This window comes from Tenrec ecaudatus, chromosome 4 (assembly GCF_050624435.1).
Source record: "Tenrec ecaudatus isolate mTenEca1 chromosome 4, mTenEca1.hap1, whole genome shotgun sequence".
NCBI lineage: Eukaryota > Metazoa > Chordata > Mammalia > Afrosoricida > Tenrecidae > Tenrec > Tenrec ecaudatus.
Window position 1 is genome coordinate 107407586 of NC_134533.1, and position 288358 is coordinate 107695943.

The 288358-nt window shown below is 44.4% G+C and overlaps 1 protein-coding gene and 1 long non-coding RNA gene across 10 annotated transcripts; one reads left to right on the forward strand and one right to left on the reverse strand.

Annotated features, from left to right (window-relative positions):
- Positions 1-69312: 69312 nt before the first annotated feature.
- ARHGAP20 (Rho GTPase activating protein 20) lies at positions 69313-200053 on the reverse strand. 5 transcript variants are annotated; one of them, XM_075546569.1, is made up of 15 exons: positions 199722-200053; positions 165066-165148; positions 126508-126672; positions 115941-116090; positions 107215-107256; positions 106301-106385; positions 103881-103958; positions 101395-101461; positions 98333-98521; positions 89836-90014; positions 88154-88315; positions 82740-82849; positions 77567-77756; positions 75458-75572; positions 69313-73414 (listed from the first exon to the last, which is right to left on the reverse strand). In XM_075546569.1, exons 2-15 carry the CDS (start codon positions 165143-165145, stop codon positions 71556-71558), a joined length of 3471 nt encoding a protein of 1156 aa, XP_075402684.1. In that variant the 5' UTR covers positions 165146-165148; positions 199722-200053; the 3' UTR covers positions 69313-71555. The 5 variants fall into 5 exon arrangements, with proteins under 5 accessions (XP_075402684.1, XP_075402685.1, XP_075402682.1 ...); XM_075546570.1 differs by lacking the exon at positions 199722-200053 and adding an exon at positions 199353-199388; XM_075546567.1 differs by lacking the exon at positions 199722-200053 and adding an exon at positions 198871-199140.
- On the forward strand, positions 199292-210623 carry LOC142445067 (uncharacterized). 5 transcript variants are annotated; one of them, XR_012783976.1, is made up of 5 exons: positions 199292-200121; positions 200792-202036; positions 202723-202833; positions 202930-203554; positions 205396-210623. It is a non-coding gene; the product is annotated as an uncharacterized LOC142445067 (long non-coding RNA). The 5 variants fall into 5 exon arrangements; XR_012783977.1 differs by having other exon boundaries at positions 199303-200121; positions 200792-201108; positions 205396-210622; XR_012783978.1 differs by having other exon boundaries at positions 199304-200121; positions 200792-201081; positions 205396-210622.
- The last annotated feature ends 77735 nt before the right edge of the window (positions 210624-288358 follow it).

Here is a 288358-nt window from a genome sequence, read left to right on the forward strand (position 1 = left end):
TGTAGATGGAAGTACTGGGAGTAATCAGGCATGGTGTGTGTGTGTGTGTGTGTGTGTGTGTGTACTGGGGGCAGATTACAAGTCAATGTGTCCCTCTAGGATGAATTATTTCCAAGCTGCTAAATGAAGTATGAAGCTAGGAAACGGCCCCTCTGAGACCCAGCTAAAGAGACTTGCTTACTTGGTGTGGAAAGAGCAGACGTCACAGGGGCCAAGGCTGCTCTCAGTACGTGAAGAGGCAGATTCTGGGTGATGGATGTAAATCATGTTCTCTTTTCCTGCTGACAAGAAGGGATCGGTGCACTTGAAATACAATGGTTGGGACCAAATGTTCTGGCAAACATACGGATTGTCCAAAGGAATTCCTGAGGTCCTCTTAAGGGCCTCCAGAAGGAAAGTGACAGCGTGGAGAGAGTGGCTTGTGTGCACAAACCTCCTGCACTGACTGGGAAGGGACCTGGTAGGAAGTAGTGACCACAAAGGGCCTGCTCACAATTGCTAGAATGAGCCAGGGCCACCCTGAAAAATATGCCCCGCCAGCAGCCTCACCAGGCAGAGATGGGGGACACGGGTGGGGGTTGGGGGAAGGCATCACTGACCAAACCAGTCCTCGGTGCTACTAGTAACAAAAACCACTGGTGTGGAGTTGATCCCTACTTCTTGTGATCTGTAACTGCTCCATGGAGTTTTTGAAGTTGTAGATCTCCACAGGAGCATATAGCCTCATCTGTCTCTCACACAGAGGCTGATGGAGTTGAACCAGTCATCTGGCGATTAGTAACCCAACACGTAACCTACTTCCTTGCCGGGATTCTTAACAACAGCAGCCAGCATGCACTGAAGAGTCCTGGTGAGGGCGTAAGTGCAGCGTGGGGCTGTGATTGCAAGGTCGGTGGTGCCAACCCCCGAGCTGCTCCACACGAGCGTGAGGAGGCTGCCTGCTCCTATACGGACGGACAGTTCCAGAGACCCCAGGGAGCCGTTCGACTCTGTGTCATAACGTCATTATGAACAGGGATCCACTTGATCATAGTGGGGTTGGGTTTAATATGGACTGAACATTATATTCCAAGCACGTTCCTAAAGGTGATTTGATAGTGTTCTGACAAGAGCTGTCAGTGGGCCTCCAGTGCTCCTTCAGAGTCCCTTGACCCCACACCGAGGGCTCCATAGCAACTCTGAGGCCGCACTGTCACCTGGTGGGAAGCATTTGAGAGGGCGCTCTCTGGAGTCCGCTGTCCGTCGTACATTCAAATACGTCAGCTGCTGTTGCGTTGATTCTGACCCTGAAAAGCCCATGCCTGGCAGAGTCGAACAGGGCTTCACGGGGTTTTCAATCATTGGTTTTCCAGATGTGTATCATCAGGCTCTCTTCCAAGGCACCTCTGGGGATGCAGATGCAGAGCACCCTTGACTGTTACTGACCAAAAGGTTGGCCGGTCAAGTCTATTCAGAAGAACCTTTAAAAAAACAGTCTGGCGATCTACTTCGAAAAATCAGCCATTGAAAACTCGACAGCGTAGTTCGACTGTGATACACAGGGGTAGGTCTGAAGAAACGGAGACTTAAACTTCGGAGCTTGCTTGAAGTCATTAAAGTAAAACGTTATTTTGGGATTCATGAAGCCCTCGGCCTCAATCCCTCCTTCACCCAAACCCACAGCCGTCAAGTCAATTCTCCCTCCCCGTGACTGCGTGTGGGGTGTCTGAGGCCGCAAATCTGATAGTGAGCAGAGAGAGAGCCTCATCTTTCTCTCCTGGAGCAGGGTGGAGTTGAAACACCAACCTTGAGGTTAACACTCATGCCCAAGCCACAATGACAATGTGCCTCCAAGCACATGCACTTGTTATTGTCCTTTTTACAGGGACATTACCTCTCCCCTACTGTGGATAGCTTGGTGGGACTGTTAGTCACAGTGCTTGCCTTCTCTGAGCCTCATGACCAGCAAGTGGTCCCTCCCATGGAGTTTCTGTTGGATGGACGTCCGGTGCCATCTTGACTCCTGTTGTGGCTCACCGGATCCAATCCAGTGCCCATTCGGTAAAGTGGTCTGAAGTCCGTCAGAACTGTTTCTGTTAACTATCAATCCATGACTGACATCAGCACTGGAGAGCAGAAACAGCGAGATTTGGATTCAGACAGCCCAGTTCCAGAGAGTGCTCTCAAATACTTCACACCAGGCGACAGGCCGCCACTGGGACCCCCTGGAGCCTTCTGCGTGGGACATAGGAACCCTGAACGAGCCAAAGAGGCCCACTGCAAGCTGACTGACAGGAGCCACCACGTCTGTGCCCACCAACGTGGGTTAAGAACTAAGTTTTCCAATTAACCGCAGTCCAGCTATGGTCTTGCCTTCTAACGAAAGCACCCAGATGGGGACCTTGGTCAGATCTCCTACTGTCTGCAGGTCTACTCAGGCCAAGAAGTCGGCTCCAGCCACCGCCACAGCCCACTCCCTCCCCGCCTTCCCAGGCCTCTGCTCTGATTTGCCCTCCCCCCAGGCTCCGTCCCCATCTTTCTCTCATCCTCCTGCTCCTAGAAAGGCCCAACCCAGCTAGGGCAGCTGTGGTACCCTGCACAGTCAGCAACTTCCTCTGTGCCATCGGCCCAGAGCAGCAAAGGCTTAATGCCACGAGCAAGAAACTGCTGTGGTTGGTGGCAGAACTCACGTCTATCTGTCCGAGAGGGGCTGGCCTCACCCCCGCTCACAGTGGTTGCTGTCCAGTTCCATGGGCTTATTGAGCTCTCTTAACGATTGTTCTGCCCGGTGGGCAGATCAACTGCACAGGCAAGGGAACCTGATCAGAAACTGCCGTTTTCCGGAATGATGTGTTTCTCTGTCCAACTTGTGTTCTTCCATTGGAATCAATTTCCCATTCTCCCTTCATTCCCTTTCTGCTACACAGCTCTCTGGGCCATCTCTCAAGCACCAGGCTGCCTACACCATACATCCTGGGTAGCCAGTGAGAAGGCCCAGGTTGGAGGTTGGGCTTTAAAAAAACCTTGCTCACTTAGAAAAAAGGCAGAGAACTTGTGATTGGGCAAACACATCCAGCAATATGGAAGATATTAGTTCTCGATTATGTGCAACTGAAAAGGCAAAACACATGTTAATGGACTGAAACAATCAATTCATTAATCTTATGATTCCATTTCTGCTCATTTGATACAGATTAGAGTTGATTGCTGTGACGACGCTCGAATAAAATAGGTGCATGGCATTCGGAGAGACTGGCCAAAGACGCAGGCCAGCCTCCAGATTTCCCCTGCTCCCATTGACTGCTTATTCTGAGCAGACTTGCAAACTTCAGTGAGCCTGCAGGCATCCACTGCTGCCTTCCTCTTCCTCCCTCTCCCAGTGGGCTCCCAGGAAGAACACGGACAAGAAGAGCGGTCACTCAGGCTGGCCTTCAAAATCTGCACACACTAAGATGTCCAATGACTCAGACTGTTAAAGATCAGCAAGGTCAGGTTTGAGGGGTCTTACCATTATGTGTGTCTGGTAAATCACTCGTTTGTAGATGTCAACCAGTGGGTTGGGGAGAGGCTTCTTTTAAGTGGAAAAATTCCTTTTGCTGTCGTACTTTGGTAAATCCTCTGAGGGCTGTCTGATTCTGGACCGTTCTGTTCCTTCAACAAACTTGTTTCACTTTATCAAAAGCTCTAGCTTGCTCTTTGACATTCTGTTCCATTCTTTAAAAAATATTTTATTTGATTTTTTAAAATATGCGAGTTGAGGCAGTTAGTTAAGTTCCCACTTAAAATTTTTATTCCAGTTGCTCAGTGACATTGGCGACAATTTTTGCATTGTGACAACATTCTCATGGTTTCCCTTCTGGTTGCTCTGCTTTCATTGGTCTGGCGTCTCTTCCTCTCCTGGCATTGTCATCTCTGCTTCGGGGCAAATGTTGGCTATTTGGTCTCAGAGTTCATTGCTTGAGGGGCATATGAGAGGGTACCCAAAGAAAACCAGAATTACACTGGGCAGAGCAGAGCTTTGATTGTACACATTTTTACTGCTAGGCGAGTATCCAGAGACTCATTCTGAGTTACTGCACTCAGTGGTGTTACCTGGGAAGTTCTCTCTGGTCACAGTGACTTTTTTTGTAAAAGCAGTTTTGCTCAAACCTTGTTTTCTTTGTGATGGCCGGTTTAAGAGAACAGTGTGCGGCTGTAAAATTTTGTTTCCTGCTTGGGAAAGATCCCACAGAGACTGTTGTGATGTTGAACACAGCTCACAAAGACAGCGCTATGGGAAAAACTCAAGTGTACCAGTGGTTTTCTCATTTCCAAAAAGGTGAAATGTCAATTGATGACAAATCTCATTCTGAAGATCTGTCAACTTATTGAATGGCAAAAATATCCACTTGTAGTGCATTTGGAGTTCATTCCATCAGGTCGGACTGTTAATCAAGCTTTCTATTTAGAGGTTCTGAAAAGATTGCTAACAGTGTGTGACAAAAAGGCCTGATTTGTGGCAGATGGGGACTGGTTTTGCCACAACAATATACCTGCCCTCAAAGCCATCTAAGTGCACCAGTTTTTGGCAAAACCCAGCATGCCACTCTAATTCCATGCACCTTACTCACCTGACCTCACTCTGTGTGGCTTCTTTTTGTTTCCATGAATGCAGAAGGATATGAAAGAACAATGATTTGATGACATAGAAGAGGTGAAACACATTACAAAAGAAGAGAGACTCGTGATGATACGCTGGCACAAAACTTACACCAATTAGAGCAGAGTCAACAGAACAACCCTACTAATAGCAAGAGGATAGATATAATAAAAATCAGAGCTGAGATACAGGAGAGGGAAAACAAGAAAACTATGGAAAAAACAATGCCACTAAAAGTTGGTTATTTGAAAGAATTAACAGAATTGATAGACCTCTGGCAAACCTAACCAAAGGAAGGAAGGAACAAATGATATTTGCAAGGATGAGGGATGAAACAGGGGACATTACAACAGACCCTAATGAAATCAAAAGGATAATTACACAGTACTATGAAGGTCTATACTCTAACAAATTTAACAATTTGGAAGACATGGACAAATATTTGGAAACACAATCCCTCCCTAGTCTATCCCAGATGTATGTCAAGAACCTCAACAGACCCATAGCAATGGAAGAAACAGACAAGGTAATCAAGGGATTACCAACAAAAAAATCCCCATGGCCAGATGGCATCACAGGAGAATTCTACCAAACATTCAGGGAAGAACTGACACCAATCCTACACAAAGTCTTCCAGAACATAGAAAAAGACGGAAAACTCCCAAACTCGTTCTATGAAGTAGTATAACTCTGATACCTAAAGTGGGCAAAGATGCCACAAGAATCGAGAACTACAGACCAATATCCCTAGTGAACATTGATGCACAAAGCCTTAACAAAATACTGCTCAATAGAATACAAAAGCATATTAAAAAATAATTCACTGTGACAAAGTGGGATTCATACCAGGGATGCAGGGATGGTTTAACATACGAAAGACCATCAGCATTACTCACCACATTGGCAGGACAAAATGATGAGAACCACAAGACAATATCTATAGATGCGGAAAAAGCATTCGACAACATCCAACACACATTCCTGTTTAAGACACTCTCTGGGAGATGGGTGATGGGAAGGTGGGTGAGGGGAGATGCCGGGCAGTGTAAGATAAGATAAAATAATTATTTATAAACTATTAAGGGACCAGGGGGAAGGGGTGAATGGGGAGGGAGGGGGAGGGGAAAAAAAAAGAAACCGAGCTGATTCCAGGAACCCAAGTGGAAGGCGAATTTTGAGAATGACAAGTGCAACAAATGTATAAGGATGCTTTGCTCAATTGATGTATGTATGGATTGTGATAAGAGTTGTATGAGCCCCAATTAAAAGATTTATTAATAAAAAAAGACACTCAAGAAGATAGGAATGGAAGGGAAATTCCTCAATATAATACAAGCCATATATGAAAAACCAATGGCCAACATGGTAGTTAATGGAGAAAAGATGAAAACAATTCCACTTTTACACATACAACTTGAGATTCCTTTTCCCATTCAAGAAAGAATGTTGTTAGAATTTGGACCGGGATTGCCTTACATCTACTATAGATCACTAGGGTAGTATCGACAGTTTTACAATGCAAAGCCGTTCAGTCCTCGAGAATGAAATGTTTCCATTTCCTCATTCTTTTGTTTTCTAGCAGCAGCACTGTATTGGTTTCCTCACATACGTGGTGGTTCTGTTTGTTTGTCTGTTTGTTTTGTCCCTTCTTAAATTTTCTGCCAGGTCTTTTATCTCTTTGAGGCTATGGTAAGTGATCTGAGACCCTGATTTCTTTTCAAATCCTCTTGGTGTAGAGAAACCAGGCAACTGCTTTGTGTGTGTTGGTACTATGCCCTTTCACTGTGTGCATCCCTCTGTTAGCTGTAGTAAAGTCTTTGGTGAAGTCTCTGGAATTTTCTTTATCTTTTAAATTAAAAGATCATTTTATTGGGGTCTCATAACAAGCATATTTTTACATAGGTTGCTATGTAATGCTATGTAATGATAGGTTGCTACCATTATTTTCTAAACATTTACTTTCTTTTGAGCCCTTGGTCTCAGCTCCTCTTCCCCCTCCCCCCATGACCCCTTGATAAAATTCTAAATTATTATTATTTTCATCTCTTACACAGACCGCTGTCTCCCTTCCCCCATGATTTCTGTTGTTTGTCCCCCTGGAGGGGTGTGTGTGTGGTTATGTGTTGATCATTGCGATCGGGTTCCCCCTTCCTGTTTTTCTCTCCATCCCCCAACCCCTTTCCCCGGCTTTCTTCCCTCCTGGTATTATTACTTCCATTCTCTGGAATTTTCTTTGTATATGATCATATCATCTATGAAAAAGAATGCTTCTGATCTGATGTCCTTTCTTTATTTTCCTTCTTGCCTCATGACTCCAGCAGAACTTCCAGGACAAATGGGAAGGAATGGGCACTGACATCCTTGTTCAGTGCCCATCCTTAAGAGGGATACGTTCAATCTTTCTCCGTTGAGAATAATCTCCACTGGCCATTGGTTTTGCACATATGCTGTTGATTATGTTGAGGAACTTTCTTTCTGTTTCCATTTTGCTGAGAGTTTTTACCCCAAAAAGATGCTGTATTTTATCAAATACCTTTACACATCAATTGAGATGATCTTGTGATTTCCCACCCTTAGTTATGTAGTGAATTATATTGCTTTCCTAATGCTGAGCCACCCTACATCCCTGATATGAATCCCATTTGATCATGGTGTATTAGTAGTAGTAGTATTTTATATCCAGTTGAATGCTGCTGGTGAGAATTTTACTGAGAATATTTGAGTTTCTCTTTGTCAGGAGTCATACATTTCTCTTGGTGATGTCTTTGGCTGGCTTTGGTATCATGCTTATGTTGGCCTCATAGGAAGAATTAGGGGGCATTCTTTACTCTCCATGCTTTTGAGTCGTCTGAGGAGACATGGTGGCATAGGGCCTATAGGTTGGACTACAGTCTGAAAGGTCAGCAACTCGAAACTTCCCGTGGCTTCTCAGAGAAAGACAGAGCATTCTGCTCCCGTAGAGAGAGACAGTCTCTGAAACCCACAGGGCAGCTCCCCCTTCTCTGGCCCAGACGGCCCCTAGACATTGGCATCTCTGCATCACTCGATGGCAGTCAGCTGCGTTTTCAGTCGTCTGAGTAACAGGAGTGCCAACTCCTCTCGTCAGAGGGTTTGGGAGAATTCTCAGTGAAATTATCTGGGCTGGGGTGGACTTTCTTTGGTTGAGAGTTTAAAAAAATTTTTTTATTATGATGTCTTCAGTTTCCTCTTTTATTATAGGTCTGTTTAAGTTTTCCGTATCTTCTGTTTTAGTCTAGGTAGGTCCTGTGTTTCTAGAAATGTATCCATTTTTCTAGGTTTTCAATTGTTTGGAGTCATTTCTTAATTTCATTTTTGAAAGGATGATATACGGACATGGATCCCAAGCCAATAAGCAAACACACTTATACAGAAGTAAGCTCCTCTCCCCACCTTGACCCTCATCTGCTTTGCCCTTTAAATACCCACAAATATGAATGTGTTTAAATGATTGAAATATATTTTTTACCACGATTTTTCCTCCGCTAGGCTTAGTTTTCACTTAGTTTTATTTCTCAAATTGAAAACTAGAAACTATTTCTAGACATGGTCCTTTGTGGTGATCATTGCTTTAAAATAATTTGTAAAAAGAACATGTTACATAAATAAGGTGGTTCTGCTAACTCTGAAACCCTTGTCCCTGGTGTTTTACAAGCCAGAGTCTCGATTCATTTAGGATGGCTTGGTCAACAATATTTGGAGATCATTTTATTGGGGGTTCTTCCAGCTCGTATAACATTCCATACATCAATTGTATTAAGCATCTTTTCACATATGTTGCCATCATCCTTTTCTAAACATTTACTTTCTTTTGGGGCCCTTGACATCAGTTCCTCTTTTTTCTCCTCCCTGCCCCCACTTCCACCCTCATAATTCCTTGATAAATTCTAAATTATTTTTATTTTCATATCTTACACCAACCGCTGTCTCCCTTCACCCATGTTTCTGTTGTTAGTCCCTCTGGTGTGTGTGTGGTGGTGGTGGGGTGCAGGGGCAGGTTATGTGTTCATCATTGCAATCACTTCCCCCTTCCTTCCCTCCTCCTACCTTCCTCCTACCCTCCTGGTATCACTACTCCTATTTCTGTTCCTGAGGGGTTTATCTGATCCGGAGTCCATGTATTGTGAGCTCTTATCTGTACCTGTGTACATTGTCCGCTCCAGCCGGATCTCTAAGGCAGGACTGGATCATGATGGTGGGGAGTGAGGAAGCCTCAAGGAATCAGAGGAATATTGTGTGTTTCATAGGTGCTATACTGCACCCTGATTGACTCCTCCTTTTCTTAAGACCCTTCTGTGAGGGGATGTCCTATTGTCTACAGGTGGGTTTGAGGTCTCTGCTCTGACCCCGCTCATTCTCAACAATATATTTTTTGCTTGTTTGTTTTGGCTATTTTGGTGCCTGTTACCTGATTCCTTTGATATACCTCATGATCACACAAGCAGGTGTGCTTCTTCCATGTGGGCTTGTTGCTTCTCTGCTAGATGGCCACTTGTTTAACTTCAAGCCTTTAAGACCCCCATGCTGTATTTTTTTTTATAGCTGGGCACCATCAGCTTTCTTCACCACATTTGCTTATGCACCCATTTTGTCTTCAGTGATCATGTCAGGAGGGTGAGCATCACAGAGTGCCAGGTTGTTAGAACAAAGTGTTCTTGCATTGAGGGAGGGCTTGAGCAGAGGCTCAAAGTCAATCCAATTCCTAAATGTATTGTCATATAAATATATGTACATAGGTCAATACCTCTATTTTTATGAATTAATATATTTACATGTGCACATATATGTTTATACCTTTATCCACAGCTTTGCTTCCTAGATCTTTCCTCTGTTTCCTTTTACTTTCCTCTTTTCCCACCATCACACTTGCTCTTCTTCTGCATCTTAGTAATTCCTCTCAGCTAGACTGCTGTTGCACCAACACCACCAGGATCTCTACATCCTCCCCACTGTTGCTTTTAATTCCCTAGTTGTTCCCCTGTCTATGGTGTTGCTTGCTCACCCGTCATTTCCTTGCCACCTCCTTCTCCCAAGACCCTCCAGAACCTTTGGCTCTGTTGCTGTCTTCTAGGGATTGCTTCCCATGCCTATGTATAGGTAGGCAAACCAACGATAATGGAGACAAAGCAAGAGATTAAATAAAAAAGTGAGAAACACAAAAAACATACATAATTCCAGGTCTGTCCACTTGGTCAACAGTTTTTGTGTCTCAAAAAACTCTAGGAAATTTTGTTGAGCATCAATTTGAACGTTAAAATGAAGGTTGCTAATTGATATCTAGTTGATTCCAACTCATGGTGACCCTTTGTGTGTCAGAGTAGACTCGTGCTCCGTCAAGTTTTCCATAGCCGATCTTTTAGATTGCCAAATCTTTCTTCTGAGATGCCTCTGGGTAACCTCAAACCTCCAATCTTTTACGTAGTCAGTGATAGATAGCACATAAAAACGCATTCATAATGACAATCAGTTGTTAAAATGTTCTCTTAGACCACAGCAGAGAGATGTCAGGGGACAATGATGCTACTTGGGAAATACCTTCAACTCAGAGCAACAGATGTGGCCTGAGTCCCAGAGGTGGCACCGTGCCGGGTCCTGTGAAAAGTACAAGTGAGAAAGAATGGTTTTAAGGCAGTTCTAAAGTTGGATGTTTTGGTTAGGGACTTAGATAGATGGATAAAACAGAAGCAAGAGAAAAGACAGCCTCCAATCCTGGCCACACATTAGAATCACCTAGAGCACTTTAAAAAACGGCTAGTCCCATTGCTCACCTCTTCGAGATTCTGATTTAGTTCTTCTGGAGGGGAGCCCAGGACTGGTATATTCTTAATGTTTCTCTAGGTGATTCTCATGCATAGTCAGGGTGAGGAACTCTAAGGTCACGAGAGTTCAAAACATTTACCTCGAATTGCAAGTGCAGGTTTCACATTACAGCCATCCATTTACTTTGCTGTTGGGCAGAAAGTGAACAAAGAAAGGCTTTCCCCCTGATATGTCTGCATGAAAACATTGAGGGAATTGCCTACATGCACGAGAGCCAAGTGAAAAAGTGAAACGCGCAGCATGGCCCGCACGACTCGGGTAGTCTTGATCTTTATGGCTGAGTGCTTGTCATGGTCTGTTCTGCAGTGAGGAGACGATCACCTTCTTCTCCTGCCTCGGAATAAATCTCCGCTTCAGAGATCTTGATCGTACAGGGAACTCCATTCCTTCCCCAATTGCTCCTAAGGCCTCCTCAATCTATTCTCGGAGAAACCACAGTGCATGGTTCTGAGAAATAAACTTTGTTAAATCCAGTGTTTCCCTTGATTACAGAACACTCCCTCTAAGAAGCAGAGGCATTTCATACACCGAGCACCTTGAACAAACCATTCGCTCAGTGGGTTTGGCAGCCAGTCCACGAGATGGAACCCTGAGATTCTCATCTCATGCTATTTAGACCTTGCATGGTCTCCTTCCATGTTGAGTCACAGCTGACTTATGTGACCAGTGTAATACTGCATGTGTCAACATGTGTGACTGTAAGGCTAGGTACTATAGAAAGTTGTAGCTTCTGTTTTGTTTTCTTGGCTTGCTCAGTCTGGGTGAAGGCAGTCACCAAGATGCCTTGGTGACTCAAGAAGCCTTGTGAATGGATCCACGTGGGAATCAAGTCTCCAGATTCCTTTAGCCCAGCTCACACCTTGACACAAAGCAAGTACAAATGAACACCAGAGGTCAAGACGCTGAGTCAGACGCACTCAGTTAGGCTGCTCTTCCATTGTTAACTTGTCAACAAGTCCAGTGACCCATGTGTGTGGAGTAGAATTGTCCCGTGGGGTTTTCAAGGCTGTGATCTTTTGGAAGCAGGTTGTCAGGACTGTCCTCAAGTTGACTCTGAATGGGTCTAGAACCGACAACTTTTAGGCTCCTACTTAAACACTTCACCATTTGCAACCCACCACCAAGACTATGGAATTTACTGACTCACAAAAATTGTGGGAGAGAATGAATGTTTGTTGTTTTTAAGTGAGAAAATTTTGAGGTAATTCGCTATTTAGCAATCGCTATATTGAGAGATTTTACCTTCTGCCCATCAGCCAGCTACTTTATTGGAGAGAGATGAGGTTTTTGCTGTGAAGGTTTGCAGCCGTAGGAACCCGCAGGGGCACTTCTACTCTTTCCTATAGGGCAGGGGTTTGGAATGCCCCGGACACCAGCTAGCATCACATGCTTCATCCAAGAGAGGCAGCTCCAGCTATCACATCAGGGTGAGTTAATTAAAAGTCTGCCCAAACATAGCAGGCGAATTTTAAGTGGATGGTTTTATGTGGTCTGTGCATGATGGTGTAAATGTCCAGATGCCCTTGGCAGAAAAAGGTTCCCCGCCCCTGCTAGCGTGTCACTCACCATGAGTCAAAAATGGCTCAATGGTGATGTTGTTGTTGTTGTCATTTGTGTGTGAGTGTACCACTACTGTTATGGTTTGCATTGCCCTCAAATAAATGTTGGAATCATAACTCCTAATTTGGGGATATAAACCTATTTGGAAATAGGGTTTTCATTGGTATGTTAAGGAGGTCCTATCAGGGTAGGCTTCCTCCTAAACCTAATCACTTGTAGGTGATGAACAGAGGAGAGTAGACGCAGAGGTGAACGCCAGCGAGGGAGGGTAGGTGCTCCATGGAGATGGCCAAAGAGCTGGGGACATCAGGGATAAAGCAGCGGAAAGAGAAAGGGTCTTCCCCTGAAATGACACACTGAGCCTTCTCCGGCAGCTGGTGCCCTGAATTCAGACTACATGACTCCTCAACTGGGAGAACATAGATTTCTGTTCTTCAAAACCACCTGTTTGGGGTATTTGCATTACAGTAGCATTAGGAAACTAACTCAACTCACCCATCACTGTTTGTGATAAAGCACAAGCATCTATTTGTATCAGCTCCTCCTCCAGATCCTGTATTTGCTGTTCCAAAGAGATGAAAAGATGTCTTTTATTTCTGTTGTTTCTGCTGATAATACTTAGAACTTGGCCTTCAAGATTCACAGTATGAGCCATAAGAAGGGTACTCTTTAAAGGCTTGTTTTGCTGTGTTCTGCAAGTGTCTTGCTAATAGACTACTCCACGCCAGCTATCCTACAGCCAGACATGTTGACTGGTAACCTGTATATGAGCTTGCTTCAGAGCTGAGGGCAATCTAGGTCTTGTCACCACCTTTGGTGATCCCCATCTTGCCAGTTGTTCTCTAGAGAAACTCAACCAGTGATGCTTGTATGTGTATAAACATAGAAAGGGATTTGTATCAAGAAATGGCTCATACCACTATGGAAGTGGGTCAGTTCAGTCCAGTTCAAGTTGGTGGGTCAGATGTCAGCTGAAGGCTTCCCCTGCCTCCTGTGGCAGCAGGGACAGGCGAACAGGAAGCAGGAAGACCATAGGCTGTTGGGTGCTGAGCTGAATGAATCTGAGATGGACCGAATAAATCCAAGATCAGCCATCTACTGATGGCTCCTGGGATTGGCAGGTGATATAACAGGAGGTCGATGAACCAGATGTGGGATCCAAATCGAGCAGTGAAATCCCATAGGTTCCGCACGCTGTCAGTTTATGCAAAGAGTAGGTGACATCTTGCATGGAACCTCCATCAAGCATCTCAAGGCTGTCACCAGATTCCGAAGTCTATTCTCCCCATCATGGCGTTGACCGCTCAGTGGTAGATCATATCATGGGAGAAGCCTGGTTTTATGTTAGGTGACATATAACCTCCCTGTCATCCCAGGTAAACATGGGTGGGAAACACAGGTGACACTGATGCCTAGACACTTTAGGAGCCTTACGACTCAGATAAGGAGTCCTAGTGATGCAGAGAGTGAAGTGCTCAGCTACTACCAGAAAGATGAGTGACTCCAGACGCAGCCATTCGCCGTGTGTGTGAAAGGCCTGGCACCCTGCTCCTTGCTCCCGTGGAGATTCCAAAACAAGACAAAGCAAAGCAAAAACCCAAATTTCCTCTAGTTCCTAAATACTTCCTCCCCCCCAACTATCATGATCCGAATTCTACCTTGCAAGACTGGATAGAGCAGAGGATGTACACTGGTGCAGATAGGAGCTAGAGGCACAGGGAATCCAGGGTGGATGATACCTTCAGGACCAGGGGTGTGAGGGGCGATATTGGGAGGGTAGAGGGTGAGTGGGTTGGAAAGGGGGAACCCATTACAAGGATCTACATGTGACCTCCTCCCTGGGGTACGGACAACAGAAAAGGGGGTGAAGGGAGACGTCAGACAGAGCAAGATATAACAAAATAATAATTTATAAATTATCAAGGGCTCATGGGGGAGGGGGGAACGGGGATGGAGGGAGGGGAAAAAGAGGACCTGATGCAAAGGGCTTAAGTGGAGAGCAAATGCTTTGAAAATGATGGGGGCAAAGAATGTACAGATGTGCTCTACACAATTGATGTATGTACGCATTGTGATAAGAGTGTATGAGTCCCTAATAAAATTAAAAAAACAAACAAACCCAAACTCACTGCCCTCCAGGCCATACCGACTCACAGTGGCCCCACAGGACAGGTAAAACTCCCTCCATGGGTTTCTGAGACTGTACCTCTTTATGGGAGTAGAAAGCCCATCCTTTCTACTGGTAGTTTCGAACTGCCCATGTTAGTGACCCAGTGCATTACCACTATACCACCAGTATAGTGGTATAGTGCTCCTTGCTGTGGCATAGTAGGAACGACAACCAAGAAAACCCCTTGGTTCTTCTCCACCACATGGTATCACTATGAATTAAAATGGAATCAATAACAACTACTACTGTTCCAATATTACACCCGTCTCCTGCTCTTCCCCATCACCACAGCCAGCTCTCCAGTGCAGGCCCTTGTCACCTTTCACCTAAGCTATTGGAGTGCCTTGTAGAATTGCCTCACTCCCCCAATCCCACCTTACTATCACAGCGAGAATAAGCTTTCCAATGTTTAAATGTGACTGTGGAACATTGCTGCTCCAAACTCTACCAGGATTCACAAAACCCTGTACAATCTGATCCTCGTCCGTTCCCCACACAGCTCTATTTGCAATTCCCTAATGTGCTAACCGCCTTCTAGTCTCTGGAGCTTTGTTTCAGGCCTTATAAGATGTTCCAGAGGGCTCCCCTGCCCCCACCGCCACCCCAAATCCCACCACCATACAAAGTCAAAACAAAGCATGGCACACTCATGCCCAGACATGCGGCGGCCTCATAAAATCCCACCACTCCCTGGAGGAGGCACGGAAGACCTGAAGAGGCATTTTATCCTCTGAGATTACATGGAGCTGGTATGGAGTGAGTATGAGGGTTTGGACAGGTAATCAATCACAAGGTGGGTTCTAGACATTAAAGACTACATTGTCCATGTGGGTCTCCAAGCCACTCAAACTGGCTAGAATCTAGGGCAGACTAGAGTCGGCTGATGAAAGCAGTGAAGAGTGGAAGGACAGAGGGCCAGGTTAGTTTTGAGGTCTTGGCAGTTACATAATTGACAAAAGTCAACTTGAGAAATAGAGTGAAGGGGTGAAGTCTAGTCTGTCAATCAGGTCACACAACCTGGTGATGCCTCCTTGTGGGTCTGGCCTTCTCATGAGGATTCTAGGACTTCCTCTCCTCCTCCCGGGAGGCTGGACACTCTCTCTGGTAGACTTTCCAGTGGACAAACCACATGAGGCCAAACTGATGACAGCCAGAGCCCAGGAGATGGATCCAGTGCCATTGGACCCAGAAGACTTTCCACCCACCAGCCTGCGATCTTCCTGCATTTGGCATCATTGCATGTGCTTCGTGAGTCTGAAGAGGAATCCATAGGCTAATATTGGACTTATGGGTTAATATCAAACTTATGGACTTGATCTGGACTGGGTGGGAAGTTTTACTGATGCATAATGACTTCTTGATATAAAGTTCTCTCATACATATATATGAATGTCTCTGGATTTGTTTCCTTAGTCAACCTGGACTAACACAGAGTTTAAAGGCCAATAGATGAAGGGTCACTCAGCCCAGACCCTTCTTCTGAACTCCAGACCTGAAAAGCCAATGCCAACTGGACATTTCCACTTGTATGTGCTGCAGAGACCTCCAACTCCACTTGACAATGGTTGGACCTGGTATGGCGTTTCCCAAGCCTTCTCCTCCTCTGAATTACCTATTGCAGCGAATTTATGGAGCCATTAACCACCTGCTGCCCAAGACTGAAAACTGGGCATTACCCTGTGCACACCTGTAAACTCAGACAGCCTTTCACCATCTCATCCATTCTGCAAGTAAACTGTTTCTTCCAGGTCATTTTTTTTCTTTCTATCATCACAGATCCTCAGGTGAGTCTAGGATCAGCCTCTTTCCTGAGCTATTATTACACATTTCCCAAGAACTTCTCTGCACCCAATTGGCATCTTTCTCCATCAGCTCTATCGTCATCAGTTGCCATAAGGTTAAGAGGAACTCCTGACAACTCTATGTGTGTCCTATGAGAACTGTCTTCCATAGGGTTTTAAATGGCTGGTTTGGGGGCGGGGGATGTAGATCACCAGGACTCTTCTGAGGACCCTCTTCGTAGGCTCGAACCTACAACCTTTCAATGAGCAGCCCGTATCAACTGTTCACCCCACCTAGGGACTCCAATGATCATGGGAAATCACAAAATGTTTCATCTTACAATTCCTTAATGACTCCTGTGGTAATTATATAATCTGTTGTCAATTTGAGAGGAATAAGAGCGAAGGGATAGAGTTTAGCCTGTCAATCAGGTGACAGCTTAATGACCTCATTTGGAGGCGAGACACACGCTTACTCCCTGGGAGACAATCCAGCTGACAAGACACAAGGAACAACTATGCTAATGCCCTGAGCTGGAGGAGCCATGTGCAGACCCCTCCTGTGCTGAGATGCTTACAATGCCACTAGATCCACAAGACTTCCCATCCACTGGCCTGTGATCTTCCTGCATTCAGTGTCATTGCATGTGCTCTGTGAGTCTGAAGAGGAATTTATAGATTGGTCTCAGGCATATGGGCTAGTATCAGACTTCGGGCCTTGATCTGGACTGGGCTGGGATGTTTTCTCAACATTCTATTGCTCTTGTATATAAATGTCTTTCTTACACACACATGAGTGTCCAGGATTTGTTTCTCTAGTCTACCTGGACGAACACAACTCTGTCCGTCTGTAAGATAGATCCCACATCCTCCTAATGCACATAGGCATTTGGACAGCGGGCATCTATCCCCCCCTGTAGCCTCACCTTTGTCCTGAATCCCACATCCTACAATCTGGCATGATAAACCCCAGACTACTTCGTTGTTCTTGAATCAGGCCATGAGGTTTCACCTTTCTCACACTACCCCCTCTGCCTGGAGAGCCTTTTCTTCTCAGTGTTCCACCCCACCCTACTTATATATCCTCAACAGCATTTTCAAGTCTTAAAAGAAAGTCTTAAAAGATTGTTTACGACTCAGCTCAAGCACCAGAGGCTTGCTGAAGCCTCTCGACACCACCACACCTCCCTTCAGATGATGTGCAAAGGAGTTGCTGTTTGGATCTGCTGGCCAGCCCCACCATGAGACATGATGTCTCTCACTGAATCATAGCGCTATGGGGGACAACACTGGAGACACAGTGCAGGAATTGTGCACAATCGGACCCCATCACTCTGAGGGGAAACACCAAGGGCATGCAACAGAGCAACAAAGGGAGCAAAGCAATGAAATCCCCCGGGGAATTCCAAAAATAAACTTTGGGGACAGTGTGGCACCCCATCAGACGTGACTGGAAAACATTCCTAAAGATCAAAAAACAGACCTGGAACTATTTATAGGCTTTTCCTTTTTTGTGATTGGCTTTCTTTTTGTTGTTATTTTGTTTTGGGTTTTTTGTTGTTTTTATTGTTTTGTTGGTTTTGTCTTCCTTTGTTGTTTTGTTTGGCTTTGCCTGGTTTCTATGCTCATTAATGTCTCTGTATGTCTATCTAGATAAGATGGGCGGGGAAAAACAATACGGAGACAAAAACAATGGAACCGAGGGTTGCGGGGGTGGACACTGGAGAAGGGGAGGTGGGAGAAAGGAAGGGGGATGGGCAGCCAACCCAGGGAAAGGGGAACAACAAGTGAATTAAAATCAACGGAGAAAAGGGCATAGGATACCTAGTGGGGTTTAATCAAGGCCAATGTAACAGCAAGGAATCACTGAACCTGAATGAAGGCTAAACATGATGGTAGGACAAGAGGAAAGTAAAAGGAAGTAGAGGAAAGAACCAAGAGGGAAAGGACATTTATAGAAGTCTAAATACAGATGTGTATATGTAAATATATTTATTTATAACAAGAGGGAAATAGATCTATGAACTTATATCTATATGTTAAGAATTAAGGTAGCCGATGGACATTGGGCCTCAACTCAAGTACTCCCTCAACACAAGAACACTTTGTTCTAATAATCCGACATTCTGTGATGCTCACCTTCCTGACATGATCGCTAAAGACAAAATGGGTGCATAGAAAATGTGATGAAGAAAGCTGATGGTGCCCGACTATCAAAAGATATAGCATCTGGGGTCTTAAAGGCTTGAAGATAAAGAAACGGCCATCTAGCTGAGAAGCAACCAAGCCCACATGGAAGAAGCACACCAGTTTGTATGATCATGAGGTGTCAATTGGATAAGGTATCAGGCATCTAAGACCCAGAACAAAATCATAGCAATGTAAATGAGGGGGGAGGGGGATGAGGAGTGGAGATCCAAAGCCCATCTGTAGATGTGGTAGGAAGATTTGTAGTGCCATCATAGCCAATGAACACACGTGATATTAGTTGAAAGGCAGAGAGCTAAAAGGCTTGGCGAGCCTTGTCCCGCCGACCCCCGCCTTTCTCTCTCACTCCCTTTGATAATCCAACCTGTGTGCGGCTGCCTTGCTTGTTCTGTGCCTCCATTTGCAAGCTACACTACCTGTGGGATACCTAACCCATGGACTGTGTCACTGTAACTTGAGTTTCCTTTAATACCTGCTTCATCACACTACTGGAAGGTACATCTCTTGAGTTGGGGACTATCGGACCCTGTCACCTGACTGACTGTTGGTGACCTGCTTGCTGTTTGCTGCCTGTGGCTGGATAACCTGAACTGCTCCATGGAGGACTACCCGGCAGCCCTCAAGACTTGAAGGACTGCCAGTGTACTAGCTATCTCATGGAAGTGAGTTGCACTGAGCCAGTTGTACTGCTTTATAGATTAACAATTTCTTATGTTATCTATCTATATAAATATATATAAAATTTTTAGTGTCCTGGTTTTGTTTCTCTAGAGAACCCTGTCTAACACATTTGGTACCAGCAGTGCTTCTAGAGAAATAAAATAATAAACATGGGCTTCTTAAATTGGCTCTCCAGCCTGATTAGTCTTAACAGCACTAATAATGCTATTTCTATACCTAAAGGCATGGGTAAATCTGCCACTCTTAAGTAATCCATGGTGTGAAATAGCAAAACTAATATCTACAGTAGCTCCACCAATAGATGAGATGCTGGTTAAAGGAGAGGATATGGGTGATCATATGCTTGATATTTTCCAGGAGTTTTATCAGGATGGCAAATATAGAGAAGCTGGATGACTGGTCCTCCTTACAACGGAAAGTGTGATTAAGGAGAGGGATGGTCTCAGGGCTTCAGAAGCACACCTTAGGCACCAATTTACAGACTTAAAAGCTTCTGTCTGTGCTACAAAGGAGAGCCTTCTCTCCTCTAGTAATAGAGTTGGCATTGCTGAGAACCAGGTCCAGAATTTCATTATGTGAGTGGCTGGATTACAATGTCAGCTGAATTGCAGATCTAGAGCAGTGTCTGATACCAAAGTGAGGGCATTGATAAGAAAAGTTGGGACCCTGAAACATGGGATGGGGACATATGGGCTGATGATCCAGAAGAGGAGGATATTGAGCCCCTAGAAACAATTGAGCCACCCCAGTCAATAGATCCACCCCTCCCAGAACAACCCACACCTGAGCAGATTAACTAAAATTCTCAAACTGAAATGCCAGGTGGGGCTGCATCAGTAGCATTGCCTGAGGGAGATGCCTTACAAGATATTGCTGAGAGCATCCGGGAAACACCCTTACACCCATTATTTCCTCTAGAGTCTAGACCTGTAACTAAAATTAAGTCTCAGAAAGCCACTAAAGGTGAGGTTGAGATGATTATCCAAGAAGAAGCATGCTATACTCACAAAGATCTGCTCGAGTTTTCAAATAGGTACAAGCAGAAGGCTGGGGAATATCCCTGGGAATGGTTACTAAGGGTGTGGGATACTGGTGCACAAAATGTAATATTACACTAGTCTGAATTCCTGGATATGGGACCCCTAAGCACAGATTCTTCTTTCAATGTCTCAGCGAGAGAGGCTAAGAGAGGATCTAATTCCTTATTTGGTTGGTTCAATGAAGCATGGACTGCCAGATGGCCTAGATTAGACCAACTTGAGGTGCCTGACCTACCTTGGTGCACTGTAGAAGAAGGCATCCAAAAGTTCAGGGAAATTGGTGTGTTGGAGTGGATCTATCAGCATATTCCCATAGACTCAAAAAGGGGGTGTCCTGAGGACATACCCTTCACCACAACCATAAGGATCAAGTTTGTGAAGTGGGCCCCAACATCCCTGAAGACTCCTGTAACTGCTATTTTATGTGCACCAGGATTAACAGCGGGCACTGCACTAAGCGAACTCCGACATTTGCCCACAATGGGGCTGATTGGTCCCCGTGATAGCAGAGGGCAGGTGTCAGCACTGAATCAACAGAGACAGGGTGGGTGTGGTTATTGTAATGGACAGCAAAGTTCCCATAGTAATCAAAGCAACCTGTCTCATGTGGAATTATGGCATTGGCTACTTAGCCATTTTGTCCCTAGGAGTGAAATACATGGGAAATCTAAATATTTACATGATCTATACAGGCAAAAGAATGCTAGAGCAGGTGAACAGCAGAATAGACAGTCACGATTGCTCAATCAATTCCCAGACCTGAGCCAGTTTACAGACCCACAACCCCTTGAATGAAGGGGAGGCCGGTCCCTTGTAAGGAGGACCCTGCTACATCACTGAAGGTTTATACTGTTAGTCTTTCTTCTAGCCTTCCCCAAAGGGACCTGCGGCCTTTCACAAGAGTGACTGTTTACTGGGGGAAAGGAAATAATCAAACTTTTCAGGGATTACTAGACACCGGCTCAGAACTGACACTAATTCCAGGAGACCCAAAATGTTTCGAAGGCCCACCAATCAGAGTGGGGGCTTATGGAGGTCAAGCTATCAGTGGAGTTTTAGCTTATGTACGCCTCACTGTGGGTCCAGTGGGCCCCCGGACCCATCCTGTGGTTATTTCCCCAGTTCCAGAATGCATCATTGGAATAGACATACTTAGTAACTGGCAGAACCCCCATATCGGATCCCTAAAATGTGGAATAAGGGCTATCATGGTAGGAAAGGCCAAGTGGACACCATTAGAACTGCCATTGCCTAGGAAAATAGTAAACCAAAAGCAGTACCGCATTCCTGGAGGGATTGCAGAGATCAGTGCCACCAACAAAGACTTGAAAGATGCAGGTGGTGTCTCCTACCACATCCCCGTTTAACTCACCTATTTGGTCTGTAAAGAAGACAGATGGATCCTGGAGAATGACAGTAGATTATCGTAACTTAACCAGGTGGTGACTCCAATTGCAGCTGCCATTCCAGATGTGATTACATTGCTTGAGCAAATTAATACTTCCCCTGGTACTTGGTATGCAGCTATTGATCTGGCCAATGCCTTCTCCTCCATACCAGTCTTGAAGGACCACAAGAAGCAGTTTGCCTTCAGCTGGCAGGGGCAACAATAAGAGGTTTGTGGATGGACCTCTCTGAATGGGCCAAGAAAGTAAAGGTAATCATGTCTCATGTGAACGTTCACCAAAGGGCTAGCTCTGAAGAGGAGGACTTTAACAATCAAGTGGATACGATGACACGCGCTGTGGAGACTATTCTCTTTCCTCTGCCACTCCCGTTATCGCCCAATGGGCACATGAACAAAGTGGACATGCTGGCGTGGATGGAGGTTATGCATGGGTGCAGCAACATGGACTTCCACTCACCAAGGCTGACTTGGACACTGCCACTGCTGAGTGCCAGCAGCAGAAACCAACATTAAGTCCAAGATAAGGGACCATTCCTAGGGGAGATCAACTGGCAACTTGGTGGCAGGTTGATTACATAGGACCTCTTCCATCATGGAGGGGTCAGCGTTTTGTTCTTACTGGAATAGACACCTACTCTGGATATGGATTTGCCTTCCCGGCACACAATGCTTCTGCCAAAAGTACCATTCGTGGACTTACAGAATGCCTCATCCACCGGCATGGCATCCCACATAGCATTGCTTCAGATCAAGGAACCCACTTCACAGCAAATACAGTGTGGCAATGAGCCCATGACCATGGAATCCACTGGTCGTATCATGTTCCTCATCATCCTGAAGCAGCTGGCTCGATAGAACAATGGAATGGGCTCCTAAAGACACAATTACAGCGCCAACTAGGTGGCAACAACTTGATGGGCTAGGGCAATGTTCTCCAGGAAGCTGTATACGCTCTAAACCAGCGGGCATTATATGGTGCTGTGTCTCCAATAGCCAGAATTCATGGGTCCAGGAACCAAGAGGTGGAAGCTGGAGTGGCACCACTCACTATTACTCCTAGTGATCCACTTGCAGCATTTTTGCTCCCTGTCCCAGTAACCCTATGCGCTTCAGGCCTGAAGGTCCTGGTCCCAAAGGAAGGAACTCTCCTACCCAGAAACACAGCACGAATTCCACTGCCCTGGCAGTTGAGAATGCCCCCTGGCCACTTTAGGCTTCTCATGCCTTTGGATCAACAGGTCAGGAAGGGTGTCACTGTACTGAGTGGCGTGATTGACCCTGATTACTAAAGAGAAATTGGACTGGTGCTGCATGATGGAGGTTAAAAAGAATATGCCTAGAATCCAAGAGATCCCACAGGCCATCTCTTAGTACTACCATCCCCTGTGATTAAATAAATGGTAAAATACAGCAACGCAATCCTGACAAGACATCTAATGACCCAGACCCCTCAGGAATGAAGGTCTGGGTTACCCCACCAGGCAAAGAACCATGGCCAGCTGAGGTGCTGGCCAAGGGCAAAGGTAACACAGAAAGGTTAGTAGAAGAAGGTAGTTCTACCTATCAGTTACAACCACGTGATCAATTGAAAAAGCGAGGTTTGTGATTGTGTATTTTCTTTATATGTGCCTATTGACTATCTCTTCTTTGTTCATGTATGGTATATCAGATACAATTGGACTCAGTGTGTTTTTCAGTTATATGTATGATAGATGTTTGCTGTTAGGTATAAGTGTGATTTCATTAATGTCTGGAAATTATATATGTTTAAAAAAACAGGTCCCAAGTTGGCAAGGGGTGGATTGTGATAGGTTTGTTGTGCCAAGACGGCCAATGAACACTTGTGAGATTAGTTGAAGGACTCAGAGATAAATAGCTTGGTGAGCCTTGCTTCTCTCTCTCGCGCTTTGATCATCGGACCAGTGTGTGACTGCCTAGCGTGTTCTGTGCCTCCCATTTGCAAGCTACACTACCTGTGGGACACCTAACCCATGAACTGTGTCATTGTAACCTGAGGCTCCTACAAGACTTGTTTGGCCACACTACTGGAAGGTACATCTCTTGAGCTGGGGACCCTGTCGGACCCTGTCACCTGGCTGACTGTTGGTGACCCGCTTACTGTTTGCTGCCAGTGGCCAGATAGCCTGAATTGCTCCACGGAGGACTGCCCCGCGGTCCTCAAGACTTGAAGGCCTGCCGGTGTACTAGCTGTCTCACAGGAGTGAGTTGCACTGAGCCAGTTGTACTGCTCTATAGATTAGTTAACTATTTATTTCTTATCCTATCTATCTATATAAATAAATACAAAACTATTAGTGTCCTGGTTTTGTTTCTCTAGAGAACTCTGTCTAACACAGTAGATAATTGGACATTCCTCACAGAATGGTCACGAGAAAGAGATGAGCCAGTCAGGGTGCAGTATAGCACTAGGTCTTTAATGCTTCCTCGCCCCCCACTATCATGTCCTCAGTTCTACCTTACAAACCAGATTAGACCAGAACAGGCACACTGCTACAGAAACCAGCCCACAACACAGGGAATCCAGGATAGATAAACCCCTCAGGGCCACCAAGGAGAATAGAGATACCAGGAGGATAAGGGGAAGGTGTGGGGAGCAAGGGGGAATCAATCACAAGGATCAACTTATAACCCCTTCCCAGGATGATGAACAACACAAAAGTGGGTGAAGGGTGACAGAGGATGATGTGTAAGATATGAAAATAATAACCTATGACTTATCAAGGATTCATGAGGGAGGGAGAGTTGGGGAGGGAGGGGAAAAATGTGGAGCTGATACCAAGGGCTCAAGTAGAAAGAAAATGCTTTGAACATGATGATGGCAACATAGGTACAAATGTCCTTGACACAATGGATGAATGTATAGATTGTGATAAGAGATGTAAGAGTCCCCCAAAAAGTAGTTCATAATTATAAAAAAGAAATCATCGGTGGGAGGGAGAGTGATCCAGGATGAACTTGAGTTTAGTTTCAGCACCAACACTGTGACCTTCATGAACCTGGAATGGGCTGGAAGGGGAAGAGGCAGCTGGCTGTAAGAAGTCAGTTTGCAAGGTGGCAAAGGACGACGGACATCTGCTCCGAGCCCCAAACCTTTTCCTTGTCCTATGTTTGTGGAAATGTCAATGTGTACACTTGAGGGGGCTTCAAAGGTTTTGTGAGAAAATTCCACGACCTTTCATTCCATTTTTCCATGAACTTTTTGAAGTGCCCTCAAAAAGCCCAGGGGCCTCTGGGCTCATTCTGACTCTTGGTGAGGCCAGATCTGTCAGTGTGGATCTCTCTTCCATGCAGTTTCTAGTGGGTGATGTTTTTGAGAAGTAGGTCACCAGGCATTTCTTCCGAGGCACTCTAAACCGAACATTTCTGTAAGCAGCCAAGCATCAAGCATGCTAACTGGTTACTGTAGAGACAGAGCAGGCAGAGATTTTTGGAGGCAGTGGCCCTGCTGGAGGAGGGAAGGAGCGGGTGTGGGGAGGTGTCACTCTATTTTCAAATGTGCTAAGCAGGCTCCTCGGCACGACCCTTGCACCTCCTTGCATGTCCAGTCAAGAATCCTATTTCTGGATTGTCTTGGAAAAGCAAAGGTGTGTTTGTTGGGGGAGGGGTACATTCACCTTTCTTGCCTAGAGTTACATATCTAAAATATACACCCTTATCTTGCTTGCAAATGGGAGACAATGGAGCATAAAACCCCCTAACTTGAAGTAAGTGATCCTGCTGTGGATTTGGAGGGGCTCCAGCTGGTCCTGGGGCCTGGCTGCTCCTCCCTTCATTCCTCAGGGCGGGTTGCCCCTCCCCCACATGGGGGGTGCTTCTCCAAACCTACATTGTTATTTCACCAATTCAAAAAGCGTTAACTTCTCTTGAAGAGTTTCACGTAATTGGAAACATGCATTCCGGCAAGCCTGGACGGGGAAATTCTTGATACATCTCCAGCTCAAAGGCCAATCTATCAAGCGCTCTGGGATACCAGGGGATAACCACTGGACCCTGGTGAACTGAGACCCAGATGAAGCACACAGGCCGGGCCCGCCCACAGGCAGGTTCTGGTGTGGTTAGTACCTGGGTCCGAAGAGAAGGCTGAGAGAGACAGTTTTCAAAACATAAAACAAATGTATAAGTAAGGACGATGTGTTTCTATCTGCAGTATCTAGATAGATTTGTCTACAGGAGCCCCTGGGTGTCTCACATCAGGAAAGGTGTGCACCAGGGCTTCATTCTTTCCCAAGAGTTAGTCCATCTGTGGAGCAAATAATCCCCAATCCTGCATGATCTGACGAAGAGCGTGGGCTCAGGGTTGGAGGAGGGCTTACTAACGAACATGTGCGCTCGGCAGATGACACAGCCGTGCTTGCTCCAGGTGGAGAAGAGTTGAACATCTTTAAAAGAACCATTTTATTGGGGGTGCTTACGGCTCTCATCAGAATCCAGTCATCCATCCAAACACTGTGCCAAGCACCTTTGTATATACGCCGTTACCATCATTTTCAAAACACTTTCTTTCCACGTGAGCCCTTGGTATCAGCTTCTCATTGTTTCCCATCCCCCATGAACCCTTGATAATTTATGCATTACTGTTTTTTTCATGTCTTACACCGACCCCTATCTCCCTTCACCCACTTCTCTGTTGGTCGTCCCCCTGAGGGTGGTGGTGGTTATATGTCGATCGGTTTCCCCTTTCTCCCCCCTCCTCCTCCTCCCCTACCCTCATGGTATCACTACTCTCATTATTGGTCGTGAGGGGTTCGCCTGTCCTGGGGTCCATGTGTGGGAGCTCTTATCTGCACCCAGGTACATGCTCTGGCCTAGCCAGATTTGTAAGGTAGAGTGGGGGTCATGATAGTGGGGGGAGGAAGCATTAAAGAGCTAGAAGACAGTTGTATGTTCGCACCCTGACTTGAAGATCGGAGACTCCAGCCACCTTTAGGATAGACCACACTTTAACACAAGGGAGACAAAAATTCTCACAGCGGGACCAATAAGCCACATCATGGCAAATGGAGAAAAGTTGGAGGTTGTCAGGGAATGTATTTTACTTGGATCCATAATCAACACCATGGAGCAACCAGTCAAAAAAGTCAAACAACATCTTACTTTGGGCACATGTGCTGCCAAAGACCTCTTGAAAGTGTTAAAGAGTGAGCTTGGCACGGTGAGGCCTAGTGTGTGCCTGCCTCAGCGTGGTCTTTTCAATGGTCTCAGAGACATGTGAAAGCTACACCATGACGAAGGAAGACTGCAGGAGAATGGATGCACTTGAACTGCAGTGCTGAGGAATAATACTGAACACTCTGTAGATTGTCAGAAAAATGAACAAATCGCCTTGAAAGACAGCCAGAATGCTCCTTAGAAGCGAGGCGAGTGAGACCTGTCTCAGTATTTGGACCTGTGCTCACTAGGGTCCAGTCCTTGGAGAAGAACATCATATCTGGTAAAGTCGATACAATGTTTCCATGAACACAGTGGATGACACTGCTCTCCCAGGGGGCCGTGGGTGACCCGGGCAGGAGGGGTGCTGTAAAAAGCAGACCTAGACACTTTATCCTGCATTACAGGTTATAGAGCAATGATTTTGATTGCCGGTGGTGGTGGTGTGGGGGGAAAGCTAAGGTTTTTTTTGTTAGTTTTTTCTGAAAAGGTGGAAGTAGGCCAAATAAGTTTGGGAATGTATAAAGTAGGGATCAACAAACAAGAGATGGATTGACAGAAACGAGTGCAGGCGGTGGCTACCACAATTGGCACAAACAGTGGACCAGTTGTGAGGACAATGAAGCATAAGGCAGTGTTTTTTCTGTTTTATTCAGAGTCACTATGCTTTGGAACGGACTCAGTGCCACCTCCACACAACAACGTGTAGCTACGGTAAGCTAAAAGCCATGTACTTATTGACAATGGACCAGTGGAATGGAATTGAGGATCCAGAAACAAGCCCAGGCATCAATAGTCAACTGATTTTGGCAAGAGTACAAACAGCCCATCTAACGGGAAGAAGAATCTCTTCGACAACGGGCACTGGGAAAATTAAATTTCCACATGCAGCAAAAGAAGAGGATCCATGCCTTACCCCATGCCTCGAAACAAATGAAAGATGTATTAAATGTATAGCATTCTTAAAAAGAAAACCAGGGGCAATGTTATCAGGCCTAGCCTTTGATATTGAATGATCTAATTTAAGAACAGAAGCATACACAGCAAGGATAAAATACATAGCAGGACAAATAAAAAAAGTATATTTTGTTCTTCGAGTGACTTTGCCAAACAAGTGAAACGATGTGACGACAACTGGGAAAACCTCTTCAGAAATCACATGCCTGACAGGAAACAAATACCCAAGTCAAGACTGCTTGGTACAATCCCAAATCTTGTGGAATTTAGTTTCTTGGTGTGGAGGTGTAGCGTCATGGTTTCAGAAATATCCTAGTTTCCAGGCCTCGTAGCATGTCTAGTACTTCCGTCTTCCCTCCTCATTTGCTGTCCAGTCCCTGGGGTCTTCAAAGCTTGCAGCTAGTCATTCAAGGCACGACAACTGGTCTCTGTCTTTCTGCAACTGCAAACCCTGCGTGCCTAAGGACCGTCTATGAATTCCTGCGGCCATCGCACCAAAGGACCGGACCCAGCAAAAATCAAGGGTGCGGTGAGGGAGACAGCAGGTGTCAGAATTGGTGTGAGGAATGGAGAGTGGAGGCACGCTTGACTTCTGCCTCATCGGAAGTGGCCTTGGGCTGATGCTGATGGTGATTTTCTCCCCTGCGCAGTTAGAAGAGATCAGACACCATCCCACATCATTGTTGTTACAGTTCCTGACCAACAGGGGGACATGTAGAGCAGATTCTTGGATTTTCATAGACTATAGACTTCTCGGTGCCATGAAAGTTAGATGAAGCCCTGAAAGTACCACCCTGAGATAATCTTTAATCTTTTTTTAAAACATTTTATTAGGGGCTCATACAACTCTTATCACAATCCATACATATACATACATCAATTGTATAAAGCACATCTGTACATTCTTTGCCCTAATCATTTTCTTTTTTTTTCTCCTCTTTTCTTTTTTTACACTTTATTAGGGGCTCATACGACTCTTATCACAATCCATACATATATCAATTGTATAAAGCACATCTGCACATTCTCTGCCCCAATCATTCTCAAAGCATTTGCTCTCCACTTAAGCCCTTTGCATCAGGTCCTCTTTTTTCCCCCTCCCTCCCCAATCTTTAATCTTTTAATAAAAAATTATCCCCTAAAAACTTCTTACAAGCCAAAATAGTTTAGTTTAAGTAGTAAACAATGCTCTTTTTAAATAATTTATTTGACTAGAAATTGACTAGAAAGACTCAAAAGATGAGGTGGCAATGTTCAGGGGCAGGCAGTCTCTGTTGCTAGGGGAGGGACAACTCAGAAGAGAGAGATTAGTTACACATGTGAAAAATGTCATCAATGTCTTGTCTCTAAATCAATATGGTTTGTTTGTTGTTTTTAAACCAGAAATGTCACTTAGACACGTCAACAATCAACTGGCTGCTAAATATCTGCCTCATGTTTGTAAAGACAATTACTTGGTCAAACTTTGTAGCACGAGGGAAAGAAGGTAGTTCTCTCTGCCACTTAATAACAGTGATGCCTATCCACAGCACAGCCAGTGAAAGGGGGAAAAAGACTAATAAAATATGCTTAATGCAATCACCAGCACTGCATACTAATAACCTTGGAAGCAACTTTGATGACTTGAATTCCTCTTTGGTGGCTAGCTAATGAAGAGAGAGGAGGCAGCATTCAAGATCCCAGGTCATTGTGTACAGGTGTGTACAGGTGCCTATGTGGCTTCAGCTAGTGATGTTGCTTCCTCAGCTTCTGCTTCTGGCACCATCCTTCTGGGGACACCCTTGTGCCCCTGCTTGGCTTTTGCTCTTTCCTCTTCTCACCCTCCATTCTCACGACAGTGAGATGATGACCCTCTCATCACCTGGGTCTTCTGTGTTTATCACTGGATACCAAAGTGATCATTCTTTGCTCCTAAGGCCTGGCTTTCTGCATTCATCCACTTCTCCAACGGTGCCAACTACACTGCTAACTGCAAGGTTACCAGTTCAAACCCATTAGCTGCTCCAAGGACGAAAGTTGAGGTTACCAGCTCTCCTAGATATTTAAAGTCTCAGAAACCCTACCTGGGGAGTTACTGTGAGTCAGAATAGACTTGAAGGTAGTGGGGTTTGTTGTGGTTGCTGTACTGGGGAACAGGGACTGGGGGGTGAGAACAAGGGACTCTCATAGAATGTCACACCAATCAAGAATGAGCTGTGGAAATGAGTGAAGAGGGATGCCTTGCCCTCTCTGACCCTGGGTCTCTTTCTTCGGGCTCTGCCCTAGACATAGTGCTGGCCACAGTAACCTCAGGACTGCAGGAAGCAGGCCCCACAAGGCTGCCACAACCCTTTCCCTCTTTGAGCCCTGGGGCTGCTGCCAAGTAGAAGCCAACCATCTCTCTGAGACCCTGCCCACTTGGCAGCGACCTCTCAGTGAAGCGCAGGGTTCTGCTCACTCTGGGAGCCCCCCATGTGCTATGAAGGGACTTGACTCAGACCAGACCTTGTGGCTACAGTAGAAAATCTAGGTTCTAGAAGACCAAGAATAAAAATGGAGATGCAGGGACACTGGCACCCAGAGAAACATGCACTAAAGTTGGGGGGGGGGTAGTGATAGGGGATATTCTCACAAACAGTTGCCTTGGACTCTGACGCATGATGATCCCACGTGTGTCTGAGTTGGCATGCGTTCCATAGGGTCTTCACGGGATGTTTTTTGTTGTTGTTTGTTTGTTTTTTAGAAACAGATGACCAGGCTTTTCTCACAAGTACCTCTGGGTGGATTCGAACCTCTAACCCTTCTCTTAACAGCTGAGAATATGAACCATTTGCCCTATTCAAGGATTCCAGAAGAAAGGGAACCAAACTACTGCCATCGCATTGCCTCTGACTCAGGACTACACATCTTTCCAAGAGCAGTCAGCTCCCCGTCTTTCTCCCATGGAACAGCTGGTAGGTTTCACCTGCTGATCTGGGGGCTTGCAGCCCAGTGCCTCACCTCCAGCTCCACTAGCACTCCTTGGAGAAAGGGAGAGGAACTGGTTTTTTATGTGTTTCTACAACCCTAGGAAGTAAGCAGTCCCGTTTTGGAGGTGAAGAAAGTAAGACAGAGGTTAAAGCCTTGCTCAAAGCCACCCACCTCATAAATCCTGATATCAAGATTTGCATCCAGGTTTTTCAGACTGCCCAGCAAAGGCGTGAACTCTCAGATCCCATTTTACTTCCACGAGACATCCAATTTCTCAACAGTCCTGTAAGGTGAAGGGATCAGTAGTCTCATTTTACTATTGTGATAACTACGAACCTAGATTTTCAGAGAGTCTCAAGAGAACTTTGAACCCAGTTCCAGCTAATATCAAGGAGCCTTGGTGGTACAATAGGTTAAGCCTTGGGCTCCTGATAGCAAGGTTGGCAGTTTAAGCCCACCAGCTGCTCTCTGGGAGAAAGATGAGGCTGTCTGCTCCTATAACTATTTACAGCCTCTCAAATCCTGTGGAGCAGTTCTATTCTGTCCTACAGAGTCTCTGTGAGTCAGAGTCGGCTCTAGAGCAGGGGTGGTGGTGGTGGGCGGGGGGGGGGGGCTGTCTATCTCCTCACAGTATCTGTGCAGCAGCAGGACCCTTCTCTCCAACGGACAGACGGGATAGCGTTTTGTGACTTCTGCATTACTGAGGAATTTTAATCATTTTCAGTAACGTGGCCCACTTCTGCCCATTTAGTAAAAGATATTTTAACAACAAGAGGAAGCATAAAACTTAGAAGGGATTTGTTCAACTCCCTGAAAGTATGCAAAGCATCTTGCATATAAGCAAATAAAAAGTCTTATGAGTCCACTGATAATTACTCAGCCCGCATAGAAGCAGGCTTCCTCGGTCTCACTGGATGCAATGTGAAATATAACAGCGCACTTGTTAGAATCTGACACGCTCGAAGAGGAATGCGGACTATTTATTGAAGCAACAGGTGATGAAGAAATAGCTTGGCACCCAGTGCTGGAGGATGAGAAGAAAAACTCTGAGCAAACACCGGTTTTACTTTCTGCTCTTTTGCAATATTCATTAATATTCATTCTGCCATGAAAAGATCTAGGGACCCAGAATTTTGCATAATATATTATCACTAACCAGGGGCAGTGAGTGGGGAACCAAGGCGAGGAGAGAGGTGGAACACCTTTAGGATATCAGGGAGTCTTCCTTCGCAGTAGGTAGAGGTCAGGAGCTCAGCATCTACGTGGGGCTCTTCCCAGATACACCTCCCAGTGTCCCACTATATAGACCCTGAAAAGATGCATTTTGAGGGTGGTGGTGAATAAAAATATTTTTCAAGGCTCTGTGGTTGCTACAATTGTGCACCCTTACCATTTCAGAAGTGTAATTTTGGATCTTTTCTTAAAATAAACAGCCACCATCTGGTTTAACCATTCACATATAAAAAATTATTAGTAACCTGGGCTCATCTAGATTAATCCTGGGGATGTAAGTGGTGGGATTACTCCAGGAAATGCCCCAAGCTCTTCATGTCATCCTGCCATTTCAGTCCTGTTGGCTTAGTGGTTATGGGTTGGGCTACCAAACCCAAGATGGGCAGTTCAAAACCACCAGCATCTTTTTGGGAGAAAGATGAAGCTTTTCACTCTCATGACAGTCTCTGAAACCTTCAGTCCTCTATAGGACTTCTCTGAGTCAGAAGTGACTCAATGACAGTGAGTTTGGGTTGGATTTTAGACTGCGGCCCCAGATGTCAGGGAGCAGAGATGACCTACTGAAGCGGTTCCAAATTGTTGACTCGTTCAAGTGTAACAAAGCGGCCCCTATGTTTAATGTCACGGGGTTGGATAGTTGGCTATATAGCATCAGGTAACCAGAACATTATGGCATCCCCTGGTTTTAAAATATAACAAGACTGGTCATAAATATATAACTGGTTTTAATATATAACAAGACTTAAAAGCTATGTTGGCCAATACTGTGCACGCTAAACAAAATTGGCCAAATCTGCTCATAGGACATTAGTGTGAGACTTCAGCTCAAACCAATTCTATATGGTAGGTGGTGATGACAAGTAGGACCAAGAGAACCAGCAGGGAAGGCAGACCTGGACCTACAGCAGGTTTTCAAAACTGAAGATGAAAAGGTTGAGGGCTCTCACCGAGAGCCCAGAGAACACTGATCACTCTGAAGTACATTGATGTCTCATCCATCAATTATTTAGGCCTTTCAGAATCACCCACACAAACCCCCAATATTGACAGGTACCATCCGGCCTATTCTGACTCAGAGTGACCCCACCCCCCAGAGACTTTCCTTGACTGTCATCTTCTCGGAAGCAGTTCACCAGCTTGTCCTCCCAGGGAATTCATAGTGCATTCAGCTGCCAAGCTTTCAGTTCACAGCGAAACTCTTTTAAATGTAAAAGTTCCAAACATTTGCTCTCTACAGGAGCGCTGGTGATGTAGTGAGTTAGTTACACTTTGGGCTCTCCACTGGAACATCAGTAGTTCGTAACCTCAAGCTGCTCCGAGGGAGAAAGATGAGGCTTACTGCTCTTGTGAAGATTGGCAGGCTCAAAACCCCCAAGGGAGGGTTCTACCCTTCACTTTTCTCTGGAAGGGCTGCTGGTGGGTTGAAGTCATTGCGGTGGTTCAGAATCAACTCACTGGCAGTGAGGAAGTGAGCAACAGGAAGCCTCAGGCTAATGCGTTTCCTTTGTTTCATCCTTGCCTGGAAGCCACCACACACTGAGTTTCCCCAAACCCGACTGCCATTGCTAACCCAGGAGGGCTCATGTGGTCACTTATTCCACAAGCACCTGTTTCATACTACACTTCCAAGCTCACAACTTGTTTCTCCCAGGGGAGTCCCTCTATCGGCTGGGCAGCAGCCAAATAGCATGTCTTTCCAAAATTGGCCCTGGGAGACTCAGAACCCATGGCGAAAGGCTAACGCGAACGTGAATGAAGAGATTACGTTGAGCATTCTTTTTATTTATTTATTTATCTATCTATTTATTTATTTTTACCGCTGTGTGCAAACTGAAGGATAATCAGGTAGGTTAGAGAAGTCCATCATGAAAAGCAAGGGTCAGGAGGGCAGCGCAGAAAGAAGCAGAGGCAGAGGCCATGGAGCCCAGAGTGAGTGGTAAGCACAGCTCTCTGGAGCCTTGGCCTTCCCAGTGCCAATTCTGTGCCCAAGAGACCGGTCTGATCTCCTCTCTGAACCAATGTGATGGGCTTATGTTCCTTACAACCAACCGACCTGTGTGACATAGCATCTTCTCTCCAAAGATATGAATTTGGTAGCTCCAGAAAGGGTGGTGTATTTTTAAAGTCATAAACTAGATAGGGGTTTACATTTCAAATAATCAGTTTTGTATTCAAGTTTAAACCACTTATCAAATCCCTAAAATAGGTTACTCCTCATCCACTCCCTAATTTCTCTTCTTCCTTGTAGACTGCTGTCTTCCCTTTCACCCAAGTTAGCTCCCATCAACAGCCAAGCCCATTGGATGGTGTATTTTTTTTTAAAGGAGCTCACTGAAGAAATCTGAAGATCAACAAATATTTAAAAAATTCGAGAAACTAGGTCTTAATCCCTTCTGGTTACAGATGGCTTGCTACGCTTTAATTCTTGCCTGGCTCTTGACCCTCAAGGAGCCCCTGGTGGTGGTGTGGTTTCCAGTTGGGCTGCGATCTGCATGGTTGACAGTTTGAAACCACCGGCAGCTCCACAGGAGAAAGATTGGGCTCTCCATGCCTGTCAACAGTTACCCTCTTGGAAACCCACAGGGGGCGCTATGAATCAGCATTGACTCCATGAACATGAGTTTGGTTTTGGGTTTAAAAAATATTTTTAGTTCTTTCCTCTAGCCTCTCGAGTTCTGCCTCGATAATGTTTACACTCTTGAAACCCACATATTGCTGCCACCCCACCCCCCACCCCTTTTCAGAGGAGTCTTTTACCCACATACAGCTATAAGCAGGATGGTGTGTTGTTTCTTGTGTCAGTCTGGGTGGACTAGAGAAACAAATTCATAGATACTCATTTGTGTATAAGAAAGAGCTTTATATCAAAGAGTAATTGTATATTATATTAAGAAAGCAGCCCAGCCCAGTCCAGATCAAGTCCATACATTCAATATTAGTCCATATGTCTGATATCAGTTTATAGATTCCTTTTCAGACTCATGCGTCACATGCAATGACGCTGGATGCAAGAAGATCACAGGCCAGTGGGTGGAAAGTCTTGTGGATCCAGTGGCATTGGAGGCCTCTCAGTGCTGGCAGGGGTCTCCACGTGGCTCCTTCAACTCCAGTACTTTAGTGTAGCTCCTTGTGCCTTGTCCGCAAGCATGTCTTGCAGGGAGTGCGCGTGTGTCCCACCTCCAGCGAGCTATTTATCTCCTTAGCGCCTCCAAATGAGGTCATTCAACAGAGACCTGATTGACAGGCTAAATTCCACCCCTTCACTCTTAAAGTCTCAACTTGTCAGCAGATTATCTACTTTACCACATTTCTTTTCCAGTTTTTTATTTTGAAAAAGTTAAACCCATAGGAAAATCACCAAATTAAAAAAAGTGAAACTCACTACCATCGAGTCAATGGCTTGCTCCTATCTGACAAGAAAAATGAGCATCCATATCCCTTTCAACCAGGTTTATCGCATGCAGGCAAGCTCTCTCTACGTGGGTGCGTCCATGAATGAGTGGATGGTGATGTATATGGATGTGAGGACAAATGAAGAGAGTGTTGCTAGCAGGGCTCCACTTCATACTGGCGCCAATTCATTCCAAACAAAATGTATCTGAACTCATCTCTGCTACCAGTGGAAGCTGCGGACAAGTTCCCTGACTAACACACTTATCTTAGCCTTCGTGTGCGTCCCTTCAGAAAACACCCAATCAAAGCATTCACTTCTGAGGGGACTTTATGGGGCTAGTTAAATTTAAGGCACGGAGGCCAGCGCAGCAAGTTATGGTAACTGTTTTTTTTGGGGGGGGCTCAAAAGGAGTACTCTTGATAGATTATATAAAGGACATAGGATGATAATAGAAGAAGAATGTAGGATGATCACAGGGACCCTTTGTAAAGAAATACTAAGAAAATTAAAGCTGCACTGTGAGAAAACATCTAGACACATTGGTCTGACACAGGGATTTTTCCCCATCAGGATAATGAAACTGCTCATTCTCTGAGAGCAGCAAGCAAGGGCTACTCTGGCAGAACTTTGTTGGGAAGCCTCACCCCAGCCATCCTACAGCCCAGATCTTGGCCCTTCAGACTTCCTTTTGTTCCCCAAACGGAGTCTCTTAAGGATACAAAAGCTGCCATGCTGGTATGATAGAAATCAAGGAGCACAGAATTCTTGGCAAAGAGTTAGAAAGATGCAAATCTCACTTTTAGAAGTACATGGCCCTAGATGGAAGATTTGTTGGGAAACAAGAAATTGACATTTTCCTATTTTGTTTAGTAAAGGTTTCTAGGATTTTGCGGCCATCCTTTTTTGACTTCTCCTGGTATAATCTATCTGAAGCCTTGGGCTTGAGGTTAGAACATTCTGCAGGCATAGGAAATTGTTTTCGATAGCAACAAAAGGACGAATAGCTAACGCCTGACATAGTGCTCTCCTTTGCCAGGGCCACTAGATGATTTAATATTTAATATGATTGTGGTCAAACCAAGTCTGAACGGAGCAAGCCTGAAGCACTTTCAGCGCCAAAGCCAAGTGGCCAGGAGCCCAAAGTGATATAACTTCGGCTGATTCACCAGTCCAGAGAGTTAGCTTTAGGGTAGATTGACCGTTCAAACAACATTTGGCATTTCCTAGCAATGATCAGTAAGTAGTGTGCTTGGGAAGCCCATTTAAGTCACAGTTGATCCTGCTTCCTTAGGGGCCTTAATGTAGACATGGCTTTAGCAGAGCCAAGTTGTGTCTTTTTCACATTGTAAGGTGCCCTGCTGTGTAAGTCTGGGTACATTAGAGAAACAAATCCACAGAAAACCATATGTATAAGAGAGAGTTTTATATAAAGGGGAAGTGCACATCAAGAAAACATCCCAACCCAGTGCTGCCCAAGCCCACAAGTCCAACATTAGCCCATATGTCCAACACCAATCTACAAAGTCCTCCTCCATCTCACAAAACACACACTATGATGCCAACTGCAGGAGGAAAGCTGAATCAGTGAGCGTGTAAGCATCTCAGCGCTGGCAGGGGTCTCCACATGGTTGCTCCAACATCCAGGGCTGCATCGGGGTAGGTCCATATGGCTTTTCCTCAGGGATGTCTTGAGGAGCCTTGCCAGGTGAAGCAGGGAACTGGCTAAGGCAGCTGCACCCTGGTCCGACCATCAGAAAGCAAGAGATCTGAGAACTAGAAAGGCGAGGCTCACTAAGCCTTTTATCCCTCTGCCCTTCAATGAACCCCACATATGTTTATCGGCCAGGTTGGCACAATGAACCTTAACTATCTCACCTACACTCCCAGTCTCTTATTCTGTTCTTACAACCACCCTGTGAGGTAGATGCAACTAGTACCAATTACAGTCCAGTTGAAGGCATGCCTTGTGGCCAACCATGTGTGTCTGAGTAGAACACTGCTCCAGAGGGGTCTCCTCTATTCCAGAAGCAGATTGTGAGGGGTCAAAGCAGTTGAATGGACTCCCTGATTTTCTAATCAGTGCTCTTCTTTCCCTGGTTTGGGAGTTGAGCGGAACCTGTCAGGTTTTCATTGGATGGGAAATACCGCTGAACGATTGCTGGTGGTATCGTGGTTATGAACGGGGCTTTGGTCTACAGGGTTGGCACTTCGAAACCACCAGCCACTCCTTGGGAGAACGACGGGGCTTTCTAGGCCCATAAAGAGTTCATCTTGAAAACTCACAGGGACATATCTATTTTGTGCCACAGGTTGCTATAGGCCAGTGTGTAGCTGAGAATTAGGAGCCCTGGGTGGTCTCAGGAGCCCTGGTGGAGCAGTGCATAGTGGGTTGCATGTTATGCTGCTAATCTTGGCAAGGTCAGCACTTTGAGCCCACTAATCACTGAAAGGGAGAAAGATGAGATTGTCTGCTCCCATCAAGAGTTACAGCCTCAGAAACTCACAGGCACGGTCCACTGTGTCCTCTAAGGTCGCTATGAGCCGGAATGGCAGTGTGTTTAGCCCCGTGGGCTGAGAACTGAACAGATTGTGCCTTGAGGAGGCTAAAATAACTTCTACACATCTAGAGGCTCATAATTCATTTTTACTTATGCGCTTTCCCCAGAAGACCCTTTCTCATCATGCTATCAGTATGAAAACAATGCTGGGACAACAGAGACATTGAAGTATGCTTCTAGCGGGGCTCTCTGGTTGAGGCAGGGGCAAACATTGTAGGCATAAAGTATAAAAACCAGGGAAGGTAACATCAGCCACACGGAGAGGTTTGGGCCCCTCTGAAGCCCAGAGAATGGGGAGGGAGGGACAAGAACGAGGGCAGTTGAGCAAATGCTGACAGTGCCCGGGAAGTAGGCTTGAGCCATGGTGCTCGGTTTGCATCAAGCTATTTCTGCCCCACCCTGGGCTGACCAGGTATGTGAGGGCCAGATTGATAGGACTTTATAGGCCTATCTACCATCAAAGGGACCTATAACCTTGGGATCAGTTTTCCTTCTCTCACTGTACATGACATTGGCTATTGTTATGCTACACATGATTCAGAGAGCAAATCTATCTGTCTGTTCATCATTCAACACCCCATTTGTTTCTCCATCTGCCTATCTCTACATGTACCAGTTGATTTCTTCATCTACCTGTCCGTTCATCTGTTCTCCATCTGTCCATCCATAACACCAGTCATCCAACTCTCTCCCAATGACGTGGGGGGCTTCAAAAAGTGTGTGGAGAAGTGGCCGTGAGACAAAATGAATTCCTTTTCACGAACTTTTTGAGCCTGTGTCTATCTTTCCATGTTACTATTTCCTGTCTCATTCCCCAGAAGATTTTCAGTGGATTACAGGAGAGATATCAGATCCAAACAAAACAAACAAAGCACGCCTGGATCAGGAAGGTGTCAGAAAGCGTAACTCGAGTGTGGTTAAGGGGACAAGACCATTCAGAAGATGGGAGGCAGTCCGAATGGTCTGCTTCTATCAGTGAGCTGTCTCTAGTTATTTTTACAGTTATCCACATGGGTGAACGGGCCATCTCTCAGTTGCTACAGGAGTGAAAAGTGTTCTTGTTCTTACGCATGAGGGAAGTGTCTTTCAGTTCTTGGGGAGAGTGGCAGAGCCTGCAGTTGTCTCGACACCAGATAGCCCTGAGTTCAGATCTGGAGTCCGTGTCCAGCCGCTGCTGTTTAGTGGGAATCCTCAAGCTTTCCAGACCGGGTTGCCTTCAAGTAGACCTGTAACCTTGGCCAACTGACGGAGTGTCTCTGAGCCTCGTCTTCCTATCTGTGAAAACGGGACCAGCATGGCACACGGCCTCCAAAAGAATTAAACAAGATTGTGTATGTACCATGTGGCGCACTTAGCTGGCTCTCAATACTGGACTCACTTTTCTGTGTTGTATAAAAGTTTAACACTTCGATTGGCAAATCATTCACAAATCGATTTCATTGCTCATTCATCTGTGGACGAAGCATTGTGCAGTCATTACGTGACTCATTTTGGACAAGTCATTAAGAAAGTCGTCACTAGCCAAGGGAATCGCGTTTAGTAAAGTGATGGTCATCGACCAGGAAGGACAGCCACAGTGAGACGGGTTGATGCCGTAGCTGCCAAGGATGGACGGAGGCACACCAAGGTGTTACAGGATTGGGTAACGTTCTGTTCTGTTGTACGTGAAGCCTCCCTGAGTCAGCATCAACACAAAGGTAGCTAACAACATCACCCAATTATAGCAATCCTTATGACTGAACTTAACAAGGTTTTGCAAGTCGTCTATTGACTATGGCTGGGTCTTTAAATACCCCCAGCTTTTGCATTTAGAAACCCTGGGGGAGTCAGGGCCAGAGTAGTTTACACGCCCAGGGAAGTTGGCTAGCCCTGGGTGAGCAAGGAGAACCGATCATTCCCCACAGTCCCTCCTGGAGATTTAATAGTTTTTCTTCTTCCCCAAGGTGCAGTCAGGGGACAGATTTGGTGAAACCAGACTGGTCTTCTGGCTCCTGCCAGAAAGAGAAACCAAGCAAGCTGCGGAGACTCACGGAACTTTCTCGAAAGCCATCCCTTTGGACTTAACGATGATTCATTGCACAGGAGAACAAATATATATTGCTCTCCTTGGCTGGGATTCCCTCTATCCCTTAAGCCCCTTGAAGCCGACTGTATTTCACTCTTAACCCTGCAACCTGCCTGGGTCTGCTTTGCATTCACAAAGGCTGTATGCCCCCAATGTAAGTTGAACCAGCTTGTCTTAGGGATCCAGGGGTGGGGGAGACAGGGCAGCCGGGAGTGGAGGTGTGCATCATCCCATCCAGCCCCAGATCCCATGGCTTGATTGTGAGTTTGCATATTTGGTGTGTGAGGGAGGGTGAGATGAATACCAACCCGTTCCATTTCATTTTCACTTTCAAGTCTCATACAAATGAAACGGCTTTGCAATGCCCTGGCAGCCGGCGGACTTTTGATTCGGCATGCAATGAGTTAGATCCTCCAGTTGCAAGTACAATTACAAATATCTTCAAGATGTTCAGAGGGCTGGGGAAGGGCAGCCAACTCATGCTGCCTCCGCAGGCTGCCTCCTGTTGGGGGCAGGGCCCCCCCACCTCTCTCTCCAGGGGGTCCTGGGGAAAGGGGGAGACATAGGACGCACCCACAACAGAGGGCCAAGGGTGGGGCATGATTTAGGGACCCAGTGTAAACCACCCAGGGCAAGGATGGGAAAGCAGAATGAAGCCACAGAGGCTCCCCTTCAGGCTCTGCTGGTGAATTGGTGTCTGGGGAGCAACTATGTGGTCAGGAGCTCTTGGTAGAATGAATGCTGCCTAACAAAGTCTCCTTCATCTCAAAAACAAATAGTCACCCCAAATCCCCAGGGAACAGAGAGCCAAGCACGAGGGTACGACCAAACCACATAGAAGTTCTCAAAAGAGCCGAGGATTTTTTTTTAATGCATCCATCCCTTCAAACATTCAAGAAAAATGTACTAAAAATAAGATGCTGAAAGATATGCTAACATCTGAGGGAGGGGGGAGCGGGGAGGGAGGGGAAAAGAAAGAGGACCTGATGCAAAGGGCTTAAGTGGAGAGCAAATGCTTTGAAAATGATTAGGGCAAAGAATGTACGGATGTGCTTTACACAATTGATGTATGTATATGTATGGATTGTGATAAGAGTTGTATGAGCCCCTAATAAAACATTAATAAAAAAGAAAAGAATGATGGCAACATATGTACAAATATGCCTGATACATTATAATAAGACTTGTAAGAGCCCCCATAAAATAATTTTTTAAATGTCAAAAAAGGATAAAAATGCTTCCAATTTCTATTATTCGAATACTAGCAACGTTGAGGAAAATGAAGGGCCTTCAAAAAACCCGTGGAAATAAATCTATTATCTTTCAATCCATTTTTCCTACTGACTTTTAGCAATGTTTGTCGAGTGCGTGAGATGAGATTGACTTTTCCTGGTCTCGGTTGTTGGCATCAAGCCATTTTTTTTGATCTCTACTCTTAAAGACACATATTTTAAAAGCAGTTTAAATTTACAGAAAAATCTAGCAGTTTTAGAGAGTTTCCCTCTTTCCCCCTCCACCCTCCAGTTTTCTGATTATTAACTTGTTGCATTAGCACGATCCACTTGTTATGACTGATGAACTGATGCGGTGAGTTGCCATTCCAACTCATATTGACTCAGCGCGTGTTGACTAGAACTGTCTGAGGCACCTCTGCATGCGTTTGAATCATCACCAACTTGTTGGTCAGTGGTTGAGTGCTTAACTATTTGAGCCATCCAGCTACTTCATAGCACATTGTCAGCTAATGCCCACTGTGTGCGTGCATTCAGGCTCACTCTGTGTTGTACAGTTTTGTTTTTAATTTTGACAAATTTTTGGACTCCTCCATCATAGCACCCTACAGAGCAGGTTCGCTGCCTCAGACATCCCCTGGGCTCCACCTATACAGCCCTCCCCTCCCCTCCCTCCCCCAAGTCGCTGGCAACCGCTGACCTCCTCGCTGTCTCTATAGTTTTGTCTTTTCAGGAACGTCATATAGCTGAAATGTAAAATATACGGCCTTCCCAGAGTATTGAAAGTTCTTTGCCTTTTTGTGGCTCCATAGATCATGCTTTTTGTCAGGATTAATCCATTGCATAGAAGTACAATAGATTTTGTATTTTGTTTATTCACTTAGCTGATTAAAGATCATTTGGGTTGTTTTTAATGCTCAGTATTTATGAATAAACTGCTGTAAACATTCATAGGTCAGTCTTTGTGTGGACATTTTCAGCCCGTTTGGGTGGATTGCTTTGGAGCAGACTACCAGACGGTCCTCCAGATGGCGGTACCCTTTTCTATCCCCACCAGCAATGCAGGAGAGCTGCCATCGCTCCACATCCTGGCCAACATGTGGTGGTCTCAGTGTTTGGGGTTTGAGTCAGGCTTTTTACTCCCATAAAGAGTTATAGTCTCAACTCATGGTACAGCTCTTTTTAGAGGCAATTTAGCTATGAAAGTATATGATATGTGAATATTATATCAAGAAAACTACTGGAAAAGGACAGAGAAACCAAGCTTGGTGGGGGAACATTTGGAAAAGGCTGTACAACTTGAAGAGTATAATCAATGGCACTGAATGATACATGCAGAAATTGTGGCATTGGAGAATATTCTGCTAGGCATATATTTTGCCACAATTAAAAATAATTACATGAATAACAATGAGTATAAGGAAGAAGAACATGTTCTAAAGTGTGATAATGATTATAAAACTCTTCTTGATATGATTGAATTAGTGAATTGTATGACATGTGGATGAAATGCCAATAAAACTGTTAAAAAAAAAAAAGAGTTACAGTCTCAGAAACCCACAGGGACAGTTCAACCTGGCCTATAGGGTCACCCTGAGTTAGATTCAACTCAGTAGCAGTGACTTTTATATTAAGGATGCTACCTTAATATCAGGTATTGTCTCCAGGCTACAGCAGTGTGTCTTCAACAGGGGGCTATACTATCAACAATAATGTTGATAATGAATAAACAGATTGGAATGCACGTTCTACCTCTTTAACTGTCAGATGATTATAATTCAGAGGCCTTAGCCATACGATTCCCCAGTGACTCTTCCTGAGTGCCAGGAGCCCCGGTGGTGAAGTGGTTACGCACTGGGCTGCAGTCCAGAAGTCAGTAATTCAAACCCAGCAGCCGCTCCTCTGGAGAAAGACTTGGCTTCCATAAGGAGTCAACGTTTCGGAACCCCACAGGGGCAGTTCTACCCTCTCCTCTAGAGGTCGCTATGAGTTGGCAGTGACTTGATGGCAGTGACTTTCTTACTGAGGGCAGCGTTGACTTCCCTCGCTGTAGATGCTGAGCTAGGCCACTTGACTGGGCACAGAAAAGGCTTGAAAAACGCTTATGTGCACTTATGTACGTCTACTTGGCCTTATTTCTCTTACTTGTGAATTAACTTCTCGTTTCGTCCCAAAGACTAACTAAAGACGTCAGTGTTACCCAAAAGGAAACATCACATGTAGGAAGCCTTGAAGAACGTGGACTCTCTCTCAGTTCTTGATGTTCAAAGTCTAAGCCAGGGCTGTCCTGTGTCAGCCCCTTCAGTGCGCCGCTCTTCAGCTTCGGGGAACTTCGGCCGAGCCTCCCTGTTCCCTGGTGTGTGGCTGCACCTCCTCTGCTGCCTGTCTGTGCACCGTGTGTGCCTTTGGGTCTGTTCTGCCCTTTTTATAACCGGGACTTGCTGTGCGCTGACATGATCTCATTAGCATAACAAAGAGACCCCTCCTTCCAAGGAGGATCACATCCAGAGATACAGGAAGCCTGGATTGCCATCCAGAGCAGCAGTCAGAAATTTACCCGTGCCACACGTGTTTTGGTAGCAATTGTACAATACTGTTTAATCTGACTACACTGTGGAACGATAAGATAACTTTATTCGCTCCCAATAAGGTATTTTTTGGGGGAGGGGGGAGGACAATTCAAGCCATAGAAAGATGATGTTTACAAAGCGCCCAACACAGTCCCTACCACATAATAGACTCTCAGGGGGAAACCAGTGCCGATTTTAAGTCCAGATTAATTCAGAGAGCAGCCGTGGGCACGGCTCTTTGCCACCGTCTCTCGGGAATACTCACCTTTAGTGACCTTCGCCCGGTGTTCTGTGAAGGCCAGGTTTCCGGTTTGAAATGTATGTATTTTAAAATGCGAGGTGGGAATTGAGAACTCCAGCTCAGGTCTGGCTTGCACAGCTCAGAACACAATTGGGATCCGTGTCTCGTGCATGGCCCATAGCCTTTTCTTTACACCGGGAGGTGGAGAGCCAGGCTCAGCCCTCTGGCTCCTGCTTCCAGGGTGCTGAGTGCGGTTGAATCCATACTTTCCACAGTGGCCACATGTGACCTAGTAGAATTGCCCACCAGGCTTTCTTTGCTATAATCGTCAAAGAAGCAAATTGCCGGCCCCGCCCCCCTTCCCTATAGAACCGCAAGGTGGGGTTGAACCAGCAAACTTTCAGTTTGTAGCCCAACGCTTAACTGTTGAGACACCACAGATAGATCATACATCCATACTCTCTTCTTTGAAACTAATATTTTAACTAGAGCATTCCAGTTCATCAATGTACTTACTCAGTGCTGCAAATGACCTTTGGGTTCATACTGACCTTGGGGAAACATTGGCTTCAAGCTCTACACGTCACTAAATTCCCTGAGGACCCTCCGTTTCCTCATCTGCCAAATGGGAGCAACGCTATTTTGCAGGGTTGCTTTGGGGATCAAATTATAGTCGGCCTGTACATTGTTTGCACAGTGGCTGACCTATGCTAATGGTTGAATAAGCCCCAAATGTTCATTTTTTTTCTTGCTCAGGCTAATGCGGGAGAACTGGGGTGGGGTGGGCAGGATTGGGCAATGGTCTGGCGAGGAGCTAAATTAAGGAAGGCTGCATTTACAAGTGGGGGTGGGAAGGCCCCAGTCGGCAGAAAGGCACTACAGGGAGAAGGTGTGCGGGCACCAGGTGGAGCGAGGCAGCTGGAAGTGTTCCGGGAAAACCCGCTCAGCTGGCAACTCACTCCAGTAGAGTTAGCTGGGAACCGTGGCAGCGCAGTGCCCACGAGATGAAAACACTTTTACACCATTGGAAGGAAATCGAAATGGAAAACCAAATCCCCAGACTCGCACTAAGCAGGCTGGTCAGCCCCTCGGAGCTTCCCAGCCCCAGGGGGCTGCTTTTCCTAACTTCCTCCAGCTCTATTGCCTTCTATCTAAGCCCAGTGGTGGGATGGGCTTCAGACAGATACACACATCCACACACGCAATCCCAGCAAATTCACTACCACCCACTCATGTGACCCTAGAACGGTGGTTCTAAACCTTCCTAACCCTTTCATACAGTTCCTCATATTGTGGTGACCCCCCAACCATAAAATTATTTTCATTGCTACTTCATAAGTGTAATTTTGCTACTGCTATGAATCGGGTGACCCCTGTGAAAGGGCTCACGACCCACAGGTTGAGAACCCCTGCCCCAGGCGACAGACAAGAGCTGCCCCTGTGGATTTCAGAAGCTGCAAATCTTTAGGGGAGCAGAAAGCCTCGTCTTTTTCCTTCCGAGCTGCTGGTGGTTTCAAACCGCTGACCTTGTAGTTAGTAGCCCAGCGTATAACCCACAATGCTGCCCATACACCTTGTGACATCACACACTCCTTCGTGCTTTCAGAAACAATGCATGCACTGTAACAACCCCATGCAATCTTGTACCTCTACAGACCTCAGAGGATGATGGGCGACTTCCAGCTGCATCTCAGGTAGAGATGTTGATAGCCGAGTTTGCATCCTATCAATATCACACCTCAACCCATCTCTCTTATCAAGCCAACAGGGTGTGGGAAGGGGATGTTCCTTTTCAGCAAAGCAATTCTGCCCCCAAAGAATTCCAAACAGGTGCTCAAACAAAAACGTTGACAGTGAGCATAGCAGCACTAGTCACGGTAGGCAAAGGGTAGAAGCTACCGTATGCCCATCAGCTGATGAAGGGAAGCACAGCATGTTATCCATACAATGGAATACCATTCAGCCAACACAAAGGAAGGAAGTGCTTGCGGAACACAGACGAACTGGGAAAATTATGCTAAGTGACAGAAGCAGGCACAAAAAGCTACATGTTGCAGGATTCCACTCACATGGAATGTCCAGAATGGGCAAATCCACCGAGACAGGAAGCAGATTAGTGGTTGTTAGGGGCTGGGGGAAGGGGAGGGCAAGGAATGATGTTTGCACAGCAGTTGAGGGGCTAAATACCATTGATGTGTTCGTTTTAAATGGTTGAACTAGTGGTTATGAGTTGGGCTGCTAACTGCAAGGTCATCAGATCAAAACCACCCTCCTCTGCAGAAAGACGAGGCTTTCTCTTCTCATAAGGAGTTATTGTCTCCGAAATGCACAGGGGCAGTTCTACCCTGTCCTCTGTGCCTACTTATCTTTATGATGCTCCCTCTGTGACCCAGCAGTGTAGAATTTCCCTCTTAGTGACTCTCCTGGGCTGATTTCCTGGGAGTCCCTCTGGTCTGTGTTACTCAGTGGCCATCTTGCCGGAAGCCATTCGGGTTTCTCCTTAAGATGTCCCACCATTTTCTTCCTTTATCTAGGATGCGCTACATGGCTCTTTCTGGTTCTAAGATATTAGTTTAAATATCTACTACTTGGTGCAAACGTTCCTGACCCACTTAACCCATATCAGCTATCCAACCACCAGGGTAGCTACCTTTGGCATTTTTGGATTCTTGTTGTTTCTCAACTGCCGTGTCTCCATCCAGAGGTCCTGTCATGTTCTTCACAGCGCAGCTCCAAGGCCCGGCTTGGTGCTCAGTAAATGTGGGCTGAATGGGACGACTTCATAGACCAGTCGACAGTAGAAATTCATAGGCAGGGAAGGGTATTTTGAGTAAAGGGAAGAGCACACGTGAAAGCGTGATGAGTAATCGATTAGATCATTTTCAGCATTTCCCAGTCATAGTTCTTGATTCACTTCATGTGAATGGTTTGTCTCACTGCTTTTCCTATTGTCTGTGAGTTTACAACTACAGAGATCTTCTCTATCTTGTTCTTCGCTGTGTTTTTAGTGGCCCAGCTCATTGTACAACCAAAAATGCCTAACTCACTGCCATCAAGTTGATGCCGACTCATAGCGACCCTATAGGGCAAGGTAGAACTGCCCTGGGAGTTTCTGAGATGGAAACTTTTCCTGAGAGTAGAAAGGCCCGTCTTGCTTCAAAGGAAAAACTGGAGTTTTTGAACTGCTGACCTTTCATTATCAGCTCAACTCATAGCCAGTGTACCACCAGACAGACCCCCTCATCCATTGTTCAGTAGCTATTAAATAAATAAATGGAAGATCTAAAAACAGGAGCTATGTTGTAAAAGGCTAAAAGACAGCACCAACCTGTTTGTTACAAGCCTTGAAAAATGAGCAAAGGATTTTATATTTTGTCCTGTAAACAATGACAAGTCATTGAAGGTTTCTCTTTCTTCTTTTTATTTTTCTTTCAAATTATATATATATATATTTAATCTTAAGTTTAAATTTTCAAACAGTTACAGATTTCCAGGAGCTTGCAAAGAAAAACAAAGGGAAGTCACATATGAGTATGGTCTGTCTGTCTGTCCCCAACTTCTCCCAGGGTGATGATATCTCACACAACCAGAGCACAATAGCCAGCCCAAGAGACTGACATGGCTTCAGTTGATAGAGCTTGTGCAGATTTCAAGGAGCCCTGATGGCACTTTGGGATACGCCTTGGGGAACTCATCATAAAGCAGGTGATTCAAACTCACCATTGACTTCAGCGGAGAAAGCTCAGGCTGTCTGCTCCCATAAAGATCGAGAGTATTTGAAATCCTGCGTAGGGACAGAGTTGATCCCATGGCAGTGGTTTGGCTTCTTGGTTATTCAGATTTCACCAGTTGTACTCGCACGGATTTGTGTGTAACTCTATGAGTGAATAGGCTTGCACCAGCACCAGCAAATCACCTCCAACCGCACTTTGATGAAGGTGCTCAAGTGTGCCTTCACAAGATTACCCCTTACAGTCACACGCACTCCCTCCCCCATCTCTAGCCCTTGGCGACCATGAATTTATTCTCCATCTCTTTATTTATTTATTTATTTTCCCCATACCAAGACACTTCATTGTAAGTATAAAATGGTACAATTTGTATGTCAATGAGACCAACCTACATCATAAGTAAAAATATTTTTAAATGATCAAAGACACTTTTTTAAAATCTGCTTTTGTGGGCTTTTTTTTCTTGCCAAAATGCTCTGGCACCTGCTACCGATTGATCCAAATTAGTCTTCAACTGATACCTACTTGACATCTTGGAGTGAGCCAAAAAAAACCCCAAATGTGTTGCTGTTGTTGTTGGCTGTGGTCAACTAGATCCCGATTCAAGGCGATCCTATGGATGCAGAGTAGCATTGCTCCAGAGAGTGTTCAAGGCCGTTTGGAAGTAGATCACCTGCTCTGTCTTCTGAGGTGTATCTAGGTTTGAACTCCCAGTCTTTCTGCTTGAGCTTAACCTTCTGTTCCACCTACCCAGTAAGAAAAGTGAAGAAGTCTGTGACTGAAGAGAAGCTGCTGAAGACGGTGGGAGGTAGAAGACACAAGTAGAGAGGCTAGTTTATGAAGAAGACTCTCTCTTCCCTCTGAATTAGACACTCACTGGTCAAAGGTGCTGGTGGTTGGGATGAGCACAGGTGCAGGCTGAGGTCTCAGTATTCTCAGTGAACTAGGAGGTCATTGCTATTAAACAGAGGGTAGTGCAGGTTTGATTGCGTGAAGTGAGTGATCCGCACTCTGAGCAACCATGTGTTACTGTCATGCTGTTTTAGGGTACCAAAGAGACCCCAAATCTCAAATACAATCTATAAAGAACATTGAGTAGGTTTTTTTTTAAGAAATCATTTTATTGGGGGCTCATACAGCTCTTATCTCAAGCCATACATCAATCCATTGTGTCAAGCACATTTGTACATATGTTGCCATTATCGTTTTCAAAGCATTTTCTTTCTACTTGAGCCCTTGGTATCAGCTTCTCATTTCCCCTTCTCCTCCTCCCTCCCTTATGAACACTTGATAATTTATAAATTATTATAATTGTTCCTGTTTTGCACTATCTGAGATTCGGGTTTTTTTTCCTTTAAATCATTTTATTGGGGGCTCAGACAACTCTTATCAAAATCCATACATCCACCCATTTTCTCAGTTCAAGGAGAGGGACATGTCTGATCAGAGCACACAGGATCAAAAGAGGGGGGAGGATAAAAGAGTGAAGCACATCCTGGCCCACCAAGCCCCGAGGACAATATTTCTGCTCAGAGCAGCCAATGCACAGAGAGGACCATAGGCTGAGATTAGGTTTTAAACAGAATGAAGACAAGACAAAGACTTGACATCAGAATAAGGGTGATCATTAGCAAAAGTTCATAATGGAGTGCAAGGGTTTGCTGATATATGGACTTTTGCTGAAATATAGACCTTTAAGAAGAACATGGGAGGGCAAAGGAAATCATCACAGAAGTCTGATTGGCAGCAAATCAACACAGCATAGCTGCAGGTGGGAGACCTGTGCATCATGCAAAACAGAAGACTTTCCAAGATTGGTCCAGGGTCTTCTGACCAAGGCTGTCAGGGCATGAGTGATAGGGCATGACTCATGACCATATGACCCCCGAGCAAGGTGATTTCCACCAAGGGCAGGCTCTGGCAAGGGCCCAAGGGAGACTGCCCCTCCCTGGACAGACTGGGGAAGGAGTGGAAGTAATCAACTTTCTACTGCACTCTACCCGAGGGCAAGATTATTCACATTCCTGGTTAATTGTCAGAAGGAATTCACTGGATGCTTACTTCCAAAAGGGACTCTGCAATGGGGTTTGGGCTTTCCCTGCCACCCACAGCCTTCCCTAAAGTGGGTGCTCAGAACTGAAACTCCTGCCCAGTGGCCATCACTCCCAGACACAACTGCCTCTGGGCTCATAGGATATAAGGCTCTAAGCTGTGTGCAGGCCACGGTTTGTCTGTCTGATCCAGTACTGTGTCCTCCGCATGCAGAAGAGTACCTGAGACTTGGGACCTGACCCTTGATCCTCTCTGTACATCTATCTAAGTTACTTACAGTCATTCAGTACTTCAGGGCAATGTCTGAACCGGATCCATCTTCTGGTGCACCAGAGAGGTGCTTGGAAATTATTGGCCAAATGAATGGATTGCAAAGAAGCTGCAGTTGTTTAGCATTTTTTATGTTGCACCAAACTCCAGCTTCTTGTGATGCCCATATATTGGTTGACTTTTTTTCCAGTTTGTTTTCTCTTCCCTTATAGCCCACTGAGTATGTAAAGGGTGTGGTGTCTCCCAGCAACTGCCCCTCCCCCTCGATTCCAGTGACTGTCTCATAGGAATGGTTTCTGAGCACCCAGAGGTCCTAGTCTCTCTGGGAAGAAAGCTTTGTGGCCCTCAGAGACTTTTTGAATAGCATCTCATTGTACGTCATGAGGAACCAGATGTCTCTAGTCTAGAAACTTATGGGTACGGCTTGAGGCCCTGTTTAGATAATTTATTTCCCAAGTTTTAAAGTAAACCTTTGTGTGAGGTCCAAGGAATCCTAAAACCAGGAGCAATTCTGTCAGGGGAGCTGACTTCTATGCCACCAGTGAGGTACATTCTGTCCACGGTGCCTGGGCACCATGGGCCCGTTAAACAAGCTGCACCCAGCAGAGAGTCTGCTTTGTTCCTTTTCAGGCAACTGTGAGAGGCGACTGGCAAGCACCTCTGGCATTCCCCTCAGACTATGAACAGATGAAGACAATAATGCTCCTTGGTTCGGGGACAGAGGGAAGCAGCCTTTTTAGCTCCGTTCTGTCACCCTTTGTTCGTTTGTCATCCTGTGGTGGTTTGTGTTGCTGTGATGTTGAAGGCGACGTCACCGGTATTACAGATAGTAGCAGGTCTCCCAAAGCGAACAATTTCAGCAGTGCTTCTAGATTAAGAACAGACTACAACGAAAAAAGAATTTTGGCTGCCCACTTCAGTGGCATTCGCCACTGTGCACCCACCCTATCGACAGCATTGAAACCTTGTCAGTTACTGACCATCTAGGGAACAGACACAGAACATTGTCAGAGCGTGGCAGATGAGCTCCTCAGATGGAAGACCCGCAAATGAAGACTGAAGAAGAGCTGTTTTCTGAAAGTCGAGTGGACCGACCATCATGCTGCGGACGGTGTCAACCCTTCCAGAGTGAAGCTGTCGGGTCCTTCATTTGCTGATGGGCCCAACTCAAAGTGAGATGCAACAGCTGCAAACACCCCTTAAGAGTTGGAACGTAGAATGTATGGATTATGAATCTGTGAAAATTGGAAGTTGCTAAAAATGATGTGGAATCCCGTCTCTCTCCCTTTGGAGAGACTGGTGGTTTTGAACTGCTGACCCTGTGGTTAGCAGCCCAATGTGGAACCACTACACCAACAGGGCTCTTCTGTTAGCCCTTTAGTGAGCTGACATGGACTGGTTTGGGCTGTTTTGAATCAGAAACTCATATGCTGGGAATGAAACAATCGAAAGGACTGTCCTTGCGTTCATCATCAAAAAGGACATGTCAAGATCCATCTTGAGGTTCAGTGCTGTCAGTGATAGGATAATGTCTGTCCACATACAAGGACATTCAAGCAATAGATTCAAGTTTATGCACCAACCACTAGAACGAACGAGTGATGCAGAAACTGAAGAATTCTGCTGATATTTTCAGTCTGAGATGCGGTCAAATGCATCGAAAATTATTGGCAATTTTCATGTGAAAGTTGGAAACAAATAGTAAGGAACCGGTTTTGGAAAATGAGGATTTGGTGATAGAAACGAAGCTGGAGATAGCATGATAGAAATTTGCAGGATCAATGATTTGTTCATAGAAAATACATACCTTGTTTCTATAACATGTGAGCTTCTCCAGACAGAATACACGGAATCCCACTGACTACTTTTGTGGGAAGACTATGGAGAACCCCACTCTCATCAGCTAACACCAGGCCAGGGGTTGACTGTGAAACAGACCATCAGTTGTTCATATGTAAGTTCAGGATGAAGTTGAAGAAAATGAATACAAACCCATGAAAGCCAAAATATGACCTTAAGTCTATCCCACTTGAATTTGGAGAACATCTCAAGAACATATTTGATACATTAAATACCCGTGTGAACTGGGGGATGACATCCAGAACTCATACATGAAGAAAGCAAATGGTCATTAAAAGGACAGGAAAGCAAAGATCATAATAGATGTCAGAAGAGACTCTGAAACTTGCTCTTAATCAGAGAGTAGCTAAGGCAAGTGGAAGAAATGAAGTCAAAGAGCTGAACAGAAGATTTCAATGGGCAGCTTGAGAAGACAAAGTCAAATATGAGAATGAAATGTGCAGAGAACCAGAGTTAGGCCACCAAGAAGGAAGAACACACTCAGCATAGATTTTTAAAATCATTTTATTAGTGGCTCTTATGGTTCTTATCACAATCCATCCATCCATCCATCCATCCATCATGTCAAGCACATTTGTACATTGGTTGCCATCAAAACATTTTCTTTCGACTTGAGCCCTTGGTATCAGCTCATTTTCCCCACTCCCCCTCTCCCTCCCTCATGAATCCTTAATAATATATAAATTATTTTTTTCATGTCTTACACCACCTACTGTCTCCCTTCACCCACTTTTCTGTTGTTCATCTCCCAGGGAGGGGGCTATATGTAAATCATTGTGATCGGTTCCACTTTTCTCCCCCCACTTTCTCCTTACCTTCCTGGTATTGCTACTCTCATTATTGGTTCTGAGGTGTTTTTCTGTCCCTGTGTCGTGAGCTCCTATCTATACCAGGGTACATGTTCTGGTCCAGCTGGATTTGTAAGGTTGAATTGGGGTCATGATAGTGGTGGGGAGAAAGCATTAAAGAACCAGAGGAAAGTTGTATGTTTCATCAGTGCTATACTGAACCTTGACTGGCTCATCTCTTCTTTGTGACCCTTCTGTGAGGGGATGTCCAATTGTCTACAGATGGGCTTTGGGTCTCCACTCTGTCCTCCCCTTCATTTGCATCGATATGATTTTTTGTTCTGAGTCTTTAATGCCTGACACCTGATCCCATCGACACCTCATGATCAGCACACTCAGCATATTTAAAAAAATATTTTCATTTTAATACATCCAGACATACATAAAAAATACAGAAATCTTTAAAAACTGGATAGTCATAAGGGAGGTTTGTTATAACTTAAATGCATCGTAAGTCAAGGACCAGCAAGGTTTTTTGCCTAGTTTGTTGTCATCTGGGAATTTTTTTTTCACTCTTTGAAGGGTTGCTCATATTTCTTTTTTTTCCTCTTTTCTTTTTTTACATTTTATTAGGGACTCATACAACTCTTATCACAATCCATACATATACATACATCAATTGTATAAAGCACATCCACACATTCCCTGCCCCAATCATTCTCAAAGCATTTGCTCTCCACTTAAGCCCCTTGCATCAGGTCCTCTTTTTTTCCCCCCTCCCTCCCCTTTCCCCCCTCCCTCATGTGCTTTTGGTAATTTATACATTGTTATTTTGTCATATCTTTCCCTATCCAGAGTCTCCCTTCCCCCCCTTCTCTGCCGTCCCTCTCCCAGGGAGGAGGTCACATGTGGATCCTTGTAATCAGTTCCCCCTTTCCAACCCACTCACCCTCCACTCTCCCAGCATCGCTCCTCACACCCTTGGCCCTGAAGGTATCATCCACCCTGGATTCCCTGTGCCTCCAGCCCTCATATGTACCAGTTCAGCATACCTTAAATGGAAAGAATTCAAGAAACTATTCAAGCTTTGAGTTGCACTATTAAAAAATTCTATGGGCAAAATATGGAATGATGCCAGAATCAAAACAAGATGGGAAGAGTATCCACAGTCACTGTACCAAAAAGAACTAGTCAGCATTCAACCATTTCAAGAAATAGCATAAGAGCAAGAACCAGTGGTACTGAAAACATTAATCATAAACAAGGCTTGAGAAATTGATGGTATACTAATCAAAATGTTTCAACAAGTTTATAAAGAACTGGAAGCACTCTCTTGTCTATGCCAGGAAATTTGGAAGACAGCTACTTAGCTAACTGGAAGAGACCCATATTTGTACCCATTACAAAGAAAAAATGATTTGATAGAATGCTCAAGTGACAGAAAGTGATTGATACCCCTCCCCCCAGAAGAATTTATTTCAAAGGACAGCATTGAATTTGCAGCTCCCGGAGAAGGGCATGTCTGATCGGAGCACACGGGAGCAGATGAAGTGGGAGGAGGAGAGAGTGGAGCACAGCCTGGCCCACCAGGCCGTGAGAATGATGTTCCCACTCAGAGCAGCCAGTCCACAGAGAGGACCACATGGCCAGCCCCACTATGAGACATGACGCCCCTCACTGACCCACATCCCTATAGGGGACAACACCAGAGACACAGTGTGGGAATTGCACCCAATCTAATCCCGCCACACCGAGGCAAAACACTAACGGGGTGCAACAGAACAGTAAGGGAATGGAGCAGCAACGTCCCCAGTGAATGCTGAAGGTGTACTTTGGGGCCAGGGCGTGGTGCCCCAACATACTGGACTGGAAAACACTTCTAAAAGCCAACAAACAATCCTTGAACTAATTACAAGCTTTTCTTCCTTGTTGTGTTTTGTTTTTTTTGTCATTGGTTTGTAGTTGTTGCTGTTTTGTTGTATATTTTTGCTTGGGTTTTCCCTGTCTTGTTTTTGTGCATGTTATTATCTCCGCAGGTCTGTCTAAATAAGATAGGCTGGATGAACAATCTGGAGGAGAAAACAACGGGACCGACAGTTCCGGCGGGACATGGGAGAGGGGGAGGTGAGAGGAAAGGTAGTGGTGTTAGCAAACCCAGAGACAAGGGAACAACAAGTGATCCAAATTGGTGGCGAGGAGGATGTGGGAGGCCTGGTAGGGCATGATAAAGGGTAATGTAACCAAGAGGAATTGCTGAAACCCTGGTTGGGACAGAGCATGGTAGTGGGACAGGAGGAAAGTCAAAGGAAATAGAGGAAAGAGCTGGAAGGCAAAGGGCTTTTATAGAGGTCTAGAAAAAGGCATGTACAAATGTAAATATATTTATATATGAGGATGGGGAAATAGATTTATGTGCCTATATTTATAGGTTTAGTATTAAGGTAGCAGAAGGACATTGGGCCTCCACTCAAGTATTCCCTCAATGCATGATACTTTCTTCTATTAAATTGGCATTCTATGATGCTCACCTTCCTGACACAACCACTGAAGGCGAAGCGGGTAAATAAGCAAATGTGATGAAGAAAGCTGACGGTGTCTGGCTAACAAAAGATGTAGCATCTGGCTTAAAGGCTTGAAGGTAAACAAGTGGCCATCTAACTCAGAAGCAACAAAGCTCACATGGAAGAAGTACACCAGCCTGTGTGATTACAAGGTATTGAAGGAATCAGATACCAGGCATCATCAGAACAAAATATCATATCATTGTGAATGAGGGGAGGTGTGTGGAGTGGAGCCCCAAAGCCAATTTGTAGGCCACTGGACACTCCCTTACAGAAGGGTCTTGGGGAGGAGATGAGCCAGTCAGGGTGTGATGTAGCAATGATGAAAAATACAACTTTCCTCTAGTTCCTAAATGCTTCCTTCCCTCCCCTCCCCCCATCATGATCCCAATGTACACTGGTACAGATAGGAACTGGAAACACAGGGACTCCAGGGCAGATGATCCCTTCAGGACCAGTGATGAAAGTGGTGATACTGAGAGGGTAGAGGGAGGGTGGGTTGGAAAGGGGGAACCGATTACAAGGATCTACATGTGACCTCCTCCCTGGGGGATGGACAACAGAAAAGCGGGTGAAGGGAGATGTTGGACAGGGCAAGATATGACAAAATAATAATTTATAAATTATCAAAGCTTCATGGGGGATGGGGGAGTGGGAAGGGAAGGGACAAAATGAGGACCTGATGCCAGGGGCTTAAGCAGAGAGCAAATGTTTTGAGAATGATGAGGGCAATGAATGTACAAATATGCTTTACACAATTGATGTATGTATGGATTGTGATAAGAGTTGCATGAGCCCCTAATAAAATGATTTTTTTAAAGGGCAAAAAAAGAGAAAATGATTGATACCACATGCAAGGAAAGTTCTTCTGAAGAGCATCCAGGACTGGTTATTCAGTACATTGACAGGGTGCTGCCAGAGGGGAAGACCAGATTCAAAGAGAATGTGGAACAAGAGATATCGTTGCTGATGTCAAAATGGACCTTGGCTGAAAGCAAATAATACTAGAAAAAGGTTTGCTTGTATTTCATTGGCTATGCAAAAGCAGTTGACTGTGTGGATCATAGCAAACCATGGCTAACCTTGAGAAGAGCGGTAATTCCCGAACATTGTGCTCATGTGGAACCAGTACATGGATGAAGAGGCAGTTGCGTGAAGCGAACAAGGGGCTACTGCATGGTTTAAAGTCAGGAAAGGTGTGGGTTGGTCCTGTTGCCGCCATATTTATTCAGTGTGGATGTTGAGCAGGTAATCGGAGCCTCTAGAGTACATGAAGAACACTGTGGCATCAGGATTGGAGGCAGGCTTGTCAACAGCCTGAGATATGCAGATGCCACAACCTTGCTCTCTGACAATGAGGAGGACTTGAAGTACTTGCTGATGAAGATCAAGGATGGCGGCCTTCAGTTTGAAGTGCAACTCAAAGTACAGAAAACCGCGCCAATGGGACATATAATGATAAAACAGAAAAGACTTGAGTTTTAACTGATTTTGTGAAATACTCAACCACGATATTTTCAATGGCCTCATATGCCTGTGAATGTTGGACATTGAATAAGGAAGAACGAAGAAAAATGGAAACATTTGATCTGTAGTGCCGAGGAAGAATATTGACAGCATCATGGACTGCATAAAACAAAATCTGTTTTGGAAGCAGTATCGCCAGAATGCACCTTAGAGGCAAGAATGGTGAGGCTTTGTCTCACATCCTTTGAAGTAAGATACTAGTCCTTGGAGAAGGGCATCATGCTTGGTAAAGTGGAGAGGCAGTGAAAACGAGAAAGGCCCTCAGAACAATTGTGAGGATGGAGCAGGTCCAGGTGGTAATTTGTTCTATTGTACACAGAGTTGCTCTGAATTGGAGCTCACTCCATAGTGCCCAACAACAACAACAACAACAGCAGCAACAAGTGTGGAAAGATCTTTTGGCTGAAGTTGCTTTGCTGAAACTTTTCATTGCCTTCAGCCTTTGGGCCCAACAATTTGGGGAGTCCATTAGCTCAAATATCCTTTTTAGTCAGAGGGATCAGGACTGACCTTCAAGGGGTAAGCCCTTATAACTATCAGGAGCCATTATTTTTTGGATGAGTTATAATTGACAAACAATGAAGTACATTGATCTTAAGTGTTCAGTTCAAAGAGTGTTAACAATTGCTGATGGCTGTTAGCCAGACAGAACTGGGCAAATGGGGAAAAGAGGGTGATCATGGAACACAAAAGGGAGGTGAGGTACATTTCCCCCATGCCTCCCAGTACAAAGAAGGGGAAGGGCAGGTAAGACACCTTTCTCTATAAGCCGAAGACACAGAGACAGTAAAAGGGCGTGAGTGGATAAAGACAGGATGCACACATTATCCCCACAAGGACTGATCTGACCCTTGGTTTCGGAGGTCTGGTAACAGGGACACAGCATGAGCTCTGCGGTGCAGGGGTGCACATACTGGAAAAGGGAGGGATCCTTTTGAAAGCAAGTCAAAAGCAGAAGACCCACCAGAAAAGCCAGCCAACAGAGGAAGAGCCTCCATTTGCAAGATTAAACCCCCACCTCTTCATTTTATGTGGACCTCAGATTAGCTAGGGGTCCTTTGGTGTCTTACACCAAAGTTCCTCCTCAACAATCTCACTCCTCACTGTCAAACTTTTTCTCTGCTCCTGGTCTGAATGGTGTCCTTTATCTGCATTGTTATTTGTGTGTGTGTGTGTGTGTGTGTGTGTGTGTGTTAGTCAGACAAGAACAAAGAGAGGAGCGTCAGCTTCCTGTAACACTGCCCATGTAACAAGTACCCTAAAGATGATATGCCAAGAACATTCTCATCATCCCGAAAAAGTTTCTTTTAATCCTTTTCTAATAAATTCCATGCCCTAACCACTTTCTGAGTTCCATTGCGGTTGTCTTTTTCGGTTCTTGGACCCCGAATAAATTGCATCGCACAGTATGTGCTCGTCTATGTCTCTCTTTGTTCATTTGACATAACACGTTTGAAATGACCACGTTGTTGCATCTCTCAGTAGTTTTATTCATTTTTACTGTTGAGTGTTCTATTTCCTGATAATACCATCATGTGTTTATCCATTCTCTTATTGGTTAGCATCTGGGATGTTTACAGGTTTTGCTAACTGTGGTAGTTACATAATCTCATGTCAACTTCAAGGTATAGGGGTGGGCTATGCTAGGTTTTTTGTGCCAACATGGCTCCTGTAGGAACATGTGGGTGGAGTTTAGCCTGTCAAACAGGCAGCAGCTTGATTGGAGGGTGAATGAGATACCTGGTCCTTTGAGGGCTGCCTCTCTCTGTTTTTCCCTGGAGGCAGACCACAGGCTCTCTCTGCCGTCACCTCCCAGTTGTTGCGCCACTCAGAGAGCTCCCAAAGCCACTTTGAGCCACGGAGACGGCAGCCAGAGCCCTGGAGATGCGTCCACCACCATTAGATCTACAAGACATTGTATCGACTGGCCTGTGACCTTCCTGCATTCTGCATCGCTGTGTGTAGCTGCATGGGTCTGAAGAGGGATTTATGGCCTGGTATCAGACTATGGAGTAGTGTCAGGCTTATAAATGCGATCTGGACTGGGCTGGGATGTTTGCTTGATATATAATTACTTCTTGCTATAAAACTCCGTTTTACACATATATGAGTGTCCCTGGATTTGTTTCTCTAGTCAAGCCAGTCTAACACACCTACTACGAATAAATGGCTATGAATATTTGTGTACAAGTCTTTGTATGGACGTGTATTTTTCACATGTTTGTACCTAGGGTGAATATAAAGGTGACTTCAGAAAGTTTGTGGAAAAATGAGATGAAACGATAATAGAATCTCTTTTTCTCCACAAACTTTCTGCAGGTCCTTCATATATTTTACCTGTCCTGGTGGTATAGTTCTGAGTTGGCGTTGACTTGATGGCAGTGGGTTTGGTTTGGTGATATAGTGGGTTATGAATTGGGTTACTTACCGCAAGGTCAGCTTTTCAAACCCACTAACCACTCTGAAGGAGAAAGATGTAGCTTTTGGCTCCAGTAAAGGTATGGCGTCAGAAACCCCAAAGCAGCAGTTTTGCCCTCTTGGTTTGGGCAGTGAGTGTGAAAACACACACAATTTAATTTAAATCAAGAAGATTTACTCAAAGTCCAGAGAAAAGTATGGATTGAGAAACATCCAAGGTCACAAAGTAAGTATGGAAGTTTCCAGAAACAACAAAGAGACAGCCATTCTTATAGAGTTCAAGCAGAAGTGAAAGGTACACTACTACGATCGGGAAATCGGCAGAGCTAAAGGTGGGCTATTTGGAAGTGAGAAATTCGTGGGGATTTGTGGATAATATGGATATATATGGGACTTCACAATTGGTGAAGGATACAGAATGGCTTGCGTATTACCATTTTCATATGTCTACAGGATGGCCCGAAGACAATTGTAGAACATACTTTTCTGGGAGCAAGCTATTAAAACTGCTTTCTCAAACATGTCTGTTCCTAGTGGTGCGGTGTAAAAAGATTTGTCAATAGTGTTCTGTCCAGATCCCCAAGACCCAAATGGACATAGGCTATCTACATCCTGCATCTGCAAGACCACAGAGGAAACACCCGTGGGAACAGGCTGTCACATCCTGCATCAGCCTGACCACAGAGAAAAATTATATTTCCTTTGGTGTACTTGGTTGTCATACTAAGGTTAACATCTGCAGGGGTTAAAATAGCAAAGAAAATTAATTCAGTCTTTAGCATTAGCTCAGAATTTTCTTTAGGTCCAAAGCCTCAGATATTTAGAACGCCAACCCAAACCTTATAAGAAATTACTAAAAAAAGTTCCCCAAATGTTTATACCCACCAATATTAGAGGAGCCTTCCAGTTGCCACACATGCTTTGTGATATCAACCTTTTTAATACCACCTGGTCTTGTATGCATGTAGGTGTCATGGTTACACTTTGGGCTGAGATCTGCATGGTCGGCAGTTCAAAGCCACCAGCAGCTCCATGGGAAAACCCACAGTGGTTTGCTCTAAGTCAGCATTGACTTATTGTAGTGAGCTCGTTTGTTTGCTATATATATAGTTTTGGCTAAAGACGTTGAGAGCTTTCTTATGTCCCTGTTGGCCATTTGTACATCTTTGATAAAGTACCTTTTCAAATCTTTTACCTATTTAAAAAATTATATAGTCTTTTTTTCTTAATCTGGAACATGTCTTTATATATTATGGATGGGTCATAGTTGTGTTGTGAGTATTTTCCCCAGTTTGTGACTTAGCTGTTCACTTTCTTAATGCAAACTGTGAGGAAGCATGTTGGATTTCTATAATATCCAATTTATCAACTGTTTTTTTCTTTTTTGATTAGTACTGAGGGCCTATTTTCCATATGGGAGATGATTTTTAGCGGTGAGAGAGTAAGCCAGAGACCCCAGTGAGCACCTGGGCTGTGCAGGAGGCAGGAAAGTTATAGAGCCTTCCCTAGTTCCGTGTTTAACAAGACACAGGTTAGTGAGCAGTCAGGAGATCTGATTCAAGACTCAGCTCAGTTCTTTACCAGCTGAATCACGAGTTGACTTGTATGGAAAATGGAGATCCTTGTGCTGGCTCAGCCCACACATGGGGAGCGAGGGGTCTGAGAAACTCTGAAAGCGCCGTATGGTGCTCAGAGATTGCTGGCGGAATGAATGGATAGGAACATTAAGTAGTTCCAGTTGTTAAACAAACAATGTGTGTGTCATCTGGAGGCCTGGTAGCATAGGGGGTTACAAACTGGGTTGCTGACCCCAAGGTCATTCATGGGAATCTACCAGCAGCGCTGCACAAGAAAGATGGGGTTGTCTACACTTGCGAAGATTTACAGCCTCAGAAATGCCAGGGAGCAGTTCTGCTCTGTGGTAGACGGCTGCTGTGAGTTGGAATTAATTCGATGGCAGCGGGTGTGGTTTGGTTTGATTTTACTGCCATTCCCCTGACAGCTGCCAGTGATCCTACTTAAACGATCGAAGCCCTTCTCCCCCACCAATCCTCCCTCTTGAGAACCTGACTATTTACACCCTTGCTGAGCTGGTGAGGCATCAAGCTGGGCCATCGATGCCACGGCCCATCGTGCAATTATCCACTGATTAAAACTGGGCAACTCCTACACTGAGATCACTCCAGAAGTTTCCCCAGAGACAGAAGCTTCTGTCTTCTGGGCTCGGTCTGATAGTACAAGGTTCTTCCTTCTCGGCCTTCTAAAGAAGCTTACTAACTACAAAAGCCATCCATGTGGTCTTGAAACTCTTGAGTTTATGAAGAAACTAAAAATCTTCTGACTATTCAATCTAGACCCTGTGCCCATCCCAGAGGAAGCCTCCGAGTCTAGAAGGGCATGAGGTCACCATATGATGGGGTAAGGGAGGAAACTGGGTTGGATAAAGGATGGTGTGGTTTCTACCTGGGTATCCCTCTACACTCTACCCACCCCTTCCCTTGTCCACTGCTACTGAGTTGACTGTGACCCACAGGGACCCTTTATGACAGGGTAGCACTGCTCCCTAGGGTTTCTGAAGCTGGGAAACTTTGGGGTTGCAGGCAGCCTCACCTTTGTCCCTCGAAATGTCTAGAGCAGTGGTTCTCAACGTTCCTAATGCCGCAACCCTGCAATACAGTGCCTTGTGACTCTTGTTGCTACTTCATAACTGTAATGTTGTTCAACCCCCTCACAGGTTGAGAACCGCTGGCCTAGCGGGTAAAATTGCTGACCTTGTGGTTACTAGTCCAACGGGTAAGTCCCTTTGCCACCAGGGTGACACAGCATTCCCGAACAATGAGTCCAGCAAACAAAGGGTGTTAAGAGAAAGGACTGGATCCTTTTGTCTTCCAAGCACGACCAGTCTACCCTCTGTGTGTATCTGAGGCCAGTTGGGTGGGGTCACAGGGTGGTAGGTGGTGGACAGAGGCAGCAAAGATAAGAAGGCAGTGGCTGGGTGTTAGATTACAGAGCTGAAAGGAAGAAGTGGAGAAATGCAGAAGCTACTAAAGAAAGATCAGAGAGAATTATTATTATGTAATATGCCTATTGCAGACAGACAGGCGGCTCTAGCCCTTCATCTTTCTTAACCTCAGATTCAGGGAAAGCTTTTGTGTCGCCAGGACAGTCAAAGGCAGACATGCATGAACACCAGGGCCCCCAGCACAGCACATCCTGGATAACAGGATGAACTCAGGAACGTCTGAGACGTCCCGAGGTTAGGGAACTGATAGCCCCCAGCCTTGTCAGAATTACTAGATTCCAAAGCTTAAACTTTTCCGTTGCTCCCATCCCTCAAACCTCAGACCACTAAAGAAGAGTGGGAGTGTTGGGCCGGTGCCAGAACTGCAAACAGCCAGTCACATGTGCAGGGCCCTGACCAGCCCACAAGGTTGGTGATCAACATTGCAGATTGATGCCAACTTGAGTTGGGTAGGGAGTGAAAGTCCCAATCCCTCACACCGTTGTTTTGTCTGCAGGACACAGAACCAACCCGTGTTTACACTGAGGCCACAGGCACTGACAATGGTCCTGCCTGAAACCAGCTCCCCTGGCCTTGCACATTGTATGGGAGAGGGGGAACCCAGAGGTCAGAATTCCTCAGACCCAGACCGAGACAGACACAAACGCCTGAGACCTGGGCATCCTTTCCGGGTGCCCCAGTCATAAAAGGACCAGGTGTTTTTGCCCACTGCCACAGCTCTGAGGGTACGGACGACACCTGTCAATGTTTCTGAGTTGCAGAGAGCAGGAAATGGCAGGACCGAACAGAAGAAAGTAGAGTTGAGCAGAAGCAACTTCTTGGCTAAGAAACTGGGCTTTTGAGACATGTCCTTGGGAAGTCCGTCTCTGGTCACTGCCTGTCTGTATTCTCGGAAAAGCCAGTGGTGGACACTAAGAAAGCCTTTAGGCAGGCAAGTGGCCCAGGGAAGGATGTGGTCATGGAAAGACCACCAGGAGCTGTGCTGCCTCATCCTACCTATGGGGTTTTTAGCCAGGTGTGGCCTCTCCGGGGGTCATTTGAAGGTTTTCTCTGGGGGTGGGGGGAGAGGGTGATTTCTAAGGTAACATCAACTGTCTTTGATTCTGCATAGTACATTTTTGACAAGCACTGAAGGCAACAAAAGAAAAATTATGCATCAAGATACCTAAAATATTAAATGAATTCTCACCCGCCCCCCAACATACACACAGTGCTTTGAAGTTGTTGACAGTTTTCACATTCATCAAATTGCCAGGAATGTTCTCGCCCGTGTTGGCCAGCGTCCCCCGCACTTTGCTCAACTCTTTGCTCAGCCATCCCTTCTCTGGACCACCGGTCAACGCTGGGGAGTGCAGCCCACGGCAAGCCCACCTGTGCCAGGGTGCACCGCTCCAGAATTTCCAATGACTGAGTGTTTGGAAGTAGATCTCCAAGCCTTTCTTCCGAGTGGGTTCAATCCTCCATTTTTAAAGTTAATTCCACCCATACGAGATTTTAAAAAAAATACTTAAAAATATACCCGCAACAGGTAGTATTTTGAAAGGGTTTTTTTTGAAGAGTGTAGAATTCTGGATGGGATAGTATTTTCTTTCCGAACATTGAAGTTACTTTCCACTGTCTTCTGGATTCAATTTGATGTAGCAAGGTCAGTTGTCTTTCCACCTCTCCTTTCTCAAAAAGAAATGTCATCTTCAAATTAAAAAAAACAAAATCTAGCTCGTTTAAAAATTATTTTCGCTTTGTCTTCCTGTTCTGCATAGTCAGTATTATGTCCATACATTATGAATTTTTATCTAACTTATTTGAGAATTGTTGTTAGTTGGCGTCTTTTATTAATACTGAAAAATTCTCAACCATTAATTTCTCAATAACTGCTTCTTCTTCCTTTTTGTGATTGAACAGAAGCTGTGCTAGATGTTTTCATTCTCTTATATGTCTCTTAACTTCTTTTTTTAAAAAGTAAAATGTCTTTTATAAAATATTTACCATAAAATTGTACTGAATCAAGTGCATGTGAAATTGCCAATTGACCTACAAAAGGCAACTTTACAGAGGAACACTAAATTCCACATAAAAATATTAAACTAAAGATAACAATGTGTCGTGTAAATTGGAGCCCTGGTGGCATAGGAGGTTATGTGTTGGGCTGCTACCCACAAGGTTGGCAGTTCAAAATGATCACCCACCAGAGCAAGACGAGGCTTCCTATTCCCGTGAAGATTTATCATCTTGGAAGCCCTCAGGGATAGTGCTGCTCTGCCCTATCGGGTCACTAGGAGACAGCATGGACTCGAGGGCAGTGAGTTTAGATGTTTTATAATGGAGGCAGTGGCTAGGTATGACACGGACATTGCTAAATTGAAGCGCTTCTAAAGGATTTGGGGAAGACGCTGGAATCCCTGTCACGCAAAGTGTGTCTCACAAGGAGCTAAAGAAACACGGTATAAAGATCAGCCAGCTAAACAGGCACGCACCCTCCATCGTTTGAAGGGCCGCCATCTGAAAGAAATGATGTATTAAGTGGCTCCTGAGGGAAGCATCAGGATTAAGGAATAGAAAGAAAAGGCAGGTTTTAGTTTGTCAGAAGGTAACTTTTATCGGACTCCAAGGCGATGAGCAAATTGTCACTTAGTATTTAGTGCGGAAGGTAAGAAATGCTCATGAGAGACAACAAGGGCGCTTGCTTGCCTCTCAATGGGGTGCGGATCTGTGGGTCAGGTAGGGCTGTAGTCCATTTTTTTCTCCCCAATGTCCTGTCAGTTTGCTGAAACTTTCTATTGATGTTCCGTCCATTCCGGGAGCCTTGCTAGTGCTTTCAGTGCAGCTTGGATTTCATCCTTCAGCGCTTGAATGCCAACTGGTTTTATTTGATTTTTGTGTATTCCTTCCATCTTATTCTGATGCTTCCTGCATCATTTAATATTTACTTATAGACTCTTTCGATATTGCAACACGAGGCTTTAATTTTGTTCTTCAGTTCTTTCAATTTGGAATATGTTGAGTGTGTTCTTCCTTTTTGGTTTTCTAAGTCCATGTCTTTTTTATTAGAACTTTATAATAATAAAATTTTATTGAAATACTTTGTCTTCTTGTACAGGCCTTTGAGATTTTGGTTAGCTATGTGGCTTCGGCATCTTTTTTGCTTTCGCTGCTCTAGAAGCAAGGTTTAGGTTTTGACGTCCACTTTTATCTTTTCTTCCTTCCCTGCATTCTCAACGACCTATTGCTTTCTCTGTGCATGGTGTGTTGATGCCATCAGGTCTTCGGCCATTACCGTCCAATGTGTCAAATCTGTTCTTGAGATGTTTTTAAAATCCGGGCTGTATTTTGGCTCTCTTGGACTTTTTTTCATTGTATTTGACTTCCACTTGTACATGAGCAATTGGCGGTCAGTTTCACAGTCAGCCACTGGAGTGGACACAATAATCGAGTAGAGTTTGGATTTGCTACACGTAGATGATTCGTGTCTGCTTTATTATGGCAGAGTCATCGTTAGCATCCATATTTTATTAAAGGTAAAAGAACAGAGAAGAGGCTGGAGCTGAATGAGGTTCTAGTGTAGCTTAAGCTGAATTTTGTAGAAACAAAGCTTACACATATATCTGATGCAGACCACACCTGAGGAAACGCCCTTCCAACTGATTGGCTGCTCATAGGTGATGTCATTATGGAAGTGATTACATTACATTAGATCTCATTGTGGAGGATAGCGCTATCAAAACTGCCAAGCCAGAGAACCGTGGCCGTCCAGTTGACATGCCTTATTCATCGCAGAGACATGGGGAGCATTAAATGACACAAGTGAATGCTTTTATTAGCAGTGCGTACAGACACAGAGCTAACCTTCTTCTTCTTGCATTGGCTCCTAGTTATTCCCTCAGTTGTTTAAAGTTCCTAAGGACAAAAAAATCCTTCCCAATTTGTTACTAGGCTCCAGAACTGTACCTGGGAATAACAATTAACTGCCTGAGTAGCATATATACAGGGGCTGTCTTTAAAAAGTTCATGGAAAATTTATATTCTGAAAAGATTCATAGAATTCATAAAATAATACAAATTTAAAAATTGGCACCAAAATGAACTCATACGGATTTGTTACAATATGTATATGAAGAAGACCTGGTTTCAGGTACTAAGGAAAAAATGCCCCATCAATATTTTTTTAAATGTCCCAGTCAGAGAACCACGAATTCCACTTAGATTGAAGGAAATATAAAATTTGGTGAACTCATGGATACTGTAAAAGTCTATGAAGGGAAATGCCCCAAGGAAATCATCAGTTTCCAAATGGGTAACCCAATTTAAGAAAGCACGAGCTGACGTTGAGGAGAAGTCCACAGCAGTAGGCATTACTTCATGATGAGCCAAGTTTGTTCAGGCTCCAGTTGAAGAGGAGCACTGTTCAGCAGCAGAAGCAACAGCCACTCCGCCAGATCTTTGTTCAGATTACGCAATTCCAGCCAAAACATGAAAGGTAAGCAAACTTTCCACTTGACGGTGGGTACCAATGTTGTTGCATCCAGGTCAGCTGCAGACAATAGAATTTTGCATGAAAGATAAGATCCTGAAGCATTTCTTGGAAGAATGGTTAACGGGAGATGAAACATGTCTTTACCAGTTTAATCCCGAAGACAAGAACCATCAAAACAATGGCTGCCAAGAGATGGAAGTGAAGTCGTTAAAGAAAAAGTGGCTGGTCAAGAAGAAAGGTCATGGTGATACCTTTTGAATGCTGAAGGCATGTTGCTTGTTGACTTTCTGGTGGGCAAAGAACATTAACATCTACTTCGTATGAGTGTTCTGAGTGTTTTAGCGTGTAAGAGAGACCCCGAATCTCGAATATAACTTAAGGAGAATATTTATTCAGTCCCAAACAGGACAAGACAAAACAAAGACACATCATCGAGGTGCGGGAGGCTGTTTAGCATGAGGTCATGATGGCATCCAAGGTCTGCAGAGATGTGGATGGTTAAAAAGGACATGAGAGGGCAAAGCAAAGATCAGTTACAGGTGTGATCAGTTTTAAGTCGGAATGGGAACATGTTTGGGGCACATATATTAGACAGAAGAGCTTTCAAGACTTGTTCTGGGCCTTTCAACCAAGGCAGTCAGGGCAGAAACCAAGCATTCCAATTTCCATTGAGGTTACACCCAGACAAACCCCCAAAGACTTTGCTGCTCCTGCCAAGCCTGGCTAGGAAAGTGACAGTGACCTACCTCTCAAGTACTCTGCCCGAGAGCAAAGGTACTCACCATGCTCATTAGTGATCAGAATTCAATGAAGGGCTGAATTTATGTGGAGACTCATACATGGATTTTTGGCTTTCCCTGTAAACTGTAGCCTTTCGTAAACCTAGTGCCCAGAAATTTAAGCTTTAGTCCATGAGACCCAAAAGGCCAAATTTAAAACAAAATCACTACTATTGAATCAGTGCCGAGTCACAGAGACCCTACAGGACAGGGGAGAACTGCCTCCAGTGGGTTTCTGAGACTGTAACTGTTTACAGGAGTAGAAAGCTTCATTTTTCTCCCAAAGAGCAGCTGGAGGTTTTGAACCGCTGATCTTTGGCGGTAGCAGCCTAATGCATAACCACTGGGATACCAGGGTTCCTAAACAGCCAGAAGTGTAGCAGAAAAGCCCCTGAGAAACTTTCAACTGAGTTCTTTTCCACTACTCCTGCATTTTGTCTTCGAATTTGGGATGGTTTCTTGCTTGAGCTAGCTCCTCTTTAAGCCTTCCTCCTCCTTTACCCATGCATCGGCAAACCATGGATTGTGTTCCTGCTTTCGGACAGTTCTCTGCTCTCGGTCATTTCGTCCTTGGGCCAAGATACTTAAGACAATTCATTTCCTCTTGAAAAGCTGAGGAGCAACAACCTGACGCGTTTTGCCTCGGCAGAGGGATTTTATAGCACTTGTAAAATGACTTGCTCAGAGTGATGGGCCTACCTCACAAGCACAGGTGTTTAGCAAATGGATCCACTCCTCATAGATTAAGAAGTTGCAAGGAGTTCTACACTCAACTCCAATGTCCTGGATGAAATGAGCATTTCAGGGTTAGTGTCCCCAAACTTCGGAAACCGTGTGGACCTGGGCACTAAGCAGCTTAGGAAGATGCTTGGAGCTATTTGAAAATGTGTGTGGGTTACTGCTTGATAAAAAAAAATCATAGACGTCCAAATGTAGGTACATGATACACTGAATACCATCCTGTGTGTCTATTTCTTTGGGACTTCAAAACAAGTCTCCAAATTATACTCCCAAACCTTTGTAAACTTCGACGAGGCACGGCCGTCATGCAGAGCGGAAGTTGTCATAGTCCAAGGCATTACCAAGAGCACCCTTATGTCACGGATCTAGACTCACAGAGGCTCGTCAACAGTGTAAGACTCCCAGTTGGGGAAGGCTGCATCAAAACCAAGTACTTTTTCTTTCAGAAGGAAGCGTATTTTATGCTGAATAAAGTTAATTAACATGTTGCCCAAATTTAATATTCAGGAAAGAAAACTACCAATATCCTAGTGATAACGTTTTCTTTGTACTGAAATGAGTTGTGGGCAAAGACTTCCTAACTCAAGTCATTAAAATACCACCAGGTAGGAAAAGATGGGTTAACAACTGCCCACCTGTGGGCCAACATGTCTAATAGTCTTCCTTTTCAGCAGACAAGCCGAGCCATCGGTTCAAGAGCGCATTACCTCCTTTCAATTCAATGTGACACACAAAGGACAAGAAACACACGCAGAAGTGGTATGATTTCTTAAATCTAATGCTTTGGGGAAAATACCTTTTAAAAGCAAAATTATCTCTGGACTACCATATATTTTTGGGAGACGTGAGTATCAGTGTGTGTACACTACTCACATTTCCTGATCAATGACATTTCTGACAGTGTGGTTGTAGTCTTTGCTTTCCACATGAATGGACTAAAGTAGTGTTATGTTTCTGAACCTCTTTGAAATGGTGAACTTTGAGAAGGTACAGATGTAGGCAGTCATGAGAAACTATTTTTATTTAATACATTTATACCACCTTAAAAGTCCTGATGTCTTGGCTTGTCTGAGTTCAGCATGTCAGAATATTCCAAAAATCCATTGGAAAGCCTCATGCAGTCAATTGATCTGAGCTGATGGGTCTTTTTTGACATGAGAATTGTTTGATTTTATAACTGTAATTAAAAAGAATGCCAAAGAAAATGATTTTTTGTGTCTAAAACGAGGTTTGATAAATAGGGTGAAAGTATAAAAAGGAAAGAAGTTTTCAGGAGAGGATGAACATGGCTTATGCCTAAAGACTCAAAAATTCCAATTCTGTGCTAATGGCCCCAGGTGCAATGTCCCAACAGGAAGCAGAAATGGGGTTCAACAACCACTAACACAACTCTACAAAGGGCAGTCTTGCTCTGGTGGGCTCCACTCTGCAGAATGATGTTTTATTTAATAGACAGCGTGGACATCATACATATCCATCATCAGTGCCTTGGAAACAAAACAAAACCAACAAAACAAAAACTTTTAAAAGTTAGCAGCAGTTTCTGCAAGTACAAAAATACACATTTATTACATAACATATGGTAGTAAAATTTGTCAAGATATATTATACAAACTCAAAGCATTTTAGATAAAGCATCAGTCTAATATATTATAGGTTGACAGAGTATAATAAAATGACAAGTAGTTTGTCTTCAAATTATACAATATAATACTTTACAGCAATATTAACAAACTATTCACATTTAAGTAATACAGGGGCATCTAAAGGGACCCAGGGAGGAAGAATGGTTATTGAAGAACCTCAGCATGTATTTCGTTCTATGCTTCAAGTTGGGTGGCTGGTTTTCTACCCACTAATATGAAAATAAAAAGACTTGAACTATTATTTTGATAAGTAGAAAAGTCATTTCTTCCACAAAGACACTCCAAAGCCTTGAGAGCTTCATTCACATCTTGCAGTTTTGACAGTAGTGTGCCCTAAGGGGAGGGGAGCGGTGCCTGTGGACTCTCTACATTGTACCACCCAAAATGCACACGGACACCTGCGGGTCTTTCTATGGGAGAGTCTCCTTACTGGGTGAAAGCAACCTCACATCTGCGACGGAGATGGCCAGTGTCATGAAGGTGCTCTTTGGACAGAGTTCTAAAAGCTCATTCTAGCGCTTAGGGCAAAGAGGGTCATGTCCCCGCGAGGTAGGTAGCACCTATAGCTAATACTGAAAAAACTTCTTCATCTTAGAGGAAACATTATTATTAGTTCTGTAAAGAAAAACCCAAACCCAAACCCTCCACCTTCAGGGGAAGAGGGAATGAACACTTGAATGACAGATCCGAGGGAGTGATAAGGAAAGTTAGTTTGGAATAAACTGCGTCGTGGGTAAAACATTCATGTGATGCTGAGTCTGGTGGTAGACCACAGACCAAGAACATGGGCTCTCAGCCACTTTGTGTGGGCAAATCATTAGAAAGAAGATGCAAACCCAGTCCTGGTGCAATCCCTTTATCATGCTCTGATCCCGAGTAAGGAGATGTCCCAGGGGAGGCTTACAGGGAGAGGGCATGTCCATGGTTCTGAAATCACACAAGGGGCCCCAAACCATCCATAAACCATGAATTATTTGCAGCAAAACATGGACACCCTTTTGTGAGTGAAAAAGCCCCTCAAAGCCAATGCCTGTCTGTGGCCTGGCAGCCACTTTCGTGTGTATTCTGTTGTTTTGTGTGTATCACCTGCCGATCTCTACATGGTGGGCTTTCTCTGCGGCCCAACGCCAGCAACGAGGAATGGGTGATCACATTTTCCCTGGAGTTGCCTGTCATCTAAGAGGCAGAGCGGGAGGGAAACAGTTCAGCCGGAAGGCGGATCAAATGTTGGTACTGGGCAGGTCTCCTTATAGATAGAAAGAGGTGTCCTTCTGGATGTTCCCAGCAAAAGGGCATCTTTGGAATGGACCAGTTCCTGGAGCCTTTGCAGAGCAATACAACACGCCAGTGGAAAAGCAAATCAGCAACAATGGTCCTTGAGTCATTCTACTGCTTTCTAGCTTAACTGCATCAAGTGACAGGCTCCCGAAAGGGTGCTATGAGGACATGCTGTTGAGCTGCCCCGGAACTATGCTCTCTGGATCTAGATCTAGAGAGAGAGACGCTTCCCACGATTTCCTTCATCACCGGACAAAAGCTTCTCATGGCTTTGATTTGTGGTAGTTTTCTAGGCTATTTCTTAAAAATACTTCGTGAATTGTGGATGATTTTTTTTCACCCTTTCCCTCTTTACCCTGTCCCTCATCTTTAATTCCATGATCTCTCAGTCTTCTCAGGTAACTTAATTTCACAGAAGTGTTCACGTGAGACCCAGTTCGACCGAAAGATTGGTTTCTCTAGCCCTCCTCCGTGAAATCTCTAGAATTAGACCACAGGACTAAGCCCAGGCTCGAAGGAAGAGAAGCTTCCCTAACACTAGGCTGACCAAATCATGGAGAACAAGCTTTCTGCCAAATAATCGCACGTCAGAAGCATCTTCCTGTTCTAAATATTAGCCACGGTGGTCCTCGTGCTAGCTCTCCCAGGTGTCTTATACAGAGGGGTCCAAAGAACTATTGTCTCTGTGTTATAAGGAAGCCCAGCTCCTGTTCCCGAAGAGATAGGATTCTCCCCACGGCTAAATGTCTTTGGTGAAATGCTGGTCCTCATCATCGCTTGCTACTGCAGGCCCAGGGGCCGGCCTGGACCCATCGTCCACAGGCAGAGAGCGGGGCGAGGAGGGGCTTTCACAGGGCAGAGCACCGGGGGAGCACTGACCACCGTCCTCAGCGTCCTTGTGAGACTTCTTACAGAACGGGAGCCTGTCTTCTGTGGGGCTGAAGGGAGCGCTACAGTGTCTGTCTGACTCCTGGCAGGGGTACGGACTAAACCACGGGGCGGTTTGCCCAGCCCCAAGTCCTCCCGCAGCCCTCAGGGGCATGTCAGTCTGTCTGTCTGGCAACTCAGAAGCATATGGGGAGATGGGCTCCGCAGGCCCTTTCCGACAGCTGGCCTTCTTTTCCTCTGGCTGAGATGCCTTGGCCTTCTTCCTGAGGGTCCAGTTCTTCAGACTGGCCACGCCGTTCCTCAGCCACGCGCTGGGGTGCAGAGTGACCGAATGCATTTGCGAATGCCACTCGGGAGTGCCCTTCTTTGGGAAAGCCAGGCGGCCGCTGGCCTGGGCCCCGGAGGAGCAGCTGGGCGTGCTCATGGAGACTAGGCTGGCGCTGCTGCAGTCGGAGGCGAGCTCTCCCTGCTGCGTCTGCGCCTGGAAAGTGCAATCTACAGGAGAGGAGGTGTCAGTGGGGGAAAACACGGAGTGCTCAGAAATCTGAGAGAAAGCACTGTCCTGTGAGCTCACCGAGGAGCCCGACGGCGACGTGCCTGGGGACGACAGGCTGGAGTAACTAGTCCTGGGGCACAGGGTCAGTCGCGGGGGCAAGACCTTCTCAGTGCTCGGGTGGCAGGCGCTACTCTTGCCCACCTCGATGCCCATGACCAAACTCTGGTTAATGAGTTTTTGTCCCTCCATTTGCAAAGACTTGTGCCGCTGCAGATAATCCTCCTCCCCCGGCAAGGGGCCTGCGGCGTCTCGCTGTTTCTTCGTGTGTCCCAGCCTGAGATAGGTCAGCGCGCACTGCTGGTCCTCGATGTTGGGCTCCGAGCAGCGCCGGGGCATCCCGGAGCCCGGGAGGGCCGCTGCCACGTGTGGTGGGGAGCACCCCGGGGGGGCAGCTGCGTTCCCGGGGGGCGGCGGGTGTCTGCGGGGACCCTGCACCGCGGCGCCGCTGTGCGAGGCCACCGAGATGGCCACTGGCTTGGATTTAGGGAACAACGGTCTCCCCAGGTGTCCTTCATGCCCGGACGGGCCTTTCTTCTTGACGTTTGCGTGAGTTGCGTTTTTCTTGCTGCCCTCGGTGCCTGCGGCCACACTCGGTTTGAGACCTGTCACCTTGCCCTCTCCCTGGAGGGGCTGGCTCGGCTTCAGGTCCTCCTCGTCCTTTTGGGAGAGAATGGCGTCACAGCTGGACTTGCGCAGCTTTTTCTGATAAAACTCCCTGAGATAGGAAAGCTTGGAGTCCAGATAGTCGATGCTGGGCTCCGAGCAGCGCCGATGTCGCCGCAAGCTCTTGGGTGCACCCGCTGCAGCCGGGGGCAGGTAGGCGGGCGAGCACCCACCGGAGGGGGCCCTGGCATGGGACCGCAGAGGGACGTTGGGGTACACCACAGAGAAGCTCGCTGGCTTGACCTCAAGCGGCCGCTTCATCTGAGCGCATTCATCTTTAGAAGGGTCTAAGTCCACGTCGCTCAGGGTTAAAAGGCCTTCCACCTCTGGCTGCTCGAGGTCATAGTCGCTGAGGGTAAGGACGGAGTCCATGCTTCGGCTGCCCTGGCCCAGTTTCTTTACCAAGTCACTGCATGGAGCACCCACGTCCTCGTTGAGTTCGTTTTCCAGGCTGTCATAGGAGGAGTCATTTAGCTGGAAGCAGGAAATGTCTGGCAAAAAAAAAAAAAAAGTTAAACCACGGTTCATATTTTCTTGTTACTACATATAATAGCTGGGCTGTCTGAACATGATTACTTATTCAAAAGAAAACCAACACCCACATCCACGATGCGCTAATTGAATTCTCCTTTGTGTAGATCGCTGCTTGAATTCTTACTCTCGAGAAAGAAAACAGCTTTCACAATCTTCCCAAACGTTAGCGCAGAGTTAAACAAACTAACAAACAAAGTTGGGAGTTTAATAGATGTATTTCAGTAACTGATAAAATAGCTTTTTCTTTAATAAGATTTCTTCAGAGCAACGAGGACGTGTCACAATACCCAGAGATGGTAAAAATATGAAGGTACTAACATCAGGTATGAACATTAGTTTTATGGATTGAATTGTGTCTCCCACCCCCATCCCAAAGATGGATGGCAAACCCTTGTCTCTATGCCGATATTCATAGAATCGGAGCTGGGAAAGGAATGTCTTTGCTACAGTAAATGAGACGGGACTGGTGAAGGGAGTCAATCTCTTTTCAGATGTATGGATGTGCTTTATACAATTGATGTATGTATATGTATGGATTGTGGTAAGAGTTGTTTGAGTCCCTGATAAAATGTAAAAGAAGAGAAAAAAATGATTAGGGCAAAGACTGTACAGATGTGCTTTATATAATTGATGTATGTATATGTATGAACTGTGAAAAGAATTGTATCAGCCCCAATAAATTGTTAAAATAAAATAAAAAAAAGAAATCAAACAAGCAAGGGGAAGTAGCGAGACCTTGCTCAAGATCAGATGCTCAGCAGAGACAAGCTCATCCTGCAGAGTCAACAGGGACGACGGGCTACCCCTAGGGATGGTGCCTTGACTCTGGACTTCCAGCCTCCTATGAGTTGGCACTGACTCGACGGCAGGCAGGGTTTTCTTAAGAGGTTTAAGAGTTACAGCCTAAATTGCCTTGCAAGAGACCGTTGGTCGAGCAGCCCCTGAGCCTCCCCAGAAATGCTACTGACATCCATCCACACGTGGAAGCGAGGAGAAGAATGCAGAAAGTCGCTATCGTCTTATCAGAGAATAAGGGGTGCGTCAACAAAGGTCATGGGGAAACGCGATGATCTTTCAATCCCAGTTTTTCTTCACGACCTTTTGGAAGCCTGCCATGCAGACAGCACCAGCCAGAGGAAGCTGCGAGAACCGAGGGCATGCGTGTGCTTTCGGCGAGACTTTACAAGAAACGTGGAAGAAGGGCGGCTCATTTCCTCCAAATGCAAAGCACTTGGTCTGAGTCATGCTCAAATATGACGTGGAAGGGAGACGGGTCTGGATACAGAGCACTCGAAATAAGATCTTCAAGTGGCCAAATGGTCTCCCTAGCTGTTTGGAATAAGAGGAGCGGGGTAAGGGACGGACTCAACAATGAACTATGCAAAATGGAAACAACATGTGAAAGATTTGGAGAACTGTTGTTTGGCAGAAACTAATCACACAGGCCCCACACTTTTCACCAGGAACGCGAGAGCGCAAAAGCTCATTAAAGAAACGAAGCCTGCATCGGAGGGATCGACTTAACCACCAACGTGGAAAACCTGTCATCTTAGGGTGAAGCGGACAGAGAAAGAACGAAAACAGAGAGTGCTATGGCCTTTTGAAATTCTACAGTCAGGCGGGGGTGGGGGTGGGGTGTCGTGCTCCTAGAGGAGAAAAGCACCCCCCCCCAGCCCCCCCCCCCCCCCCCCCCCCCCCCGGGGAAGCAGAACTGCAGGAAGAGGCGTGGGATGTGCAAGGGCTCTCTGCTCCCAAGGCTGGGGCCCCTTCTCCCAGGATTCAAAGAGTTGGAGCTTTCCAAACTTGGTCTGAAGTGTGGCGCAGCCACTCAGGTGTATCAGAGAGATGGGGCTGCCGGCCCAGGTCAGGGGCTCCCTTCCCTTCCGCTGCTGTGGACTAGTCCAGGGGAGCCCCAGCCTCAGCATCTGCCGATACCCCCACTCCACCCGCAGGGACACATGACTGGCTTCCCCCAGGAACCCGTGATATGATTCGCATACCTGAGGCGCTCTCTCTGTTATCACATCGCACTGCAATCTCTCCCAAGAGGGACACAATGTCTTCTCCGAATATCCTACAGCAGTTCTCAATCAGAAACTGTATGAGCAGGGAAACCTACGCCACACACACAAAGAGGACAACAATCACATGCTGCTTCCTCATATCACGTGCGTGAACGTCCTATTTCACAGACGAATCCTGAGTCTAATAAAAATATTTCCGAGAATTCGGGAAGGGCAGTTTCCTCTTAAAAAAAAAAAAAAGAATGATGCTCTCACCGAGTGCAGGTTGGGTACAAAAATCACACCAATACAGTGAATTCAAGTTATTATTTGTTTAATGCCAGCATTTTTATTCTAATGGCTATCTTTTAAAATTAGGGCAATTTCAAACACTCTTCCTCGGGTATGTGGGGGGTAGAAGACACTATTTACTACAAGACCTCAATTAGATCAAAGCAGACCATTTATGATGTAAAGGTGATGGTCATAAAGTTGGGAAGCCCGCTTTCTCTGTGGACTTGCTGGGAAGGAACGGGGCAGCTGGGGAGCAGACTTGCCTTTTGCAAGGTATCAATTCAAGGACTGCCTTCCCCCAGGCTCTGAACTGGAAATGGTTTGGGAAGAGGTTAAGACTTTACTGGGCTGCCACATGCCTCCACCGAGATGTCCTAGTTTCTTTGTCCCAGTGGCCGAAGCTCATAGGTAGCAGAACAATTCTCCGACAGTCTCATTACCGGCAGGGGTGAGTAGAATGCTGGAAGCAAAGGGAATTCCCTTATCTTCACACTTCTCAAATGCCAGGTACTACAGGGCTGTGATTTCAATGAATAACTCTGTGAAGCAGGTATTAACACTCTGCGGACAGATCCCGAGTTTACTCGTGTTCCGCACGCCATCTATTACGGACGGGTCACAAGATAACTCGAGAAGCAGCATGAACCTGTGTTCATTTCAAGCAATGGAAAAAAGGAATTTCCTACCAGAGCCTGTAGAGTTTGCGCTGCCCATGGAAAAAGAAGTGAAACCAGGTATATTTGCAAATTTTGCAAGGTACCGCTTCACAGAGAAGAATGTGATACAAAGTACCATATATTAAAAAAGTACTAGGAACTTTTGTTTATATGTAGGCCCTATGCTAACTACAATATATGAAATAATTGTACCTGTGTAGGATAAGGTCTCCACAACTAATCAAACCAAGGGCCAGGAGATGATTTTTGCACAGTGTTTCTGGGATAATATTTGCACACTGTCTTTGTTTCCCAATGTCATTGTATAGTTGTACAGTAACAATAGTACATTGTACCACAAAGGAACATATCAACACATGAACACTGAGGAGCAAATAATGTATTTTGTTTGATATACTGTATTTATTTGTACTGTTTTTCAAAGTAATATGGATTATGTTGGTTATTTTTACCAGAAGTTTATAATTTCATGAAGATTATAGTTCATAAAAGTAATAATGTTCTATATATCAAGCAAAATATTGTTTCATAATGTGAGACATTTTATATTCAAAAACTGAAAGTTATAAATAAATATGATAAAAAGTTGATGAGATATAAAGTCATTTATGGTTTAATGAAAAAAAAATCTAACAGCCGAAAAAATACACGGCCACTTGGGTAAGCTGGTCAAAAATATCCGGTCTTTAATGTGTTGACTAACATCACTTCTTAGTTTTCAGATGACGAGACTGTACCTGTCAGTGCCAATAACTTTATTCCCAATTGTACACCAGGCAAGTGACATGGTTGAGAGTTGAAAATTGTCTTATTCCAAAAGATTTTTGCCTTCAAAGAAAAATCTAAATCTTAAACATTGCAACTGCGTTCCTATCGTTCCATGACTTTAAGAGTGTTTGTAATGTTCAAGGGGAATAGGGAAGTACCCGGCTGTTCTAACAGTTCTCCTTAGCCATTTTCCCACGGCCCTACAGGATAGGTCCCACACACTCCAGAGTCAACGGACTCACATATATATAGAGGCGTCCTTCAGGCATTGAAAAAAAACATCTTTTAGAATTAACACCCTGGCTTCCAACTTCCAAATGGAGGCGTTCAGTTGCCCAGGGGCACAGAAGTGGAAAAACTCCATTACCTTTTTTGTAAATTCATTTTCTAGTTCTGGGCTGGAGGAAGCAGGAGGCCAAAGAATGCTGGGAGCGATACACACGGCTAAATTAAACGCAGTCATCTGATTGGACGAAGAATGTTGCTCAATGTTGTGCAATACTCCAAACAGATACCTTAGAAGAACAACATTGGCTCTTGGAAGCTGATCTAATAGCCTAAAGACAAAGGGGGATAAAAAGGGCACCACTTAAATACGACATTTCACTTACAAACTGGTAAATACAAGCAACCTTGACTGCATGGAAAGCTGGGCTGAGCAAGAATATTGTTCAGGTATTAAAGCAAAAAGATGCTGCCTGGAATTTTTCACTGAACCTAATGTGTTTTAACTTAAGCAAATCCTATCACATACGTTTCAGAATGTACTCAACTGAAATCCCCCAAAACTTAATGATGACATTAAGCAGCAATTACATTTAAAGGGCTCCCTTATTTCCCAGTTGCACACGGGAATGGCATCTCCTGACGAGAAGTCAAACCTTAGGTCCTCTGCCTCCAGGTCGCACTGGAGAGCTTGCTCTCTGCTTCCTCGGCGGCCCACGTCAATTCTGTCTCACGCGTCTTTAGGTCACTGGCACCACTTTTGCACGAGCCTGCGCTGCAATCGTATAATTTCTACGATTCTCATATTGTAACAAATATGGGATTTTCCCATTGCAGTTCAAGGACGTGAATTTTTCTACCATCCAGAAAACATATGTAAGTAAAAAATGTATGTTAAAAACCATCGCTTTATTAAAGAATACCAAAATGTGAAGCAACTGTTACTTAGTATATCCTCCAGCTAGAGCTCCAGATGGGTGAAGGCAGTATTTCCATCTTTCTCACCCTTTGTCAAAGAATTCTGCTCCCATCGATTTGCCCCAGATGGAAACAGCAGTTCGGTATGCTGGAGTTCAAACTCTGCTTCCTTTAAATGTTCTTTTGAGTATTGGGGAATAAAAAGAAGTCAGAAGGTGTGTAGGGTAGATGGGGTGAAGTTTCCCACAAAATTCTTCCAGGTCAGGTCATCCTACCTTCAATATAGTTTCCTTAAAATGAGTCCTTGTGCCTTTCAATACAATCAAACAAGATTCGGGCTTGGGCACCCCCACACCAGTTGCCATAACTTTCTGAGCTTATCTCTGCCTTGAATTTAACTGGCCCAACAGACGCCCGCAGAAGCCACTGTTTTGATTAGACATGCTCCCTGGATTGAGTTGCGAAATCCAAGACTTGTCTCTGGTTATGACTCATTCCATCATATCATGTTCATTAGCTTTGTTCTACCTTAAAAGACTGATGGAATGATCGATAAACTGATCTAGCTTACCTTAAAGCAATGTGCGCACTCAGAAGTCTCTAAGTTTGCTTAAAATACAAAGTGCTAAGTCAGAAGAGAACTCAACTTTAGGAGTTGTCACATCAGTGGTACTTCGGCATTCTTCCTTCATTGGCTTCTGGAATTCAGGGACCGTTTCCTCATTCCTCAAGGTAGACAGGCTTCCTTGACTATGCTCACCTGGAGTCTTCCCAACCGTTCATAAAGCCCCGCTGCATGTAAAAACTCGCTTTCTTTGGGCAGCCCTCCTCTTCAGACAGATTTGCTCCTTCTTTTGAGTCCAGGATGCTTTCAATCTTCTTCCCCAGCATCAAAATTCAAATGGCCCGGTTCCTCTTCACTCTTATTTATTGAGTGCCTAATTTCCAGGTGCATATGAAGCGACTGAAAATACCAAAGCTTGGGTCAGGCACACCTGAGTTCTCTTAAGTAGCTTCCTTGCTTTTCAACACTTTAAGGAGGTCTTGTGCAGATTTACCCAATGCCATGCATTATTTGATTTCTTGACTGCTGCTTCCAAGGGGACTGATAGTGGCGACAAGCAAGACAAAATCCCTGATAACTCCAATCTTTTCTCCATTTATCACCATGTTGCCATGATGATACCAATCATGGTAACTGTCCAGTTACCATGATCCAGTTGTGAGGAGTTTGGCTTTCTTCCCAGTGAGTTGTGATCCATATTGATGGCTGCAATCCCAGCAAGTGCTTCAAGTGGACTCACTTTCAGCAAGCATAGTTGTATGACCTGTATATCACCTTCCTCCAACCAGGATGCCACATTCTTTTTCCTATTGTCCAGCTGCTCTAGTGTTTGCTCAGCACTCAGACGGAATAGTGAGAAGGACTCGACCCTGACACACACCTTCCTTGATTTTAAGCACACAGTACTCCCTTGTTCTGTTTGCACAACAGCCTCTGGATCCATGTACAATGAAGTGTTCTTGGCTTCTCATTCTTCTCCAAGTTTATTACGGTCCATAAACATCAATCAGGTATTCTTTGCTTTTGTCCAAGATCCAGCTGAGGTTCTGATTATTAATGCATGGCTGAAGTGATTTCTTCTTGTTTTCAGGTGTGCTCCAACAGTCCGAGAAGGCCCTGAGATGGTTCAACCCACGTCGTTAAGGTCGATTTTACCTTGAGGAAGCAGCGCTTCCACCAGGCCTGTTTTGAGAGCCTCCAAATTTGCGGGGAGATGTTCCACTATTATTCTTATGGCCCTCTGGGCTGGTCTTTCAGAAGGGGAGCACTCCCTACTCTGTCTTAGCCTGGAAGCTCCACTGAAACAGGTTTCCATAAGTGACACTGTTGGTATCTGAAATACTGGCGGCCCCGCTTCCAGTATCACAGCAACATGTGAAGCTCCACAGTGCGACACATTGACAGATCAGTGGGGGAATACTTGTCTATGGACTTGAAAAATGCCTTCTAATGGAGGAACTATCAATTGATCTACTCCCTCTGTAGAAAAAAAAGGAGCCCTGGTGGTGTAGTGGTTATGAGTTGGGCGGCCATCTCCAAGCTCGGCAGTTCAAAACCACCAGCCACTCCCTGGGAGAAAGATGGGATTTGCTACTCTCATAAACAATTACAGTCTGGAACCCGATAGGGGCAGTTCCACCCATGTTATGAGTTAGTCCTGAGAGCGATGAGTCAGTACGGACTTGACGGCAGTGAGTTTTGTTTTTTTCTTCTGTAGAAAAGTCAGGTCCATATATATTTAAATTCATTTAACCCTTCCTTATCGGATTACATAAGGCGTGGTACTTTAAAATCTCCTTTGAACTAGCTGTAGCGTTTTATGGGTCCCAACGTTGACTTAATTAAAATTTTTGACATGTTCATTTTTCATTTGGCTGGAAGTGATCATTTTACTGTCAAAGTATCGTCTCCTTTAATAGTTTGTAGGGTGTAATGTTTTGCACTTTGGGTTATAGACTGTGATGCTCACTAACGGATTGGTTCCTGGCAAACTATGGAAGAGGAGGCAATACTGGGCTACATGGTCTTGCTTTCTGGTGTCTTTCAAAAGTTCACTGTATTCTTCTGCTGTGAGCAAATGTATCAGTTGCCGTGTCTAGGCGATAGTTCCTATTTGAAAGTTGATGAGAAAAACCTTCTCAGCAAGCCCATACAAATAAACGCTATTGCGACGATGCTATTCTTCAGTTTTCACTGACCTAGAAGCAGTGCTTGGGGGTCTGTGTGAAAATGTTCTTCTTTTCTGTTCTCTTATAATATTTGGGGGTGTTCGGGAAAGGAGGGCCAGCAATTAGTGCTTGCATCCCTTTCAATGAGATTGGGTTTAGTAGCTGTGGTAGTTACATAATCACCTGTCAACTTGAAGGTAAAAGAGTGAAGTGGTAGAGTTTAGCCTGTTCATCAGGCTACAGCCTGATGATACCTCCGGGTGGGCATGACCTTCTCAAAAGGAGAATCCTGGGAACCTTCCTCTCTCTCTGCCTTCACTTTCCTGCTGACAAGCCATGTGGAGACTTATGGAGACGTGCTGAGACCCCCAAGAGATCCTCTCTCTCTGCTTCACCTTCCTGTTGGCGAGCCATGCGGGTGAGATCTTCCAGCACCCTGGACATGCATCCACGGCCACTGGATCCACAAGACTTTGAACCCACCGGCCTGTAACCTTCCTACATTTTTCATCATTGCATGTGGCTGTATGAGTCTGAAGAGGGCCTTATGGACCAGTATCAGATTTGTGGACTTGATATGACTGGGCTAGGATGTTTGCTTAATTGTAGGAGGCCTCACTGGTCCAGGTGTTTCTTGGTGGGTGACCAATTAGTCCCCTGTGCCTCTGGGTCTTTGCAGACAAAAGCATTGCAAACCGGCTCAGTTATTTATGATCTTGCAGCTAAAAACATTGAGAGATAACTCAGTTGTTTACGACCTCTTTAAGATTCTTTTGAATCTTGCAAACCTGTGTGATTGTCTTAGAACACAGTGCTTTTATTATTCAAATGTTAAGAAAGTGTGACTAGTTAAGTAATATTTGCATAGATAAGAGTTTAAGAATGTTTTTTTAAGTTCTTTGATGTTTGTTTTGTAACCATTCCCTTGTTAGAAGAGTATAAAAGCCAAGCTTTGAATATACTGGGTACTTCAGTCCATCAGACTGCTGTCCTCCCAATCCATGCTTTGTACACGTCTCTTTCTTTTCCTTTCATCCGCACGCCTCATCTCAGACACAGCTTGATGAGGGATAGCTGGTCTAATCACCCGCACTTAATTACTTCTTGATATAAAACTCTCTCTTATACATCTATGAGCACCACTGGACTTGTTTCTCAACCTGACCTAACACAGCAGTGTGCCCAACCCCATCCCCTGCAGCGTGTGCACTGGACCCTCCTCATCTCTTCTACAATTGGTTATCTGTATGGCAATTATAACTCCCAGTGCATTGACCTAGCTACAAAGCTTTCATCTCTGTATAAATTCCATTGCTGAATGCCATATGTAAGGAGTAGTCTGGCCAGTTACATATTTATCAAATTTAATATCATGAAATGGGGAAGTGGGCTCACCAACATGAACCACTGGACTAAGATATTTCAGGTCCCACTAGTCTCAGATACTCAGAAGGTGAACAATGGTCAAGTAACTCCATATTAATAAGATTTGAGGAATCCAGTGAGACTTACCATGACAGAAGCTACATCAACCTCTTTTTAAACTGCCCCCACTGCCCCCGAGACCTGAATTTAACAGTTGTCATTGCTTTACGAGAGCATTCTATGGAATGTAAGCTTTAAAAAGAACCATTCTTGAGACAGGACAAAATCAGAGTAATTACCTTTGAATTGTATTGATTTTCTCTTCATCATTGCCTTGATCCATTACACAGACCCAGTGATCATACAGATCTGATGAAAAAATGCTTCCTGGAATATTTCGTAGAAAATCCTTACATGGAAGGAAAAAAATAATATACGCCATTATTTTCATGCCAAATCCCTACTTATTGGAGAAATTGAAGAGTAGGCATTTTGTTCCAAATTTCAGTTAAGACCACCTTTACCTGAACTCCAAGTCAAATGCGGTGCACACAGAGGGGCTTGACTACCTTCCTAGCTCAAACCAAAGGGACAACCTGAGTCCTGACTGCGGTAGCAAGAAAAAGAGCAGTCTGTTTGAGCGGAAACCTCCTCCTCGCCTACATGTTAACAAACTACTAGAATAGGACAGGGTCTGGCACCAGCCAGCCCAAAGTCCTTCCCTCCCCCTTGCACAACCACCCACTTAATTCCTAGGGAGTGAAACTCTAAGAGAGAATGCAAACAATACGACCCCTCTTCACTCAAGACAAACCTAGGGCCTGTGTCTTAGGATGTGAAAGAATACCGATGACAGCTTCACTGTTCTTTTCTGCAAATGGTGTGCAAGCAAGAGGCAAACAAACAAACAAACAAACAACAGATCAGCTCAAACCCACTGCCATCAATCTGGTTCCAGCTTATAAAGACCTTGTAGGACAGGGCAGAAATGCCCCCCCCGCCCCCCGTGGATTTCTGAGACGGTACCGCTAAATGGGAGTGGAAAGCCTCGTCTTTCTCCCTTTGAGTTTCCAACTGTTGACCTTTCAGCTAGCAGCCCAACAGGTTACCACTACACCACTAGGTGTTGGAAATATACTAAAATTCCCAAGGAGTTACTAGAGGTTTTCCTGTATAATTGGAATATATACAGCCTTCAAAGTAAAAAAAAGTTTAGATATATTAACAATTTCAAACCCCTGAGTTTTGAGGTTAAAAAAAGAATGAATGCAAATGGTTATGGATTGAATAGTGCCCCACCAAATTATGTAGGGGGCTGGGGGGGGGCGCAGACGCAGGGCTGGCTGAATGTACTGTAAACACCCACCTCCGGATGCTATTTTCCTTTGCTTGTGTTAATGAGGTCATATCGGCACAGAGGGGTCACAAACCTAGTTGGTTCTGAATTATAAATAAAAATAGACACAGGGAAAACAAATGCCAAAAAATATCACTGCCCCCCTCCCCAGCCAATGCCATTCTTTGGACTTCCTGCCTCTACGATTGTGACAAAATAAATTCCTGCCCTTTAGGGACCCCACTTGTGGTATATTCTGCTATGGAAGTACTAGGTGACCAAGACACCAATTTCGACACCAATTTCATAAGTGTTAAGTATATGTATTTTATAGGCCTGAAGTAGAGGGGGTTTTAAAAAGGTTTACTTTTGATTGCGATTAAACCCATCTGGGCTTTATCCAGGGCAAATGCTACCTTTGTGATCTCCTGGGTGGTTGTTGGCTGGTTGTTGAGCAGCGAGTACCTTCCAGGCCTGTTCACGCTGGGCTGACAGTTCTAAGTCCTGAGCTCCGTTTCAGATGTGAAGACATCTAAGGGCCGTAATCTAGGGGTGTTCAGTCTGTAGGAGACCAGTAAGCCTGGTCTTTTTAACGAGTATTTTCTATGTTTTTAAGCAGGATTTCCTTTAGCGAGTCCTCTAAGAACAGCTAGTTCTTCGGCCCTCTGCTCATGGAGGCCGGAGCGCCCAAGGTCAGGCGTTTTGATTAATTATTTGCATGTATCTTTGATTTCATTTGCTTTTAAAAATTATTATTAGAAGATCATTTTATTGGGGGCTCTTACAACTCTTACTACCAATCCATACATCAATTGTATCAGACATATTTGTACATATATTGCCATCATTCTTTTCTAGACATTTACTTTCTATTGAGCCCTTGGGATCAGCTCTTTTCTCCCCTCCCCCCCCTTCATGGCCCCTTGATAGATTATACATTGTTATTGTTTTCATATCTCACACCAACTGCTCTCTCCTTTCCCGTCAGCTTTCTGTTGTTCTCTCCCCTGGAAGGGTATGTATGGTTATGTGCCCTTCATTGAGATTGGTACCCCCTTCCTCCCTCCTCTGTTCCCCCCCCCCCCCTACCCTTTTGGATTGAATAGTGCCCCATCAAAATATTGCCGCTCCCGGATTCCATGTGTCGTGAGCTTTATCACTTGTCTATACCTGTGTACATGTTCTGGTCTAGTCCAAAGTGAGAAGCAGCAATGGGGTCATGGTGGGGGGGTGGTGAGGAGGCCTCAAGGAACCAGAGGAATATTGTGTGATCCATTCGTGTGCTCTACTGCACCCTGGTTGACTCATCCCTTCCCTGTGACCCCTCTGTGGGGGATGTTCCATTGTCTACAGATGGGCTCTCGGTTCCACTCTAACCCCCCCCCCCGCCCCTTGTTCTCAACAGCTGTGTTTGTTTGTTATGAATCTTCTGATGCCTTTGCTTTCAACAGGGAGAGACCAATAGGTGCATCTTTACTGGGAGCTAAGAAGCTTCTCAGAACTCAGTTGCTTACTCATCAAAGTAGAATGCAGAACAGTCTGGTTGGCCTGTCATGCTTATTGCCTTTATTGTACTCCTTGGGAGTCCTGAGCCCTCAGGCCCAGCAACTCATTTCCTCAAAGGGTTTGGTTCAGGCAGCACAGGCAGCAGCACCCTTGTGTCCCAAGGACTCTACATAGCATGTTCCCAGTACAGGTTTTCCTTTCTGGCCTTCGAGAACCCTGTTCCGTGCAGAGCGATAGCAGACCACCCCACAAACAGTGCATGACCAAGGGTGCTTGTTGTTCGGTCTCTGCCTACAAAAAAGCTTAGGCGTAACCGCAATTTGGATCTAATTCCACCTTCATTCCCAATCTAGGCCAATAATTCTCATGCCGCTTGTAACAGGGTCTCAACAAGGCCAAGGTTTCAAGTCTAACCTTCACTGAGATAATGAAACTTTTATGTCTACGGTTGGCTGTTATCGTCCCAGTTCCTGTTTGCAACTTGGAGATAGGCAGAAGTTGGCAAGTGGGCTAATGCTAACTCTTGCTGACAAAACAGATGGAAAACTTTATCTCTGTGCAGTCCCAAAGGCAACACACTGCTACTTTTACACTGTGCTTATGTTAGTGGGACGGAAGCTGGGACAATGGCTGCAACAGTAGCTGATTATGTGTGCAACTACCCCACTTGCTTATCAGTTGTCCAGGACCGGGACGCACTCTAATTTTCATCTTTGTACACCTCGGTGTCAAGCATGGTTCCAGCCACAGTACAGTACACACACCCCTAAGTCCTTGCTTAACTGTTGCTATTTATAGTAAGGCCAGATGTGAGTGAGAAGCAAGGGAAGGTCAACTGTAATTGAGATTCTAAGAGAGCTGAAAATAAAATACAACACCCCCCCACCCCCACGGCCTCAAGTCACTCTATTAGCACAGCTTCCTGAAAGAGCAGTTAAGAAGCAGGAAGATGCATTTTTACCCCTCCTCCCAATATTTTTTTCTCTTCTATTATACCTTCCCAGAGAACTGTACCTGGATGCTGTGATTCCACTGTACCATCACAAAAGTCAAATCTTTTGGGGCAAACCGACTGAATTTTCATAATTCCAAACTAATTTTAGCAGCGGCACCCACTCGGAAAGGCAGATTTAGAAGAGGCAAAAATCTGCTTTTGCAAAGTGAGATATTGACAGTAGCTCTTTCTGAATCTCGATGGAAAAAAGACTTAAGATCTGCCTCAAAGAAAAACATCATGAAATCTTAAACCTACACTCAAAGGCTAATGACTCGTAACATCTCAATGAACTTTCTCTGGGCTGCAATAACAAGTTACGAAATACAACTGCCACCAGACTAAGGAAGGAAGGGGGAGCGGCTTTGGAATTCCAGTCACCAACTGAAGTCCTCTCCCCACTGTCCCACTGATTGCCACGTGCCATGTGATTCCTCCAGGGGTTGATGGATCAAAGTTATGAGCCTAAAGCAATTCTCTTTCAATTTGTACTTGGGGAGAGTTATGGTTATATCTAAGCAAAACCTCCCTAAGTGAACAACGAAAAGAAGGCACTTCCAAGTGGTCTGAGAAAGAAGAAACAAAGCAACACAGAAGCTCAGACGCTCGACACAGCTCCAAAAGCATCTCCGCTTCTGCAACCACGTGGAAGAGACGGGAGTAAAAACATAGCGGCATTGACAGAATGCCAAATGACACGCTCTCTGAGTGATGGAAACAACAGCAAATCCACGTTGTCTGTCTGGGTATCCCTGGCACGGACACCTGGTGAAGCACACCAACCCGGCTTTGGTGTATTCCAGGATTAAAGCAGAATCACCAACCCAATGCCAAGCAGGTCAGATGATGCTAGCTCAAGTCCTCGGGTTCTTCTGAGTGTGATGTCCTATTGCCAAATCAACAGCAGCTGCTGCTGCTCAAGAACAGGCCCGTTTTACTGAGAAGACCCTGAATGGCCATCACCCATGGAGTTAAGATTCTGTGAGAAGCTGGGCACGGGGCTGGAGTGAGGGGATGTGAGTCTTCTTTGTGCGTCTCTGAAGACTGTGTCCCGAGTTTGGTCTAGACGCCCCAGGTCCTGCGATGCAGGCTGAGCACACACATCTCCAAACCTGTTAGGGTCGAATCTCTGCTTAAGGCTGGTTTTGACTTTCTGTTTTAGAAGAGCTTTGTACCTCTGTAACTCTACTTAATTCAACTTTATTAATCTCGGGGCTCTTATCCCTCCCTCCCCCACCCCAAATGCAGTCAAGGGAAAAGAAGTGACAGACAGTGGAGGCTTCCTCTTGTACTCTGTCAAAGGAAATGGCAGTAGGGGGCAGGGGGAAAGAGCTGCCGCACGATTCTGTAAATGAATGGGATTTTCAGTGACCTCACCGAACAATTGTTTCTGTTTTAGAATCTTACTTCGAACAATTTTGTTTTGTCTTGCTTCGGTTTCAAGGCAAATGTCTGTTTAGTATGGTACCCTTTGTAGGTACTTTTAAACGTCTGTTTAGTACCCACACTTCTATAGGTACTTTTAAAGTCTCTTTTAGTAAAGCCTCCTTTAAGTGGTGAGCTCTTCAGATGACCAGGGCATCTGTTGGGGCAGACACGTGCTTGCTGTCTGCGTTGAGAGGACTTTTTGTGATTTTTCTCCCTGTGCGCGGGCCAGCAGGCATGAAGACGGGAAGAGTAGACTCGACATGGCCTCTGCATGGCAGGATGGCTGTGGAAGGCCCATGGTTGACTTTGTAAAGGGTTTTTCTACTTGTTCACCTTCTACATCCATCACAGCGCTTTGCTGACGGGAATGGTTTACAAGGTAAGAACCCACTGGCTGCTTTGCCCCAAAGCTACCCAGTGGGGGTGGCAGAGGGGAGAGCGGTTCCTACCTTCAGGACGGAGGCTGTCACGAAGATGGATTCACAGTCCAGGCGCACGTCCACTCCGGCATTCAGTTTCTCTTTGAGCTCTCGGCAAGACTTCACATTGGCCGACTGTCTGAAGATGCCTTTGGTGAGGGGCCCTTTTTGGTTAAGAAAGAAAAGCATATCCTATGGGGAAAGCAGAGAGAAACAAAACAAAACAAAGCAGGATGGCACCTCACACGGACAGGAAAGAGAGCACCTACTTGCCCTCTGGCTGCCAGAGGGCCTGGAGGGCACGTATGGGCAGGCTGGAGCCGGTGCTGCTGGGCGGGCTAAAGTCAACTTGCTTTTTTGGAAGGTGGGGTGAGGGGAGGAGGGTAGTATTTCTCAATCTCTTTCCTCGCATTTATTCTTGCTGTAATCAACTCTGAAAACATTTCGCCTTAAATATGTGCTTTAAAAAGATGCTCCTTCGTACACGGAACCATCAGCCACGTCAGAATCACATTTCTCTTTGCCGCTGCAAGGCCCCTGCTAGCGGGCCGGGCCTGTCTGCTACCTCACAGCTCCTTTGTTGTCGCTCGCTAATATTCGTTCCACCCAGTACAGAAACTGTCTCAAAATACTGCTTCTCTGCCTGCTTGCTCTTCCCTGGTTATTATGACTTCATTGTGTGTTTCTATGTCCTACACTTGCTTTAGAGGAGCCCTGGTGGTGTAGTGGTTAGGAACTGGGTTGCTAACCATAAGGTGGGGCAGTTCGAAACCCCCAGGGGCCCTGCAGGACAAAGACGGGGCTTTCTACTCCTAAGAAGAGTTAACAGTCACAAGGGGCAACTCTAGCCTGTCCTGTGGGGCCGCATCAATTCAAAAACAATGAGTTTGGTTTTGTTGATACTTGCTTAAAAAAAAATAGTTTACAAGTCCTGTCCTGCTTCTTTCTCCAGTTACAGTTCCTTCTGGTCGACCCTCCGTTCTTCTATGTCTTGTGCCTGTGGCATAGGACGAGTAATCCACAGGACCCGAAGCCCAGCTGTGCCACGTGTTCGTTGTGTGACTGACCCTGAGTGACAAACACTCGGAGGTCCACTCTGGATGATCATAACATCCAAGCCCTAAACAAGATTAGCAGTAAAGGGGCTAGGGTCTAGGCATCTACACTGAGAGAGGCACAATGGAGTATCAACTGCTGAACGTTTAGGATAGTGCTTGGGGGGCACAGGAGACTCCATTAATGCAGCTTGACAATGACCACTGCATGTGCCAACTGGAGACACTACAAAATCAAGTCGCTTTGCTCTGACACACTCTCGGTAAACGTTCTGAAAATGCAAGAGGACACAAATAAAGCACGCCTAAGATTGGGCAGCATTCACCACTTTCAGAGGCATGGAGAGTGCGAAAAAGAATCAGAGAAAAATGTGAGGAACAATTGTGCATCCTTTCCTGAGAGACAATTCTAATTGATATCTCTGAGCAGGCTCAGGTGGCTCTTTCCTGAAACCGTTGGCTGTACTATCTTGGGACGAGATTGCCTTAAGGTTCTGCAATAGCTCAATCAGATGTTATTCTTTGAAGGAAGGATTCTCACCTGCAGCCAGGGGGTGCCTCTAATTTTTCCCCTTGGACCCATATGTACCCCCCCAACTCCTCATTTCCAAACGACCTTCTCTATTAGTGTCTGTTACAAACCAGCGTCAGACTCACCAGGACAGGTTTGGGCAGATTGTCATTCTCACAAATAGTTGGCAGGGAAACACCAAAGAGCTGGCCTGGCATAGGGGATGTTGGTGACATGGGCAAGTGGTCCAGGTGAGTGCTAGAGCCCCGCCAAAAGGCCCAGTTTATGATGGATCTCCTCCTTTTAAATGTCTTCTGACCTGAGTCTGAGGGAAGAAAGAAGATCATTAGAAGGACTGAAGTCACTTGACCTTCTTTCTACCATCGCCATCTTAACAGTAAAAATGCTACTGGGCCCACAGAGAAAACAATTCAACCTCTGAAATCTCACTGCCATATTCTATCAGCTCAGGGAGAACAGCGAAAGAAAGAGTCATCGAACGTTTGGCTTCTCTCACCAGCTTCTCAGGCAGCACTGCTCCATTTGCTCGTGTTTGGGCTCTGACTTTTCTAAGGTCAAAAGGAAATGCTCTTTTTTGAACTGTAACAGTGGACCAGGCCAAACATATATACAACAAACATACACACAAATGCCTTTGAATTTTAAAGATGAGATGTGGCCCACAAAAATGCTGAACTTGCATAGATTGAAAAGAGAGAGAGGAGAGAGAGGGAGAGAGAGAGAGAGAGAGAGAGAGAGAGTGAGTGAGAGAGAGAGAGAGAGAGAGAGAGAGAGAGAGAGAGAGAGAGAGAGAAACATAATGGCAAAAGAAGAAAAAGAGGGAGGAGAATGAGGAGGACGAGGAGGAAGACAAGGGAAAGGGAAAAATGAGAAGAAAAAGCAAAACCAACCCCCCGCAAAGTCTCAGTAAGATGTCCTCTGGAGCGGGGCACATCCTGAAGCACCAAGCCCTGAGGACGGACGATATTCGTGCTCAGAGCAGCCCATGCACAGAGAGAACAATAGGGCCGGCCCCACTAAGAGACATGACCCATAGCACTACGGAGGACAGCACTGGAGACACAGTGTGGGAATTGTGTCCTACCTGATCCCACCACACCAAGGTGAGACACTAAGGGTGTGCAACAGAACAGCAAGGGGAACAGAGCAACAAAGTCCTCAGGGAACACCAAAAATAGACTTTGGGGCCAGGGCTTGGCACCCCATCAGACTCAACCATAAAATACTCCTAAAGCTCAACAAATAGACCTTGAACTAGTAATAGGCTTTTCTTTTTCCTTTTTGGTAATTTTGTTGTTGTTTTGTTGCTTTGCTCTCTCTTGTTTTTCTGCATATTATTTTATTTGCAGGCACTATCTAGATAAGATACGCTGGATAAACAATCTGAAGGTGAAAACAACGGGACTGCTGGTTCCTGAGGGGACATGGGAGAGGGGGAGGTGTTGGAAAGGAAGTGGGTGTTAACAAACCCAGGGACAAGAGAACAAGCGGTCTAAAATTCATGGTGAGGAGGGTATAGGAGGCCTGGTAGGGCTTGATCAAGCACAGTGTAACTGAGGGGAATTACTGGAACCCAAATGAAGGCTGCACATGATAGCGGGACAAGAGGAAAGTAAAAGGAAATAGAGGAGAGAATGAGGAGACAAAGGGCATTTATAGAGGTCTACATACAGGCATGTACATATGTAAATATATTTAAATATGACAATGGCGAAATAGATCTATGTACCTATATTTATAGGCCTAGGATTAAGGTAGCAGATGGACATTGGGCCTTGAGGTAGGTAGTTAATTGTGCCAACCTGGTCGAAAAGCACATGTGGGGTTAATTGAAGGGCGGAGAGATAAATGGCTCAGTGAGCCTCGCCTTTCTAGTTCTTGGGTCTCTTGTTTTCTGATGGTCGGACCAGGGTGCAGCTGCCTTAGCCAGTTCCCTGCTTCAGCTGGCAAGGCTTACTTCCTGCAATACATCCTTGAAGAGAAGCCATATGGACCTACCCTGATGCAGCCCTGGGTGCTGGAGAAGCCATGTGGAGACCCCTGCCAGCACTGAGATGCTTACACATTCACTGACTTGGCTTTCCCCCTGCAGTCGGCCTCATTGCGTGTGTTTTGTGAGATAGAGAAGGATTTTGTGGATTGGTGTTGGACATATGGGTTCATGGGTTAATGTTGGACTTGTGGGCTTGGGCAGCACTGGGTTGGGATGTTTTCTTGATGTACACTTAACCTTTATATAAAGCTCTCTTATACATGAGTTTCTATAGATTTTTTTTCTCTAAAGTACCCAGGCTAACATATTATGGCTTCAAGTACTCCCTCAATGCAAGAACACTGTGTTTTATTAACCTGGCATTCCATGATGATCACCTTCTCGACATGTTTGCTGAAGACAAAGCAGGTTTATAAGCAAATGTGGTGAAGAAAGCTGATGGTACCTGGCGTCTGCGGTCTTAAATAAGCAGCCATCTAGCTCAGAAGCAACAAAGCTCACATGGAAGAAGCACATCCACCTGTGTGATCATGGGGTGTTGATGGGATCAATTATCAGTCATCAAAGACCCAGAACAAAAAATCATATTATTGTGAATGAGGATTAGTGTGGGGTGGAGACCCAAAACCCATCTGTAGGCAACTGGACATCCCCTTACAAAACGGTCTCAGGGAGGAGATGAGCCAGTCAGGGTACAGTATGGGACCAATGAAACATACAACTTCCTTTAGTTCTTTAATGCTTCCTCCCCACTCCCACCCCCACCATCATGACCCCGAGTCTATCTTACAAATCTGGCCAGACCAGAACATGTACATGGGTACAGATAAGAGCTGGAAACACAGGGAATCCAGGACAGATAAACCCCTCAGGACCAAATATTGAGATTAGCCATACCAGGAGAGGAAGGGGAAGGTGGGGGATCACAATGATTAACCCATCACCCCTCCCAGGGGGATAGACAGCAGAAAAGTGGGTGAAGGGAGATACTGGTCAGTGTAAGACATGAAAAAAATAATAACTTATAAATTACCACGGGTCTGTGAGGGAGGGTAGGGAGGGAGGGGGAAAATGAGGAGCTGATACCAAGGGCTCAAGTAGAAAGAAAACATTTTGAAAATGGTAGCAACAAATGTACAAATATGCTTGACACAGTGGGTGGCTGGATGGATTGTGATAAAAGTGGTATGAGCCTCCAATAAAATATATATAAAAAAAGATATTCTCTGGAAACAAAGAGGCTCTCTGAGCAGATGTCCTTGCGGACTGCTGAGCACACACACAGGAAGCCCAGTGCTCTACACCAACTTCCTTTCTTTCCAACTACAAGGACTTCCACGGGGCTTTGGCTCTTGACCTTGAAAAGCATGCGTAAGGCAGCATGATAAGAGATGGATGCAAATATGAATGAAACTATTTCCTCGCCAGGGCGGGGTTGATAACATCTATTGGGTGGGGGGAACAAGACTGGTGGGAGAAAGCACGAATTTTAAAACATGAAATGTGATAAGGGAGGAACAAAGTAGGAAAGGCGTTGAGAGAAAAGATGCGTCAAGTCAGATGTGGCTTCTGAGCAAGATTTCAAAGGGCGGAGGACCCAGCACAGGGCCTGACAACGAGGGCCCAAAGACCAAGCTCACTGCCACAGAGGCACTCTGACTCACAGCGGGCCCATCACAAAGGCAACCAGGAAGCACTCAGTAAATTGCTCTTGCAGTTACTGGACCTCGGAAGGGTTTAGGTGGGTCAATGGGAGTCCTTGGGTGGTCCTGGCAAGTCGATGGGCTCCGCTGCTAACTGCCAGGTGGAAGGTTTCGTTGGGTGCCTTGGAAGAAATGTGCAGCCATCTGTTTTGGAAAAGTCAGCCACCACTGAAAACCCTAAGGAACAGTTCTGCAAGGACACTTGCTCCCTATGCCTCGGCACGGACTCGCTGGCTGCTTTGTTTGTTTGTTTGGTGGGAAAGGACCTCGTGAACAAGAGAGGCGCAAGTAAGAAAGCCAATCGTGAGTTTAGGAACAAAACTTTTCTGATGTTACCTGTGTTTAATCGTCACAAGAAAGGTTAATGGGTCTTCCCGGGATTGGATACAGCTATCTAGATCACGTAGCTACTATGGCTTCCTTTTGGAGAACAGTCTTTTTTATTGTGATTTGGGTGGCAGTTTGGACAAATTGGTTTTCCGTTCAACCACCCAGCCACATTCTGATGAGTGAGCCAGGTGACAATCCCTACACTGTGAACAGCCCTCCTCCCATATCCTTCCTGGTTCACCGTTTCCACCCGCCCCTTTTCCCTATCTGTTCCCACCTTCCAAGGTTCCTCCCTTCTAAGGACCCGGGCTTTCCTTCAGATCCGCCCGTCTGGAATCACACACGTGGGGAATGGTGAACTCTGGTCCATTATATTCAAACAAGGCACGACTTGAATGCACAGAGTTCATGTGAGGAGGCCACCAGTGGACACCTGGAAGAAGGAGGTGGCCCAGCGAAGGTGGCTTTCCCCACCAGTGGACACCTGGAAGGAGGAGTGGCCCAGCGAAGGTGGCTTTCCCACTTGTACAGGTGGTCAGGCAGCCTGATGACAAGCCCCACTCAGGGCCAGGTTGGGTGAGTGGGTGTGTAGAGACTGGCACTCTTACCAGCTTGATGGGCCAGAGGTCAGAGGTAGAGAGAACCACGGTGGCTGAAGAGGGAGAAAGGAAACCCCGAAAGAAGAAGATGAGATAGCTGGAGCCCCAAATAATGTGGACAAACTCGACTCAAAGATCTGGCTGCGACCACTGAAGCAGGCAGGCTCGGCAGATTCCAAACACCTCAGTGTGGTTAAAAGATAACTGACCAGACCTTTGTATTATAACCTCTCGCCGGTACCCATGGCCAGTCGGACTTCGTCCTCTCCAGTGTGTGTGCAGCAGAAACAGTCGCTCCATGGGTTATGGGGCCTTGTGTCTTGGGACACTCAGTCATGCCGAGGTGATGTTCAGACACTCTGTCTGCCCTGGAAAGGGCCTGCTGAAGCAGCCTAACAAAGAGGGCCCGGTGAGGAGTCGCATTTCATGCTCATTTCAAAGAAGTCTTTTGTATTGTTTGCCTCTAACGAGGTGGGGCATTTCATTTCTTTGGAATAATCTGTTCTGATCCAATACTAAAAAGGCCAAGTTGCGGGACGGTAAACAAATGCAGTAAGTACCATTTTACCAAGGGGCCCCGGGAGCATCTTGCACATGTTGCTTTACAGGAAGCTGGTAGTCAAGGCTCCCTCCCACACTCAGAGGTCAAGTTCTCTGGCTCTGGAGTTAGTTGTCAGGTTAGAGCCTTGGCTCAGTCACTTTTTTCTTGGCAATTTACTGAACTTCTTTCAGTCAGTCTGCATAACCTTATAATGAGAATGATCTCACATCCCTGTCAAAGGCTTCCTGAGAGGATTCGGCAGGCTAATGCGTGCAAAGTACTATGGCCTTGCTTTGGGCATAGGCACATGGTAACTTTCCCTACCCACAGCATCCAGAGACGCCAAGAACCAAGCTCCATCCCACAGTGAGGACCCCATCCCCCCAAGCCCACTCTTCTGTCTGTTTTGACAGCCTTCAGGAGGTATGCAGTCAGGAAGAATTCCAGGGCTCTGCTTTAACAAAGCTGAGACATTCCCAACCACCACCATTTCCCCAAACACATGGAGACCAAACCCATCCCCAAATCCAGGAGGGGATCGCCTGTCTGGCAAAGTCACTGGAATGTTGAAAATGTATTGGGTGAGTCTGTGTACATGGTGAGTAGTCGCCTGCAGTGGTTGGTACCCAGCTCTCCTCTGAGTGTAGACAAGAGGGGAAAGGAGAGATTGAGTCCTGTACTTCCTCAGAAATGTACATCAAGCCTCAGCTGGGCCTTTTGTTAGATACAGCACTCCATGTGAAGCCTTATATTCCCTCATAAGGTCACCAGATTTTAACATTGGTAAAGCGGGACACCATTGATAAAACTCATAACCTGACGAAATAGCCACATGGCAGCCGAAAACTGTATACCCTAGCTTGTCGTGCATTCTTTCTAAAAATCTGAACTCTTTTAAAATGCTGCGGGACGCAGTAAAAGTTGTTAAAAATCGGGACTGTCCCGCCCAAAGCGGGACATCTGGTCATCTTACCGAAGAAAGAAAAAAATTTCTCAAATTTACTTTCTGGCGGAGTTTTGAATGTACAACTTTAACGTCCTACATGTCAAAGGTTGATGAGAAAACAGGCTATACTGCCATGAAAAATACAGAGAGATTTCAGTATGAAACAAACTGAATTCAGGTGAGCCTTGCTTGCCTAGAAACAACCTTCGCTATGTTTGTTTATGCATAAATTAGGAGAATTGACTATTAAACAGTGCAACGTTTGTGCTAATAGACGAACAGTCACGACAGCAAGACCCTTCCATGAGAAGTTCTATTCTGGTCACACAACTCTCCAAATTAGGAGTAAAAACCCCACCTCCCACCATGGCAGCAAATACTTACGGGAGGACACCGGAATGACAAAGCCAACCAGGGGGACAAAAAGGCATGTCCTATAGTTTTACCAGCTATCAGAAAAGCCTGGTCCGGTTACAGGTTGGTCGTGGGTTTGAAGCAGATGTGGAAGGTGAGCTGGCCGGGGAACTAGACCTGGAAGTCGAGTTCGGTTCAGCTCAGCTAGAACCCAGGGCTTCTTCAGACCCCACCAAGAGCAGATTGCAGTCACCTAACTTCGGCTCTGTCTGAACCTGGGACAAGCCCCGGGTGTGGAAGAAAGATGGGGGCCCAGGCCTTGAGAAGCACATGCACTCGTGACACAGATATGCAAACCAATAACCACAAAGCAATGTTGAAAATGGGTAGACATCTTTACTGTGTGGAGAAAGAGAAGCAACAAACTACCTATTGGAAGGAACAAAGAATGAATTACTAGAATTGAAAGGAAGAAAGAAGAAAGCTTTGGTTCCGGAGAATGGTATTATTTACTTATAGATCTTGAGGTCACCTCTTTGAATTTCCGTATCTGGAATGAGAATAAAGCAGCTGACTTAGGGACCACAAAGGTGACTCCTAGAAACAGTTACGATTTCCGGGCTAGCGCCCCCTTGAGGTTGGCGATGATGAGTTCATAGCAAGACCAACCTGCCCTGCGGCTGTGTGCTTTCCTCTAGCAATGCTCAGAGCTCATCGGGATGAGAGTTGACTACGTGTCTAGGAAGGAAGGAAGGAAGGAAAGCGGGTCAAAGAAGCTCAGGTTATTTGCGAGACAGGGCCACCACGGTCATCAAGGCAGGGCGTAAAGGGAGGTGGTAAGTACTGGAGAGACAGAGGGACAGAGGTCAGTGGGATGGAGGGAGAACAGAACGAGTCTGGGCTTCCACGGAGGCAAAACACAGCGATCCAAAAGGCTGGCAGACGAGCAGAGAGGGCAGGAGGATCAGCATGTCCAGTATAACGCCAACATTTTGACTCAATGATGTGTGAAGGAAAATGAGTTTCCTGCTGCTGTCGTGCTGTAGTGCAACATTATGACCAAGTGCTCTGCTTAAAAGAACTCTGATGCGAATCATTAACTCTTAAAGCCATGAACCATTTGGTAATGAACCTGCATGTCGATCTGACTGATCTCTCAGTTTGGGTAACTGCATATGCATTTTTTTTCTTTTCTGAAAGTTTACGGTTATTCTGCAAAAACAAAAACCATGAGCTACTTTCCCCCAACTGCTCCATCAATCTGACACCACTCACCTGTACAGGATTGTAGGCTGCGGAGGCCCTGGGATACTCTTCCCAGGGCTGTCCCATTATGTGGCAGGGCTGTGCTCTCGGGGATCTCTCAAAGGCCCTTTATGCTACGGTTTGGGGTTGCTTTCTCACAAAAGGTTGGTCCCAACCCCCAAAGATAGCAGTAGAAATTCAGCATCCCTTCCCTACCATCGCACTCACACTGCCTGGCATCCATTTGTTCTATTTCTTACACAGTCTTTGAGACTGAGGGCTGAAATGCTCAAACCCGGGTTAGGCTAACCAGCGGCCCTCCAGTGTCGGGCCTCACCTTCTTCAAGCCAGACTCGCTACCTGGGGTGGGTAAGGGCATGGTGAGGCGACCAGTGGCCGCTGAGAGCCTACTGTGGAGACCATTCATCGTCACACACTCATCAGTCCCTCGATCCAGGGGGGGCACCTGACCCTCATCACCTACAGCCTCCTGTTCGTTCACAACGAGATCCTGTTGGCAGGGGAGGTCGCCAGGAGGAACCACACCAGGGAGTGCATCACGGCACAGAGGTGGCACTGAAGCACCGGCAGCACTGACGGGTCTCTGAGGACAGTGGGGCACAGGGTGCAGCGGGGAAAAGAAGGGTTCAAGGATGAAGACAGGAGCGCAGGTGATTCCGCTGCGAGCTGCCATTTACAAACCAGGCCCTTCCCCGCCACTCCCTCACCCCCGGTTTATAGAACCATCTTCATCTAAATCACCTTCTTTCCTCTCTCCAGCACTTTGCAACTTCCAAAGAAGAGAAGATAAAACCTTATCTGGCTAGAAGGGTGGGTCTCTGCCTCCGGCCTACAGTTCTTCTTGGGCAGGAGAACCTCTGCTGGCAGCAGCAGGCTCTGAGGCGACTCACCGCTGAGCTGCTGGGCAGCAGCCAGGCGGCTGGGCTTCAGGATGAACTGGCACCGCATCGCTCGGGGCAGCTGTTCCATCAGGAAGGGCTCCTGGAGACTGGAGGGGGCAGTGAGGTCCTTTGATGCTGGGGTCAGCAGCACTGTGTCTCGGAGATGGCTCATTTTAATTCCGTAGGGATATTCGTGTCCTGCATGGAAGAAAACCTAAATGTAGGCGTCAGGCTGCTGGCTGTGGTCCGGACCACTTTACTGCGAGCTGGGGTGCAGTGTGCACCTGGGCATTTTGGTGAAAAAGAATCCTTGCGTGCATCAAAAACAACCAACCACTAAAACACCAATCTCACTGGCACGGACTCGACGCCAACTCCACACCAACCCTCTGGGACAGAGCCGAAGCGCCCCTTTGGCTTTCCCAGGCTTTAAATCTTTATGAGAACAGACAGCCTCATCTTTCTACCTGGGAGCAGCTGATAGGTTTGAACTGCTGACCTTGTGGTTAGAAGCTCAATGCACATCCACGTGCATGCTTACGACTGGGAGACCGCTGCCCACTGCAGGTGGCCAAAGGAGCTTCCAGCAAACCTCTGATTTTCTCAGCCTCAAATCCATGATTTAAACTATGTAGACGGACTCTCACACAGGGTTGTAAGGATGGCGGAAGTAAACCTTGGTGGTCGGCGTTATTGCAGTAAGAGTCAGAGGACTATGTAGGTCATGCTCACTAGTGTTACTCTTATTACCTCGCCCGAGAAGCCTGTCTGAAAAAGGAGGGCTCATGATTTCTTATTAGCTACATCATCGAGAGTCCCTGAAGAACACTGGGATTGGTTTGTTTGATTCTACACGTTTCCCCCTTCTGACTCAAAGGCTGTGCTCCTGGGCAGGAATCAGAGGAGGACTGCAGGGCGCTAGACCACAGAAATGAGATACGCAGAGGTAGTTCCCAGCCAGGAAAGTGCAATACTGGACCTTGAGGTTGGCTGCGAGAGCGTTAGGATTATTCTTTGCTCTTCGGTGGTCAAAGTAATTGAATCTCCTTAATAGATCCCTCAGAAACCACTGTGATGTAGGCTGAATTTTTTACTCTACTTGACCTTAGCCAAAAGGCAGAGAAGCGATAGGCTGAATTTTCAGTACAAAGAATCAGTTCGTTGTCTTCTATTCCTGAGTTATCAGTGGATGTGACTGTGAAAACTCTCACTTTCCCTTTCCACCTGGCACGGGCGTCCCACGTTAATGGCCCATTAATATCAAGGGCTACAGCAACGTCTAGGTATAGGCGAAAAAGAAAAAAAAAGCCTTCTATATGAGCAATAAAGTAAAATAAACTTATCAGAATAACCAGCAGCTAATTTATTAGCTAGAGGTCAATTCACTGAGCTGCTAGCCACAAGGTTGGGAGTTCAAACCCACAGTCACTCCCTGGGATAAGACGAGGCTGTCTACTCAGCTTTAAGATTTAAAGTTTTAGGGGGGAGCGGGGAAGGAGGGGAAATAAAAGAGGACCTGACGCAAAGGGCTTAAGTGGAGAGCAAATGCTTTGAAAATGATTAGGGCAAAGAATGTACAGATGTGCTTTATACAATTGATGTATGTATATGCATGGATTGTGATGAGTTGTATGAGCCCCTAATAAAATGTTTTAAAAAAAGAGAAAAAGAACATTATAAAAAAATATAAAGTTTTGGAAATCCAAAGGTGCAGTTCTCCTTGTCCTATGGGGTCACAAGGAGTCAGAATCAGCTTGATGGCAGTGAGTTTGTAGTTGTAGAATCGATTAGAAGTGAGGACTGCCAGGCACATCAACTGTACACGTACTGCGACGAACCCCCGCTAACTAACCACCATGTGAAACCATGGATATGTAGTGAAAGCTAGCACTGGGGCCTCACTAAAGCTTTTGTCAGCATCAGCATTACCGACAAGGTAGTTGTAATTAAATGAGTATATTTTATCAGGCCAATCGTTACTAGCATATAAGAAAATGACATTAAAAAACAAACACACCCGAAGTGGCAAATTTGGTCCCCAGCAATATACACGCTGACCTGCTGTCTCTATGGCTGAGGACAGAGACTTTGCAGAAAAGCTTGTTTTAGATTACTTAGAACTGTGGAAACAGACTGAATAAGCAGCACTGACCTCACAGCGAATGGAGCGGACTCCATGAGATTAGGCATGTACGTGCACTGTTATTCTTTGCACAGTGTCTGCAGAGCAGGCTTAGGAAGCACTTTAAAGCCATCATGTCAACATCAGTACAGAGACCATCCTTTATTTTAATCGCTGCTATAACTACAGTGAAGGAATTGACTGATCAAGAAACATTTTTCCGTTAAATGATTCTAATAACTACCTTCAGGGGAGGTGTGACCTGTTGCCTAATTAATTCCACAAGGACATATGTTGGAAATCTGGGCTGGAGAAGAGGTAGAATAAGTGCAATTCATGAAGCAGTAGATGGTTGCCAAGTTACTCAGTGAATACCATTTCAGGAACCTACAGTGGCTCATCCCATTTTCTTTCTGCTGACTCACAGTGACTCTGCAGGATGGGGTGGACCTGCCCCTGAGTTTCCGGACAGCTGGTAGGCTGGAACTGCCCACTTTGTGGTTCACAGCTGAATGCATAGCCCACTATATTACCAAGCGTCCCTTCTGGACACAAGGCAGGTGTGAAGTAAATGCTCACTGATGAATTAAAAGGCATGACTGGATTAGAGGTGGTCTTCCATAGAGACAACATAGGAGATAGGGAAAAGAAGCAGGTAATCTAAGAATGGAATATGAAAAACACATGTATGGAGAAAAAGGAATGCTATGTTGCTTTCATAAAGAAAAATTTAAAAGTTGGCAAGACAGCTCTGTCTGTAAAATGCTCGAGTGAAGAAATATTTGTCTTACACATAAGTGGTGGATAGGTATCTATTAAATAAGTAAAATGAGACATTTATGAGATTTACTTTTTAATAGTACTTAAGTTTAGAACTATATGGCTAATTGTCTAAAATACTTAAGTACAATGAAGGCACAACCATTCTTCGATTTTCCCAGAAACTTACCAATGAGTGGGTATGGTGCCTCTTCTTTGCCAGAATTGACCCATAATTGGTAATCTCTCTCAGAGCCCTTGGATATAAAGAATTAAAAGTCACCATAAACCTTTCATATTCAGTATTTCAACGGAGAGCTTTTTTGTTTTTTTGGGGGTGGCGGCGGTAGGTGGGGAGGAGCCGCATCTCTATGCTTTGCACAAAGGGAAGACATGGACAATGTAAAGGCTCTTTAGTTTGGCGCCGATTGTGATTTTTGAAGATGGTAGAGCTGATTCCTACAACTTTCCCTACTCTCAGTAGCACATTCAGGAATCCTGCTCTTTACCCTCTAGCCACAGACTGCAACCAAATCGGAACCTATAGCCCACAGAACACGAAATCACATCTATATATAGCTTCCCTTCCACAAGGGGCAGGGAAATCTTCTGGTTTTCTGAAAGGTCTATCTCTTCCGTAACATCTTGGCTTCTGCTGTGTCTCCAGACTTCTCTCAGAATGTTGGACGTACCCTAAAGCATGTCCCTGCATGGACAATCTGTCTGCCAGAAAGCTAGACGCTGCCACGGCTGTGACTGAAGAGAGAAAAAAGCTAATTAACAGCTCAGCTGCTTCCGAGCTGAAGGAGAATGACCACGAGGCTTTGAAGAGATAGGAAGAGGAGATAGGTAGCTGGCACGGTTCACACTGCCTTTCGTATGGGCAAGTCTGGTCCTGGAGACAAAGACATCAGGAACTCTGCCCAGAGAATAAATCCAGGCATGGAAAACTGTGAACTTGTTTCCCAGCAGAATTGTAATCCAGCAGCACTGGAAATCCCACTTGACCCCAATACAGTCAGATCCCAGACTAAGGAGGGGGTTCATTCCTAAATCTGCCTGTAAAGTTAAATGTATATGCAAATTGAAACAGTAAGTAAGGTACAGGTCTTATCTAATGACAGCCTAATGTTTGCCTCGGTGTGTAGTGAACCTTTTGATGCACAACCAATTAAAGAAACACTTTTCGGTCCACTCAAACATCTGTAGCATAATCCTACCGCAATAATCATAACGTCCATGTTTTAATGTTTGGCTGCATGTTGCCAAGTAGTAGTAGCTGTTAGGTGCCGTCCAATCAGCAACCCGATGTGCCACAGAACCCAACACAGCCCTGTCCTGCATCACCCTCACAACTGTTCCTATGGTTGAGCCCACTGTCGCGGTGGCTGAAAAGTAGTATCCGCCTATTGTTTGAAAGCGTTGCGTGTTGTGCTGTAGACAGCTAGGACTCAGTGGCCTGCAGGGGGGTAGGCGGTGGATCCACCCTTTGCCTCAAACCCTTTCACTCTGGATGCTGTCCTTCTGCCATCCCCGAGAGGAGAGCTTGGTGCCCAGCTGGAGCTATGCAGTGTGGGGCTCTAGATGGAGCTGAGGTAGGGCTGAGCTGGGGCTGGGGCTGACCGCCTCTGGACAGGGCTAAAGTGAGGAGCCCAGCCTGGAGCACCAGTAGCCCGAGACAGAGCCCACACTGGCTCTGGGGCTGGGGTGAAGGTGCTGCACATTACCAGCACAGGCATGCTGCTCCCGCCTCCTAAGCTCCTGACAGACGCCTGGGAGCTGGGAATGCCCGCCCAGGGAGTATGGGGGAGAGGCAGAGTTTTCCTTAGCCCCCTCCCCTGGGCTTGCGCCCAGGGACTCATGGGTTACAGGTAAACAAGATGTGCATCATGCAGGGACCTCTTGTACCGCTAAATTGTTTGAGTCTCAGCAGAGGGCAGAGCAGAGCTAGCTTGTGTAAAAAGTTAGAACGGCTAGGGTCAAGCCTTTTGGCAACCTCCTATCTGGGCTTAACTTCTGATTGAGAACCAGGTCTGTGTATGTGATGAGGGTGTGGACAGGCACCCCCACCAATCACTCGGTTTATTACTTCCTCTGTCCCGGTCTCAGCCAAAACATTTATAGTAAAAGGCAAAAACAACTAAAACAAAACCCCTTCTTTTTATGTGTTGGCTAAAAACGCTACAGAAGCAGCCCCTGACATGAGGGATAACTTTCCTAAATAAGCTGAATAGAAATTACTTTTTGATCTTATTCAGAGAAAGCATAAATAAATTGGTATATCACTTATCCTTATATATCATTATCATATCATTAATCTCCCATCCCACCCTGAAAGCTACTCACTGGCTTTCACGATATAACAGAACCCAGTTGAGAGTTTTACCTGGGGCATACATACAAACACATTTATTCATATTTGAGTTTAATAAAGAAATCATATTCCTTATGCCAAATTTTGGTTGTCTTGAGTTCATAAGGGCTTCCTACAACATTATGAACACGTAAAACCCCAAAGCACTTAATAATACTATGATGTGTCTCCTATGGGAGAAAGATGCGGCTTTCTACTCCCATAAAGAGTACAGTCTGGAAACCCACAGGGGAGTTCTAGCCTGTCCTGCAGGGTCGCTGAGTGGGCACCCGCTTGGTGGCAGTGAGAGCACAGGCACTTACCGTTATCCCCAGCATCGGGAGAGACATGTTGATGACGTCATTCGCCGTATCTGAATTCATTACTGTTATGGTTTTGGACTGAAGAGAAGAAAGGAACGAGAAAGTACAGCTCTAAGAAAATACAGTTAATTTTAAAAACTGGCAGACAAATAATTATTCCCAAATGACTATCTAAAGGCAAAATCTAGATTTCAACTCTGGACGAGAGTAGAACACAAACTCTGGATTACAATTTACAGTATATTCCCGTGTGTAAGCTGAGTTTCTCAGCACATTTTAAACGCAGTTTTTGTGGTAAAATTAGGTGCCTCGGCTGAGATTCGGGTCAGCTTACACTCGAGTATATGGCACTTTCCTTCTCTTGCATGTCTCTCAAGAAGACCCTGATTGCTGTATGTGGGGCTCACAGAGACATTAGAGCTGAAGCAGGCAAGGAAGATGAAGTGTATTTCAGGGAGAGCGCACACACACACACACACACACACACACACACACACACACCAGCAAGGCTGACTCTATATAATTTCTATAACTGTATAGGAGGGTTGACAAAACAGGGAGAGATGAATATTTTTTAATTCTTCCTGTGTGCTGTTTTTATAGTCTGAGATGATTCATTTATTTTTTGCTTGTCATTTAAAAAGTTTAGGTAAAATCAGAGTAAGCTCTGGTTATCAAAGGTATTTAAAATTTGGAATGTGAAAAAGAAACATAAAACACTATTTATTGACGATTTCCTTTGTTCCAGGCCTTGCACTGGCTACCAATATTCCCATCACTGGGATCTTTAGAAGCCGGGAGAGTCTAGGAAATGGGACTGAACATTTTAGCAGGCTTAATTTTATTCTCCATCCTGTCAATGGATGGTTACAAGAGCTCTGTGCTACACTACAAAGAGTAATTGGTACCTAAAAATAACAGGCAATTTGCAATGAATTAGAAAAGGGGTTAACAAGATTTTGAGCTTATTAAATCACAAAATATATCATTTAAATATAATGGTAGAGTAGTAAAAAGAAGAATTATTTTCTGGGTCCCTAGGGTTTACACATAATATTATTAGCGAAATCAGCAATTTTAACTCTGTGCCTTATAGATCGGGTGTGCTGTTGGGCACCGTGGAGTCGATTCTGACTCTCAGCCACCTGATAGGGCAGAGCAGAACTGTCCTTTAGCGCTTCCAAGGCTGGTGGCGCTGTGGGTTAGGCGTCCAGCTGCGAACCACAAGATTGGTGGTTCAAACTCAGAGGGAAAAAGTCGAGGCTCCTCTGCTCCTGTAAAGATTACAGTCTGGGAGACAACCCTGTAAGGCCAGTGTGAATGAGAGCTGATTCGCCGGCAGCCGTGGGTTGGGGAGTTTTTCTTTTCAGCCTCACCAAACTCTGGCCGCTCTTCCAAATCAAGAGTGGGACGCCACTGCTTTCTCAAGCATATGCTTTATACACCGGAAATAAAACTGCTAAGACTCAAGGGATTTCCCATGAAAATTCCCACTGCAGCCAACGGCCCTAACACCTAAATCCAAGCAGGCAGGAAACACAGCGCTCTGTGTTTTCTTCTGCCTTTTCCCCTCTACAGGCTCTATCTGTAACCTCACAGCATCAAACTGTGAGTGTTTCCCTCTAACAAGGACAGCTGGCACTTAGGGGTGGGTCAGACCACCGGCATAGCTTTTGCTTTAGGCCAGGCAGAGCTGTTGGGCATTACAGGTTCCACACACACAGAACTGTTCTCTGCGAGGCAGAGTTGCTGCAGGACATCAGCCTAGAGCGCCAGCGCGCAAAGAATCGCCACGAGCTTCCATCCTTCTCGTTGAGGGCGTCTTGGCTCCTGAGCTGCAACTGCAGTCACCAGATTACTCCTAATTTCGGTTGGGCCCACATGCTAAACACCGCGTGGTAGGAACAAGTTGGCCTCTCCAAAGGCCCTCTCCCCCAGCTCCTCCCTGACACCTGAGGGCTGTGAGGCCCCAAACCCGCAAGAACAAAGACTTTTTCGAAAAGTCACTCTTGACAAGTGGGGGCCGAGAATTGCTCGATCCTCACAGGAAACACCTTCGTGTGGAAACACCGTTAGGACAGGCTGTGCAGCTGCCCTTGAAAGGACCTTGACCTGGACCCAGCGGAACCCTACTGCTGCGGGGAGAGGCGCAGCATTCTGGGGAGTGTTCTCCCCAAGCTTCGATGCGAAAAACACTCCTGGAGATGAGTTTTCGCTGCATTTTCTCCAGCTTGCACTTTTCCCACACCCCCAGAAAAACGTTATCAGCCCACAATGGTTTCTTCTTTTCCTCTTGGACCTCTTTGTGACAGTATTTCGAAATGCCCATCTCTCGGAGCCCCTGCACCCCCTGCCGGCCTCTCCTTTTGCCCCAGGGAGCACTGCCTTGGACTTGACGGTTCTGGCGTAGAGACACTTACATAGGCACAATTCCCAATGTCCTTGGCGAAGATTTTGAGGGGAATGCTCTTCGGACAGTCCTTCTCTTTGTCTAGATTGATGTATCTAATCAAATGCAACAACAGCCCAAACAACAAGCAGTCAGAGGGGTGTGGCCAATGGCTTCATTCACTACCAATTTATTTGGCTAATTACTTTCAATACACCAGCATGCCATGAAAACCCAACCTGCAAACAGAACGATTCTGTAAAGTCAGATTACATTAAGTACGGGTTGCTAGATAAAATCTATCTTAGGGCGATAAAAAAGCAGGGACACCCAACAGAATGGAACATTCTTGTTAGGTGAGGTTTTGGGAAACACAAGCAGGTTAAGGCAACTTTGGGAGCGGTTTTACTCTCCAAGTGTCTGCTTTCTTCTTGGGACAGGCCCGGCACAACACCTCCCTGATAGGAAGACGAGCCCACGCCACACTTCACTAGACCAAATCAAAACAACGTTGTATGTCTCTGTCACCCATTGCCTGAGAAAAGAATTGCGGAACTGACGGATGAACATCCGTCCATCATTTTAGCCTGTCTGTTCACAGGCACTAACAGTAGCTGATTGGTTAGGTCTTAGCAGAGAATCCTGATTTATGAAAAATGAATGCAGGCTTTGAGGCAATTGTTAGCTTCAATTGGTAGGCTGGAGAGAACAGAAAGGGGTGGGAGAGATTGTTGCCCCATTTCTGCCTTAAGGGAGCTCAACCGACCTGAAATTTGTACATCCTAAAACACAGATCCATGCAATGCGAGAACATTGTTCACAGCCACGGGTGGCTAGGGTACAGCCTAAGCAATAGGGGGAAAGCCCGGGGCATCTCTCTATAAAGACGATTTCCATTTGTTTAATCTAGGTTGAAGAATTTTTAAAACGATGTCACCAAAATACCTCTGAAGGAGAGACAGCCACTTGTCTTTTTGTTCCGAAGAACTGCAATCAAAGAAAAGAGGAAATAAATTAAACCACTTAACCTAGCTCGCCAACATGGCCGTCGGGATGAAAATATCAAGCGCCCGCGGCTCTAGTTTCCTTTGCGCACGTCAGCTTCAGTCTTGGCCTAACCAGGCTTTGGCGAAGCCTGCGGCACAAATGTCCCGTGGTAAAAACCACATACGTGGTGGAGCACATATGACTCCAAACTCAGTGCCACGGTGCATCGCGCCTCACGGAGACCCTCCAGGAAGGACCGTGTGGAGAGCGACACTGGGCGTTCCCAAGGCTGTAAAGCTTTCCAGGAGCAGCGAGCCTCTTCCTTCTCCCATGGACGGGCTGCAGTTTCAAACCGCTGACCCAGGGGTTAGCAGCCCACCCACTGTGGAGCCAGGGCTCCTTGAAGTCAAAGCCTCTTGGGTGGATCCAAGACAGCCGGGTCTTTGTTTTCGCTTTTTTACTCCGTTGATCTTTTCCAAGCCCTACAATAGTCATGGGATGTAGCTGAAAGTACATGTTCGCTATGTGACCACGGGAAACTCATGTAACCCCTCCAAGCCTCAGTTTCCCCCTCTGTAGGGCCGGGCTCATGGTTATCACTCAGAGCTTCTTTGTACAGCGTTAGGTGTCACACAAACACAGGACGTGTGCTTAAAACTGAGAGGCGAGCAGTTCGAGAAAGTCTATTTGGCCTATGTGGGTGGAAAGTTCTTGACTCAGAAACTAGTGTGTCGTCAGGAAAACATTTACTTCTTTATGCAGGGAAGAGATTAGTAGTTGGGTAAGCTAGTTTGGAGAAAATATATCCTTGATTACTATAATATTCTGATTAAGATGAATTCGTTTTCAGGCCAAATAACTACTGCCGAACACTTTTCCTTGTAAAGTTACTGCTGCGTTGAAGTCCCAGTTTATTCTTACGGTCTTATCACTCACTAGCATTTGAAATAATGTTTCTAATCTTCTCATGGGTTGAAAACTCTAGTTATTTTCCTGTTCCAGAAAACTACAGTTAGTAAATATTTTTGTTTCCAGCTTTGTTGCTTAGTGATTTTCTTCATCAATCTCTTGGTTATCTAGTGCCCCTACAACAGAAACACCATAAACGGAGGCCCTAAGGAACAAGAATTTATGATTTCACAGGAGGCTGGAAGTCTGTCTTCTAGGTGCTGGCTCTAGGGGAAGGGATTCTCTCTGTCACCTCAGGCGGGAGGCCTTGTCTTGCTGAGCTTTTGCTTCTGGCCAATCTTCCTGTGACCTGGAATTTCTCTCCCCCTATCTCTGTTTGCAGAATCTGTCCCTTGTATCTCTTCTAAGAAGCGATGCACTAAAAACACACAATACATGAATCCTGCCTCACGAACCGACAGAAAATTTATTCCCAAACGGGATTATAACCACAGGCACAGAGGGTTAGGATTTAGAACACAAATTTGGGGTGGTGGTGGATGCAATTCACTCCAAAGCAATAAACAGTCTCCCAGGATGAACTGTCAAAAAGCGTTTCCAGTGTTTTTCTTACCACTGACTATATCATTCCCATCTCTCACAACTCCTTACTGTTTTTAAAGAATTTATTCTCCTTCCCTGAAATGGAAGATTTTGTAGGCTCGTTTATATTCATTTAGCAAAATCTCTGTGTTGGAAAACAGACATGAGCAGCAACCTTTTAACTCAGAACTGCCCTTAATAAAAATTAAAAACTTTGAAGCATCAAAGGACTTCACCAAGAAGGTGTTGAGCCTATCTACAGCATGGGTTCCCAAACTTCCTTGGCCTACTACCCTCTTTTTCAGAGGAGGGAAAAAATTACTCAGCGCCCCCTGGCAATTGAAAAATTTTCCATGGTAGTCCATCATCCGGAATAAAGCGTAGATATCTGCTTTTGAGACCAATCCTCGGATTGTTCCAGTGCCCACCCACCTCCGCCGTCATTCCTGCCAGGATGCAGTATCACCCATTTTGGGAAAAACTCATCTCCAGATGGGAGAAAATATTTAGTAAACATACATCTGATAAAGGTTTAGTATGTAAATATAAAAAGAATTGCTACCACTTAATATCAAATAACCCACTTAAGAAATTAGCAGAGGATCTGAATAGGCATCCCTCTAAAGGTAACACACATGGCTGATGCACACGTGGAAGATGCTCGGCTTCACTCCTCCTTGGGGAAGTGGCATGAAAGCCACCAGAGATACCCACACTCACGTGGGTCTTATCGGAGAAAAATGAATGTTAACGGTGCTGGCGAGGCTGCGGGAAACTCTTAAGTTCAACGGTGCAGTCCTTACAGGTAAGACATTTGGCGGTGCCTCAAAAGGTACCATCCAATGAGCATGTGACTCAGCCGGTGTTCCACTGCTAAGTGGATAACACAAACTACGGACCAGCAGACACTCGGATTCTTGCACGCCAAGATTCACTGCAGCCTGACTCACAATAGCTAGAAGACGGAAACCACTCAAATGTCCATCAACTGGCCACTGGATGACCAAGACACCGTTTCTACAGGCAACAGATCACACCGTCCGAGAGAGAAATGAAATTCGCAAGCACTTGGATGACTGGTACGAAGTGAAATAAGTCGCACACACAAAAGTATAACATTTATTATACAGTTCCACTTGATGGAAAAGATCTAGGCCAAAAAAATTCTTCAGAGTTGTTACAAAATTTTCTTCAGAGCAAAGGTTTAAAACACTTCATGTTTTTCTGAAGAATGTCTTATTGATGTCTAAGACAGACACAAAAATTGCCCAAGGTTTAAGTGGGCAGCTCAAAGGATTTCACCACCTGAACACACTCAGCTAACCAGAGCCCAGACAATGAAATTGAGCAATGCCTAAGAAGGTTCTTTGCGATGCTTTTCAGGCGCTGGACCTCACTACCCTGGCTTCTAGCAGCAGACTCGGGCTTTTGGGGCTTTGTTTTTCGCTTGTTTGGATACTTCATGCAAATGTGACCAGGCAATCTGAACTATTTTGTGCCTGGTTTCTCTCATTCAAAGTTATGCTTAGGAGATTTACGCCTGTTACTGCCTGTAGCTTTACAGTGGTCCTTCATTTCCATTGCTCTGCAGTGTTCCATTATTTGAATATACAACACAGATGAAAAAGAAACACATTATAAAGCATGTCAGGTTAATTTATTGAGATTGCCTTGCGTGGGGATCTTCATATATTTCGCCCCGTCTCCTGCTCTGTGCAACAATCCAGGACTACCTTTAATTCTTATTTTTAACAGTTTTATTGGCATATAATTCACCTCTCATAAATCATCATGGCAAGAGGTGTACAGCCATCACCATCAATTTTAGAACATTTTCTTCGTTCTTGTACTCGCTGTCATTAGCTCCCCGTTTTGTCTTTCATTTTTATTAGCAGGCCTCTTTAAAGATTCCAGAGTGGATGACTATCTTCTCCGAGTTTCAGAAACACCTAGACCTCACTGAAAACCATCGACACAATAAAGTGGTTGTGGTTAGGTCAGTTCCGACTCACAGTGACAGCCTCACAAGCATCATCGTTATGTTTGAGCCTCAGTTTCCTTTTTTAGATGACCTTCTCCTTTACCCAAACGTGACGTCCTCTCCCAGGGACTAACTTCCGCTGGGAACAAGTGCAGAGCATGCGCAGTACAGTCTCCACATCCTTGTCTCTGGCACTCGGATTGTACTCTTTCAAGGCTGATTTGTGCTGCTTCTGGCTGTGCAGTGTGCTGTCCCTGTTCTCCAGCTTCCTAACTTGGAGGCATCCACTCTCCTTTGGTCCGTCTTACACACAGTCCAGCTCTCACCGGCATACGAGGCGACTGAAAGGAGCATGGCTTGAGTCAGGTGCACCTTAGCTCACAGCATGACATTCTTGGTCTTCAACGCTGTAAGGAGGTCTTCTGCAACGTATTTGCCTAATACGGTGTCTTTTGATGTCCTGTCTGTTGGGTATGAACTGTGATCCAAAAGGTTGGCCCTTCAAAACCACCAGCTGCTCTTTGGGAGAAAGACGGGGCTCTACTCCTGTAAAGGGCTACAGTCTCAGAAACTCACAGGAGCAGTTCTATTCTGTCTCACGGAGTCACTATGACTTGGCATCGACTCGATGGCAGCGAGTGAGAGCTTCTCTGAGTGCTGATTGTGAATCCAAGCAAAATGAACTCTTGACAACCTTGAACTTCTGTTTATCACGATGTGGTGTGCTAGTTCAATTGTGAGGATTCTGGTCTGCTTTACACTGCATGGCACTGAAGGCAGCAGCCCTTGATCTTCATCAGCAAGTGCTTCAAGTCCTCCTTGCTTGCAGCAAGCAAGGCTGTGTCACCTGCGTATCTCAGGGGGCTTATAGAAGCCTTTCTCCAACCCTGGTGCCACATTTTCCTGAATATAGTCACAGGCCAGTTTTTCTTAGGGAATGGCTGGTGGGTTTGAGTCTCTGACCTGGTTAGTAGCCACATGCAGGATACAACTACTGACAAGCCTTGCCTTAATTAGAAGCCTGACAAATGCTACTTATTTGGCTTTGGGATGGTATCTGAGGAGGATGGTGATGTGAGGCACTCTCTAAATGTTGAACAGGTCACTGGATTTGGGGCGGTGTCTGGTCACCATCATCCATGTGAGTTTTGGTTTCATTCCCCTAAGCTGCAACATGTCAACGGAGCATTTTTAGAGTAAGAGGACGCATTTGCTCTTCAAACATTCTCTAACCCCATTCCACCACGGGAATGAATCTTGTGAAACTAATTCCCACTCTTGGCATCCTCATTTTCTTTATCTTGCCACATCTCTGTATCTATCTATACCAGGGGGTGCCAAATAAGTTCATGGAAAAATGTAATGAAGACATAATGGAAATTTCTCATCAACTTTTGGAAGGCTCTTTATATGAATAATTATTGACATAAGGCTGAAATCCCCCCCTGCCGCCAAATGCAACTCATATCCCCAACTTTCCCACTTCTCCACTATCCTCAGACTAGCCACTTCTGTGATATTTCTTTTTACCAGTGAGGACTAGACTGTGTCCTCTCAGCCCTTGCCAAGCAGGCACATACCAGCGTCTCTGCTGACTCTCAAAGCCCTTGGTGGGTTTATTTTGCTAGAAGGACTCACAGCAGAACTCATGAACACTCTCTGTACACAGGGAACACTTAACTATACCCAGAGAAGATACAAGTACAGAGATGTATCAGGCTTGGTCTGGCTGAGGTCCTGGTGCGAGGCTTCTGCTGTCCCCCCCTGGGAAGTGTCACCTGCTCCGGATACTCTCGTCCACTCAGAAAGGTGCCCCGCCACCCAATTTCCACATTTGGGGCTTTTATTGGCTCAGTGATAATCCCTGGCTGGGGTCTCAATGCAGGTGATGGCTGACTGAGCCACTTCATCTGCAAGAATGATTGCATCACACCGCACCCCCACTTCCTAATGTTTGCAGGCCGGGGGGCTCCTGCAGCCACTCCTCATTTGCACCTGTTTTAATTGTTGCCAGGCTCCTTAAGAAAACAGGACTAGACTGCCCTTGACTGCCCTTTGATTCTAAGACAAAGAACCAGGGACAAAAGTCCACATCAAACTTTGTCCCACAATACCAAACTAGAAACAATGCATAAATGCAGGCAACCCAGAAGAGCCCTGGCAGTGTGGTGGTTACGCAATGGGCTGCCAGTTGCCAGGCCAGCAGTTCGAAACCCTAGAGAGGAAGACCAGGCTTTCTACTCCTGAGTATACTTACAGTCTTGGAAATCCACAGGGGCAGTCCAACCCTGTCCCTGCTATCTGTAGGCATTGACTCCATCACAGTGAGTTTTGAGTTTACTATTTCATGATATTAATTTTATGTCTATGACTAGAATTTTTCTTTAGGGGAAATTGGGGTATAGATGGCTTCTTTGGAGTATTTTACTAATTTTCCTTTGGTGAAAGTCATTAAGACATAGAATTGGAAAGCTCAGCAGGTACAGCAAGCATCTGGGCCTTAGGGAAGGGATGTTTGCAGAGAGAATCCTGCAAATCTACCACCTAGTTTCCTTTCCAAAGGAGTCCTGGTACGATAAAGGTTATTGTGCCAAGCTGGCCAATAAACACACGTGGGGTTAATTGACGGGTGGAGGGATAAATGGCTCAGTGAGCCTTGCCTTTTGAGTTCTCAGGTCTCTTGGTTTCTGATGGTCGGACCAGGGTGCAGCAGCCTTAGCCAGTTCCCTGCTTTAGCTGGCAAGGCTCACTTCCTGCAAGACATCCCTGAGAAGCCACATGGACCTACCTTGATGTAGCCCTGGGAGCTGGAGCAGCTGTGTGGAGACTCCTGCCAGTGCTGAGATGCTTACACATTCACTGATTCGGCTTTCCTCCTGCAGTCAGCATCATTGAGTGTGTTTTATGGATGGAAGAGGACTTTGTGGATTGGTGTCGGACATATGGGCTAATGTTGGATTTGTGGGCTTGGGCAGCACTGGGTTGGGATGTTTTCTTGATGTGCATTTACCCTTTATATAAAACTCTCTTATACATATGAGTTTTTGCGTATTTATTTCTCTAATGTACCCAGACTAGCACACCTGGTGACAGAGTTGGGTAAGTGCTAGACTAGCTAACCATGTATTAGGGCTTAGATTCTGAAGACCCCTCTTGAAGAAGGCAATGGATGACAGATGACAGTGAAAATCCCCAAATCCATTTGCACAGTCTACAAGTACATTACATCTCCCGGAAATCCCTTCTAATCACAACTAAGGGGCCCTGGTGGTGTAGTGGCTGCACATTGGGCTGTGACCTGCAAGGTCAGCAGTTTGAAGCCACCAGCCGTTCCATGGAAGAAAGATGAGGCTTGGTACTCTCAGAAAGAGCTATAGTCTCGGGAATCCACCTGACCTATAGCAAGTCAAGTCTATGGCAGTGAGTTTTTGAGTGTTAACCTAGGTTGTCACACTCATAGCGACCCAATAGGACAGGGACTGCCCATCTTTCATGGAGCAGTGTGGGAAACTAACGCTGAGGCAAACAGGAGTAGGACTGTATTCCCCAACAGATAGCAGATGGAATCTGGAAAGCTAGTACTCCACAGTAGGCAAGCCACCACTTTGGTAAGTTAGAGAAAAAGTCCAAGCACATTATCCTGCTTTAAACATCCTTCCCACAGATTCTCGCCTAACAGCTATGCTTCCTTAAAGTGAGCACATGGTTGATTCTGTCTCCCTGTAGAAGCAGACATTCTTGTTACCTCCTCTGGCAACAGCACCCCCCGCCCCGATGCCCTCCCCAAAGGCAGGCCTTCAGTTTCCTCACCTGTGAACTCAGGGACTTCACTGTGAGGTATGCAACTACTGAATATGCAAGATTCTCTCTCTCTGTGCGGACCTGGCTGCTGAGCCCAGGGCCATCCCGGAGGTGACCATGCTGCCATGAAATGTGTCTGACTCCTTTATTTTATCCTCTCTCCTATCTCTCTTATCTTCTATGGCTTTACCATAATCTTTATATATTATAACCGTTCAATTGTGCCTACACCCCTTGTTTGCTAGAGGCTGTCTTACTCAGACAGAGTAGAAAGCTTCCTCTTTCCCCCTGGTTGGTTAGTAGCCCGTTACTATACCAGGATCACAATCCAACTGGAAGGCAGGGAGTTGTAGTGTTTTTTAAGCCAAGAATTCAGATAATCTTAACCTCAGGTAGTTCATGGGAAAGTGGATTACCTCCACCCCTCTCCAGCCAACCCAAGGAGAGCTATCTCCCTTAGGGGCTTGCCTGGGTGTGTCCTTGATGGACAGTACAGGGGGCTGAATCATCATGAGTCATGCTCTATCTGTGGTGCCCTGGCTGCCTTAGCCAGAAGGCCTAGACCAATCTTGTAAGCTGTACTATCTAACATGATGTACGGGTCCCAACCCTGGTCCTAATTCTTGATTCCACACCCCCACCTGTACCTGTGATGTGCTGAGCTGCCACGAATCATGAACTATGACAGTTTCCTTTGTTCCAGGCCTGATTTAATGAGCATCCTGATAGTGAATCCTCAATGCTATTCTTACCTCATGCCAACGGCCTCCTGCATCTGAAAGATGTGTCTTTGTCCCTTTTAAGACTTAATAAATGTTCTTCTTAAATTATATTTGAAATTAAGGGTTTCTTTTGTACCCTAAAACATCACAAGTCAGTCCCAGGGAGAAAGGTGAGGCTGTCTGCTCCTGTAAAAGATTCACAGTCTCCCCCAAACCCTGAATCGGGTCACTAGGAGTCAGCACTGACCAAGGTCAGTGAGTCAGTTAATATGCAACTATTATAACAGAAAGAACGTTTTCCTTGCAACAGTTTTGATAAGCATAAACTTCACAAGTTGTACAATTCAATAGCTCCATCACATCCAGAAGAAATGAACAACGATTGCCACAAACCATTTTAGAACATTTTCTTCATGCCTGCTCTCATTGTTCCTTGCTCGCCATCCACCCACCACCCCTAACACCAACCTTTCTGTAATAAGAAAAAAACTCTTTGGGGGAAACAAAAGGCATACCATTGCCTTCACCATTGATAGATATCCCAAGATGACTCGGTACACACAGTCTGACTACAATGCTCCCCTTAAACATGAGGGGAACACAATTTGCTAAGGTTTTCCTCACTCAGCACGACACCATCATCTCAGACATGACACCCACATAACCGCAAGGAAAGCTGGGGTTCTCACCTGAAGGTGGCCACGAAGTTCACCGTGGGCCAGCCCAGGACAAAGGACTTCTGGGCGTTGGTGTTGCCTTCTCCCACTTCATCCACACAGCTTGCGGTCCACATGTCACTGAGCTTTATTTTATTTTTAATCTTAAAGTTGTTGTTATATCTAAAAAGATAAAAACACACACAACAACAACAACAAGACCACATGTGATTCTGTTTCGTGAATCGGGGACAAAGAAGGTCTTAGTCATTGCGTTCCTCTTCAGAGCCCAGCATAGTAACTTGTGACACGGTCAGCTTGTACTTGGGGCCCATGTGGGGCTGAGAGAGGCCGCATGCTTGCCTTGGTGGCTGCAAATATCCATAAGCTGGCTGCTCGAGTCTTCTGTGTGTTGAGCACTGCATTTAGCGTGAAGCTCTACCCTTGAGTTTACTGCCGTGGTAAAGAATCAGTCCGTCATTTATAGACCTTGCTCACCTCCAAGAACATCTGAGCAGCTGAACAAAAGTGTAGAAATATACCATTTACTAGAGAGGTGGACTAGATAATATACCCTGGAATGAATGAAATTTACAAAATACGTTTTCAACAGAGCCTTAAATTTTCTAGATGTTGAAAGCACAGGCCATCTGAACACCCTGTCCATCCGTTTTGTTCATACCATTTTACCTGGTATTCTGGCTAAAACAGAAAACTATAGTCTAACAACAGGATCCAAGCTTAAAGAAAGGAAAATAAAATGAGGCCAGAAATCTTTTTATTGAGGTTGAGCTGACATGACACACTTACCATTCATCCCTGCGGACCAGAAGGTGGTCTACTTTAAGCCAGCGGTGAAATTGCTTTTTGACAATTTCCCCCGAATCCCTCTTAGACTTCTGATGTGGAAACCACATCTCTTGACCTGATTTGAAGCTCACGCTGGACCTGAGACTTAAAATAGTTCCACAGCACCGGGGAGGATGGCGGGATGCCTATGGGATCTCGGGCACTTCCTGTTGCTCAGAACCCTTCGTGGAAAGGCTTAGGCTAAAACGAAATCAGACACCGCGTACGGTTATATCCCGAAAAACCCTCTGATTCATGGAACTTTCGAGCCGAAACTCTTCAACGAGGTCTGTGAGATGAAAAAGGGATTTGCAGGGGCTAAGGCCGCAGGGGCGATCCAGATCCAAAGGCTCGCGTATGCTTCTCATGGGCAACGCAGCATCTTTTGTTCTTTTGAATTCTTTATTGTGCTTCAGTTGAAAGTTTGAAGAGTAAATCCGTTTCCCACGCAATAGCCAGACTGCACAATGTTCCAAGACATCGGGAGCCTTCCCCCCAAATGGGCAACACTCGCTCCCGTCTTCTCTGGGGTTTCTACCCCTGGCGGCCTTCCCAGCTTCCTTTGGGGCAAAGGTTGGCCTTTCGATTTCACCTAATTGATTTTCTATGGGTTGGAATCGACCGATGGCAGTGAGCCACTTCGTTTGAAGGCATCCGTTCCGCTCAGGTGACGTTGCTTGTTTTCCAGGCCCGTCTATCGTTTGGCTCAAAGCTGGTCTCCAGGAATGGTTTCATTCCCAGATGGGAAGGATGCTGTTTGAGGGCTAGTATTAGGGATTTCTCCTTCCTCTGTCAAATTTACAAATCCGGACTTTCTGTGTGTGCGCACTTTTTGTTCTCCGTTTTTCTTCAGCTGTCTGGGGGATATCCTCTGCTGTGATCGCAGTCAGCGCAGTCGGTAGCGGGAGGCAGGCCCCAACTCGTGGTGATGGTCTCCAGCTCACTCGGGCCGAGGCTCACGAAGCCCATCAGTCACTTCTTCGGACTGACTGCTCCCGTGAGACTGGGATTTCCCTTACTTTCTTTTGCTTTGAACGGGGACCGACCAATAGATATAACTTTAATTCTCAATGGCAACTCTTTAACCCACAGACCCATTGCCAATGGGTTGTTTCCAACTCAGTGAGCTGAATGGCTTCCCAGGGGTTCTAAGGCTGGCGGGTTCTAAGCAGTGACCTTTGGGTTGGCAGTCAAGGGCTTAACCTGGATGCCACCAGGATTCCCTCTGGCAATTATGTAAGCAATCTAGAATGAACTACATATCACCTGCTTGGAAAGGTACTTACAAGGGGGCTTCAAAACACTTGTGGGAAAATGGAATCCAAGGGGCACAGAATGAAGTAAATGTGCTCAGACTGGTTGAGGTGATGATGAGACCAATCTTCTTGATGCACATGAACTATTGAGTTGTATCATCAGTGAACTCTCTGCCAAAAAGCTGTTAGGACAGAATGAAAATGTCCCCCACACTGTCGGAAGTCCCCGTATACTGGGTGGGTTTCACATATTTTGTGTTTTCTAGTGTTGGTTTCTCTCTCTTTCCGATACCCGAGAAACCACGTGGGAACTTCCTGGGTAAAAAGAGATTTGACCTGGGAAAAATCTCATGTCAATAATATCTTTTCCCTAATCAATAAAATATCAAGATTATCCATCTCCTGATATCATAAACAGGGCCCTGACAGTCCAAATAATTTCCATTCTTCTATAATAATACTGTGGTATTGCTAATATTTATTGAGAACTTAGCCACCAGCAGCCAGCCACTCTTCTGAAAACTTTATATACATTATTTTGTAAATCAACTGTATGAAGAAAGTATTATTACTTCTATTTTATAGACATGGAAACAGAGCCAAAGGGAGATTAATTACCTTTGTGAATGCTTGGCAGCTTAAGGTACCAGAGCCAGAATCTGAATTTATACTCATTGATATTCCACTACTCAGCTATAAAAAGCCCCTGAATACTGCTGGTTTTAGAAAGCAGCTGGGTGGAAGTATCTTTCCATCCACCTTGCTAGAGCTACAAGGCTTTCCACTGGGATTGGTTTATTCACCATAAAGGTTCAGGAAGACTATTTCTGTTCATAAAGCTTGAAAACATTTAATACAAATCACGAGAGACCAGTCCCCGGAAAAGGACATCACGGCTGGTAAGTGGAAGAAGACGCTCCAGGAGATGGACGGGCACCGTGGCTGCAACAAGGGGCTCCAACAGAACAACTGCGAGGATGGTTCGGGACTGGGCGGTGCCTCCTTCTGTGGGAACCGGTCCTCGTGGTCAGAACCAGCTCGGTGGCACCCAACAACCACCACAATCTCAATACGGTTTTACGTTGTTCCTGGGGCCACACTGCGTTTCTTTAGACTTCTTACTTGGTCTCAAATAGTATTAGACTCTGCTAATAAAAATGAAAACACCTAAATCTAATGTAAAGTGGGACTTAAGGCAAGGGTAAGGGTGGGAGGAATTAAAAACCAAACAACCCCTGAGTCGTCGTCCCTACAATGCAGTTTCTGTACCACAAATTTATAAAGGTGACAGACATACTTCTGTGCTTTCCATGATTGCAATGGGAGAAATACCCGGTGAGAACGGTGTAATATATAGGCATCTAGGGAGCGTTCCACCCCACTGAAGATGGGTATGTTTTAGTGACAGAGATCATGGTATAATCTGGAAGTGTCTGTGGAACATTCTGCCAATGAATTAATAACCAGTGCCTTGTTCTGCTTCACCCTTTTCACCAAACAGAACTCACAATTATTCTTGTATTTGTTCAGAAAATGAAGCATGAGAATGGCTGTGGCGTAAGAGGATGAGAGCTGAGTACAGCCACTTTCTGTCTGCAAATTCCAAATGTGTGCTGTATGGCTCTTAGCGGAGGTGATAACAACTTGTAAGTACTTTAACATTTATAATACAGAGATCCTGTCTTAAAAAATGGAAAGCCATAATTTTATTGGGACCATTACTACTTATTTGGCTTTCTAATGAACAATAAAAGTGGTCCTTCAGGTGCCATCTGGCTTTCCTACTTAATCTAATGTAGAGTGGAAAAGGTATGATGATAAACAGAAAACAACTTCTAGTGAACACTGTCAAAATCCAGCACACACTGAAGCAAATCCAAGCCTAATACCTTAGCCAATAAAAAGCATCTGAAAGTCTCCCTTATTATTTCATACACTAGAATTCACTTAGTTTAATGGAATAAACTTGGGCATCAAGTCAACTATTTATTCCACTTAAACCGAGTTCTGCAGTTGTACCCTAAGCAGTTTCTAACCACAGCCTCAAGATGAGCTAATTCCCTTGTGCCCCTCTCCCCTTCACCCCCCCCCCAACATGGCAAAGCACAAGACTTAATTAATAGCTGAGAGTCCTTCAAATTAAGAGATCCAGGGTACAACCCAACCCTTCATCCAAGGGTGAGAAGTAACAGGGAAGATGTACGTTTGGCACCATCTCTTCTTGGCTGTTGTTTATTTTGGATAAAAGAAAAATTAAGTCCTCTCTCCCTAGAGGAGAGAGCAGAATTGTGCCCGAGGGGTTTCTGCGGCTGAAAAACTCTTCAGAAGCAGACTGCCCATCTGCTCCCCTCCACCTTCTGGGCCACACATCCATGTACCCAACGAGAAACAACGTGGTCCACGGGAAGGAAACCAGGCTTTGGAGTCAAGGTCTGCTATTATTTCCTAATCCGTGGTTTATGATATTGTTTAAAGATTTCTGCATCCTGTTTGATCATTCTTCTTGAGGATGGGCACACACATGGCTATTTTCTGGTCAGCTGGCTGGGTAGCTATCCTCTAAATTTCATGATGGAAATGAGTACACAAATTGAGGGTTCTATTTTTTTTAAACAATTTATTGGGGCTCATACAATTCTTATCACAGTTCATACATATACATACATCAATTGTATAAAGCACATCTGCACAGTCTTTGCCCTAATCATTTTTTCTCCTCTTTTCTTTTTTTACATTTTATTAGGGACTCATACAACTCTTATCACAATCCATACATCAATTGTATAAAGCACATCCATACATTCCCTGCCCCAATCATTCTCAAAGCAATCTCTCCACTTAAGCCCCTTGCATCAGGTCCTCTTTTTTTTTTTCCCCTCCCTCCCTCCCCTTTCCCCCTTCCCTCATATGCCCTTGGTAATTTATACATTGTTATTTTGTCCTATCTTGCCCTATCCGGAGTCTCCCTTCCCCCCCTTCTCTGCTGTCCCTCTCCCAGGGAAGAGGTCACATGTGGATCCTTGTAATCAGTTCCCCCTTTCCAACCCACTCACCCTCCACTCTCCCAGCATCGTCCCTCACACCCTTAGTCCTGAAGGTATCATCCACCCTGGATTCCCTGTACCTCCAGCCCTCATATGTACCAGTGTACAGCCTCTGCCCTATCCAGCCCTGCAAGGTAGAATTTGGATCATGGTAGTTGGGGGGAGGAAGCATCCAGGATCTGGGGGAAAGCTGTGTTCTTCATTGGTACTACCTCGCACCCTAATTAACCCATCTCCTCTCCTAAACCCCTCTATGAGGGGATCTCCATTGGCCGACACTTGGGCCTTGGGTCTCCACTCTGCACTTCCCCCTTCATTTAATATGGTATATATATACGTATACATATATACACATATACACATACATATACACACACTTATATCTTTTTTTTTTGCATGATGCCTTATACCTGGTCCCTTGGCACCTCGTGACCGCACTGGCCAGTGTGCTTCTTCCATGTGGGCTTTTTTGCTTCTGAGCTAGATGGCCGCTTGTTCACATTTAAGCCTTTAAGACCCCAGACACTATCTCTTTTGATAACCGAGCACCATCAGCTTTCTTCACCACATTTGCTTATGCACCCATTTGTCTTCAGCGATCCTATCATGGAGGTGTGCAGTCAATGATATGATTTTTTGTTCTTTGATGCCTGGTAACTGATCCCTTCGGGACCACTCTATCACACAGGCTGGTGTGTTCTTCCATGTGGACTTTGTTGCTTCTGAGCGAGATGGCCGCTTGTTTATCTTCAAGCCTTTAAGACCCCAGTCACTATCTCTTTTGATAGCCGGGCACCATCAGCTTTCTTCACCACATTTACTTGTTCACCCACTTTGGCTCCAGCCGTTGTGTCGGGAGAGTGAGCATCATAGAGTTCCAATTTAATAAAAGAAGGTATGATCCCACCACACCGAGGCAAATCACTGGAGGAGTGCAGCGGAACAGCAAGGGAATGGAGTGGCAAGGTCCCCAGGGAATGCTGAAAGTGGACTTTGGGGCCAGGGCGTGGTGCCCCAACAGACTGGACTGGAAAGCGCTCCTAAGGGGCAGCAAACGATCCCTGAACTAACTACAAGCTTTTCTCTTGTAAACTGTTTTGTTCTGTTCCTTGTCAGTGGTTTGTTTTTGTTGTTTTGTTGTCTGGTTGTATACTGTTGCTTTGTTTTCCTCTGTCTTGTTTTCATGCATGTTAGTGTCTCCACAGGTCTGTCTGAATAGGACAGGCTGGATGAACTATCTGGAGGAAAAACAATGGGACCGACAGTTCCGGGGGGACTTGGGGTGGGGGGGATAGGGGGGGTAATGAAGTGGTGTTAACAAACACAGGGACAAGGGAAAACATGGGACCCCAAATGGTAGAGAGGGGGGAGTGGCAGGCCTGGTGGGAAATGATCAAGGGTAAGGTTGCTTAGAGAGGAGGTATACTCTAGCCCAGGTGGCGATGAAGCATGGTAGTAGGGCAGGAGGAAAGTCAAGGGAGATGGAGGAAAGAGCTAGGAGTCAAAGGGCATTTATGGAGGTCTAGACAAAGACATGTACATGCAAATATATATAGGAGGATGGGGAAATAGATCTATGTGTCTATATTTATAGGTTAAGTATTAAGGTGGCGGAAGGACCTTGGGCCTCTACTCAAACACTCCCTCAATGCATGAATACCTTCTTTTATTAAAAGAGGGTTCTATTTTGTTGAACATCTCAGTTGGTGTTCCATCAATACCTGTAGCTTTGGTTTTTGTAGGCTAGTGTTTGGCAAAGCGAGTAGCTAGCCTGCCAGGCCATACCTATAGCAGGATATGAACATGCAACGAGAGTGAGGGCTGTGGAATCGTGTTTTCCACTCTCCAGTGAATAGAAATATCTTGGATGAGATCTGCTTTGTTAAAAGGCTCTTATCTACCATGGTATCTCACAAGCAACAAGAATGGCGAAGAAACAATAAGGCAGAGCGTAAACTGTATTGGCATTTAGTGTTGAGGGAAAAGTGCATCCTTAAGCCATATATTCCAAGTGGGTCTGTAGTTTTTCATCTAACTACTATTTTCCTACAGAAAGTCGTCATTATCTCTCATTCGGAATTCTACAGTAGCCTTCATACTATTTATTTCCCCGTCCAATCCATGACCTACCAGCAGTTAGAAAACCCCAAAATATGAATCAGATCATGCCACTGCCCCCAACTAAGACCCTTCCAAAAAAGATCCAAACTCCTTATAGTCGGTTTTGTGGTACCCAGCCTATAGGACGGCCTCCAGCGATCCCCATATCTTGATATTAAGATCCCTGTATAGCCTCACTCTACCAGAGTTGGTCTGTGTGACCAATAGCAAACGCTAAGGATGACAATGTGCTAATCAAAAATTAGGCTAGAAAGATTGTAGCATCTCCTTTAGGAGTTCTTGCGGACCTTCCAAAGGAAGCAAGCTACCACGTTCTGAGTAGTTTGTATGAGAGAGCCGCCTGGAGAGGAAGCCAACAGGCAGCAAGGAAGGGAGGCCCGTCCGCCGCCCATGAGGCTGCTTGGAAGTGAGTCCTCCAGCTCCCGTTGAGCCATGAGATAACTGCAACTCCAGTCGATAGTCAACAGCACGGCTGGTCGTTTCAGGAGAGTCCTTAAATCAAGAGTCCCCCAGCTAAACCACTTCCAGATTCTTCACTCCGAGTATCTGCGAGGTATCTGTGGTTTTTCGGTTGTCCTGCCTTGTTGGAATAATTTGTTACACAGTAGGAGCCAGCCTCCAAAGTCCTGGGGACAGTTAGGTGTGGTGACAGTGTAGCTGGGTCAGGATATTCAGTGATTTAGCAGTTAAGCCCTAGCAACTCACCCTGATATCATGTAACACAATGTAATCAACTCAACAACCGGACCCACTGTGGGCAGCCAGTAAGATTAGGGTGGAATGCAACCTCCTTATTCAGGTCTCAGCTCTGAAGCAATTGAAAGGAAGTTACTTTTGGGGCGTGGCCTAATTTCTATATAAGTGGACACTGTGAGTGAACATGTTTGATTCATTGCAGTATCTGGATCTTTTATCTGAGCTCACAGATTTCCAGTTCTTTGGACGCGAGCCAAAAGCCTGCCATATTTTCAGTCCCATCTCCACCACTGTCTTCCTGCTCACTATGCTACATTTATAAAAAGAGACTTCAAACAATTGATGGATATATGGATCAAAATGAGAAAATAGAGACTTTCTTTCTCAACATCATCTCCACAAGATCAAGCCACTTTTAAGCAATGACACCAGCCCTAAAGACAGGACGGTCCTGAGAATTTAACCTGATCAATGCAGTCTTTTTTTTTAATGACTAAAAACAACATGCATTTTTTAATTTCACAATTCTGAAAGGCAGAAGTCTAAGCATGTGAGTTCTCTTTTTTATTTTTAACATTTTATTAGGGGCTCATACAACTCTTATCACAATCCATACATATACATACATCAATTGTATGAAGCACATCTGTGCATTCTTTGCCCTAATCATTTTCAAAGCATTTGCTCTCCACTTAAGCCCTTTGGATCAAGTCCTCTTTTTTCCCCTCCCTCCCCGCTCCCCCCTCCCTCATGAGCCCTTGATAATTTATAGATTATTATTTTGTCATATCTTGCCCTATCCGGCGTCTCCCTTCACCCCCTTTTCTGTTGTCCGTCCCCCAGAGAGGAGGTCACATGTAGATCCTTGTAATAGGTTCCCCCTTTCCAACTCACTCACCGTCTACTCTCCCAGTATCGCCTGCAGTCTTTCTACTGAGAAAAAATGAGTGCCCTTTAAAGACTTTATATGATTAGTTAAAAAATAAAAAAGAAGCGTAAAGGAGCCAAAGCAGGGCTTTACAGAAGATGCCCAACAATTTCCCAGTAAGATCACAAGGTGGTCCTTTGATGGGAGGAATGTGCAGGAGCACTGTTGTGGGGAAGAAGGACCCTCTGTGAAGTCTTCTTGGGCATTTTTCTGCTAAAACTTTGACTAATTTTCTCAAAACAGTTTCATAAGCAGCAGATGTCATTGTTCTTTGGCTCTGCCAAAAGTCAACCAGCAAAAGGCCTTGTGCACCCCCCAAAACTGTCGCGATAACCTCTGCTCTGGACCATTTTTGCTTTGACCACTTTGTCCTGTTGGATTACAGGAAAAGCCGCGTTGAACCCTTCCACTCGCTGCAGCTGATCTGGGTCTAACTGTCTGGGTCCTCACCGAGCGGGAAGTATGCTCAGCTTCCTTTTCCCAGTCAGAATCACGCCGACAGACCCAGGTGCAATGTCGATGCGCTGCTATTTCTGCTGTCATTCACTGGTAGCCTTCACTGGGGCGTGCGCTAGTTTAGATGCCTCTTTGCAAACTGATGTGGATGGTCCACCGCTGTGGGCTTCATCTTCTTCAACAGCATGGAGGCCCTTTCCTTGAAATGAGTTATCCATTTGTGAGCTGCTAATTTCCTCGGAGCATTGTCTTCGTGAGCTTTCTGTGAAGCATCAATGATTTCACCTTTCTTCTACCTGTTTCCCCATAAATGTTTGCTCATGACTATTCATTTGGCTCTCAGCGGGGCTCTCTTTTCAAACCGATGTCTTCTCCATTTCAGACCTTGTTCAGTTGTGTCATCACCAATTGGTGCAAGTTCGTTTCTGTACACAGCAAAAGCTTCACAACTCACATTAAAAGTGGTTTAACCATGAAACATGTTTTGAAATTGATTATAACGATTGTACAATTTTTCTTGATACAATTGAACTATTGAGTTGTATGATATGTGTATTATGTGCCAATAAAACTGTGAAAAACAGTGAAATTGCCATACCGTATATACTCTAATATAACCTGACCCAAATATTAGATGAAGTATTTAATTTTACCACAAAAAGTGCATTAAAATATGCTGAGAAACTAGGCTTATACACTAGTATAGTGTGTATGTATTTTTCATAATCTGTGTTTTCCATGAACTTTTTAAAGACTCCTTGTATGGGCCTTCTTTTAGCTTCTACAACAAGGACTGGGCTTTCATCCTTATTATTGCACCTGTGCTCTCTACACAGGAAGCTCATCCTTCCATGTCTGAGAGGCTGGTTGCTTGCAATCCTTCCATGGCTTTACCTACCTGGTGACCCTCAGCTAACACATGTCCTGTCTTGGTCACCGGCAGGCACCTACCTTCTTCCCAAGCACTAATCACAATCTGTAATTTCTCAGGTCAGCTCCAAGAGCATTGGGACAGGAGCTGTCACGTTCATTACTGTGTTCCCCACATTACTGGCATGGAGCAAAGCCAAATTAACACTTGTTGCAAGAATAAGTGACTGAAAACATTTGTGTGTGTGTGTGTATGTAAAAATTAAACAACAAACTCACATCAGATGTTAACACAGTAACACAGGCCAGGCATTCCTACAGAAACACATTTTGAGGAGGAAATGCAATTTTGAGAGGAAATGAGTGTGTAGTATACTTACTTGATTTTGGCCACAACGAGCAAATCATTGAACAGAAAAAGGTGCCGCTCCTGCCTCTGCAAGCCTCTTCTGAGTTCTACCCAGCCATCAATCAGCAGAGTCCTACTGGCGCCGGCGAAGGACGACAGAAATGCACACGTGTCCACACTAGCCGAAGGACTCTCCCTGTCACAGAGCAAGCACCCAAGAGCAGGTGGTTAGTCAGATGGTTAAATATAAGGCTGAGTTTCTATAACGCTCTAACTATGGTTGGTCAAGAAAGAGAACACTCAATACATTTGAAAAAGCCATCCCACAGCTTTCTAACCAGACTCCTGGGACAGAGCAGTCCCTTCTAGTCCACACCAACGGCTTATTATGAATAATTTCAAACGTAAAGCTATGTTCTGATGATTTTTATAATAAACATCTAGATTCTATCATTAGCATTTTGCTATACTGGTTCATCATATACCTTTCCAACTATCTATCCTTCTATCTACTCATTAATCCATGTTCTTTTCACCACCAATCCATGTTTTTTCCCACAAAAAAACACATTTGATTAGGAGCTAATCCAGACATCCTGCTTTTCCATAGTCTAATCATATCAAGTAGTGTTGCACAATTGCTACTAAAATCCATTTCAAAACATTTCCTCCTTCTTGAACCCCTCGCTATCAGCTCTCCCTTATCACCACCACCACTGTCCACCTCCCCAACCACACGCCACCCCCAGGAAGCCTTATTCCAGTTGTTGTCTCTGCAGGTGCATCCAATCCTGGGTCTCATCTACTGAAAAGCATGTAACAAAGATTCAAGAAGGCTATCCATGATGACACAATACAGCAGAGAGAAACCGAAATATGAAACCACACACAGAAAACATTAAAACCCAGATCCGATCCAAAGTGTGCCAGAGGGGAGATCAAGTGACAAAGTTTTAACTTTTCAAGTCAGATTTATCATTTTAACCTACTATGGTCATCTGTCCAATATGCTCTGATAATCAGTTTATTCCTATCCCTCAATTACTAGAGTCTTTTGACACATTTCAGCACGAACTTCAGGCAGTAGAACGCTTCTTTCTAAATACTTCAATGTGCAAAAAACTAACGAGTTCAATTTGGATTTACAAATTTTCATTTGAGATAAAATTTACATAGGCAATGAGATGCAAAAAATCCTAGGTGTATAACCGCTTAGCTTTAAGTGTATTTGCCTGTGTAATCTAAGCAAAACCAATGGACTTCACTGCCACTGTACTGCTGCTGGTTCAGAGTGGCCCTGGAGGACAGGGTAGAAGTGCCTCTGAGTTCGAGACTACTTGTTTAGGGGAGTAGAAAGCCACATCTTTCTCCTGAGAAGTGGCTGGTGGTTTTAAGTCATCAACATAGAGACATTTATTTTCCTTCTGGAAAATTCTGACTTGCTCTTTCCTACTTAACCCTCATCCCATCATCCCCACAGGTAATCATTAGTTTGTGTTATTCCCACTGAACATTTGCTTGTCCTTATTCCAGAGTTCCACATACACGGAACCACAGTACATGCTGAAGTAAGATAGTTTTGACTCAGTATGTTTTAGAACGCATTCCTATTGTTACACAGAGAAGTGATCTGTCCATTTGTATACTGCTGAGTAATATTCCACAACATTAAAGCTGCCGGTTCACATCGCTGCATTGGTCTGTTTTGTGGCTTTTGCTTTCAGTTCTCTTGGGTGGGTACAAGGGAACTGGGCATGTGGGGTCCCAAAATAGATATGTGCTTAACTTTAGAAAACATTGTGAGTTATTTTCCCAAAGCAGTCGTTCCATTTTACATCCCCACCAACACTGTATGAGAATCCCAGTGGGTTCTGAGGCACGGTGAAATTTAAGAAGCATGGCTCTATTATAAACTCTACAACATAGTTTGGCTCCGCGTTATAGATTTTCCAAGATCCTTGTATTGAAAGTAAGTAGCATATATTACTACTTGGCTGAGGTGAGCATCTGTGAGTTATTTCACAGATAACTTTTAGAGTTTCTGTTATTTCTCCAAGTAAATAGATTCTACTATGTTCACTAATTATTCATTAGGACTCCTTGTAGCCCAGTGGTTAAAATGCTTGACTACGAATCCAAAGGTCTGCCTTTCGAATCCACCAGCTGTTTCATAGGAGAAAGATAGGGCAGCACCGTTTAGTAAATTGTTATAGCCTTGGTTAGCTAAGCATCCAAATCAACCAGACAGCAATGGGTCTAGTTTTGATTTCATGCTTCATAATATAGACTGAAATTAAGCAGAACAAAAAGCCCCACCCACACTCAACACCATAGGAAATTAAATTTTTTAATCACATTCTTTTTGAAGGGGAGGGGCACAATGGCTCCTCTCACTACACCCCCCCACCCTCATGGTCTGGAAGAATTAATATTGTTTTTAGTTTTTCAAAACTAAATATTTTAACGTAAATTGGTGAAGGTTTACATAGCACGCCATTAAGTTCCGACTCAACAATGACTAAACACTTTTATTATTGTGGTTGATTATTCTAACATGGGGGTTCATTATTCTTTTTTATCACCTTATTGGGGGCACGTACAGCTCTTATCATAAACCATATATACATTCATTGTATCAAGCACATTTGTATATATGTTCTCATCATTATTCTCAAAACATTTTCTTTCTACTTAAGCTCTCATTGGTATCAGCTCATTTTTCCCCTCCCTCACTCACCCTTCCTTCCTTCCTCATAACACCTTCCTTCCTCATAAACCCTTCCTAATTTATAAATTATTATTATTTCATGTCTTACACCAACTGATGTCTCCCTTCACCCACTTTTCTGTTGTCCGTCCTCCAGGGAGGGGATTATATGAAAATCATTGTGATCGGTTCCCCTTTCTCCCTTCACATTTCCCTTACCCTCTTGGTATCGCTATTCTCATTAGTCCTGAGGGGTTCACCTGACCTGGATTCCCTGTGTTTCCAGCTCTGATCTGTACCAGTGTACGTGCTCTGGTCTAGCCAGATTTGTAAGATAGAATTGGGGTCATGATGGTGGGGCGTGGGAGTGGGGAGGAAGCATTAAAGAACTAGAGGAAAGTTGTATGTTTCATCGGTGCTATACTGCACCCTGACTGGTTCATCTCTTCCTCGTGACCCTTCTGTAAGTGGATGTCCAATTGTCTACTCATGGGCTTTGGGTCTCCACTCTGTACTCTCCCTCATTCACATTGATATGATTTGTTCTGGGTCTTTAATGTCTGAAACCTGATCCCTCTGACACCTCGTGATCACACAGGCTGGTGTGCTTCTTCCATGTGGACTTTGTTCCTTCTCAGGTACATGGCTTCTTATTTATGTTAAAGCCTTTAAGACCCCAGTATGTTTTAATAGCCAGGCACCATCAGCTTTCTTCACCACATTTGCTTATGCACCCATTTGTCTTCAGTGATTGTGTCAGGAAGGTAAGCATCACAGAATGCTAAGGTATTAGGACAAAAGGGGGTTTATTATTCTAATGTGGTTGTGGTTGATTATTCCAACATAATCTTGGTGGGTTCCATCAGCCTCTAGCAGATCAGTAAATCTCATTTCTTTTGATTTTGAGTTCCAGTCCACATTTTCTCACTCTTCAACCAGAACCTTCTGATGTGATCTTTTGCAGAACAGTTGGTCGTGATACTCAGGGGCACCAGCTAGCTCTGATCTCAGGATCATGGAGACGGATGTTTTCATGGTCCACAAATCCACTGGACTACTTGTTTCCTGTGTCTTCTGACTCTCATCACTCTACTCTTCTCCGGATGGAGAGAGACCTGCAGTAGTACCTTCAATGGCTGTTCATGAGCAACCTTCGTTGCTACTCACCAAAGTCGGTTGTAGAACACTATCTTTGTGAACTATGTTATGCCAAATGATAATGGCAGCCTTCAATATGCAATGTCTTTTAAAGTTCTAGAAAACAAAGATGGAACATCGCATGTTCTTATTAAAACTGAGTAAGGACAGGGCTAGGGAGCAGTGAGTGATGAAAGAATTGCTAAATTAGCAAAGCATTTTGCACAGCTCTAGTTTTGTATTCCATGTGAAGAAAACTTTGTTAGGATAAAATGTTTTACATTTTAGTTTTAAGAATTTGGTAAATATTTCTATTATTATTACAATGACGGACTGGCAGATAACGCCACGGTCTAAAACAGAGGTCATCAAACTCACTTAAAAGGCTAGAGCTGTGGGGGAGGGAGGCAGTTTTAAGAAAAAGGCTAGATAGTAACTATTTAGGTCTTGCAGGCCAAACATACAACTTGTGTCAAAACTCTGCCCTCGAAGTGTAAACGCATGAACGAGCACGCATACATGAGTGGGTGTTGGTGGTGTCCAAGTAAGGCTTTATTGGCAATACAGAGTGGTCATCCAAGGCCTTCCACTTGCTGGTCCCTCCTTTAAATAAAGCTTCTAAAAATTTCAAGTGCCTATAGATAAAGGCTAACCCGAGAAATGAGCCATTTTCTTGCTTGGGATTGGCCAAGGTTAAGAATTAGGCTATGTTTTTTTTTTTTTAATGGCTTGCATTTTAAACCAATTCAAGAGGATTTTCATTTCAAATGGTTGTGTCTGTCAGTCTGTCATACTGTGGTGGCTTGATTGTTACTGTGATGCTGGAAGCTGTATCACTGATGTTTCAAACAGAAGCATTTCCCCCATTTCAGTGGAGCTTCTCGACTATGACAGACATGGAAGAAGAAGATCCATTTATTAAAAAAAAAAGCCAGTCAAGACCTATGGAGAGCAGCAGAATGTTGTCTGATCCGGTGACAGGAAATGATCCCCTCGGGTTGGCAGGTACTCAACGTCCAACGAAGAAAGAGCTGCGGCCTCAAAGCAGAGTCCGGCTTACTGATCCAGATGGAGTAAAGCTTTCAAGCCCGTCATTTGCTGATGTGGCACCACTTACAATGAGAAGAAACTGCTGAGAATGTCCAGTCGTAATGTGAATGTGGCATGCCTACAGCATAAAGCTAGAAAAACTGGAAGTTGTAAGAAAATGGAATAAAAGGTTTTGAGATCAATATCCCAGGCAATAGTGAGCTAAAATGGACTCGCAGTGGCTATTTTTTGAATTGGACAATCGTGGTCTGCTATGCCCAGAATGACAAGTGGAAGAGGACAGATGCGACATTCATCTTCAAAAAGAAACTTCAAAGATCTATCTGAAACACAAAGCTATCAGTACTAGAACAATTTCCACACAAATACAAGGAAAACCTGTTAGCATGGCTCTTACTTAAAGTGACACACCCAACACCAATGGCAAAGAAGAAGACACTGAAGGTTTTTACTTATTTCTATAGTCCAAGATTGAATAAAATGTGAAATAAAGAGGCATTGATAATTACTGGTGTTTGGAATTCGGAAGTTGGAAACCAAGAAGGATCAGTAGGTGGAGAGTAAAGCCTTAGTGATAGACAAAATGGTGGGGATCACATGATAGAGTTTTGAAAGACTAATAACTTATTCAGTGTAAATACCTTTTTTTTTCAACAACATAGATGGCGACTATATATATGGGCCTTGCACGATGGAATACACAGGAATCAAATCAATTACATCTGTGGAAAGAGATGATGAAGAAGCTCAATATCATCAGTCAGAAAAATGTCAAGGGTTGAATGCAGAACAAGCCACCAATTGCTCATATCCAAATCCAGTTGAAGCAGAAGAAAATCAAAACAAGTTCACAAGAGCTACAGTACCACCTTGAGTGTCTCCTACCTAAATTTAGAGACCATCTCAAGAATATGAGGCTAAGTCAACTGAAGGCATGTTTCCATGTCTTTTATGCTTTCCTGGCTTCTCTTGGGTGTCAGTTCGTTGTACTGTGGTGGCTTGTGTGTTCCTGTGAGACTGGGAGCTGTACTATTTTGGTATTACACATACCAGTGGGACCACCCAGTGTGCACAAGTTTCAGTGGAGCTTACAGACCAAGGATGTTTGAGAAGACAAAGTAAAATATAGTGAAATGTGCTAAAACTTGGAGTTAAAAAGACAAAAGAAGACAAAAATAGCAGTTTTCAAGTTGGAAGAATTGAAGCAAACAATTTAAGCCTTAAGTTGTATAAGTATTGAAGGATTCTATGGGAAAATATTAAACTGTGTGCAGGAAGTACCAAAAGAAGATGGAAGAAATACACAGAGTCGTTGTACTGAAAAGAACTGGTCAGGCTCAATCATTTTAAGAGGTACCATATGATCAAGGACCATGGTACTGAAGAAAGAAACCCAACCTTCACTCAAGGTGTTTGTGAAAAACAAGACTCTGGGGATTGATGAAACACCAATGGAACTATTTCAACACAAGCTGATCCAACACTGGAGGCACTCACTAGCCTATAGCAGGAAATTTGGATGAGTTCCATATTTATGCCCACTCCAAAGAATGGTGAACCCACAGGATGTAGTCATTACTGGGCAATATCATTCATGTCACACGGAAGTAAAACTTTGCTGAAGATAATTCAAACACTGTTGCAGCAGTACACAAACAGGGAGCTTCCCCAAAACTCAGAACGGGATTCAAAAGAGGATACGGCATGAGGAATAGCATTGCTGATGCCATGTGGATCTTGGCTGGAAGCAGAGAATGCCAGAAAGGTGTTTACTTGTGTTTTACTGAGCATGAAAAGACATTTGACTGTGGATTTTAATAAACTATGAAGGACATGGAGAGGATCGAGAATTACAGAACACTTCACATTGTAATAAGTGGAAAGAAGATTAAACTGTCAAGGATTTCATATTTCTTGGATACATCAATGCCTATGGAAGCACCAGTCAAGAAACTAAACCATGTATTCCATTGGGCACATGCGATGCAAAGACCACTTCAAAGTGTTCAAAAGTCACCTTGAGAAGCATTCAAGATGTCACCTTGAGAACTCTGGTGCACCTGGGCCAGGTCAAGTTATTTTCAATCAGTCTTTCATTGGACAATGAATAAGGACAACCAAAAAAAACCTGATGCATTGGAATTATGTTATTGGAAATATGATTTGATTGTGATACAACACAAAATGCCCTAAATAACAGATCAAATATATCTTGAAAGATGTACAGCCAGAATGTTCCTTACAATAAGGATGGTGAGACTTAGTCTCATGTAACTTGGACATGTGACCAGAAGGAACCAGTTCTTGGAGATGGAGGACACCATGCTTGGTAAAGCAGGTCAATGAAAATGGGGAAGACCTCAAGGAGATAGATGGACCTACCACAGTGGTGGCAACAGTGGGCTCAAACAATAGCGAACACTGGGAGGGTGGTGGAAGACGTGGCAATGCTGAGTGCTGTTGTAAATGGAGTGCCATGGGGCGGAATAACTCAATGGCACCTAAACGCTAACAACAGCACTTATAAGCATGGTAAGTGGCGCCTCCAGACTTGATTAAGCTGAGCCATGCTGGTGTTTTTCAATTGTGCAGGGTTTCAGAATGAAAACAAACATTTTGACACTCAATTAAAAAATATCTCATGGAACAAAACAAAATCACAAATAAGCTTTGTGTTCTTTAAAACTAGGATCTTAATCTGTACTTCCTCCTTTCAGATGTATTTCTTCTGTATGATGTGACTGTGGTGTGTTTATCTCCACTGAGTGCGGTGTCAATGTGTTTGTTTTGCAGCGTCAGTATGCTGATTTTATTCTTTTCGAGAATGGAAATGGGGGAGGGTGAGTTAGGTTGTAACTTTATTTTGTCTCTTAAAATAGCCTGATTAAGATTACAAGTTAAAAAAAAAGATTCACAAGTCATCATTATCAGAGCTTTGAAATGATCTAACAAACACAAGTAGATTATAAAAATTACTGATGTCTGCTTCTTATATACTAACTTCCATTTTTCAGGGGCTATGTGAAGCCATGTTTGAAGGGTAAATAGGAATGTTAGGAGCTTAATTATCTTCCATTAAAACTAGATGATAGCCTTCATGAAAACTGGCCACACTAACCTCTCTCAATATATTTTACAATGGCTCGTTCTATGTTAGGTACCGTTTTAATGTGGTCTTGCTTTATCTGCCATCACTAATGACGCTAAAATGAAGTTCGGACTATATCTTGGAGATGTGTATGTTTATGAGTAGTAATCCATAGAACTTGTGGTGACAAGTTTATAGGCTCAGGGCCTAGAACAGTGACTCGTACATGTCACTGCTCAATAGTCATTGAGTAACTGAGTAGGATTGACCTCCAACGTCATCCCTTTCACCAACGTTTTCTTCCAGTGGAATCTTTGTTACGAATGTCGATTAGGATACCTAGCACATACCAGATGCCTTTTATAGCCACATGCTTCTTAAATATTTACGTTCAATATTTATCAAATATATTAAACCCAAGCCAAACCAAAGCCAGCTACGAGTTGATTCTGACTCCTAGCAACCCTGTAGCTTCCGAGACTCTCCATGTTTCTGAGAACAGCTTTCTTCCCGGGTAGCAGTTGGTGGGTCTGAAGCACCGACCTTGCTGTTGGCAGCACGGCCCATAACCCACAGCACCACTAGAGCTTCTGCCAGTCTCATTGAATTATTTGCGACTGGGACAAAGGCTGCACAGCAAGCGTCCAGAATGGGTAAGTACAAAAATGGTGGCCTTTCTACATGCCAAGAGGGAACATTCTTAAGTAGCCCGTTGACTGAAAGTTTATTTCACCTGATCGAGACCCTGCAAGACAGAGTAGAACTGCCCCGCCAGGTTCCCAGGGCTGTCACTCTTTCCAGAAGCAGACAGCCACGTCTTTCTCCTGCAGAGCAGCTGGTGGGTTCCCACTGAAGCCAAATGCTTGACCCCTGCACCACGAGGGTTCCATTTTCAAAACTGCATGTGGGCCAAACCTAATGTGATTTTGAATTTCCAGTTCACTACACCCCCCTCTGCCACTTCTTTGCTGTTTACTGTATCTCCTTATTGTACCTGAAGGCCTTTGTGTGTTTCTTGCCCTAGTATGACTTAACTGGTTTTTCACACGAGTTTGAAGTTTTTGTTAAGGCTTAATACAAGGGACTCTGCCAATGAAGACATGGGAAGAGAACAGAAGTTAACAAGAAGCAGAGGCAGACAGCATTTCATATCCCTAACCCCGTAGTAACCATAATCTATGAGCGGATGTGCAGTTAAGACTTCCCGGTTCAGCAGGTATGGAAAGGAGGATGGATCAAACTGGAAGGTCCTGGACAAGACTAGGAGAAAACGACGAGCTAAGTCTCAAAGAAATAACAATAAAAGACCAGGCTTACTGGTCAGATAGAGACTGGTGGCAATCCCGGAGACGATGGCTTAGTCCCTCTTCAGGTTTGGAAATGAACTCACCCCAGTGTCTCAATTTTCAGGCAAATGACAGCCAGGCTATTAAGTGAACAGTAGCGCTTGCAAGGTGGGCCCTGCTTGGAGTCATCAACTCGTCTGAGATCAAGGGGGCAGCCTTTGCTGGAGGACAAAGTGCGGGAGGTTCTGGAAGGAGGAGGAATGTGAAGAAACACAGGAGGAAGTGGGGTGCACTGGAGAGATGGCAACCAATGACATGGAACAAAGAACTGCTGAATGGAAACTGATTTGCTGTATAAATATTCAACAAATTCACAATAAAAAGTAAAATAACAGCAAGCAAATGAGCCTAGTCCTGCTGGTGCAATGCGTAACTAAGCATTGAGTTGCTAACTAAAAGGACAGTGTTTAAACCCACTAAAAGTTCTGGGGGTGGGGAAGCCAAAAAAACTCACTGCCAATGCCGACTCATAGTGACCCTCCTGGACAGACTAGAACTGCCTCTAAGTTTCTAAGGCTGTAACTGCTCACGGGAGTTGAACACCCTGTCTTTCTCCCTCAGAAAGGCTGGTGGCTTTGAACTGCTGACCTTGAGAGTCACAACCCAACATGTAACCGCCATGCCACAGGGCTCCTGGGGATAAAAAGAGCAGCAATCTGCTCCTGTAAAATCACAGGCTAGAAAGTCTTACAAGGCAGTTCTACTCTGCCCTACAGGGTTACTTCGAGGAGGAAGCAAACCATACAATAACAATAAGGCTTAAGAGAATGTAAGTAGTGAAGCACTTCAACAACTAGCATAAAGGTTGGTGGTTTGAGCCCGCCCCCAGGGTACCATGGAGGGCAGGTCTAGAGTCTGTCTCCTAACCATCACTGCCTTGACACTTCTGTGGAGCAGTTCTACTTGAGACAATTCTACTTTGGTCAATTCCATGCTTATCAACAAGAACAACACCGGATAAAATGTGAGACACACACACAAAGGGAAAGTTTAAACTGTCATATGAAACGGTGATTGAATAGACAACGTGCATGATATGATGACATCAACAAGTTTATGCCAACAACTATGCTAATGTGAAAAGAGCAATTAAATATTAAATAAGGCAGAGAGCACAACGGGAGGAAGTGCACCAACAGCAAGATTCATACACAAGGAGGAATTATTTCCAAGTAGAGTAAATTACATAATTCTTCATAGCTCTGACACAGACGGTGTTCAACATCACCTATTAGGAGTTACCTTAGTAAAAGGCATGTTGCACTACATTACAAGAAGAAAGGAACAACAAAATCTTTGAATGTTGTCTCTGAAGACTGAAAAGACTTACAGCTTTTATGCAAATTAATGCAATGAAACAAATCCATTTATCAGAGAAACCCTCAAGTTTGGGTACTTCAAATGCTCAGTCTCCCAAAGACTCGCCCTTCTTCACTACCAAAGAATGAATGGGAACAGATGGACCTCCACTAGCAACTGGAGAATGTTCCAAACCAAATCAGCCACTTTCATGACTCCCAAACCCAAACCACACTCCCTGCCATCGAGTCTATTCCAAGTAAGATATGAAAATAAAAATAGCAAGATGTCATCTTACCCCAGCATTAGTTGCCAAGTTCAGAAGCAACCAGAAAACAACAAATGCTGGTGAGAGTGTAGGACGACTGTCCCCACCATTGGTGGGCCAGTAAAATGTTGCAACCACTGTGGAAAACAGTTGGCCACATCCTTAAAAAGTTGGAAAAAGAAATGTCATCAGCCGCAGCAACCCTTCTGCTTGGTATACATCCCAGAGAAATAATAGCCACGGCACAAACAGATACATGCGCATGCATGCTTACTGCAGCACTAGTCATCATCGCAAAAATGAAAGCAACCTAAATGCTCATCAGTGGAAGAATGGACCAACATACTATGATATACACGAACAATGGAATTCTATGCAACATTGAAAAAAATGGTGAATCTACCTAATACCTCATACCTTGGGCAAACCTGGAAGACATGATGTTGAGTGGAAACGATACATGTTGTATGAGATAACCATTTAAAAATGTCTGTACGGCAAATATTAAGGTAGCAGATGGACATTTGGCCTCGACTCAAGTACTCCCTCAACACAAGAACGCTTTGTTCTAATAACCTGGCATTCTGTAATGCTCACCTTCCCAACACAATCACTGAAGACAAAATGAGTGCATAAGCAAATATGGTAAAGAAAGCTAATGGTGCCTGGCTATCAAAAGATATAGCGTCTGGGGTTTCAAAGGCTTGAAGAGAAACTAGTGACCATCTAACTGAGAAGCAACAAAGCCCACATGGAAGAAGCACACCAGCCTGTGTGATCACGAGATGTTAATAGATCAGGTACCTACTAGGCATCTAAGACCCAAAACAAAATCATACCAAGGTGAATGGGGCGGGGGCATGGAGTGGAAACCAAAAGCTCACAGGAGGGTTATAAGGGAGAGACGAGCCAGTCAGGGCACAGTATACCACCTAAGAAACATACAACTTTCCTCTAGTTCTTTAATGCTTCCTCTCCCACTCCACCCCACTCCCACTATCATGACCACAATTCTATCTTACAAATTGGACTAGACCAGAATATGCACACTGCTAAAGATAAGAGCCCCCAAACACAGGGAATCCAGGATAGATAACCCTTCAGGACCAACAATGAGAATAGAGATACCAGGAGGATAAGGGAAAGTAGGGGGAGAAAGGGGGAATGGATGAATAGGATCAACATATAACCCCCTCCCAGGGGGACAAACAACAGAAAAGTGGGTGAAGGGTGACAAAGGATGATGTAAGATATGAAAATAATAATCTATAATTTATCAAGGGTTCACGAGGGAGGGAAGGTGAGGGAGAGGGAGAAAATGAGGAGCTGATATGAAGTAGAAAGAAAATGCTTTGAAAATGATGTTGGCAACATATGTACAAATGTGCTTGACACAATGGATGACTGGATTGTGATGAGATGTGAGAGCTGCCAATAAAAGTATTTTTTAAAAATGCCAAGAAAGGTTTATCACACCAAAAGAAACATTCTATGAAGGTTACCAGGAATGGAAGAGGGAGAAGTTCTGGGCTGGAGGGTGAACAGGTGTTTGTTTCGTTAAAGGGGAAGGCAATTTCAGTAAAGGGGGGTCAGCAGAAAAATGAGAGGGGTAAGAGAAAGATCCTTGGGATGCAAGATTTACAGGTAACAGGGGTAAAACGGTTATAGACACACACCTGCAATCACATTACTCCCTCCATAAGCAGATGCTGGCTGGAAGAGAGTGGGAGGGAGAACGGAAGTATACCCATGGAACGATAGGTCTAACCGAAGGTCTTTGTACATGTGTATTTACCTTGGCTGTACATATATCCCTGAAGGTGTTGGAACATATAGGGGCAAAGTGATGAACACTTCTTAGACATAGCCAAGTAGCTTGAAAGGATGAGTCATGGGGCTCATGATCATGGTCTCAGGGGACAGCAAGGTCAGTTGTTGTAACATTGCCCATAAAAACAATCTTGTATACCTTGCTTTGGTGAATAGTGACAGAAGTCTTAAAAGTTTGTGAATAGCCACCCATTGGTCTCTCCCTGTTTGAGGAAAGAAGAGTGAAGAAAACAGAAGATTCTGGGAAGGAATTAGTCCAATCGGCTAATGGACTACATGAAAATCAGTCTCCATGGCCCAGAGATCAGAAGAACTAGATGGTGCCTGGCCATCACTACCAACTGCTCTGAAGGAGATCACAGGTCGGGACTCACTTCCATGACTCAGTTTTCAGTCAAACAATGGATTGGGGGACACTAATACTTAAAGCTATGCACACCTTAGAAAGGATAGCATTTACTGAAGGGTGAAGTTCAAAAAGGTTAGGAAAGGCCGAATGGAATAAATAGGCAAAATAGAGAGCAAATGGGATAAGTAATGAATGCGACATCTAGAAGAATTGCAATCAATAGCAATGAAACAAAATGTGTACGGATCGCTGAAGGAAGAATGGCTCTCTAAACACCCACAATAAAAAGCAAAAAAAAATTAAAATAAAATAGAGTCTATTAATCACAACTTGATTTGAATGCATGGTCCAAAGTATACTGGAAACATACTCAAGTTATTTAAAGACATTGAGCTTTTCTGTAAAATGGGTTTAACAATTCATAGTCAGCAGCAGTTATGTACACAGAGGAAGCAGGTTAATGACTTTACACATCGGTTCTTGATAATGGGGGTCACAAAGGGTTATGATAAACTTGCATGCCTAACAGCATATCCTGATGTTTTTAAATAAATCAATGACATTAGCTTGCAATAAAATACTCTCATTTGCCTCTTTCTGAAAAAAAGTACCCTGCAGTTTGGTAACTGAGGTTTCTAGGTAACTGGATTTCTCATATATCCTAGGTAGAGAAACAAAGATACAACCAAAGGACAATGTGCAGAACATGACTCTATCTATGTATACAATGATGGAGCCTTTGTCTTAAGATCTATCACCACCCACTGACAGGGAGTTGATTCTGATTCACAGCGACAGGCATCTCATAGAAGTCTTTCTGATACTTAATCTAATCTTGACCCTTACTTCTTCAAAACATTATTAATTCAATCTACTTTGCAATAAAAAGAAAAGTCAAAACATCCCCGAAAATGCAATCTCTAGCTAGAACATACAAAATAGATACTGTCAACAAATGTGACACAAGGGCTGTAAACAGGAATGAGAAACTTAACGTTTCTCCTGCATAAAACATCGTCTGTTTTCCAGATCTTAATCTTTTCCTCCTGTGGCTGACAGAGTTGGTGCAAATATAGGAATAAAATAGAACAGATAGCACATAAATGCTTGATATTAAAAAACTTTAACGTCTTTCTGTTCACTTCACCAAAATGAGAAACAAACAAAAACTTTCAGTTGGTGAGGCACATGCTGACGGCCATCATCTGTATTAAACATTTATTATAAAACATTTGTTTTCAATCCTTACCACACACTTGGTGTTAAAAGGGATTCAAAGAAAAACCAACCAAAATGTCCCTGCTAGGACTTAACAATGGAATCAGATGAAAACACAGAACAATGTCAGGCCCAAAGTGCTGTGTGCACCACAGAAAAGAGCTACAGCGCGAGGGTGAAGAGCGCCTCAGAGGCATGGGGAGCCCTTCCAGATAAGTAGGGTGTGCGGTGGGAAGAAGATGGTGGGCAGAGGAAGAGCAGGGATCAGCAAAGGCCTCGGGAGTCAGGGTCAGACCCAGGCAAGTGGGATGAAATGACAGCATGGCACTACGTCCATAAAGTTACACCTGGAATGCTGGCTTCCTGGACCACTGGTTTCCTGAGATGCAAGGAAGCAGGTTGAGGATTAGGCCTAATATTTTAGCCAGAAGCAGTCTTTTTGGCAGTACGTTTCTTTGCCATATAAAAAGGTATTTGCTAAAAAGTCACTGAGAACAGGAAGACTTCCACCGTTTATGTTTAAGTTGTCTATATTATGTGATTTTTCTCCTCTGTAAACGCAGAAACTACATGGAGCCTTATAAAATTTCCACACTCCTAGTATATTTATAAAATTTCCATACTCCTAGTATATTTATAAAACTTCCATACTCCTAGTACATTAGCAGTGTATGGCTTATAATACTGCAAGCACAGCTTGCCAATGCGCAAGTAAGCACTGTCACGTGTTATCTCTCTCTGTTTCCTTCACATTATTTTATTGGGGGCTGATACACATATGATTTCTCATGCCCTTTTTTTATTAGGACACGTTCTCCCAGCAGGAGGGTAAGCTCCTGGAGAGCTGCTGGGGGGTGAGATTAGGATCTTATTTCTGATCCCTATTGCTAGAACTGCGCTGTGCAGAGAGGACGCCAATGTCCACACAATTAAAGTTCCACCCAACGAATAGCTACAGAATCAAGTGTCCCCACAGCGGAGAAATCATGTCATTTATCCAGATCATTTAGAAACCCAAACCACGAACCCACAAATACCAAAAGCACCCTAAGTCAGACTCTGTGGTGGGCAAGTGCTTTCTCAAAGAAGTAGAGCGAGGCGCGAAAAGGCCATTTGTCTGGTGATTACAACTGAACTAGCTCCATGGTGTGTGTATGTGTGTGTGTGTGGGGGGCATCTGATTGCTTGCACCCACTCTCTTTTCCTGACTTTGGGGTTGTAGTTGCACCTTCTTACCCACGCCGCTCTCTATTTCTGGAATTCTTTCCCCAAGACCTAAATAAAGAGAAGGAGGGGGGGGGGAGAATTCCAGAAAGATGAACATTTGCCTTCACACAATTTAGTTCCAAATGGCAGGGCCGTTTTTCAAGCGATCAAAGCATTCCCCAAAGTGAGAAAAAGCTAAAAGCTATTAGAAAAATAACCTAAGCCAACTGTCTCTCTAGGTCAAGTTAACCAACTCTAAATCCAGGCGTGCCCTTCTCCAGGGCCTGGGCAGTGTGTGCATGGACAAAGGCATGTGCTGAGATGTCCAGCGTGGTTCTGGAACGCTAACCCCCGGGCGAGGGCAACTCTTTCCACTTTGCTCCTTTCTAAGTACAACGGCTGGCATGTACTCAACAAATGTTTGCTGAACTCAGTGCAACCAGGAAACACGGAGTCCTCACTCAATGGCCACCAAGCTTGGGGACCAGCACATCTCATTTCCCCACCTTATGTTCAAATGATCAAGAAATTAACCACAATGGTCATAAATTGCTACCAAATAACGTACTTAATTCTGAAGTTACTCAAGGTTTAACCTATTTAAAAGGTTAAAAATAATGGAATACTTATAATTAACTGGCGATGTAGGTGAAAATGGAGCCCGGTTTACTGGGTTATGTGTTGGGCTGCTAACCACAAGGTCAGCAGTTCAAAACTATCAGCTGTTTTGCTGAAGAAAGATGAGGCTTTCTGCTCCTGGAAAGATTTACAGCTTCAGAAACCCACAGGCACAGCTCTATTCTGTCCCTTTGGTCATGATGAATTGGAATTAATTTGATGGCAGAGTTTTGGGTGCATGCTAAAATACGACACCCACATATTAAAAGCTAGAAAAAATTAAAATGGACAGCTCCACTAAAATCATACCACATTTTAAGACATTTTTTTTCCCACATAGCAGAAATGACATCATTCCCTTAACAAGGAAAAAAGTATGCATTGCATCTGTGCTGGTGGAGCTGAGCTAACACACATGTGGCCTGATTTATTTCCAGACTCTGGAAATTTCAGTGCACTGTTAGAGGTGCTTCACTTGACCACTAGCGCAATGCACACTCCCCCCTCCCCCCCCCCCCGCCATCACAGGGGTCACACCAGAAAGAGAAGTTAGTGGGGATTTACACAGCCTCTGCTGGATAGCCATGATCTCCACCGAAGGTGACACAGACAAGTGTAAGTCAAAAATGTCCCTGCAAAAGCACGGACACATTTGTTAAAGCACGGACACGTTTGTTAAATTGTAATGCCATTGTTTCTCAACATATCCTTTATGGTCGATGCTTTTATGTCAACTTGGAAGATGTATGAACATGTACGGGTGCAAGTCTTTACTTTTCCTTTCATTCCCAGTACAGCTGTATTGGAAATAACTACCAGTGATTTCTGAATATAAGGAACAATAGAAAACAGAAGAAAAGATTTGAAAATACAAGACTATTATATTCCAGCCAAAGTTTCATTCTTCAGACATTCAATACATAAGCCCACCTGTCTTCATGATTTCAACTTGGGGTATATACTAGGATTCATAGTATTTCCTAAAAACAGAATTGAACGAACTGTGCTTGACTCACCTAGTGCTCTTCCCCTTTTGCTAACCAGAAGCTGCTAAGCAGACAGCCTCAAAGACAACAGAAGAAGTTCTGAGAACAGAACTCAAAACATGAGCAGAACAAACAATGTCCCTGCATTCATGAATCTTAAGAGCTAATGAAACAAGGTGAACCAAAGCCAAACTCTTTGCTGTTGAATTAATTCCAACTCACGGTGAAACTATAGGACAGAGTTCCCAAATCTGTAAAGCTTTGCGGAAGCCGACGACCTCAGCTTTCTCCTGCAGAGCAGCTGGTGGACTTGAATTACCAACCTTCTGGTTAGAAACAGAATGAGTAACCCAGTGCTCCTCAAACAAGATGAGTGCACATGGAGAACAAGTGTAGTATTGTTCAAGTACACTAGGATGGGCCACTGTTGTACTGTTATGTTAGGAAGATCACTAGACTGTGATTCAGGGAAAAGAAACGGAATTCTAATTGTATCAATGAATTAACACCACCGAAATCCGGCTGAGGGGAAATGGCAGATGGATCTGTGCACCACACGTCGGGTCAAGGTCTTTTGTACTGTTTCTCTAGGAATGGAAGTTCCCAGAGGGCAATGCTTTCTCGATCTTGATCCTTGCTGTGTTCCTAGCGCCTGAACACAGGAGATGTCCACTCATCACATGCTAAATAAATTAAGGTGATGAATGTCTATCTTGTTATGGATTTATACAGCTCCTACTGGACAACCGTGGTGTGGTGTTCACTAAAGGTGACAGATAAAAGTATAAGTCAAAAAGTGTCGCTGCGAAAGCATAGAAACATCTATTCAAATGTAAAGCTATGGTTTCTCAACATATCCTCTATGGTAGTTAGATGATTTTATGTCAACTTGGAGCTGTATGAAAGTGTAGGGGTGGAATCCATCCTGTCCGTCAGGTCATAATTTGATGCTGCCTCCTCGGGGATGTGGCCTTCTTAGAAGCTGCCCCCGCCCCTCTCTGCCACTTTGCCCTCCTGCTTGTGGGACTCTGCCACCAACACTGAGAGCTGCCAGCATCCTACTATGTTCCCACCGACTCTGGATCCATGTGACTCTGTACCCACCGACCTGTAATCTTTCTGCTTCCCAGCTCACCATCCTGCGACACTGGCGTGTGGTTAGATGGTTCGGAAGAAGGACTTATGGACTGGCACTGGACTTAGGAACTTTGGTTGGGTTGGGCTGGGATGTCCCTTTGATATAGAATTACTTCTTCATATAAAACGCTTCGTTATATGTAGATCCATATCACTGGATTTGTTTCTCTAGAAAACCCAGCCTAATGCACCCTCCATCCATGTTTACACATTTCTAACATGTTCACACATTTCTGTTCCTCTAACCCTTCGCCGAGGGCTTCCATTGAAATCCATGCTACTGAATTTACACTATGTCAAAACCACAGCTTTGGCATCTCAAGGGATGTTTCATTTTCAATATGCTTAGAGTTTGGGCAGCAAAAAAGTCCGAAGGAGCAAGATTAGGGTGGTGAGGTGGATGGGGTATAATTTCCCAAGGAAAATGTCAAAGGACAACCCTTGGGACCCTTGAAGAATGAGCAGGCCCTTGTCTTGATGGAATTAAATTCCTCGGCGGAACTTCTCTAGCCCTTTCTTCATTGACACGGTTTTCAACTTTCTTAAATCCGCTTGCTTGTATGCTCCTCCTACAGCTGGTTATGCGGTTATTTTGAGAAAATCTATCTAGATTGCCTCTTTGGGATCCGAGAACCCAGTCATCGCAACCTCCTTAGCTGAACTCTCTCCCCAGCAAGTTAAATTCTCTCAAAAGCTCTGTATACTTGGATCTTTTTGTGGAAGACATCCCAATGTGACAAAGACAACTGTGTTAATAGATAACTCATCTGCAGCCATCTTTTGGTCACAGCGACATTAAAAACACATTTTGTTTGGCATAACATGTCTAACCTGGAGCCCCGAGAGCAATGCTTCCTTAGGTTGTTAGGATTAGAGTGGGTGAAGGGACCTATCTCTAATCCCTTCATTTTTAACCTGATGCCTTATGAAAGAGTGGGACTCACTGGAGATTGGCAATGAAATAACTAGAAGAAAAGTTGTTGCCATGTGTGATTCTATAAGCATTGATGGTGGATCCAAGCAAGACAAAGTCCTTGATAATTTCAATCTTTGCTCCCTTTATCACAGCCACACACAAGCCTTCAGAGTTTGACAAACTGACAGACAAGTGGGAGGGAGAGTAGATGTTAAAAGGTGTCTAACCTCAGAAAGGCCTTCCCTGATAATCCTATCTATTTGCTCTCTAATTACATTGTTTTATTTTCTCATAGGAGATATTACTTTCTCACTCTTTCTACCCCACCCCCTCCCCCATGAAAAAAAAAACCCCAAACAGAAAATGCTCCACAGGGCAGTTTTTGTAGCAGACATTTTTCCTGCTAAGAGAGCATCAAGTAACTCGCTCTGAGAGAGTGCATCCTGTGGCATCACCTGGGAAGGGTCTCTGGTCACTGAGTTTTTTTGTAAAAACAGTTTTGCTCGAGTCTCGGTTTGTGTGTGTGTGTGTGTGTGTGTGTGTGTGTGTGTGTGTGTGTGTGATGGCTGATTTAAGAGAACAGCATGCACCTGTGAAATTTTGTTTCCTGCTCAGGACAGTCTCAGAAACTGTTGTGATGTTTAACAAAGCTTACAAGGACAGTGCTATGGGAAAAACTCCAGTGCATGAGCGGTTTTCTTGTTTCAAAAAGGGTTGAAATGTTGATTGACAACAAACCTTGTTCTGGACATGCATTGACTTCCCAAAAGGATGAAAACGTCAACAAAATTTGTGCACTTGTGTTCAATGATTGACAACTGACCACTGAAGAGACGGGGAAGCCATCTGTACTATCTAGGAGTTCAGATTAGTGGATTTTAATAGAATATTTGGGAATGAAGTGGGTCACTGAGAATTTGTGCCTCGGGTTCTGACTGACCAGGAAAGAGAGCTTCAAGTGGAAACATGCTGTACTTTGAAAGAACAGCTCCGAAGCAACCCAGACTTTTTCCCAAGGTCATTACTGGTGACAAGACATGGCGCTGTTCTTATGACCCTGAAAGGAAACATCAGTCAGTCCAGTGGAAAATTTCATCTTCACCTTGACCACCCCTCCCTTCCCCTCAAGAAGCTCGTCAAGTAAAATCAAAGATCAAGAGGATGCCGATGCTCATTTGTTTGTTTTTATGTGAGGGGGAATAGTGCATTTGGAGTTCCTTCCACCAGGTCAGACTATTAATAAAGCTTTTGACTTGTATTTAGAAGTTCTGAAAAGATTGCATAACAGTGTGTGACAAAAAAAGGCCTGATTTGTGGCAGACAGGGGACTGGTTTTGCCACCATGACAATGCACCTGCTCATGCAGCCATCTCAGTGCACCAGTTTTTTGGCAAAAAAACCCAGTCTGCCTCTCTTTCTCCATGCACCTTTCTCACCAGGCCTCACTTTATGTGAGTTCTTTTTGTTTCCATGAATGAAGAAGAACATGAAAGGACAGAGATTTGCATCGCAGAAGAGGTGAAGAAAAATACGAAGGACATGTTGTCAGCCATCCAAACAGAAGAGTTTGAAAAGTATTTCCAAGAATAGAACCGCAGATTTGACAAATGTATTGAGTGTAGTGGAGAGCACTTTGAAGGTGATAAGGTTGTTTTGTCAAAAAATTTAAAATACACAGCTTTGAAAAAAATCCAGGTTTTTTGGGGTGTGTGTGTACTCCCTCGTATGTTGTGTTACAAATTTCTCGAGTTCTCCATCCTGCAACCAGAAAAACCAACCCATGAAAGTTGAGTTCTTCCACAATAGTGTGTGATCCATAGTTGACTGTTGAATGAATTAACTACCACCGGCCACGTTTCTAAGAGATAAATGAGATACGAAATCCCTACCACTTCTGGAATTCACATTCTATACACACACACACACACACACACACACACACACACACACACACACACAGGAAACAGGGACCTGAAATAAATAGCAGGTTGAAGACGTTTCTTCCTTCTGTTTTCCAGAAGCGTCGACATGCTAATCTGTACAGAAATCAACAAAGAGCCTTTCTTATCTCCCATTGGGAAGTCAGTCCCACATCTTGCTTAGCTAGTCCCATCTAGTCTGCCTTGGCAGTGATGATTCTTATGTCTACATTTGGGCAACGGCTCTAAGTAGCCAATGTGTTAAGCAGTGATGACTAAGGATAGGTTCCCAATTAGACTCCAATGCAAGTCAAGAGACAAGAGACACAGCTGCAAGCTCCTGCCCTCTTCCCCACCTGGATTTTATTCATCCAGCTTGAGAAACGCAATGCTTTATAAGCACCTTATTAATTTTGCAAAATTCTTAGTCATTTATTAACTATATCTTCAAATATATATGGTTTTCCTCTCCCATTTCTCTCTCTCCTTCCTCGGGAGCTCCAATGACCTCTATGTTAGACTGTATGTCAGAGTCTCATTCCCTAGCTTGTCAACAGTTTGTCTTTATAAAGAATTCTTTACCTTTGATATATCATGTGTCTATCTCGACATTTTCTACATGAACAACGTAGAGGGTGGTTATTTACACAAGTTACACAACCCTCCTCACCTTCCTGTTCTGAGCTGCTTCTGTCCCCATTAACATAAACTCACCACCAGCCCCACCCCCACCCCTGAAAATACCTGCTGTCAGTGTGATCTTACATAGCTCTTAAGAGTATACTGTTCAAGACGGACCTTTTGGATTACTTAAGCAAAACTATTGTTTGGTTTTACAATGACTTTCATAGGGTGTTTTTGGTTTAAGGTTTAAAGATTATCTCAGGGCAATAGTGTCAGGGTTTCATCCAGCATCCGCGGCTCCAGAAAGTCTATCAAAAATGAAACTTTGTTCTGCAGTCCCTCTATTTGATCAGGAGTGTGCTATGGACTCTGATGATAATGTTCGTACAGGTGGCTGGCCATCATCTAATTCTGCTGGTCTCATGGCACAGGAGGCAACTGTTCATGGAAGCAACTGGCTACACATCCCATATCCCCCACCATGTGGCTCTTTTTCATAGTTTCCGTCACTCAGTTGAAATTCCCTATTTGTTCATACATATAATCCACCATTTCCATTCGATACTTTATACATTAATCTTGTCTAATAGTTCCAACTGGAGGAAAAAAGATGATACTTTCTACTCCCACAGAGAATCACAGTCTCTGAAAAACACAGGGTTGATTCTACCCTGTCTTATAGGGTCACTATAATGCAGAATAGACTTGATGGCATTGCGTTTTATGACTTGGAACAGTCCCAACATGTAGATCAACTCTGAGCTTGATGTCGCGAGTGGAAGTTCCTTACTTTGTCATGTGCCCCATCCTTTTCTTACCGATTATTGGAGACGATGACAGAACATCCGCGAGATGGAGCATTTAACCGTGGCACGGGACATGCCTCTGAGATTGGCTCTATTTAGCAGTAGTGTCCTTGGGCTGTTTCAGCTGGTGTTGTCTTTAAGCTCAGTGTTAAATTCTTCACATTCTTCTGGTGGTGCGCTGCTGTGACAAAGTCTTTAATGTGAGGTCTACAATGCCAGTGTTTCTGTGATTCGGTTCCACGCTCTTTAAGCAGCCCCTGAGTGTCTGTGCACAGAGGGGTCTGTCTAGAGATTGGTTCTCCCCACAACTTCTGTGGTTGGTTAGTAGCCATCCAGTCAATTCCCACTCATAGCGACTCCCCACAGGAGACTGTTAGTTGTCCCTTGGCTTTGGGTTCTTGGGAGGGGGCCAGTGGGACTCTGGGTCCTGCTGATTTGTCTCAAGGTTTGGCAGACATGGACACCCAAGTCTGTGGGGTGAGGAGCTTCTCACTCTCTTGTCCCTTTCCCAGAACCTCCACTGGAGCCGAACTCTGCCTCGAACCTGTGTGTAGCAGAAGAGTTTCTGACATTTCTCTTATTGGTACGGGACCTAGCTCCAGAGAGAGTTCTCTGCCCTTCCCACATGCATGTGGGTTTTACTTTTCCACCTTTCCTAAGGGAGGGAGAGAGTCATGTCCACCCTCCGCCCCCCACTCCCCCAACCCCTCTTAGACGGAGACAGTCTTGCTTCTCTGCCTCCCAGGGAAGCAGTGGAACGCCACGTGGGCCTTGGGGGTGAGGGTTTAGCGCCCCACTCCCTTACAGTTTTTGCTCAGTATGAAAGAAAAGTCTCAGGAAGACCCTGTTTCATGCCTGTCTCCTCAGAGACACCAATCAACTGTGTGTCCCGGGACCAATGGCAGCAGTTCTTTCCCTCGACTTGTGAGAAAACCAGTCGTGGCCCCTGGAACAGAGCCAGCGAGCGAAGGTAAGCTTTTTTTCGTGTCTGGAACTCTGTTTCTTTCAATTGACACTCCAGCCCACACTCAACCTTTTAGGAAATGCCTTGATGCTTTAGTCGATTTCCTCTTCTGGCGGTCACCAAGGGGAAAGCGTCTGTAAGTCCCTTGGTTTCTCAGAAGGGCTTGTCTTTACACTTTGGAATTGAATGTACTTGGTTACCTTGAAAAATCAGGACACTTGTGGTTCCGCAGCTAGTGGCCATTTCTGACTCATAGCATCCCATAGGGAAGGGCAGGACTGCCCCTGTAGGTTCCCAAGACTATTGATAACCCATCATGGGTGCAGAAAGCCTTGTCTTTCACACACGGAATGGTTGGTGGTTTCGAACCGCTGATCTTTCAGGTGGCACCCAATGCCTAACCACTACCACCAGGACTCACGATCAATTCGAATCCTGAAGGCTGTCTTTACTCTTGTTCGGGTAGGAATGGTGGTCTCCTGAAGTTTTATGTTGCTAAACAAGTCACTGTTTACAGGTACTTAATACTCCGACCCCTCAAACACTGGCTTTTTAAGATGTGTGAAACTCCTCTTTCTTGTTTTTTAAAAGTAAAATCCATTTAAGGTCTGAAATGTAAGATTCTGCCCCCACCTAACCTCCCCCCCTGCCCGCCCCCCCCCAAAAAGATCATACAAGTGCACGCAGGAGGTACGAGGAAAGGAGAGGAAGAAAGTGGAGCTGGCCGGAGGGCGGCGATAGTGACTGAGAGACCTAAGGAAATGGCGCAGGTAAGGGCGAGCAAACATTCCTTCCATGAAAACCATGATGGAAATCTAGCGCCGGAGGAAGGAATGCTTGGATGAGGAAGCCGGGAAACTCTGACCAGGGCAAGTGTCACAGGTATAAACTAAAGCTGAACCTTGAAGTAGTTCGTTCAGGAGGCAAACGGGCGTGGAATATAGCCAGGGCAAATGAACCACACAGGTGTCTGGGGCCAAAGGTGTGGGGAGGTAGTGCCAAGAGCTGGGGACCGAAAGCATACATTCTGGAGTCAGGGAGACCTTAGTTTGGAAATGTGCTCTGCCACTTCGGGAGCGTGTGAGGGTGGGCAAACCAGTTCAGCGAGTCTTTTACGTTGCGCTTTTCCCAGCCTGCCGAATGCAAGTGTTAACGCTGACCTGTCAGAGTGGCTGAGAGGATTCGTGAAAGTAATCCACGTAAGGCAATTAGCTAAAGCACCCAGAACACACTTGTGCTTAGTACCCACTGGCTGAGACACCACCACAGAGCAATGCCACCACACAGGCCCCTGCAGCACCAGTCACTTGGGATCCAACGAAGCTTAGAGCGAGTTCTTTGCTCCAGGAAACAAGCATCTTCCTGAGGGCTGAGTATCATCCTTTTCTTCCTCCAGACATTACGGTTCCCACTACCTCCTCCTTGGCACATAACACCAGGTTCCATTTACAAGTAGCTCAGGACCAAGACCCGCCTCCTGGGAAATAGCAAGCAATAATTTTTGCTGACAAGTAGGAAGAACTACCAATTTCATCTGTTTTGCTGGCTGTATGTGGGAGGGCAGGCAGATAAAAGGGTTATCAGCTGAAAAAACCAGTCTTATCCACAGGACAGGATCACACAATACAAACTTGGTGAAACACTGATCGACTGTCCAGTAACCACGCCTCCATTTCTATACCAAGGACAAAAAGCTAACCTACCGTGTCCAAGAGGCAGGCTGTTGTCTACTGCTTGCTTCTTTCTTCTCAGATTCTTGGAAGAGAGTAGGCCTAAATTCTGGACTTGTCTGTAGACTGGCAATGTATTAGTGATCTGTAACTATGCGCCAAATGATCCCAAACTGAATACTTACAACACTGTTTCTGTGGGCGAGAAGTGGTTGAACAACATGTGTGTGGCTCGGAATCTCTCATGAGGCTGTAGGAAAGATCTTGCCTGGGCTCTGAGCATCCAAAGGCTTGTCTGGGCTGGAGGATCCACTTCTAAGAAGGTTCCATTGCCTGGCTGTCAGCAGGAGACCTCTTGATATGCCCCCTGGGTCTATCCACAGGGCTGTTCACAGGGTAGCCAACTTCCTCCACAGTAAAACAACCCGAGAGAGAAACACACACTAGACATGTCTAAGATGGAAGCTACAAGGTCTTCTTAGACCTGGTGACATAGCGGGGTTCACAGTGATCTGCTAACCACATCGTGAGGAGTTCGAAACCACCAGTCATTCCCCCGAGAGAAAGATGAAGCTTTCTGCGCCGGTCAGGAGTCAGTCTTGGAAACGCACAGGGACAGTTCTACACCTGACCTATAGGGTCACCACATGGGTTGGCATCAACACGGTGGCAGTGAGTTTGGTCTCTGGTTCGGTCACAAGGATGAACACTGGTACTGCGTGAGAGGGGATACACAGTCGGGTGAACATCAGCCAGTGGGGATCCCAGCAGGTCTTGTGCTGGAGGCTGGCCAGCACAAATCACATTTGAGGTTTGTCCCAGGGCAGGGTGCTGGCTCTAGTGGGCAGGTCTGCTTTCTGTTGGCTCTTGGGGAAGGGTCTTGTTTCTCTGCATCTTTTGTTCCTTGGTTGCTTAAGAGTTTCAGGTGGTATGGCGTCTCCCTATCCATTTGTCCATCTCTGCCTCTTTATCGCAAACACCCTACAATTGATATGGCCTCATGAACATAACAAAAACTCTATCTTCAGAGGAAATTACAGACTATAAGGGCTAGTCTGAGGGAACTTCAAAAATTCATGGAAAAATAGAATAAATGAATTTTCCCACAAACCTTCTGAAGACCCCTCTCTAATATATATATATATATATTAGGGGGGAGAGTGGTGCACAGTTTAATCTATAACGCAGATGACATAGAAAGGACAATGTGTACATTTATAGACAGGGTCCAGGTAATGGATCTATCAGTGTTCGCTGCACATCTCTATCAACTTTTTTCCCTGTTGGAAATATATCCTGATTAAAATGTCAGGAAGCAATGGCGTGCCCCCTCGGGTCAGAGCGATCTCTAATCATCATTAGAACGAAAACAAGACAAAATTCCTGCCTAAGGGAAACTGATCTAGATTTATTCACTACAGATTTTGATCATCCAAAGGTACTCACAAAATTCTGAAACAAATAGGTCAGAAGACCCTTGTTGAAGCAGTAGTTCTACTTAAAATTTTATCCCATCTGCCAATGCTTGCTGCAACCTTGGCAGTGTAGTGGCTACCCATTGGGCTGCTAATGGCAAGGTCAGCAGTTCGAAACTAGGCAGGCACTCTTGGGGACAAAGACGAGGCTTTCAGTCTTGGAAACTCACAGGGGGCAGTCCTACAGGGTTGCTATGGGTCAGCATCGACTCAATGGCAGTGAATTTTTAACATTTGACCAATTCTTACTAGACATTAAAAGGTAAGATATTGTTATTTATTCCATCATCTCCTTCCCCTCTCATTTACTTTTCCTTTTAATGAAAAGCATGGTTTTAATAAGTCTAAGATGAATTAGTTCATTTCAACATCCAGGTGTACAAGCTTAACCATAAGCTTATTTTTATATAACAAATGAAGAATTCACATGTTTATTGAAACCATGAAGATGGGGGTGGGAGAGGTACAATAATGAAAACAGCATGAGATCAAGGAATACATGTCTACAAGTTAATTGAAAATGGTTCTTCAGAACCAATGGGTTATGTTTGTAAGTTTAATAGGGTTTCACTTCTTTTACGAATACTAGGCTGGGCACAGGACTGGGCAGTGCTCCGTCTTTTCATACCTATAGAGTGCTGTGAGTTACAATCAACTCAATAGCACCTAACAACAATATGAGAATACTAGTTGTGTTCATTTTCCCAGTTCAAGAAAAATCATGTCATATTTGCAATATTAATAGATTCAAATTGTTTTAAAATATAATTTAAAGCCACCCCATTTGAGATTTATTTTCACACACTCACTGCCAGGAAGTTGACTGACTCAAGCAATCCAATAGGGCTGAGGAGTAGAACTGTCCCTGGTGATTATGGATTTCCACGACTCCAATTCCTTTACAGGAGTAGAAAGCCTCATCTTTCTCCCCAAGTGCTGCTGGTGGTTTGGAACTGCTGACCTTGCGGTTAGTGGTGGCTTAGGAGATCTGCCGGACCAGTTAAAGTCAAGGCAGAGAAGTCAGCTCAGCTGGTATGATGACTATTTTTTTTGGGGGGGGGGATCCTGAAAGATTTCCTTGCAGGACATAGGATGGTCATGGGGCGCTTATCAGAGGAAGTTTTTAAAAATTAAATACTGCATTTGTGAGAAAAAGCTCGGGAAACTTGCCCATTGGGAAATGGTACCCATCCACTCTGTAGCCTTACTCTTTCCTCTCCAGACTTCCGTTGTTCCCCAAAGTCCGAGCACACTGAGAAGGAACACAGTCGGAGTCCCCTGAGGACACTGTCTGCCATGGTGCAAACGGAAGAGGGCAGAGTTCTTCAGGGAAGGCCCACCCTGAGGAGGGGATAGACCTAGCTGGAGGAGATGCTAAGCAACAACCACTTCCCATTATAGTATTTTGTTTCAATAAAGGCTTTAAGATTGTGTAGCAATACTTTCTGACTTACCATTATAGATCAATGAAACAGAATTGAGTTCAAAAGTAACCCCCTCTCCCCCCAGCACGTGCGCGCGCACACACACACACACACACACACACACACACACACACACACACACGGCCAGATGGTTTTTGGCAAGGATTATAGTGAAGACATGTGGCTCCTGTCCCTATATAACGGGCAGGGGCAGGCGGATTATTATTAACCACTTAGTGTTGTGAAAATTCGGTCTGCATAAGGGCACAAACAATACACCACTAGTCTATAAAGGTAACAAACACAAACATAAATTGAAATATACTATAGACCTAAATGTGAACAATGAGAGTTCTGTTTTAAGAAAATTTAGGAGCGCATCTTTGAGATTTTGGAGCATTCAAGTACTTCTTAGACAGGACACAAGCCATAGGAGCTGTTCTACCTTGTCCTATAGGGTCTCCATGGGTCATAACTGACTCGATGGAAGTGAGTGAGATAAATGAACTAACCTTGATCAATCATAACTAGATAAAGCAGAACTCGTTCCATTCCTCAAGAGCGCTTAACAGAAGATGCAGATCCAAGAGGCAGATTTAGAGGGACTAGTCTCAGTTTCCCTATTTGTCAAAGGACCTGTATCTATAATATACAAAGGTTAACAGATACAGAAATGGGCAAAAGGATTGAACAAAGAATAACAACTCAATGAGCAGCAACTCCATGGAGTGGTGCACGATATGGTTGCTCACAGGAAAATGCAATGAGACGTCACCACAGAAGTTCTGGAATGGCCACATTACACAACAAGCAAACAAACAGGCTTGATTCAGTGTGGGTGAGGATGTGGATCAACTGGAACTCCCACACAGTGCTGGTGAGCATATGAAATGCACCAACCACTTTAAAAGCAGTCCTGAGGTTTCCTTTGAACACTTAACTTATGACGCCGTAATTTAACTCCTAGACCTTTATCCACCAGAGTGGAAGCACACACGTCCACCTGGAGCCCTGAACAATTCAAATGTCTATCAACATATGAAGGAATAAATAAACATATCCATGCCAATAAATAGATATGCCCATACAATGGACTACTATTTGGCACCAACCAGGAAGATATCACTGATACGCAGTATGATGAATCTCAAAAGCACTCTGCTGGGTTAAAAGAGGCAGACACAAAAGAAGAAGCCGAATATGCTGGCTTAATAAGGGATTATTGGAACCAAAGTAATTGACAGCCTCCATATGAAGTCCTGGTGGCACAGTGGGTTAAGCACTGGACAGCTAGCTACCTTCAAATCCAACGGCTGCCTCATGTGAAAATTATAAGGCTGCCTGTCCCCATATGGATTTTTACAGTCCAGGAAACCCTATGGAACAGTTCTCTGTCCCACGGGGTCACTCTGAGTCAGAATTGAACTGACTGAATGGCAGTGGGTTGGAGGTCCAAGTCTCATTTCAGAACCTTTCTGTCATTTTCGCTGAAAGTGCTGAACTCTGACATGTCTACGTAGAGCCAGAACTGATGGAACTAGGGTCACAGTGAATTCACTGTCAAAGAGGCCACGGTGTTTCTGAAGCCTAGCTTCGAAGGAGCAGTATTTATCTCATTATTTGCTCCAGTGTGAATTCATTTCACCAAGGCAGTACCAGTGTAGCATTCTGATGATGACCACTCACTTGAGTCACAAAGAATTCGATTTACATTCCAACTCCATTAGTAGTTGTAAGAACTAAGGCAGGTCTTTTAAGTTTCTAAGGCTAAATAGCCTTCTTTGTAAATATATGCACAAAAGGTTTAGCTTAGGAGTCTGGATAAGGTAGCAACCCAATTTAAACTATAGATGTTACCGATATTGCCGTTCACTTCATCTTATACCTCAAAACTCACCATGCCCACAGCCATTTATAAGTCTTTCACTTACTCATGTTCTTGGTTAGCCAACCTGTTAATGTCATCACATCTGCCTCGTCACTCAAAGCTAGAAACTTCCTCACTCCCTAAAATCCAGATTTAGTTCTTGCTTACAAATATCTCTGAAAAGTCTCCTCTTCACTAGCTCAGAGAGAAGCTCCTTGTCCGAGTGGCCTATCTCCTTTCCAATCAATTGTCTAAAAAGCATATTTCAAACTTAAAATTCACACAAAAGCATATCACTAATTCTAATATTCTTGGATGATTCCTGACTTCCGAGAAGCCTAAAGGCCTCACCTCCTGCCACTCCTTTCTGCAAACTTTGATCTCTAACTCAAATTCAGATTGGGTGAACATCATGGAGCCTGTTCGCTCTGCCAGAAAAAGCCCACTTATCCAATAAGACCTAGCACAGACAGGGCACCTCTGAAAAGGCTTTCCTCCAGCCCTACTGCAGCGTCTTAGTTCTATTTGCTTTTGTCTTTATGACAGTACTCCCCTTATGCTAACGTAATTTAATTTTGATATTTTTCTCTTCTACTAGCTATGCGCTCCTTGAAGGCGAGAACAGAAAAAAGTAAGTCATATTTAATGCCTGCTTTATAGCAGGCATTCTATGAGAGAACGGTTTGTAAGGCCCACTTATCCTTTACCACTCCCCTATGACTGTGTGAAAATGCAACATTGTACTACCATGGGCCGGTGGAGGAGCTAACTGAAGGATTTAATCAACTCCACCATTCAACCCTACCCCACCATGAGGAAGCCGTTTCCATCCCAGCCAGGGCAGGTGATGCTGCCAGTCATACTGGACAGTGAGACCCACAGCAAGCAGGAGGCAGAATCCCTTCTCTGGACTTTGCCATTCTGCCAGGAGTTTCTCAGTAAAAGGACAAATGCACGTGACTCATGAGACCCAGATGATGATGTCTTCGTTGTCTGGTACTGCCACAATAGAACTATAACAAGTGGGCGTCTTCAGCTAACAGAAGTGGGTCTTCTCCCAGTCTGGGAAACCACCAGTCAGAACGCAGGGCAGCTGCTCGGAGGGCAGCTTTTCTCTCTGTGCCAGCACAGGGAGAGGGTTTTTGTCTCTGTTCAGCCTCTGCTCTTCAGTTTCTTGATGATTTTCATGTGGCCAGGCATCTATCTCCGCCCCGCCCGCCCCCACGCCCCAACGGTGCCTGCTTGCTCCTACCATGTCCCATTTATATCTCAAAAAGTGACTGGTTTAAAACCCCTGCTACAAAGGCATGGCTCATTCACATAACAAAGAAAACCCCACTTCCCAAAAGGATTACATCCATATGGACAGGGGTTGGAATTCCTACACATATTTTGGGGGACTCAATTCCTAACAGATGGCGTGTTAAACATGTGAACACTTAAATCAACACACTTTAACTAGCCAGTCACCCCAGATTTGACTTTTGGACGCGGCCTCTGTTACTTCCCCGGGCAGCACTGGACTCTAGCCCCTCTTTCTACTCCATTCTTCCGAGTTAGGGGAAAGGCAATCTGCTATACCAACACTGAACAGGTCGACGTTCAAGAACCCCTGGTTCCTTGACTCAAAGAACCGAGTGTCCGTCACATTACATTGGGGAGGCAGGCCTATACCTGGAACGTTCTACAAAATTACACAGGAAACCCCTTGGATTCAGATGTCTGAAATTTTGCTCAACAAAAACTTGAAGAAGACATGGTGCCAGATCATTTCCATCAAACCCTTTCAGTATCTGGATGCACTTTTGATAGACGAGCAAAGCAAGTCTTGGAGAAACTCAGCAATGTGCCTTAGTTCTCACACCTCCTCAGATGCAGGGACAGAGTTCAATGTCAAGAAGGATGGCTCCAGGGCTTCTAATTTCTTAACTCCACTAGCATCAAGTTTCCTGTATCTCCAGGAAGCTGGTGGCACAGCAGTTAAGCACTTGGCTGCTAACTGAAGTGTTGGTAGTTTGAATCCACTAACCACTCCTCAGGAGGGCGGTGCAGCAATCTGCTTCCATGAAGATTGGCACCCGTGGACACCTGATGGTCAGTTCTGTTTGGTCCTCTCGGGTCCCTCTCCCTCTTCCTCACTGCCACCGGAGTCTATGGCAACTCATAGTAACCCTGTAGGTCAGGGTACTGTTCTGGTGAGTTTCCAAGACTGTAACTTTTTATCAGAGTAGAAAGCCTGTCTTTATCCCTAGGAGTTGGGATCAACTTGACAGCAGTTGGTTTTGGGGGATTTCCTTCATAACGTGTTTCAGGATGCTGAAGGAAAGTCGATCCTGACATGCCCAAGTTCTCCTGAGAAACCACAGGCTTCAGCCTGTGCAGGGGGAGGGAGGGTCTAACTTCAGACCATAGGGTGCCTTAGGGCAGCCTACTAATCCTAAGAAACAGCTAAAAAAACAATAGGCTTTCCTTGTGATACGGAATCCCAACTGCAATGAGCAATTTAGGGAATCGTTGGAATGAAGAAGTCCATGCGCTGTCTGCAAGTGCACAAAAGTAAATGAATTTGACCCCCTCGAGCCCAGCAGAAGGTGCAGCGGCTTCTTAACATCTCCTGAGGACTTCGTCCCAGAACGACGCCACAGGACAACAGCGTGGGCAGAGGCATCTGACTGACGGGAGACAACAGGAAAAGTGCTGTGAAAATAATATGGGGGCGTGGGCTGTGTGTGTGGGGAAGGGCGGGGGCCTAGGGCGCCTTTTACCTAATAAAACAATGAGTTCCATTTTGGTAGAAATTCGCCAACTTCGCCACCTTATAAAGCGATTACTGTCTCTTCTTTTGTAGTCTGAATTTTACAGCTTTGGATAAGGTTCCCGGCGAGGGGGATAAAAGGTGGGAGGTGAGGGGGGCTTGCAGGCTGCTAGCAGTCTTCACGGACGGCACTTCTACTTTGGTGTTCTTCCCAACACATACCCTTGGCTCCGCTACAGATGCCGCAATTAAAGCTTCAGAACACGCTGTGCAAACAGTAGGACTCGACCTTGCCTAAAGCCAGCTGGCAGGCCGGGCAGTGCCGGGGGCTGCACTTGGCCCCACTTTCTCCTGAGATAACATGTCCATAGCATGTATCGTAATTTTGAAAATGCCTTGAAGATTAAAAAGCAAAAACAAAACCCCTCTAAATTCCCAAAATTCCTTTAAAAACTGTATGCCGAAGAACCGTGGTTAGGCAGAGCTGGCTCATGAAGTTCCAGAAGTCTAATAACTTTTCTCCTAAATCAACTTTTCCTTTAAACTCTATCAAAGCGTTACCCCCACTATCTCAGCGTCTCTACGTCTGAGAAGGTCACACCAGGCATCCACGTGGCTCCCTTCGCCACATCTGGAAGGTTCACAAGCACACTGTCACCGGCAGAGGTGGTGTCTCATCCTGTTATGGGGATATCTTTTGCCACACCCCTCCGTAAGCCCCTCCCAAGCACACAGGCACCCCAGTCCTTTAACAGCACAGAAGTTATCTCCTCCCTCAGACTACTCCTGAGGTTATGACGGCGTCGCCAAGGAAGGGAAAAAAGAAATTAGGATGAGAGGAACGTCCAGAACACAGGGCGTGTTTGTCTGAGCCTGAGTAGGATGATGTGAGGATGTGTGTGGTGTACACAACATGAGTGAGCTGACCACCAGGACGCAGACAGCAGTTGCTTTCCTGCTTCTCTGATGCCTTTTGCTTGCTGATTGTCATTCTCACCCCACACTGCCAGATCTATAGGTATTTAATCGTAATCTCCTAGCACCTCTTCAGCTCAAGTGACTGAGAAAACCCGTTCCCATCTCCATGGCTCCAGCCCGCATTTCCCAGAGTCGTTCTAGGTATATCTGGGAAAAACCATGCCTAAGGAAACTTCAAGATTCCCAGGATTTTCCAAGAACAAATTCTGTCCCAATCTTAGCTCTGGCCAGCTCTAGAAGTACAATTAATTGTCTCGCTTAAAATGAATTTAACGTAAAACTCTAGGGGGCTTCCAGACTCTGCATCTTTCATCTAAAAAAAAAAATCTCCTGTTTGCTATGGCACTCATCTTTCTACCAATGTGTACTTCTGATTTTACTATTGCTACGACCACTAGTATTAAGAGTCCCTCTCTCACACTAGCTTTCTTTTAAAAATCATCTTATTGGGGGCTCGTACAACTCTTACCACAATCCATTCAAACATCCATGTGTCAGGCATATTTGTACATTTGTTGCCATCATCATTCTTAATACATTTTCTTTCTATTTGAGCCCTTGGTATCAGCTCATTTTCCCCCTCCTTCCCCTCCCCTCCCCTCGGCCCTTGATAATTTTTTTTTCATCTCTCACACTGATTTATGTCTCCCTTCACCCACTTTTCTGTTGTCCATTACCCCGGGAGGGGATTATATATAGATCATTGCGATCAGTTCCCCATTTCTCCCCCCACCTTCCTCTTCCCCTCCTGGTATTTCCGCTTTCAGTAGCAGTCCTGAGGGGTTGATCTGTCCTGGGTTCCTTGTGCTTCCAGCTCTTATCTGGGTCTGTGTGCATGCTCTGGTCTGGCCGGATCTATAAGGTGGAATTGGGTTCATGATAGTGGGTGGGGGGTGGGGTGGGGAGAGGAAGCATTGAAGAACTAGAGCAAAGTTGTAGCTTTTTATCTTTCCCTGATTACATGCTAGGGATTAATGGAAGAACTTTATATCTGGAAGACTCATTGACAGCCTTCCTTCCAACTCTCTACGAATATTATCCCTACCACACATATATAAAGTACACTCCTGAAAACCCTACAGAGCACAGGTCTGCTGTGACCTGCACGGGCCACCTGAATCAGTCATCAAAGAGCAGCTGGTATGGAGGTTCAAACTTAGCAACCTAGCTGTGGAGTTCATGCTCATGACCACTATCCTACCATTGTTCTTCTCTTTGTTCTATGCGAAGTCTTTCCATCAAGACCAGCACTCTTTTAAAGGAAAGGTCAGGCTCTATTCCTGACTGGCTAGTTATCAAGGTGTGACCTATGCAAGTCTCTGACTCAATTTCCTCTATATAACCACCTAGATTCAGTGATCCATTTCCATTTGCATAATGCGGTGATGATCACATAGGTACTGTTTATAAACATACTTGACTCTGTTTCTTGAATTCCAAGATTATAAAATGCCAGCAAAAAAGCTCAATTTCTTTGCTGTCTGTCCCCACACTACATTTGAATCTCTCGCAGGTTAGTCCCATTATACATTAAGAGACAGAGATAGTAATGATCCCTTTTGTGTACTGTCATTTTAAGTTAATAACTTGGACTTCACAAACTTTTCTTCTTTGCTTGGTATGGGTGATAGTGGAGAAAAATTCGAGTTATGAAGATTGTAATTAAAGTGGACAAAAGTCAAAAGCTTTCTTGAATGGTTATTAGAATAGGATCTCATCTCTAATTAATAAAATATATTTGAAAGTGGGAGAAGTTAAAAGGAAATAGAGGAAAGAACTAGGAGGCAAAGGGAATTTATAGAGGTCAAATAAAGGCATGTACATATATGTAAACATAATTATATATGATGATGGGGAAATAGATCTATTTGCATATATTTATAGATTTAATATTAAGGTAGCATATGGACATTGGGCCTCTACTCAAGTACTCCCTTAATGCAAGAACACTTTGTTCTATTAGTCTGGCATTCCACGATGTTTACCTTCCTGACACGATCACTGAAAACAAAGCAGGTGCATAAGCAAATGTGGCGAAGAAAGCTGATGGTGTCCAGCTATCAAAAAGATATAGTGTCTGGGGTCTTAAAGACTTGAAGATAAACAAGCAGCCATCTAGCTGAGAAGCAACAAAGCCCACATGGAAGAAGCACACCAGCCTGTGTGATCACGAGGTGTCAATAGGATCAGGTATCAGGCAGCAAAGAACAAAAAATCATATTGTGGATTAGGGGGAGTGTGGAGTGATAACCCAAAGCCCATCTGTAGGCAATTGGACATCCCCTTACACAAGGGCTGTGGGGAGGAGATGAGCCAGTCAGGGTGCAGGGTAGCAACGATGAAACATACAACTTTCCTCTAGTACTCTAATGCTTCCTCCCCCCCACTATCATGACCCCAATTCTACCTTACAAATCCGGCTAGACCAGAGGATATACACTGATACTGATAACAGCTAGAAATACAGGGGATCCAAGACAGATAAACCTCACAGGTCCAATAATGAGAGTAGTGATATCAGGAGGGGGAGGGGAAGGTGGGGGAGAATGAGGGAACCAATCATCATGATCTACATCTAACCCACCCCCCTGGGGGACGGACAACAGAAAAGTGGGTAAAGGGAGACATCAGTCAGTGTAAGACATGAAAAAAATGTATAAATTATTAAGAGTTCATGAGGGAGGGAAGGGAAAAAATGAGGAGCTGATACCAAGGGGTCCAGTAGAAAGAAAATGTTTTGAGAATGATGATGACAACAAATGTACAAATGTGCTTGACACAATGGATGGATGTATGGATTGTGGTAAGTGTTATATGAACCCCCAATAAAATGATTTTTAAAAAAAAGAAAAAGAGAATTATCGCATATAGGCTTGTGCTGTCTAATACTATTAGACACATGTGGCTACTTAATATAAAATTTAAAATAATTGAAATTAAATAAAAGTAAAAAAAAATTTTTTAATTGTATTTGACTCAAGGGTAAAAAACCCAAAAACAAACAAAAAAGAAAATGGGAGAAGTAATATATCTCCATTAAGTTGAAATTTTAAACACAAGGCAAAGCAAATAAAAATTTCAATTAGATTTGAATATTAAAGGTTTTAAAAGGACGTACAGGTGATTACCAGTGGTTATATTTAAGAATGAAGTTGGGACATCAAGTCGTGTTTAATATATGTCCATATTGTTGGTTTTCTAAGAGCGATATACTATTTTTGCTGCCATAGTGGTTCTTACGCACATTTGAATCAGAAGCAAATATGGGCAAAATCTGAAAACTGTGAGGTGCCTGGGTTCTACTGCAGGAGAGTGAACTAGAAAGGTGTAGGTACCACTATGCCCCTCTGTGTTATAGAGTTGCCCCACGAACAATATGAGTTCCTATTTGACCCAGATTAAAAACACACACACACACAACACTGCCAATGCGATGCTAATCATGTCCACATGTGCACTTCATCTCGGCCGCAAATTGCCTATTGTGGTCAAAGGAGCGCTCTCACAGTTGTCACACATTTTTCATCACGTATTGTGTAAAACGGTAAACCTCGCGTATCAACAGGGGTCATATGAAGCATTGCCAATGATGGTGGAAGTGCTGCCAAGAAGCAGCAGAAAATCTCGACATTACACGATGAGTTGAATTGCTTGGTACATGCCGTCGACTGAGCTCTGCAGCTGTGGTTGCCTGACATTTCAAGATAAATGTTAAAAACAACAGGGAATCATCTGTTGAGGCAGTTAACTTATTGTGCCAACCTGGCCAATAAATACATGTGGGATTAATTGAAGGGCGGAGAGATAAATGGCTCAGCGAGCCTCGCCTTTCTTGTCTCTTGCTCTTTGATCATCAGACCAGTGTGCAGCTGCCTTGCTTGCTCTGTGCCTCCATTTGCAAGCTACACTACCTGTGGGACACCTATCCCATGGTGGACTGTGTCGCTGTAATTTGAGGTTCACTGAAGACCTGCTTCACCACACCACTGGAATTTACATCTCTTGAGCTGGGGACTCTCAGATCCTGCCATATGGCTGACTGTTGGTGACCTGCCTTGCTGTTTGCTGCCTGTGCCTGGATAGCCTGACTTGCTCTACAGAGGACTACCTGGCGGCCCTCAAGACTTGAAGGACTGCCAGTGTCTCACAACTCTCTCACGGGAGTGAGTTGCATTGAGCCATTTGTACTGCTATATAATTTAACTGTTTATTACCTGTGTTATCTCTTTCTCTCTCATATATATATATATATATATATATATATATATATATAAATAATTATTATTCGCAATCTGGTTTTGTCTCTCTCAAGAACCGTTAGAGACCCTCTAACACATTTGTGAAGTCTTTGCTGGAGCTACACCAGTAGGTACAAAGACCTGTACTTTGGTGAAGTCCTTTTATCTTGTATTCAAAATGCAGCTTTAACGTGGGTGCACTATCTAATACATATCAAACCCAGTCAATTCAGACTCAGAGTGACCTTATATAATAGGACTTACAGTTGTAAATGTTTATCAGAGCAGGCAGCCTCATAGGAGTGACAGCTACTTTTGAACCAATAACCTTGAGTTATTGGTCCAATGCTTACCTGACAGTGATATGAGGGCTTCTTGTATAAAACATTTAACACACAAATATGTGCTAATCAAGTGTTTATAATATCAGTAAGCCTTCCCATCAGCAGCAGGCTATCCATAATTAAATTTCAGGGCATCAACAGTTAAAATTGGGTTTTCAGCTGTGCAATGGGCCAGCACTCCCACCTCTGGCATTGTGCAGAGGTGAAATACACACACACACACACACACACAAACTGTTTCCATTCAGAAATGAAAGTCAGGTTATTTCACTAATGCACAGCTAAATTTTCAAAAATACCAACGTGGGGCTTAATCTGTCAGAAAGTTCCAAACACACACCAAGTGTGCCACGCACAGATTGCTCCTTACCTGGTGCTCGGCCTTTTTTGCAGGGCTTTGTCCAGGATGAGAGATGGAGCACTCTTCCTCCTTTCTGCTAATGTTTTCATTTTCTGTTAAAAAAGCAAAGAGCAAAATGAAGCCCAAATGGCTTGTAAAGCAGGTAAAAGCCAACTGTCAATCAAGAAGCTCTGTATTGCCTTTTCCTGTCACCAAGAAACTTCCAGCCTCATTATGGATGTGAACGATAAATGTGTCAGTTATTGGTACAGACAGGGAATACTTTTAATGATCAGAGAACAGAAAGCTTAAACATTGATCAGGTTTGTTTAGAGGCAGTACCAACATAAAATTATGAGCAATAGGATGATTGTTTTATGTGACCGGTTCTATTCTACAATCTTTTTTTAAATGGGGAAACTTATTTTATTTTATTACATTCTTTTAATTAAAAGATCATTTTATTGGGGACTCTTACAGCTCTTATAACAATCCATACAGTAATTATATCAAGCATATTTGTATAATGTTGCCATCATTATTTTCTAAATATTTACTTCCTATTTGAGCCCTTGGTATCAGCTCATCTTTTTTCCTTCCCTTCCCCCACACAATCTCTTGATAAATTTTAATTTACTATTATTTCCATAAATTACAGAGACCACTGTCTCCCTTCCCTCATGGTTTCTATTATACAGTTTTGATGTGCATTATCTCATTTCTAGGCCCAGATATTATTAGTGGAGCAATACAACTATTCCCAAGCGGGGCTTCTGGGAAAGACAGGCTTTGAAGAGACAAAAAGAAAAGCCAAACACAAAATAATGAAGGCAAAGGCAGAGAGATCAGATTTTCACACAATAATTTAATCAACTTTTAGCTTTTATATTTAAATACTTGCATATTTGGAAGTCCCATCTTCAAAACAGTTTTTGTTAAAATTTAAATAAAAGCGTGCAAGCACACATATACACACCGTCCAGGTGGTATATTAAAAACCAGGTAAAACTGGCTAATTCAGGTATTCTGTGGTCAATGACCTAATATATGAAATCAATGAGATTTTACATAATCTGAACTATCTAGCTGGTTACTCTCTAAAATAAATCATATATTTAACACCTCTGGGTACAGCCAGAAGGCTCCTTACAAGCAAGGATGGTGGGACTTTGTCTCGTGGGCTCTGGACAGTTTCTCTGAAGAGACTCCTCTTTGGAAAAGGGCATCCTGCTTTGTAAAGAGGAAGCTCTTCAGTGAACTGGATTGACCCGTGGGCTCAAACATGATGATTGGGAGGATGGCCCCGAACCGGACGGCGTTTCCTTCTGTTGGCCGTAGGGTTGCTGTGCACTGTAGCAGCGCTGATGCCGCCCAACAACCACATACGGCCATTAGGCTCGCCATGGGACATGGATGACCCAAAGGAACGCTATTCACCAGCACAGGAGTGAAGTCAGGTTGTTCCACCAGCAGCCTTCTGCCTTCTTCATACCGTCACCCACAGCCTGAGGGTCCACACCAGGCACACTGAGGGACCAGACACTGCCCATGAAAACGTCCTAGCTGGCTGAGGGCACACTGGAGGCACAAAGGTTCCGTGCTTGGAGAAGTCACTGGTCTGAAGTGACCACCCAAGCACTGGCTTGAGGAAGGCATTTGGGTGTTTGTTTGAATACTGGCGGAGTCTTCCAATGCTCACAATTTGTAAAGAAATTGCTTCTTAGCTAGTCAGAGAGGAAGCACAGGAATAGGGACAGACGTGCAATGAGCAGAGAACACGGAGCTCCTCTGGGTCCATCTTTATTAGCACCAGTCACCATCTCCGAGGGATCGCTCCCAAGCCCTGACACCACTAACCTGGGCTCAGCGTTGCGTTATCCTCACACTAGTGTTTTGGCTCACGTATGGAATCTATATAGCTCAGCTGCAACAGTGGCTGAAGCAATTCTACAAAACAAGGTTAAAGGACAAGATACAAATGGGCAAGCCATCTGTGGATAAGTCGGAAGTATAGCTACCAGGATTGCCGTTCACCCTGCACCAATTTATTCCAAACAAAATGTTTTTTAAAGCAGTTCTCTTATGAATATACCTATCTTTGGCTCATTAGGGTACTTCCCTTCATCCCTGTCTCCCCCCCACCCCCCCACAAAGGCCCATTCAACATGTGAAGGAATAATCTGCTGGGCGAACTAATTCAAGACAGAGAGGTCAACTGGGAGGGCTACAGAGCCTGCTTGTGGGAACGCTAAAGGGGTGTTTGGTAGATTTTCTTGGAGGGCAGAGTTAATCCTAAAGTTCTTATGATAAAGAACCGTGAAGAAAATGGAAAGCGCATTGAGCAGAAAAGGCCGGGTAAGTTGTCCCGAGGAGCTGCGTTGTCCCGAGGAGCTGCGTTTTCCCATCCTGACAATGCGTTCTTCAGGGACAGCAAGCACTGTCCTGTGACCAGTCCCCTGGGGCACTTTGCCCAGCTCCCTTATGCCCTGACCATATCCTGACACACTTCTGTTTGTCCCCAAACTCAAAGGACATTGAAAAGAGCACAACTTTAGTCCTCCGAGGATGCCCAAACTGCTGTTTGACTTTGGTAGACATCCAAGACCTTAGAATTCTTCGACAAAGAGCTGGACAGATGGAAACACTGCCTTCGGAAGTATACAGACCAAGATGGAGCTAAGCGGTCTAAAACTATGTTTTTTAACCTAGATTGTTTATTAGGTGGGAGGTTACAGACTGCCATCACCATTTTTGCATTCAACAACGCATCCAATCTCCCAATGGCTTATCTTGGCCCCTCCTTTTACTTCCAGCGTACTCTAGGAAGGCATGATCTTCCCTTTCACTCAAACTAACCCCTGGTCACCCTCCAGCCTTCCCTCCCTCCCTCTCCCATTCCTGGTAACCATCAAAGTCTCTTTCATTTGAAAACCTTTTCTTGATATAAAAAAAATATATTACAGTGGTCCATTGAAATATTTGTTCTCGGTCTAGTGGTATAGTGAGCTATGTGTTGGGCTGCTACCTGCAAGGTCAGCAGTTTGAAACCACCAGCCACTCCTCAGTTGAAAGATGAGGCTAGGTACTCCTGAAAGAGTAACAATGCCCTATGAGTTCGACATGATAGCAATGAATATGCTAAGTGAACTTAAAACTAAAGCCTACTGCTGCGACTCTTATACAATAGACTAGAACTTCCCCTATAGGATTCTGAGACTTAACCTATTTATGGGAGTAGAAAGCCTCGTCTTTCTCCCTAGGAACAGTTGGTGGTTTCAAACTGCTGATCTGTAGTTAGCAGCCCAATATGGAACTACTGTGTCACCCACAGCTCCTCTATCCACCATGCCATGAGGCGTTTCAGACTTTTATCATTAGTTTTTAACGTTTCATAATATTCCACTGTGAGCATGTACCAAAGTCCATTTATCCGTTCTTCTACTGATGGACATTCAGGTCATTTCTGTTTTCTTGCTACCGTGAAGAGCGGCGAGACGGGCATCAGAAAACCTCAAATTCACTCGTCATGTTCATTCTGACTGCTGGTGACCAACGACAAGGCAGAGCTGGCCCCGTGGGTTTCTGAGGCCTTAACTCTTTACGGCGTAGGACACCGCATCTTTCTCCGGAGGAGTGGCTGGTGGCTTTGAACTGACAACCTCGTGTTTAGCAGCCCAACCAGTAACTACCATGCCACCAGGGCAGCTGAGGTGAGCGAGCAGTGGACAGGCATAGCTCTGTTCCTGCTATGCTCCTTACGTCTGCAGGCTATCGATATAAATATTTTTGCATGATATGGGTTTGCTGCCTTCAGTGCTCACAGCGTTCACCAGGCTCTAGAAGAGACCAGAATCCCTTATAACGCCAAGGACTTCATTGACTTAGGTTTCAATACATAGTTTGCAAACTTCCTCCCACCGTTCCCTTCCATTAGTTCTTTCCATCTCTTAGGAACATAAGCCACGAAAGCCCAAGCTGAGGCTGCTGTGACTCCCAAGATTGCTGGGAGAAGGGAAGTCTGGGAGACAAGGACTTAGGTGGCCAGACCCAGCAGCCCCTCACTTCATGAAAAGCCTCAATGCTGAACGACTGCACTCCTTGTGCCAAGAAAGGTGGCAGTTTATTCAGATGCATCAAGATTGTGTGTGTGTGTGTGTGTGTGTGTGTGTGTGTGTGTGTGCGCGTGCTTTACCGGCAGGACTGGACTTGACTCATACTCCTTGTCCCGTTTTTCTCTAGTCCAGCCATGTTTCTACATGAAGCTCTGAAATCTGTCTAACTCTTCAAACTTGACCTTGAGCGGTGGTCTAACTTACCAGCGGGACCACGCTCCTAGACCTCCCTAAGCAGCAGTACTCCTACTGCCCACAGCTCTTTGCCATCACTGCCACCAAGTTCAAGCTCTTGAAGCAGACCTTCCCTGGTATGCTGCCTTTAGCAATTTTATTTTGAACTTTTAGGTCCATGAGGAACTAAGAAAGGGTTCAAAAGACAGGAATAAAAATTAATTTAAAATATTTCCCTAACAGCCTACGAGAACAGGTAAAAATCACCTGAAATTCTTCGCACAGAAACAGGAATAGTCTTCACTGTTTTCAGCTGCAATACAGAGGATAGTGCATGACTTCCAAAGAAGGCAAGGCAAAAAGAAATGGGTGAAGCTATACAACAAGGGACCCAGGCGGATCTGGGGTCTGGTTCTCTGAGATCTTTAGAAAGCTGCGAACTACATTCTGCATGCATAAATTAAAAAGCCTTCTGAGACAAGGAATTTATGAAAGTAACATATGACTTTCTCAAAGTAATACATGAAAGTTTGGGAAGAGACGATCAAAGAAGGGTGACATTTTTCTCCTGTAAAGATGCCTTTAAAACAGAGGATGCTCTTTACTGCTGACTAAAGCCTGGAGGAATCCCTGGGCTGAAGTTCTCTTGGTACAATGTCTGTCTGTCTATGTATAGTTATATATGCATAAGCAAATGCATATGTGTGTGTATGTGGTATGAGGGGACTCCAACAAGTTTGTGGGAAAATGGGATAGAAAGATAATGGAGTCTCACTGGTGGATGCCCTCTGGCCCGACTGTGCAAAAAGGACCGCTGTGCCCAGAACATGAGCAGGAAATGCCATTCTGGGGCCACCAACTGTTGAGAAAGTGCTGACTTCTGCTCCTCTCCTTGTCTTCACTGTCTGTGACGGATTTTGGTGTGTGGAGAGAGCCACCTCGTCAGGAGAGCTTCTACTCTGTGTGGACACTGCATTTGCTAAGCATATGTTCACATCTGCATCTTGTCTGACACACTCCATCTTGGATAGAGACTGTTTTCTGACGACTAAAATTAAAAATAATAAATTAAGGGGGCTAGAAAATAAAACAGTTCTTCCTGATGCCACTTGCGAGGGACATCTGTACATACACTGGCCCGATGGTGTTTTCTGAATCACAAAATTGTCAGACATCCGAGAAAGGCAAATGTTATGCAATCAACCCACCTCCGAGCTACGAGAATGCCATCACCCTGATGGAAGAACAGTGTTGTTATTTGAGGGCCTGCCGTTGGTACTGAGACTCACTCTGTCACTAGGGAGCTCAATAGGCAATCCAGGGACATTCAGTTACTTCTCTGGGTTTCCATCCCTTTACCTACAGAATCCGAAAGCTTGTATTATAAGATCTCTTGGGCCTCTTTGTGTTAGTCCGGGTGGACTAGAGAAACAAACTCATAGACATGCTCATATGTGTATAAAAAAGAACTTTATATACAGAGCAACTGTACATTGAAAGAACATCCCAGCCCAATCTATATCAAGTCCTTATGTCCAATATTAGCCCATATGTCCGATACCAATCTATAAAGTCCTCTCACAAAACACATGCAATGAAGCCTAATGTAGGAAGATCACAGGCCAGTGGGTGCAACATCTTGTGGATCCAGTGGCGTTGTAAGCATCTCAGCGCTGGCAGGGTTCGCCACGTGGCTTCTCCAGTTCAGGGTTCTAGCGTTGTTCCATGTCTCTTGTCAGTTGCACTGTTTCCTAGGGAGTGCATCTAGAGAGAGTGTGTGTCTCTTGCCTCCAAGGAGGAAAATACAGGAGTTCCCAAAATTCTCAGAAGGCCATGCCTACACAGAGGCCTCATTGGCTATGACCCGATTGACAGACTAGACACCACCCCATTCACTCTTAATCCTCTCAAGTCCCAAATTGACACCAGATCATGTAACTACCACACTCTTCTGTGTATGTTGTTCTTTTGCTAAAGTTCACCAAAAATTCACCATGGATATGCAAGAACATCTCCATTATGAATATAAGTCAAAAGGCATTCTGCACGTACATATAAAACCTTTATTAAACAATATAAAAAGCTTGAAGCTCTTGTTTCTTGACACGGACTTCAACACGGTCTACACACTTGTGAAGGTGGTGTTGCCATCCGCTCAACCTTCTTCGCCAAGAATTCTGCATTCTGCGACTTACACATCAACACAGCCCTTTTTATGTTCTCCAGGGGCTCATATTGTTTTTCTTTTAATGTCTTTGGGAACTGAAGTCTGAAGAGGTCCCACCAGGGATGTAAGGTGGGTAACGTATAGTTTCCCAAAGACATTCCCACAGGACAGCACTTGCAACCCCCCAACAAAAAGCAACCGAACCGTGAAGATTAAAAGAATACCTCTGGGCAGCCTTCCTGGCCAAATTTCGTCAATAGAAACCCCTGTAATCAGCAGGAGGAAAGTCAAGGGAAATAGAGGAAATTGCTAGGAGGCAAAGGGCATTTATAGAGGTCTAGACAAAGACATGTACATATGCAAATATATATATGAGGATGGGGAAATAGATCTATGTGCCTATCTTTATAGGTTTAGTATTAAGGTGGCGGAAGGACCTTGGGTCTCTACTCAAGCACTCCCTCAATGAATGTATACATCTATTAAATTGGCATTCTATGATGCTCACCCTCCCGACACAACCGCTGAAGCCAAAACGGGTGAACAAGCAAATGTGGTGAAGAAAGCTGATGGTGCCCGGCTATCAAAAGAGATAGCATCTGGGGTCTTAAAGGCTTGAAGGTGAACAAGCGGCCATCTAGCTCAGAAGCAACAAAGACCAGATGGAAGAACACACCAGCCTGTGTGATCACGTGGTTCTGAAGGGATCAGTTATCAGGCACCAAAGAACAAAAAATCATATCATTGGGTGCACACCTCCATTATATGATCGCCGAGGGCAAACGGGTGCATAAGCAAATGTGGTGAAGAAAGCTGATGGTCCCGGCTATCAAAAGGGATAGTGTCTGGGGTCTTAAAGGCTTGAAGGTGAACAAGTGGCCATCTAGCTCAGAAGCAACAAAGCCCACACGGAAGAAGCACACCAGACTGTGCGAGCACGAGGTGTTGAAGGGATCAGGTATAAGGAATCATCAGAAAAAAGAAATCTTACCATAGTGAATGAGGGGGGAAGTGCAGAGTGGAGACCCAAAGCCCATTTGTCGGCCACTGGAGACCCCCTCACAGAGGAGTCTAGGGGAGGAGATGAGTCAGTCAGGGTGCGATGTACCATTGATGAAGAATACAGCTTTCCTCCAGTTCCTAAATGCTTCCTCACCCCCAACTACCATGATCTGAATTCTACCTTGCAAGTCTGGATAGATCAGAGGATGTACACTGGTGCAGATAGGAGCTAGAGGCACAGGGAATCCAGGGCAGATGATACCTTCAGGACCAGGGGTGTGAGGGGCGATACGGGAAGGGTAGAGGGTAAGTGGACTGGAAAGAGGGAACCGATTACAAGGAACTACATGTGACCTCCTCCCTGGGGGACGGACAACAGAAAAGGGGATGAAGGGAGACACCGGACAAGGCAAGATATGACAAAATAATAATTTATAAATTATCAAGGGCTCACGAGGGAGTGGGGAGCAGGGAGGGAGGGGAAAAAAGAGGACTTGATGCAAAGGGCTTAAGTGGAGAGCAAATGCTTTGAAAACGATGAGGGCAAAGAATGTACAGATGTGCTTTATACAATTGATTTATGTATGGATTGTGATAAGAGTTGTATGAGTCCCTAATAAAATGTTTTAAAAAATAAATAAAATAAAAGGGACCATCCCAATGGTCCTGTATCATCCTGTAATCATCCTGTATCCTTCAAAGATTTCATCAAGATTATCCTACTAAAGAGTCCCATAAAGCAGTCTCTGTCACCATCTGCCACCACTTGTCTCTTAGTTTTGGGCACTGTGGTGGCTTGTGCGATGTCACGGGCATTTCAAATACCCGCTGGGCCACCCACAGGTGTCAACAGAGCTTCCAGACTAAGAACAGACTACGAAGAAGGCATCGTTGTCCAGTTGTGAGGAATTAGTCACTGTCAATCTCGTGACTAGTAGAGGAACCTTGTCAGGGACAGTGACAGAAGACGAGCCCCTCGGGTCACAAAGCTCTCAAAGCAAGACTGAGGAAGAGCTACCTTCTTAAGGTAGATGAGATGGTGATGGCTCTGACGGAGTAAAAGCTTCGCGACCTTCATTTGCTGATCGGCACAACGCAACATGAGAAGAAATAGTGCAAACAGCTATGAGTAACTTGAACTTGGAATGTATTAAGTATGGATTCAGGAAAATTCCAAGTTGTCAAAAATGAAATCGAACACACACAGAGATTGCGATCCTAGATATCAGTGAGCTGAAATGGACTAGTATTGGACATTTTGAATCACACAGTCATATGGCTTACTCTGCTGGGAACAACAAGTTCAAGAGGAATGACATTTATTACATCTGTCTTTCTTTCTTAAAAGCAAGGCCTATGCCTTCTTTCTGAACTTCCACGTAAAGGGGCTCTGCCGGAGCAGTGCCATTTAAAAAGGTGAATATTTACTATGGAATGTGATGGTAAGGCCTCCCTGTCTTTATATTCACACCAAACCCAAACCAAACCAACTGTCATCCAGTGGATTTCAACTCAAAGGGAATCTGCATAGGGTTTCCAGGGTATAAATCTTTAGGGGAGCAGAGAGTCTCATCAGCCAATGATTGAGAGCCCTCTCAGTAACCTCCTGCATCACCAGGACTCCCATACACATACCCTTCACACCCTGTCTTTTGAACATTATGTTGACATTTACAACCTCAAGCCAGAGACATGCATGAGACAGTAAAGTAAAAACTTAATAAATTTCCCCAGCAGGCCGTGAGGACGATGATCCCAATTAGAGCAGCCAGCCCAGAGAGGTCCACATGGCCAGCCCCACTATGAGATATGACGCCCCTCACTGACCCATAGCCCTACAGGGTCAACGTCAGAGACACAGTGTGGGAACTGCACCTGATCTGATCCTGCCACACCGAGGCAAAACACTAAGGGGGTGCAACAGAACAGCAAGGGAATGGAGCAGCAAGGTCCCCAGGGAATGCCGAAGATGGACTTTGGGGTCAGGGCATGGTGCCCCGACAGGCTGGACTGGAAGACACTCCCAAAGGCCAAAAAATGATCCATGAACTAATAACAAGCTTTTCTTGTTGTGTTTTGTTTCATTTTTTTGTCATTGGTTTGTTGTTGTTTTGCTGTATATTGTTACTTGGTTTTGCTGTCTTGTTTTTGTGCATGTTATTATCTCCACAGGTCTGTCTAAATAAGATAGGCTGGATGAACAATCTGAAGAAGAAAACAACGGGACCGACAGTTCTCGGGGGACATGGGAGAAAGGGAAGTGGGGGGGAAAGAAGTGATGTTAACAAATCCAGGGACAAGGGAACAACAAGAGATCTAAATTGGTGGTGAGGAGGGTGTGGGAGGTCTGGTAGGGCATGATCAAGGATAATGTAACCAAGAGGAATTGTTGAAACCCTGGTGGAGACTGAGCATGACAGTGGGACAGGAGGAAGGTCAAGGGAAATACAGGAAAGAGCTAGGAGGCAAAGGGCATTTATAGAGGTCTAGATAAAGACATGTACATAGGCAAATATATTTATGTATGAGGATAGAGAAATAGATTTATATGCATATATTTATAGGTTTAGTATTAATGTAGCAGAAGGACATTGTGCCTCCACTCAAGTACTCCCTCAATGCAAGAATACTTTCTTCTATTAAATTGGCATTCTATGATGCTCACCTACCCGACACAACCACTGAAGGGAAAGTGGATGAATAAGCAAATGTGGTGAAGAAAGCGGATGGTGCCCGGCTATCAAAAGATATAGCATCTGGGGTCTTAGAAGCTTGAAGATAAACAAGCGGCCATCTAGCTCAGAAGCAACAAAGCCCACATGGAAGAAGCACACCAGCCTGTGTGACCATGAGGTGCCGAAGGGATCAGTTATCAGGCATCCAAGAAAGAAAAATCATATCATTGTGTGCTTATCTCCATGATATGAACGCTGAAGACAAATGGGTGCATAAGCAAATGTGGTGAAGAAAGCTGATGGTGCCTGGCTAACAAAAGATATAGGTAAAAAAGCAGCCATCTAGCTCAGAAGCAACAAAATACATGGAAGAATCACACCAGCCTATGTGATTACGAGGTGTCAAAGGGATCAGTTATCAGGCATCATAAGAACAAAAAAAATTATCATAGTGAATGAGGGGGGTAGTGCGGAGTGGAGACCCAAAGCCTATTTGTAGGCCACTGGAGACTCCCTGACAGAGGAGTCTCCGGAATGAGACAAGCTAGTCAGGGTATGATGTAGTAACGATGAAAAATAAAACTTTCATCTAGTTCCTAAATGCTTCCTCCTTGCCCACTATCATGATCTGAATTCTCCCTTGCAAGTCTGATCAGACCAGAGGATGTACACTGGGAGCTGGAAACACAGGGAATCCTGAGGGACGGACAACAGAAAAGTGGGCAAAGGGAGACATGGGACAGGGCAAGAGATGACAAAATGATAATTTATAAATTATCAAGGGCTCATGAGGGAGTGGGAAGTGGGACTGGAGAGGCAAAACTGAGGACCTGATGCTAGGGGCTTAAGTGGAGAGCAAATATTTTGAGAATGATGAGGGAAATGAATGTACAAATGTGCTTTACACAATTGATGTATGTATGGATTGTGATAAGACTTGTATGAGCCCCTAATTTTAAAAAGTTAATAAATTTCAACAAATATCACTAAGACAACTTGATATTCATATGCAAAATAATTATAGAGAAGAACCCTTACCTCACACCCTATACAAATATTAACTCAAAACAAAATCTCTACATACAAGAGTGAAAAGCTTAAACATCACAGATGAAAACACAGGGACAAATCTCTGCAACCTTGGCTTAATCAATACTTTTTTAGATAGGACACCCAAAGGAGCAATTCAGATCATCTGGTTATCATCAAAATTAAAAACGCCCATGCTTCATTTTCACTAAGAAAGTGGAAAGGCAACACGTCCAACCTTCTCAGAAGTTCCATTCTGTCCCAAGTGATATAAGCCAGTGTTTGAGCCAGCCTCTTGTGAGATAAGGCCTAATAAGACTGAACCATATCTAATTTCTGTCCACAAGATAAAAAACTGATTATACATTTCAGAGGACATTTTAATGGTAATATTTTTGGCCAATTACCTGGCTAGAGAACCCCAAAGCAGAAGGAATTTTCCCCATTTTCTGGAGGTGAATGAATCTTCACAATTCATTTCAGACACATTGTCACATAGATTATCTTTATTTCTTCCATGCCCCTTTTTTGGACAGAGATGGTTAATTCATTGTTCTTGTATTTACTGTTTATGAAAATTTGTTATTTGCTGTGTTATTTCAAAATACTTGCTTGATTGCTTGATCTAGGCACCCCTCCCAAAGGGAAAGGTTAATTTTGCAAGAAAACTTTTGCAAATCAGGTCTGTTAAGAGATTATTACAACTGCGTAATAAAGACAAACATGATTTCAAAAAGAATGGCCAATAAACACATGAAAAGATGTTCGGCATCATTAGCCACCATGGAGATGCAAGTCAAATGCAGAGGGACACAGTAGGCTACAGGCACTATGGTGACAGGATTAAAAATGACAGATACCAACAAGTGTTGGTGAGGAGGAAGGGACATTGGATCCTTGTGTAGTGGTGTTGGGATGTCATTTGGAAGACAGTTTGTTAGATCCTCGAATGGTTGAGCATAGAACGACCAAACCAGTAATTCCACTCCTATCATCTCTCCAAGAGAAATAACTACCCATTTCCACATAAAAATAGGTGCATGAATGAATCCTCATAGTAGCAAAAGTAAAACAACCCCAATGTTCATCAACTGCGCCTAACTGATCAATAAATCATGGCTTATGCAGACAATGGAAAATTATTTGTCAAAGACACAAAGTACATTGTACTTGGTAAAAGAAGCACATCACAAGAAGCACATCTTGCAAGGCTCCATTTGCATGTCATGTCCAGAACGACCAAATCTACAGAGGGTAACAGTAGGTTAGCGGTTTCTTACACTTTGGGGCAATGGGAAGGGAAACTTGAGTTACATGGTTTCTTTTGTGAGTAATGAGCATGTTCTAAAATTGACAGTGCTGAGGCCTGTACAACTCTGTAATAAGAAGACACTGTATATTTTAGATGGGTAAATTGGATGCTATGTGAATTATATCAATAAAGTTGGGTTTTAAAAAAAGTTAATTATAAAGCCATCAAAATTCTATGCTCCATCCCACAAAAGATGGTCATAGCTGGAAGCGAGGACTTTTTCACATGCATAAAAATCATCTCGAGTATAATATATGAAAACAGATATGATCAATTTATCTCTGTCCTACGTTTTTATATAAAGTGTGATAATGACTTTCCCTATCCACCTGCTTATTATGGTTTGTCAATTCTTCCCTATATCTATTACTCCTCTCCTGCCCAGATCAGCGATTTCACATAGTAAATCTGAAACTGTTGTGTAGCTAGTGAATGAACTAACACTGCCTCATCAGAGCTTCACTCATTGCCAGTGAGTGGCTTCTGACTCACAGATACCCTATAAGACAGAGAAGAACTGCTCTTGTGGTTTTCAAGGCTATAAACCTTTACAGGAGTGGAAAGCCTCATCTTTCTCCCGCAGAGCAGCTGGCGGTTTTGAACTGCTGACTCGTAAGAGTGGATTTCGTTTTGTTTGGTATATATGAGATCTGATGGCTCTAGCTAACCATAAGGTTGGTGATTTAAATCCACTGGCTGCTCCACTAGGGAAAGATGAGGCTCTCTGCTCCTGTAAAGAGTTATCATTTCAGAAACCCTGTGTAAGTTACTATTGGTTGGAACAGGTGGAGGGAAGTGTGCATAGGGGCCTTTCATAAACCTTACGGAGGTCATGCAGTGTGTCTAAGGTCTAAACAGTATATCAGAGCTTAAATTCTGAATAGCCGATGTACTGAAGGCTATAGGTGACAGAGAAAGGCCCAAAATCCATTTGGTACTCCCCCAAATAGACTTAACCTCCATTGCATTCTTTCTGATCATTAACCAAGGATGCAAGTAATCTTGCACTCTGGCAGAGCACATGGGAGAGTGGATTTGCCTCCATTCCTTTCCTAAGGGATTACCTGGGTGTGTCTTTGATGGAGGGAGATCAAGGTACTGGGGAAAGTAGAGGGGTCAGAGTCAAGAGTCATGCCTGATCAGTCATGGCCTGACTGCATGTGTCCCAATTGTGGTCCTGTTCCCCCTTCTGTAGCCTCACCTGTGACTGGGATGTATTGATCTGCCACCAATTATGAATCTTTCACTGGTCCTTTTGTTCTATACCTTACTGAACTAGCATTCTTCATTGTGAATCCTTGGGTGCCATTGTGATTGCTTGCTAATGGCCTCTCTCATCCAATGTTTTTGCATTTGTGCTGTCTTTGCCCTTCTGAAGACTTAGTAAATGTTCTATTTAAATTGTATTTGAAATTGGGATTTCTTGTGTATCCTAAAACAAGTGGCTTAATCTGCAGGATTCCAGAGTTGACTTTCCAGGTGGAATCTCTGAAGGGCCCAGGAAACCTGGCACTAGAAAAAAAGGCACTTCGCTTCCCATTTTCATGGACCCTCCGAGGCTCCACAAGGGTAAGCACTCTTGGAATTATGAACCCAAGGTTTGAGGCTTTCAGAACTTGAATAAATCTTATTAAGTCTTGTTGTGTGTTTCCTCAGCTGATAATTATTCCTTCTCTGTCGGGGTTGCCTTTAATGACTAGGTTTTGTGTGACTCAGAAACTTCTGAAAATTGGCCTTCTGCTTTGGCTTTTAACAAGTGATTCCTAATTTGGGTTTGTTTTTCTGATGTCATGCTGTTTTGCACACATTGGGTGGAGGTGCAAAAATATATTACATATGTGATATTTATCATAGAAGCTCTGCTGACATAGAATAAACCTAGAAAATAACGTTCTGTTTGAAAACTTTTGTGTTTTGTCTTTTTGACCCATGAAATTCCTTGGTAAAACAGGAGACCTTTTTTCTGTTCACAGACTAGAAATAGCATTCACTACCAGGGGCCTTTAGATTATCAGTGGCCACCTCTAAAGAACCTGGTTCAGTAATTTTTAAATGCGATTCCTGAACTGAAAAAGTTTAAAATTATGCAGCAACGTTGGAATGCCTATACTGTTTCGATGTGTTATGGAGTTGTTAATCTACGTAACTAGAAAAGTTATGAAGAAACCTAGACAGCGAGTGACCTTAGAGACTTACTCCTAGATTAGTGACAGGGCATTTGACCTTCACACAAAGGGCTCCCACCTTGAATGAAAGCTATGCCTTACAAATGGAAAAATGTGCTTGTCACATGGATGAATTTATGGATTGTGATAAGAGTTGTACGAGCCCCCAATAAAATGATTAATAAAAAAAGGAGGAAAGAAGGCTGTGCCTTGTGGTTGGTCTAGGAAGGTTAGACAGGAGTTCACCATGGACTTCTCTCTCAACTTTATGAGCAACCTACGTTGTTTCATTCTCAACCCCCCATCTATTAGCAAACTGTTCTTTTGTAATCTGAGATTAGACCCTCCTTTCAAAGAGTGCACTGCAGAAAAACCTATTGATTTTTTCACTGAGATAATAAGGCCTTTCCAAATAAAACCATCTATTTTTAAATACAGTTTAAACCTCTGGTGGTGGGTATTATTAATTAGGAAGACATGCATGTGTATGTGTTTCTTTTTTAAGAAATCAGTTTGAATTTTGTAGTGCTTGCTTGTGAATTCAATTGTTTTGATATGACGAAATGGTTCCTTTGGACAGGTTATTGTATGATGCACCAAACTTCAGAATCTAGACCTTGACCAGTGACTGGAATGAGAGGTTACAGAATATGTCTCACACATACACAAAAAGCGTGAGGACTCTGGAGTAAAAACCCAGTTTCCCTACTATGCTCTGCTAGAGCTAATTCAGATCCATGCAAGGGTTCATTTTAGTGAATTCTACGTTGAAATGGCCAGGTGGCACATGAGTCTTGCACCGGGCTGCTGAACAAAACATGGCAGTTGGGGTCAAATGGCCCTTTGGAGAAAGGCCTCCCAGTCAGCGTCTACTGACTCTTCAGCTTCCCATCTCAGAAGCCGGAGAAAGTAGTGTCTGCTCTCTCCTATGAGGATGCTAGGAGTCGGAATCAACATGATAACCAGGACTTTTAAAAGTAAACATTTTAAAGAATCCAAAACAGAACCCACTATGCCAGCAGAGCTTTAGATAAAATAAGGAAAAACTAGAAACAGTCATCTTTATTTTAGTAGTGTATTATGGTACGTAATTTTAGGACCTTTCAAGTAATTTGCTGATAATAAATTGAGTCTATAAATTTGCTGATAATAAATTGACTAGAAGTTCACGTGCTTTTTTAGAAGAAAAAATAAATCTATATTTGAGTCTGCTAAAGATTATGCACATTTTTCCTTTAGTTTGTTCATTCTTCTTTAAAGGTATTTTAAGATATATACAGGATAATGTTATAAAAACTCAATAATAATACATTTATTTGATACAACGAAAACTTTACTTATCTGACCAAAAGTTCAATTCACTTTTTTGGGATTAGGGTGAGTGGGTAGATGGATATTATTAAGTGATATAACAAATCATTGGATTTCCTGACATAGGAAAAGGTTTTCTAGATTACTAGTTTGAAAACTAAATTCGTTCTTTGCGTAGTCTGTCTTCCAGGAGAAAAGGTAGATTGGACTTACCAAAGCACAGATGGTCTTGAAAATGATGCTCCGACAACTCTCAGATCATTCCTGACAAGCCCACATTTATTTCATGGCAAGTCTTGTTACCTAAACTTCCATCCTTATTTTGTGCTTAGCCTAACTGCATGCTATGTTTACTTAGTTCTTTACCCCAGCATTCCTGGAGTTTTTTTTCTTTATTCAGGACTTTATATTGCTCAATGATAGACTAGTTGTCTGGATAATTTGCCTGGAGGGTCATTTAAGACTATTTTGCCCATGGGGTCATTAAAATGACCACAGAGATTGTTCAACGTTGCTTTAGTAGATATTTACTTCCTACAATTGTCATTTTTTTACTTAATGAATTATCATTTTAATTGTTTTGGCTGCTAACTTATTTCTTTTAAATCTATCTGCTTATCTACACAGGCTTACTTAAGATTTACTCTCAGCCTGGTAGGGCTTTGATCAAGGGTAATGTAACCAAGAGGAATTACTGAAACCCAAATGAAGGCTGAGCATGATAGTGGGACAAGAGGAAAGTAAAAGGAAATAGAGAAAAGAACTAGGAGGCAAAGGGCATTCACAAAGATCTCTATAAGGCATGTACATATGTAAATATATTTATGTAGGACAATAGGGAAATGGATCTATGTGCATATATTTATAGGTTTAGTATTAAGGTAGCAGATGGACATTGGGCCTCCACTCAAGTACTCCTTCAATGTAAGAACACTTTATTCTATTAAACTGGCATTCCTTGATACCTTCCCCACACGATCGCTGAAGACAAAGTGGGTGTATAAGTAAATGTGGTGAAGAAAGCTTATGGAGCCTGGCTATCAAAAGATATAGCATCTAGAGTCTTAAATACTTGAAGCTAAACAAGCAGCTATCTAACTCAGAAGGAACAAAGCCCATATGGAAGAAGCACACCAGCCTGTGTGACCACAAGAAACTGAAGGGATCAGTTATCAGAGAACAAAAAATTATATCATTGTGTGTTCACTCTTCAGATGTCATTATTGAAGACAAATGGGTGCATAAGCAAAAGTGGTATAGAAAGCTGATGGTGGCCCGCTATCAAAAGATATAGCATCTGGGGTCTTAAAGGCTTGAAGGTAAACAAGTGGCCATCTAGCTCAGAAGCAACAAAGTCCACATGGAAGAAGCACCCCAGCCTGTGATCATGAGGTGTCGAAGGGATCAGGTATCAGGCATTAAAGAACAAAAATCAAATCATTGTGAATGAGGGGAGTACAGATTTGGGACCTAAGAGCCATCTGTAGGCAAATGGACATCCCATCACAGAAGGGTTGTGGGGAGGAGAGGAGCCTCAGTTAGCAACAATGAAACATACAACTTTCCTCTAGTTCCTAAATGGTCACCCCCCCACCCCCCACTATCACGATCTCAATTCTACCTTACAAATCTGGCTAGACCAGAGTCTGCACACTGGTACAGATAGGAACTGGAAACACAGGGAATCCAGGACAGATGATCTCTTCAGGACCAGTGCTGAGAGTGGTGATACCAGGAGGGTGGAGGGAAGGTTGGGTAGAAAGGGGTAACCAATTACAAGGATCTACATATAACCTCCTCTGTGGAGGATGAACAAAAGAAAAGTGGGTGAAGGGAGTTGTTGGGCAGTATAAGATATGAAAAAATAATAATAATTTATAAATTATCAAGGGTTCATTAGAGAGGGGGGAGCAGGGCGGGAGGGGGAAAATGAGGAGCTGATACCAAGAGCTCAGGTAGAAAGCAAATATTTTGAGAAAGATGATGGAAACAAATGTACAAATGTGCTTGACGCATGTATGGATTGTGATAGAGTTGTATGAGCTCCCAAAATTGATTTTTAAAAACGAAGCAGCTTTATAGTCATTAAAATCTCCAACCTCGAAAAAAAAAAGATACACTCTCTTGATCATGACCCTTTTTCAAATTACTATGCCTTCCTTGATTTGAAATACGAGGGGGTGGGGTACACCCCACAAAATGGAATTTTTTTTCAAAGCTATGTATTTAAATGTTCATATAAAATGACCTTATCACCTTCAAAGTACTCTCCATTATAGTTAATAAATTTGTTAAATCTACAATTCCATTCTTGGAAACATTTTTCAAACTCATCTGCTTGAATCCCTCATTTTGTTTCTTCACCTCCTCTGTGCCATGGTGAGCACGGCGCAGGACGGGGCGGTTTTGTTCTGTCAGACAGAGGGGTCACTATCACTCAGAACTAACTCAACAGCAACTAACAACAGCAGCAGTGTGTGTGTGTATAAATGAAAAAAAACCTTGAACTTACTGCCCTCAACTTAATACTAACTCACAGGGCAGAACTGCCCCTGTGAATTTTCACGATTGTTAATGTTTGTGGGAGTAGAAAACCCCATCCTTCCCCCAAGGAACTGCTAGTAGTTTTGAACTGCTGACCTTTAACGTGAAACCTCCACACAATCAGGGCTCTGTATAAGTGTGGGTGTGTGTGAGTGTGTGTACACGACCACAGATAAATTGATTTTGAGCTCAGACTTAATCTAAACCCTAATCTAAGAACAATTCTTCAGATGTGGCCCTGCTCAGTACTTTCCCTCATGAAGTGTCATGGAAGATATGGTGCTATAGCAAAGTGGGGGGGGGGGAGAAATAATGAGATGCAGGCTCACTATGAGAAAGAATAGTGTCTGAGCTCTTAAAAGATTGTCTTAAAACCAGTGAGGTGTTAGCTAAGTCCACGTGAAAGAACCATATGAGTCTGCGTTATCAAAGGGCTATTAATAAGATAGTAATCAGAGGAAGGAATTGCATTGGAGCATGTATTCTAAGCACCAAGTTTGCAGACCGCGATGGGTGACAGTGAAAGGCCGAAATCCATTTGCAGAGTTCCCACAAAGATTCAGCCTCCATTGCATTCTTTCTGATCATTAACCAAGGATGCAGGTAATCTGGTACTCGGGCAGAGCACGTGGCAGAGTGGATTTCCCTCTTCCTCTCTCCAGCCAGCTCCAGAGGGGTGGTCTCTCTTAAGAGCTTACCTCGGTGTGTCCTTGATGGAGGGAGACCAAGGTACTTGGGAGAGTACAGGGGTCACATAGTCATGAGTCATGCCTGATCCGTCATGGCCTGACTGCCTTGGTGGAAGGCACTGGACCAATCCTATAAGCTCTTCTGTCTAATGTAATGCATGTACACAATCATGGTCCTGTTCCCCCTTCTGTAGTCCCACTGGGATGTATTGATCTGCTACCAATTATGAATCTTTAACCGTTTCTTTGGTCCCGTGTCGTATTGAACTTGCATCCTGACCCTGAATCCTTGGATGCCCTTATGACCTCTTGCTAATGGCCGCCCTCATCCAGATGATGTCTCCGTGTTTGCGTTCCATTTAAGTCTTAATATATGTTTTCTTTAAATGTGAGATTTAGGTCTCCTCTTTTGTACCCTAAAGCAACAGGTAAATGAAGAAAATTTTTTTCGCTTTTAAAAAATACTCCACAACTCAGAAAATACTTCTTACATAAAAACCGGTAATGTAGACTTTTGCTGAAGTTTTAACTTCACAGCCAACCAAGAAATAAAGTTAGAGTAACATTTTTGAAACCACCAAATCTCTCTGAACATGCTCACTCTTCTTTCTCACAGTGATATGAGAAAGAAAGAAAATACATCAAAAGAAAGGTGGGGGGGGCGTGCTGGGTGAAAGTTTGCAGCTAGAGATGAAATGCAATTTTTTCATAGTTTTGTTCCAGTCATTTTAGGAGGGTAGAAAATTTCACGCGTTAAGATTGCAGTCAATTGAAATACTGCTTAAATTACTGTCAAACATTTTAAATAAGCATAGCTTGGAGCTTTATTCATCAGGCCTGGCCGACTTCTGGACAAAGGACAGACAGGTCTATGAAGGGAACACCACCACCAGACAGATGCTGACTCCTCGCAACAGTCAGCCATCGGCCAAAGTAAGGGCAGCTTGTGTCTAGGGATGAAGCCGAGAAGGCAGGAAGGGAGGGGAAAGCAGGATGCACAGAAGGGGGGAGTGCGCACAGAGGAAAGGGGGAGTGTGCTGGTACATTGTGCAGACTGCAATTAATGTCACAAAACAAAATGGTTGAATGGAAAGCAAATTCCTCTGAAACATTAAAAAAGTAAAATAAAAAACAAAACCAAATTACCAGCCATAGGATCTCTGCCAGTTCACAGCGACCCTACATGGCAGGCTAGAACTGCCCCCTGTGAGTTTCCAAGACTAACTGTTTACGGGAATAGAAAGCCCTATCTTTCTCCCTTGGAGGGGCTGGTGGTTTCAAACCATGGACCTGGTGGATCGCAGGGGCTCCTTAAAACAAAATAAGGATAACATTAAATTAAGTGCTTGGATGAAAAATGTTAAGAATTCTAAAACTTCAAGGCTAGGAAAAATATCTTATCAAATTTACAAAATAGTTTCTCCCCGAAGTTGGCCATTATCTTTTTGCAATTAAAAATCCATAGATACCATTAGGGACTTATGAAAATGATAACTGCGGTGAGGAAGGGGCTTATGTGGTTGGCAGAAACTGTCCAAATCCCATTGCCATGGGCTTGACTCACTATGTCAGGCTTCCAAGACTGTTGGAAATCTTTACCAGAGCACTCTGGCCAGTCTCATCTCTCCTGCAGGGTGGCTGGTAGGTTTGAACTGCCAGCCTTGTGGGTAGCAGTCAAAACTTAGCGATGCTATAAACCCAAACCAAACTCACTGAAACGGCATCGATTCAAACTCACAGGGGTTGTATAGGGCGGGGGTAGTATTGCCCTTGTGAATTTCTGAGACTGTAACTTTATGTGTATCCACTCTGCCACCAGGGGCGCTACAGTTTGTGTGGAAATATGGCGATCCTTTTTTTTTTTTGTGGCTAGTCTGCACGAATTTGTGGCTGATAAACTGTTTCTTTACTTTCCTTACAAGTCTGAAACATTTATTTGTGGAGCCATCCCCTCACCACTGAATAACTACTTCAAAGGCACAGACTCTGCACTGCACCTTGCTTCTGGGCACTACGGTCACAAGCTTCTATCCGCTCGGTAAGCTGAAGCTTCCTGCTATTGTCAGTTGAGTCTGGGACGAGCATGGTCTGTTTACTGTAAATCATCCCAGCCAGATTTAGTTGGAGCATTGAAGTAAAACAAATGCCGAGGGGTACTGCTTCCCTTCTTCTGAGGATAAGCTAAAAACCATTTTGATTTGGGGTTATCATTCCTTTTTCTAAGGAGTCCCAATGTCGTAGGGGGTTAGTGTGACGGGCTGCTAACCTCAAGATGACCGGTTCAAAACCACGATCAGGAGAAAGAGGAGGCTTTCTGCTCCCGTAGAGCTGTACAGTCTCAGAAACTCACGGGGGCAGTTCTGTTCCTTCCTGGAGCCTCGCTCGGAGTTAGAGTCAACTCGGTGTTTTTCTAGCAAACAACTGCCACTTGGCAACACATCAGTAGGCGTATATGAGAAGTTATGTAAGGGAAGAGTGGTCACAAGGCTAGAAGATATTGAACCTTATGTCCAGTCCCTCATATGACCACTTACTTTTCAGACTCGTGTGTAAAATGGACACAATATGTGCTCTATCAAAGGTGCCTCTGTGGCATAATGTGATTGACGCTTTCAGCTGCTAGTCAGTAGTCGGCGGGCAGTTCAAACCCACCCCACTGGTTGTGGGTAAGAAAACAACGTGCAGATTGTGACGGTCAAGATTACAACCTAGAGAATCCTATGATTTTCTAGCTCTACTTGCTCCTGGTTTTTTTTTTTGGAGGGAGGCATTACTATGAGTTGGAATTGACTTAATTCCACACCACACTCCTACAACCACCTACTACAAAGAATCAAAAGAATATAGACTTATACAAAAGGATTTTGAATTCAGTATCACCATGATAGTGTGACATATATAAGTAGAGTAATGCTTAAAAATGAATAAATTAAAAAAACAACATGGTGTCATCGATTCAATTCTGATCCACATCAACCCTGTAGGACAAAGTAAAACTACTTGCACCTGTGGGTTTCCAAGGCAGGAACTCTTTATGGGAGGTGAAAGCCTCATCTTTCCCTGGTCCAGTGGGATGGTCTTGAATTGCTGACCTTGTGGTTAGTAGTCCACTGTGCACAAATGAACCAGAAGGATATTAAATTCTCATTCATAGCAACCTTACAGGGCAGGGTAGAACTGCTCCTGTGGGTTTCTACTCTTTATGAAGTAGAAAGCCCTGTCTTTCTCCCAGGAGGATATTAGGACTCTCCTTATACATTATTTTTTGTTCAGAACACCATGCAGGACTCTGGGGTATCACTTGACACCTTCAAGCTGGCTGGACTTTCTCTACGGCAACTCTCAAGTATCATCCTCTGGCCCTGGTTCTCTTTCATCAAGAGTCCCTTCAAGTAGGCAGTCAATCCCCAAGGCTCTGTGCCAACAAGGCCTCATGGGCAGGTCTTCTCTGCATTTTCCCATCATTCCCAATAAAAGATTACATTCTTTGTATAACCACCATGATGCGAAATGAGAAATGAGCTCTCTGCCACCTCAGGTCCCATCTATCTGGCTGCAAGGGTCAGACACATGTGGACCAGTTGGAAGCTCACTCCGTACCACAGCTTCACCATGTTCATACGGAGGGCAAGAGCATTGTGATGAGGTCAGTAAGATAATAAAGAAAAGCAAACAAAACCAAATGAGAGCGTCAGATGAGAGTGGGAAAGAAGACCTAGATTCAAACAGAGTGTAACGGAGTAATTGCCAGGACAGTGGCTCAGGGTGAAGGTAGAGAGAAGAGCGGACCTATAAACCCTCTCTGGGATGTACATTAGGCTGACCCAGGCAAATAAAGAAAGCAAAAGGCCATAGAGTGACAAGCTCCTCCAGATCTTTGAAATGTGAGCTGATGCGGGTCTGCACACATTCCATTTCCAGGGACCACATAACTTCCAGAATCGGGTTTTACATTTCAGTTGTGGCCATGTGACAGCTGCCTGTCAAAATTAGGTCAAGGCTGCCCAGTGCACCACTGACATACAGTGCGCTCCTGGGGCTATTTCTGTTATGGGCTGGATGTTTCTAATCTAAACTTGTCCCAGATAAGGAAAATAAGACTGAAACACAATTATAAAAGAAACTGGGCTGTCTCCAGCCTCCCACACCACAGCACTTCTCCCCGTAAGCAGAAATTAAAGATCACCCTCCATCCTAGGCAACATCAGACTACTGCAGTTGCTACTACCAAAGCGAGCGTTCCCTCTGCTGGCCTCCTGCACACATCAAGATCTGGAGAGTCCTCTTCCCCTCAGCATAGTCTATTTTAGACGTCTTGACCAAGATGTTTCGGGAGGCATGAAGGGGATGAGTCACAGGAATCTATCAAATCCCACCAATAAAACTGTATACATTTCTTTAAAACGATGGGAATACAGACTCATGTACGTTATAGGTATTTGCTTTTGTGATGTTTTAAAGTTTATGGCTTAGTCGCAATTGAATCAAAAGCTAGTAATTTTTTTTTAAACTAATTGAGGGTCTCTGGAAAAACAAGTTTTTCAATGAAATCTAACCCCGGTGGCACATGGGTTATGCATTGGGCTGCTCCCGTAGGGGGTCAGCTGTTCTGAACCACAAGGAGCTCCATGGTATAAAGATGAGGCTTTCTACTCCAGTAAAGATTTACTGTCTCCTAGGCCTCTACTCAAGTACTCCCTCAACACAAGAACCCTTTGTTCTAATAACGCAGCATGCTCCAGTAACCCTGTGATGCTCACTTTCCCGACATGATCTCTGAAGACAAAGCGGGTGCATAAGCAAAAGTGTTGAAGAAAGCTATGGTGCCTGGCTATGAAAAGATATAGCATCAGGATCTTAAAGGCTTGAAGATAAACCAGCGGCCATCTAGCTAAGAAGCAACAAAGTCCACATGGGAGAAGCACATCAGTCTGTGTGATCTTGACGTGCCAATGGGATCAGTTATCAGGCATCAGATGCAGAACAAAAAATCACATCAATGTAAATAAGGGGTAGTGCAAAGTGGAGACCCAAAGCCCATGTGTAGACAACTGGACATCCCCTTACAGAAGGGTCACAAGGAAGAGATGAGTCAGTCAGTGTACAGTACAGCACCAATGAAACGACTTTCCTCTAGTTCTTTAATACTTCCTCCCCCGCCCCACTATCATGACCCCAATTCTACCTTACAAATCCAGGTAGACCAGAGCATGTACACTGGTACAGTTAAGAGCTCGCAACACAGGGAATCCAGGACCAATAATGAAAGTAGTGATACCAGGATGGTAAGGGAAAGGTTGAAAGAGGGAACTGATCACAAGGATCTACATCCAACCCCCTCCATGTGGGATGGACAATAGAAAAGCGGATGTAGGGAGACATCAATCAGTGAAAGACATGAAAAAAATGATAAGTTATCAAGGGTTCATGAGGAAGGGAGGGTTGAAGAGGGGAAAATGAGCTGATATCTAAGAGTTAAGTAGAAAGAAAATGTCTTGAAAATGATGATGGCAGCACATGTACAAATGTGTTTGACACAATGGATGGATGGATGCACTGTGACTAAGAGCTGTATGAGCCCCCAACAAAATGATTTAAAAAATAATAAAGCTTTACTGTCTCAGAAACCTACTGGGGCCGTTCTCCTCTCCACATCAGGGCTTGTTACGCGCTGGAATCTAGTCCAAGGCAGAGAGAGAGACAAGGCAGGCACAAGCTGTCTCTGCTTTGACAACTTTGGCAGGCAAGTCCTGCTGAATAGAAGTTTAGACACTTCCACGAAAGACTCTGACCCTGAAATGAGAGCAATGGGTGCCATGGAAGCACCACCCTGAGCGACTGTCCACACACCACGGGGGGTGGGGAGGGGGGAGGGGGGGACGCTGCTTCATAATCGTCTTTACTGGAAAACCCACAGCAACAACTCAAGTAACTCTGTGCCTTTGGGATTTTCAGTCCACAACTGTTAGTTTTACCTTGGGGGTGGGGTGGGGTGGTGGTTAGGGAGATCCACTCTTCAAAACGAAGAACCACTTCGGAGAGCAAGGCGTAAACAGAAGCGTTTGTCCTTCCCTTCACTCTCCTTGATGTCAATTGCCATTTATTCTGTCCTGATGTCGGACTTTCAGAGACACAACGATTCGTTTTCCTTTTGTCCAGTCCAATACAGGATGGTGCCCACACTTTAATTAAGAATTTCCATGGAAGCAAGAGCTGATTTTTCTGGCCTCAAGATGCATGAGATAGAACGTGCACTGGCTTGTCAGAGGTCCGGCTGGGTTTCCCACACCCACGGTTTCCCCCAGGAGAGTCCTCTAAGGCAGGTGACTCCTGCACCCCGCCCCGCCCCCCCTCAGCTGTCAAATAGCAACTTGGGAGCGGGTGCGGGGGACACAGAGGGCTTTCCAATAGCAATCAAGATGGGACATTTCAGCATGGAGATGAAGTTTAGCTGAAGAGCCCCTGAAACACACCTGCTTTACATATAACATCAGAAAGTGACAGAAACCAATGCAGTACGATTCAGAGATATACCCAAATCTGGGTTCAAATTCTACTTGTGCTATTAACACCGTGTGTGTGTGCCCTCAGCAAGTTAGTTCACCCCGGGTCTCCATTTCTTCTCCTGAAGAGAAAGTTGGCACAGGCCTGCTGGAGACATCACTGGATGGCTAGGTTCCAATTCACCACAATAAAGTAGCTACGGCCATAAAGTGAGTCATCAGGAATAGTGTGGTTTCCCAGTGTATGGACGAGTCATGGTCATACCACACTGTGTAATACCTGTTCAATGGACTAGTCTGTTACATGTGCAAAACCACTAAGAGAAAGCTTGAGACATTCTGGGAATCATCAACATGTGACAGAGACACATCTGGGGGGCGAGGAGGGGGGGCATGGTGACACAAGCCTCCAATTGGCAAAATAGTATAATATCTGCAAAGTTCAATACAGTGGAACACACTAAAACGCGGTATTCCTGTACATAGCCTATAAAATAGAGATGCTGTATACTAGAGGTAGATGGGGATTTTAGTTAGAGAGGCTTTTTAATGCCCTACTACAAAAATTGAGGAGTATTAATATGCATGTGACTGTTTTAGTATTAACTTAAAAAAAACTTCTGTTACTTTACATTTACTCTCATCTGGTGAAAAAAGGACACTAGCGGCACCTGCAGACTTTTCCAGTTACTTTCATATACCAGGGGGGAAGGGTGTTCAAAAACGTATGGAAAAATTGAATTAAAAGACAACAGATTTTGTTCCCATGAACGTTCTGAAGGCCCCTCATGCCTTCTTCTTGTGCCTCAATAAAAAATCTGTTAAGCTCTCTAGGCCAGGAATCATGAAACCCATTTTACAGACAAGGGAATAAAGTCCCACCGGAAGGTCGGGGGCCATCCAGAGTTTACAAACGCCTTTCTGGATCAGCCTGATTCCATTTTGCCAAGTCCGTGCGCCTTCCAAGCCAGTACCTTGATTTCTGCAATTTACTTTGTGAAGAACGCCCGATTCTGGCTACACCACGAGCCCTGTGTTTCCCTCAGCGTGGATTGTAAAACTAAAGCTTACTCCACAAGATGCTTCATTCAAACCCCAGCACAAGACACCCACATGGCCCAAGTCAGCTCTGGGGCTGTTTGAGCAAGCACTGCGATAAACAGACTCAGACCCAGAGCCTGGAGAAAGACAGACAGGATGAAGCGCACAACAGCAGCTGCTACATTTTAAAATGTCAAGGCTATTTTAAAGTTCTTTTGCTGTGACGGACTCTGTGCCTGGGTCTCTTCCCTGCCCCCACAGCCATCTGAGGAGTGGATGGGAAAGAAGTCCAGGAAACCGTGAGGCCAGCAGCATGCCTGAGTCTGACACAACGAGGCCCTCATTAAAGTGATCCGAAGACGTGCTTCCATTTCATTTCACTGCCACTGTCCAAACATGGATCTCTGCAGGGATGGGTTTTTCCAGGAAAATTTATCAGCATTGTCTGTGCGCTGTTAGGCTTTCAGGAACTATTGTATCAATTGTGCCTTCCTTTGAAGACCCTCCCCCAAACCAAAGAAAACACTACCCTCAAGTCATTGCTGACTCGTAGTGACCCAGTGTGGCATTCCCAGTCTGTAACTGTTGACGGGTGTAGAAACCCCGTCTTTCTCCCTCAGAGCTGCGGGTGGTTTTGAACTGCTGACCATGCGGATTGCCGCCCCACATGTAACCAGCATGCCACCAGGGATCCTCTGAAGAGCCCAGCCATAGAAATTCTTTGTCCTCTTTGGCTATATTTAATTTTTGGAAAAAGTTCAATCTTCCGACTAGCCAATGAAAGTGGGGGTGCAGCTCGGTTACAATAATGAACGCGGCCAGCACCTCATCCCACATCCACAAGCAAGTTCTTTTTATTGACCACTGGACATGCGGTTGCCCACAGTGGCTGGGAATTTTACATATTTATTTACCTTGTTGCTTTTCACCCTCACAGGGTTAAGATCACGCAAAAGACTCTTTCGGTAAACACTCCACTGCAGAGTGATCTACCTGAATATCGGAGGTCCTGTCTTTCTCGATCAGGATCACATTTGTTTCTTGAATAAGAGTTATTACCATTAATTCATTGGGGGGGGGCGTTGCTTCTATCTCTTCTGCTAGGCCTGCGTTGACTAATGCCACTTGTCCCCAGCAGCTATGTAATTAACTGAAACACTTTTAAATTGGCAAATGGATGTCAGCGAAATGAAGTGCTTCTGTTCCTTGAAAGACATTGTTCATGGAATAAAAATAAAAGGCACGGACTGAGAGGAAACCTCTGCAAATCACACACCCGATGAAGGGCTTCGATCCTGCATACATATGTAACTCTCACAACTCGCTAATCATGAACCAGCCCAACTGGAACTGGGCAAAATATGTGAACAGGCATTTGACCAAAGGTAATTAAGGGATAGCAAATAAGCTTAAATCCATTAGTAATTACCAGCTGCTGCTGAAGCAGTTCCAACACATCGTGCCCCTGTGTGCTTGTTGAGCTCCAGGGGTTTTCAATGCCTATGACCTTTGAAAAGTAGATCTCACCAGGCCTTTCTTCTGAGGTGCTTCTGGATGGCCTCAAACTGCAGAAAGCTTAACCCCTGGTATCAGCCAAGGCCTCCTTCGCTTGTCATTAAACAAATGCAAAACCAAACCCAATATACACTGTACATGCACTAGTAGGAGCATGGAGAGCTGGTGGTGAAGCACTTGGCTAACCAAAAGGGTGTCTGTCAGAGGCCACAAGCCACTCCACAGGAAAAAAAATGTGCCAGTGTGCTTTCGTAAAGAGTCACGTTTTGGAAACCCTATCGGTCAGTTCTACTCCATCCCATGGGCTCTCTAGGAGTCAGAATCAGCTTGAAGGCTGTGGGTTTGGTTAGGGTTTAGTGGGGGGGGGGGGGGATAGAGAAAAACAGGACACAAAGGCACTTCCAGTGATGGTGTAAAACTTCTTTGAAAACAATATTGATCAGTTTCATAAAAAGCTAAACTCCTAAAACATGTCCCAGGCGTTTTCCGTCTACATGTTTACTCACGAGCAAGGAGAGTCTAGTCCATGCCTACACACTAGTGCTAGTGGGTGGTGGCGCCAGCACAGAAGGGCAAGGAAGGTGCCCGGTGACCAGTGAGGGAGAGCTTTTGTAAAAGTTCATGTGAGCGATGTGGTAGCTTGACTTGGAGCACCATGGCAGCAGTGAGGGTGAAGTGAAGAAACTCAAGATACATGTTGAAGTTGGAGTTGACAAGTCTTTCAGACAGATTAGTTGCTAGGGAGCAAGAAAGGGAGCAGAGTTGAAAGAAGAATCTTAGATTCCTGGTTTGGACAACATGGACACAGTGGATTTACAGATGCAGGGAAATGTACAAATAATAAGCACTACCATTTTTGAGTGCTTATTAGATGTTAGGAGTTAGCCCTGTTAATGTAGTGGGTATGAGTTGGGCTACTAACATTAGTGTGTGCAGTTTGAAACCACCAGCTGCTCTGAGGGGCAATGATGAGGCTTCCTACTCCCATAAGGATTTACATTCTTGGAAACCCACAGGGGCAGTTGTGTGCTGTCCTACAGGGTCACTATGAGTCAGAATCGACTTAATGGCAGTGAGTTTGGACTTTTATTATATGGTAATATTTTCCCATTCAATTTTCCCAACAAATACGAGAAGTACTATTATTATTTCTATTTTGAAAGCAAGAAACTGAAAAGTGTAGGTAACCTGGCCAGGTTTGAAGGTTAACACCAACAAAATGCAAACCTGAATCTTGGTCCTCATACACCAAATGCCACCCCACCGTACAAAACTGTACCACTGGACTAAGTGATAGACTCCCAAGAGAACCAGCTGAAAAGGTGCTGTTTGGTTTGTTCTTTAAATCCTACTGCTTTAAGGCATCTCTACCCTCATAGTCAATATTAGAAGGTAAGTCCAAAAGGACTGCTATACAAACACAGAAACGCCTATCCAACGAGAAACACCAAAGTGAGCAGCTCTCGTTTCTCAATCTATCCTTCATGTAGGTGCACATACTTCTGGGGATGGTGTTTCCATGCCTCTAACTCTTCCCTGAAAAAGTGTGCACTCTTTAAGTTATACCTCATCCAAAGAGCAGCTTTTGCATCCTCGAAGGCCTTGACTTGTATTCCTTTTCAATGGTTGTTGAGTTTGGGGAACAAAAAGAAGTCAGGTGGGGCAAGATCAAAAATCTTGGGTGGATGAAGCAAGGTTTCCCAGTGATATTTGCTCACGGCAGCTCGTGCTGCCCTGGAAGAATGAGTGGGTGAATTATTGTGATGGGCAAAGTTCCCTGGTATAGCTTTCCTGTCTTTTCTCTCCCCAGTGCAGTTTCTCATTATTTACAAATGTCTTCCTAAGAAGTCAAGATCTAGCAAGACTAGCCCTGGGGCACTGCAGAACGCACTCTCATCCAAATGGAATTTGGCCTTCAAGGCAACTGGCCTGGCAGATCCCCTTGGAAGCCATTGTTCTGATTGGACCTTGCTCTCTGAGATCATGTTTGTGAATCGAAGTCTTGCCCCAGTTAGGATTCGTTCTATAGCATCATCCTCACTAGCTTTGAACTTGTTTAAAAGATAGATCAGCTCCTTGAGCTAGCCAATCTTTGTGCAACACTTGGGGCATCCATTGAGTTAAAAGCTTACATGCTCACACAAAATAGAAAATGCTGAACCCCAAAGGCCTCTAACTTTGTAGCTATTCCATCAAATGATCATCAGCTGGTCTTCTTCCCCAAATAGCTGGACTTCAGTCACGGATTCTTCATTCATAGAGGTTGGTTGGCAGTCTTCTCGCTCTGAGTTAATTTCTGAAAACTTCCCAACCTCCCTTAAAATACTTGTTTTATTAAAAAGCAAACTTGTTTTGTGTGGGACAATACTCTCATGACCTTGCTGTAAAGCTTCAATGACTTGGGAAGATGTCTGCTTGAGTTCTGTTAAAAATACATTAGCCCTGAACTCAAAGTCATTTTTTTGCCATGGCACAAAAGTATCCTATTTTTTAAAAAAAGGAATTCTCACAAGACAAAGACAAGCCAATTGCAGAGAGCACGCATCAGCCCTGAAGGCAAACACATTTTTGCTATGGCATACAATGTATCCTTCTCTTCAACGCAGTCTCTCAAGACTGAAGACAAGCCATATACTGAGAGAACTTGTTTGCCGCCATTCACTGAGCTGAGACATGTTTCAACACCCTTGCTTGGAATAAACCCATGCAGGTGTGAACTGGAAGCTTAGTAGCAATAGTTTTTCGCCCTAGCCTCCTACTCCTCAAAACAGTTCCTCTGACTTTAACTTGTTCATTCTCACCTTGCAAATGAGTAAACAGAGACAAAAGGAAAGTCATTGTTTGAGGGGAAAGAAGATCTAGCAGCAGAACTCGAGCTGAAAGCCAAGTGAACTGCATTCTGTACAAGGGTCTGCGCAGCAAAGGAATGTCTTTTAAATGTTCAACCACCTAGTTAGAAATGCATTGCATCTCACAGCCCAAACTACACATCATATATGAGAAAATGGGGGTATTTCAAAAAGCTTATGAAAAAATAGCAGTAAAAGGTAATGGAATCTTTCCACGGGCTTTTTGAAGCTTTCCCTCACCCCTACCCCATGAGTTACAGCAGTTGTACCGAAACAGTCCAACTCCTTCCCATGCACGGACCTGATTGATCTATTTACTGGACCTTATAAGACTGCTGATTGAAGTCAGCAATTTAAACCCCTCCCCCCAAGCTTTGTTATTGATGTTCTTTGCAATCAAGTAGATCCAAGGTGTAGTCACCCCTTGTGGACCTATATGTGCACAACAGAACAACACACCGTAGGGTTCTCAGTGCTGTGACCGTTGGGAAGGAAAATGACAATCCCCCCCCCCAATGCCTTTGGGTGGGTTTGAATCACCAACCTTTCTGTTAGTCGTGCGGTGCTTTGCCATTGGCACCCCTCCCCACCTGGACTGCTGACCCAATATTGAATAATATTATGACCACATGGTAGGCTTTTAAAAGAAATCAGTGTCACAGTTCTCTAAGGTTAGTGAGCACCAAAAAAGAAAAGATGAAACATGATGACAAAGATCAATCTGATGAATAAGATACATGAAAACCGTGGTCAATAAATCGGAATGGCTCCGATTCTATGCATTGTGCTCTGCAAATTATTCTCTTGTTACTTTCTGTTGCTGCCCTGGGGGTCTGAAATCAAACAGAACACACACACTAACATTTAAAATAAGTAAAAAGCGCACCTTTCTAAAATAAATACTGAATGCAAAATAGAACTGTTCTCAACATCTCCCCCTGTCCCCCAAGAGGCTAACTGTTGGAAGACCAAATTGGCAAAACTTAGCTCTTTTAAAAATGGAAAAGGCTGCTTTGGTAATGTGACAATCCACAGCATTTTTGAACGCAGGGCAGTAATTTAAGGACCATACCAATCTGCTGCGTAAAAAGATTCTGGGAAAAGGGTGAACCAACCCTTCCTGATAATTTAGCAAGCTACTCTTCCAGGTGCGCTACCTTTGCCAACATGCTTAATTATCCTTACAAAAAAGGACGAGACTATTTAGGAAACTAGTCTTGGATTTTTCCCAATCCCTAAAGCTAAAAAAGGGGGAGGGAGGTTTTAAAGCATCTGTCAATTACACTCATTTACTTTCTGAAATGTAGTGTCTACCTACTATTTGAGACGCTTGAAAACACACACACGCACACACACGCGCGCGCACACACGCGCGCACACACACGCACGCACCACCCTTCCATCTCTGAACAATGAGAAAAGCAACAAGGACAAACTGCAGCTTCAATACATCACAGGCTGAGTTGACACTACAGCCTATACATCAAGTCCATGGACACCCCTAGATGGCTCCACCGCATGGTCAAGGTCCTTGGGAGCTCAAGGCATTCCTATATTCAGTGTGCCAAGCTCACCTCTCCTTCACTGACCTTTAGACAACCCAGGATCCTGGTGGGGAGATTTATGAAAGGCAGTAAGATTCAGACAGGTAAGGCAGTCTGAATAACCCTCTAGTGATAAACATGCAATTCTCCAAGCTATTTCTTATAGGAAGCGCTAGAGACTTTACTAATCCCAACCTGCTTCCAGAAAACTGGAAGGGCACTACCAGGACACACGGAACGAAAATATCCAAATCTCTGAAGGTCTTGCAGCAGTGGGGTAGAAAAGACCAATTCTCAGTCTGGCAGAGGCCAGGCGCTCGAGGCCCACGTGCACTTGCTTGGAGAACTGTCCCAGTGAAACCTGACCCTGACAGGCATGTCATGCCGCGCTCGGGTGGCTGTTTATTGGCACAGAACACTACAAGTTGTTGCCGCCTCCCAGCTTTGACAGAAAGCACGCGCGCCGCCCCCACGCCGATCTCGCCCCCACGCAGATCTCGCCACCCCAATTTGTCATCTGCCCGGGAGGAGGGCGACCAGAGGGCTAAGGCCCCCGTTTCGGCCCTCACAGTCCTTCAACCCCCCCACCCCGCTCATTTCTAGGCCCAATCAAACCTCCACTTCCCCCATAGTGCCCACCTTACACGTCCCAATCAGCACCTCCAACTCTGCTCACCACCTCGCAGCCCTAGGGTCTTCCGGGCTCCAGGCACGAAGCCAGGTACGCGGGAGACCGCCCCTCCTCCCAAATACTGCGGAGCAGCCGCGCCGCCCGCGGCCAGGTGAGGGGCCGAGCCCCGCGGCCACCGCAACCCGCAGCCTACCTTACTGGGCTCGGCCAGCTCCGCCAGGCTGACCGCCGGCCCTGACGACCTCGGAGGTGACCTCTGCAGGAGGCAGCGCGCCCCGGTGATCTCGGGGGACACAGAGCGCCCAGAGGGGCCAGTGAAGCGCGATCCCCCCCAATCCAGGCACGCAGGGTGGAGGGAGGAGCCCGGCTGCGGATCCCGCGGCGGATGGAGGCGGGCGGGGGCCTGCGGGGTCCGCTCCGCCACAGATTAAGGCTGGCGAGACCAAGAAGGCGGGAGGGTCCCGGGGCGAACGCTACGGGCCGCGAGCCCCGAGCGTTAAGTCCCCGAGGCGGGCGGCGGGCGCGCGCGGGGGACGGGGACTGCGGCTGCCGATCCCGCTCAACGTCCTCACCTTCTTGGCGCCCGAGCCTCCCGCGAGCCTGGACACTCCAGTCAGGGAAGAGGAGCGCCCCCCAAGAGTCTCCTGCTGGGGGGACATCGCTTCCATGAAGACCTCGCGGCAAATCCCGCCCCGGGAAGGGGGCTGCGCGGTCGTGGCCGGGGGGCAGCGGGCGGAGAGGCGAGGACGCGCGGGGCGGAGGCGAGGCCACCGAGCTCCGGGTGCGGGCGGCGCGCCTCCCGTCGGGGCCACGCACCGCCGCCTGCGCTCGCCACGGCGGGCTGGAGGCGACTGCCGCGGTCCGCACCCCGCCGCCACCGCGGCCCGCCCCCCCGCGGGCCCGCCCCCTCCGCGCGGGGCGCCCCGCGCCGACCCGCCCCTCCGCCCCGGGCCGCCCTTCTCGGGGCCTCGGCCCGCCCCGCGGCGCCCCGGGCCTGGGCGCGCCGGGGAGGCGGTCTCTCTAGAGCTATCGCCGGGCGCCGCGACCGACTGACCTTCCCAGTCCGCGACGCCGGCCGGGGTCCAGCCCGCAGGAGCTCGCCGCCCCGGGTCAGGCTCGGGGCCCGCCGGGGCCCGGACACGCGCCTCTCCCGTCGCCCTGCCCACCCCCGCGCGACCCCATCCCTTCCCGCGCAGCCACCGCGGGGGGGACGCCGCCGCAGCGCAATCGCGCCTGCCTCCGCGCCAGCGGAGGACTTGCAGGGATCCCTGCCTCGCTCTCCGCGGACTGCAGAGGTTTTCCTTTCTCTCTCTCTTTTTCCTCCCTCCCTCCCTCTCCCTCTCCCCCGCAAAGAGCCTGCGGATGGAGTGGCGCGCCGCAGTGCCACGCGGTCCACCTTGGGCAGCCCGCAGCATCGCCTGACCTCTCGTGCACTGCCAAAGGCGACCCCGGCCGGGGAGCCCGCGCTGGCTTCTGCAGCCGCCGCCCGCAGCCCTGGCCTCCTTTGCGCCAGCGGGGCCCGCAGCTGTCTGCGGGCGAGGACGGGGCCATTCGGAATGTGCAAGCTCAGTTTCCCGAAAAATGCAGGCGAAGAGGTCGGAAATGGCTTAGCGCTTGAGAAGGCTACAATATGTCGAAGGGTTTATCAGCTATCTGCTCCCAGAGAGCATAACTTCCTGTACGCTCACGTAGTAGCTTGTTGATGTTCTGATTTTATTCTTAAGTCCAAAGAATAATCGAGGAAGAGGATTTGTTGCCGACCATAGGTTCACTTGAATGTTGCTGCGTTTTGCAGGACTGGCTGACTGGTGCGGATGATTTCGGTAGGTGGCATTCTTCCCTTGGAGTCAGAACTACATACATGGGGGATTCGTGAGGAAGGAGATCACTCTATGAGACTAGGTTGTTGAAGGAGAATTTGTTTTTGTGGTCGAGGAAAAAAAAAAACCCCAAATAAACCGACGTTCCTGCCAGATTGGGCGGTTTTCCAGGCGGCTTGTAGAACAGTCAGATTCTGCCCGTCTATGGTCTACACCTGAAATTCTGTCCACAACACATGCGCACACCCAGTCGTCCTTACCAAACCCTGGAATTGCTTATTACAGAGAACATGGAAAAAAATGTTCCGGCCATTTTGGGAAGTATGCACATCACATTGTAGAAGTAAGCTTTGATTGACATCTATCTTGTTATGTGTCTGTATATACAGATGTGTTGCACGGGCTTTTAAAATGATATACGTGTATTTGTATGTTGGGGGGAGTGCTGTATGCTTCCACTTGCAACAGAATTTTGCACTCACCCTGAAGTGTATCATGAATTTTACACTTCAAAGGGCTAGCTGTTCCTTCTGCTAGCTGTTGAAATCATCCACTTAATTTCTTTATCAGTCTCAATTTCTTTATCAATCTCCCCAATGCTTAATTTAAAAAATTCTGACACCTCCTAACATTTCATGTCATGATGATGTTTATGTTGTACTATGCATCACAGGGAACTGTAAGCTGCCAACGAAGAACAATCTTGGTCTTCTCCCTCACTGTTGCTTCCCACATGCCCAGAACAGTGCCCAGCATAATCTTTGTTGGTTAAAAGGATGAAGAAACCAAAGGTTAGGAGACAGATCCAGAAGATCCAAGAGGTGGTTCTTTCCCCAAGAGCATCCACAAACTATCATGTATTTCTTTTTTGACACAAATTCCTCATGCTTCAAGTCAAAGTATTTTCATGCATCTATGGACAACTCGGTTTCACTTCTAAATTTGTTTAAGTGCCACTGTCAGGTAAGCCGTGGATTGCTAATCCTCAAGGTAAGTGGTTCCAAAACACCACCGTCTCCTATAGAAAGACTCCCCTTGGAAATCCTGTTTAGTGTCACCGTGAAGCAGAATCACCCCTGGGCAGTGGGCTTGGGTTTGTTTTCAAAGGATCCATGATGGCGCAATGGGGTAATTGTGCCGCTAAGTGCAAGGGCAGAGATTCAAAACCCCAGCTGTTCCCCCAGAGAAAGGGAAGGCTGTCTGCTCCCACGAAGACTTACGGAGCAGCTCTTCTCTGTGCTGTAGAGCTGCTGTGAATTGGAATCAACTCCATGGTGGTGGGGGTTGTTGTTAATCTTAAATTGATTAGTTTTACATGAAATCCAGGAACAGGGATGGGAATAGCGATACCAGAAGCTAGGGGGAAAGGGGTTGGGGGAGGAGGAGGGAGGAAGGGGAACCGATCTCAGTGATGGACACATAACCACAAACTCCCTTCCAGGGGCAAGAACAACAGTCCATGGGCGAAGGGAGGCAGTGGTTAGTTTGAGATAGGAAAACAATAGTTTGTAATCTTATCAAGGGGTCACAAGGGTGGGAGGGAAGGAGGGGAAAAAAGAGGAGGTGATACCAGGGGCTCAATAGAGAGTAAACTTCTCGAAAAGAATGATGGCAACATATCTACAAATATGCCTGATATAATTGATATATGGATCATAATAAGAATTGCAAGAGCCTCCAATAAAATGATCTTTAAAAAAATGAAAACCTAAAATTTTTTTAATTGATTAGTTTTAATTTGCACCTCTCTCTTGTAACAAATTTTGAAGCAGTCTCGGCTTTGTAAAGAAATTGTAGTTGGCTCAGACTATCACCAGAACACAAATCTGATGACACCATTCCCCCGCCTAACTCTCATTGGCCCCTGGTGTCTGTAAGAGAAGTTTCCAAGGCCACAGGACAGTATACAAGACTTCATGTACGTAAACTGAAGTGCCCATCCTCTTACGCTTCTCATCTCTTGCCCACCTTCAACTCTGCCCTGTTCTTCAACCAATTGAATGATTGGCACTTCAGAGAACTAACCTTGACCTTTGGCATCTTCATGACTTTGCACCTGTGTTCTCATTGCCTGGAATGCCGACTCTGTGGGTTCCGCCATCCAGGTGGAGCTGCTCATCGGAAGGCGGGCAGTTGGAAAGCAGCAGGTGCTTTACGGAAAAAGATGAGGCTTTCTACTCCCGTCCGGAGATCCAGTCTCTGCACCCACAGGGGCAGTTTACCCTGTCCTGTAGAGTTGTTAGGAGTCAGCCTTGACTTGACAGTGTGATTTGGTTTGTTTGTTTGTTTGTCTGTCTGTTTTTTATGACCTTAGAGTTACTCACCTAGTTCCCAGAGCATAGTCGATGCCCGACATGTATTTGTCTAGGAAACAAATCTTGAATCAATAATTAATGGGGGAAATTTCTGTGTCTTCATTTCTCCCTACCTAGCTATCTCCACACAGGATCCAGAAACATACATTGTACTAATAGATGATAATTTTGATATTTATTGAGCACTTACTTCATGCCAGATACTTTCTAAACATCTTGCACATATTAATTCACTCCAATATTCATTATAATCCTAAGAGATGAATTCTCTTACTACTCTATTTTACAGATTAAAAAACCCCAAACACCAAGCCACAAAGAGCCTAAAAAGTTGCTCACACACCTGCTAAGTGGTGAGGCCCGTGTGCAACCTGGGAAGGCTGCTTCTGCTCCAGAACAAGTACTCTCATGAATTCTGTGGCTCCTTCTCTTTATAGCACGTATTGCACTGTAATATCACTGATTGCTTTTTTTTGCCTTTTCTTCCATGTACCAGGCACACAGATGACGCGCCGAATGATTTTCTTTTCAATTACTTATGTTTGAATGAGTGAAGTATTAGAAGCAATTGCCTTTGCAAGCATCCTTATGGTGCCAGGTGGTTTAAAGAAGATGCCCCGACGGGGAGGAAAGTTCTGGATTAAGCTCATCCTTGCATGAGACAGTAAAGCCAGGTTCCATGCATTGCAAATATTACACTGTCCAAAAGGATGAAGCCAAGAAAGTGACATGAGGCAGTTTCAGGGCCTCATGACCAACGTCTGACACGAGGATGATGCGTTCAAAATATTTCGAAACAAACCTTAAAGTAAAGTACTAAGAACAGCAACACTCAACAGCTGGGGGATACCAATAACAGACCTTTAGCCGGAAGTAGCCTAAGAGGGAAGCCAAAACATTTTGCCGACCCTTGGATTGGATGACAGTGATAAATTTGACCACGAAAGAAGATGTTTGTGCAGCAAAACCACTCGATGTACATTTATCCTGTGCCTGCCATGTGCTAGATGCTGTCCATCAAGGCAAGCTAACCAGGTCAAGTAAACAAGAACCCAGTGGCCACACAATCCCAGCACCCTCGATCAGAGATTGCAAACGAATGGCCTGCAAAGTGGATTCAGGTTGGTTTTCTTTCCCCTAGCAGATAAGCTTTCTTCTCCCTGCGGCCCCCTTCCACATTTGTCTCTAACAGTCGATGAGAACATTCCACAGAATATGCAAGTTCTCCTGAGGAAGTCAAAGGTGGCAGCACTGTCTCAATGCCCGCAACCATCCCCCCTGTGCGTGGGAGGTGCCCTGCCACGTCACCATGGGCCCTAGCGCTGGGGACGTGTGGAACTAACTGTAAGGCAGTTGAAGATGAAAAGCTGCCCAGACAGAAAAGGCCAGAGAAGAAGGAGAACCACCAAGTGGTGGTGGTTTTAGTCTTAAAGTAAGATAAATAGTTGACAGCATTTGGCGCTGCAAGAGGTCGAGCTGGGAAAGACTGGTTCCACTCCCTTTGAAGAAGCCTGGCTGAGAATGGAAAGGAGAAAGAGCAGTAGCTGGCAGAGCAAATGGACATTTGTTTTCTTATCAAAATATAGAGACAGATCTGTTAAGAGTGAGGCCCGGGAGCTTAGAGAACAAAGCCAGGGGAAAGAGTCTTTTCTAGAAGGATGCCATCGTAATTGTCAAGAAAGATATGGGTGAGCAATATTACCTGAATGTCATCAGTCAGGAAGCTGTTGGCAACCTTATCTAGAATGCGGGAGTGAAATGAGTGGGCGAGGGAGTAAGAAGGGAGCCCTAGTGCTTGCTGGAGGGGGTTATGCATCAGGCTGCTAACCACAAAGTCAGGAGTTCAGAAGCACCAGCTTCCCTGTGTGAATTTTTAATCCCCCAAAGGTTGACAGTCTTGGAAACCCACAGGGGCAGCTTTACCCTGTCTTATAGGGCCGCTGTGAGTCAGAACTGACCCAGTGGCAGTGAGTTTGAAGTATTGGATTGAGAAGAAAAAGAGGAAGTGGGAACAATACATGCAGACAGCCCTCACAGAAAGCATGGCTATGGCTGTGGCTATGGCTGGAAGGGGAGAAGGCAGTAACGAGAGGACATGGGTTTGAAGGGAACCAACTTTGAGTCTGCACTTTGTTATTGTTGTTGGGTGCTGTTGAGCCCGTTCCAGCTCATAGGGACCCTACATAGGACAGAATGAAACATCTGCCCAGGGCTGCACCAGCCTGGCAATGATCGTTACACTTGAGCCCATTGTTGCAGCCAGGGTGTCAATTCATCTCATGAAGGTCGTCTTTGAGGCTCACCCTGTACCAAACCTGATGTCCTCCAGGAACTAGTCTTTCTGATAACTTGCCCAAAGTACAAGAGAGTCTCACCATAGTTATTTCTAAGAAGCATTCTGGCTGTGTGCCCTCTGGGACAGATCTCTGTGTTAATGGTCTTCCTTATTTGTCATCCCAACCTTCACATGCATCTGAGGCAACTGAAAATATGATGGCTTGGGTCAGGCACACCTTAATCCACAACGTGACACCCTTGCGCTTCAGCACTAAACAGGCCTCGTGGAGCAGATTTACCCAATGAACTATCTGATTTGATCTGACTGCTGCTTCCATGAACATTGATTGTGATCCAAGCAAAATTAGATTCTTGACAACTTCAGTCCTTTCTCTATTCTCTGTTGGCCCAGTTGTGAAGATTTGGGTTTTCTTGACCCTGAGTTGCAACCTATACTGAAGCTACCTTTGAGCTTCACCAGAAAGCGCCTAAGTCTTCCCTGCTTTCAGCAAGTGGGGTTGTGTCAAATGCACAGTGAAGGTTTTTAATAAGCCTGCCTCCAATTCTGATGCCAATGTCTTCTCAAAGCCCCACTTCTTGAATTGATTTCTCAGCATAAATACTGAATAAATATGGTGAAAGGCTACAACTCTGATGTACACCTTTCTTTCTTGATTTTAAACAGGCTAGGCATCAGGAAATATCTCTGTGAATCCATGCATTCTGCTGACTATTTGGGAAGGGTGGATGTGGTGATGTGCATTGGAAATGCACGAGTTAGATGATTTCAACAGACGCTGAAGAATGGCAACTATCAAGAACAAGGCTACGTGGCCCTTCCCTCCGAGGTCTGTAGCCAGGTCTTTATAATGGACTGTTGGCTTCCAGGGTGGTTTCTTTTCAACAAATCTAGAAAGCTGACTATTGGATTTATTCGGGAGAACGTTTGCTAAAGGGGTGTGATGAACAGTGAGGTACAAGAATTGAGAATACTGGCAAGACGGTAATTGGTGTTGTGGATCACAGACTGGATTTTTCCCGACTCATCCCTTAAAAATTACTGATAACATCTTTCTCCTGGTTTTCTTAATGACCTTTGTTGTCTTCTCCCCCTGCCTCCCTGGAAACTCTCAGTCACTCACCTTCACCTTTGCTGGTACTCTTTCCCAGAACACATTCGGTGATCTTGCCTAGATCCCTTGCATCTGGTTCTGTTTGGATCTCTGTTCATCAGTTCGGTGTCTGGATTCTAAACCTCTCTATGGAACACTCAGGTGGACACACTTATCCACCTTGCAAACACCTCAAAGTTAAAAGGTCTAAGACTGACCTAGTGAAGTTCTCCTATTTCCTTACCCCACCATCACCAGTTTCCTGTGACTGCCACAGTCGTCTTCCCAGCAGTTCAAAGACGTAGTAAAAATTAATCTATTTTTGCTCCCTCTCCTCAAGCCCCTGGCAGCAGCCCTCTCTACTCACCCACAGTCCTTCCTGTCCACAGAGGGTACAACTGACCACGAACGCCTGGCTCCCTACGCTTACATATATGGGATCTATCCCCCCCTCGTTCCCATAGCAACACCCACAGAAAACTTCAGAACCAAAGTACTCCTAGCGAATTGCCTTGTCTCCTCACCTTCCTCCAAACAATAGCATAATGTACCAGCTTTCTCAAATACCTATTGTGTTAGTCTGGGTAGACTAGAGAAACAAATTCATAGACACTCGTGTATAAGAAAGAGCTTTATATACAAGAGCAATTGAAGACTGGGAAAACATTCCAGCCCAGGCCAGATCAAGTCCCTTAGTCCAATATTAGCCCATATGTCTGATACTAATCTATAGATTCCTCTTTAGACATATGAGACACATGCAATGATGCTGAATACAGGAAGATCACAGGCCAGTGGGTGGACAATCTTGTGCATCCAGCGGTGGTAGAAGAATCTCAGCATTTATGTGGGTCTCTATATGGCTTCTCCAGCTCCAGGGCTCCGGCTGCAATAGTGTGGCTCTTTCAGGTTCATTTTCAGTAATGTCTGGCAGGAATGAGAGTGTCTGGCCTCCAGTGAGCTATTTATCTCTGTTTGTGCCTCCCACATAAGGTCATCAAGCTGCAACCCGACTGACAGGCTAGACTCCCCCCTTCACAGGTTGACACCAGATTATGCAACTACCACACCTATGTATTCATGTTTTTCCACTCCTTCAACCCCTCAGTGGCTTCCTAGTACTTCTCAAACCCAAACTCACAAAGGTGCCCAGATCTGCTGGCCTACACCTGGGCTTTTGCCTTGGCCTTGGTTCTGCAGCGCAAAGGAGGCAGCTGCTTGAAGGCTGAGGTGCTGTTGTCACCAGTTTTCAAGTGACACACGGAAAACCTATGATGCCACATTGTCATTTCTTTGGCTCAGCTCGCCAGAATAACGGTATGCCTTCACTTAATTTTCAAAAAGAAATTTGGGTCTTTCTCTGATGTGGGCTTTTCTCTCTTTCTCTACCTTGGCTAGAATCTCAAAAGGCTCTGTTTCCTCCTGAGAATAACTTAATTCCAGTTTTGAGAGAGGACATTTTTGATGTGAGGGGACGAAGAGGAGAGAGGAAGGAAGGGACAGCAAAGTAGGAAGTTGAGACCTGATGTTGGGAAAAGCTTGGCATCCGACTGCGAAGGATCTTGGGGTTCAAGGAAAACCTGCACATTGTTGTTTAGGTCAAGTGGTGGGAAGGGTGTTGGTATCTGCTGAGGGCCTGCCCTGTTTCAGATAAACCTTATGGATATTATTTCATATATCCTTCAGCCTCCCCTAAACATGTCGGTATTTCCAGACTTATTTTAAAGATGAAGATTGGGCTTAGAATTTAAGCAACGTTCTGTAGTCCAACAGCCAATAAAGGATAGAACCGGAATTTGAACCAGATCTGATAGAGTCCAAAAACATGTGTAAGATATCAATAGAATTATGTACTATTAGTAACTGCTATCAATCATTATGAGCAAACTTTGAGGGATGGGTACATGTAGATTTGGGATTGAAACTGGTGTTGAATCCCTTTAAGCATTATTCTAATCCAAAACTATCCAAATGGCTTGCATTTTTATATCTAGTGTTTTAGTCTGGGTTGATTAGAGAGAAAAAAATCTAGAGATGTGTGTAAGATAGAGTTCTGTATCCAAGAGTAATTGTGTATTAAGAAACATCCTGGCCTAGTCCAGATCAAGTCCATTATTTTGATATTAGCCCATAAGTCTTCTATTAGCCCATATGTCCAATACTAGCCCATAAGTTCTTCTACAGACTCACGCAGCACATGCAATGATGCCGAAAGCAGAAGGATCACAGGCCAGTGGGTGAAACGTCCTGTGGAAGCATCTCAGGGCTAGCATGGCTCTCCATATGGCTCCTCTAGCTCCAGGGCTCTGGCTGCCATCAGCATAGCTTCCTGTGGCTTGTCAACAGGAAGGTGAAGCAGAAGAGCAGGTTCCCAGGATCCTCAGAAGGCCACTCCCACAAGGAGGAATCAGGCTGTGACCTGACTGACCAAGGCTAGACCCCACCCCCTTCGCTCCAGTTGACAGGAGGTAGCTAACCCATACCCAGTATACAAAGGCAGAGCCTGATGGTCAGAGATATTGAACTGCTTATGCTACTGAGTATAAAATACATAATCAAATTCAGGACACCAAAACCCATGCTTTTAACCACAATTCTTGAGAGTACTGTTCCCCCCCCCCCTTATATCCAACGAGCATTAAAAATAGCATCACTGTCCATTTTCATGTGAGATAAAACTAGTGAGTCCATATGACCCTAAATTCTACGTAGTCCACATTCAGCTTGTCTGCTAGTCAGAGGCTTGGTTTAATATTTAAAGCATATTTTACAAAGCGACTTGATATTTTCACAAGAGAAGTCTCCGGCAAAAAGAACGATAAATGTCTGTTTTCTGTCAAAGTGTATGTTGATTTTTGAGCCAGATCAAATTTATTAATCACCACGTGTCATTGTGTGTCACGTGCCTGTTCTCTCTCCTGTTTTTTAAGGGTAAGCGGGTCTGTGACCCGTCTCTCCCCCACAGACCATTTTGCATTTCTCCTCTTCCTGGGCATTTTACCCGACTGCAGGCTTGTCAGTTCTGTCTACAGGTTTGTGTCATAATCCTCTCCAGAGATTTGTGGAAACGGGCCCTTTGACTATGCTCCTAATTCACTTTTCTTTCTGCTGCAAAGCTGATCATTGCCTATGCTGCTCTGATAGAAACAGGCAGCTCAGTTCCTTTAAATGGTACAAGTGCCAATGCACTGCACAAGGACACGCAGCTAGTACCATACTTTTACACAAATCATTTGTGCAGTATACATTTTTGCATATCACAAATCCCTGTACTTTATTACTTGAAACAGGGTCTTCCTTCTTTCCTGTGTTAGTCTGGGTAGACTAGAGAAACAAATCCATGGGCACACATATGTGTATAAGAAAGAGAGTTATATTCAAGAGCAATCGAACATTGAGAAAACATCCCAGCCCTGTTCAGATCATTTCCGTAAGTCCGCTATTAGCCCATATGTCCGATACCAATCTAAAAAGTCCTCTTCAGACTCACAAAACAGATGCAATGACACCGAACGTAGAAGATCACAGGTCCGTGGGTAGAAAGTCTTTGGATTCAGTGTCATTGGAAACATCTCAGCGCTGGCAGGAGTCTCTGCATCAGGGTGGGTCCATGTGTCTTGTCAGCTGCTCTGTCTTCCAAGGTGTGAGCAGAGTCTTCCACCTCCAAGGAGGAAATACCGGATTTCCCAGAATTCTCAGGAGAAGCCCATGCCCACACAGAAGCCTCATTGGCTATGATCCAATTGACAGACTAGACTCCACCCCTTTACTCATAATCCTCTCAAATTGACAATTATGTAACTACCCCACTTCCTGCCTGCCTGCCTTTTTCTTCCATCCTTCCCATGTTGATGGTTTCAGCCTCTGTTATTTTTGTCTGCCTTATGAATTGAATGCTAAGTCTTTGCTTGGTGCCTGCTGACTTGGAGGTTTGGTTCTCAGGAGCAGATTTTCACCAGCCCCTCTCCAGGCAGGATTCCTTCCTTGCTCAGCGGTTGCTATTCCAATGCAGGGAGAAATAACCTTTGTCACCCAGCCCCAGCTCAAAAAGTGTGAGAGTCTATGCTCCTTGGACTGGAGAGGCCAGGGAAGTAGGCAAGGTCGATGCAACTCAGCCAAGTGCATCCCACCCTGCCACCCAGCTGACCAGCTGCTGTGCTCAGGCTGTTTGAATCTCCAGCCCAGAAGGACTCAATGGAGTACATGTGTGTTATTTACATGGTCGTGCTGTTAGCAATAATAATAATAATACAGTACCTGGTGAAGCAGCATTCCACTCTAGTTCTGACCCTGGAGAACAGGAGACATAAGTCCTATCTTTTAAATCCTATTTAAACTGTAAATTAAAAGCAACTATTGGATATTTAAAGGAGCTCTGGTATTACAGTGGGCTACTCACTAAGCCACTAACCTCAAAGCCAGCAGTTCAAACCCACCTTGGGAGAGGATGAGACTGTCTAATCCTGTAAAGATTTAAAATCTCAGAAACCCAAAGAAGCAGTTTTACCCTGTTCTATATGGTCCATATGAGTCAGAATCAACCCAGTGACAGTGAGTTTGTTGCATATTTGAGGTACCCTGGTGAGGCAGTCCACTCAAGTTGCTGGCAGCAAACCAAAAGGTTAGCAGTTCAAATCCACCATCCACTCCACAGAAGAAAGATGTAGTCATTTGTTTCTGTGTAGGTTTATAGCAGTGGGGGCTCCAGGGTCCCGTTCTACTTTGGTCTCTGAGTTGCAGTGATTTGGAACCTATTTCTTCTTTTTTATAAATAATTTTATTGATTTATAACAATCCATACATCAATTGTATCGAGCACATTTTTACATATGTTGCCATCAAAACATTTTCTTTCTACTTGAGCCTTTGGCAATAGCTTGTCTTTTTTGACTTCTCTGGCTCACCCTACCACCCTCATGATCCCTTAATATAAATGATTATTTTCATATCTTACATCATCCTCTGTCTCCATTCACCCATATTCCTCTTGTTCATCCCCCTCAGGTTGTGGGAGCATATTATACACCAATCATTGTGATCAGTTCCCCCTTTCACCCCCTTCCTCCCCCACCTTCCCCCTCATGGTATAGCTACTCCCATTATTGCTCCTGAGGCGTTTATTTGTCCTGGATTCCTTGTGTCCAGAGCTCTTATTGTACCAGTGTACATGCTCTGATCTAGCCAGATTTTTAAGGTAGAACTGGGATCATGACAGTGGGGGGAGGAAGCATTAAAGAATAGAAGAATGTTGTGTGTTTTGTCAGTGCTGTCCTGTTCCCCAACAGACTCGTGCCTTCCTTGTGACTCTTCTGTGAGCGGATATTCAATTGTCTAAGACGGGCTTTGGGTCTTCACTCCAACCCTCCTTGTTTTCGTCAATGTGATTGTTTGGGGTCTTATTCCTCAGGTGGAATTCATTTCTTTTGTTTTAAAATCACTTTATTGGGGGCTCATACAACTCTTATCATAATCCATCCATCCATCCATTGTGTCAAGCACATTTGTACATTTGTTGCCATCATCATTTTGAAAGCATTTCCTTTCTACTGAAGCCCTTGGAATCAGCTCCTCACTGTTTTCCCTCCCTCCCCATCCTCCCTTCCAGAGTCCATCTTTTAAGGTGGCTTTTAATTTTTTAAAATAGTTCTCTGTCTGACATTAGGATAGAATTTTTACCTTTAAAGTATATTTTTCAAAACCATGTCATATCCAGTACAACATCCTTATACTCCTGGAATAAAAAGAGACAAATATTTCACAGTCCAACATGTTAGAAAAACACAATGTACAATATGATAGATTCCAGGAACCCAAGTAAAAGGCAAATTTTGAGAATGACGAGGGCAACGAATGTATAAGGGTGCTTTACTCAATTGATGTATGTATGGATTATGATAAGAGATGTATGAGCCCAATAAAAAGATTTATTTAAAAAAACGCATTCCTGCTTAAATTCCGGTTGCTGTTTTGCTTTGCTTTCCCTGCTCCTAAATAGTTACCATGATTAATAAAGACCTATTAGGAACATTACCCATTAGCCAGTGCACAATGACTTTTCAGGTGAGGAGACTGGGCAGACGAGACCTAACCCTATTGCATGGCTATCCTTCCACGGGCTTCTTTGCTAAGGCAGGGGTCACTCAAGTCTGTACAGTTTTAAAATACGGCGTCTGTCCATCATGCTTCCCTCTTGAGTTATCACTTCACCAAAAACCCAGACTCGCTGGCATCCAGTCGATTCTGACTCTCAGACGGGGTGGCACTGCCCCCGTGGGTCTGGACACTAATCTTTAACGGGAGCAGAAAGTCTCAGCCTTCCCCCTCGGAGCAGCTTCCTACCCTCGTTGTCCGTTTCTCTTCACTGACTGCTAACTCCTGGAGAAAGCTGTCTCTCCTTTTTCGTGGCCTTCCTTTCTAAATTCCAGGCCCTGTCCACAATTTACCAGTGACCAAAGGTAAGAGTTTGTCCAATCAAGTCAGGGATGACTCACTGTGGCCCTCAGCCCACTCCTCTCCCATTGAGTCGTCTCACAAATATAGATCCGTTACTTAGTTTGTGTTAACCACCACACTAGGCACCGGAAGAACAACGTAGATTTTCAAAGGGTGCCTTCTACCCTCCTAGAGCGTGTATGTCGGTAATTCTTCTATTTCTGACTTTTCTATGTCACCTTTCCTGAGCCTTCTTTTCCTGTATGCATGTTTAGTGTGGGCAATGCCAACATCCTGTCACTTAATTCCTATTTCCCTAACACACGTGGCATGCACACATTATTGCCCTTGAGAAGAACCACAGCTTTAGATGGTACAAGTCACTGTGAAATAAGAGAATTTCTAATTTTCACTAGTACTCGATAGAACGATTGTGCTGTTTTTATGCCTACTGAAATTGAGGATTGTTCTATGACCCTTGGGTAAAATGGAAAGGATTTCCCCCTCTCTGTGATAAATAGGTTTGAGCTGAGAAAGAAAAGGCAGACGTGGGTCTCAAAGGACTGAGTTGTTTAATGAGTGAGACTCTACCAATTAGCAAATAATTATACCCTGTTAAGAAGTTACAAGGACGAGTGCGAATCAAAACTTTGCCATAGAATTTCTCTCCCAAAGTACACGACAAAATAAGCCAAAGAGCTTTTTAAAAAATCACTTCTAGCAACAGGTCAGAGCATAAGCTATGCCAACGGATCTCACACTTGGTTCTCAAGCAGCGGAACCACCTTGAGAGCTTTTCGATGTGATGGCAGCTACACCTGTTCGCCAGCGATTCTAATTTAATTTGTCTGGGGCATAGTCCAAGCATCAGGACTTTTGAAAGTTACGGCCAAGGTTAAAAACCACCAGGCAAAACATTTCAAAATCTGGTTACTGTGGTGGGGAAACAAACATTCTGAAAACTGCCAATGATTTTCACTGCCATCAAGTTCATTTAGACTCCAGCCACCCCGCAGGACAGGGTAGAATTGCCCCGGTGGGTTTCTGAGGCTATAAATCTTTATGGGAACAGAAAGCCTCCTCTTTCTCTTTTGAAGTGGCTGGTGGGTTTGAATTACTAACCTTGTACTTAGCTACTCAAAGCATAACCCACTATACCCCAGGGCTCCAGTTAAGAAGAGTAACAAGAGCTTTATACCCCTGACTTAATCACTCCTGAGTCCAAATCCTGTTTTTTAAAAAAACCCTCGCTGCCAACAAGTTAATTCTGTCTCACAGCTACTCTAGGTTGGGAGAGAACCAAGCCTGTAACCTTTTTACGGGATTAGAAAGCCTCGTCCTTCTCTTACAGAGGCAGCAGGTGGTTTCAAACTGCTGGCCTTGCTGTTAGCGGCCCAACGTGTAACCCGCTATACCACCAATTTATGACTTTTCCATATTCATGTAATTTCCCCTAATAACTCTAAATTCAGAAAGAGGTGAAATGTGTAATGCCCACTTCTTTCTTGCCTCTGTCAGAGGATGAGCAGAAACTACTGCGATCAGGTGACAATGAACATGGAGCTGCCCTCTCTGTTGCGGAGGAAGGCTGCTGAGCCACAAACAAATTCAGGAAATGTCCCAAAGCTTGAGGTCTTTCACTTCTGCAATGTACCCTCTTCCACCCCAACCGGTGGAGAAACCTGACAGAGGATAGATGAGAATCCCAGCGGAGAGAGCAAGACCATGAACAAGATGAAATGAATGCACCTGGAAACGATGCAACAATACCATAGCACAACATGGACTTATGTATTGCATGCCACAGAGAGTGTCCAATGCAAATGGAAATATAATTTGAGGATTAGACAGCAATTCTTCACAAATGAATTCTGCAGAACAACTTAATAGGAGCCCATGCTCAGTGAAGCAGGCACTCAGAGATGAGATGACAGAGTGCACTGAAAAGGGAGTATGCAGACCTAGGAAAATAAAATGAGAACCCAAACCAATGTCATTATAGCACAAAGGAGCAAGACACAAAAACACAATCTAAAGATAAAAAACAAGCATTCATATGTTCCTGAGGAGTCGAATACAGAGCTCTTAACACCAAGGTAAAGCCTTATTAAACTTCAAACATTAGAGTAGGGAATTTATTTTACTCACCACTGTATCGCTAGTTCCTACAGCAGTGTCTTGCAAATTGTAGGTGCTCAGTAAATAGGAGCTGAGTGAATGAATAGATAAAGCAAGATTTCTCCCTTTTTTTCAGGTATATTAAAAACAACCTCACTGCCATTAAATTGGTTCCAGGGGGCTTCTTTTGCCCATAATGGGTTACAGTCTCTGAAGCCCACAGGGACTATTCTACCTTGTCCGACAGGGTCACTATGGTTCAAGTATACGCATATTTTTATTACCTATAGAGAATAGAGTTGAGTCTAGTTTCAGACTTACCGGTAGCCCTAAGGAAACATGAATGTCTGTAAAATTCTGAAGGGAAAGGGAAATATTATACGCAGCCACAATAACATTCTGATATACTGATAGCAAGCAGACACTATCAGACAATACAGTGTCAGGCGCATAGCATTACTAAAAGCAGATATTTATCCAGTTAAGAGGTTAAAGAGCGCATCCAGGAATACCTCGGGGATATTGCAGGTTCCGTTCCATTCCACACTGAAGTTTAGATCTCATCAGTGAGTCACAGGGATTTTTTGTTTTGTTTTCCAATACATGTAAAGTTATGTTCACATTTAAACTGTAGTCTATCTAGGAGTCCTGGTGGTGTAGTGGTCCTGTTCATCCAATTGCTAACTACAAGGTCAACAGTTCAAACCCTCCAGCCACTCCATAAGATGAAGAGGAGGATGTCTGCTCCTCTACAGATTGAAAGTCTCAGAAACCCAAAAGGGCAGTTCCATTCTGTCCTATAGAGTTGCTGTGAGTCAGTCAACTTGATGGCAGTGAATTTGATAGTCTTGACAAATAAAACAGCATTAGGAAAAAGTGTGAAATATCGTCAGAAGTACCAATGTGAGGCACAGAGACATGAAGCCAACACGCGGTGTTAGGAAAATGGCACCATTAGGGTTGGTCGATACGAGGCTGCCACAAACCTTCAATATGTGAAAAATGCAGCATCTCTAAAGCGCAGTAAAGTGGGGTGTGCTTGCACAAAAGCCATAGAAAAGGACTGATGGGTGAACAATGAACTAGAAGATTAAAAACGAACCATTATGAGAATATGATAACAGAACAATTTGTTATATTTTTATTGAATTTATATAATCTGATAAAATGCTATGGGCTACTCTTAAAAAGTAGTGTGAATAGAGTCATGTCAACTTTTTTTTACACACAAACAAACAAAAACATGGCTGAAAAGCATAAGCCAGGAGAGCCGAATGAAATAATTGGGGAGATGGCGTGTATTGGCTGGAGAGGAGTGACTCTCTGTAAGATGATCTATGTCATTTTGGTGGCTTCGGCAGGCTGCAGCACCTCTAGAGGAAGTTAGGAGAGAAGATGGGAGGTGGGCAGGTGAGTGATAAATGCAGAGGAATCAAGGCGTTGAGACAGTGAGTTTGAAGAAACCTGGAAATCGTGGTGGATAACTTAAAATGCCTTCAGGGCCAGCATTTTGGAGAGGGGCTGTCAGACTTCTGCACTCCAGAGCAAACCTTTTCTGTAAAGGACCAGGCAATCAATAAATGTCTCAGACTTTTCAAGCTGCAAATGCAGTTAAGCCTTGACTATGTAAAGATAAAGAGCTAAAATGCTATTTAAAAGTTAAGAGAAAGGGAGAAAGCGTAAGATGACTAAGTACATACGTGTTCTTTAAAGCATGGTTTCAATAGGGTTTTGTCTAAAATTGATCATTCTTTTATATCACATAAAAATCTTGATATTTCAAGTAACAACATCTATTGTAAACTAATATTGTGTTTGACTTTGATTTAACACACACACAGACACACACACACACACACGCACACCCTGCACTGCCATCACGTCAATTCCAACCCTATTGGGCACGGTAGAACTGCCCCTGTGGGTTTCCAAGACTAAATCTTCATAGGATTAGAAAGCCCTGTCTCTCCTTCAGAGGGACTGATGTATCAAACTGCTCACCTTGTGCATAACCACTCAAACAAACTCACTGCCACAGGGTCACTTCTGACTCATAGAGACCCTACAGAGAAGGGTTGAACTGCCTGTAGGCAGTTTCTGAGACTGTAACTGTTTACTGGAATAGAAAGCCTCATCTTTCTCCTGAGGAGCCACCACAGGTTTCAAACTGCTGACCTTAGAGATCACAGTTCAACAAGTGATCCCCATCGGGATGCCTGAGTAGCCACGATGTCACCAGAACTACCCCAGAGGAGGAAAACACCTCATATTTCTCCTGAGGAGTGGCTGATGGTTTCACACTACCGACCTTGAGGTTAGCAAGTCAACATGTAACCCACCAGAGCTCATATTTGACCGTGACTGCTTCTTCACTTATTAAAGACTGTTTTTTAAAAAACAAAATTCAAGGGAAATAAATCAACGCTCTTTTCATACATCCATCCATCCATCCATCCATTATCTATCCATCCACCTGTATCTCTGCATCCATAGACACATGCATCTATTTCTCTACAGTTACCATATATATTCGAGTATAAGCCGACCTGACTATCAGCCAAGGCACCTACTTTTACCACAAAAACTTGCCTTTAAAATGTGCTGAAAAACTCGGCTTATACACGAGTATCTATGGTACCTAGGAAAGGTCTAGACTTATGATCCTCTAATATTAATACCAGGAACACTGGTGGCACCATGGTGAACCAGAACAGCTGCTGACTGAAAGGCCAGGGGTTTGAATCCGTGAGCAGCTCCTAGGGAGAAAAGAGCCGGCAATCTCCCTGCTCCTTTGAAGATCACAGCCTAGGAAACCAGGAGCCGCTCTGCTCTGGCATCCAGGATGGCGGTGAGTCAGAATCAACTTGAGGACACACAACCAAAGTATTGATATGATTATTTTCTTGGTGTTAGAGTTTAAAGTGATTTTGAAAACTAACATTTCTTGCTCCTTTGTTTCTTTGTATTTAGTGTACCATCTTAAATTTTCTTTGTTTGTTTAAAAGAAAGGCCCAAACTCAGAATCTACTGTGCTAAGATATTAATAATTCTGGGTATGGGGGTCCTTTATTTGCCATGTTCTTGATTGATTTGTTTTAAAAAATAGTCAAGTATTTTTTAAAAGAAAACATCTTTAGAAATTAATAGGCAAGGCACTTTTAAATAGGCACACTGCTAGTTCTATTAAAAGGAACATTATATAAAAATTCCACTTTTCAGAATGTATTTGAAGATGAATTTTGTCTTAAACCAATGAAGAAAACAAAAACCAAACAAAAGATCAAACTCACCGCCATCGAGTCAGTTCGGACTCATAGCGACCACACCATTTAATCTTCAGCTAAGTCTAGGACATAGGTATTATTACTCCTATCTTAAAAAATAAGGACCTTCAAAATTAAATTGCTTGCCAAGGTGCATTAGGGAGAATTCTAAACTAGGTTGAGCAACCCTTGAGTTCGTTGTATTTTCCCCTTTATTTAATACAATAGTTCTATGGAGGATTTTTTTAACCCACAGATTTTTAAAAAACAGAAGTATTAAAGGTCTAACTCACATGACACACCTGGGATTCAATTTAGGCGTCTGTGCTTCTACCACATGTGAGCTTTCTACGGCACCGTTATAACGTAGCGTGCAGGTGTGACCCCACGCATATGCTATCAGACAAACTACGCTTTTACATGAACTTAATAATTAATTGATTATTATCCATTCTCCTTTTTCTCTTACCATTTAAAAAATATTCCATACAGAGAAATAATGATTCCTAAGATTTTTTCACCTGTTAGCCCAACTTTCTAATCTAGTACATGGGCTATAAGCTATCTTCATTAAAAATCAGAATTGAACTTTGAAGCTGTAGAGTATGCTGATTCTAAACATGTTCCAGAAACAAATGGAATTGTAGAAGGACAGAGAGTGGCAAGCTCCCTACAATTTAACTAAATACTATTTTTCTACTTAATTCTTAAGCCTATAAATAATTTTTCTTGAAGAAAACATAACAAATTTAGTAGTCTGGTTTCTCAGCCTGTTCAAATGCTTCTTCCTCCTTTTCGGGGATTTCTCTGTATCTATCTATCTATCTATCTATCTATCTATCTATCTATCTATCTATCTATCTATCTATCTAATCTCCCTCTCCCCCCCCCCCAAAGGTATATTATACATTTTCAGCTTTAGAATGAAAGGTTTCCAATTAACTTAAGACTGCTAGGCCTGGAGATGTTTCACAATATGAATCTGTGACACAATAGCCAAGTGCTTCCAATAAAAATAAGAATAAACCAAACGTCTTACCATCGAGTTCATCGCAACTCATCGACCCTATAGGGCAGAGTAGAACAGCCCTTTTGAGTTTCCGAAACCATAACTCTTTACAAGCCAAGAAAACGTCAGCTTTCTCCGTTGGAGCAGCTGGTCCTTGCAGACTGCAGCGTCATTCATAGCCCACCATGCCACTGGGGTGGTCTTGCTTATTCCTGTGCATTAGAAAGCAGCCAGGAACCTGGGTGGGGCAATTGCTTTGGGAGGCATTCCGTGAAATCACAGTGTTTGAGACATGTGCAGAAGTATTTAATACGTACAGTAATGATGTTCCAGGGATAAGCAACATGGTGAATATAAGTTTTTAACCTTTGTATAAGAGGCCAAACTATCAGTTAGTAATTTATGCTCTGGCTTTATCCCACTAGTATGAGCTCACATTCTGAGGTAATGGGCCATACAACGTACCTTCTACTACATTTTAAATTTCGTCTTTTGTTTCTTAGAGAGAATGGTGTGTCATAAGAAGGGATTTCGATGTATATGTCCTCTGAATTTTAAAACCACAAAATTAATTTTTTAAGTTATTCTAGCAAAATAGTACATTTTAGTTTAGCCTGTAAGGAGACAGATAACCCCAACCTGCTGATGATCCAGAAGTAATTAAGAATTCCTATTTGGCTTAAGAATTGTTGATTTTGTTTTTCACACCAGTAGAGTGCCTTTGCTAATTATATCATATTTAGTTTAATGTTCAAATTGATGTGAGTTCCTAAAATAGGGAATGGTGACTGGCTGATGTAGGGAGGTCTAGGATTAGAGCTTCTCAAATAGATCTTTCTCTGAGTACAAAGCTCTTAAATAGTAATTAACCTTGAGTCTGTTTGCTTCACTACTTTCAGCCTTACAAGTATGAAGTGTCACCTTGAAAAGACTTAACAGTTGATTTAAGGAACAAATTCTGAGAATTTGTTTATTATCAAATGACTGAGATTGAGACCTGACAATATTTATCCTGAGGAAGAACAAAAGGCTAGTCCACGTATATTCTTTCATTTCCACAAGTTTATGTGCACTGGTTTAGCAGCCACTTCAAATTCCTGGCATTTTATATGTATAATATTGCTGTCAACTAACCTTCGACAAACTTAGCGTGTGATTTAAACCAATAACTTGCTGACCTTTAACAATGTGTGTAAAATCCTTAAGAGTGGCCCAGGCACTCTCCTTCTACAAACCATCTGCATGAAGTGAGTGCGGAGCTAAGAAAAGGGACAGTTTTGGCATCAGAGACAGAAATTTGTTTCTTGATTCCACCTCCCAACTGTGTAAACATGGGCAAATTACTGAAAAGCCCTGATCCTCAGTTCAGGGATATTTAATACGTTCCTCAAGGGTTTGTTGGTTTGGGATTATATGAGATGGATGTCGGTAAGAGTGTGTTGTATAATGTGAAGCACGACACAGTGGTATTTATTATTATCTACAGTTTAATATAGACATGAACTTCCCTGAACCCCAGCGCTAGGTTGGGGGCCTTAAGTTAATTCTGAGAGCTAGTTGGCTCTCGCAGGCACAGGATAAGTAGCACAGCACAGGCTAGGTTCTCCAGGGAGGGAGGGAGAACCATTCATCTTTCCTAAGCTACGCATAAAGGCCGTGCAAGCCCAGTGTAGGCAAAGAGAAGGGAACAATAGGAATCCACTCCCCTGGAAATTACACCGAGGACAGTTCTCTTTCCTCTGTGAGCTCATCATCATGGCACCAAAGACAGTCTTCCTTCATTCTGATGATAACATACCGCAGTGCTAAATTCCCAGCGAGACCCTGACTCCAACACAGCGCAGGAAGGAGAGACCGGCGAGAAAAGAAAACGCTATGTTGACACAGAGCAGTGCTCTAGTAATCAGCCCGGAATCGGAGGGAATGAAGGACACAAGGATGTGTCATAGGTGTGGGTTTATTTTTTAGCAAGTTAAATCTCTCCCTTTTAATGTGCTTAAGCAGGTGGCATGGCTGAAGGGATAGCCCCCATCGGGTCAGGTGATCAGATAGCCTTTCCACCCGTGTGTGCCGTGGAAGTGAGAGAAATGCACATTAATTTTCCAGGAACATGTGATGCAGTACCGTGGTATGCATTTTCTTTTGCATCCTTTGCTTAGGAAGAAGCATTAGGCACCATCTGCGCTGAGTCCACGGAAAAATGCAAAAATAATGCTTTGCTGAAGAAAACATCCAACGAAGGCCTCTCCCGTGCATCAGCTACGGTATTGCTACAGGCATACTGCTGCCCTGTGGAGGGATGTTAAAGAGGGCAAGATGCAATTACAGCACGCGGTGCATTTTCATGTGATCTAGACGAGCGCATCAGCGGGACTTAGCTTAACCAAATGTTAGCCCTCTTTCCAAATGCTAAGGAGATAAGCAACTAGAGACGTTGGGGGATTCTGAATTTATCGGACGGTGATCTACACATGTAAGAAGGAGCCGTGGTAGTTCTATGGTTCAGGCACCCAGCTGTGAGCCCACAGGTTGGCAGATCCATCAAAGTCTTCTTCCAGAAACAGTGACAGCCTGGGAAACAAACCCCAGTGGTACAGTTCTCTGTGCTATGGAGTTTACATGAATCAGAAGCAACGTTAAGCGCCGAGCATTTAAGGCCACTTAAAAAGGAATCAAGTCAGTTTTGCCATCCCACTGGGCTGAAAATGAGTCATCGCAGCGGCGGAAAGGGGGATCTCACTAATATCAAGAAAGAAGACTCAGAACTGATCACAGGGATCTACATATAATCCCCTCCCTGGGGGACAGACAACAGAAACGTGTGTGAAGGGAGATATCGGTCAGTGTAAGACACGAAATAATAATTTATAAATTATCAAGGGTTCGTGAGGGAGGGAGGAGAGAGGGGGAAAGCGAGGAGCTGGGACCAATGGCTCCAGTAGAAAGAAAATGTTTTAAAATGATGACGGCAACAAATGTACAAATGTGCTTGACACAGTGGATGCATGTATGTATTGTGATAAGAGCTGTATGAGTCCCCAATAAAATGATTTTTTACAAAGAAAAAACCTGCAAGTGTAAGTAAAGGCGATTATGATGAAGAATTTGCTGAAGACTAGGGATTGGTTCCTTCATTTAAAAGTGAGGGCAATTTAAAAAAATCATTTTATTAGGGGCTCATACAACTCTTATCACAATCCATACATATATAAATTGTGTAAAGCACATTTGTACTTTCATTGCCTTCATCATTTTCATAACATTTGCTCTCCACCTAGGCCCCTGGCATCAGCTCCTCATTCCTCCCCCTCCTTCTCTGCTCCTCCCTCCCTCATGAACCCTTGATAATTTACAAATTATTATTTTGTCATATCTTACACTAGCTGACATCTCCCTCCACCCACTTTTCTGTTGTCCGTCCCCCAGGGAGGAGGTTATATATTGATCCTTGTCATCGGTTCCCCCTTTCTGCCCCACCCTCCTGGTATCAACACTTTCACCACTGGTCCTGAAGAGATCATCCGCCCTGGATTCCCGGAGTTTCCAGTTCCTATCTATACCAGTGTACATCCTCTGGTCTACAAATCTCTGGTCAGATTTGTAAGGTAGAATTGGGAATCATGATAGTGGTGGGGAGGAAGCATTTAGGAACTAGAGGAAAGTTGTATGTTTCATCGTTGCTACACTGCACCCTGACTGGCTTGTCTCCTCCCCGCAACCCTTCTGTAAAGAGATGTCCAATTGCCTACAGATGGGCTTTGGGTCTCCACTCTGCACTCCCTCTTATTCACAATGATATGATTTTTTGTTCTGATGATGCCTGATACCTGATCCCTTCAACACCTCGTGATCACACAGGCTGGTGTGTTTCTACCATGTGGGCTTTGTTGCTTCTGAGCTAGATGGCCGCTTGTTTACCTTCAAGCCTTTTAGACCACAGATGCTATATCTTTTGATAACCGGGCACCATCAGCTTTCTTTACCACATTTGCTTATACACCCATTTGTCTTCAGTGATCATATTGGGGAGGTGAGCACACTATGATCTGATTTTTTGTTCTTTGATGTCTGATAATTGATCCCTTTGGCACCTCGTGATCATGTAGGCTGGTGTGTTTCTTTCATGGGGGCTTTGTTGCTTCTGAGCTAGATGGCTGCTTGTTTACCTTCAAGTCATTAAGACCCCAGACACTATATCTTTTGATAACCAGGCACCATCAGCTTTCTTCACCACATATTTGCTTATGCACACACCTTATCTTAAGCGATTGTGTTGGGAAAGTGAACATCATGAAATACCAGTTCAACAGAACAAAGTATTCTTGCATGGAGGGCGTACTTGAGTGGAGGCCCAATGTCTATCTGCTACCTTAATACAAAACCTATACATATATGCACATAGATCTATCTCCACATCCTCATATATAAATATATTTACATATGTACATGCTTTTATTTGGACCTCTATAAATGCCCTTCACCTCCTAGCTCTTTCCTCTATTATCTTTTACTTTCCTCTTGTCTTACTATCATGTTCAGCCTTCATTTGGGTTTCAGTAATTCCTCTCAGTTACATTACCCTTGGTCAGGCCCTATCAGGCTTCCTACACCCTCCTCACCACTGATTTGGATCACTTGTTGTTCCCTTGTCCCTGGGTTTGTTAACACCATTACCTTTACCCCCACCTACTGCTCTCCCAAGTCCCCCTGAAACTGTCGGTCCTGTTGTTTTCTCCTCCAGATTGTTCATCCAGCAGAGATAATGACATGCACAAAAGCAAGACAGAGCAAAACCAAGCAACAAAATAAAACAAAACAACAACAATAAGCTAATGACACAAAACAAACCATAACAAGAAAGAAAAACTTGTGGTTAGTTTAAGGACTGTTTGTTGGGCTTTAGGTGTGTTTTCTGGTCAAGTCTATTTTTGGTATTCCCTGGGGACTTTGTTGCTCTGTTCCCCTTACTGTTCTTCCATGTCCTTAGTGTTTTGCCTCCGTGTGGTGGGATCAGATCGGGTGGAATTCCCACACTATGTCTCCAGTGTTGTCCCCTGTAGGGCTATGGGTCAGTGAGAGATGCCGTGTCTCATATTGGGGCTGGCCATATGGTCCTCTCTGTGGATTGGCTGCTCTGAGTGGGAATATAGTTGTCAATGCTTGGTGGGCCAGGATGTGCTCCACTCTCTCTTCTTCACACTCCATTTGCTCCTGTGTCCTCTGATCAGACACGTCCTTCTCCAAAAGCTGCATATTCAGTGCTTTACTCTGAAATAAATTCTTCTTGGGGGGAGAGGCATGTGTCCACGTAGTTGGGATTGGGGCTGGCCCCTCAGACCTCTCCACTGGTTCTCTACTCCACGCCAGCATGTTTCATAGTGAAGGCAAATTTATCTAACTTTACAGGGTAACTAGGAGTTGTCGTCAGGAAGTTGGACATAGAAGTCAGATAGAGACACCGAGCTGGAGGCAAATGACCCACACTTACCCATGAGCAGTCATCATCTGAATTTGCTGACTATCAGGAATCTTGATCTACATGGAAAGAAGGAAGGGAGGCATGAAGGAAGGGGAAAGCAAGAACAGAGATAGAAGGAAGGAAGGATGGAAGAGAGGAAAAATAGAAAGATGGGGACAGAGAAAGGAGGGAAGTAAGTGTACACAGCATTGGTTTTCCCAGTCTCTAAGTGGTTAGTGTGTGAGGACCTGACCTAAGAAAGGACAGTGGGCAGACACGTCTACAGCCACCGTGTTAGCTAGAACTGGCACACAGTCGAGAAGAGTCATATACCTAACACATTAAACCCTCTCCTGTAGTCCAGGGGGAAATGGATGCAAATACCCTTTGTCACTTCTGTGGTCTCCTTTCCTGAGGAAGGAAATGCATTGCGGATGAATAACGTACTGGCCTCGAAGAGCATGCACGAGAAGGATGGATGCAAAATTAAATTTCAAACCCAGCGCGTTTCCCCAAACTGCAGATGGACCGAAGAAAGGCATACACACCAGGACAGTGTCTTGTAGAACATTAGAACCCCCCCCCCCCACATAATCTGGTATGGTTTCTATGCTTCTGGTCGCTCTGTGCTATTAAAAGTCGATTCACTGCAAAATAAAGATATTTTGACTTCAGAGGCATTGTATCTTTCAATTCAACTCCAGCCTGGCCTCTTAGACTTTCCTAATCACGTTCCAAACCTGTCTACCTGGTAAACTGTACTGCTCTTTCCCACACCATTTGTATTTTTGAAAGGAAAAAAGTTACAAACGTTGATCATCGACCAGAGCATTCCTGACCTAAAATCAGGAGGTGGAAGCAGTGACGAGAGGAGACCTTTAGTGTTACATTGTCCTTCTAATTGAGGTCCAGTGCCTTTTGTCCTTGAGACATAGAGGCCTTGTGTGAGAAGAATCTATTCACACAGATGTCTGGGGAGCTGACTACTCAATGCACATGTTTTTGATTAAATAGATTCAAAGTAACTGTATTTTCTTAAGTGCATGCGCATGTGAAAGCTGATAATGAATAAGGAGGACTGGAGCCCTTGAACAGTGATAGCGATGAAGAATATTGGAAAGACCATGGACTTCCAGAAGGACAAAGCAATCTGTCCGCAGGAAGTCCAACCAGAATACTCCTTAGGAGCTGGATCCCCAACCTGGGATCAGGAGATACCAGTGCCTGGAAAAGGACAGCATGCTTCATAAATAAGGACCAGTGAAAAAGATCCTTGATGAGATGAACTGACCCGATGGCTGCAACAAGCTCAAACCTAGCACTGGGCACAACAACGCAACAGCATGGCATTCTTTTGTTCCCGGGGCCGCTATGAGTTGTAAGTGATTGGATGGTCCCTGACAGTGACAACACGTTTTCGGCATGGGTACTCTATCCCTTCAAATGGATCACCCCGTGTGGGGCTCTTCCTCTCTCCCATTCCACTGTTTCCTCTCCCCCTCACCCCTTTCAACGTTCAACCTTTACCCAAGGTCTAATCTTATTTGAAGGAACGCTGTGGTGTAATGGCTAAACACCCAGTTACTAATCAGAGCATTGGCTGTTCGAACGCACCCAGTATGACCTCTAGGCTGGAGAAAGACCTGACACCCGCTCCCATAAAGATCATAGCCAAACCCAAACCCCATAGAGCCATTCTACCCTGTCCCCTGCAGGCCCTGTGCGTCAAACTCGTCTCCATGGCACGCCACCAAAACAACGTGTTTGACTTCTGACCCTCCCTTGTCCCCCATATCAAGTTAGTCATAGAATACTGTTCCTTCTCCCCGGGGAATCTCGCAAATATATGAGGGGACTTTAAAGGATTTGTGGAACATTTTTTCCCCGTGACCTTTTTGATGCTCTTTTGTATTTCATGTCCCACCTGCTCTTTTTAGCGTCCCCTCTTTTCTAATTCAAGCCTTTCTCCCTCTCTCTTTTTTAATCTGGTCCTAATTCATTGGGCATTTGGAGTGTGGGAGACATGCATTCTGCTTAAACTCTCTTTTAATGCTTTAAAAAACAGTTTTATTGGTATATATTATTCACCTATTACACACTGCACTAGTTTAATCAGATCAAGAAGAAGTGTGCCATCATCACCACAATCAATTTTAGAAAATTTTCTTCATTCCAAGCCTTTCTCTTGCCTGAATTCCTACTATAGGTTCTAGTTGGTCTTCATACTTCCAATTTTTCTTTCATGTTCCAGCCTTCCTACGTACTTCTTAAAATAACACCACCAATTGTGGGGAAATAGACTGTAAGGCACTGGGATCTGTGAACAGGAGATTTATTAGCAGGGCTCCTGGGGACATCTGTCAGGGAGCAAAGGAAAGCAGGATCGCTGGTGCACAGAGAGAAGTGCATGACGCTGCAAACTGGAGCCCCAGGTAACACCATGGAGCGCTCTGAAGGGCTGGGTCTTCAAGCTCCACAAGTGAGATTAGGGGGCTGGGTCCTTATGCCTCTATGGTCTAGTCATTGGGCTTGGACTGTGCAGAATCAGATTACCCAGTTTACAATAAATTAGTAAGTATAGGAAAGCCCATTGTGCTAGTCTGGGTATTTTAGAGAAACAAATGCACAGAAACCCATATGTAGAGTTTTATATGAAGGTTAAGTGCACATCAAGAAAACGTCCCAACCCAGTGCTGCCCAAGCCCACAAGTCCAACATTAACCCATATGTCCTACACCAATCTACAAAGTCCTCCTCCATCTCACAACACACACACACACACACACACACACACACACACACACAATGACGCCGTCTGCAGGAGGAAAGCCCAATCAGTGAACACGTAAGCACACAGTTCCTAATCAAAGCACTGGCTGCTCAAACCCACCCAGTATGATCGCTACACTAGAGAAAGACCTGGAAACCTGCTCCCATGAAGATCTTAGCCCAAACCAAACCGCCTTGGCACCTGTACATCATTCTTTAGTTTCACAATTGCAATTAAGTAACACCTACACCTTAATCCTATAATCCTGTGAATATGTTCCCTCACCTATGAAAGTTTGTAAGCCAACTACTTCATGCCTTTATTCCCCAAATTTTGGCTATCCAATTTATATACTGCTCACATCAACCCAGTGCTCTGAGGAGAAAATCATTTTCCGACATGAAAAATCTTCATTCCAGTTGGAACCTAGTGAAGTCTGCATCCATAAGCAAAGTCAAATCGGGACAGGCCATCCGTAAAGTCAGCAACAATATGCACCAGTTCACAGGCTCACAAATCTCCATCTGGTCGGATTCTGGTCAACTCAGTGTGGGCTGCCTCACTCAGCCTCCACAGGGTGTCCATTGTTTGCCTTGCCTTTAGACCAAGGGCTCTCACCAATACTCAACAAGCCTAGGCCCCTTGTGCTAGGTCATGAACTTTAGACCAGTCAACCTGCTCTTGTCTTCTCTTTGTCCTGTAAACCAAGTGCACAGGTGTCAGTGGTCAAACTTAACCCGTCTCTTTATTGCTAAATTTCTCACACTTCTACTCAACAAGTAGATCCAGGTGGTCACTTAGCAAGCATTGTAGCCTGCTCTCAGGCTCCCTTTAATATTCAGTCTAGGAAGTTTTCTTCGTGGTTCCAGATTTTTTCCAGCTTCTGACAAAGACCATTGGTTCCTGCGTACTCCTAAGCATGGGGCATATCTTTTCAAAGTTTTCTTTACAGGCATGGCCTAAACCCATCTAAAGATCACATTTTACTGGCTAAAAGCAAGTGGGCTTACAAACTTTCTATTTTCTTATTTCCCCCAGAAACAACTGCGTAAACAGTGTGGCTTTATCTGACATCTGGCTGGACAAAGAAGAAAAATTACCACGAGACAAAGGTCAAACATCTACTCTCCATCTTATGATTTGTTTCTCCAGCACCCCACTCCCAAGGTACCGTAATATGTTAGTCTGGGGACTTCAGAGAAACTAATACACAGAAACCCATGTATAAGAGAGAGCTTCATATAAAGGTTAAGTGCACATCAAGAAAGCCGAATCAGTGAATGTGTAAGCATCTCAGTGCTGGCAGGGGTCTACACAAGGTTGCTCCAGCACCCAGGGCTGCATCGGAGTAAGTCCATGCAGCTTCTCCTTGGGGATGTCTTGCAGGAAGTGAGCCTTGCCAGCTGAAGCAGAGAACTGGCTAAGGCAGCTGCACCCTGGTCTGACTATCACAAAGCAAGAGACCGGAGAAATCGAAAGGCAACACTCACTGAGCCATTCATCCCTCCGCCCTTCAATTAACCCCACATGTGTTTATCGGCCAGTTGGCACAACAAACTAACTACCTCAGACATATTTAACTTGGTTATTGGGTGACCTGATATTGGCTGTGCCTAGGAAAAGGGGTATAACTTTGGCTTCAATAGCTCATTTTAGCAGAGGGCAAGGTCTGGAGAGAGAGCCAACCACGAGTTGTGTCTTGGTCCTAAATGAGACCCTGAGCACATACCACAGAATCCACTATAATTTGTTAATCTCTTGCACTGCTTTGTGTAGAAAGTGTACGCCATCCGGGAAAATCTATGATTCTGATTGGGGTCTCATGAAAACTTACAAGAGGAAAGGGGTATGCACTGGGAGTTGCGTTCAACTCCTAGCTCCCCTATAGGGCAGAGGAGAACTTCTCCATGGAAAGAAGTTCCCAGGCTGTAATCTTTTGGGGAGTAAATCAAGTCTTTACTTCTAGGGGTTGGCTGGTGAGATTTCACGAACTAACTTCTCAATTAGCAGCTGAGTGCTTAATTATTATGTCACCAAGGCTCCTTAGGGGTCAGAATGACTGGACAGTCTCTTCCCCTTCGTGGTCTGCTTCTAGACTGGAAGCTCTGTTGGATTCTGTTCACTTTGGGGGACCCTGCTGGTATTTGAAATTTAGTGACATAGCTTCCAGCATCACAGCAACTTATAAGCCCCCACAGTATGTCAAACTGACAGGCACATACGTGGTGGTTACCAACAGCGGTCCCGTCGAAAGAAGGTTCCCTTACTCGGCCACCGCAATCAAGTCAAATTTGACTCACAGCAAAACTGGACAAAGTAGAACTGCACTTTTTGGTTTCTGAGGCTATAAATCTTTGCAGGAGCGGAAAGCCTCCTATCCCCTCCACCTGCACGTCCGCCTCTACCTCCACTTCACCTCTAACCCCACCCTCGTCATGCATCACTCCCAGGCACAGGTTAGAATTTCGTTATGCAACAACCTATTCATCGGAAGTCCTTTTTGTCAACAAACAGAAAGAGTGACTTCTCCCATTGTTCTCACCAGCCTTCGCCAGATGATATACATAGGAATCAAATCAATTACATCTGTGGGGCGGGAACACAGAGAAGCTTATTAGCGTCAATCAGAACAAGGCCAGGGGCCGACTTCAGAACAAACCATTCATTGCTCACAGGCAAGTTCAAGTTGTAGCTGAAGGAAATGAAAACAAATCCATGAGAGTCAAAGTACACCTTGAGTACATTCCACTTGACCTTAGAGAAAGTCTCAAGAATAGATTTAACACATTGAACACTAGTAACTGAAGATCAGCTACAGATGCAGAAAGCACAGATGCAGAAAGCAAAGGTCATTAAAAAAATAAGAAAGAAAGACAGAAATGGATGTCCAAAGAGACTCTGAAACTTGCTTTTGAATAAGGAGGAACTAAAGAGAATGGAACCAATAATAAATAGAAGATTTCAAAGAATGGATCAAGAAGACAAAGGATTGTAATTAAATGTGGCCAAGCCTGGAGTTCAAAAACCAAAAGGAAAGAACATGCTTGGCACGTCTCAAGCTGAGAGAATCGAGGGGGGAATGCCATTCTTGAGTTGCCATATTGAAGGACTCCATGGGTGCACGTGCGACTGAAACGGCGTCAACAAAAATGTGTGGCAACAACAAAATAAGACAAGAGGCAAGTCTGATTATTGAGCGCCACCCCCATCCCATTAAAACCATCACCTAAAGCCAGCTCTTGTTCGGAGTGATGGGAAAGGAAATGCTAGGAAAGTACATAATAGCTTAATGAAGTTTCGGGAAAGGAAGCCAGGGGGTTTGTGGTGGCTACACTGCAGGGGGTGACTGGTCTGGCTTTGGTTGTTCATACCTAGGTTTTATTTTTGGGAAATAAAATCAGCCAAACAGCTGTGGCTGCTCATAGTCAGCTGCGGCATCTACCAAAGTGCCTGCTGCCTTGGGCCCCACGTGGTTCCTTCGCTAGAGCATTCTTCTGGAATACAATCTCTTGGTGACATAGAGCCTTGTTTTAAGGCCACGCATGCACTTTTTTTTTTTAAGCTGCTTAAAATCATGATCTTCCTAAGGCTAAACTCAGCTTTATGGAGCTTGGTAGTCATTTCTCGGTTGTTGCAAACAGTTAATCAGAAGGTTGGAGGTTCGAGTCTACCTTGAGGCATTTCAGAAGAACGGTCTGGAGACCTACTTTCTAGAAGTTAGCTTTAAGAATCTCTATGGGACACAGCTCTATTCTGACACTCACGGGGCATCTTAGTAGACTCTGCAGCAGTTTTTAAATGGGCCTATGCTTATTACACGTGGTATTCAAGGGATATTGATTCTATGCTTATTGGACAATCACAATTTAAGGTTTTAAGTGAACTTTTAATTTCATTAGTTTCTGGATCTTTGGTTTTACTGACAAGTCAATTTTTTTTGCCTCTTATTGTTGGAATATGAGGGCAACAACAACAAAAATGTCCAGTTAAGATAATTAAAATACAAGGGTAGGTCAGAAAGTGTTGGTACTAGGCCTCTAGTCCATGTACACACAGATCTTTATTGGGAATGAATCTTAATAGATTAAGAATGCACTTAAATTAGTCTCTGCCATCCATGGATGGCTGCAGATGACTTCTCTCAGGAATGTCTTTCTCTGCATTTCATCAAGGTACCTTCACAACCAAAGTCCCATCAACACAGTGGCTTCCAAAGGAATTTGCTGGACTGTTAGATTCAAGGCAGAGAGGTCAACTCCAAAGGCTAAGGGGACTGTTTTCTTTCAGAATCCCAGAAGGGTAATCTTGATAAGATTTTCTAGGACAGTACAGGATGATAATGGAGGTCTATTATGAAGAAATTTTCAGAGGATAGAAAACTATGTTGATGAGGAAAGAGCCGGGAGAGTTCTGCCAAGGAACATTTTCCCATCACAACCCACCTGCTCATTCTTCAAGGGTAGCAATGGCCGTCGTGAGAGAATGGAGCTGGGGAAGCCTTACCCCCTTTACCCTACAGCTCAATGTTGCCCATTCAAGGTTTCTTTTGCTCCCCCGATTCAAAGAACATTGCAAAGGGGCACAAGTTGAGCCCTTGCCCAGACTCTTTTTGAAATGGTATAAATCAAAAGGGCACACAATTCTTCTAAGAAGGATTAGAGAGACTGGAACACTGAGTCCAAAAATATATGGACCTTTCTGGAAGATATGCTGGGGAAATAATTGCTTCACACATTGATACTTTCATTTAAGAAAGGGTTCTATGATTTTGAAGTAATACTTTTGGCTTATCCTAGTAAACTAAGCATACTTCATGAATAGTCATTAACTATCATCTGTTTTCATCTTTTAAAGGGTAATTTAACACAGAAGGCCATATGATTCTTTGTTACCCTTGTTCGGTGCTGTTGAGTTGGTCCTGTACTTTAACAGACCCGCAGACTATTCTACTAAGAAAGAGTGATCGAAACACTGGCCCCTACATTGTAGGACGCCCTTTGGAACACTTGGGAACAGTGGCTCTAATCCAATCACAAGATCCCATCGTTCACTATAGGATCCTATCCTAATGATCTAAGAGCTTATGTGTAGAACTTTCAAAAGACAGAAAGTATACTATTTCTGTAAGTACTCCAAAAGGATAAATTGGTTATGTTAGGGCCCATCTCTCATTAGTCTTTCTGATTGCTATTTTAACGTTATAAAAGATGATGATGTGGCAAACTCTGTGAAGTGCTGAGGAGAGAAAAACAAAAGACAGCTCCTGCTCACAATCCATGAAACAGCTACACAGTGTGTTAGGTTGGATTCTCTAGAGAAGCAAAGCCAACGATACTTCTCTGTGCTTGTATAGAAGTTTAGACCAAGAAACGGCTCACACCGTTGTAGAAAGAGGTACCGTATATACTTGAATATAAGCCGACCTGAGTATAAGCCGAGGTACCTAATTATTACGTGGGAAACCAGAAAAACTGATTGACTCGAGTACAAGCCTAGAGTGGGAAATGCAGGATGTGAATTAACACAGAGGCCAAAGGGAAGAGACGGAGCGCAGCCACAGACACATCCTTACCAGTTCAGCTGCCGTAAGTGAATCACTATGGGTGCTTCTGTGAATTGGAGCCGTCCATGTCATAGGAGTAAACAAACATTCAAAGCCCTGCAGGGTCAGCGGAGCTTTGAATGAACAGCGGAGGAACGGCAATCACCTGCGAGATGTTACATCTCGCTGGGGTACCACTGACCCGTGTGTAAGCCGAATCCCAGTTTTTCAGCACATTTTTTTGTGCTGAAAACTCGGCTTATACATGAGTGCATACGGTAAGTTCAGTCCTGCTCAAGTCAGGCTTCTCCTGACTCATGGAACCTGAAGAACAGGACACAAGATGGCAGGGTAGACTGCAGAGGTCCCAATTAAGCCAAATGAGTCCGTTGACAGCTCCTGGGGGCCATTGGTGAAACGACAGGAGATTGAGGAACCAGGCACAAGATCCATCTTGGGCAAAAAGCGAAGGGCCAAAGAGGATTTAATTCTGCTTAGTTTTTCTCTCTTACACAAAAAGGCTTATAATACCAAAAAGCTTAAACTCACTACCATCAAGTTCATTCCAACTCATAGCGACCGTATAGGACTGGGTGGAACCGCCTCTGTGGGTTTCCAAGACTGAAACTCTTTACGGAAGCAGAAAGCCTCATCTTTCTTCTGAGGATTTACAATCCCTATACCACCAAGACACCTGGGACACACAAAGGAAGTTTCTTCAGCCTGTGACCCACTTGATAGGTTGGCTCTGTCCCCTGCCCTTACCCAGGAGTATCTAGTTGACATAATCCCTAAGCATCACAATATTATAAGCAAAAATGAATGTGGTAGCAATAATGGTAATAAGTAAGACACACATAGTCAGGATACACTGAGGATTTGCGGGTGGGGTGCCCACAGCCATTGAATTGGTTCCACTCATAGTGACACCATATAGGAAGGCCGAGGCTGTAAATATTTACTGGAGCCTTCTCTTTCTCTGAAGAGCAGCTGATGGGTTTGAACCATTGACATTACAGTTACTAGTCCAATTCCCACAGCATCAGTGCTCACTCGGGCCAGTCAAGACTTTCTATTAATAAGAACAGCATGTGCTCCTGGGCCCCCAATCCCTCAGGATGATATTCCTGCCCAGAGCAGCCAATGCACAGAGAGGACCATAGGGCCCCACCACGAGACACAGACACAATGTCTCTCACTGACCCATAGCACTATGGGGAACAACACTGGAGACACAGTGCAGGAATTGTGCCTGATCTGATTCCATCACACCGGGGTGAAAACACTGGGGTTGCAACAGAGCACCAAGGGGAGCAAAGCAGTGAAGTTCCCGGGGAATACCAAAAATAGACTTTGGGGCCAGGACATGGCACCCCATCAGACTAGACCAGAAAAACACTCCTAAAGGTCAACAAACAGACCTGGAACTATTTTATAAGCTTTTCTGTTTTTTTGGTCATTTTTGTTGTTGTTGCTTTGTTTTGTCTTGTCTTGTTTTTGTGTGTGTGCTTATTATTGTCTCTGCATGTCTATCTAGATAAGATAGGTGGGATAAGCAATCCAGAGGAGAAAACAATGGGACCAACAGTTCTGGGGGTGGGGGAGGACACAGGAGAGGTGTAGGCCGGGGAAAGGAAAGGGGGTGTCAAGAAACCCAGGGACAAGAGAACAACAAGTGATCTAAAATCTATGGCAAGGAGGGCATGGGATGCCTGGTGGAGCTTCATCAAGGGCAATGTAGCTGAGAAGAATTACTGAAACCTGAATGAAGGTCAAACATGATAGGAGGACAATAGGAAAGTAAGAGGAAATAGAGGAAAGAACTAGGAAGCAAAGGACATTTATAGAAGTCTAAAAGCAGGCATGTACATAAAAAATATTTTTATATAATGATAGGGAAATAGACCTATGTATATACATGTTTAGTATTAAGGTAGCAGACAGACATTTGGCGTCTACTCAAGTACTCTCTCAATGCAAGAACACTTTGTTTTAATAACCCAGCATTCTGTGATGCTCACCTTCCTGACAAGATCGCTGAAGACAAAATGGGTGCATAAACAAATGTGGTGGAGAAAGCTGATGGTGCCTGGCTATCAAAAAATATAAGGTCTGGGATTTTGAAAGGGTTGAAGATAAACAAGCTGCCGTCTATCTGAAAAGCAACAAAACCCACATGGATGAAGCACACCAGCCTGTGTGTTCATGAGGTGTCAGTGGGATCAGGTATCAGGCATTAGAACAAAAAGTCATATCTATGTGAATGAGGGCGAGCATGGAGTGGAGACCCAAAGCCCATTTGTAGACAATTAGACATCACCTTACAGAAGGTTCGCAGGGAGGAGATGAGCCAGTCAGAATGCAGTGTAGCACCTATGAAACATACAACTTTCCTCTAGTTCTTTAGTGCTACCCACGGCCCCCTGCCTCCCCACCCCCCTATCATGACCCCAATTCTACCTTACAATTCTAGCTAGACAAGACAATTCCAGCTAGACCTGAGCATGTACACTGGTATAGATAAGACCTGGAAGCATAGGGAATCCAGGACAGATAAACCCCTCAGGACCAATAATGAGAGTAGTAATACCAGAAGTGTAAGGGCAAGGTTGGGGGACAAAGGGGGAGCTAATCACAATGACCTACATATAACGCCCTTCCAAGGAGATGGACAACAGAAAAGTGAGTGAAGAGAGACAGGGGTCAGTGTAATACATGAAAAAAAAATATCAAGGGTTCATGAGGGAAGGAGGGTGAGGGAGGGAGGAAATGAACTGATACCAAGGGGTCAAGTAGAAAAAAAATGTTCTGAAAATGATGATGGCAACATATGTATAAATGTACTTGACACAATGTATGTATGTATGGATTGTGATAGGAGCTATAAGAGCCCTTAATAAAATGATTAGAAAAAGAAGGGGAGAAAAGAACAGCATGTGCAAGTAAAAGACCCCACTATTTATGGAGGTTAGCACAGGCTAATCACTTCACATACATTTTCTCAACTTAGTCTTATGACTATGTCATGAAGTATCTCGCAATGCTCAAAACTTCCTGAGTCTCAGAAAGCTTAAGTAACTGCCTTTCAGTTCAAAAGCAAACCCAAACTCTCTGCCATTGAGTTCAGACTCATGCGACCCAATAGGACAGAGTAGAACTGTCCTGTGGGTTTCTGAGACTAGCTCTATTTGGGGAGGACGTCCTATCTTTCTCATGTGAAACAGCTGGTGATTTCGAGCTGCTGACATTGAACTTATCAGTGCAACTTGCAATCACTATGTGAAAGCATAGATTGGAAGCCAAGGGCAGTTGGACTTGGTCAAAGCCCATAGTTTCAGTAGGGGCATTATATTGCTTAAGCATGGTGTGCTAAGGTTTTCATACAGCTAATAAAAATCCCTCAGGATGCTAAACTAACTTTCTCTTTTCTGAAACAGGCAGTTGGTCTTCAGGTTAATAAACAAAGCTTTGCATTAATCACCACAAAATGCATTCAGTTAGCCCAGTCCTAGGTAACCCGTACTCAGACAGATGGTCCATTATTTTAGCTTCCCGTACAGTGGAGGGAAAGTTATAAAGACATATTTGCTCTGTTGTCAACATTTGTTATCATTTTAAAGAATTCTCAAAAGTCAACAACAATCAATAAAATCTAGTACCCTAAGCAAATAACCCCCAAATGTACTTGTTCAACTCACACTGTGGACATCTGGCTCCGGAAGGATTACAGGCCAGGAAACTTGTGGCCATGAAGCTCACAGGCCAAGAACTCCCGTGGGGCAGGTCTATTCTGTGTAGGGTTTCCCCCAGTTGGAATTGGCTCAGTGGCCCACCACGGCACTAAGGAATGACCTCTAGAGCCAGTCCCCAGACCTCCTTCTAAATTGGATGCTAGTCCATTAACGAATCCCTTTTAATCGATTGGTTATTTTCTCATTTATTTAGGCCTCTTAAGTCTTGTCCTGAAGCAAACTTGCAAAGTGCTCATGAATGTCTAATTTCATCATGTGTTCACACTGCTGAGCTCTTAAAAAATTCAATAGATATATTTAGAAGACTTTACCCAACAATTTAAAAACAGACAAAACAAACTCACTACCATCGAGTTGGTAACCCTATAGGACAGGGTAGAGTTGCCCCTGTAGATTTCCAAGATTGCAACTCTATGGGAGTAGAAAGTCCCATCTTTCTCTCTCAGGGGGGCTTGGGGTTTTGAACTGCTGACCTTGCACTTAGCAGCACAAAATGTAACCTTATTAATAGAAAGGGAAATAAAAATATGTTCTTAATAGATGCAAACAGGTTACTTGATAAAGAGATTATCGACAAATTAGGAATAGCAGAGGATATATGCTCCAACTATAACAAACGGTATATGAAATGGTAAAATATTAGAAGCATTCTTTTTTAAGCTGAAAGAAGATAGTGGGTAGCTTTATTTATCTATGTACTTAAATAGCTGTGTTGGCATATACTTTACATATCACACCACAATCAATTTCAGAACATTTTCTTCCCATACTCTTGGTTGTTAGCTCCCCATACCCACCCCCCCATCCTTTCCTGCCACAACCCAGTTACTATCTCTATGGATCAACCTCTCTTTGACTTCATGTACAGAAAATCACACAAACAGAAAGCACACAACAACACTGACTAGACAAAACAGAATACTCCAATAAAAGAGCAGAAAAGATTAACAACTGAAATAACATTAAAATGGGCCTACAGGGACATCAAGTAACAAGAGAAGAATATTGAAGGCGCCAGGGACTTTTCAAAGGACAACCGACAATGAGAGTGGTGATACCAGGAGGGGAAGGGGAATGTGGGGGAGACGGGAGAGTCGACCACAACGATCTACATATAAACCCCTCCCCGGGGGACGGAAAACAGAAAAGTGAGTGAAGGGAGACATCGGACAGTGTAAGACATGAGAAAATAATAATAATTTATAAATTATTAAGGGTTTGTGAGGGAGGGAGGGAGGGTGGAAGAGGGAGGGGAAAATGAAGAGCTGATACCAAGGGCTCAAGTAGAAAGCAAATGTTTTGAGAATGATGATGGCAACAAATGTACACATGTTCTTGACACAACAGATGTATCTATGGATTGTGATAAGAGTTGTATGAGCCCCGAATAAAATGATTTTTTAAATAAAAGGACAAAATGATCTGTTAGAAAATGTATGACACCAGAGTTCCCCTTAGAGGCAAGGATGGCGAGATTTCGTTGTGCGTACTTTGGACATGTTGTCAGGAGAGACCAGTCCCGGGCGAAGGACATCATGTTTGATAATGTAGAGAGACAGTGAGGAAGAGGCAGGCCCTCAGTGAGGTGGATTGACACCGTGGCTGCAACAATGGGATGGGGCATAGGAACAATGGTCAGGATAGCCCAGGACCAGGCAATACTTTGTTCTGCTTCGCATAAGGTCACTACCAGTCGAAACTGACACATCTGCCCTCAGGCACCTTATGATTCTCTGTCTGATAACAGGGCTATGCACATTCCCCAAACATGGTCCGAAGGAATTCCCCAGAGGCTTAATCCCTTTGGGGACCCATCTCACCTACCAACTTCAGCGTGTCTGCCAAGCCATGTTCTTGCCTAAGTTTCTTCGGGAGAAGGCCCCTTCTTCCAGCTTTTCCTAGACTCCTGAGCTCTTTGGCTTGTGATGAATATGAGTGTGTAACTTTCATGCTTAAAATACAGTAAGTCAGTCTGCTAATTGACCTCCAAACTCCTCAATGCGGCATAAAATGGCCCCTGTTTACTTCTACAGCCGTATGTTTAATTATTTCTTCCCTTTCCCACAACCTCAGCCATCTGGTACTACTTTCTGTTTCTCCAACTGAATCCTATCTCCGGAGATGTGAATATTTGATTTCATTATTCCCTGTGCCCAAACTAGCCTTTCCTCATACTTCTAACCCCCCCCCCCACCTGCCCCTTCACTCCTTATCCGATGGATCTTCTTCACCTTTTCAGGTATCGGTATAGATATTATCTCCTCCAGTAATCCTTCCTTGATACTCGGGTCTGTTGGTGGGCTGCAGGCCTGCTGGAGCCCCCATACGAGCACTCATTCTCCACGGTACTTAATGCACTATATTGCTATCAACATTAGTCTTGGAAACTCAAGACTTTCTACAACAGCAAAGCAAGTAGTAAATAAAAATGTGAAACAGTGCAAGAGAATAAGAAGTGGTGAGAAATATGTGGAGAATGACCAACTGAAAATTGTACCAAGTCATTAAAATATTTTAAAGCATGTTTTACAATGTTCAAATATTCTTTACCCATTGTCTTAAGAATAGTATTTTTTGTTGGGGGTGGGGAATAAGATTTAAAAAACAACATTCGTATCTCCTGCATAAGGTTGTAAACTCTGGGTCAAAGGGTACAAGCTTGTCCTGCTCGTTGTCACATCCCTAGCACTTGTCCAGCTCAATGGTTACTTGCTGACTGCTACACTAATCAGCCCAGAAATCTTGTCAAAGTGGACACGAGGCATGTAGTCGGTACAGCTCCAAGCAATCACCACGGTCTCTTCCACATAGTCATCAACTATCCCTTTAATGGTCCCAGCATCACATCAAGTCACAGAATTAAGTTTCTTTTCACTTTAAGACACTAAAATCTACTTATTACTGGTTGATAAGACCCCTTTTCTCTTTTGCTCTAGAAATCATGGATCTACAGATAACAGCTTTCTTTGCAAAATCTCTGAGTATCACTGGTTTTCATTCACTGAGGAACTCAAATTCATTGGAAACAGACAGACGGTTTTAAAAAAATTTCTTCATGTATCTCATCCATTTAATTCAACCCTTTTCAACATGGAGTTACTATTCCTTGAAGAGACAGAAATAAAACAGAAACTGAGCTCTATTTCTTGGTTAGCCATTAACATTACACCGGCATTCCCAAGTTAGTGCCTAAGCTCATTATTATTATTATTATTAATACTCACAGCTTAATAAATTCCAAAGAATGATCCCATACTTGGCCCGGAAGAGTTACTGCAATTTAGCAGAGGAGTGTCCTGGATAAAACTTGAGCAAAAACCAAATAGGACACATGGTTTCATTCATTTATTCAACAACTATGTATTGATCATCTGTTATATGTCAGAAATTACGCTAGGTATTATGGGCCAAGTTCAATGTTTCTGGCCTGGAGTGCACAGATTGGGAGATGGGGAGGGACTTGGGTGAGTAGTCGGAGAGGTGAGATAAGCATTGGGTGATTGAGTGCTCAAAAAGAAGGCGGTGATAGTTACGGACCAGAATGAGCTGTCATAAAATGATTTATTTGTCTTCTAAAGTGTTATTGGGAGAGTAGGTCAAGGAATGCTATACGTGGAATATATTTGGGCTTTAACACAGCACAGTAATATATCTTTGTACTCAACATGGCAAGCAAAACTGAAAAGCATGGTCTGAATGATAGAAAAGAGAGCTATGAATTTTATAGTTTCTTAATATTAGAAGAGGGATTAATAATTTGGTGCTAACTTAAAGGGATGTCTTTCAAGGCTCAATGATACTCTGGTTCTCTGTCTTTGTCAATACAACCTAGTGAAGCAGAAGGCATGCTCATGAAATACATGAACAATGTCACAGTGCAGGGCAGCATTTAAAGTTTAAAGCTATATTAATAGGATGGAATGACCAGTTTAAAGAATATAAAATCCAATACAGAGAAATCAGACGTAAAAAAGTCCAATCATATTACAGAGAAGACGTGATAAGCTGTCATTCACAAGACAGAAAGCTGAAATTTTTAGTTGACCAGAAGATGAATATTAGCTAATAACTTGAATTGTCTAGTTAAAATCAATGTATTCTTATGCTACACTAACAAAATGATAATATAAAGATCTGCTTGTATATGTTGCAAATTTAGAAAATGCCAAAATATATTAACATGATTTTCTTTTTTTGTACTAATATCACTGTTATTGATTGTTTATTTTCTTGGGGGCTTTTTTTCCTTCTTACTTTTATTGGGGGCTCTTACATCTATTTTCATAATCCATGCATTCATCCAGTGTGTCAAGCACATTTGTACATATGCCGCCATCATCATTTTCAAAGCATTCTCTTTCCACTTGAGCCCCTGATATCAGCGCTCCATTTCTTCCCTCTTTCTCCCCTGCCCGCCCTCCCTCATGAACCCTTGATAAGTTATAGATGATTATTTTCATATCTTATATTATCCTCTGTTGCCCCTAACCCACTTTTCCATTATTCATCCCCCTGGGAGGGGGTTTTGGATTGATCCCTGTGATCCATTCCACCTTTCTGCCCCCTCCTCTCCCCTAATCCTCCTGGTATCTCTACTCTCCTTGTTGGACCTGAGAGGTTTATCTATCCTGGATTCCCTGTGTTGTGAACTCTTAACTGTAGCAGTGTGCATGCTCTGGTCTATCCGATTTGTAAAGCAGAATGGAGGTCATGATAGCGGGGTGAAGGAAGCACCAAAGAGCTAGAGGAAAGTTGAGTGTTTCATCGGTGCTATACTGCACCCTGAATGGCTCATCTCTTCCTGTGACACCCCCCCCCCCACAAGGGGATGTCCAATTATCTACAGATGGGCATTGCGTCTCAACTCCATGCCCAACCCCCACCCCCGCCCTATTCATATTAGGTATGATTTTGTTCTGGGTCTTACATACCTGATACCTGATCCCATTGACATCTCATGATCACACAGGCCGTGTGCTTCTTCCATGAGGGTTTGGTTGCTTCTTGGCTACATGGCTGCTTGTATACCTTCAAGCCTTTAAGACCCCAGATGCTATACCTTTTGATAGCCGGGCACCATCAGCTTTCTTCACCATATTTTCTTATGCACTTATTTTGTCTTCAGCGATCGTGTTGGGAAGGTGACCATTACAGAATGCTGGATTTTTTAGAACAAAGTGTTCTTGTGTTGAGGGAGTACTTGAGTGGAGACCCAATGTCCATCTCCCACCTTAATTCTTAACATATAGATATGAATACATAGTTCTATTCCCCTCTCATTCTCTCTCTCTCTCTCTCTCTCTCTCTCTCTCTCTCTCTCTCTCTCTATATATATATATATATATATATATATATATATATATATATATATATATATATATATATACACACACACACATACACATACACACACAAATATGTATGTGTATATATATGTATATATGCCTGTATTAAGGCATCTATAAATGTCCTTTGCCTCCTGGTTCTTTCCTCTATTTCCTTTTACTTTCCCCTTGTCCCACCATCATGTTCAGCCTTCATTCGGGTTTAGTAATTCCTTGCTGCTTGATTAAGGATTAAGGCCCACTAGGTCTCCTATGTCCTCCTTTCCATCGATTTGAGTTCACTTGGTGTTCCCTTGTCCCTGGGTTGGTTCCCAACCCCCTTCCATTCTCCCACCTCCCCTTCTCCCACCAGAATCTTTGTTCCCGTTCTTTTCATCTCCAAATTGTTTATCCCGCCTTTCTTATCTAGAGAGACATGCAGGTACATTCATATGTGCAAAAACCAGGCAAAGCCAAATAAAACAACAAAGGAGGTCAAAACCAACAAAACAATAACAACCCAAAACAAAATAACAATAACAAAAAGAAAGCCACTGACAAAAATGGAAAAGCCCATAAGTAGTTCAAGGTCTGTTTGTTGGACTTTACAAGTGTTTTCCAGTCAGTCTGATGGGGTGCCATACTCTGCCTCCAAAGTCTATTTTTGGTATTCTCTGGGGAATTTCATCACTTTGCTCCCCTTGCTGCTCTGTTGCATGTCCTTAGTGTTTTGCCTCAGCATGATGGGGTCAGATTCTGCACTGTTCCTGCACTATGTCTCCAGTGTGATCCCCCACAGTGCTATGGTTTAGTGATGGACGTCATGTCTCATGTTGGGGCCGGCCCTGTGGTTCTTTCTGTGTTGTCTGCTCTGTGCAGGAATATCATCCTTGGGGTTTGGTAGGCCAGGATGTACTCTCCTCCATCTCCATCCCTTTTTGTTTCTCCCATGCACTCTAATATGATGTGTCTTTCTCCCCAAGCTGTAGCCCCAGTGCTGTCCTCTGAAGTCTGAGGGTGTCGTGTGTCCACATAGTTGGGATTGGGGCTGGCTCCACAGACCTCTCTACTAGTTCCCTGGTACATGCTGATATGTTGTATTCATGTCTTGGTGCATCAGGTTGAAGCCTGGTCTGTCTCTCCCTCTCCTGTGAAGATATAAACACTACCCTCTCCTTGGGTGGGTTAGTGTTCTTGGGGGCATTTACATATATTATAATGATCCATAAATCAAGTTAACTAATACAGATGCTTCGATCATCATTTTCAAAACATTTTTTTCTATTTGAACCCCTTTATATCAGCTCCTCTTTATTGCCTGCCTTGTGAACCCTTAATAAATTATATATATATATATATATATATATATATATATATATATATATATATATATATATATATATATATAAAAATTATCTCACACTGTCTGATGTATCCCTTCACACACAGTTCTGTTATTTGTCTTCCTCAATGGGGGTTATACATCAATCCTTGCTTCCCCCTTCCTCCCCTCCCTTCCTCTACCCACATGGTATAATTACTCCAATTACTATTTTTGAGGGGTCTATCTATCCTGGATTTTATGTGTCCAAAGCTCTTACCTGTACCAATGTACATATGCTGGTGGAGTAGGATTTGTGAGGTCGAACTGAGGCCATGATAGTGGGGGGATGAAGCATTAAAGAACTAGAATAATGTTTTGCGTTTCCTTGGTGCTACACTGCACCCTGGGAGAGTCTTCCCTTCCATGTGTCCCTTCTGTGAGAGAGTTTCTGATTTTCAACAGATGGGCTTTAGGTCTCCAGTCTTACCTCTCTCCTTCACAACAATATGACTGTTTTTGATCTTTTGATACCTGATTCTATTGACACCTCATGATCACACAGGCTGGTGTGCTTCATCCATGTGGACTTTGTTGCTTCCTTACTAGATGGCCGCCTGTTTAACTTCAAGCCTTTAAGACCCCAGATGCTATAGTTTTTGATAGCCGGGCACCATCAGCCTTCTTCAACACATTTGCTTATGCATCTATTTCTTCGTCAGTGATCATGTTGGGAAGGTGAGTATCACACAGTGCCACGTTATTAGAACAAAGTGTACTTGTGTTGAAGGAAGACTTAAGTAGAGGGCAAAGTCCATCTGATATTTTAGAGCTTTACCATATATACCCTATCTTTATATATTAATATAGTTAGATATATACACGTCTATATTTATACCTTTCTATATAGTTTTTATCTCCTAGTTCTTTCCTCTATTTCCTTTTGCTTTCCTCCTGCCCCACCATCATGTTCACCCTTCATTTGGCTCTCAGTAATTCCTCTCGGCTACATTACAATTGATCAGACACCCCCAGGCATTCTACACCCTCCTCACTGTGGATTTTAGATTCCTTGATGTTCCCCTCTCCCTGAATTTGTTGGCTCACCACTCCACCCCTCTCCACCCCTAATACACACACACATTTCCTCCTCTTCAATGCTCTACCCTGAATTGTCAGTCCTGTTGTTTACTCCTTGGGATTGTTTATCCGCATATCTTATATACGTCAACATCTGACTGAAAAAAAATCCTACCTATAATTTCAGGTCTATCTGCTGACCTTTGTGAATGTCCCTTAACCAGGTCAGGTCAGGTGCCAAGTACTGCATGCCCGCAACACAGCCCTACCCCTACCTCACCCCCAGCCCCCCTCAACCCCCCCCCCAAGTCAGAAGTCTATTTTTAGGCTTCCTCAGGGACTGTGATTTTGCTCCCATTGCTGGTTGGTTATAGTCCCTTTGTAATTTGCCCTACTGTGTGTGTGTGGGGGGGGGGGTGGAGAGTCAGACCAGACACACTTCCCACCACACCGTGTCTCCTGTGTTGTCCTCTGTAGTGCTGAGGGCCAGTGAGGGGTCAACATGTCTCAAACTGGGGCTTGTCCTATGGTCCTCTCTGTCCATTGGCTGCTCTGAGGCTTGGTGGGCCAGGATGAGGTCCACTCTCTCTCTCCTCTTAGTTTGTTCTTCTGTGTACAGGACAGACAGGGCACTCTCCCCAGCCTGTGTCTTCACTGCTGTCCTCTGTAGCACATTCTTCTAGAGGGATGGTCAACATAGCTTGGATTGGGGCCAGCCCTGCGCGTCTCTCTGTTAATGAGCTGCTCTGTGCAGGTATGTTGTCCTCAAGGCTGGGCACACCAGAATGAGGTCTGGTCTCTCCCCTTTCTGTGGAGACATGAATAATATCCTTCCATGGGTGGTTTAGTGCCCCACTCCCCCAATGCCATTGTCTGCTGTTCCCCCGCACTTCTTTTTAGTCGGATGTACATGCATCCCTGGTTTCATCTGACCCTACAGCGTGTTGGCATCCTCACCCAGAAATTATGTATTGAGTTACTTTTCCTCTATGCCCATTGTGCTGTTCGGACTTACCTCAGTGGGGTCATGTTCTACTTGTCCTTTTGTGCTCGACTGACTTCACTTAGCATAATTTCCTCCGAGCATAACTTCCCTTGAGATATATGCTTCATCCCTTTGTCATTGCTTAGGGATGCGTACTACTCCGTTGTGTGTATGTATGAGCGTTTTTTTAAAATCCCTTCATCAATTGAGAGAAATTTATGCTGTTTCCAATTCTTTGCAATTTCAAACTGTGTCATGATGAACATTGGAGTGCAAATGTCTGGTCATGGTCTGTTTCTTATGTCTTCTGGATATGTGCTCAGTAGGGGAATTGCTAGGTCATACGATAGCTCAATTTCCATGTTCTTTAGGTATCACCAAATCACTTTCCATCGTGGCTGTATGTACCTACAATACCACCAGCAGTGGATGCGAGTGGCTATCTCACCACACACTCCAACATTTGTTACTTTCTGAATTTTTGAATTGGGCTATCTTTGAGGGTGTTGGATGGTATCTCATAGTTGTTTTAATTTGCATTTCCCTAATGGCCAATGATCAGGAATATTTTTTCAAGTACTTATTGGCCATTGTGGTTTACATCCTTGTGAAACATCTCCTGAGGCCTTTTGCCCATCTCTTTAATGGGTTGTTTGTCTTTTTCTTATTGTAGTCTAGCAGAGTATTGAATATCTTAGTAATAAGGCCTTTGCCTGACATGTCATTGCTAAAAATCTTTCCCTAATCTTTTCCCTCTCATATTATTCTCTTGGTGAAGTCTTTAGACATGCACAGGTGTGTTATCTTCAGTATATCCCACGGTGGATTTGTGCTTCCTCTGTGTGTGCGCGCCCTTCTCTATTTCCAGGAGCCTATGTAATCCCTATGCCAGGGTTCTTAGGGCTATCCCAATTCCTTTACTGATGGCCATAATCGTTTTTGATGAGAGTGCGTTCAAACAACCTTAAAAGACATGGCATTACCTTACAAGACGCAGAACTACATTGCAAGATGTTGAATGATTCCATTTTGAGAAAGACTAAAAGTCCAGTAATACATGCTGAATCACTGCAGACTCACTGAAAAAAAAGTAAAACTGGTAGGTGAACCAGGGCAGCACCTAGAAGCTCCCTACATACATCTGGGGAACCCTGAGAAGACTTTGTCGAATGCCAGAATGACATCAAAGAGCCAATATGACCACCTATAAAGGCCCGGGTAGAGAGACTGAACTCAGAGAGATAGGAACCAAGGAGGAGACACCAGCTCCTGTTCTCTCCAACTCTACCTGGGTGAGTACACAGATGAAGGCAATGCCTGATGCAGAATTAATCTTGCATTACTCTTACAGCTAATAACTTAACTTTAAGATTTAACTTTATAATTTTATTTCTGGATTTTCTGTTCCTTTCCATTGGTCTGAGTCTCTTTCATTATACCAGTACCATGCTGGGTTTGACTGACTGCTGTGGCTGTATACTATATGTTGAAGTCAGGTGAAGCAAGCCCTCCCCCTTTCTCCTTCTTCTCGAGGAGTCCTCGCTAATTCTGGGCTTCTTCCCTCTCCATATGAAACTGGTAGTCAGTTTTTCCAGTTCTTTGAAAAAATATGCTGGTGTTTGTATTGGGATATAGTTAAACTTACCTAGTACCTTGGGTAGGATTGTCATCTTTACTATATTGTCTTCTGATCCACGAGCATGGGTGATTCTTCCACTTCTGGAGATCACTTTGGTTTCTTTTAATATTGTTCTGTAGTTTTCCCTTTTCAAATCCTCTGGGTTTTTTTGGTCAGGTATATCCCTAGATATCCAATTTGTGCTTGGCTATTGTAAAGGGTACTATCTTCTTGATCTCTTCTTCCGTAATCTTATCCAATGTATATAACAATCCAATTGACTTCTGTTTGTTGATCTTTTATCCTGCCACTCTACCATATTCCTCTATCTCTTCCAGTACTCTTAATGTGGAACTTTTTGGGTTTTAAGTATATTAACATTATTTTCTTAATGATTCTGTTTCACACTAGATTGCGAGACCTTTAAATGTAAAGACTGTAATAATGAAATTATTTGCATAGTCTTAGCATGCAGCTCAACTATCCCCTGGATGACATAAATGGTTAATCACTTGTCTTCCAGTGGAAAGCTTGGGAGGTTAAGTCCACTCGAAGGTGCCTTTGCAGAAAGCCCTGGTGATCCACTTCAGAAAAATCAGGCATAGAAAACTCTGGAGCAAAATTCTACTGCAACCCACACAAGGTCCCCATGGATTCCATGGCAACTGGTCATAACATTTAACTCAGTTTTTGTAACATAGTGAATCCTTGTTAAATAATTGTGGAATAACTAGGAAGCAGTAGTTATGTGTAGAGGTTGTTCTAAACCAGCGGTTCTCAACCTGTGTGTTGTGACCCCTTTGGGGGTCGAATGACCCTTTCACAGGGGTCGCCCGATTCATAACAGTAGCAAAATTATAGTTATGAAGTAGCAATGAAAATAATTTTATGGTTGGGGGTCACCACAACATGAGGAACTATATTACAGGGTTATTGCATTAGGAAGGTTGAAAACCCTTTAATGTGAGTAATATATTTAATTCTCCTACTGAACCTATTGAGGATATTACTATTTTTGTTTCCATTTTACAGATGAGGAAACTGAAGCATCAATAAGTGCCCTGTGAAATAGGGAGCGTAGAAAAGCAAAATACACAAAAGCCTTAAAAATCTCAAGATGTTGAAAACTTTCTAACTTCTTCTTTCAAGACTTTTTCAAGATCTGAGTAATTGTACAAAGTCATATAATAAACACAACAAAATATAAAAAGAAGAGGGAAATTCCAGCTAAAGGGGGAAGAATGTTGCCTTGGACTTGACATCTCCTTGTGGTGACCCATGTCCTTCACAATGGAGCTGTGTTCCCCAGGGTTTTCTGCCAAACCCTCCTTCTGGGGCACCACTGAATCAGTACCCTCCTTCTGGGGCACCACTGAGTCAGTATCCTCCTTCTGGGGCACCACTGAGTCAGTATCCTCCTTCTGGGGCACCACTGAGTCAGTATATCCTCCTTCTGGGGCACCACTGAGTCAGTATATCCTCCTTCTGGGGCACCACTGAGTCAGCATATCCTCCTTCTGGGGCACCACTGAGTCCGTTCGAACTGCCAACCTTTAGTTAGCTACCCAGAGCTTATCTGATTTCACCATCCAGAGAGCTTCGAGGGAAAATAAGATGATTGATCTCTTGGCTGCTAACTGAAAGACTGAAGGCCCAAGTTCACCCACAGGCATCTGCTGATCTACTTCTTTACCTCTGCCTCCGAAACTTCATGGAGCACAGCTTTGATCTTACAGCTATGGGGTTGACAAGAGTCAGCGTTGACTCCACCAAGCTAACGAAACAACCAAATCCATCACCCTGGAGTAAATTTCAACTCTTCATCATCCTGTCGGAGTAGAACTCCCCCAGAGACTTTCCAAGGCTGAGACCTTTACAGCAGACATTCTCATCTTTCTTCCATGGAGCTTCTGGTGGATTTGAACCTCCAACCTTCCTGTTAGTAGCCATAATCTTAATGACTACACAACTCGTGTTCTTTAGTTGGCTCCAGAGAAAATGGTAAATAAGACAGACCCATGTTAAGGTTAGTAGGAAATCCAAGGTTAGTACGATACTTCAGTGATTGTATAATCCCATATTTACCATTCCCGTCTCTCCTTTTTTTGTTGTTTTTGATTCTTGTCCACACTTTCCACCCGACACCTCATAATACACATCTAGCAATTTCATAAGTAGAATTTCCATCTTCTCAAAAAGGTTGTGTATTCTTGAGAGAGAATTCTTGTTGTGCCATTTTTTCCTATTCTTCTTAGTCCTCAATATAATGCTAGATTCACAATAGATTCTCTGTAAACACCTAATGAATTAAAATAACTTTTAATTATTGTGGGCTTGCAATTATTTTACTTGCAAAATTTCTCATCTCTTATTTTTTTCTATTTCTTATTGCTCATGCTCAAGGCAGAATTAATTATTCTTCCTCATTGTTCCTGCAAAATAAATAAATAAGCATTTCTACTTGAGCATGCAGAGCAACTTCTATATGTCTGTTTCCCCCTGTAAATTGTGAGCCTGTGAGGACATGATTTATGCTTACACTTCATTTTGAAGTAGATCCCCAGTAAATATTGGGATTAGTAAGGAGGGACTTTTTTCCCCTTTTAACTGTTTGATTGCTGATCATTACTATCACCAGAAAGGTGGCACAATAAAATGTTTAAGGGATAAACCTTTGCATCTTCATGAGGGTTAGGAATAATTGAAACTACTTTCTATAGTGAGGTTTTGTAATTTATTGTATAGTTTGCTTTCCTGCACTCTCTTCCTATGAACTTCCTAGTGACCTTACGCAGTTCAGATGCCGGAACTAGGGCTGAATAGCTATAGGCATGACCATGAGGGTCATTTGGTTCTCTGCACCGCGGACTCATCATCTGTAAATGGAGTTAATAAAAATAACCTACACCGGAAGACTGTAGAGTGAATTAACTAAATAGATATGATTTAGAGATCATTTAGAATTGTGTTTGGCACATTGAAAATACTATATAAATGTTTACTATCATTGTCATCCTGCCTTTGAAAGCCTGAATTTCTCATCTTCAATTGCAAAGTTTGGGATACCACCTACTGCTTCAGCACCAACTGCCCTTGTAGAAAGAATGGAAGAAATCCAGACTTGCTTTCAGCCAGAGCCTTCTGCACTTCCTGGAGCAATGCTGGCCACAAAAGCAAGACTCACACGAGATAATGAAGTACGACATGATTGCAAAGTCAAGAAAGTTTGACCTCTAGAAACACCCAAAAGAACTTCGTTTAGATTTGCCCTGTGCTTGGGAGTGTAGCTGGTATGAGGCAGGCAGTGTTCCAATTAAGAAGTAGTTCCGGCTATAAAGAGGAGACTGTGGAGCTAGAAGGATGGTCTCATGAAACACCCCAATCAACAGCACCAGTCCTGACAGCTGGATACAGGAGCTAGCTCTGGGGCCAGAATCCAAGTTTATAAATTTCTCAAGTGGTAGTGATGGAACAAAGGCAACTGAAGCCATGATACAATTTTGTTTTTTTAATAAAGTTTTATTGGCGTATAATTTATATATACAATTAAATTGTTCAATCATCCTAAGAAGAGTTATGTAATTGTCACCACTATCAAATTCAGAACATTTTCTTCTTTCTTGTAGTCATTGTTGTTAGCCCCCCCCATTTCTCTCCAATTTTGCCTGCCTGCCATGCATGTAGGTAATCTGTAATCCAATTATCATCTCTATAGATTTACCCAACCTGGATTTCATATACAGATCATCACACAAAACACAAACAGGAAGCAAATAACAACAACGACAAAACAAAACAGATTAAAATCTCAGTTGCAAAGAACATAGAAAGTGTTTTAAAATGAAACAAACTTAAAATGAGTCAAAGGAGATCCCATTTCAACCTGACTACATCTGGCACAATTGAATCTATAATGCTCTCTGTCTGAGAGCAAGGCTTTGGACATTCCTGGAGTGTGGTCAGAGGGAAGTCATGAATCCATTTAGGGACCCTGCAAATGCATTTTGGGCCTTCACTGTCATCCACAGCCTTCTGTAAACCAGGTGTTCCGAATTTCAGCTCTGCTACTGTTCCCTCCTTCAGATTTGGACTTTATTATTTACACTCATTGGATCGCATAGACTGGTGTGCGTCCTCCCCGTGGACTTAGTTGATGCCTTATTTAGGTGGCCACTCATTTTAAGACAAGTCTTTAAGGGCTCGATGCCATTCTTTTGGCTAGCCAGGCACCCTCTGACTCCGGCACTCTGCTTTAGCACTTGTAATTCAGTGATCTCTGCATTGAGCATGGCCATGCCATAAAAACTAATTTTCTCAGGTTACCTCTAGAATTAAGTTCAATCTCCACATCCATTTATATAGCCATGGCTTACATATGTCTCTAGGTCACTTTAGAGATGTCATTACCATTTTATGACAGAGAGCATTATAAATCACACACCCACACCCCTTGAGGAATAAAGTAATTACATTTTTTTGTTTTTTGACATCTTACCTTGGAGTACATTGTTTTTGGAAGTCCACAAAATTTTTTATCAATATATGATCTCATTGATGTACCAATGAAAGATAGAGAACCTATATCATTTGCAGTGTATCATGAAGTATTTAATGGTAAAATAATTTGTTTATTTCCCCTAAAGTCATATCCAGTCTTTCTCATCCAGATTCCTGTACAGACTTCTTAGCAGTAAGAAAATATTATGAACTAGGTTTATAAGTAGTTAAACAGAGTAGGGAACAGGCATTGTTGGAAGGACCATCTATCCTCGGGAAGGAGAGCCGTCGTGGCACCCAAAGGATGGACCAAGCGTCTGGATTGGGTTACAGCTACAGGGTTAAGGAGGACACAAAGTCCTGGTCGGTACCCTGCTCCAATTCTATCATTTACTACTTCAACCTAGACAAAAGGAGCCCTGCAGCCCAAACCTATTCAAACAAGCTGCAGATTCGTCCTTGTCTAAGCTGCTCAGCTCTGTCTGCCGCCCAATTAAAAACCCCCTCCATGGGAAGTGGTGGTGGAGGGGACAGTTAAGGCTGCAAATCCAGGCAAATTCACGTTGGGGCCATTCAACTCAATTCACTCAGCTTAACAGAGAGAAGCCCTAGCGGTGTTGTGGATGATGCACTGGGCTGCTAGTCACAAGTCCAGCAATTCGTAAAATACCAACCACTCTGTGGGAGGAAGATGAAGCTTTCTAATCCTGTAGAGAAACCCACAGGGGCAGTTCTACTCTGTCCTACAGGGTCACCATGAGTCGGAAGTGACCCGATGGCAGGGAATTTGTTTTGTTTTCAGTGTAACATATAGCCACTGAGCTTCTTTTGTATGCAATCGATCCAGGATCTGGGAATCAAATAAATGAACATATGACATTGTTCCCAACTTCAAAGAGCTTGCAATGTACTATAGTACTGAAACGCAAACCCACTGCCATCAAGTTAATTCTGAGTCAGGTTCTTGATATTGCTAAGTGCCGTTGAGTTTATCCTGACTCAAAGTCGCCCTGCACACAGCAGAGTTTTTACAGTGCTGACCCTGTGCCCGACTTAGAGTTGTAATGTGTGAGCCCATTGTTGCATCCGCTATGTTGGTCTGTTTCTTCTAGGGTCTTCCTCTTTTGCCCCGACCCTTTACTTCACCAAGCATGCTGTCTTTCTCCAGCAATTGACTTCTGATAGCATGTCCAAAGTATGTACGACAAAGTTTCACCATGCTGGCTTCTAGAGAACATTCTAGTGTACTTCATTAAAGATAGATTTTTTTGGCTGTTGTTCTTCTTTAACACTGTGGTACTTCACTAGCACCATAATTCAAGTACATCAATTCTCCCTAAGTCTCCCTTATACATTGTTTAGCTTGAGAGCCCTGGGGAAAAGAGTGATTACTCATGATGGGGCCAACCACATGCTTGGGTAGACGGAATCTCATCTAATTTAATGACACTGTCACGGTGGTTATTTCCCTTGGACAGCTGTGGGGAACAAAGCTTCAGACCGCCTGCTCACAGTTTTGTAGAGAGTCAGTAAGTGCATTTCGATTTGAATTCAGATCTCCTGGAGCCAAAGTCTGTGTTCTTTTATTAATCACACCTGTGTTAGGCTGGGTTGATGGGAGAAACAAATCCAGAGATACTCATTCCTGTGTAAAAGAGAGCTTTATATCAAGAGGTAATTATGTATCAAGCAAACATTCCAGTCCAGATAAGTTCATAAGGACAACACTACTCCATAAGTCTGTTACTAGTCCATAAACCCCTCTTCAGACACATGCAGCCACAGGCAATGATGCAGAATGCAGGAAGATCACTGGCTGGTGGGTGAAAAGGCTTGCAGATCCAGTGGAGGGGGGTGCATCCCAGGGTTCTGGCTGCCATCCACGTGGCTAGAAATGGCTCATCCACAGGAAGGTGAAGCAGAGAGAACAGCGTGGCCCGCCTCCAGGGAGAAAGAAAGAGGCTGGCCTCTGAGAGGCATCTCTCCGTCTCCCTCCAATCAAGCTGTGACCTGATTGACAGGCTAAACTCTGAGCACATGTTCCCACAAAAAAATAAAAAAACCCCTAACTATCACAATACCTCACTGATGTTTCCAATCTTGCAGACTTGTTAGCTTTCACTGTAAAAACAAAACAAAAAACCCCTAGTTGCTGCTGAGTCCATTCTGATTCAGGCCACTCTTATGTGTGTCAGAATAGAATTACACTCTAAGAGTTTCCAATGGTTGGGTTTTCAGAAGTAGACCCCTTCAGGAGGAGAGAGTGGAGCACAGCCTGGCCCACCAGGCCGTGATGATGATATTCCTGTAGAGCAGCCAGTCCACAGAGAGAACAACATGGCTGGCCCTACTATGAGACATGATGCCCCTCAGTGACTAAGGGCGATACAGGGGACAGCACCGGAGACACAGTGTGGGAATTGCACCTGACCTGATCCCACCACACCGAGGCAAATCACTGGGGGAGTGCAGCGGAACAGCAAGGGAATGGAGTGGCAAGGTCCCCAGGGAATGCTGAAAGTGGTCTTTGGGGCCAGGGCGTGGTGCCCCAACAGACTGGACTGGAAAACGCTCCTAAGGGCCAGCAAAGATCCCTGAACTAACTACAAGCTTTTCTCTTGTGAACTGTTTTGTTCTGTTCTTTTTCAGTGGTTTGTTTTGGTTGTTTTGTTGTCTGGTTGTATACTGTTGCTTTGTGTTCCTCTGTCTAGTTTTCCTGCATGTTAGTGACTCCACAGGTCTGTCTGAATAGGACAGGCTGGATGAACTATCTGGAGGAAAAACAACGGGACCGACAGTTCCGGGGGGACTTGGGGTGGGGGGTAGGGGGGGTAAGGAAGTGGTGTTAACAAACCCAGGGACAAGGGAAAAACATGGGACCCCAAAGGGTAGAGAAGGGGGAGTGGCAGGCCTGGTGGGAAATGATCAAGGGTAAGGTTGCTTAGAGTAGAGGTATACTCTAGCCCAGGTGGCGATGAAGCATGGTAGTAGGGCAGGAGGAAGGTCAAGGGAGATGGAGGAAAGAGCTAGGAGTCAAAGGGCATTCATGGAGGTCTAGACAAAGACATGTACATGCAAATATATATAGGAGGTTGGGGAAATAGATCTTTGTGTCTATATTTATAGGTCAAGTATTAAGGTGGCGGAAGGACCTTGGGCCTCTACTCAAACACTCCCTCTATGCATGAATACCTTCTTTTATTAAATTGGAACTCCATGATGCTCACTCTCCCGACACAACAGCTGGAGCCAAAATGGGTAAACAAGTAAATGTGGTGAAGAAAGCTGATGGTGCCCGGCTATCAAAAGAGATAGTGACTGGGGTCTTAAAGGCTTGAAGATAAACAAGCGGCCATCTAGCTCAGAAGCAACAAAGTCCACATGGAAGAACACACCAGCCTGTGTGATCGAGTGGTCCCAAAGGGATCAGTTACCAGGCATCAAAGAACAAAAAATCATATCATTGACTGCACACCTCCATGATAGGATCGCTGAAGACAAATGGGTGCACAAGCAAATGTGGTGAAGAAAGCTGATGGTGCCCGGCTATCAAAAGAGATAGTGTCTGGGGTCTTAAAGGCTTGAAGGTGAACAAGCGGCCATCTAGCTCAGAAGCAAATAAGCCCACATGGAAGAAGCACACCGGCCAGTGCGATCACGAGGTGCCCAAGGGACCAGATATAAGGCATCATGCAAAAAAAAAAAGATATAAGTGTGTGTATGTATGTGTATATATGTGTATATGTATATATGTATGTGTATATATATATTATATTAAATGAAGGGGGAAGTGCAGAGTGGAGACCCAAGGCCCAAGTGTCGGCCAATGGAGATCCCCTCATAGAGGGGCTTAGGAGAGGAGATGGGTTAATTAGGGTGTGAGGTAGTATCGATGAAGAACACAGCTTTCCCCCAGATCCTGGATGCTTCCCCCCCCCCCAACTACCATGATCCGAATTCTACCTTGCAGGGCTGGATAGGACAGAGGCTGTACACTGGTACATATGAGGGTTGGAGGTACAGGGAATCCAGGGTGGATGATACCTTCAGGACCAAGGGTGTGAGGGACGATGCTGGGAGAGTGGAGGGTGAGTGGGTTGGAAAGGGGGAACTGATTACAAGGATCCACATGTGACCTCTTCCCTGGGAGAGGGACAGCAGAGAAGGGGGGAAGGGAGACCCCGGGTAGGGAAAGATATGACAAAATAACGAGGTATAAATTACCAAGGGCATATGAGGGAGGGGGGAAAGGGGAGGGAGGGGGGAAAAAAAAAAAGAGGACCTGATGCAAGGAGCTTAAGTGGAGAGCAAATCCCTTGAGAATGATTGGGGCAGGGAATGTATGGATGTGCTTTATACAATTGATGTATGTATATGTATGGATTGTGGTAAGAGTTGTTTGAGTCCCTAATAAAATGTAAAAGAAGAAAAGAGAAAAAAATGATTAGGGCAAAGACTGTACAGATGTGCTTTATACAATTGATGTATGTATATGTATGAACTGTGAAAAGAATTGTATCAGCCCCAATAAATTGTTAAAATAAAAAAAAAAAGAAGTAGACCCCTTTATCCAAGGTCCCTCTGGGTGAACATCAACCTCTAACCTCTCAGTAGTCAACCACAGTAACCATTTCCACCACCAGGGATTCCCAGCTTTCACGGCAGGGCTCCCGAAACCCCACACATTCCATGAGCATCAGCGCCTTGTGCTTAGCTAGGCCTAGACCTGGGCCTACCCTGATGTTACTTGTCACAGGAATGGGGACCTCTCCTTGGATTCCTACAGCTGGGTGACAACACAAAACAAAACATACTAAGGAAATCTAAGTTCATAACTGAAGTCCTCCCAATAAAAATGAAGTATCAACGCCCGGCAATGAGCCCCAGTAAAGGGCTCGGCTCCTTGACCTGACGGAATGCACATCGATTGGCAGTCCCCACGCATGTGTGTAGCACCGGCACCACTGCGGCAGCCGAGCGTGGTTTTCTCAGGGAGAGCGTGGGCAGCCACGCTGTGTGTCCGTTCCAGCGTCTGCAGAATGTGCAACACTCACCTTCGGCAGCTCATACTTCAAAGTGATGCCGAGGCAGGCTGCCAATTGTTTTTTGCTTATCATTAATGTGTGCTCGGAGTTGGGTTACCATGGTTACAGGAACTCCAAAGTCGGCTTCAACTCAGATCAGGTCTCCCCTCAGGTCTTCCCCCTTTGTGAATATTGCTGTCAGACCCACTCTTCATCCCAGTCCGCTTCTATCAAGGCCTGAGACTTTACCCATCATTTCCAAGGGTAGAGTTCTATGGTTTTGCTTTGTTTTTTAAGGGAGCACGATTGAAACAAAAGTTTTATGGTAGACTATAAAAATTAAGTGAAATGCTGCTTCTTGAAAATAAACGATTCCTGCGTTTCTACCGGGAGCTGCGGACTGGCTTCTGGGGGCCGTCATTTGTCTCGAGTGGTGAGTCCATTACCTCCAGGCGGAGAATTACTTTTCATTTCTCCGGCAAAGCAATTCGGCATTCAGCAGCGTTGCTCCCCTTCACCACTCCATAGTGGGGATCTCCGCTCCCACTATCAGTCTCAACTTCGGCTATCACGATGCAGGCGCACGTCACCACCAGCCCGTGAAATTACTTCCCAGGTTAGTGGATGACCTTTAGAACTGCGCCTTCCGAAAAGTGCCCGCGGAGGTCTTAGCCATTCTCCGACCTCTGCCTATGACAAATCAGGCGTTTGCAAAGGGCTGCAGCTACAATGTAGTGAGCGTCTCTAATCTACTAGCAGATTTTTCTAATCTATTATCAGTGCCGGGGCCGCCGTTGCAGACGCTACATTACCTCCTTTTCTATTCCAACCGTGGGGTGGACACTCCCTTAGGCCACTCCTCTGCTGCACAAACCCCCTTTCTCCTTGAGAAGTCTCCCCGGACATTCCATTTTCTTCCCTTCTATCTGCATCTAAAAGATGAGGGATCCACTCAGAACAAGGGGCCGCAGACACCGGGAGCAATCCATTGGTCCCAACAAGTATTTGCTCTTTCTCACTGGACATTATTTTGATACTTATGTGGCAACTTCCTTTTGATCTTGATGGGAAGGATCCGGGACAGTTGTTTCCCTCTGGGCCTTGAGAATAGAAACCCCTGACGCAAGCCAGCTTCACTGATTCGGGACTCCAGTATCCACTGGGAGCACTCTCTTCCCCGGGGTAGCCCTGTACAGAACCCCGTGGAAATCCAACAGCACAAGATCCAGTCTGGGCTGGCCAAAGCTAAGACATCTCAGGGAACGCAGGCACGTTTTTGCTACAAGCGTGCATCTGACCACATCCCCGTCTGTAGCTCCTCCTCTAGGACAGCAAGTCAAGTCCCCATATCCAAGAATGGACTTGACTTAAGGAGAAGGCTGCCGAGGAAGGATTTCCTTGCTTGACAACTGGCAAGCTCCCCAGGGGCCGAGCCAGGGGAGGAAACCCAGAGAGGAAAGAACAGGTAACAACGATGATTTGTCTGCAGTCTGGTTTCATTTGGGAAAAGTCTAATTTAGTCCTTGTGTGGGTGGGCATGTGCAAATTTGCAGAATATGTTGCATTAACTGTTTATTTACTTGTTCTTTTGGAATTTGGCATACAGCCTGGCAGTTAGTCACTGGCCAACACAGAGCTAAAGTAGGGCGTCAAGACAGTTTGTTTCAGACAATCAGTTGCCTCGTTCAACCTTTCTCTCCACATTCATGATACTCCCTCCCAGAGATGCCCCCGAGCTGTTATGAACTTGGCTTCGCTCTCTCCAATTTGCTCTGGAAGAAATCCGAATAACTCATTTATTCTGGTAAGATATCATCCCAGTGGAATAATGAGGTCTTTTTAATTCAACACTATTAGAAAAATGAAGCATTCCATATAAATATATACTCAGATAAATGAAGATGACACTTTTAAGAGCCAATTAACAAAAATTAATTGGTTTGGATGAAAGCACTTAAGAATGCATATGTGTCACCGGGCTTCATGGACTGAGCCACTAAAAATAAACATTAACCAATTGTGTAGCATTTTATACGTGGTCAAATGCTTTCACATCTCTTTGATGCTCACTTTTTTAATATAAATAAATCATTTTATGGGGACTCTTACAGCTCTTCTAACAATCCATACATCAATTGTATCAAGCACATTTGTATATATGTTCCCTTCATTAGTTTCAAAATATTGTCTTTCTGCTTGAGCCCTTGGTATCAGCTCCTCTTTTCCCCCCCTTTTCTCCCCCACCCTCATACCTCTCATGGACCCCTGATAGATAATAAATTATTATTATTATTTTCATATATTACACTGCCCGCTGTCTCCCTTCATCCACGTTACTGCTGTTTGTCCCCCTGTTGAGGGGGGCGGGATCCTGTGTCATTATAACCAGTTCCCTGTTTCTCCCTCTTCTCCCCCCACCTCCCGTTATCTCATGGTATCGCTCCTCCCATTGCTGTTCCTGAGGGGTTTATCTGCCCTGGATTCCATGTGTTGAAAGCTCTTACCTGCACCAGTGTACGTGCTCTGATCTAGCCGGATTTGTAGGGTGGACCTGGGGTCATGATAGTGGGGAGGAGGAAGCATTGAAGAACTAGAGGCATGTTGTGTGTTCCTTTGGTGCTGTGCTGCACCCTGGCTGTCCCATTCTTTCCTTGTGACTCTCTGTGAGGGGATGTCCAATTATCTACTGATGGGCTTTGGCTCTCCACTCTGACTCCCATCATTTGCATTGTTATATTTTTGTTTTGGGCCTTCTGATGCCTAACACCTGATCCCATCGGCTCCTCGTGATCACACAGGCTGGTGTGCTCCTTCCATGTGGGCTTTGTTGCTTCCCTCCTGGAGATGCTCAGCATTTTTAAAGGAAGATGGTGAGCTCATGATTGTGTTGTAAAAATCCCCACTCATAGTACTCATTCTTATCGTGTCATTAAGAAAGATTGCTAAGTGACGCCAACAATCAAGTGTGCCACTACTTTGCCAAAGGTTGGTACTTCGAACTCCTACAGAGCTGGCTTAGAAGAAGGCTTTGAGATCTGCTTCCAGAAGATGAAGACCTGGAAAACCTTCTGAAGTAGTTCTATCCTGCACATCCAGGTCCCCTTGAGTCAGAATTGACTAAAAATGACAGCGGTGTGGTTCATGTGATACTGGTGACAATGCACTGATGCACCTAAAACAACTTTCTGAATATATACACGTATAAATCATAGCTAGAATGGCAACTTCACTCACCGTCTGTAGCCAAGGCAATGCAGCTTCATTCACGGATGTCACTTGGCCTCCTCTTGGCAAGCTTTATAAAGCCATGTAAAATAGGACCTACATAAGAGCAGGTCTTCCCACAATGCCAGATTTTTTTGTCCAATATGAAAACAAACCAATAAACTTAATTCACAGATCCCTATCATCCTGCGAGTTAAAGGTAAGATAGGCAGACATGGGGCAGCCCTGAAGTTAAACTTCTAGCACACCAACTAAAGATCCCTGGGTTTGTGGTTTGTGGTCTGTGGTTTGTGGTTCTATCTCCTGCCCCTCCTGACTCTCAAAGGACTGGGCAGATGGGGACACCAGGGGCACAGGTCGCAGCCTCCAGCAGTCACTGGGGTCCTTGGTTACACTTTGCTTAGCAGCTAACCAGCATCTGGGACCCAGCCTTCACTCCCAAGAGAGATTAGCTGTTGGGGGGTTGGAGTCACCTTGGCTCCTGGAGGCGAGCTACGCTTTCTTTCTGGCGGAGTCTTTCTATATACAAGTGGTTCTCCTGCGCATCGCTACATCAGGTCTGCCTCCTTATCTAACTGACACATAGGACCACGAGTTTTCATCAGACTATTTTTCTACGTCAGAACACGTTTCCTATCAATGCATCTGCCCATTCCTGCCTATGAGTATTTTATTTTTATATGTTATATATATGAGTATATTTTTCCACGTCTTATTAGCACTCTGCTTCCTGAGTCTTTGTCCTGGCTGCCTTGTGCAGTCATTGTGTTTCCATTGCCAGAGAGCCTGCAGCTACCAGCTTGAGCCATCTGGCCTGTTTGTTTGAACTTTCCTTCAAGTAACTGTTCTCTACTTTATTTCGTGGACTGGGAAGTCAGATCAATTTGTCTATTAGCATAAGGTTTTACAATAAGACCAAACAATCTGTCCGTTTATTTCAGTTTGGTTCTCAGAACAGCTTCAACTTTAAAATACTCCTCTTCGATAGTGTTCTTCAGGACACTGACCTTCCTCGGTGAGTGAGGGTGTAGACTACTCCATGGGGCTATCCTTACCGAAGCCAGGTGTCCTCTCCCGGGCTCCGATTGGACCCGCATGCATTATTCACAGTGTGCTTCCCCTACTCACCTGAGATTCTCATGAGCAGAGACTATTGCCAGATTGGCTTTCATCTTCCTAGCACGTAGCTCAGGGCCCAGTAAAGAGCAGACAGGCAATCCACGCTAACAAATGAATGAGCCAACGAGTGCATGGATCTGTGCATCTTTAATGCACAGCTCAGGAATGGACTAGAACATGCTCTTACTGAGTTGCAACTGTCAATCACGTTTTCAGGAACTTTCTGAGCTCTTTATTAGACATAATGATGTAAAAGTTTAATTATGTTGAACCTAAAAGTTGAGGATCAATAATCAAAATCCACTATTTCTTAATTATTTCACTACATTTTATCATGTTCTTGAGGTTATTTAATCTACGGTGCACATTTTTTCCAACCCCACATTTCTGTTGGTAACTTGAAATGGTCCCTAAAGAATTGGCTGCTGTCAAGTTGATACCAACCCTTGATTGTGGTTGCTGTTAGGGGCCGCCGAGTCAGTTCTGACCCACAGTGACCTCGTGAACAATAGAACCAAACATAACTGATCCTGTGCTTGAGCACATTGTGGCAGCCATGATGTCAATATATCTTATTGAGGCACTCCCACTCTTTAAGTGTCCCCCTACTTCTCCAAGGAACGGTTGCTCCTGGCAACATGTCCAAAGTATGTAAGAAAAAGTCTCATCACCATTGCCTCTAAAAACGTTCTAGACCTGCTTCTTCCAAGACAGATTGTGTGTCATTTAGCAGCCATGGCACACTCAATGTTCTTCAGCACCACAATTAAAATGCACTCAGTCTTCTCCTATCCTCCATATTCAGTATCCAACTTTCACATTCACATGAGGCAATGGAAAATACCCTGACTTGGCTCCGGTGCCCTTTACGCCTCAAAATCGTTGAGTTGTTTTCCGTACTCCAAAGAGGTCTTGTGCAGATTTACATAACGCAAGTCTTCTTTTGGCCTCTTGTTTGCTGCCTCCACCAGCATTGCCTGTGGATCCAAGCAAGACAAAATCCTCGACGTCAGTCTTTTCTCCATTTATCATGATGTTCCGTACCTCTTGGTCCAGCTGCGAGGATTCTGGTCTTCTTTCTACTTAGTTGTAATCCAGACTGGAAGCTGCAGCCCTCGGTCTTCTTCAATAGTGCTTCAATTCCTCACCTTCACCAAGCAAGGTGTGTCATTTGCACAATGCAAGTTATTAATAAGTCTTTTTCCAATCCTGATGCCACATTCTCCTTCATATAAGCCAGCTTCTCTGAGGCTTTGCTCAGCGTACAGATTGAACAAGGATGGTGAGAGGATGCAACCCTGACGCACACCTTGCCTGATTTGAAGCCATGCAGTATGCCCTTGTTCTATTCTCACAGCTGCCTCTTGGTTGATGGACAAGTTCCTCATGAGTATAACGAAGTGTGCTGCAAGTCCCATTTTTCTCAGATTGACCGATAGTTCATCATGAGCCATATAGGCAAATGACTTGGCATAGTCCATAAAACACAAGTAAACGAAACATCTTTCTTGTATTCTCTGCGTTGAGTCAAGGACCATCTTACATCAGCAATGATCTCGCTTACTTGTTCCAAGTTTTCTTCTGAATCCAGCCTTAACTTCTGGCAGCTCCCTGTCAAGGTACTGCTGCAACTGTTGTTAGGTGATTTCAGAAAAGTATTACTGATGTGTTATATTAGTGATATTGTTCTATAGTTTGAGGATTCTGTTGGGTCACCTCTTTTTGAAATGGGTTCAAATAAGGATCATGTGGTGGTTACATAATTTTGTGTCAACTTGATAAATAAGGTATAGGAGTCTAGCCTGTCAATCAGGTCACAGCCTGAGGATGCCTCCTTGTGGGTGTGGCCTTCTCATAAGGAAGGTCTGGGGACCTTGCCCCGCTCTCTCTGCATTCACCTTCATACCAGCAAGTCATGCTGAGACCTATGTAAGCCCTGGAGATGCATCCACTGCCATTGGATCCACAAGACTTTGTACCCACTGGCCTGTGATCTTTCTGCATCATTGCATATGCTTCGTGAGTCTGAAGAGGGATTTTTGGACTAGAATTGGACTAATGGACCAGCATTGGATTTATGAACTTGTGTTGGACTGGGCTGGGATGTTTTCCTTATATATTTTTTTGTATAAAGCTCTTTCTTTTACATATATGAGTGTCTCTGGATTTGTTTCTCTAGTCAGCCCAGCCTAACACAGATCTCTTCCAGTCAGTTGAAATAATAGCTGTCTTCCAAATTTCTTGGCATAGACAAATGAGTGCTTCCAGTACTTTACCAGCTTATTGAAACATTCGCATTATGTATCCCATCAATTCCTGGATCCTTTATTTTGACTAATGGTTTCAGTGTAGTTTGAACTTTTTCCTTCAGTACCATTGGTTCTTGCTCATATACTTCCTCTTGAAATGGTTGAATGGCTACTAATTGTTTTTTAGTACAGCGACTCTATTCTTTCTATCTTCTTATGATGCTTCCTAAATAGTTCAATATTTTGCTTATCAAATCTTTGAAGATTGCAACTTGAAGCTTGAATTATTCTTGAGATTTTTCATTTTAAGATATGCTGAATGTGTCCTTCCCTTTGGTTTTCTAACTCTATGTCTTTTCGCCTTTCATTACAATATTTTACTTTGTCTTTTCGAGTTACCCTTTGAAATTTCCTATTCAGTTCTTTGACTTCATCCTTTCTTCCATTTACGTTAGCTACTTTATGATTAAGAGAAAGCTTCAGAATATCCACTTTGATATGTTTTTTCTTTCCTATCTTTCTAAGGACCTTTTGCTTTCCTTGGATGATGTCCTCGGTGTCCGCCCACAGCTCACCAGGCCTCCTGTCATTCGTGTTCAGTGCAGCAAAGCTGTTCTTAAGATATTCTTAAAATTCAGGTGGGATAGACTCAAGGGTGCTTCTTGGCTCTCATGGACTTGTGTTTTTAAACTTTATCCCAAAGTTAGTGCATTGCAATTGATCATCTGTGTTGCAGTCAGCCTCCAGCTTAGTTTTATCTGCCGATATTGAACTTCTCTAGTGTCTCTTCCCACAAATATATTCAATTTGATTTTTGTGTATTTTGTCTGGAGAAGTCTATGTACATAGTTTTCTTTTGTTTTGTTGGAAAAAGGCATTTGCTATGAACAAGTCATTGGTTTTCCAAAATTCTAACATGCCATCCCCAGCTTTGGTTCTATTACCAAGTCCACATGATCTAACCTCTGTTCCTTCCTCCTGGTTTCCAACATTTGCTTTGCAATCACCAATAATTGTCAATGCATCTTGATCGCATATTTGATCAATCTCTGAAGTTATTGCTAGAATTCTTCAATTTTTTCACCACTAGCTTTTGTGGTTGGTGCATTAATTTAAATAATGACTGTATTGATTGGATTTCCTTGAAGGTGGTTAGATCCCATCTTATTACAGACAGCATTAAACTTCATGATTTATTTTGCAGTACCCTTTTTGACAACAAAGGCAGTACTATTCCTCTTGTTTGTGTTATTCCAGATAGTAAATCATCTAATTTTCTGACACAAAATGGCCAAGGCCAGTCCATTTCAGCTCACTAATACCTTGGATATTGATCTTTATAAGTTCCATTTCACTTTTGATGACTTCCAAGTTTCCTAGATTCATTCTTCACACATTCTAAGGTCTTGTAATTAGCAGATTCTTGCAGCTGTTTCTCCTTACCTTGAACCATACCCCATGAGCAAATGAAGATCCCAAGGACTCCCCTCCCACAGACTTTACCTGTTTCATGGCTGACTCCACTTCAACAAGTCAGCTTCTTCTCAATCACATTTCCAGTGCTCATGGACCTGAGGGGCCCATCCTCTGACTCTATCTTCACCAGTTATTTGTCCTGCAGTAACTGGCAATGTTTGGAAACTGTATATAAGATTTCAGTGGCTTCTTCCTTCAAAGTGGGGGAGCCAAGTCCTTCTTCATTGTCTGTCCTTAGTCTGGAAGTGCTGCTACAACCTGTTCATATTGCATGACCCTGCTGGCAGTTGAAGTACCAGTGACATAGCTTCCAGCCCCACAGCAACAACGAGCCACCACAGTGCAACAAACACTGGCAGACATGCGGATGCCAGCCCTATAGGACAAAAAGAACTGTCCTTCGGAAGCCATACGTTTCAAAGGCTGTATCTTTATGGAAGCAGAGAGTCACATATTTCATCTGGGGAGTGGTTGCTGGGTTCCAACCACCACTTCAGTTCATCCAGGTGCTTCACCTACTGCACCACCAGGGCGCATGAAATTGGTGTTAGTATCCAATATCATTTCCATTTTGAAACTGCTTCCTAGCATTTGTGATTGTTCATTTGTTATTGTACCTATTTCTATTACTTGTCTTCTGTTGTTTGTTTGTTTCCATCTTTTATAAATTTCTCCTTTGGTCTGTCTTCAAACTTCTTAGTTTGAGTGATTTTACGAACTTCCCAGGTGTTCATTTCCATGGCTGTGGAAATAAGGTTCATATTTATATTCTCAACTCCAATTTCTCCTTATGTGTCCAAATGCAAATCTGATTTCTACTTACCTGTTGGGTATCCTGAGCTGATAATCTAGAGCACGGTTCAGATTGTACTCAAGATATTCACTAGCATTGCAATCACCTGAGGGTTTGATTGGTGCTGAAGTTCCACATCCAAGTGGGCTTTTGTTGTACTTCACTCGAATCTTTCCACAGTGCTTCTTGCATGTCGTCACAGCAGGGTGGCAGGTTTCCCTAACATGGAGTGATCCAAGATAAGGAGACAGATAAAAGCCTTCCTTTATTGACTTAGCATCAGGACGCATGCCATATCACTTCTGTCACCTATGGGTCACTCAAGGTAAATGTTTAAGCCTGGGACTCTACCTTTCCAAAGAAGACTGCAAAATAATTTTTGGATATATTTTAAAACCATCATCTTGTGCCTTTAAAAATATTTTATTAGGGACTCATACAACTCTTATCACAATCCACACATACATCAATTGTATAAAGCACATCTGTACATTCTTTGCCCTCATCATTTTCAAAGCATTTGCTCTCCGCTTAAGCCCTTTGCATCAATAGCTACCCAACTTTAAAGCTTGTGAGGGACCATTTGAGTTGCAACCATTGATCTCTCTGAAGCAAAGAAGAATGAAGGCAATAAAAGATGCATAATCTGGTGTCATATGGTGACATATGGGCTAATGTCAGACTTATGGGCTTGGGCTGGCCTGGGTTGGGATGATTTCTTAATGTACAATTACCCTTTATATACCTATGCGTTTCTGTGGATTTGCTTCTTTAGTCTACCCAGACTAACACACTCAGAAATAATTAGGCCAAAGGACTAAAGGAACACACACACAGTTTAGAGCCAGTAGCAGTAGCAGTGGGCACCCTCGTGTTCTTCTGGTCTCAGAATTGTGGGAGGTTGGTTTATGTTGTAGTCTCGCTTTCCCCCATTTGTAGTTAGCCTGACTCGTGCCCAGTTTGCATCATTTCTCACGCCAGCCTCTGGAAACCTTTTCTAATCTGTTGCATTGCTCAGAGGCAAGCATGCTGTCTCCTGAAAGAGCCTCCAGATAATTCCGAGAATCATTCCAAGGAAAAATTATTCCTGCTACCTAGTTATCAACAGAGAGACGTCCCAAGGTTTCAAGAACCTTATTGTTATGTCTGCTCGCTCATGGTCCGCAACTGCATCCTGTGATGATACTGAAACCTGGGTTAATGTAAAATCTTTAGATGTGGCTCCCCCAGGGTGTGAATTCCAAAGTAAAAAGTATATAATATCTGTTCATCCTGATGGCTCATGGGACTCCATCAGGACAAGCCTATGTTGCTGATTTGCCTATGACGCTACCTTTGAATAAACTTCTGTTTTTCTAACTTGGAGTGAGTGAGTTAGATATATGAACCCCTATTGGTGAAAACAAAGTGATCCGTTGGTCCTTTGAACTAATTGCCTCCATGTGTCTTTATTCTTCTCCACTCTCCTTTGCTTGGGACAAAGAGAACCCAGTAGATGGCTTACCTTCAATGGCTGCTCACGAGCTGTGAAACTGATCTTCTGATTTCCTTCTCTCTTAAATCCCTTCCCTTCCAATCACAGAAAATGCTACTAGTGATCTTTAACTTACCAAGAACATAATGTTTGCAGCCCTATCCCATTTTTCACATTTCACCCTCCACATTTAATCCATCAGAAAATTCTATTCCTGTTACCTTCAAAATCCTACCCCCCATAGCCACTCATCAGTGCCTCCATCACCACCCTCCTAGTCCCAGTCACTTTCCTCTTTCCTCACCTCTTCTAAGTCTTCCTGCTCCAGTTTGACCCACGCTGAATCCCTTCAACTTATTCTCTGTGCATTGCTTATTGTGATACCTTGAATGTATAAATAATATCTTGTCAATCCCCTGATTAATAATCTCACAACACTCAGAACACCACCTAAATTTCTTTCCAGTGGCTATGAAGCCCCACATAATATAGCCCCAACTTCTCAGACATCATCTTCTCCTAAACTCACCCTTATTCACTATGCTTCCACCACTGGGGCAACCTGACTTTTCTTTAACCTGCTGAGTACTGCATACTTTCTCTTCCCTCTGCTAGAGTACACTTCTACTACATAGACCCTTAATTTGCTCCTTTATTTCATTCTGGCACCTTCTTAAATGTTTCCTCCTCCAAGAGGCCTTTACTAACCGCTCTACAGAAAGTAGGCATCTTGTCCTTCTCCATGGACCCGTTATCTGCCTCCTTATCCTGCTCTACTTGCCTTGATTTGCCATGTTGTCGTTAATTGCCATTGGACAGGCTCCACGGCAGGCGATCTTACGGATAACAGGATAGAATGCTGCCTGAGCTCCAGTTCTGGCAACCTGCGGGTGCCACAGCCCGCGCTCTCTCCAGTTCCAGTCCAAAGCACATTCAGTATTTGGTATTGCCCAATGTGGTTTTGCCTCTATCTCACTGAGTGTCATATTACCTCAAACTAGGCTCTCCCTTACATTGATTTAGTTCTGAGTAGCACATAGTTTTGGACATGTTGTCATTGTTAGGTGCCGTTGAGTCAGTTTGGACTCATCATGACCCTAGGTACAAAGAATGAAACCCTTCCCAGCCCTGTGCCATCCTCACAATTATTCTGTGTCTGAGCCCATCAGTGCAGCCACTGTGTCCATCTCTCTTGTCGAGGGTCCTCCTCTTTCTCACTGCCCCCACTAATTTAGCAAGCGGGATGTCCTTCTCCAGGGACTGGTCTCTCCTAGCAACATGTAAAACTATGTGACATGAAGTCTGGCCAGCCTTGCCAGTCAGCAGGATTCTGGCTGGGCTCCCTCCAAGACAGCTTTGTTCTTTTGGCAGTGCATGGCACTTCCGTAGGAATTGAGAAAAGAAATTATGGGCCTCAGGGATGCGTCACTCAGGAGAGGAGATCTTTTTCACTAACCTATACCAGTGAGTTCCTTGCATGCCTCACACCAGAATTAAGACAGCAATACGGGAGGCAGTCAATAATGTAAGTGAAGTATAGATACTGCCACCTGTCAGTCAGTGTGTCATACTGTAGTGGCCTGCAGGTTGCTGTAATGCTGGAAGGTAATGTCACTGACATGTCAATCACTGTCAATCACATGTCAGGGTCACCCCCACGGGACACGTTTCAGAAGAGTTTTCAGACTAACACAGAAAGGGTTAAGAAGAAAGTCCTGGTGCCTTACTTTTTAAAAATTGCCAGTGGGTGCCTTCTGGAACACAGAACCACGCTGGAAGATGGGCCTCCTTGATCAGAAGGTACTCCAAACACGCAGTAGCTGCCAGGCAGCTCCAAACATACAGATGATCTGGACGGTGGTCCAGGTCCCTGCAAATCTTCATTCCATCATACATGGAGTCGTCACAGTTGGAGTTGACTCCGTGGCAACAAACAATAACAACAAATATAAAGAACACGCATCTGTATGTGTGGGTCCTTCTATACAACAAGAACTATTGGTAGCAGGGCTGGTATTACCCGTTTCACTCCATGGCGGAGCAACAGAAGCTTCCTTCAGAGGAAGGAAGGGGAATGGTGGAGCAGCGGGTGGGAGTTGCACCGCACTTTGTTTCCTGACTTGCTGCCACCACAAGTCCTCACAATTGCAGGTGCTTCATTGCCTCTGACTTACGGCCTTGAGAGTTGACCCCGGGTGCTCTTTGACAAATCTCCCCTGCCCCCAAGGCTGTTAGGCAACCATAGAAAACAGTCTATTTACTCCATCTTCACTTAGCATCCCCTCCTCATGTAAGCTGTTTCTTTCCAGAGGTGTTAACTGAGGACCATCCTTTCCATTGAAAGGGGCAGATTTACAAATCCACATTTGAATGCCAGCATGGGATTCCCAATCCACACAAAGAGGATATGCACTGAGCCACTTTTCCAGGCATGGAGAGAGGTCTCCTCTCAACTATGCACAGTTCTCTTACCCAGAGTCTGCAGTAGTGGGTAAGGCACAGGATCTCTTGTGAGACTTGGCCCTGAGGTCCAGGTTTCTCACTGACTTGCTTTGTAATGTTTTCCAAGTCATTTAACCTCTTCCTGCCTCACTTTTCTCTAACCATCTCCTTGGGCTGATTGTGAAGATGAAAGAGGTTGGGGGCTGGCGGGAGGAGGAGGGAAAGAATGAGAAGATGAACAAACACGCTAGCCGATGGAAATGTATAAAATATAAAGGAGGATGGAGGCCCGTAAGAGGGACAAGAGAAATTGGAAGTGAGGGTGAGATACAATAGAGGGGTGGGAGTTGATGAGTGATTTGAACTGTTGAATGTAGAGTTGATCATCTGAAATGTAAACTCCACATCTAATTCTTTTTTTTAAAACATTTTATTAGGGGCTCATACAACTCTTATCACAATCCATACATATACATACATCAATTGTATAAAGCACATCCACACATTCCCTGCCCCAATCATTCTCAAAGCATTTGCTCTCCACTTAAGCCCTTTGCATCAGGTCCTCTTTTTCCCCCCTCCCTCCCCGCTCCCCCCTCCCTCTTGTGCCCTTGGTAATTTATATATTGTTATTTTGTCATATCTTGCCCTATCCAGAGTCTCCCTTCCCCCCCTTCTCTACCGTCCATCTCCCAGGGAGGAGGTCACATGTGGATCCTTGTAATCAGTTCCCACATCTAATTCTTAATAAAACATCCATTAATAAAATATAAATGATGCAGTGCATTTTAAGGAACTTAAAGTATAGATCTAGGTACTGTTATTTTTAGCTCTCTATAAGATAGTCATAACAGCATGGATTAAAAACTGATCAGTAGCTATGGCAACAGTGGAGTTTTTATTTGGTGCAGAGCTGGGTGCATACTGGGGGCATGACAACCACACCATGAGGAAGAGAATGCTCTCCTCTGAATGGGCTCCCCAGAAGTACACCTAATGAAGGATTCCAGGGCAGACTTTGACTGGGGAGCTGATTCCACGAGAAAGGGGACATGATACAGGAATGGAGAGAAAGCCAAAAATGGTGTCCTATTAAACCAGCTAATAAAGCTTAATGGGACAAAAAGATAGGAAACAGAATAAAACATATGCATTTGTATTATCCCACTTGAGGGAGGGGGAGCTGGGCTATTTATATACCCACTCCTGTCCCTCCTTGTGTGAAGATTGTTGAAGGTTTGAAGGTTAATTTCTGTATTTGCCATCCTGCTTTGTAAGTGTGTGTGTGGTAGGGACGGGGGAAGCAAGTCTTTTGAGAAAATCCTGGGACAGAGACCTGGGAGGAAACTGTTGGGGGCACAGTGGATAGGATGCTGAGGGAAACGTCTACAAAGACTGTCTATGGTGCTGGGACTCTGCAAATTATCACTGAGTATTTTCACATACAGCTCTGTGGCTGACCACAAGCCCACACTCAGGGTTCTGTGTTCTGTGCATACCTGGCTGGGTGCTGAACTATGAACCCCTTGAAGTCAGAGATTGTGGTTGGTGCCTCTTATATTCTTAGTGCTAGGTTTTGGGCTCTGTTATCAATTGATGCTCCTGAGCTTGATGATCACGATAAAACTTTTTACATCTAGCAATTGATGGTTGAATTAAGAATTCTATTTGTTAGGTAGCCAGATAGGGGGTTGTTCCTCTCTGTGCCTAGGGGTCCCTACAGGAAGTTAGAAGCCGATAAAGGCTAAAGGGCATGCGCCAATTCAGCCCCAAGCCAGGGGGGTGGTATGCCTAGGTGAGCAGTACACCTAGGTTGGCCCCAATCTAGGCCAGGTGGGCTTAATTCAATCCATGGGGTCAACCAGCACCGTCAACCATGCCTCCCTGCAGAAGTCCCTAAAAAAGCCTGAACCGGGAGACCACGCTCTGTTCCAGCGGCTCCTCCGGGGTCCTGTGCGCTGGGTCTCTCTCTCCCTCTCTCCCTCCCGCCCTCCTCAGGCTGGAACATGGGTGTGCAGTGCCATTGAGGGTGTTTGTGCTCAGTTTACGTAGCACCTGAAACTTCTTCTATCCATCACAAAAACCCACATATCACAAACCAGGCTTCGGCGTGAGTTCTTTCTCACGTGAAGGCAAGGACTGAGGTTATTTTTCACGTGAGAAATTGAACAGATTTTTGCTATTTATGATCGAATTTAAATCTGAGTTGCATAATGATTGTATGAGTTACTCATGAGCAAGCATTGTTATTATAAGCCGAATTCTACAGATGATAAGCTTTGGACTAGGTTATGAGGTTGCTATTGCTAGATGCCATCGAGTTAAATTTAACTCACCGCCAGCTCGAGAGAGTGTAACACCACCCCTTTGTATTTCCTAGGCTGCAGTCATGTCAGGAGAGACCAGTCTCTGGAGAAGGACATCATGCTTTGCGAAGTAGCAAGGCATCAAAAAGAGGAAAACCGTCAACAAGATGGATTGACGCAGCGGCTGCAACAATGGGCTCCAACCTGAGAACCGTCGTGCAGATGGTGCAGGCCTGGGGTTCTGTTGTACATAAGGTCCCCATGAGTCAGAACTGACTTGAAAACACTGAACAATCTCTGGGGAGTGGAATCCTGGTGCAGAGCAGTTGAGCATCTCAGCTGGTAACCAAAATGCCAACAGCCAGAACCGCCAGCCTCTCTGTGGGAGAGAGCCGCGGCAATCTGCTCTGATAAAGATTTACCGACTTGGAAATTCTATAGAGCAATTCTTTGCTGTCCTAGAGATCACTCTGTGAGTTGGGCTTGGTGAGGCTGGGCTTGGTTTAGGCGGTAATCTGTTGTTAGGTCTTCTCCTGGGGAACCATTGGGGGAGTTGAAAGCACCAGGCTTTTGACTGGCAACCAAGAGCTTAGCTGTTGCTTTGCCCAAGTTCATTCAGGGTACCATGCTGTGTCCGAAGGGCAGAAATAATAGGTTCTTTGCATCCAGAACGCATTATCTACCCACAGTTTATAGTAATGACAAAGGCCAAGAGGTGGCCAACTAAAGGCTAATATTGTTAACAATGCCTGGAAATCAGAAGCAGAATTCCTCTTTATTTAGTAAAGGAAATTTAATATAAACTCTAAAATATGATTATATACACTTTAATTGTTCTTAAATTGTTTTTATAGCACTGTCGCCACATTTCCAGCATTTTAATGAAAACTTGAGGGGAAAACTTTCTGTAAAAAAATTTCTTTTCTTACTAAGACAAATAAATAAATAAGATGAAATTCTGCACATGCTTCTGAAACCAAGATAAGAGATCCTTTGTGACTCTCACTAATATAGAAAAATGTATTTAAATTCTCTCACTTCCCTTTTCCTTTTAAACCTGATCCAGTTAGCCTTGGCTCTCACCCTCTCCTTCCCGAGTTATAAAACCAAACGGAATGTTTGCACTGAAGGGACAAGTCTGTGCAGTGACTCAGAGGAAACAAGCATTTATAAACCATTTTTCCCTTAAAGCCTCAGCTCAAACATGGATGTGGCCCAATTCCAGGTTGGACCAGGCGAAGACTCCCCAGTGTGGCCCGGGCAAAGCAGCACACTGGAGGGTCCCAGCCAGAAACCAGACCAAGGCTGCAAATGACCCAAGGCTACCCCTCCACCCTGCAGACCTTCATTTCCGAGAGCCAAACACACAGAAGATATGGATGTAGGTAAATCATGCAAAGAAGCCTTTGGGCTATGTTGGAATGGAGCATCCGCTGTACATTTCTGTGCAGTAGGACCTGGCAGCAGCTTCCGGGCTGGCTTCTCTCTCTCCAGTCTTGTAAAGGAGCTCTCTTCTTTGGTTAGCTTTGCCCTAGGCCCTAGGGCACATCTGCCTGGGAGCCAAAGGGTTACAGGTTGGTTTTAACTTGGAAGTCAGTCCGATTTAGTTTTGAATCCCATTTTACCATTCACTTGACAGGCATTTACTGAGGACTTGTTTTGTGCCAGGCATGGATCTGAGCGCCGAGGATGAGGGAATGAGCAGGATAGTCTCCTGGATCTTTCTTCTGATCTTATGAGAACACAGCCTGAATCCCAAATTTGACCTCCTGTGGCTTCCCTGTTGCCAGAAGGCAGAGTTCAGACACGCCTTCACCTTCCATCTTTCTCTACCTATTCAGGTGCCAACCCTTCCTCACACGGTGCTCTGCTTCCTGCTGGGCTCCATAATCTGTCGCAACGCCCACACCGAACTCACAGAAAACTCTCCTGAGGAAGAGGGCTGATGAAGGAAGGCAGGAGCCCTGGTGGTCGTAGTGGTTACGTGTTGGGCTATGATCCTCAATGTCCGAAGCTTTAAACCACCAGCTGCTCTTTGGAGGAAAGACGGGGCTGTCTATTCCTGTAAACAGTTACGGTCTTGGAAACTCACAGGGGTTGCTATGAGTCAGCATCAACTGGATGTCAATGAACTTGATTATTATTATTATGAAGGAACTTAATAGGTTACCGCAGGCAGGATCAGTAAACAGTAAGGCTACATTGGTCCACAGTTGTGCTTCGCCCCAGACAGCAGCAAGCCTCTCTTTGATCCTCAGACTCTCCGCTCCGTGGTCCCTTGGATTCTGCCCCTGTAGGGAAGGGGCCTGCCTTTTGCTCTGCCCATTGTCTTAGAGTTCTGCTCCTTTGCTCTGTCTCATGGTCTCCTTGCATCAGCCTTCCATGACTTCACACAGAGATTTCCGACTTACTCCTCGGGTGGCTGTCCTTTCTTTTTATGGTCCTAGGATTTTTCTCTGAGCTTCTGAGATGACTTTTTGGTTTTAATCATTTTGGGGGGAGCTCCTACAACTCTTATCACAATCCACACATCCATCCGTTGTGTCAAGCCCACTTGTACATTTGTTGCCACCATCATTCTCAAAACATTTTTCTTTCTACTTGAGCCCTAGGTATCAGCTTCTCATTTTCCCCTTCCCTCCCTCTCCCACCCTCCCTCCTGCATGAACCCTTCATAATTTATAAGTTGTTATCATTTTTTTCATGTCTTACACTGATTGATGCCTCCTTTCACCCACTTTTATGTTGTCCATCCCCTAGGAAGTGGGTTATATGTAGATCAATGTGATCAGTTCGTCCTTCATCCCACCACCTTACCCTTACCCTCTGGGCATTGCTACTCTCATTGTTCGTCTGGAAGAGTTTATCTGTCCCAGATTCCCTGTGTTTCCAGCTCTGATATGTACCAGTGTACGTCCTCTGGTCTAGCCGGATTTGTAAAGGAGAATTGGGATCATGATAGTGGTGGGGAAGAAGCAGGAAAGTTGTATGTTTCATTGATGCTGTACTGCACCTTGACTGGTTCATCTCCCCAAAGCCCATCTATAGGCAAATGAGATGACTTTTATACCCCGAGGAATGGCTTTGATGCAGCTGTGCTGTTTGCCTGTCAGCAGAGTATATCCCAAGGAAACAAAGGGTGGTCATACTTTTGAGTAAGGTGGAGGCTGAAAGTACCTCTTACAAGAATCCTGTCCATTCGCGTAGCAGGGAAATATCTCCCCAAAGAGATTATGACCGCGGGTATTGAGGCTAATGCTTATGAACTGCACAAATGGGATTACTAGAGGGGTAATAGTGAGTAACTGACTGCATCGCACCTTGTATTCCAGTGGGGGGGAGGGAGAGAGACTCAGAGACACAGAGAAAGAGTGTTTGACAATGATAGGTAGTTTGTTTTTTTTCCTTTTCTTTTTTTACATTTTATTAGGGGCTCATACAGCTCTTATCACAATCCACACATATACATATATCAATTGTATAAAGCACATCCATACATTCCCTGCCCCAATCATTCTCAAAGCATTTGCTCTCCACTTAAGCCCTTTGCATCAGGTCCTCTTTTTTCCCCCCTCCCTCCCCGCTCTCCCCTCCCTCATGAGCCCTTGATAATCCACAGATTGTTATTTTGTCATATCTTGCCCTATCCGGAGTCTCCCTTCCCCCCCTTCTCTGCTGTCCATCTCCCTGGGAGGAGGTCACATGTGGATCTTTGTAATCAGTTCCCCCTTTGCAACCCACTCACCCTCCACTCTCCCAGCATCGCCCCTCACACCCCTGGTCCTGAAGGTATTGTCCACCCTGGGTTCCCTGTGCCTCCAGCTCCCATATGCACCAGTGTACAACCTCTGCCCTATCCAGTCCTGCAAGGTAGAATTTGGATCATGGTAGTTGGGGGGAGGAAGCATCCAGGATCTGGGGGAAAGCTGTGTTCTTCATCGGTACCACATCACACCCTGACTGACCCATCTCCTCTCCTAAACACCTCTATGAGGGGATCTCCAGTGGTCGACATTTGGGCCTCGATAGGTAGTTTTAAACATTCAAACCAAGTTCACTGCCATTGTCCATTCTGAGTCTTATTTACCCTGAAAGACAGAGTAGAACTGCTCCCTTGGGTTTCCAAGACTATAAAATTTTACAGAAGCAGACAATCGCCTCTGTCTTCAGTAGAAAAACTGGTGAGTTTGAACTCTGGACCTTGCAGTTAGCATCCCAGGGCTGAACCTATCATACCACCAGGGCACCTAGACAGTGATACTAACCCCAAACCAAACAAACTCCCATAGTCTATTACAATTCATAGTAAACCTAGAGTAGTTTTCAAGTCAATAAAAATTTATAAGAGCAGGTGCCTCATCTTTCTCTCGTGGAGCAGCTGGTAGGTTTGAACTGCCAACCTTGAGATTAGCAACTCAATGCTTACTCACTAGTGCTACCAGGGCTTTTTTAGATCGTGATTAAGAAAGAAAGCAGAAAGAAAGCCTACTGCCCCCAGATTGGTTCTGATACATAATTACTCTATGGGACAGAGAAGAGCTGTCCCTTTGAGGTTCCGAGATTGTAAATCTTTACCAGAGCAGACAGCCTCATCTTTCTCCTGTGGAGCAGCTGATGGGCTCAAGCCACTGACCTTGAGGTAGCAGCTCAGTGTGTAGTCTGCTCTCCCACCAGGCTCCTTTTAGAGTGCTAGTGCGGTAAAAATAAATGTGGGCACCAGATTAGGGCACCAGGAAAGGTCTCTGCAAGATGTACAGATCTTCTTCTGTGAAGAAGTGATGCTTAAGCTCAGAGCTGAGGGACAAGAAAGGCAGCCAGAGTATGAGCACTCTGGGCAGAGGCATACACTAAGACCTGAAGCTATTTCTCAGCGTGTTTGAGGAATGACTAGTGGCTGGGCCACTGCGTGAGAGCAGCGTAGTAGCAGAGGAAGTGGGAAAATGTGCCTGATTAAAGACGCTCGGCCATTCTTTGAGACTCCTCAGGAACCTGGGCTGGCCTCTGTGTTGACCTACAGAATGTGGCAGAAGGGATGTTGTGCCAGCTCTGATCCCAGAATGGTGTGGGTAGCAGGTCCTCTGTGGCTCTCAACTGGCAGGTTAGAAGGCTGCTGGAGTGACCACATGGAGAGGCACTGAGGGTTCCAGAGAGGAGAAGGGCCCAGTTGAAACCAGCTTCCCCGCAACTCCTGTAAAGATGCCACATACCTCAATGAAGCATTGTGGATCCCTTCACCTGCCAGCTGAATAGCACTAGAGACCCCAATAAATGCTTCACAAAACAGAAGAACCTGCCCCAAAGTCGTGATGTACAAAATCCGTGGGCATTCTCGGTGGGCTTGCTGTTTTAATGGACTAAAACCAAAGTTATAGCATTGAGGATTAAATACTATAAAGTCATTAGGATAGTGCCTAGCTCAACAAAAAGCCTAATTCAAAAAACACGTTAAAGGCTCAATAAATGGTAGCTGCAACTGTTATTGTTTGTCTGGCTCAATTTCCATCAGAACAACTGAAGAGACTCCATCTGCATTCAAGTTCATCCCAGTTAGTTCAGGAAATCTTTAGGGGAGTCATTTAGTACTCATATACTCAGGCAGCCCCTGAGTTATGAACTAATTCTATTTCTAACTGTGTCTTTAAGAATTTGTCTTTACAATTGACGTATGGAATGTCATAGGAGTTGTAAGAGCCCCCAATAAAAATGATTAAAAAAAAAAGAAAGAATGTGTCTTGGCTTTGAACTAGTTCTGCTTGGTTCCGTCATGGTCTACAATGCATCATAAGAACAGATTCATATTTCTAGTTATGGAGAACTGGAAAGAAAGCTAGAATTCGAAGGGAAAAATTACTAATTGATGCCTTGCTAGAAACTTAATCTTCCTTTTATAGAAGAAGGGCAGCTTACACATTGCAACAAAATATTTTGCCTTCAGATTTAGAGCATATTATGAAGCAACACTATCCCTACTCCAACATGGCAGCATCCTGTTCAAAGATGGCTGCCAATTTTCCTGATTTGCAGGTGTTACTCTATGTGATGGGTAGGTTTGTTGTTGAACCTCACCAATGAACACATCTGGGATTGATTGAAGAGTGGAGAGATAAATGGCTCAGCGAGCCTCTTCTTTCTTGTCTCTTTCTCTTTGATCATTGGACCAGTATGTGGTCGCCTTAGCTGGTTCTCTGCCTCAACTGGTTCTCTGCCTCAACTTGCTAGCTACACCCAACCCGTGGACTGTGTTGCTGTAGTTTGAGGTTCCTTCAAGACCTGCTTCACCACGTTACTGGAGTATACATCACTTGAGGTAGGGACTGTAGGACCATGTCATCTGGCTGGCTGTGACCTGCCTTGCTGTTTGGTGCCTGTGGCCAGATTGCCTGAATAGCTCTACAGAGGACTCAGCTGTCTGCTTCCTTGAATTGTACCCGCAGTCCTCCAGACTTGAAGGACCGCCAGTTTCACTGAGCCATTGTACTATAGACTAGTTAGCTATTTCTTATGCTGTATACATATCTATCTATATAAATATATATAAAATCATAAATGGCCTTGTTTTGTTTCTCTAGAGAACCCTGTCTAACATACTCTCCTACAGGCCTGCTAATAAATCTAATCTCACTTATCAGGCTCCTGCAAGAGCTCACTAGACCTCTCCCAGATCACCCCTTTCAGGGCTTCAACTGTGATCGTTCCTATCCTGGGTACTGAGCAGAATCTGCCTAATGATAACACTTCAGGTTTGTTCCGATTTTGCTTTGTTGGTCTTGAGAGAACCAATTTAAAGAGCCAGTAGGAATTGTGCATAGGTCTGTAACCTGGAGCCTGCTATCCCAGGTGATGCCCATCATTACTACCAGGGTTTGTTGTCCTTTTGAATTCTCCTTAATCTCCCTCCCTTCTCTGAGCTTGGTTCCATGGATCTGTCAAACCGGCAAGCATGGGAGCCTGATTGGGTGTGGCCCAGGCTCCACAGTTCTCTGCTGGGGCTTTCGTGCCCTCTGCACATGGGGGATACCAGTCTGCTGCCTTGTAAATCGCCAGTTGGTGTAAACTACAGCCATCCCCACACCTTTGTGTCAAACACTCCCCAGGAGGGAATTCCTTGAGTTCTCAAGTTCCTGAAATACTTTCAGTAATACTAGCATTGTTATGGAGTCCCTGGGATGCAAGCAGAACCTAGGGAAGCCTCCCCAAAGGTTAGCTATTTGTGGGCACTCAGAGGAAACTTGGAAGAAAGGCCCTGTGATCTGGTTACCCAAACCAGCCACGGAACATGGACCTCGCTGATGCTTACACAGCACGATTGATGCAATGGCCTTCAAAGACTTGTCCGGGTACAACTTCTTGAGTTGGCAAAGGCTGTGTTATCTGTATTTTTATGACAATAAAGAAGTACACTAAAATGCCACAAAAACCCTACGGAGCAAACCCATAGTGTGTAACACAGATGAGGCCACCATGAGTCAGTCAATTCAAAGGCAGCTGGGAGTTAGGGATCATTAATCAATTCCAAGGCACCTGGGAGTTAGGGATCATTATCACCATAAGGTTCTCAGTCCTCTGAGGAAGCCTGCCACTGACCTTGTAGATAAGCTCTCTACTTGGCATCAGCCACCTCTCCACTTGCCCAGCTTCTACTTCCCTCATTTGTCTGTTCGCTTCCTTTCCCCACAAACGTGTTGGAAAACTACTCATATCCTTAGAGATAATTACATCCCCTCCGCACCCCACCAAAAGAAGTGTTGTTGGGAAAATACAAAACAAAACTGCCTTTGTCTCTGTCCCCCTTTCAGAGATTCACAGCACCCCTGGTGAGCATATTGAAGACAGACACTGCGCGCAGACTCTCACACCGTCTCTACTTTCCCATCTAGTTTTAGAATTCATTGCAATCGCCACACGGCTCACAGGCAATACTCATGATTGAGGGCCTGATTAAGGTTACAGGGCGGGTGAGAAATACTCAGGACACAGGTGTTCAGTTAGTACATGTTACTTTCAGGGCTGCTAATACATGTCCAAGGGCATGACACTGCAGTGTAAGCCTCCATCCAAAATCATTCAGCTCAAGATCTGTAGGTCAGTGAATTTGCCCCCCCCCCCCAATGAAGTGCCCAGAGGTACCCTCCTCCACAAGCCAGCCTCCTGCCCCAAGCACTCAGCTGTACTTGCTTGGCGGGCTAGGAAGGCCACCACTGTCTCATGCTCCTGATTCTGCTGTTTCTTGGCTGGACCCAGGAGGTTCACTGTGCAGGGAACTTGGGGTCCAGAAAACATGCGCCACTTCTAGCTCTTGCTTGGAGTGAAACTCCTTCCCATCTTGATTCTTACAGGATTACTTTAAAGCCCAGAAGGATGGCAATCCTAATAGATCTGGTTAGCATTTCTTACAGGTGAATCTTATCAGTGGCTTCCTTGTACCAGGGATCCTGAAACTTTTTAGACAGGGGGCCAGTTCACTGTCCCTCAGACTGTTGGAGGGCTGGACTATAGTTTTTTAAAAAAACTATGAACAAATTCCTATGCACACTTGATGAGTAAGCTGCTAAGCAGGACAGGCAGCAGCAGCAAAATCACCCGGCAGGCCGGATAAATGTCTTCAGTGGGCTGCATGTGGCCCATGGGCCGTGAGGACCCCTGCTACACCTTCTTACCCAGACCGGTGCAGGAAAAAGTCACTTGGTGGGAGTTACAGAGAGTTGGGCTAGAAGGGCCACAGTAATTAATTCATTGCCCCTGAAGACCCATCCATGCAAGAAATAATGTTTCATTTGGCTTAATCCAGTAGTAGTTCATATATCTATTTAGTCATGGAACGCTGTTTTAAGTATTTTGTATGAAGAATCAGAGTTCAGTGAAATATTGTTGCAGAATTTCTGTAGTTTCTTCCTTACTTCTAAGGATGGCAAATTTTATTTTATTTAGGACCTACCCTGCTTCTTTAAATGCCAAAGGAGTACCAGATTATAGGTAGTCCACAATTTATGACAGAGGCTCATTCTAATGTCTGTTCTAAGTCAATTATATATTTAAAAATTTTTCATAATTATTGTTGTTAATATCACCATTTTCATAAACAATCTTTATTTGTATTTAGGGATTGGACAGATATAAATATAATCTGTCCAAAATTATAAAAATTTAAATTTACAGATATATTTTAATACCAATGTGTACATTCATTAAAATCCAAACAAGTCATCAGAATTTACTTTGATGAAGAAGAGTGAAGAAGAGTTGGATGATGTTGGCATTTGTTTCGTTGGTTCTGACTCACCTGCATTATCTCCGGGGACGAGGATGACATTTCCAGTCAGACTGTGAACGAGCGCGCTTTCTTCCTTTGGTTGAAGATGACGCCTCACTGCTTCTCCAGTCTGCCTGTCGCTTTGGCAAAGCGACCGCCTTTGCATTTATGGTCTCCAGCAAATGATTCAAGCCCCTGGTTGAGCTTAAAGAGCTGAATCTGTCTGGTAGTGTTTTGTACAGTAAATCTTAACCTTGCACACCTGTAAGTGAGGACAGCATCAGCAGCAACACTGTAGGGTGCACGTATGTACACTGCTAACGATAGGCTGTGCAAATCACAAACGGAGACAGATGCTGTCAAGGTGCCTAGTTGATACACGGATATACTGTCAATTGGGACTGTGGGTATTTTTGTCCTGGGGGGGGGTGTTACTTAAATTTATAGCAGGCATAAACTGCCTAGGTTTGAACACTGCATCTGTCATTCATTAGCTGTATTGTTGCTGGGTGCTGCTGAGTCAACCTTGACTCCGCAATTCCCTGTGCCAAAGTTGAGCCCCTCCCAGAAGGGGGAACCCTCGTAGTATGGTGGTTATGAGTTATCTTCAGTGAGCAGTCTGAACCCACCAACTGCACCATGGGAGAAAACTGAGGTGCACTACTCTCACAAAATCCGTCTCCGAAATCCACAGATGCATTTCCACCCTGTTCTATAAGGTCGCTTCGAGTCAGGGTTGACCCCAAAGCAGGTCTTTTCTCCCATTGAGCCATAGGGTGAACTCAGCCAGTCCATCCTGCCTTGACTTTGCCTCGGGGAAAATTGCTTTCTCCCTCCGAGTCTCAGTTTTCTTACATGGAAAGTGAGGATAATAATAACACTAGTATTTCCCTGATCAGAGATGGTGTGGTGATTAAATGGCACAATGCACGTATCTATAAAATGCATTCCCCCTTTCTGCTCCTAATGTTAGTTATGGATACATTATTATCATCATTCATATTTAAGACAAGTGTCCATTGTCTGGGTCCCAAGATCTTCCTTTCATATGCAGTATTCTCCTGTGAGAGCACAGATCAAAGCAGGTTTGTGTGGCTTGAGCTGGAATAAGTCGTCTTGCTCTTATTTTGACCCAGCGCTGCTCTGTAACTGCACACGACATTAGGACAGGTCGGCCCAGTAATGTAGCACTGAGATCTGCTTGGGAAGTGCTGTCACGAGTGGCTTTTCTTCTCTCATTCCTAAATCTGCATCACAGATTAAGGCAATTACATTTCCTATTTTATTAGCACTAATGCCAAATAGAGAAATCCAATATCAATACTACTGCTTAACAGACAACGATATGCACTAATTATAGTTCAGCCATTACACCTCGAATATCCCTGACAGACGAGTTATTGGAGAGGTGGAAGCTTAATTTCAGCCCGTTGTTTATTCAGAAGTGCTTAGAATTCTACCATTAATTGGCTTCCATTATTGTCAGGATTGCTGTATGTGGCGGAGCAGAAAACAGGATTCATCTCATTTTCTGAATGAGCCCTTCAAGGCCCACGGGGATTTCGTTTTTCTGTTTCTGATGGTGGGCTCGTTATCAGAAGTGGGGAAAATGTGGTTAGGACCTTGTAAGGATTGTAGTTGTGCATTGCAGTTGAGTCGGCTCCAACGCAAATGCTGGCTGATAGGATGGCAACAGCACATGCCACCCAGTCCCGTGCCTTCTTTAAGAGTTTGGGATGTTTGAGTCTATTGTTTCAGATCCAGCTCCTTGAGGGCTCCCCTCATTTTTGTTGGTCTGCTACCAAGCATGATGTCCTTCTCCAGTGATTGGTCTTAAGGCTCTTTTGTTGGGGCAGTCAGTGCCAACCTTGGAGAATGAGAGCAGAGCTCTTTAGTGCCAATCTTCTAGGAGTGGGTACTAGAACAGAGTCTTGTTTCCATTAAGGAAAAGTGAGTAACAAAAATCAGGGCTGAACTACCGCAAATTGGCACAAGCTAAAATTGAGGGATTTAAAACAACAGCAACAATATATGCTACATAGATACTCGCTGTGCCAATTTTTTTTCTCTGTATGGAAATCTTCTTTCAATTCTATGCTTCTTTTCCATGGAAAAAAAAAAACAGATTAAGTGCTCTGTTAAGCATCCCATATATTTTTCCCTGAAGTAGCTGCCCCAATGGGAAGGATTCCAGTAACCAGGAAAAACTTTAAAACCTATGGCAAACGTATGTGATACAATGATTTAAACATAAGCTCTCTTACTTTGGGAGGATCCCTGGTAGTAAAGTGCTTATAGTTTGTGCTGCCAAGCTCAAGGTCAGCAGTTCTAAATTACTACTTGCTCCACAGGAGGAAAATGAGGCTTTTATGCCTGTAAAGAGTGGCAGTCTTGGAAACGCACAGGGGGAGTTCTTCTCTGTCTTATAGGGTCACTATGAGTTGGAATTGACTTTCAGTGACAGTATGTTTTTAAAAATTGCTTTAGAGGCAATAAGCTCTCAAGTCAGTCCTGCTTTTAAAAAAGGAAATGATTTCTAACAAAATAGAGGCAGTCCTTACAGAAGTGTTATTATTGTTATTATCATTCCTCTTGGCTGGTTTTCTTGGCTGCCCTTTCCCTGTCTTTGAATAGAACATGAGTTCCTTAGGATGGATCTGGAAGGGAGTGCATCCTACAGACTACTGGTACACAGGGCTGTGCCTCTCTTGCTCATCATTGTGTGTATAGGCTTGATGGTGTGTTTTCCATAGAAAACTCTCAGGAATTAATTGTTCAGTGAATGAGTGAGGGAATGGATAAATGTAGTATTTTCTCCTTGGATTTCCTCCCTAAACCCAAACCAAAATAGCAACATTGAGTTGATACCAAATGACAGAGACCCTATAGAATAGACCCCGTGAGTTGTAACTGTAACTGAGACGGTAGCTCCTTACAGGCGCCTCCTGCGAAGTGTATGGTGGTTTCAAGCCGCTGCCGCTATGGTTAGTAGCCTAATATGTAACCACTACGTCACCAGGGCTCCTCTTGGTTTAGCAAAAGTAATCTATTTAGAGTTCAAATTGCTGGATACTTTTTTCAGTCCTCCATTCTGCTCTGCATCTACCACTATGATTGGTGGAAACCCTGGGTGTGTTGCAAAAGACCTGTGTGGGTCTACTCCACGGTGGGTCAATGACAGATTTTTTTTTTCTGAAGTAGATCACCAGGACTTTCTCTGAGATGCCTCTGGCCAGACTTGAACCACCAACCTTTCAGTTATCTGTTGAGGGTCGCAAACATTAGGACCACTCAGGGACTCAGTGGTCTTTCAAAAAGTTCTTTCACAAAAATCAGCTTGAAGCCATTTTCAAGAGCAACTCTTGTCTCAAATCCAATATATGATGTGAATATGAAATGATGTTTCCTTTCTCCTGTTCATTGCTGTCCTCTGCAAAGACAATTCACATGCTGCCAAAAGCAAGAAGACGCGTATCTCAAATGCAATGCAGACAAATTGCCTACTGCTACTTAATGAAAAGGAAACAAAACTGATCTTACTTTGTACTTTTATATAAATAAAAATATTTTTTAAGCCCTCAGGCCAGAAAACTTCCCTAGAGTAATATAAAACGATTGCATGGAATTTTTCTCTTAAAAATAAAAAAAGCAATAGCAACTCTTTCATATTTTCTCTTCTATTGTGCAAAATCAAACCATAGAATAAATGTTTGCATATATAACACACATGAATACCTATAGCTATTTTGGAAAGGATTCTTCTGAAAAAATTATATTCTAAGATTTAACTCAAAATGAATTAAAATGAAATTATCCAAATATTGTTATTGGCTGTATTTTTTCTTGTCATTTCTTAGAGCCAAAAGAGTGAAGAAAAAAATCATGGGACATGCATTTGTTAGTAATTTACACAGAGAGGAGCTGGTAATATTTTTCCTACAAATGACTTTCTATTTGGGATATATCTCCTATGGCTTCTAATTCAAGCCATGTGTTCTGGATTGAGTATGGGGAGTAACTTGCAACTAAGGTGCATGAAGGGCAGGGCATGTGCATAACCAAGACCTCTCTAATCATGTGAAAGAATTATGAAATAAAGAGGGAGGTATGGCATTGGGCTTGTCTCTCTGATACTGACTCGTGGGACCCCTGCATAATAGAGCAGAACTGGCTCCTAGGGTCTCCTAGCTTATCATCTCTGTGGGGACAGGTCACTGGGTCCTCTTGCCTGTGGACTGGTTGGTGGATTTGAGTCATCAATGTTTTGGAAGGCAGCCAAACATGTATCCATGGCACCAGCAGAACTTCTTCCCTGGTGGTTATGGGAGGATTGCTTTTATAAGAGTGGGCTACAAAACGCTTGTGGGGGCATGGAGTGAAAAGCTGACAGAATAGTTCCATGAAGTTTTTGAAGCCCTCTCATATAGCTCTGCCATCAACAGGCTGCGTGAAGTTAAAAAAGGCATGTGCTTTATACAATTGATGTATGTATATGTATGGATTGTGATAGGAGTTGTATGAGCCCCTAATAATAAAATGTTTTTAAAAAAAGGCACTTAAGATCACCCTTGGTTGACTAATTTGCAAAATAGGAACAATAGTAATAACCTTGGGTCTTGTCTGATACAAGATAGATCTAATCCACAGGCGCATGCTCTAACAAGCAAGCGGACCTTCTCCCAGTTTAGGAGAGCAGAGGTTCAGGGCGCCAGCTACAGGGAAAGAACCTGCATCTTGGTGGGTTGGATCCATCCTGGGGTCTTGCAGGAGAAAACTCTGGTGGTCTTCTCCTGGGGAGATTACAGCCTAGAAATCCCTCGGGGCAGTCCGACCTTGTCACATGAGGTTGCTCTGCGTCAAAGCATGACTGGGTGGCACCCACACTGACATCAACGTCTGGGGAAGCAGACCAGGTGGGGTAGAATCCTGAGCAGTTAAGCACTCGAGTGCTGCCCCAGTGGCCATGGTTCTTTTATAGATAGTGATACATATTATGGCAAAACAGTCAGTGCACCCTGTATGCTGCACCAAGTTTAGGTTTTTAATAGGAACAATGTTGCAAATAACGCAAATGGTTACCCACCCCTCCCCACCCAAATGGGTAAACATGATGTGGCCATTCACAAGATAGAAGACAACATTGTTGATAATCAATGATCTATATCCATAAACTATAATGCAGCTTAATAACAGAAATATAAAGTCAAATGGGAACGAAAAGGAAACTAAGAACTACATATGGTATGATGCCATTTTCATGAAACTGTAAACAAGCAAAGCTAAACAGCATAGTGCTTAGCAATCCATGTGCCTATATAGCAATCCATATGACTATAGAGCAATCCATGTGCCTATATAGCAATCCATAGGACTATATAGCAATCCATGTGCCTATATAGCAATCCATGTGCCTATATAGCAATCCATGTGACTATATAGCAATCCATTTGACTATATAGCAATCCATATGCCTATATAGCAATCCATATGACTATATAGTTTTAATCTGATATAAATGGAGACTCTGCTGCAACTATTTCATAGTAAGACGTTCACAAGGACTCACCCTCAGTAGCCCCTCCAACATTTTTTTAGTGGCCTCGCGGTTATGTGTTGGGCTGCTAACTCCAAGGTCAGCAGTTTGGAACCACCAGCTGCTCCTTGGGAGAACGAGGCGGCTTTCTACTCCTATAAAGAGTTACAGTCTCCAAAACCCACAGCACAGTGTTACCCTGTCCTAAAGGGCCAACATGAGCCGGGATGGATGCGATGGCAGAGAGTTTGGAGTTTATATACAAGCAGTTGCCCGGCAATGAGTATCTGTCCTAAGGACAACTCCTACTTGTCCTTTAGTGCTGAATAAGTTTGCCTTCACTTTGAATATGTCAGAGCAATGACTCTCAGCACAAGCATCACGATTGCCTTCATGTGCTGTTCAAGCAGCATCTTAAATATTGAAAAACGTTTGAGTCTTTTCTTGGGCTAACCCAACACAGCCCACTGCCAGTGAGGGAACTCTGGCCCAGAGGGACCCTTTATAGGAGCTCCGAGGCTGTAAATATTTGTGGGAGTAGCCAACCTCATCTTTCTGACTCAGAGCAGCTCGTAGGTTTGAACTGTCAACCTTGAGGCTAGCAGTCCAATACTTACCTGACAGCACCACCAGTGGTCCTTTCTTGTACTAAGTCAAAATCAAAGACAAACTCACTGTCATCAAGTCAATTCTTTCTCACAACAACCTTGCAAGAGAGAATAGAACTGCCCTGTGGTTTTCTGAGGCTATAACTCTTTTAGCAAGTAGAAAGCCTCATTTTTCTCCTTTGGAGTGGCTTGTGGATTTGAACTGCTGACCTTGAGGTTAGAAGTCCAGTACTTACTGGACAGCATTGTCAGGTCTTCTTTCTTATGCTAAAGTTAGGATGACTAGAAACCATATGTATCTCTTTCAATTTACCTATAAATTCAACTAAAACATATACTTAGACCAAAAAGAGCATGTAGGAATGGATCTTCTCTGTAACCCAGGAACTCCTTGTTTGCCATGTTTTATTATAGCACAAAAGATGGATACTTCATTTACGCAGGCTGACTGGAAAGGGCCACATGCTATCTTGGTTGTCCTACTCAACATAAGATTCCGTTGACTTTTTGAGGTTAAAAGTAGCTTAATTTTGCCATGAGTGAAAGCTCGAAATCTCACATTCAACACACAAAACATCCCAGATCAGGTCCTTGGAGCTGGGCTCTCTCAGCCTCTCCAGTCTGTGATTTGTCTTTGAGACTCCCTATCCAAATGCAGAACTTATTTGTAAAACAAATTATTATAATTTGTGCTCATTAAAATGAAATCGAAAACCTTAGCAAATGTGTGAGATTTTCCCCATGAAGAATAATGGCAGCTAGCAGCTATTTACCAAGTCACAGTTTACAAAACATGTATATAAGCATCACATGCTAATCCTCAAAATATGCAATACAGTAATATCCCCACTGTGTAAATGTTGGTATTCAAGATCAGAAAGTTTGCATAACTTACCCAATGACACACAGCTACCTGGTGGTGTGGTGGATCGAGGACGGAACTCTGCGCACTGAAGAGGCCGTGCAGACTTTTCCTCCAGGATACTCGGTTGCCTTCTGCATCAGTCAGAAATACAAATAGGATCCTGACTTAACAAACAACAAATCCCTAGTCATTCGTTCAATGAATAGTTTTGATTACTTACTATAAACCCTACGGGGAGGGCAGGCCTACTCTGTCACATGGGCTGTCTGGGAGTTAAGACAACTTGATGACATCTGTCAGTGACAACAGGAATTCCTGCGTGAACAAAGCAGACAAAAAGCTGATCAACTTAGTGGGCATCTGGGTAATGATTCAGGATATATATGAAAGGGATTCAAAAGTTTGTGGGAAAACGGAATGAATGGATAATGGCTTTCCCCCTTTCCCCCCACCCCCAAGAGGCCATTAAAGCCCCCTTGAATTCGAGATGGGGCTTCTACTCCGCAGTGAGTCTCGGTCACTCGCACGGGCAGTTCTACCCTATCCCATAGGGTCTCCAAGAGTCGGCAGTGAGTTTGGTCTTTGGCTTTGTATTCTAGAAAGAGGAGACTTTCTTTTGATCCCGTATTGGCCTCCCATTGTCTTCTGTGTTCATCTCCCAATGTGGGGAGACTAACACTTGCTCAGGAGGGTGCAGGACCTTCACGCTCATTCGATGTCTGTTTCGATTGTGCACAGGGGCGCTGTGAGCCAGAGCCCCCTTGATGGCCCCTCACCGCAATGCCAATGGGGCAGACGACGACAGAAGTGCTGGTGCAGGGCCAAGCTTTCCGCCTTCCTGTGCCTGGAGCAGTTGCAGGGACCGAGCCCTGCGTGGGAGTCTGCTCACCTCCACGTTGCCCACAGTTCATGACTGTAGCCTTTGTTTTTCTGACTCATAGAGATCCATAGGGTGGAGTAGAGCTACCCCATGGGGTTGCATGGGCTGAAGTATTTATGGGAG

Excerpts from the sequence above, each read along its gene's own strand:
- ARHGAP20 (XM_075546567.1), bottom strand. The coding sequence starts at position 198,966 with ATGGAAGCGATGTCCCCCCAGCAGGAGACTCTTGGGGGGCGCTCCTCT. Across the intron at positions 116,091-126,507 it reads CTCGTTGTGGCCAAAATCAA|ATATAACAACAACTTTAAGA; the intron begins GTAAGTATACTA and ends TTATCTTTTTAG. Across the intron at positions 73,415-75,457 it reads TAACAGAGAGAGCGCCTCAG|ACATTTCCTGCTTCCAGCTA; the intron begins GTATGCGAATCA and ends TTTTTTTGCCAG.